General features: G+C 30.2%; 10 protein-coding genes and 1 long non-coding RNA gene across 25 annotated transcripts; 4 read left to right on the top strand and 7 right to left on the bottom strand.

The window, feature by feature from the left end:
• Positions 1-7081: 7081 nt before the first annotated feature.
• LOC122269626 (uncharacterized) lies at positions 7082-10833 on the bottom strand. Its single transcript, XM_071182794.2, has one exon. The coding sequence runs from the start codon at positions 8894-8896 to the stop codon at positions 7841-7843; it is 1056 nt and encodes a 351-aa protein (XP_071038895.1). The 5' UTR covers positions 8897-10833; the 3' UTR covers positions 7082-7840.
• LOC107449997 (serine/threonine-protein kinase pelle) lies at positions 10830-45643 on the top strand. 3 transcript variants are annotated; one of them, XM_087161794.1, is made up of 16 exons: positions 10830-10958; positions 11056-11173; positions 14804-14986; positions 22298-22401; positions 25913-26088; positions 26958-27088; positions 28323-28495; positions 29399-29475; positions 31581-31692; positions 31970-32088; positions 35393-35582; positions 37079-37144; positions 42456-42611; positions 42695-42752; positions 44196-44367; positions 45430-45643. In XM_087161794.1, the coding sequence occupies exons 2-16, from the start codon at positions 11062-11064 to the stop codon at positions 45614-45616; spliced, it is 2016 nt and encodes a 671-aa protein (XP_087017920.1). In that variant the 5' UTR covers positions 10830-10958; positions 11056-11061; the 3' UTR covers positions 45617-45643. The 3 variants fall into 3 exon arrangements, with proteins under 3 accessions (XP_087017920.1, XP_087017921.1, XP_087017922.1); XM_087161795.1 differs by having other exon boundaries at positions 10892-10958; positions 11031-11173; XM_087161796.1 differs by lacking the exons at positions 10830-10958; positions 11056-11173 and adding an exon at positions 14092-14189.
• Positions 45644-54269: 8626 nt separating this feature from the next.
• On the bottom strand, positions 54270-56009 carry LOC147812071 (E3 SUMO-protein ligase ZBED1-like). Its single transcript, XM_087162319.1, has one exon. The coding sequence runs from the start codon at positions 56007-56009 to the stop codon at positions 54270-54272; it is 1740 nt and encodes a 579-aa protein (XP_087018445.1).
• Positions 56010-61007: 4998 nt separating this feature from the next.
• On the bottom strand, positions 61008-65431 carry LOC147812070 (uncharacterized). The gene is made up of 3 exons (XR_015433217.1): positions 64975-65431; positions 63165-63224; positions 61008-61279 (listed from the first exon to the last, which is right to left on the bottom strand). It is a non-coding gene; the product is annotated as an uncharacterized LOC147812070 (long non-coding RNA).
• A 2143-nt stretch (positions 65432-67574) lies between these two features.
• qless (decaprenyl diphosphate synthase subunit 1 qless) lies at positions 67575-102344 on the bottom strand. The gene is made up of 10 exons (XM_087161793.1): positions 102122-102344; positions 82444-82659; positions 80966-81099; positions 79515-79653; positions 77640-77729; positions 76638-76769; positions 75096-75176; positions 73879-73992; positions 72343-72423; positions 67575-68515 (listed from the first exon to the last, which is right to left on the bottom strand). Exons 1-10 carry the CDS (start codon positions 102245-102247, stop codon positions 68375-68377), a joined length of 1254 nt encoding a protein of 417 aa, XP_087017919.1. The 5' UTR covers positions 102248-102344; the 3' UTR covers positions 67575-68374.
• A 4300-nt stretch (positions 102345-106644) lies between these two features.
• On the top strand, positions 106645-133468 carry LOC107450008 (polypeptide N-acetylgalactosaminyltransferase 13). The gene is made up of 13 exons (XM_087161792.1): positions 106645-106928; positions 110260-110649; positions 111946-112114; positions 114580-114746; positions 114833-114888; positions 115711-115862; positions 116603-116773; positions 117699-117816; positions 119028-119208; positions 121652-121791; positions 124429-124527; positions 130342-130476; positions 133011-133468. The coding sequence occupies exons 2-13, from the start codon at positions 110433-110435 to the stop codon at positions 133164-133166; spliced, it is 1761 nt and encodes a 586-aa protein (XP_087017918.1). The 5' UTR covers positions 106645-106928; positions 110260-110432; the 3' UTR covers positions 133167-133468.
• Positions 133469-136026: 2558 nt separating this feature from the next.
• LOC107449987 (coiled-coil domain-containing protein 148) lies at positions 136027-189889 on the bottom strand. Of its 8 annotated transcripts, none has more exons than XR_015433216.1 (13): positions 189714-189889; positions 180464-180598; positions 171931-172013; positions 168755-168826; positions 166165-166522; positions 165067-165242; positions 163605-163779; positions 159997-160141; positions 156548-156745; positions 151957-152216; positions 144697-144833; positions 142841-142963; positions 136027-136243 (listed from the first exon to the last, which is right to left on the bottom strand). XR_015433216.1 is itself a non-coding variant. In XM_087161786.1 (13 exons), the coding sequence occupies exons 2-13, from the start codon at positions 180487-180489 to the stop codon at positions 136076-136078; spliced, it is 1911 nt and encodes a 636-aa protein (XP_087017912.1). In that variant the 5' UTR covers positions 180490-180598; positions 189714-189854; the 3' UTR covers positions 136027-136075. The 8 variants fall into 8 exon arrangements, 6 of the variants coding, with proteins under 6 accessions (XP_087017912.1, XP_087017913.1, XP_087017915.1 ...); XM_087161786.1 differs by having other exon boundaries at positions 144716-144833; positions 159997-160150; positions 189714-189854; XM_087161787.1 differs by having other exon boundaries at positions 144716-144833; positions 189714-189854.
• A 2411-nt stretch (positions 189890-192300) lies between these two features.
• On the bottom strand, positions 192301-202812 carry LOC107449985 (uncharacterized). The gene is made up of 5 exons (XM_016065681.5): positions 202679-202812; positions 200271-200306; positions 196491-196631; positions 194912-195057; positions 192301-192463 (listed from the first exon to the last, which is right to left on the bottom strand). Exons 1-5 carry the CDS (start codon positions 202752-202754, stop codon positions 192323-192325), a joined length of 540 nt encoding a protein of 179 aa, XP_015921167.3. The 5' UTR covers positions 202755-202812; the 3' UTR covers positions 192301-192322.
• A 6267-nt stretch (positions 202813-209079) lies between these two features.
• Positions 209080-217675, top strand: LOC107450013 (multiple coagulation factor deficiency protein 2 homolog). Of its 2 annotated transcripts, none has more exons than XM_016065716.4 (4): positions 209080-209218; positions 209645-209867; positions 211826-211986; positions 217270-217675. In XM_016065716.4, the coding sequence occupies exons 2-4, from the start codon at positions 209656-209658 to the stop codon at positions 217449-217451; spliced, it is 555 nt and encodes a 184-aa protein (XP_015921202.2). In that variant the 5' UTR covers positions 209080-209218; positions 209645-209655; the 3' UTR covers positions 217452-217675. The 2 variants fall into 2 exon arrangements, with proteins under 2 accessions (XP_015921202.2, XP_015921205.2); XM_016065719.4 differs by having other exon boundaries at positions 209210-209387.
• A 5978-nt stretch (positions 217676-223653) lies between these two features.
• On the top strand, positions 223654-233921 carry LOC122273479 (chitin deacetylase 8). Its single transcript, XM_087161785.1, has 5 exons — positions 223654-223869; positions 226029-226344; positions 228554-228821; positions 231496-231693; positions 233563-233921. The coding sequence occupies exons 1-5, from the start codon at positions 223803-223805 to the stop codon at positions 233872-233874; spliced, it is 1161 nt and encodes a 386-aa protein (XP_087017911.1). The 5' UTR covers positions 223654-223802; the 3' UTR covers positions 233875-233921.
• Positions 233922-252382: 18461 nt separating this feature from the next.
• LOC107449989 (CUGBP Elav-like family member 3) lies at positions 252383-288096 on the bottom strand. 5 transcript variants are annotated; one of them, XM_043043574.3, is made up of 15 exons: positions 287762-288096; positions 281631-281713; positions 280074-280122; positions 278575-278649; positions 276136-276261; positions 275977-276056; positions 272362-272505; positions 270361-270496; positions 267936-268061; positions 267265-267315; positions 266327-266398; positions 263065-263145; positions 262675-262818; positions 257831-257979; positions 253178-254683 (listed from the first exon to the last, which is right to left on the bottom strand). In XM_043043574.3, exons 1-14 carry the CDS (start codon positions 287991-287993, stop codon positions 257852-257854), a joined length of 1527 nt encoding a protein of 508 aa, XP_042899508.1. In that variant the 5' UTR covers positions 287994-288096; the 3' UTR covers positions 253178-254683; positions 257831-257851. The 5 variants fall into 5 exon arrangements, with proteins under 5 accessions (XP_021000857.1, XP_042899508.1, XP_021000856.1 ...); XM_021145198.4 differs by lacking the exon at positions 278575-278649 and having other exon boundaries at positions 252383-254683; XM_021145197.4 differs by lacking the exon at positions 278575-278649 and having other exon boundaries at positions 276136-276264.
• Between the last annotated feature and the right edge of the window lie 262 nt (positions 288097-288358).

Raw genomic sequence — 288358 nt, 5'->3', positions numbered from 1 at the left:
TAAAAGAACAAACGAGACTAATAATTCTCAATCATTTTCTTAATTTTAAAATCAATATTACAAAAATTAAAAGGAAAACCATTATTTTCCAAATTATTCAAAAATTTACTTGTTGACTCTCGAAAACTCTCGACATTATAACAAATTTTATTAATGAAGACAATTGAGAAAAAACTAAATTCTTGAAAATTTTATTGCACAAATTAGCATTAAAATTACAGAAGAAAAAAAACTTTAAATTTAAAAACCTTTCTTTTATCATAAACACCAATTTTAATTTGTTTATCAACAATATCAATTTCAAAATCTAAATATTCAACATTTAAGCAATTTTCATTAGTTTTCTTCAAAACCAAATCTTTAGGATATATATTAAAAATAAAACCATAATTATCACAATGAAATAAAATTAAATCATCAATATATCTAAAAGCTTAAGATCACTAAACTTAAGAAATTTAGCTTAAAAAAAAATAAAATAAAAAATTTAAAATAATATTAGCCAAATCACTAGAAAAAGAATTACCTTGTGGAACCCCTATATTTTGTTTACAAAAATCAAGGCCATTAAAAGGTACATTATCAAAAAGATTAAACGTACAAATATCCATCCAATAAGATGTATCAATATTTTCATTAAATAAATATTTATCAAAAATGCCACTGCAAATTTCAATTATTTGTGCATGTGGTATACTGATTTCAAAGTCAAAAGTATTATTATTAGAAACTACATTATTATGAATAAAATTCAAAACATTAACGTTACTTATCAATAACAATATTTTTCTCATCTTTAATCTGAAGCAAAATTACCTTAAGAAAATTAAAAAACTTTTTACTAATACAAGAATTATAACAATTTGTACCACACGCAATAAATCTAAATTTTACTGGATTTTTATGAAATTTAACCATAGGAAATAGTTAAATTTCACCTATTAAAAGAATTAATAGGTGTATAGAGGTGCATGGATTGCCAAAGTGAATTTTTGGATACGGCGCTATCAATAACAACCCTCGTTAGATTAAAGCAAAAAAGTTAGCATTGCATTATGGTCAGAGCTGATGCAAGACTCCTTCTTGTGCACTACAGCCTATGACAGGCCGCCATCCCATAAGTTTTTGCCATCTTGATCTATTCTGCGCCATGGCTTTCCAGTTTGTTATTCCCATTACCTTTAGGCCCCTCTCAACAGCCTCCAGCCACCTAGTCGGTGGACGACCCCTTTTTCTTGTACCTTCTGGTTTAAAAAAAGTTGATGCAAAACTTCTAGCATTTATAAAACAACATGCGTTTAAAATTTACGTTGTTTTAGAATTGATCTAATTTAAGAAAATGATTTATTTAATATGTTTACCTGTTCTGCTGCGAAACTATTAAAAACACACAAAAATAAATATTTAAATTTTTACCAGCCTTTGAAATATAATTATGTCCATAGATGAGAACATATAAACTTTTAATTTACATAGATATAGAAAGTAAATTCACTCTAGAAATAAGATGTTTCAGAAGAAGAAAAAAAAACGTTTTTGTTTTCATTTCTAACGAAAGAACTAACAATAACAGAAATATTAAAACTTTGATTGAAAAAAAGAACAAAATCAAACTATGACATGTAATCTTTTGACTAAATAAAACGATTATTATACAATAGAATTTTGATTGAATACAAAGAATAATCATTAGGCTTAGCGGAAAGAAAACAACTCATAAATAATATTAAATGACAAATATAAAAAATAATAAGGAAAATAAACGTATCTTTTATGATTGGATTTCTTCTCGTGAAAAGAAGATTTTACCACACTTATTTAAAGAATATCAGTACCATATTTTATTTAAAGAATCTTATAAACGAAAATTTTACTTTCTTAATTGCCGAAAAGTTTAAATCGTTCACAAATAATAAACACATCTAGAACAGGTAGTGTTGCGCAAACGTTGATTTACATATTTCTTGATATCGTTTTGTGATATTGGAATGGACATTCTGCTGATTTATTGAAAATGTGTTCTGACATAAGTTTATGATATTATTTTGTAACATTAGAACGATCTTTCGCTAATATTTATGAAATCTGTCCTATTTTAGTTTTAACTAAGATTATTTTATTTTAAACTGTAATGATGAAAATATTTAAATGAAACTTAATTTCGTCACGAAAGAAATGACTGAATGATATTTTGGCAGCAATATGAAAAAATATATATGGGTGATTCTCACGAAACATGACAATTCGGACCAAAAACTTTCTTCAAATTTAAAGTCTTTAAAATAATTAAAAAAAAATTTTGTATACTTCTTTAGCTACACTTATTAATATCTTATAGACAGCAGTGTAGTTTATTGACATTTGCTCGAGAAAAAAAATAAAATAGAAATTCACCAAATCTTGAATGCCAGGAAAATGACATATTACCTTAAAAGTTTAAAAAACAGTCATTTTAAGTTAATAGTAAGTAACTCAACTTAAGCCTTTATGTTAGATGGACCATAAATAGCTTAAATTAATTCTTTTTATCCACTGTAGAAAGAAACAAAAAAAGTTTTGTTGCTGATATGTGCAGAATAAAATTGTGTATAATAACCAATCATTAAATAAATAAATAACTTTGATTACATCCAAGCATATTACAATCATACATAAACTTGGTATTAGGTTAATATTTGCTTTGCCCCTTTACAGTATTAGCAGTTAAAAAGAATTTCTGGTAACACTTCAATGTCCTGGCATTCATTAGCCAGGATAATGACAAATTCGCCATTTTATAGCATATAACTTTACTTTAATATTTTGGCCGAAGACGTTTATATTCTGCAGAAAACAACAGTATTTCTTAAAATAACTCAGATAAATATATGTAGTTTTTGTTATTAATGATTTCAAGAAGCCAGGAAAATGACAGCATAAAAACCTACTCACCTTGAAAAATTTTTTGAACTTGATTTTGAGCCAGAAAATTGGTTCTTTATTCATGCAACAAGACATGTTCAGATAGGAGGGTATCTAATCAATCTATTAACATAAGGCATTGATTCCTGGCGCTATCTATTTTGGTTATAAATCACTAAATAAAAGTAGCCAGGAAAATGACAGATTTTCATGGGACAAACAAATTATTGACTGAAAAAATTATTTTAAATAAAGTTTTAGCAAACAATACCCTCTGAGTATATTCCAGAAATGCTTACATAGGATAAGATAAAAAAAATTAGATTTTGAAAAATGTATGGGAAGTTTTGAAGCTAGTTATTATTGGAAATATCGTTTGGGACATGCCAGGAAAATGACATTTTGATATTCAATTAAATATTTCAAGTATACAAAAAAGCCATGCTAGTGCAAAGTCATTTTAAAATGCTAACAGCAATGCTATTTATTAATTTTTTTTAAAAAAATGTTCTTTTAGTATTATAGTATTAGATCTTGGAGCAAGGGACAGTGAATGTCATGTTTCGTGAGAATCACCCATTCAGGGATGTGATTGACAAAAGCACAAAAAAGAGGAAGTTTATAACTGTAGCATTAAACGTGCAAAAGAAAAAATGATATGAATTCAATAGCCAATCTGATAATGATTACATTATTATCTATTCAAATAAATATAAATAAATGGTAATTATGTTCTTAAATAAAATCTTGATTAAAATAATTTTTTTTAAATAATTTAGATAACTTTGAGTAACTATGCATAAGCACGATTTTATGTATCACATCATTTTAAAAAACATTTCTTTAATGGTCAAAGGACCTTTATGGACTTCCTCATCAGTTCTTTGTTTCTTCGATGGTCTTTTATTAACATGACTGATCTGTAGACTGCGTTTTGCAGACTTTTGATCATCAGTGTTGATAGGACAAGAAAGTTCATTTCTCACACAATTTTTAGAGGCCTAAGAATCGCGATGTTGGATTTCAAAATCGCGTGAATAAGAATTGCGATGCCGGATTTTAAAATCGCGTGAATAAGGCGATATCGGATTTTAAAATCGCGATGTTGGATTTTAAGATTGCGCGAATAAGAATGGCGATGTTCGATTTTAAAATAGGGTGAATAAGAATCGCGATGTTCGATTTTAAAATCGCTTGAATAAGAATCGTGATGTTGGATTTTAAAATCGAGTGAATAAGAACCATAATGTTTGATTTTAAAATCGCGTGAATAAGAATCGCGATGTTCAATTTTAAAATAGCGTGAATAAGAATCAAGATATTGAATTTTAAAATCACGTGAATAAGAATCACGATATTGGATTTTAAAAGCTCGAAAATACAAATCGCGGTATTGAATTTTTAAATCGCGTAAATAAGAATCACGATGCATAATTTTTAGAGTACGTGAATACTTATCGCAAAGAGTAATGTTTAAACCACGTATAAATACGAAAATCGATGTTTGATATTACAACCGCGTGATAACGAATCGCAATATTGAAATTTAAAAATAGTATATATGAATACGAATCGCGACATTGGATTTTAAACTAGCTGGAATATGAATCGCGATATTGGGTTTTAAAAACGTTTAAATACAAATCGTGATATTGGGTTTTAAAAACGCTTAAATACAAATCGCGATATTGAATTTTTAAATTGCGTGAATGGGAATTACGAGCAATGATTTTTAGATCGTGTAAAAACGAATCTCAACAAGTAACTTTTAAATCAATTAAATACAAAAATCGATGATTTACATAAAAATCATCTAAATAAGAATCGCAATTTTAGCAGATTCTGGCCCAGTTCCTAATATTTAAAATTCTGTAAATCAGCCAATCAAAAGAAATCAAATATCAGATGCCGAAACGAAACTGCTTGGGACTTTTTTTTTTTTTCAAATCTATAGCAGAAGTCGTGGTTGTCAAGGCAACGGCGTACATGACGAAATTCTACCCATTTTCTTCTGAAGATCATTTTCTCAGGAGGTTACTGCAGGGGGGGGGGGTGGAGTTCATCGCAAGTCCGACTATATCGTTCGTTCGACTCCCCAAAAGTTTTTGGAACATGGTCGGAAATTTTAAAAAGTCTTTCATCCCTAAAAAGATAAGAGAGTAGTGGAGTAGGAGACGGCATTGTTTTACCAAGGTCAACCACTTTTACCCCAGCCAGCAGATTGACATGTGAAGAAAGGTTTATTGGGGGCTTCAATACTTTCGCTCCGCGGAAGAAAAACATTTTCAACAAAATATCATTTGGTGCATAAAAAAATTTTCCGCGCGGAAATTTATGAAAAAGAGCGGAAGATATGAAAAAATCTGAAAAAAGCGGAAATCAGCGGATCCGCGGAAGAATGACATCCCTGCCATATATATGAATGAAAAACCTTGAAACAGTAACTTTTACTAAAAACTCTAACATGAAATTGCATCTTTGTCTTCTGAGTTGGGTTCAATTTAAGAAGGTAATAAAAGACAAAAAATTAATGGCAGAGAATTTTTTTTCCAAATCTAGTTCAATGAGACACAACGATTAAAAATACCTTTCTTCTTAGAAAATGGTATTTTTAATCGTTAAAAGATAAATGATTAAGTTTGAAAAAAAAAAACATTCCATTGTTTGTGTTTGGGAATTATAATTTATCATTAAAAAACAAAATAAAAAATATTACAGGGTGCGCAGCCAGATTAAGCACCTTTGAAGCACTCAAAAAATATTTTTTATTACTAGAGAGCTAAAATAAATACAATAACAGATGAAATTAAAAAACGAAGATGAAGCTGGCTCGGACATATCCTTAGAATGCCCAAAGAAAAAATTACATCTGCTGCGCTTACATGGGCCCCTGATGGTAAAAGAACAAGAGGAAGACCCAGACTTACCATCCAGCGCATGTTTTTGGGCGAATTAAAAGAATGTAGAATATCTGGCAGGGAGGAAGCAAGATCTATTGCTAGAGACATAAGGCGTTGGAGGGATATGCTAGAGGCCTTAAGTGCCCAAAGGCACATAGAGGATAAGTAAGTATTAACTAATATATTCGTAAAGCAAAAAACTTTCGATAATATAAATTTCAAAGTTTCGTAATATCATGATGAAATTTCTGAATGAATCATTTACGCTTATTTAAAAGCATTCAAAGAATGATTTTTGGAAAATTTAAGAATTAAAAATATATTTAATTTCCTGTTGTCATTTTTTATTTTAAGAATATTTCGCTTTTTTTCCCTCAAACTTTTAGTAAATATAGTTAGAAGAAGAATCGATTCATTTGTAATACATAAAATAATGCTAACAAATTTAATACAAATTCTTGAATAAAGAGCAAAGATTAAAATAAACAGATATTTAATTTGGACTATGTAATTGTCAAAATTAATGGGAAATTCATCTCCATCCCCTTTTAAAGAAAACGCACCCTTTTGTGTACTATGAGAAAGAGGTCACGACCCCCTCGCAAAGGGAAACTCTTAACTAGTCACTTTCTTAAGTTAATCTGTCCCTTTTTCAGCATACATAAACTTCAAGAGGAGTAATTTTTTGGAAGAAAAAAAAAAAAAAACTCTAATTAAATCTCTCCTTTAAAATGATTCAAAGCACTTTATTTTCAAATGAATACTATTATAAAGTGAACAAAAAGACTTGAACTTAACTTAGTAAAAATATACTCCCACATTATAGTTGATTCCTCAAAGCTGCTATTAGTGTTTCTGGCTTTCACAAATTATAAACAGACCTTACACCACTTTATTTTTTAGATAATAAACTGAAAATAACTATGAAAAAAATATGAAAATAAATAGAAAAATAAAATTGAAAAAAAATAATAATGATAAATTTGGGAGAAACAAAATGCAGTTTTGTAGTGTGTACCATAATGTGATGTATAACCATAATGTATGCTTATTTTTAAAAAATGGTATCATGACCTACTTCGAAGACGCCCGCTAGATAGGTTTGTATAAGAATTTCTATTTCTTTAATCCAGGCTAGATGAGTGAACGTTCATTCTTTATTAAGTCGCATACGCATAATTATTACTATCAGGCTCTGTTACAGAAACTATTTAATAACTTGAAAATATGATGTTAATGTTTAAAAACTCTCAATTCGTTCCAAATTAAACACTTTAAAATATAAATCAAAATTTTAATCCTGGATCCCTATAACTTAAAAAACTATTACATTACATACATCAAAAATATGGTGTTAATAGGATAAACAATACTATATTTAGTCAGATGACATTTTTGAGAAAAACTCTTATTCCATTACACAACAACAAAAAAATTTCTCACCAGTAAAAACACAAACAGTAAAGTCAGCTTTTGAAAAATTAGAATGAGGTTTTTCACCAGTATGAATAAAACTACAATAAATTAGATGGACCTAAAGTGAAAAAAAAAAGAAAACTTTTAACAAGAATATGGCTTTTAAATAACATGAACATGACTGTGACTAGTTAGATAATTCTTTCTTGAAAAAGCTTTATTACATATTGTACTACATGAGTAAGGTTTGTTAACATTATGAAGACAACTAAGTTGAGTCAAACTACCTCTTAATGAAAAACTCTTGTTACATGCTCTACAAGAATAAGGTTTCTCTCTAGTATGAGCACTGCCCGTGAACCGTAAGATTACTTTTTGTGAGAAACTCTTATTATATGCAATACATGAATAAGGTTTCTCACCAGTATGAACATGGCAGTGTTTATTCAGAAACACTCTTTTCAAAATTTTCTTATTATAACAAAAATAAGGCTTCTCCCCAGTATGATCAAGACAGTGTTCATTCAGAGTTCCTCTTTCTGAAATACAAAAATAAGGCTTCTCACCAGTATGAACACTACTGCGCGTAATGAGTTTTGTGAAAATTTTTGGTTACATATACTTCATGAATAAGGTTTCTCACCAGTATGAACAAGACTGTGTTTTGTTAAACTACATTTTAGAGAAAAACTTTTATTACATATACTACAAGAGTAAGGCTTCTCAACAGTATGAACACGACTGTGTTTTTTCAGACTACCTTTTAGTGCAAAACTTTTATTGCATATACTACAAGAATAAGGCTTCTCCCCAGTATGAACAAGACTGTGTCCATTCAGGGCCCCTCTCTTTGAAAAACTCTTATTACATACACTACAAGAATAAGGCTTCTCACCAGTATGAACACGACTGTGTTCTGTTAGACTACCTTTTTGTGAAAAACTCTTATTACATATACTACAAGAAAAAGGCTTCTCACCAGTATGAACAAGACTGTGTTTATTCAGAGTTCCTCTTTCTGAAAAACTCGCATTACATATACTACAAGAATAAGGCTTCTCACCAGTATGAACACGGCTGTGTTCCGTCAGACTAAATTTTTGTGAAAAACTCTTATTACATATACTACAAGAATAAGGCTTCTCACCAGTATGAACAAAATTGTGTTTATTCAGACTAGTTTTCCATGAAAAACTCTTATTACATATACTACAAGAATAAGGCTTCTCACCAGTATGAACAATGCTGTGTCTCATCAGTTGACTGTTTTCTGAAAAACTCTTATTACATATACTACAAGAATAAGGTTTCTCACCAGTATGAACACTACTGTGTGTAGTGAGATGCCTTTTTCGTGAAAAATTCTTATTACATACACTACAAGAATAAGGCTTCTCACCAGTATGAACAAGACTGTGTTTATTCATACTACCTTTATAAGAAAAACTCTTCTTACATATACTACAAGAATAAGGTTTCTCACCAGTATGAACACTACTATGTGTAGTGAGATGACTTTTTCGTGAGAAATTCTTATTACATAAACTACAAGAATAAGGTTTCTCACCAGTATGAACATGAATGTGTTTGGTCAGACTGCTTTTTAGTGAAAAAATTTCATTACATATACTACAAGAATAAGGCTTCTCACCAGTATGAACACGATTGTGTTTAGTCATATTACTTTTTTCTGAAAAACTCTTATTACATATACTACAAGAAAATGGCTTCTCACCACAACTGTGTTTATTCAGATGCTCACTTTGAGAAAAACTCTTATTACATACACTACAAGAATAAGGTTTCTCACCAGTATAAACACTTGTGCAAAACCCTTATTGTATGTACTACAAGAATAAGATATTTTCCCAGTATAAATTAAGTATAAAAAGCAGTATAAAAAGCAAAAAAAAAAATTTTTTTCTTCACTTTCACAAACTTAAAAGATTTACCATTATCTATTAAAATATAAAAAAACTATAATTGCCAATTTTTATATCAATGTTCTATCATGCACAAGAAAAGCAAGCTATTATTCATTACCATAAATATGAGAAGGTTAAAAAAGTTAAATTCTATTTTTGAGTATTAAATTGTCTTAACAGAAAATATTTTCTCAGTGTGAACAGGAAAATAACAATTTAAATTTGTTGTGTATAAAAATCAAATCATATGTATTTCGTGAAAGTGACAGACAGTTTAATTATCTGCATCTGCAATTTTAACCTATTTATAACTGTTTAGTAATGCACTGCATGAAAAGTTTGTTGAAAGTGTTACTTAAACCAAATTATTCTTTTTTCTTGATTAATTTATCACAATGACTGCTTAAATAAATTATTTCCATATTATGAACTCAAAACAATTTCTTTTTGTACACTTTTTAGAACAGAAGTAAATTGCTTTTCAATAAAAAAGTATATTTATGAACTACACTTGGAAACTTATAAACATACTAACTACAAACATTAAATTTCCATGTGCATAAATATTTTTCTGTCAGAACATCATTGCAACTGTGACACACATTGCACAGAGAGTATTTGCTGTTAGTATCTCAACATAGAATGAGATTGTCTTTAATAATAATGTTTCCTTTCGCCAGAAAGAAATTACACACACACTTAATGAATAGCCTATAGATTATATAAATCGTACCGAAAACATAATCTTTAAAAAATTAAAAATATATTTGCATGCACAGTATGAATTTTATTTACTGTCAGCAAGAAAGTATTTTATCACTCACATCGATTTTTCCCCGTACATAGCAGATATTTGAATTAGATCTGCATGGAAATAACCTTTGTATAGCGCTATCTATATTGTTCCTGTTACTATGATGGTAATTCTCTTTACATTTGTAAGATTATGGAAATGCAGGCTTATAAATTTAATCCAAGTAGGGGAAAAATAAAACAGAAATAGGGTTAATTAAAGTCTTTTTCGGTATCAGTAAGAAAGCATGTTTTAATATAGTTTCTCAGCAAAGAATTTTTCAGCAAATAAGTACACATTTGCGGTGAACGTTGGTTACGTTATCGGTTGCCTACTTCAACACACCTGATGTCCAGAATCTTGGGACAGTTCTTAAAAAGTAAAGTAAGCTACTACAGAATATCAACTTGTCCTTTTCTTAAGAGAGCATTCATACTGCATTGTAGAAAACCGCATATGCTATTCTAAAGATGCCATTGAGAAAATGATTGGGAGATTTTTTGCGAGTATAGTATTTCACTAACGAAGTCGCGTTTGCATCTCAGAATTCACACACAGGAGTTTTAAGCATGCACTATTTTCGTGTCTTGAAGGAACATTATCACATTTAACACACCTCCGATTGCTTGAGGAAGAATGAGAGCCTAAATTGATGATCCTCTTATGTCGACGATGATTGAAAGTGCGTTGATCACATTCTGCGTCAATTAATTAGAAAATATTTGTAAACAAAATAGAAATTTCTATATATTTATAAATAATATTTCAAGATATCCATCTTCCATTTGAAGAGCCTTTAAATTTACGTTACGCGCTTCTTGTTGAAGAGAATGTTTATTATTTGATTTGTACATAGCTTGTATAATTTAGCTTGTAACTTTCAAATACTGGTAACACATTTTCAAATTGCAATTGATGTCTGTTAATTTTTCATTCATTGGTGGCAACAACACATGACGTAAATAAAGATGTTGGGATTTCCCAGTATTAAAACGTCTGCTTAAGATTTTAAGCAAGTTAAAGGTCAGTTGCACTTTCACAATTGACTTTTAACATTTAAGTTATTGAATTTTGACTTATTAGTTATTCTTGCAGTTATTTTTTTATTTCATTTTATTAGATAGCTATGTCTCAGCATCTTCTAGACTCTAGAGTGGTATATATACACGATTTACCTTATCAACCTAGAAAAGCTCTATGTGACATACTTGATGCTGATAAGAGCTGGGAAAAATTAGGTATTGTTGTTGATTTGAAAATATTTTTGGCTAAAACTGGTTATTACTTCAGTCATAAATATCAGACATTGAATCTCAGTTGCTGTTGATAATAATATTAGATGAGGCAAAGTAGGGATTTTTACACAACTTCTACAATGAGATGTCTTAACTCTGATTTATCCTTTTTCTACTTAATATTAAAAAAAAAAATAATAATAATTCGCTGTATCTGCTTTAACCGTGCCCTAAACTATCTTAAATGAAGTTTTGATTATTTGAAGTATATTCCTCAAATAAGCCAGCAATAAGCGGAGTTCATTAAATTCAAAATTTTTACAGCGATTCGAATAGCCTAATATAATCACACGTTCTTTATACCAGTGAAAAAATAAATAATCAATAAATTGGCGGTGGTCAACATAACATTACCAAGGCAATTAATGTAGCTGAAAAATCTTCGCTGTTTTAAAAAAATTATTTGTTGTCTTGTCACTCCAGTTAGTGAATTAGCTAGGATACGTTTTTTGCTTCAGGAAATAAAGTAAATAATAAATATTGATCTATATTACAAAATCATACACAAATTTGAAAGACATATATGCAAGCACAATTAATCAGGCTTAAATAATTTCAATTTTATAATAATGTATTTGTGACCTTTTTCTTTGACTTTACATTATTGGATTTAAAAAAAAAAACAGTATTAGAAGTTCTAGTGCTATTTTTAGTAGATACCAGCTAAAACAGCGCCTATTACCATCAGCATGCCCAGACATTTTTATAAGGGTGGGTCTTTGAAGTTATAAATGCTTTGACATTTAAATGCAATTTCGATGTCTAAACACTTTTTGATGAAAATGTTAGTTCATAATAAAACTTTATCCATTATCATTCACTTTATGTATAAAATAAAATGTATGAGCTAAAGAAAAAAAAGACCCTAAAGGTTTTCAAAACAGTTTCAGGAAATATAGATATTTTTTATTATATCTAGACTGTTTTGAAAACGTTAAATTTTTTTTTTATTACAGTAGTGTTTAGAATTATAATTTTTAACATTATAATCATTTTTACCAATTCTTTGCAATATTTTTTTATAGGTATTATATTATTTTATTTAACTAGTTAGGTTATGATGTCATTTGTTTACGTTACTTTCAAACAATATGTATAATTTCTGGTTTTCCAAAAAAAATAATAATTATTTAAGAAATTTTTTTTTTTTTAAAGAATAAGTAGGGTTTACACTAGCAATGATAATTTAGTGACCTAATAGGGCCATCTAGGTGTTAATTTGTGATCCAAAAACTTGTTAGGTATACAAACTTAAAAAGAAAATCGAACTTTACAATTGCATAATTTAATTTATGGTACACATCAAAAATTATTAATTATCATTGATAACAGTCTAAAACTAAGTTCATTATCTCATAATGATTAAAGATTAGTATTTATTAAAATTAATTTTAAAAAAAACCTGAAATAATATTATTAAATTTAATATATAGAATAAAATTCTGAGACAAAGCAAATGAAGAAAACAACAAAAAGTAAGAGGTAACAAAATGTTATATTAACAGTTAATTATCTTAAAAATATTAAATTTTAAATAAATACAATATTAAAAGAGAAAATGTTTTATTGATGACCAATAACAGGGGTCTGTCCAGACAAAATTTATTACCGTTTGACGGTACCTTCACAAATTCAACTTTAGGAAAAACGCTAATTTCACAAAATACTTTCTTAAAATTTTATTTTTAAATCCCTTAAGAAACGATAAATCCATATTTTTGTGTTGAATTTTTAATATAATTTTTAATTTTCACAAAATAGGTACCTCTAAGGAAAACCTCGACAGGCCCCTGAATAATATTGTCAATAGATGAATGCAAAGCACATCAGAGCATGTAAAGTTGAAATTTTAACAGTTAAAAAATGTTTGTGCTAGACACTTAGTTCTTCCATTTGAATTCTCTAACAACGTAAATTTTTTTTGTATGCATGGCATTCAATGCAAAGAAAAATTCTTTTTCATTACTATTTTGTAAATTCCAAATATTTAAAAGTGACTAATTTTTTGCTCATGTGATTGACTGAATGTTTAGCCGAACATTCGGCAACATACTTTTGAAAAAGTATTTTTCAACAAAGTATTTTTTTAAAAATTTGAGTAGATTTAATTAAAAATAAATTAAAATAGTATTTTTATCTCATCCTTAAGGATGTGTTTTCAATATATTTACTAAGCTCTAAAATTCATGTATTCTCAAATTTATGTTCTGGAAGACAGTTATATAGTAATTTTTAACTTTATTTTATTTTTTATAAACTTTTAAGTGTAATTTTTCTTTATAAAATTTTACTATTTATGAACCAATAAATTTTAAGCTGCTTTTATTTTTTAAAAAAATGAGACGAAACTTTATTTTATTTTTAGAATTTGTTTATTAGTCAATTTTTTATTATTTTTATAAAAAATAGCTAAAATGTTGAATTTCTTAAAGTTTTTTTTTTTGTTTTATTAAAGATCTATTCAAGATTTCTGATAGTTTGGTTTTGATTCAAATATGACTTTCTGTGTTTTTACGTATTATATCATGCACATTATATATCATGATAAAAACTTCATACCTCTCCCTGTCCTTGGCACTTTTCGGAAAATTTCTGAAATTCCACTTAATTTACCTTTCCTACTCCTATTAAGATTTCCACCAAATACCACTCAATAATTACCTCTCCTCTTTTGGAAGCGAACTTCAATTGCATTATTATTCTATCATTTGCTGCATTATTACTCTATTCTTTTCTGCATTGTTACTCTATGCTTTTCTGCATTATTTCTCTGCTTTTCTGCATTATTACTCTATTCTTTTCTGCATTATTACTCTATGCTTTTCTGCATTATAACTCTATCTTATCGCACTTTCTTGCAGAAATTTGTCCCCCACATAGTGGAAGTTAACTGTTTTATCCAGTTATGATTAGGAAGTGTTTTGTTCCTTATCATGTTCCTAGGAGGAAGCCGTAGCAGGTTAGTAGCATGCATTGTTATCGGCAGATATTTTGGTAAAGTTATACATATTTCGGCATTCTTTATTCGTAACACATTCTAAGAAAAAGTTAAGATATAACTTTTTTTTTAAATTAATTTTTTTAAGATAGTAATATTTTTGTAGTTTTAAACAAGCATGCATTTCACAAGTTATTTAAAAAATTTACAAATTTTTTTATTTAAAATTTTTCTTTAAGAGATTAAATAAACTGTTACAAATAAATAGTACATAGTTGGAAATTATATTCTTGTTTTGAAATCATTAACTCGTTTATTCTGATAGATATAAAGAACTTTTTAGGACCGTTTGGAACGAGGTGCAATTGAAAAACTGTTTTTTTTTATTTTTTTATAGAAATAAAGAACTTTTTAGGACTGTTTGAAACGAGGTGCTATTGAAAAAAATGAACATCATAACTTTTTAGCATTTTTGAAGCTTGCTTATTAATACATACATATACTGGTGCATATGCTGTACCGGCCTTAAGCAAAAGGTTTATATTTTATTGATAGGTGGCCTTTATTCTTTATATATTTGATGTCTCTTTGATAGGTGTTCTTTATTCTTAATATATTTAATATTTCTTTGATAGGTGGCCATCTGCAGTACGATGTGACAACTTTGATACTAATTGGGCAGTCAGTGTATCGAGATAAAAGTCCCACTTCAGAACTTTTAAACAAGTTTAGTGAGAAAAATGGTACTATAAAGCATCTCTTTGTTCTCCTGGCCAAAATGGATCATCAAAGGGCTATGTCGATTTTGAGACCCTATGGTAAGTATTTTTGTGTGTACTATGTTTAAGGTTTCAAATTTATTTTTTGTGTAAAAATCTAGATATAATCAAGTCTCTAAATACTGTTTTCTCAAGAACATTTGAAAGGATCTGTAATACGGGAAATTAATTGTATGTGGCTATATTTTGAAAAGTTTAACTGGTTAAAGTGCTTGTCATAATTTTCAATTTTGTATATTAAATATTAGTACTAACTCTTTAGCTGAGACAGAAGCTCTTCATTAAAATGATTGCTAAGTTTTTGAAGTATTACAAATAATTATAATTACTGTATGCTTCTGACTATCTGGCTTAGTACAAAGAAAAAGAATAATCGATGCATGCAAATATGAGAAATATTAAAGCACTCATCTGTACAGTACGCAAAAAAATATACATATATATATATGTGTGTGTCACTCTGAATAACTTTAGTTTTAATGATCGGATTTTAACGTACTAAGTACCAATCTTAATGGTTTCCAAAGGTGACTTCAAATATGTTAATTAATTAGTGCTAACTATTAAATTATGAAATCAGACTCAAAAATGCTCTTCTTCTGAGTAAACATGATTTTTCTTTTATATTTCAATTCCTAACCCTCCAAATAGGGGTTTAGACAAAATTTCGAAAAAATTGAATTAAAAATCGGCATGCTAAAAAGTTATATATACAGTAGAGAACCAATTATCCGGGATGCTCGGGACCATCGCTATCCCGGATATCTGAATTTCCCGGTTTTCTGGATCGACCCAAAAGTGTCGATAATCGATGTTTTATCGAACCTGAAGTACAAGGAAAAAGTGTAATGCATAAAGTAAGAGAAAAAAGAAAGGTACTCCTAACTTTAAAAAGAAAAAAAAAAATGGTAGAAATATAACATTTAAAAGAATAAAAAAATTTGCAAGTTTAGACAAGAAATAAAGTTTAAAAAATACAAAATTCTCATATTTATTTTTTAAAAATAATTACGATTCCTAAATTAAATAATATAAACAAAACCAATGATTAAATAACGCAATATATTTTATACCTGATTATACGGGGGGAAACGATAAAATAAAAGGAAAACTTATTAATCTAAATAAAAACACTTGAAAATTATCGAACCGAAACGATAGTTAAAAAAAGCACTAGCATAAATATTAAAACCCGGAACAAAGCAAGATCAACGGAATTCAAGAAAAAAAAAACCTAATGTGAATAAAAGGAATTAATTTATTGAGTGCGAAATTTATCGCGAAAAGAAAAAAAATCAAACGTAGTGGAATCAGCAAAACAAAACTGCAATCTGCTTCATAAAATAATCCTATGTTTAAATTAATAAACAATTCTCCTTTTATTTTATTTTTTTTGTTGATAAAAACAAGATTTTTAATTACAGCAGATGTGATTCCACACCAAGAAAAACTTGCAATTGATACCGCTCTTCCAAAGAATGAGAATTTATTCAAAAGAAAAAGATTTTATTTTTATTAGTCGATGTCAAATAAATATATTTTTCTCTTTTCTTTTTCTGTTCACTGATATGCATGCAATGCATTTTCCCCACCCCCCTCGTAAATCAAGCAGAAAACAAAATCAGCATGCCACACCCTTGAGTTTGATTGACGGCCTAAAGGAAAAAATAAAACATTCCTGCCTTCAAGGTCACGGAGGAAATGACGTTTCTCTGGGTAAATGGGGAAAAAAAATTTCCCCTTCCTTACATTTTCCTCTACTTAACTTCAAGGATGAGTCCAATTTGCGCTTTTTTCGTTATAGTTTAAAATGGCGGGAAAATTGAGCAAAATTTTTCCCAGTTACCTGGATACCGGATAAATGGTTCTCTACTGTATTTGGTATCCACTGTTTTCATCGCAGAAGAAATAAACCTTACATTTGCACCCCTTACATTTTGAAAATTAAAATTCCAAATATGTAAAAAAAATGCATGTTTATCAGTGGCGTAGCGAGCTTAACTCGCGCCCGGGGCACAATACGCTTTTAGCGCCGCCCCCCCCCCCCATTCGAAAACCATATAATATTATATGTAAAATATACTCGCAAATTAATAAATAAATAAAGTAAAATAAATAAAGTCATAGACTCTAGCTAGGCTTTAAATTTGAGACAAAAGATGTAGTTGAGAGAACAAGACTAGATTTTGAAATGTATATGATCATCTAGAATTAGTTCAAAAGATACCTTTATTTTACATATTTATAAAGAAATATTTTAAAAACCACGCAGTTTTAAAACAATAAAAAAGTAAATATTTATTATCTCTAAGGAGATACATATATTTAATAATCATATGATTATAATACATTAATAAAATTAATTACTATTATGTCTAAATTTTCCGTGCTTTTGATGAAGCAAATGTATCAATAATATCATCAAAATTGATCATTTAAAATTTTTCTCTTTCCACACTTAAAAATGCTAGGTCACTTTGGCGATCTGTCAAAATTAATTTTAATTTGCTGAATGAACGTTCGCAGCTGGCAATTGATGCTGAGATAGTCAGGAGTATTTGAAGTGCCGCTCTCAGATTTGGAAAAACATCTTCTCCATTCGAGATTGATTATAAAAGTTAGAAATTCTAATGGAGTTTTAGGTTCAATTTCTTTTCTACTGCGGAGTAACATTTTGTTGTCACATATTTTGATAAAAAGTTCTATTACATTGAAATCTGTTTTATAAAATTCACCCAAATTTTTACAATTTTTTTTCAAGGTCGTTATCAAAATATCCTTGTTTAATAAATTTTCAACGTCTGGCAGAAATCCAAAGTTGAAATTAAGGTCACTTAATCGTGTACACATTTCTTGCCAATTCTCCGGGCATGTATTGTTGTATCCATATCCCATTTTTCACAAAGAGACTCCGCTTTTTCTATTGCTTCTTTACAGAGCTTGTCTCAAATTTCGGCTAGTTCAGTCGCTAATGATTCAAGATCATAGAACACTTCTCTAAAATTCATTCTAGCATCTTGTAATCTGAACTGCACACGATCAATCCTTCTTAAGATTTCATACCAGAAATGAACTAAAGTTATAAAACTAAAGGTTAGTATTTTTCACAACAGAATTGTAGCTTCACTTCTGTTGTCACTTGTAGTGGTAGTGTGCTCTACTAATCTTTCTAATAGTTCTTTTATTTTCTCTAGCCCAGAGATGATAAGGCTAACCGCTTGTATTCTGGCGCTCCATCGCGTTTCAGATGTGTGACCTGCCATCACAGCAGCATTATCGTAACATTGTGATCTGCAGTTTGTTAATGAAATTTCATCGTAATTTAATTTCTCTAAAATTGTATTTTCGATCGAGACTGCATCTTTAGCATGTATTTCAATAAAACTCTAAAAAGATTCTTTGATGGAAACTTTTTTATTGATAAAATCAGCATCTACATACCTACGACTTGGGACATTTGTTCTCGATGAGAGATATCAGAAGTTGAATCAAACAAAAGTCCATAATATTTATTTCTTTTGATATCGTTTATTAGTTGATTTCGAACTGTAGATGCCAGAAGATGAAGGAATTCATTATGAATCTGTGGTGACAAATATGAGAACAAAAAATTTTTCTGTTAACAAATTTTTTCATACTCTATTCACTTAATAATAGAATCGTCGAGTAGATGTAGTAAGTAATCTTATTTGATTTATTACTTACTAAGAATGCCTTGAACTTGAAAGGTAGTAACATAGTGAAATATACAATATAATTTATGCTGACATTAAACTTATATATAACATTTAATATTTAATAACATTTCATTTTTATTCTAAGCAGAGCGTGATGACAAGGAAGCAAAACTGAAAAATACACGCCCAAACTAACTTAAAAGTTACTATTTCGGGTATTTCACTAATTTTTCGCGGGCTTCCACAACCTGTCGCAAATGTCACGGATATGTACAGTCACGGAAAAAAGTATCCGGAAAGTAACAAATAATCTTCTTTTTTTTAAAAAAACAGATAATTCTCAGGCACACAACAAATACGGCGTTGTTTGCGCCCTTTCCTAGAAATGACAATACGCTGTATTTGTTGTGTGTCTGAGAAGTATCTATATTAAAAAATAGACGATCCTTTAGTTGTTATTTTCCGGACACTTTTTTTCCCGTGACTGTACATATAAGTACATTAGAGTGTTATGGTTATCGTTTTAAAATAACAAGCGTAAGCTACATTGCTTTTATACAAATAAAAATAAATAGATTTCTGAAGGAAAGAATGTTTGTACTTTGTACACTGCAAATATTTATTTTAACATATTATGAGATAATTTATGTAACCACACAGCGTAGAAGGAAGTGCTGACAGACACAGGTCGTGTTAGACAGACACAGGTCTGCCAGTAGAAAAGACGTGCCATTTTGTATTATGAATATATTATTACAGTTTGATTTAGACTATTAAAGTGACATTATGAATTAAATATTATGAATAATATTTATGAATTTGCATTTATTATATTACACTGGCACTAATTTAAAATATATTTTCCAAAAATCAATTATAATAAAAAAAAATTATCCAGCAATTTTTTGTTTTGCGAACCATTTGGCGCCCCTTTGTGAGTAGCGCCCGGGGCATGATGCCCCCCCTTGCCCACCCCTCGCTACGCCACTGATGTTTATTCAAAGTAACTATGTTTTTGTGTCTGATTTCATAATTTAATTAATAGTTAAAACTAAATATTTAGCATATTTGAGGTCACCCCCAGGAACCATTAGGATCGACACTTAGTATGTGAAAATCGGATCATTAGAATGAAAGTTATTCAGGGTGATATCTTTTTTTTTTTGCACACTGTACATTTTGTCTTTTCATTGCTATAACTTTTAACATTTTATGATTCTGGTTATTTGCAATAGTGCGTCATATACACCAAAAGTCATGGAGGTGAGGCGTAAAAAAAAATCTATTGGGGTCATTCCATGAAAAATGAGAACAAAATATTAAAAAATTAGCTTTGTTTACTTTTACTAAGACTAATATTCAACTGTTACAGATTCAATTTATTTAAACTTTCTATTCGCGCTAAAGAAATTTGTTCCTGTGGCAACAGTGTGTCAAACATTGCTGTTCTGCTAGACTCAGAATGTGTAGGCAAAACTGTTTTTTAAGGATCATCTTTAACCCCTTAACAATCGGTTAATTTTCAAGAAAACGGTCATAAAAGTGCCTATTTTTTTAGCCTTTGTATTTGTATTACGTATTTGATTAGTGCTAGTTTCTAGTTTAAAATAAACTAACATCTAGTTTAAAATAAACTAACTATCTACAATTACCTTAAAATATCCTGGTACTGCCACCTGGTGTGTAAAATGAGAAATAAAATGTTTTCCGGGCAAAAGAAATTAATTAATTTTATTCTTATTGGTGCGTTACTACTCAGCACTCCAGTCCGTCAATATCACGGGAGCGAGAAATAGAGGGCAAAACCTCACCCCGTCATTTTCACGGGAGCGAGAAGGAAAGGGTTAAGCCATGAAACTTCACTTTAGCCAATTAATCAACTAGAATCCCAGTTAATAAATTAGATCAAGTTACAAACTGTTCTTAGTTTCCTTATTCTTTAGTGAAATTGAAATAATTTTTTGTGTAAGAAATAAACAATTACGTAAGTTACGTTTCAAAATAACATCGTGATACTTCTTTTCTGTTTTACACATGACACAAAAGATGAAAATTTTTCAATAACAATTCAATGAATTGTTTAGTTTTCAAATTTTGTTTTTAAGCATCGATTTAAAATTTAAAAAAAATATATTTTGAATAATTGAAATCTTTAAAAAGAAAGTGATCATTATAAAAAATTATAATAATGACAGTAAATATTGAGTAAGTTAACTATTTGAGTTATCTTTTTTGTAATTATGCATTTTTTTTCCTTTTTACATACCTGCCAAGTCTCCTGTTTTTTTAACGAAAACTCCTGTATTTTATGACTATCTCCTGTTTACCAGTATATTCTCTAATTTCTCCGTATTTGTTGAAATTTAAAAAAATAAAATTTGATGATAAAATATCCATGGCAAAAATTCCTCAACAAATGGTGCTATTGAGTACTGCAGCATGTTGAGTGTTTATAGTTTGGGTTATTATAAATGATGGTTTAAAAAAAATCTTCTTTAGATTTATAAACATATTTTTTACTTTGCTATATGTAAGTGCTTATATTATTTCCAATTTTGAATTTCTCTTTTTGACTTACATGGTTATGCATGACGTATCAAATCTTAATTCTTAGCCTAAAAATATCACTAGTAAAATCTCTTATTTTATTTCTCCAATGTTGGCAGGTATGTTTTTCATTTTTGTTACTTGACTTCTTATAGTTACGTTATGCACTGGTCACGTAGGAAGAGGGAATGAATGGGTAGCACTGGTCACGTAGGAAGAGGGAACGAATGGGTATCAGAACAGGAAACAAATGAAGGAATGTCAGAAGAGAAGGAAGAGGAAACGAATGAAGGGATATCAGAAGATGAAATGCAGGAATCTATTGGTAGGGATAGAGATAGATAATGTGAATGTGTCAGAAAGCAAATTTAGGGGAAATAGGAGGGGGGGGGGGAATGCAGGCAGAATGATGCTTGCCAAAATAGTAAATTCCTATTAAATCATTTGATCCAATTGCATATGTATTTTGTGTTGGGGACAGTAAATTATAATTTAAAGTCCTATCGCAAGCTGACAAAATTTTAAAAGATTTAGCATTAGTGAAGAAACAGGCAAGCATCAAGAGTTCTACACATTGAATTTGAAAAAAAAAAGTCATAGAAATAAGAACAATGCAAATAAATTTTGCAATGTAGGAAATTTAGAATTACACCTGGAATAGAATTATAGTTCTGTTATTCATAGCAGTAGTGTTTCTTTATCAGAGTTTGTTCAAAAGATATGTAATTTAATGGATATTAAGGCCAAATATTAAGACTTATTTTCATACTATAAATTACTACACGATTGAATTTTTAAAAATGTTTACTTAAGATATATATAATTTAAATTGAATTATATTGTAGGAAGGCAAGCATTGAAAATTCTATATCATTGTACATGCATTGTAAAGAGATACCAACAATGCAAAAAAGAAGAAAAAAAATAGACCAAAAATTCTTTCTGCATGCAATTGTAATCATATCCTATTTTACATAAAGCACATTTTCTTTCCTGTCTCAGTCAGCAAAGTAGAAATTTATTTTTGAGTTATGGTTTTTGATTGAATGAAACTAGTTTAGATAGCAGATTTTAATTTAAGAAGTTAGCCTGTCTCCATTTTAACTATTTTCATTTAATTCTACAGTTGAAGAAAAATACCACATCTTTCTACGCAATGATAGTACTTATACAGTTGCCAATATGACCTGTTCAAAGAAAGGGGATATACCAAGGCCTTCCATTTCACAGGTACTTTAATAGATCGCATTTTGGTTATACTCTTGGAATATCCTTGGAATTAAATGATCATTTTTTCAGCAAATGTTCCTCTCTCATTTGTAATTTCAATTCTTATTTCATAACTGCCAAAAAAACTTAAGGAAATAAATGAACGATATTTTAATTAATAAAAGAAAATTTTCAACTACAAATCATCCAAAGCAATCTAAACCAGTTTAAAAAATATGAAAGGATAGAAGGAAAACTTGAAATGTGTGGATGTGTGCGTCTTATCGAAATATGTGGCTATATCAAGTGGCCAAGTCTAACTATTGACATAAAATTGTAGGGATAAAACTCAGTATTTGTTGTAATATTTTCCACTTGTAATCCATGCAAAAAACTGCATCCTGTTCTTGCAATGTTTTATTGAAGAACTAGAAAGCAAATTAAATACTTATTATTTACTCTTATTTATATAGTTAGGACTTTAATTACATTTTGCTATTCTAAGTGTAGTGTTTTAATTGCAAATTTTAACTTTTGTGAATTTTTTTTCAGGATTGAGGGTAATATATATTTTTCTTTTCAGTAGAAAAAAGTCATTCACCAATACTTTCCCTAATTTTTTCTCCGAATGTGCGATTCTATCGCATTTGACGACGTGGCGAGTTGCTAGCTCGGGCTGTACTTTCAGGGCCCATGTAGATTACCCACTTCTATAAAATTTGGGGAAACCCCTATGAGGCCCATGTAGATTACTCTCTTCTATACCGGGTTGGCATGTCATTTACCATGGTTTTCACCATCTTGTAAAAAACCTGTTTGTTCCATGTTTTTTACCTTCTATAAATTTTTTTTTCGCTTCTTCAGAAAAATTACTTCAAAAGAATGCACTTTTACTTTTGTTGATCAGATTCTTTCATGCTGCCTATTTTTCACCTTATATCTATCTATTAAGATCAACATTCAGTGTTATCAGTGAAGTCAAAAGCCACTGCACTTCATTTTATTTTTTTCTTGCATCTTGCAAAAACTTATTCTGTTTTTGCAATTTGTCGTTAGTTATTAACTTCTTTGAGTTTTAACCCTTTCAGGACGGGAAGCGAAAATGCCTGCTTATCGCTGAAGCCGGCAGTCTCTCTTGCGAGTGTCTGTCCAGGGCCGGAGGGTTTTTTGCTGTTAAGCCTAAGTCCATAAAATTACAGAAATATCAATGCGTTGTTTAATAATATTCTGAAGAGTATTTAAATGGCATATGCTTTACATATATTTCTATAGATACTTTATTTACTTAAGTTATTTCTTGTTTAAATATATGTTTTACGCATTTTATTTTCATCATGTACTTATCATTTAATAACTTTTAACATTATATATCTGAAAACTAAATGTATGACTTAAAACTCTTTTTTCGTATGAAAAATTTTAAAACACAAACATTGCACTAAAAACTGGACCGGAAATCGAAATACCCAACGCTGTAGTGAAAAAAAAACCCTCCCCTGCTTACTGTAAGCAAATACAACGTGCGAATTTAAAGAGTTAAAGTTAAAAGTATTTCTTTTTGTTAATCTTTATCTGCAAATTTATTCTTAAATATGCAGATATTGATATTATATTAAGTTAAATTATTTAAAGTGTTAATTCTTATCAAGTTAAATAAAAAAAAAAGTTTGGTGTGACCTCAGAATAATGGGAGTTTTTCAGTACTCTAAATGTTAAAATATGATTGGAACTAATACCATTTTTTTACTAATAGCATTTAACTAATAAACATTTTTTGAAAAAATGTTTATTAAATGTTTGTAATAAAATTTTATTTATCAGTTTTGATAAAGTTGAGAGGGAAAATGATTCCTTAAGCAGACTATAAAGTATAACTTTTCAGATAGTTGTTTAATTTTGTAAATTATAGCTAAGTTAATTTTTCTTCTGGCTCTTTTTTTAAAAAATAAAATTCTGTCCTAAAATTGTCCTGATTTTGTTGTCTTTTTTTTTTTTTTTTTTTTTAATTTTTAAATATTTTTTTTTTTTTATCATTTCTTCCTGATTTTCTATTTGAACCATTACAGGACCTGTTTTTGTCTTACATTTTTTTTTTAATGTTTATCATATATTGATTTATAAATTAACCTAACTTTCGGCCTAAATAAAACATTTGTGTATTCATATATTTTCAGTAGCCTTCTGACTTGATAATAACAGTTTTATCTTAATATCTAATGAATACACCATTGATATTCCTTTTTGTTGTTCTGAATTTTGAAATTTTTATGCATAAAAATTTTTTTTTTATACTTTTAATGCATTTAAACAAATAATTATTTAAAAAAATTTTAATCTTAAAAATGTGCAGGCAAAGTAAAATATTTTTTTTTCTCCCAGTCATATTTTATGAAAATAAATGACAAAAGCTTGGTAAGATATATCCTTATTTTACCATACTCTTATCACTACTCCATATTTATCAATGGCTCAATTATTCTTTGTAAAAAACTAAGACAAAATTTTTTTAAAAATTATTTTATTACAAAATTCCACAATTTTACTTATTTGAGCTTTCTGGTTAATCGGTTATTCAGTTATTTCCTGTACATAAATACAGCTGTATATAAAGTTAAGATATATAATGATTTAGTACAATAATGTGATTTTAATTTTTAATTAATGGTTATTTGCTCATAGTGAATATCTAATACATTAATCAGTTTTCTAAGTTTTTAGTATTAGGAAGTATCATTTCACTTAGTTATGTGAATAGTTTGTTTCACAATTACAATTTATGTGTATAGCTTGCATCATATCACTTGTCCAGTGGTTTGTTACTTGCTGATATACATATACTTTACCCTACAATAAGAAAATGACACTGAGTTTTTGTAATTTTTTTAAAATTTCTCAAGAAATACTTAAGGAATTATTTTATAACTAGATATGATTAGTTCATGCGACTATTAATACTTAGCTATAAGATTTAAGGCTTTCAGAGGTTTGGGGGACAGACAGTAAATTACGAAAGAAAACAAGTATTTTGAACACCCTATGTCAAAAAATCTATCTTAAAAACAAGCTTGTAACTTGTATTTAATTACTTTAGTTGCTATTTTTAATAGCTGCCTGGAGTAAAAATTTACAAAGATATGGGCATTTTTAAAGAAAAAAAATTAATTCCTTTGCCTTGCATTTTTTTTTTCTAAAACTTTATAAATATTCACAAAGAATTATTTAATTTTAAATTTACAGTATTATATGCCCGAGTTTATATTTGCATTATTTTTATGCACTCACAATACAACGACCTTGTGTTTTACTGCCCTTTATCTTCCAGGTAATGAATCTATTGTAATTAGTCTACTGAATCTACTGTCATGAGTCTACTGAAGAAGAGTTATTTTTGTAAAAGTGTAGCTTATAGATAATTTTTTTTTGTACATATTCAACTTATTCAGAAGGATCTTTAAAGCTAAAGCAACATTAAATTTTGTATTTGTACTTTTTAAAGAAAAAAACAAGAAACAAATTTGTTATTTTTATTTAGTTGTTATTGTCCTCAACTCAGAGTTATTCATCTGCATCTCATAAGTCTTCTGTAAGATCTTCTTGCCAAGGAAAAGGTTGCAGTAATTTAGACAATTTCAATCAACAATTTAGTGATCTATCATTAGATTCTAAAGTGCTAAATGTCCCGAAGGAAGAATCTCACTGTATGAAAATGTAAGTATTATTATCGTAAATTTTAATTTTTAATATTTTGCATTTAAGGATGAGGGAAGTTTCCTTTCTTTTTCTTGTTTTTCATTTAATTTGTTAAGAGTAAGTAGTGTGAAGAATCTCTAAATTGGTAAAAAGATGAGTTTGAAAAAGATGTTGTTTTCTATTGAAATACTTTTCACATTGGAATTCTTTTAAAAAGTTTTTTCTCATTAATTACTTTAAATTTACAATTATTATATCTGTTGTTTAAATAACTCAAAAGGAAAATTTTCCTCACTTGGATGATAAAAATTTAAAAGATCAGAAAAATTCAATTTTTCATAAAAAAGCTTATCGTGATTGACATTTCAGAAATGTAAATTTTTACCTTCATTGCACTAAAATTTTAATTGGGCGGAAATTTTATGAAATAATGAAACAATCAAGGCTGCAACTTTACTTCACTCAACTTTGATATTTTTCTGGAAAATGTGTGTCCTCAGGGTGGTCATGAAAACCAGAAATTATCAGGGAATTTTTTTCTTAATTTAAATTTTGTTTACCATCCATTATGCCAACATATTTTAGACGGAAATTTATTGCCAAAAGGTTGAAATATCAAGAAATTAGCAATGCTTTGCATACAGTAAAATAATAACCTTATATGCTCTGTTATAACCATACGTGGCAATACTTTTCCTTTCGTTACTTGTGACGGAAGTAAAAGTAAAAAGTACTTACTTTTACTTTGTTACTTTTTAAATTTAGTACTTTTTCTTGTTTTTTCGTTGTTTTTTGGAGAAAAAGTACAAGCGTTTTCGTTGCCCATGCAGTACAGAAATGCTTTTAAAAGAGGCAAATATTGATTTTTTAAAAATTTTTTTATTTAGGTCGCCAAATATTAATGTGGTGAAAAAGCAGTATTCTGATTGTAAAGAGGAATCAATATCAGATAATTGTCTTTATGATAATGCTTGGAAACAAGGAAAAAACTGCAAAATGCCTTCCCAGTATGCATTTGGTAAATTTGATTTTAGCTAATTTATGTGAATGTTTTCCTGTGAAACAGATCACTTTATTGTGTAACACATTTTTGGCCAAAGGTGATATCAATAAATACTTTTTATAATTAATACTGTGATGTGCATTTTTTTTTCTGGTTAGCAGAGATTTTAAAACTATAAATCTAAAGTAAGCTTCAAAAATTTATACAATATTTTTTCACAAAAAGGGACAATTTGAGCATAAGACCCCAAAATTTTTCCTGTCATGCTAACCACTTTATAACAAATTTTCATTCATAATTATGAAAATTAATTTTTTAAGATCAAAATATTTAGTAGTGTTTTGAACTAAACTCTTTTAAACTAAACTCTTTTAAAAATATTAAGTGCACAGTGAAATGGATCCAAATATATTGTTCAATATTGATTTTTTAAAGAAAGATTCTAAATGTTTTTAGTTAAAACATGATAAAAGTAATACAAACTTGGACCTTCACCTTTACTTCAAAAAATGGAGTATACTAATTCTTCATACAAAGTTTCAAAGAATTCTATGAAATTTTTTTTTAGTAATGCATATTAGTGTAAACAGATTTTTTTAAAAGCAACGTTTTGCAGAAAATCCTTTCGAAGTATAAGTAATTGCCAAAAAATGCTAAAACTATTAATTTTATATGAATAAAATATGTAAAAATCATTACATTGACTAGAACATTGATTCTAAGTAATCAGTTTAATTTTATAATGAAGTATAAAATTTCCCTATTGTATAAGCCTTTTTTTTATAATTTCAATATTGTATATACCTTCATACAAAATGTAATTTATATATATATATAGAATTAAGTTGTATAGGCATTTTAAAATTCCTTTTATTTAAATTTCGTAAACTCTTAACTGTATGCTTTTCTGGGTGATTATACTCCTAAAAGCTATTGTTTGTCTAAAGTAAGAACTCCCCAAGCCATTTGTCTGGACCCGTTACTAATTCAATTAGGGCTGTGGGGTCATTGTTTAGGACAGGTTTTGGCAAGAGAATGGGAATATTTTTCTTTGGTCTATTATATTACCCCTAGAGTGAAGAGAAGCTACCCTACCTGAAATGCCTTATTCTTTTTTCCATAGCAGCAGATGGCCTCATGCTTTGTGGTGGGGGGAGTTCTTACCGTAGACAAACTATAGTGTGGAAAGTTTTGCCTTTTTAGAGGTAGCAAAAGAAGAATTATAAAATTGTTGTTGCGTGTTCAATAGCTTCTCCACCTGAAGAGTGTTTGTTGCCAGACGTAATGCGCATACCCTTTAAAGATATCTGCAAGGCCACAAAGGATTTCAGCAAAGATAGAGTCCTTGGAAAGGGGGGATTTGGCACTGTCTATAAGGGAGAATGGAAAGGAACGTCTGTTGCTATCAAGCGCCTCATGCCAGTGAGTCCTTTTTTGCCATTCATTTAACATAATGTATAGGAAATGTGTAGATTTTATGTGTGATGTATTTACAGTAAAACCCTGTTTAAAACAATAATATTTTTGGGACTAAATAACTATATTGTTGTAGATGGATATATTGTGATATCAAAGGCGTACATATTTTTGGAACAAAAGTATTTTTTTTTCCAATTTTATATTATTTATGAACAACTTAAAAATGTATTTAATAGATATATTTATCTATGCTTTATTTATATATACACTTGTGCATAATCATGATTACAGGTAATCAAAGTATATGATTACAGTATGAGCTCAGATAATCATATCTATGTTGTACAGTGCACTAAAAAAGAACAGACCACCTCTGAATAACTTTTGACCTAATGATCCGATCCTCACGCTCTAGCACTCAATTTCAATGTTTTTTTTTTGGGGGGGGGGTGACCTCAAATATGCTAATTAATAAGTGCAGACGATATTTTAGTTTATGGAATCGGATGCAGAAATATACTTTCTCAGAATAAACATACCTTTCTTTCGACAGATTGGGATTCCTTTGGGTTTACTTTTTGCCTGTATTTGCTCATAAAATTTATTTTCCTATCATTATTTATTTTATTACTATATTTTTAGCAAAAATTTCTTGCAGAAATATTTATTTAGTTCTGAAATATTCAATCAAACACATTATTCAGATCATTTATTGTGAGTTATAGGTTGACTGTACTATTGAATTACTGTTTTTTTCTCTCACATAGACGAAACTAGCGACGAAAACTTCGTGCCGAGTCATGTTTATGATATGATATGTCTGGGGTTTATAAGATTTATTATGAGTTGTAACATATAATTTACTGTTGTAACATATTGTTTACTGTTGTCGTGATTTATTTTTAGCGACAAAGTTCTCAAGGGCCCTCTCAACAGCTAGTTAGCTTGAAGCAATCTTTAAATGAATTAAACGTTTTAAAATGGTAAGCTGCTACTTAATTTAATGATTAACTTCTTTATAATATTTTTCATAAGGTTAACACTTTTGATGTAAAATCTTGAATCTTTTATTTAAGTTACCGTTCATTTGACTTAGGAAACATGGAAAATATGTAGATTTTATGTGTGAAATATTTACAGTAAAACCTTATTTACAACAACAATATTTTTGGGACCTAATAACTATATTGTTGTAGGTGGATTTATTGATATCATTGATATATTTTTGGAACATAATTTTTTTTTAAAAATTTTATATTAATGAAAAATGTAAAAATGTATTTATTAGATGTGTTTATATATGTTGTTGATTATGTTAAGTTTGTGTTAAAAAGAAGGTTGCTTTCCCCCTGTTATCTTTGGGAAAAATATACTCCTGAGAAAAAAAAACTTAATACTGCAGTTTTCGAAGAGTCGTCCAACTTCACCTTCCTTAAGTGTAAAACTGTTTGATTTGTTAATGTGATCTGTGTGATCATTCCTGACTCATGATAAGGCTTAACATGAATGTTAATGAAATCAGGTAGAAATTACATTTGTGAATTCTGTTAAATACGGGACAAATTTTCTAAAAGGGAAGTGCTTTGGATACTCACCTATCTGAACGATATAGATGTATTGAAATCTGAACAATGTCATTTATATAATTGACATTATATTAGTAAGGTAAAAAAAGTATAAAACGAATAGTGAAAAAACATTGGATGAGCATTGGATTACTATTGTAGTAGAAGGAGTTTTTTTACTAGTGGTTGTCATTGTAGCCGAAGTTCACTGTATTATAGTTTTTTAAAAAAAATTTTAAACTGTGTAATAATTATGTGTGTTGGTTCTTTCTAGTCTTTCTTTTAACCTGTGCTTTGTAATATAATAGCTCCATTGAAGATACTTACTTCTCTATGAAATTTTTTTAATAAAAATTTCACCAAAATCTTTCAAAAATAACAACATATTTTTAGTTATTTTTATTTTTTAAAATTATTTTGTTTACATATTTTTGTATTTTACTTCATTTTATTTTTTTATGGGTTGATAATTTCTATGCTTCTTCTCTTGTAAGAGCGTAAAAATCTGTAAAAGGAATTTTTATTATATTTTAGACTACATGGATGCCTTTCTTTAATCCTGAAAAAGACAGAAATCGGTTTTGAACCAAAATAAACTGGACAGATTTTGTCCTTCAATTCTGAATAAAAATTTTCAAAATAAGTTAAAATTTGAAAAAAAAAATTTTTTTAACAGAATCTATAAAAAAATTATTTTAATTTGCTAATTATATTTGTATTTTGCTAAAAAAAAATTGAGATATAATTTAAAAAAATTTCCATAGGAACAAAAAAATCCACAATTGTTGCGAAAAAGAAGAAAAAAACTTCATTTTTGAGAACTATTTGACCAATTTTATGCACATTTTCTATTTTATCTTCAAAACAGCATTTTTTAAAATATCTTCACATTTAAAAAAAATATTAGTACACTGCCACTGCTGTTTTGGGTGCCCAACTTAGGTTACATTTTTTTAAATAGTAAATTAAAGGAAGAGACCATATAATAGATTAATTTTGACAAAAATTTTTAATTGCAATACTTTATTTTGTCAAAATTAATGAAACCCTTTTTTTGTTGAGTATTTGATGAAAAAAGCATTGAACTCAATTAAAAATTTAAAAAAATGTGGATTATTGTCTTAAAAAAAGGGAACTTTTTCCAATCAATTTTTTAAAATGAAATTTAATGTGATTTCTACATTTTAATCTTTATGATGAGATGAAATTAACAATGGTTCATTACAATTCACTAGTTTACGTGTTTGATATGATTTTATCTATGTATTCCTTTTCTGCCTAATTTACAACACATCTTTACCAGTTCAGTGTAATGAATAATAAGTGAGATATTTAAATTCTTTAAAAAATTCAGCAAAATTCTGAAAGTTGTAGTATTTTAATGCCTTCTATTTATTATTAAATATTTTGCAAAAAGTATAGTAGCCCTGTAAAGCATGTTAGAATAGTTCAGTCTTTTTAAGTAACTATGAGATTATTTTCTTATACTTTTTTTTTAAAGTTTATTTTAATTTGTTCCTTAGCTGTCGTTTTGACCATATATTACCTTTGTATGCTGTTTCACTGGATGGTGAAAATCCTTGCCTAGTTTACCAGCTCATGGTTAATGGATCCTTAGAAGACAGGTTGTTCAAGGTATTCTTCGTTTAGATTCTTTTAATCATCCCTAAATGTGATTCTGAATCAGAGGACTAATGAAAAAGTTTGCCCTTTAAAAATGCCTAAAGAAATTTTGAAAATTAGTCCACTGATACCACTGTTTACCGCAATGTACAATCCCTTTCTCACATTAATTGAATAACAACAGGCTCTGCACTGAATTACTATAATTTTTTTGTAATTACTCTGTGTATGCTGTGTGTAATTATTTGTTATCTGAGTATTAACTATTTTTGCTTTTTTATTTGTAAAGAATAAAACCCCTGCCCTGACCTGGTCTCAAAGAAGTCATATAGCAGAATGCGTAACAAAAGGTTTAAATTATTTGCACACCACACCTGGTAAACCACTTTGTCATGGCGATATCAAGAGGTAATTTTTAGTTTTTGTATGCATTCACTTATGGTAATGTTTTACTTTTTTTAGAGGATAATACATTTCTTTCAATGTCTTGTTACAATACAATACTTCATCAGGGAATTTTTAAATCTGAAATACATGTTTTCGAAAATGGACATAGTTCAAAATGCGTGACTATGAAAGTAGACGAAGGTTGAACAGGGTTCCCACGGTCCTTGAAAGTCCTTGAATTTTTTTTGTTGCTAAATTTAGGTCCTTGAAAGTGCTTGAAAAACGTCTTAGGTCCTTGAAAAACTTGATAGGTCCTTGAATTTGTCCAATACTGCCGGCGGCCCTTTTTATAAAACACCCACGGATCTTTCTGTTTTGTTCCCGAGCTCTCTCATGTGGTTTTTAACGCCACCGTTTCTAACCGGGCCTAGCGTCTTGGTGTCTGCCAAGCGCGCGGAGCACACCAGACAATCAATGCGTTCGGGGCGAGACTCCACTTTATCTTCTGTCGCATATGCTTAGATCTTCTTTTTTTCTTATCGAAACTGGAATACTCTCGAATTTCGTAACAATATGTACCTTGTAGTTTTCAATAAATTTGCCGTTTTACCATCCGCACTTGTCCTTACGTTTGCGTCATTTCAAAACTTTATTGTAAAGCGTATTCGCAAAGGCACGGCTTCGTATTTGTGTTATGTAGTTTAGACTAGTTATGCCTGGGAAGTGCTATTTTAATCCCCAATGGATTGATAATCAAGCTTATAAAGAATGGATTTTATCGATGCCCGAAAAGAAGTTCAGAGCCAAGTGCCAATTATGCATGAAGGAGATCGATATCGCGAAAATGGAAGAATCTGCTCTGAAATCACACATCAAAGAAAGGTAAAACAAAAAAGCAGTCTCATGCCCTGAGTTCTCTTTTTCCAAAGACATGAACATCTAATTCATCTGGTGTAAATACTCCTTCAACATCGTGTGCCCCATGTGAAACAGAAACTTCAGTGGCAGAGGTAACATTGTCTTCTTATCTGGTCAAAAGGAATGTGCTTGATGCTGAAATTCTCTGGAGTCTGAAGTGCATCACTAGTAATTATTCATGTAACTCCTGTGAAGGGATTAGTAAATTGTTCTCCAAAATGTTTGCTGATAGCTGTATAGCAAGACAATTTTTTTGTAGTGCCACAAAGTGAGCCTATTTGGGCTCCTTTGGATTGGCACTATACTTCAAAGGGATTCTTATAAATGAGCTGAAGAATGTTGATTGCTACACTGTACTCTTTGATGAGACGTTAAATCAGTCTCTACAATCTAAGCAGATGGACATTATGGTAGGGAATTGATAATAAAGTTTGCACTAAGTATCTTACCTCCCAATTTATGGGTCATGGAACTGCAGAAAATATTTTATCCTCTTTTTACAAATGCATGGATGATGGTTAAAAGCTCTCTAAAATACTTCAATTATCCATGGATGGACCCTATGTCAATTGAAAATTCTATTAGAAGCTTCAGTGTGAATTAAAGGAGAAATATTCCCACCAGGTCATATTCATTGGCAGTTGTGGATTACACATAACGAATAATGCTTTTAAACATGGTGAAAATGGGATATGTTCCTTCTAATTTTTATTTTCAGAAAGAATTGTTGCTGCATAACATTTAGAGAAGGTTGTGTAAATTATGGATGAATAATTTCAGAAACGATGTTTAATAGAGGAGAGGAGGGGGTTATGGAATAGTCATGGAATATGGAATACCTAAGATTTAGCTCTGTCTTTCATGCAGCCTTCACATGGAAATACACAGGATTAAAGGATTTCACCATTAACACCTCATTACCATTAGTTATAGATTGTGCTGAAAATGATTTTGTGAATTAATATGTAAAACCAGTAGGGTTGTTTTTAAAAAAATATAAGTTTTTGTCCATAATACATATACTCTCTTCTCTCTATATAGGCAAAGCATTTAGGTATTATATTTGAAATTAATTATTGCCACAACAAGCATTGTTGCTTCTAGTAAAATAGAGGAGAATAATTTTTAAAATTGGTCTTAGATTAAGGTCCTTGAAAATTTTGTTGAGGTCCTTGAAAAGTCCTTGAATTTCAATCTCATCATAGAGTGGGAACCCTGTTGAAATGTGTTTAACAAAATAGTCAAAGCGCACAATACGTGTTTGCGAACGTGGACATAGCTCAAAATTTTTGTTTATGAAAATGAGCATAGCTCAAAATGCCTGTGTATGAAAATGAGCAAAGCTCAAAATTGTATTTACTAAACTGAACATAGCTTTAAATGTGTGTATGCAGAAATAGACAGAGCTCAAAATGCATGATTACGAATATAGACGGAGTTCGAAATGCATGTTTAGAAAAATTGACAAATTTTGAAATGTGTGTTTATGAAAATAGACAAAGCCAAAACTCTGTGTTTTCAGTTTTTGACATAAATTTAGAGACTAAACTGGAAAAAGGCCACAATTTTGAGGTCGGGGCCGAGTTAGGTGTTGGTTACAGTAACTAAGTACAGGCAATTACCGCTATGTAATCTATGACTACATATGTGCCTGACTAATCGTAATCACATCGCTAAACGATTACAGGTTTTCACAAGTGCATGTAATAGTGATTACAAGTAATAAAAATATAGGTTTACAGTATGAGCTTAAATCATCATATCTATGTTGTACATTGCGCCAAAAAAACCAGACCACCCTGAATTACTTTTGACCTAATGATCAGATCTTCATGTTCTAGCACTCAATGGTTTAAGGGGTGCCCTCAAGTATGTTAATTAATAAGTGCAGACAATATTTTAAGTTACGGAGTCAGGCACAAAAACGAATCTCCTTTGAATAAACAGAACTTTTCCTCAATGGATTCAGATTTCTTACCCACAAAGCTGTAATCTAAGAAATATGGTCACAATAATTTGGTCAGGAGAACGGTCCACAGTTTTGACCCCTTAATGCGAATTTTACTTTTTGTGTATTTCACCATCAAGTTCAAGTGTATTAATTGGAATCTATTGAGAAGCACTTACATTGTTTTTTTCAATTGCATGTCAGAATTGTAGTTCTTTATCTTCTGGTCAAAGCTAAAAGGCTTGAAGCAACTAATTGGGAAAATATTTAAGTGTTATCAAACAATAGCAGTAGTGATTTCTGCCACTTGGGGGAAAAAATTTGCTGTATAAGTTCTGTTGCATTTGGAAAGCCCATAGGTTTTTTCCAGCATTTTGAATTGCTAAGCGAACATCATTTTAAAAATAAACTTTATGTTTTTAATTAGTTTGAGAAATAACATCATGTTGTCTTTTGCAGTGCCAATATTTTGCTGGATGGTAATATGGATGCGAAAATCGGAGATTTTGGTCTGACTAGAGAAGGGCCGGGATGTGAGGATACCCACGTGAAGGTTTCCAGTGTTCATGGCACTGAATGTTATTTGCCATCAGAGTACTTGCGCCACCGACACTTATCACCACAAGTTGATATTTTCAGCTATGGAATTGTATGTAATCTTATTTACATTTTAATATTATCAGTATGATAAAATTATTTGTGAAATACGATATTCTTGGGGTTTAGTGGTTCAATTCAAATAGTGTAACGTTAATGCCTATTTTTCTTATTATTTTCTGTTATGGAGCGTGCAAATATTAAATTGAATTATGCAACTCAAAAATGAAGATTTGTTGATCTAACATGGATTAGAGAAACACAAATTCTCAAACAAGGATTAATTAAACCCCAAGAGTATCATTTTGGCATGCCTCAAATATTATGTACTGAATGATTAAGAGTGTCAGTCGGATTCCACTTTTTCAGTTTTTTGAAATTTATTTCTTTTAGACTACCGCTTAAAAGCAGCACATTCTAAGTGTGTTCAGAATCAAGTCTTTCGCAACTATTCAAGCTTTGTTGAAAACCTGTTTCTAAAAATTTCAAAGGAATATTATTCTTTTTTTAATTTGTTACAGGGGTTGGACAAAATAATGGTAACACTTCTGTACTTCTAACTAATTTTTTCATATTTCTCAAGAAATAATAGTAGAATTACTTAGTTTTAGTGTTTAGGTCAGGTGATTCCTCGTACATATCAATGTTTAAAACTCTTAAGAGGTTTGAGGGACCACCAATAAATTAAGAACAAAAAATAACGTTTTTGAACACTCTATGCTAAAAAATAAAGCGATAGGCTTGTACGTCATGCCAATTAGGTTGATCATCTTATGAAATAACTGCACAAAATTTCGTAAACTTAACTGAAATAATGAAAATATTGGCATTTTTTTCTTTGAAAAAAACGTTTCTTACTATGACTGTAGAACTATTCAATAAAATTAAACAACTAAAGCTTAACTCAGATATGAGAGCAAAAATCAATAATCTATTATCGGTTTAATCAATAAGTTTTAAGCCCAGCTTTTCTTTTAAACTTTCAATATTCATCTACTTTGATAAAGTGCAGGGCTTTACTATATAATAGGTGAATAAGTTGCCTATAAATTTAATTTGTTTCCGTTGCTTCTTTTCCACCAAATATCATACTTGTTCACTTTTGATGAAGGCAGTGAATATAACTTCTGCAAAACTTTTATTTTTTTGCATTTAAAAGGTCACATTAATTGTTTTCATATCTTGCTTTTTTTCCTCTAACTCATTATAGGTATTGATTGAGTATGTTCACTTTTTGTTCACCATTGGCACAAGAAGTACATTTTGATTGAACTTTCGCTAAGAGTCAACCATAAGCAATTGCGTTTTATTAGTCAGTGTAGATCTAGTATAACAAAAAAAGTACAGTAACAGGCTATGGTTCACTCTTTGCACAAAAAGTTTTGTCGTACGGTAAAAGTCAATCATGAGCAATTCCATTTTATAAGTTAGTGTAGATCTAGAATAACACAAAAATAGTGTAAATGGCTATGGTTTACTCTTGAACTTCAGAAAATAGTTCTAGCTAAATCTAAAGTTTCATTTATTGAAGTTATTATTTTTTTTTAGGTTTTATTAGAAATAGCCACAGGATTACGTCCTTTTGACCCGAAACGATTGGAAGGAAAAAGATTGGTATGTGAACTTACATGTTAGATTACATTATCTGCAAATGGCCCATTCCATAGTGACGTGTGTGACATTCGGAGTCACTTTACAATGTTTTACAATAAAAATACCCTCTCCTAAAATTGATGGGAAAAGCTTGTTAATATGGTTTTGTTATGCATGAGTGACAGGACATTTTAGTGTAAAAAGCATTTAGTTTTAGTTTTTGCTTTAAATAGAAAACGACTTTAAAGTCATGTGACGTGTGTGACGATTTTGTAAGGAAAATTTTCAGGTTGATCTGCAAATTAAATTTTTTCTGTGATTTATATTGATATATAATATTTATTTTAATTTAAATGGGTAATAGATACTTCATATAATTTCTATCAATCACTGTTTTATTATTTCAAGTCATGCATATTTAATTAAAAAAAAAAAATGCTTGTGACGTGTGTGACTTCAATTGTGACGTGTGTGACACGTGCAAATAGTTATAAAATTATTTATTATGAAACTTAGGCAATAGGAAAAACTTACAAATTAATTGAGTAAAATAGGTAAAATAAGGTTTAGCAGCATATTTTTAAATAAGAATATTGTAATTTATAGTTTCTCAAAGTAAAATTGTCCACGTGAAGTAGCTGGAATCGGAGGATCAAGTTTTCCAATTACATTGCCAAATGTATAGTGGGCAATGTCAGGGTTTCTTGGCCATTTCCAGTACTTTCCAGATCTAATCATACAAGAGACTTCAATTTCTTCTGTTTTTACAGTTTTCACTTCACCAGGATACTTTTCTGCGTCATAAGTCACAAGCACCCAATCTCCTTCACTGTAGGTTTCACATTCATTACTTCGTGCTGACTTAAGAAGTTTAATATTTCCTTCAGAGGAACATTCAATTACATGGATCTGTTTGATGCCTGTTACTTGAAGTACTTCTTCATTCCATAGTGACATTGAAATTGACTTTTTAGTAATTTCTGCTTGCGATATATAAAATACCTGAGTCTTTGGCATTAGTTCCGCAGCAACGTTAGCAAAATCTTGTGCACTCTGAACTACAATTGCTTTATCACAGCAACTCATAACCCGCTGCCGAACTAGAGATTTAGCAGAGCCACCAATTCCATCCACTATTCCTTTACCATGTGAAGTGGCAAAATACTTCCATCGGAAAGGTCTAGAGTATTTAGCAGAGAGCACTTTTAGTAATTTTACCATAAAGCGATTCTTAAATTCGCTTGATGGCCCATCACTCCATATAACATCCACTTCCGGTTGAATTGAATCTTTTCTTTTCTCTAACTTTTCATACAAGTGGAGCAAGAAGCATGATATGGTATCTTTGTCCTTATTAAGTGCATCTGAACATATTAAGTATGTTTGACATTTACTATCATAGATGACTGCTGCTGTGAACAGTGTAACACTTGCTCTGCTCCACAATGCAGATTGTACTTCATGCTGATATTCTGCTGAATATGACATGGCAAAATCTATCTGCAAGACTCGTTTCCTTTTATCTTTTTGATCAGCTTGAAATTCACTTGCTTGAATTCTCTTAATATTTGTATGGTCTCGCATTTTGCCAAAATCTTCCAATACTAAATCAATTAGCTGTTCTACACAGCCCTCTTCCAGTACTTTCTTTAGAACTGTCCTCTCTTCACATTTCTGTGTTTTCCAATTATACCACTGTACAGGTTTTTGCCTGTCAGATAGAACTTGTTCTGGAAACTTTCTGCCATCTTTGCACTCATTGCACTGGCCTTGCCAACAAAGTGAATTTTGTTCTGTATCACACAAGATACTTTGCCACCATTCGTTGCTGTAATTGATTTTCAAAGCCTTTAACTTAAGAATAAAGTTTTCATGAATCTTGCACTTACATTGATCTGCAGGTGTTTCATGCAAAAGCAAAACGTTTGGCGGTCTTAGGAAGCAGAACTTCGAAAATCCGACTTCCAGGTTATCATTCTCCATTTTAAATAAGCTATAGGCTTCTCTCAGATACATTGTTAAGTAATACTTCCTCAGCTTAACTTTCCTACCACTATTATATACAGTAATCTCATCATTCATTCCAGGCATAGTATACACAACATCACTACGAAAGTAAAAATTTTTAATTTGATTTACAGTTTCTTCTGCTAAGCTGTTGCCATGAAGCTGTGTTTCGAATTTATTGATTATTTTTAGTCCAACATATTTAGCAAGTCCATGTACAACTGCTTCACGCTTTCTGGGAGAAAAAGGAAGTGCTCTCACAGTTTTTTTAATAGCTTTTCCAAGTGCTTGAGGTTTTCTATAAGGAGATTTAGAAATGCTAATTTCTTTAGAATCATCATTTTTTACAACATCATCTTCATTCTTTTTAGCTCTACTTTTCCTCTTACGCATTGCTGCTTTAAGCTTATGTGCTTTTTTTTGTTGTGCATTCATACCCTGTATCCTATTTTTTCTGATTGCTTCAATTCGTTTATTTTCTTTTGTCTGGTATTCAGGATCACTTGCTTTCTTTTTAGCTCTGGATTTTCTTTTTCTTTCTGCTGCTGACATTGGTTTCTTTTCATCCATGATTTTAAAACTCTCAAATTTAATCCAATTTCTTTAAATGAATAAACTTTTAAAATATTTAATCAAAATCTTTAATTTGTATGTAGCTAGAGAATAATTTAAACATGTGCTCAGGTAAAATTAGAATTTCTAGTGAGTGTTCTAGTTAGTGTTGCCAGTTTTAAATTCATAATTTTCTGTTGCCAATTTTAAATTCATAATTTATATCCATTATTTATAAACATAATTTTGTGCAGCCATTTTCACAAATACTTTTTTAAAAGGCAAAACTTTAAAAAATGTGAATGCAATAACTTTAAAGTAATTGCGAAATAGCTACTAGAAGTTGAGTGAGGGTGTTGCCATTTTTAAAAATAGTTGCCAAATGATGTAGGTTTATTAAATTTTAAAACTATTTTTCAGTATTCTCTGTTTTATATAAAATAATGTATTCTTGTAAGCTTTTTAAATTGAAAATCACACATATCACAATTGTCACACACGTCACAATGTGACGTGTGTGACATTTTAAAATTTAATTTTAAAGTGTAAAATATGTAACAAAATAAAAAGTCCTGATAGATTTAGCCATCTTGATGCACACTAATTTATAAACTAAGTTTTTTAGTTAATACTCACACACATTAATGTTTTATATTAACTTTTTAAAGTGAATGTGACGTGTGTGACTATCAAAAAGTGTTTTTCTTTTCCCACTGGTAAACATATTTAAAAAACTTTTTTTAATTAAATAGACCATGTGTTTTACCTTTGAAACATTCCATAACATTATTTTTTAACTCCAGTTTTAATCATTTTAATATATTTATCATCTTAAAGTAAAAAAATTGGTGACTGTTCAAATCATATTAGAAATCGTGAAACAAATAGTGTAATAAAATAGTAAATTTTAGTGTATTAATAAATTTTTTTGATCCAAATCATTAGCAAATTTGAAAAATTCAACTTTTTTTACATTAGAATGAGCCATTATTTTTATCAATTTGTTAGTTTGAAATTTTACCCCCTTGGTATAGCAAATCATGGAATGGGCCATATATATGTTTTTTCTCCTATAAATATATATGTTATGGTCCATGTAATTAATCTGGTATTGTTAATATTCACCGGTAATTATTAATAATAACTTATTAAGTTGGTTAAACTGAATGATCTATCAGAATTTCTCAGACTTACAGATTACCAAGAAAGTTAAATACAATAATTTTCTGTGCAATTGTTTTTGTCATTATTAATAATCACCAAATAATATTAAGAATATATTTAACTATAGTAAATGCATTGAAATAAATCCATGAGCTGTCTTTAATTTCATACAGTTTAATGAATATGTATTTCTGGAAAAATATTTAAATTTAAAAACTCATATCAAAAATTGTCATTTATCAATAGGTAAGAAGATTTTTAAAAAATGGATCTTTTTAAAGCTATTGTTTTAAAACAAATAAAAATCCGGTGCATGTGTTCACATATTCTTTTATTTATTTATTTTTTTAACTTTACCAATCTAAACAATGGCAGATTTTTCTCATAGCATACATAATTACATTAAAGTTAAAGCAACAATAAATTGGGTCTAATTCAGTAAGATTAAAATAAGACGATTTACACTGGAATCGTCTCAAATCTGTAACAGGCTCGAAAATTTTGGAGACTAATGGTTCGTATTTTGATAGCTGTTTCTTATGTAATGATCTCCCATTGGTGACTGCTAATCTGGATTTCTAATTATAGAGTGAGAAGAAATTTCTACGGATGCTTCTTGTTCTACTTTTGAGGGTAAAACTAAAGCTTGTAAAAAAAATAATTAAAAAATAGAATCCCTCCAGACATAATGTTTATTTTGTTATTAATAAAAGCATCATACCTTTTACCATGCCCATACCTGCCAAGTATCTTGTTTTTAACGAAGACTCCTGTATTTATTTATCTCCTGTTTACGCACATATTCTCAAATTCTCCGTATTTGTTGAAGAAATTTAAAAAAAGAATGATAAAATATCCATTGATGACAAAAATACTTCACATATTCCTCAACAGATGGTGCTATTGTTAATAATTACTGCAGTATGTTGAGTGTTAATAGTTTAACTCGAACCCAGATGGCTCAGAAGGAAGACCGATTACTTTCTAATGAGGTGAACTGGATTCAAATTCCAGGGATTAGTGGTCGATACAAATTCCACATCCAGCTTGCACCAACCTTAGTGCTGATGTAAAATATCCTCAGTTGTAGACGGAATCGCAGGTTAGAATCCCTTTGCCATCAGGCTAACCGTGGAAGGTTTTTCTCTCCATGTAACACAAATGCAGATTAATTCCATCAAAAAGTCCACGAAGACAAATTTCTCCCAATACTTGATCCAGGAGTTCCCTTGCCTTCTGTATAGGGTTCAAAATTACAAGGCTACAGAGTTGAACATTGGTAGTCATAAACCCAAGATTGGGTTGACTGTTCAACGATGGTTATAAAATAAAATACTTTAAATAATTATAAATAATGGTTTTTAAAAAATATTCTTTAGATTAAGATTTATATACATTACTTCGCTAAATGTAAGTGCTTATATTATTTCCAATTTTGACTTACTTGATTATGCATGATGTATCAAAACTTTACTCATTTACTATTATGTCGCTAATAAAATCTCCGTTATTTTATGTCTCCAATGTTGGCAGGTATTACATGTCACAAAGTTGTTTTGAGAACTTATTTGACTTCCCATATATATGTAATCTTATTATTTGTTAAAAGGCTGATCATGTGAGAATAAGTGATAAGTCTGGCCATTTGGACGCTCTGAGGGACACGAAGGCTGGCGAGGAAAACATGATATGGTTTCGAGAGCTCATCCAAATAGGTATGAAATGCAGCAGTGAAGAAAAGAGAAAACGCCCTCCTATGCAAGAAGTATGGTTAAAATTCAAATGTTTTTTTTTTTTTAAATTTTATCAATTATTTGTAACAGATAGTAATTTTGTTATGTTTACCAGGTATTGGAGCAATTTGAAAAAATCAGGGAAGAAATGTTTAAACAAGAAAAAATAAGACGTTAGTATTTTTGAATTTTTTCTGTTTTATTTATGATTTTTAAGTTTAAAAAAAATATTTTTTTCTCTGTTGCTTCCTTCTCAAATTTGCTTTATATAGATTTGCTAGTTTCCTTCTTACTTTAAGGGTCTTTAAGATATTCTGCACTTCTGATATCTGATCTTCTGAAATATTCTGATATTCTGAAGAAATTTATTTTCTGAAAATAAGTGCTAAGGGAAGTCAAATCTGTAAAAAATATTGAATTTTGTTTTGTTCATTCAAAAGTTAACAAATTTAAAAATTAACACTTTTTGCATAAGTCAGATTAATTTCAATTATCAAATTTCACTTTATTCAGGGTTGTCACTCCACTGGGAAAACTTGGAATTTAAAAATCACCTAAAATAGCAGGGAAAATGAAGAAAATTTTGATTTTCTCTTTACAAACAGAAAAAATACAGAGAATTTTGTTTCTTATTTTCATCTTTTAAAAAATGATTACCTCTAAATGCTAAATCTATGGAATATTTAAGAATGATAATCCAGCTATACTAAACTGGTACTATGTAGTTCTGGGTACTATGGACCTGTAGTTTCCAAATTCTAGTTCACTTAGGCTTAGTAAGTTTTTGTCTATCCTTGCTAGATGGATAGGCCTAAGTATCTTAAATCAGGAGTGGCCAAGCTCTTTAATAGTCGAGCTATTTTCCAAAATTAGAAATTTTTCGTTAAATATTAAACACATTTATTTTACTTCTCTTGACAATTCTTTAACATTTGGTGAATAATTGGTGACAGCACTTCTCAGTAATTCTTTAAGATGCTGGTTAGTTATTACTGATTGGTGTTTGGATATCATGAACTTTAAAGTGGAATAAAATGATTCTCATAAGTACGTTGTTCAGAATATTGAAATAATTAGACAAGCAGCCTTTTTCAATTCAGGATACTTCGATTCTGGTACAAATTTCCAAAATTCAGTAATCGATCTCGACTTATATTTTAATTACAAAGCTTGATCGTCTTGCATCTCTATTAATTCTAATTCTTCAGATGCTTTTTTGGTCATAATTACATTGGAAAAGGAACACTCACCTTGAATTATGTTAATTTCAAATGGGTTCAGAAAAATATTAAAATATAATAGCACGAAAAAGAAAAGGGAACTCGGGTGCATTTATTGAGAGCCACAAATAATCCTTCAAACAGCCGCGTGTGGCTCGTGAGCCGCAGGTTGACCACCCCTGTCTTAAAGTATTCTCCCATTCTGCTTTCAGACAAACATTATGGGGTAAAGACAACTCAGGCCAGAAATCAGGCGTGGTAAGCTTTCATCTATCCTTGCAAGATGAATAGTCCTAAATATATTCTGATGTTTTTGTAGAGCACATGCTAACAGAACTTCCTGCGAGGGGTGATTAGATAAACTTATTTTAAGTAACACTACTGCTCTTCTTATAGGCTTATCAAATGAGAAGGGTGCTTCAATCAAATCTTTCATGGAAGCAGATTTATCTCCTCTTGATATTCAGCGTTTCTATGACCTACAGAATGATGTCAACCACACAGTGCCTAAAGGAGACCAGAGCATCTCAGAAAGAGGTGGTGATCTTGCAAAGGAAAACACACAGTGGTAATAACTGTTTCATTATTATTCATTTTCTTCATTTTATTTTATTTTATAACCATCGTTGAACAGTCGACCCAATGTTTGGGTTTACGATTACTAATGTCCAACTACGCAGCCTTGTAATTTTGAACCTAATTCAGAAGACAAGGGAACTCCTGAATCCAGTATTTTCAGAAATTTGCCTTCGTGGAGGACTTTTCGATGGAACTAATCCGCATTTGCGTTACATGGAGAAAAAGACCACGAGAACCTCCCACAGTTAGTCTGACTGCAAGGGGAGTCTAACCCATGATCCTTCTACCACTGAGGATATTTTATGTCAGCACTGTAGTAGGTGCAAGCCGGGTGCGGAATTGAAATCGACCAGCTGTCACTGGGATCGAACCCAGTTCACCTCATTGGGAGGCGAGCACTCTATCCCCTGAGCCACATTTGTTTGTAAAATCCTTAATATTTCTTAATCACTTGAGTATAATAAATAAATAATTGTATTTTGTTTTTTTCCCGTAATAAATTTGGACTTGGCCAGAATTATTTGAAAATATTTTTTATTATATTATTTAAAAATAACTTTCTAGTTAAATTGTATAAATCTGAAAATTTCGGCACGGTGAAACGACAATAGTTGAAGAATTTAATAAAAGTAAATTTAATGAAAAAATAACTCTTAAGGTGTAATGTGTTAATCTTTTTAATTAATTGTGTTATCCTCAGTGTTAGAGTCCCCTTGTTGTCTGGCTAACCATGGGAGGTTTTCGTGGTTTTCCTCCCCATGTAATGCAAATGTGGGTTAGTTTCGTCAAAAAGTCTTCTACGAAGGCAAATTTTTCACAATACTTGATCTAGGAGTTCCCTTGTTTTCTGGATTGGGTTCAAAATTATAAGGCTACGGAGTTGAACATTAGTTGTCGTAAACCCATAAAACTGGGTCGGCTGTTCAACGACTGTTATAAAATAAAATAAAAAATAAATTAATTGTGTTAATTCATTTCTGATTACATATTAAAAGCTTTTGTGTCTATAATTAACTAACGATATGCATTCAACCTATTTTTTTCTTTTTAGTTCTACCAATAATAATGAGGCTTCATCATCAGCAATTAATAACCAGCAGAAGCCTCCTACTGAGAGTAATCCAGTGGCACCCCTGCCTTTGTTGACAGTTTTGCAATTGCAAGTATCTGAAATGAGTGATGACTCATCTCCTCAAGACTCTTATATTTCAAACTCCTCAAGTTACTCCTTTTCTTAATTGCTAAAACACTGCTTTTTGTTTTCTTTTTTTTTTTCTATAAAAACCATTGTCCAGCAAATCTGAAGCTTTTATTTTTTAAAAGTTTCAGATACTCTAGACAAGACCGTTACTATAATTACTACTTCTTGAATATGATGTACTTAGTTGCTTTTAATTAATGTATCAAATTATTTTACTTGCAGTAATTAATTTTTCCGTTCATATTGGACATACCTAGAATTATTTGATTATTAAATTCAAACCAAAATTTGTTAAGGTTAGCTTTTTATATTTTGATTGCAAAAGCAAAATGAAGTTACTTTAAACAAAACTTACCTATTGTTTAATTATGAAGTGTTTTTAAACTATTTATGACATATAATAAATTACGATATATTAGTAAATTTGAGCTTATATTTATATCAATCTTTGTCAACTCATAATTCTAATTGATAATTCTTAAGGAAAAACAGAATAAGAAATTATTTGTAACAGCCTGGGCCTCTCTAGCCTTATGATAAATCAGGCTATGCAATGGCGCCATTCTAAGATATACTCTTCAGGAGCTAATATCATTTTTTTCAGCTGGACAAAGTTTTTAGCGTGACTATTGCTAAAGAGAACAAATGTAATAATATGATTTTTTTTAAATATATCTAATGCTTGGACTGAGAGATAACATTAACAAATTACAAGTTAATGTGTAACCAAAATTTAGGGAAGAGTTTCAAAAATAAAGTCGTTGGAAATTAAATCTAATTACATTGTTTGTGCCGGTCACTGGTCTATTGGTTACTGTACTGGACTATTGGCTGTGGGGTCAAATCCCACTGTAGGCATGGATATAACTCTCTCTCTCTCTCTCTCTGTCCTATGCCCTTTCTTCTGAGTGAATGTAACCCGCCCTATAAACGGGTTTGTGGTTGAATGACCTGGATGATGCTACTCGACTGCCGTGGCTTACACACATGTGCCCACTGAGTAACGATAATTGAGTAGCATTTCTGAGGCTAACGGGAAATAGACACAAGTGGCCGCCATTAGTTATATTTGTTAAAGGAAGAATAGATTTTGATACTCACTTATGATATTAAATTATAATTAGTTATACTTAATATTATATAATTAATATTTGTCCTTTATAAAAATAAATTAACTGATTTATTTAAAAAGTGGTTAAGAAAAAATTTAAATTTATGAAATAAAGGACGTTTAAAAGCTGCGAAATATGCAATACCTACAATGGCATCACATCAAAATAACCCACCAATGATCCACTCTAAATTATTCATTTCCATCGCAGTTGATGACGCCATAAATTCAAAAGAACCTTTTAGGCGGCAAAAACCTTAAAGTGGTTATGCTTATAATCTAGAGTGTATGAAAAGAAATTTATTTTATAAATAAATGTTATTTTTTATGTGTGTTGTTAAATAAATGTTTGTATGTTAAAAAAATTATTTTCAAAATAAATAAAATATGACATATAAAATATTAGAGTTTCACTGTATTTATTTATATTTTTAATTTCATTGAATTATATTAAAAAACCTATAATGTGCTTATACCTATAATGTGTTTAATATTTTTCCTTTTCTTAATATTTTTCATATTTAATTGTCATAGTAAATAGATTAAAATCTTTTTAAGTTGGGAAACTATATGGAACTGAAAACTACATTGAAAAGTCACGGATTTAGGTGGCCGAAAAATCTAATTTTTAAAATGGAATTTACCCTCCCACCCCTCCAATTTCTTGGTGTTCCGAATATCTGAATTTGTTACAAAATCCCCACTCAGTCATATTTGATTAAAATACATTATGTTTTTATTGTGTTCTTTTAAAAAATGAAAGAAAAAACATAATTTCTAGAGCGAATTATCTTTTAAACTTCGGAGATTTCAGAATTTTTTAAAAATTTATTTTATCAATTTAAAATTCTAGCTGAAGCAAGCAAGCCAGTCATTGGCGAATTATTTTATTCTGAAATGAAAGCAGAAAAATCCGAAGTATGTCCTTCTTTTCCAATGAACAAGAAAAGTATCTTTAGAATGTAATTCTGGAGAAAAAAATTATTTGCTTTTGTATTTTTTCAAGCTATTTTATTGCTTTAAGACTTTCTTTACTCTGTTTTTTGAATTTAAAATCTATATGCTGAGTTTAACAGTTTTGGTTATACCTATCATTTCGTTTAATGTTATTATAATGCTTTTTTTAAATTTATTGTTGTGTTAATGTCAGGGAAAATAGTAACTTTGTTAAGTCTTGAAAAATTCTTGGAATTAGTCAGCAATTTGAAAATACCCTGTACAGTCCGCAAAAAAAAAAAAGATATCACCCTGAATAACTTTCGTTCTAATGATCCGATTTTCACGAACTAAGTGTCAATCTTAATGGTTCCTGGGGGTGACCTCAAATATGCTAATTAATTAGTGCTAACTATTATTTAAGTTACGAAATCAGACACAAAAACGTACTTTCTCTGAATAAAATTTTTTTTTTTTTACATATTTGGAATCTAGACACTTGAATTAGAGGGGGTAGACAAAATTTTAAAACAATTGGGTCGTAAATTGGGTTGCAATAAAGGTTTATATATTTGGCGATAGTCCAGAAAACCGCCAAAAAAAAGTCGCCTGCGCAAATAAATATTTTAAGATAACCCATTGACTGATTCAAAAGAGAAATGCTTAATTTTACTAGGTTGCTAGGCAACCAATTTCTGACTGTAAAAGAATTGAAATAATGTTTTGTGATTGCTCTGAGAGGTTTAATTAATAGTTAATAGAAAACATCTCAAAGTTTCTAGGCAATAGACAATTTTTAAGTTCATTTATGTCCAAAAAGCAAAAAAAAAAAAAAAAAAAAAATTATTTTATTCTCCTTTGAAAAGAAAATTTGACTCGATTTATAAGTTTTTAGAATTTAAATACATGAACTTTTTATCTGATATTATTTAGATTATGCTATTTTTATTCGAGGATTTCAAACTAAAATCAAATTAACATAACTTATACAAAATTTTAGCTATAAACAAAATTAGCTATATACAAAATTTTAAGGATAATGATTTTTACAGCTTTAATCGAGTCTTCTAGACATGAAAGTTTGAAGGGAAAAAAAAGTGCTTGAAAAATAAAATGTAGATTGTATAGTAATTCTAATGCACATTCACAAGGTTTTCTATAATTTACGATATTTCTTTTTTCTATAACTCAATGAATTGCTGAATGTTTAGTGACATTTTAAAAACATTGAAATATTTTATGTTCAAGAATAGGATATTGAAATAATATGTTGCATATTGTATGATTCATTGTTTAAAAAATTGCTTCATTTTGCTAGATATTTACGTTACATGGTTTTCTTTGGATAAAGATGATTAGCAAATAGCATCCACATGTTTCGATACATTCTGAAACTTACGTTCGCAAATTCACCATAAAATGTCGCACGGCATATTCTTCAATTACGATAAGCTACATTTACCACCAAATACTGCTACTATGATTATTTTTGTTTTCTTATATATATATATATATATATATATATATATATCTGATATTATACTCTCTTTTTAAACAGAGCTCGTAAGGCCCTTAATATACTGAAATGGGGGGACGAAAACTTAAAAGATTTTTTTTTTCTAATGCCCGCCTGTGTTAACATCCGTCAATTCAGGCATCTTCAGGGCGACAGATATCTGTGTTACCTAAGGATTCCTAACGAGCATCAAACATTCTCAAAATTAAGTGTTCATTCACTGGAAAATTTAGTGTTTATTCAATTTAAGAACTGTTCCTTCACTTGGTTATCTTACTACTTATTATTTAAACCACCAAAAGCTTAAAACAATATTATGTAAGTTATCTAAATTTTTTTTTACATAATTTGCATTTAATAACAAATATGTCGACATGCATTTAATAACAAATACGTCATTTAGCTAAAATTACAAATTTTGAAATTTTTTTTTTAAAGACAAGCTAAGCTTAAGTATTCCATCATTGGTTAGTTTACCCTATAAGATTTTGAGAAATTTGCGATGTTGTGAGAGATGCTTAAAAATGTTGACTACGTATTTTTATTAATATTTATAAAATATATATTCAAGAAATTGATGAATATTTTATTCCAAATTTATTCATTCGTATGTATATTGAAATTTTATCAGTTATTGAGAAAAGAAAACTAAAAAATAATCACATTAAAGAAGTACAATCTGTTGTACAATCATATTCTATCAGAAGCATGCTTTTATAAAACTCCACATTCTCTGAATAAAATGTATTTTATTCAATAAAATGTTTTATTCAAATTTCTTTACTAAATTGCAAATAGAATTTTAGACGACTAAAAAAGAAACATCGTATTTTATAGCTTAAAAAAATAAAAATGAAAGATAAGCAAACGATTATTAGCGAAAAAAATATGAATGAAATTTTATGCTAAGCGCGCGAAGTCAAGTTCCTCGCAAGTTTATCACATTTTAATATTAATCGCCCCATTTAATCATTTCTTCATTGTCGCCAAATTATTTTTTTAAAAACAATTTTAATTTTTCTCAGCTTCTAATAAATAAAAACAGTTGAAACTGTAGATTTTTCAATTGAAAAATATGTAGATTAATATGGTATAAAAAAATTCATACCTTATAATTCAAAAATTTTTCATCCTTAATTTAATTAAATAATAAAAAATAATTAACAATTATTAAAAATTATTTTTTTCGTGAAATTATCTTTGGATAAATGAGTTTCATAACTGGGTGAAATTTTCTTCGAATTGCTTTATTAGTTTTTAAAATATGACTAAAAACGTAAAAAGTGAAATTAACATTAAGGGGTACGAACTTTGAATCGCTCTCCTGACCAAACTGCGGCTACCCCCTATATTTTGAAGGTTAAGAATCCAAATATGTAAGAAAAAAATATATTTTTATTCAGAGAAAGTACGTTTTTGTGTCTGATTTCGTAACTTAATTAATAGTTAGCACTAATTAATTAGCATATTTGAGGTCACCCCCAAGAACCATTAAGATTAACACTTAGTTCGTGAAAATCCGATCATTAGAACGGAAGTTATTCAGGGTGATATCTTTTTTTTTTGCGGACTGTACATTCCTTTACAACTGAAAAGGGGAGGGAGAAGGGCCACAGTTAAGAAACAGGTCTTCTCTCCAGATGATGTATACGACCGTTGCGCTCGCCTATTGTACGTAATAAATTGTTTGTATCAGATAAGATTATATCTGGTTAACATAAAAAATTATGATAGTCCCGCTGATTTCGTGTTAACGAGGTTTGACTGTTATGCACATAGAAAGACCAACCTAATGTTTAGAAGGAAAGCTTTGTTGAACATACCCGACTGAGATGGCATGTTATAGGTTTATATTACAGGAAGATATGGGCCATATATGTGCAGTATATAAGCAAAAATTTCTTCATTTTAAGGCTATTTTACGTACTTTGAAATATATTCCTACTTATTTATTGTGCCACATTGTGGGGCTCCTAATTTGTCTACAGTAATTTCGTTTTGTAGGCTACTATAGTATATTATGGTATGATACCTGACAGACTTTGAATATTATAGGGTCATATATAGTGATGTGCCAATCGATTCATTAAAATGAATCGATTCTTTTTAATCGATTCACTTAATTGAGTCGATTTGTGAATCGACTCTTCGATTCTTTTTTTTTTTTCTTTTTTTTTAGTAAATCTATGAAATCGTTGCATGTAAGAAAGTTCGAAGATGCAACTGAGATCGTTCTTGGTACCCACAAAATGATTTCCCTATCATTTTCGCTTAAATCCACGAATTTTTTTAATATACAGAGATTAATCCTTTAAAGAGCATTTTCTCCGAATGCTGTTATCGCTCCTCTGTTAAAGGGCGAGGAAATATGAAAACTTGATTGAATATACATATTTTTGAAAAAAATTCACTACTCAGGTTCCCTTTAATTTTGAAAGGTGATCAGATATGCGATTGACGCATCCGAATGGACTGTTTTTTTTAGGGGCCGTTCCCGCTGAATGCAAAATATTTGCGTTTGCGAATAAGATCCTGATTGGTCAAACATATTAGCATGCGTGAAATTCACCAATCAGGAACTCAAAACCATTATTCAGGTAAAAATACGTGCATTTTTTACTGTTTCCAGTGGAAATAACCCTTTAAAGTCTAATAAAGGTGGTTGGCTCGCTGCCTACAAAGCGAGCTATAAGCAAATGTATCAATACTGTATCTCTCTGAGAATAATGCATTCTTATTTTGATTTTCGCGCTTGATCATAAAAATGTATGTTTTATTAGTTTCTTTAAAAAAATTTTTTTACTTCTGTGTAAATTAAATTTTAAATAAATTCTTAGTGTTTCAATTGCTATGATGTACATCCCCAAATAATTGTATTGGCAATGCAATGAAATCACTATACCTGAAAAACAAACAACCTGAAGAGAAGTGGTATTTTTTCCTTAAAGAAGAAAAACAAGTTTTGGAATTTTAAAAAAGTGTTATACTTTTCTGGAAGAAAAAGTGACTGAAATTTTTTTACTATATTTGGAGAAATTTTTATCATTAGAAAAAAATGCACAAATTTCTGCTGCTCACTTTGAAACCAAGGAGGCGGATTCCTTTCAATACCCAGTTCTTCATCATTCCTTTTTTTTCTCCAGAAGAAGTGCATGGATTTGAAAAAAGATTGCCTATAATAGTCTTTTAAAAGTTGATTGCGTACCTGTTTCAGTGAAATATTTTGAGTCATCCATAAAAAATGTCTTGCATTTGACTATACACAAAGTATATTCTAGATCTCCCTATTAGTGGAAATTATGAATGATAAAAGATTTTTCTTTGATTAATAAAAGCAAATTTTATTCATTAGACTTTCATTACTTGATGTATTTATTTCTATTGCTAACTATTTTTTATTCTTGTGGTTGTTTATGTTAAACTTGTTTTTGATTCAGAAATGCACATTTCTTTAAAATGATTCATTTTATTTGTAACAGAAAGATATAGCCATTCAAACAATATAGAATTCTTGAAATTTAACTGTATGTAAAAAAAAAATATATAGCTAAGAAATTATTATGGAAAGATTATAAAACTGATTAAAGATTTTCACATTGATACAAAAATACTATGACATACCTTCAAATTATCTTGTTGCACTTTTTCATTAAGTAAACTTAAATTCCTATACCATGATTATGAAAATAACTTTTAAAATTTTTCAGTATATATACAAGTAGTACATACAATATGTATGCATACAATTAATTTCTTCACATAACAAATATAAATTTATATTCATAAAATGTGATAAATAACTCTAAATTTTTTTTACATCTTAACTTCTTTATTAACTTAACATAAATTCTCAAAGAATCAATGTGATATATAATTTTAATACTTTTTGATATATACTAGTTATCTTCATTTAATTTACATAAATTTTTATACAATTATGATATATACCTGTAAATATATATACATATATAAATGCTTGAAATTTCATATTCAATTTATAACAGCAGTTAAATACTAAAATAAATATGAAGTAGTTTTTATTCTTCGAGGATAAATTTTTATAACATTCTCAAAACTTGATGTTTCTTGCAAATTTATTTTAAATCATTAAATTGGAATAAATTACTGATAATAATTATCAAGTAATATGATGAATATTCTCTCATTAAAAAGATATAAAATTCTTGAAAAATGAATTTTATAAATAACACTAAATTTTTACTATAAAGAGCAGTAATATTTTTCAATTATATAGCATAAATTTTCATACAATGAATATGGTAAATGCCTCTTAAATTTTTCAATATACATGAAATTTTTGCTCAACTTATAAGAACAGTTAAAAGCAAAAAGTATAAAAAAGTGCATAATCTTCAAAAATAAATACAATGAATATGATATATACCTCTAAAACTTAAATATGTACATATATATAAATGCTTGATATTTCGTGTTCAACTTATAACAGCAGTTAAATACGAAAATAAGATAAATATAAAATAATTCTTATTCTTCAAGAATAAATTTTTATAACATTCTCGAAACTTGATGTTTCTTGCAAATTTATTTTAAATCATTAAATTGGAATAAATTACTGATAATAAATATCAAGTAGTATGATGAATATTCTCTCATTAAAAATATATAAAATTCTTGAAAAATGAATTTTATAAATAACACTAAATTTTTACTATAAAGAGCAGTAATATTTTTCAATAATTTAACATAAATTTTTATACAATGAATATGGTAAATGCCTCTTAAATTTATCAATATACATAAAATTTTTGCTCAACTTATAAGAACAGTTAAATACGAAAACGAAAATATAAAATAGTGCATAATCTTCAAAAATAAATACAATGAATATGATTTTTATTCAATGAATATGATATATACCTCTAAAACTTAAATATGTACATATATATGAAATTGATATTTCATGTTCAACTTATAACAGCAGTTAAATACGAAAATGAAATAAATATAAAATAATTCTTCAAGAATGAATTTTTATAACATTCTCGAAACTTGATGTTTGATGTTTCTTGCAAATTTATTTTAATCATTTTTTATTTTAAACCAAATTTATTTAAACTTTTATCAAACGAAGAATCAGTACTTATGTTACAAATTTGAATTTAAAAACAAAATTTCTGTTACCTTTGAGGGCTTTAATCGATTTCTGCGATCTGTGATAATTTGCCCACTTTTGGAAAAAAGTCTTTCACAGGGTACAGATGTGGCTGGAATTGGGAGATATTTTTTCATCATTTGAAAGAGACGAGGATAAACAGATTTTCTGTCTTTCCACCAAGAAAGGGGATTCTCCTTTCTTCTAATTAAGGGCTCCTCCAAATATTTGTCGACCTCAACTCTGCTAGCTGCTAAAGGATTAGTTGGCAGCAATTTCTTAACTTTACTATCAAAGTCATTCCATATAGATGAAGATGGAGTTGGTTCGTTTGGCTCGGTCGCACTCTCAAAATTTTCAATAACTTCTGTCACAATCCGACTAGCTTTTTCTGCCAGGGAATCAATACCTCTTTTAAGTGCAATTTCATCACTGAAACCTTGTTTCTTGAATCTTGGGTCTAACAATGTAGATAAAGCTAGTGTTTCGGATCTCTCTGCATTAGAATATATTATTAATTTTAATTTCATTTTCTCTATAACGGTTTTTATCTCTTTATTGAGTGTGATATCGATTAATAATTTGTTGAGGAATTTAAAAATGCTATTGCTTATTACTATTACTTTCGAAATTGTTACTTGTTTTTCACTGCTGAACTCTGTTGTAATTTCTTCAAACACTTTAAGAATTTCAATTAATTTATTTAAAATGTTCCATTCTTCATCTGAAAATTGTATTAATTTTGGATGTGAAATAAGGGCTATTGTTGAAATTACTGCATCCCTAATTGTTTGCAGCCTTATTAACATAAAATAAGTTGAATTCCATCTTGTTGTTATATCAATCTTCAATTTTAGTGGAAGAAGTCCCATTTGAGTACATGTTGAGAGCAATTTTGCCGAAGCTGTTGGGCTCCTCCTGAAATGTTCAACAATTCCTCTAACTTTATCCAAAATTTTTTCCACTTCTTTCAGCCCTGCTTGAACAGCAATGTTCAAAGAGTGCGCAAAGCAGGAAACATGAGTCCATTGACATAAACGAACAGCTGCTTTCATATTGGCAGCATTGTCTGTTGTTACACAAATAATTTTCGATAAGTTCCATTTTTTTACTACACGTGAAAATTCTCTACACAGATTGTCTGCAGAGTGACTCTCTGGCATTTCAAAGCATTCCAATAAAAAAGTTTTTAAATTACATTCACTATCGATAAAATGGGAGGTTATTGCTATATAGCTTTGATTTGCCGATGAAGTCCACGCATCTGTTGTTAAAGCGACTCCTATTATGCCAGGGTCCGATATTTCACTTTTTATCATAGCCATTGTTTTCTCATAAACAGATGGGATTAAACTAGTTGTTAGAACTTTTCTGCTAGGCAAATTGTAGGAATTGTTAAGCATCCCAATAAATTTTTTAAATTCTTTATCCTCTACAATAGAAAGGGGGTGGTATTCTTTACATACCATTTTCACTAATTGATTGTCCAATAGTTTCCTTTGTGGGACATTTATTGGACGTGGAAAATAGCTTGCTATATTTCCTTGAACCTTTCTTTGTTGCATGATTTCTGTGTCATGTGAAGTACTTGCAGTATCCACATTCATGTGAATCTCTTCTGGGTTCTCATAATCTACGTTCGTCGGAGAATCTTCAGTGATAGCAGTCTCTGGATTGGTCTGTTTTGGTCTTTTAAACTTAGTAAATGGATGTTTTGAGCTCATATGCCGCATTAAATTACTCGTTGAAGATTTTGAAAATGTAATTATTTTTTTACATATTGAACATTTGGCTTTATTATCTCCCAGATCGCAGAAATGGGTCCAAATTTCGCTGCGCTTACGCGATTCCATTATTTCAATATTTACGAGAATACATATAAGCTTCTTTAACACGCAGCATCGAGATGAGCAAAGAACTGATACTGAACTGATTCCAACAGTTGCTTAAAAACAGAAAGAAAACGAATATTGAGGGGAAAGTAAGAAATTCCTACCCCTTAACTCCGGATTTGTCGCAAAAATACCCTCCCCCACTTCCCATTTCAAAAGCGCGACAAATCCGAAGTCAGTAAATGAAGAAACTGCCATTTCAACTGGGCCTCATTACTGAGGTCAGCCAAATATTAAATTATAACGCATAACACTTTCGCTTTTCTTTTCATCTTTTCAGCAGGATGCGGGGGAAGTTGATTTTGTCGGCTAGAAAGAGCCGAAAAAAACCCCTTTGCGGTTGCAATTGGAGTCCTCCTCACCCATCACCCTTTGTACAAGACCTCCGCCGTAACCCCCGAAAAGATCCGCCGTAATCCCTTTCTCCTCGCATCCGCCGGTTACGCCTCCGCCCTGTCCACTTGGGGAAATTAAGTACCCTCACAGCTGTCCACTTCAGTCAACGCCCTGTGAATTTCGGTTTGTCTTTCCCATTAACTACTAAATTCCGCCGGACACAGCTAATCCATAAGAATTTAGGAAAAAAAATTGAAGAGAAATCAATGGTTATTTTTCTATTACTTAAACTATATGTTAATCTTCAAATTAAGTTCTGAGACGATATTTTTTTAATCAAAAATTCAAAGTAACATGTTTAGCCTCCTTTCTATCGAGGCAAATTACTTTGAATAAGAATCCCTACATGTTCCATCAATCTGACATTTAAATGATTTTAATGATGATATAAATTTGTTTATACAAAAATAATCATTAAAAATACATAATTTATTTCTTGAAAATTTATCTAATTAAATACAGCCAATACTCTATATGGTAAATGTTAATAAAACAAATACTCACAAGTCATTACAAAAAAAGTTATTAGATTTGACCTCCTAGAATGAGAATCTCGGATACAACGATTGTGACACTCTTCCTTTATTCAAAAGGAATAACACATTTAATGCTCGGAAATATTAATTTAAATAATTTCTTTAGTGGAAGTATTTTGTTTCGAAAGCATTAGAAATGATGACGCCTATTTTCAAACTGACATTCACGGAAATAAAAAATGCAGCACAAAATTTCAGTCCTTAATTTGCAATGAATAATTAAGACCGAAAGTTCTAATGGGAGCTTAAATAACATTACGACGGTGGCATAGAAAACAGGACTTGCGTATCGGTCGTTATTATGGAAGAGTCGTTATAAGAGGAGGTCCTGCAAATGAGTATAGACACAACAATCAATACTATTTTTAAAATATTTGATTAGAGGAAGGAAAATTTTCATCGTTTTGTCTTAATCTAATTTTATCTTAAATTTGGTTTTATGCCCAAAAGTTATAATAAAATAAATAAATAAAAAAAAAATTCTTTTTAAAAAAAATTACCAGTTATACACCCGTATTTATAATTGAAAAGGTGAAGGGTGTGAAATGTGTCTAAAAATTATCCAAAAAAAAAAAAAAAAAATATCCATCCTCCCAGCATTAAAAAATATTTACGCTAAATATTAAAATTTTTTACAATCAACTATTTTTCAACCATTAAGAAAAGAAAAAATAAATTAAAAAAAAAGTTTAAAAAAAATAAATAAACAAAAGAAAAAAAAATTTTTGAACTTTTTTTAAAAAAAATTTGTTTTTCCTAAAAATGACTTTGGTTACTACCCCTCTTCATAACTCCTCCATCCCTCTGCAGGTATCCCTTAATGTTAAATCAGAGTTCCGCGAAACACCTTTTGGGAACTACTAATCTAGGCAATACTAATAATTTATATATATATATATATATATATATATATATATATATATATATATATATATATGTATATATATATATATATATATATATATATATATATATATATATATATATATATTAATATTTGTTTAAAAATTATTTAATATAAAGACAATAATTAATAATAAAGATATTCGCAAAAAATTAAAACGGTAAATTCACTTATAATAACCCAAGTAGCACATAACATTAGATAATATCAGAAAAGCGGCAAAATCTAACGTTATATTACACAACTTGTAATATTAGAAAGATATAAAAGGTCGCTGTTTGCTCAGCCTTTTATAATATTAGATTCAATGCAAACTAATATTATCTAGCGTTCGCCATAATATTCTTTTGCGTTAGTTTTGATGCTATATAATATTAGATTTTGTATTTTCTGATATTATTCTGCTTTTTATTTTTTTGGAGTAAGCAAGAGGAAAATATGGATGGTAGTAGAATAATTCGACGATACAATTTTACTTAATTTTCTGTATTGTTGTGAAGCAGTAAAACATAGAACAGTAGTTTTATGTCATTCCATGCATTATTTACTTAGCAATACAGAAATACTAAATAAAATTATATTAGAGAATTCTGCTACCTTCCATTTTCTCCTCCTTACTCCAAAGTATATCTTATGTTCAGCTGATTTTTTCGAATATTTAAATTAGGAAATATTTTATTGCAACTTTTATTGATATTTTTTTCTTTTATTCATACAATGGGTTTTCTGACAAATTTTATATCATTAATAATTTTCAAGTCTTTAATTTTAAAATGTACTCTTAATTTTTTTAAAAAAAAAACTGGGTTTATTTTATTAAAATCTTAGTTTAATTTGTTAGTTTGTAATATATATTTTTTTTAAATGGTTTCACAATTATCATTCATTATTTATATTCTGAAATTATATAATAAAAACCACACTATATAATTATAAAGTTATATATTTACATTTGAACTGAGTGGAAATTTAAACTTAAAATTTTTTCCCCTTACAATTGTTCAATTTTTAAGTGGACATTACTTGTAATAATTGGCACAATAAAGAAAAAAAATTTTAAAATATTCAAATTACTTACTTCAACAAATTTACACATATTTTTTTCCCCTTCTTTTTTCACTGGAATTGCTAAATGGAGAAATACTTACGTAAATTTATTCTTTTAGTATTTGAAATTTTATTTAGCAAAACACCTAAAAACAAAACTCAAACGCAAGGTAGAAATTTTCCCAGGGAATGAAACCAGGAAAGCAACTAATATCACGAAATTTGCTAATATTTTTTTTTTAATAATGTTAGAATAACTTAGGAATTTTCATCAATTCGATAATTATTTAAAGGTGTTATGTTCTATTAAACTAACAATCTTTGCAAAAAATTGACATAACATTTTAATTTCAAAACTGTCAGTAAATATCATATTATCTAAATTAAATTTGCACAAACATATAATTGCATACAAGAATGAGACGAAAAAATAATAAATTTTTTTACATTATCTTTTAAAAGTTGCCTTTAGTATTAGTGATCAAAATCGTTTTTCTCTGATTATATAGTATGCGTTATGAAGAATTAGCCTTAAAAAAACATATACAGTCAAACCCCGCTATAGTGAACACGGCTTATAGTGAACTCCCGGATATAGTGAACGAAATGCTCGGTCCCGTGCCTTGCTATCCACGTATAATGTTATTTTTAATGGATATAGTGAACCAAAAAAGTGAGGAAGTTGGATATAATGAACTTTTTTCTGTCTTCGACTGATTTCCCTCTCCATTTTCTTTGTAATAATTTTGAAATTTTTTCTTCAAAATAAATACATATACCAATTTTTAAAACCATCTATAGAAACTACTTTTATGTGCTCGAATGGCAGGTTAGACAGGTTTAAAAAGCGGAATCACAGAAATTCAGGAAAAATTATCTGAGAGTCGGGAAGTATTTCCATATCTGATGTTGAGAATTGCTCATCAGCTAAAGACTACTAATTTTTATTTGTACGCAAGACGAAGAGTGATGAAAAATAACGCATTTTTTGCTACTACATAATATTTTTCAGTCATTTATATGAATATAATGTAATAAAAGGGAGGAGTTTGGGAACCATTAGTGAAAATGCCTGCGTAACGGATATAGTGAACTCCCGGATATAGTGAACCAAAATTTCGGTCCCTTGAAGGTTCACTATAGCGGGGTTTGACTGTATTATGCATTTAAAAAAGTTGCTTTTGCAAAGAATTTTATGTATAAAAATTTAAACAAGATTCTTCTTTAAGTTGATTTAAATTTTCTGTTTTTACAATAATGTAAATAAATGTTCTGCTAAATTTTAAATATTAAGCCTAAGAAATTTTTACTATTATCATTATTTTACAATTACATTAATTTAAATCTTTGCAAAAATCTATAAAATCATAAAAATCTATATACACTTCTTATCTCAAATTTGAACTGCAAAATTGAAGTTAATAAATACAATGCTAGTAGTATAATTGCTCATAAGTTAGAGTTAATGTTTAACAATGATGTTAAAATAAAATTTCTTCTGATATCTTCAAAATTTCTCGAATTTTCATAATACTTAAACATAAGTATAATGACTAGAATAAATTACACAATGCAGTAGTTAAGAATAAAAAAATAAATCAAATCAAATCATGACAAACATTTCACTACTTAATTATTTTATTTTAAAACAAAACACAATATAAATATAACTTCACTAAACTATAAAAGCAATACATTCTTACCATCATTGTTTAATATAAGCTTATCAATATTCTTTTGTTAAAATATAAGTTAAGAACACGTATTTGTAATTAAATAAAATAAATTTTTTTTCTAAAAGCAACAGTAGGACCATGTGTTATCATTTTAATTATTATTATTTTGAAATTAAAAAAAATTTCAAAACTTTACAGTCATTTCATACAGTTTAAAGTTTTTCTTCAATTCAATTTTTTGTTTTTGTGCTACTGAACTATATTTCAGAGCAATAAACTGAAAATCTTTGCTTTACTGAAAGATTTTATAAATTGGTCAGCAGCATCTTTGCATATCACACAAACGAATCGCACAGGGATGCACCTTTCTTCAAACTTTCAGCTCCGGCAGATTTAAAGAGAGCCTCCAGTCGTTTTGTTTTCTGTCAGGATTGAACATATGGCTCCTAGTTTTCTACCAGAAATTAATTTCCATTTGCACTGTACAGCACCCAAGCTCAAAAATGAATGGCTCCTTCCTGGTAGATAAGCTTGTTTATCCAGCAGACGAAGCTAAAATTATAAGAGAAAAAAGTTAACTTTACATTGAAAACACTAAACTTAAACCTCTATATTACTTTATATTGAAAACATTAAATTAGTTAAAGTAAATTTAAAACTATTAAGCATTGAATATTTCTTTAAAACTTAAATCATTTTATTTGAAAATGTTTACAATTTAATGGGTAGATTTCCGTAACAATACCTGCACCAAAAAATCTCAGTATCACCAAGAAAGAATAGAAAATTATTTCACTTATAACGGCCTTCAAATAATAATTTTATTTTTTCTTAATTATTATTTTTTTAAAAAAGAAGAAATTATAGGTCAAAACGCTTAAGCTCTTTTCAATTGAAGTGAATATTCAAGTATATATACAGATACAAAAATATATCAAATTCAATACTTTTTAATTTTTTTTAAAGATTAAGTACAATGACACTTAACAGTTAAAATATTTTTGTACATTGTATAAGCTCATAGAGCCAATAGGAAATGTTCACATTTTTTTTAAGAACTTCATAAATAAAAATTTTAACACCTTTTAAGCACTGTTCTTCATTTAACGTTAACATACTTTGAATAGACCATATTGTTGCTTATTTTTTAACTATTTGCTATCATTTATAAATTAATATAATTAATCATATATCATATATCAAAAACATCTGTCTAATTCATGAAATGAAAATAAAGATATTTAACTCACCATTTTACAATATATTAAACAGGAAATTCAAAAAATGTAACAACAGTGTTCAACTTGTGAATAAAATTTCAAACATTCTAAAATGCAATGGTTTTAACTAAAAAGTAATTGATTAATTAATAATTATTTAAACATGGCAAACTTGTTTACAAAAAATTTATTTTTATCTTTATCGTTGCAATGAAAAAAAATTCAAACTGCAAAACTCTTTTGTGACAAGCCAACAAAAAAAGTGGCGAAAAGTGTTAAATAAACAATTGCTAATTTTTTCCATTGCTTATTTTAAAATTTGATTAATGTAAAAGAACATCAATGTAAAAAGATACTACGAGAATTTAAAATCATCAATTCATGGATGAAAAAATCATATAGAAGGAGAATTCTCTAACAATTCACATATTTCAAAGTTGTAAATATATATTAAATATAGTTCGCCCCTTCCCCCAAATATTTTGACATAGCATTCTTTAAAAGTCAGTATGCATACCCAACATTTGTCAAATATCTTTTTTCTTATAGTTTAACAAATTTTTACAGCATTAGATTATTTCTAATAGGAATTTATTTAAAAAATACAATTTAATCAAAGCTCTACATTCACCATAATCACCATTTTGAATAGACCATATTATTGTTTATTTTTTAATCATTTACAAATTAATATAAATAATGATGCATCAAAAACATTCAAATAAAAATCAGTCTATATTTAAATAAAAATGTTTAATTCATTGTTGTACAATATTTCAAACATGAAATTTTAATTAAAATTTCTTGAAGATGAAGAGCTATATCTGAAATTGTAAGGGAAAATTAAATTTACAATGGAAAAACCAAATTTAAAATTCTTAAACAATGAATATTTATTTTAAACTTAAATTATGCAATTTGAAAATTTTTTAAAAATTTTTTAATATCTTTTACAATGAAATTCAATGAGTAAATTGCAGTATCAATACTTGCATCAAAAAATCTTGGTAGAGCCACACGAAAAGCAAAAAGTAACATAGTGGGAAGGAGATTAACAAAAGAGTTTAGCTCATAAACACTCTCAAGCAAACTATCATATGTTTAAAAAAAAAATTCAAACTACAAAACTCTTTAACCCCTTTTATTAGACCTGAAAATAAATACTCACTATGTGGCAAGCTATCAACAAAAAAAGTGTGAAATAAACAATTGCTTACTTTCGTCCATTGCTTATTTTAAAAATAGTAGATTTTCTTGAAGATGAAAAGCTATATATACTGAAATTTAAAAAGAAAAGAAATTAGATTTTGAAATGAAAAAAAAAAAAAAACACATTTAAAACTATTTAGCATTGAATATTTATTTGAAACTTTAATTATTTAATTTGAAAATGATTTTAAGAAATTGAAATATCCTTTACAATGAAATTAAATGATAAATTTCGGTATTGATACCAGCGTAAAAAAAATTTCGTTAGTGTCACACAAAAAATAACACAGAGGGAAGGAGATCAACTAAAAGAATTTAGCTCATAAGCACTCCCAAGTAAACTCTCAGATATTTAAAAATAAAATAAAATTGCAAAACCTTTTAACTTCTTTTAATATACCAGAAAATAACTACTCGCTATGTGGCAAATCAACAAAAAGAGTGCCGAAAAATATTAAATAAACAAATGCTTATTTTAAAATTCGTATAAGTACATCAATATAAAAAGATACTATAAGAATTCAAATTCATCAATTTATGGTTGAAAAAACCATTTCGGAGAATTCTTTAACAATTCACATATTTCAAAGTTGTAATATATATATTGTCCCTCCCCCCAAATATATTTACATTACATTTAAAAGTCAGTATTGGCGATCGAAATGGGCTGCAGGTGGCGTAGAGCAGAACTCTTTTCCTATGGCAACACTTCGCATGCTTTCTCCATTAGCGTGTGGAAAGTCATAGAGGAAGGAAGTACGTTAGTTTCTCTCTTGATTTTCATATAGATTAAAATCTTTCAACTTGAAACACTATATGAAACTGAAAACTGCATTAAACATAGTTCTAAAGAAAAGTATCACGGAAATTTTAAAAAATATTTTGATTAAATAAAAAGGAAAAATATTAAGAAAAGGGAAAATATCGTAGTACATTCCTATACAACTCAAAAGAGGAGGAGAGGGAAGGGAGAAGGGCTAAAGGCATGAAACCGGTCTCTCCCCAGATGGCGTATTCGAGTGTTGCGATCGCGAATGCATAACACTTATTTTTTTATTGCTTAATTAAATTTTTAGTCTCAGATTATATGTAATAGAATTTTATTTAAAAACTTTATTAAACAATAATTATTTATTAGACTAATTGTTATCATAATAATTATTTAATAAATATTTATTAAACTAAAAGAAACATTACAGAATAGGACAAACTCGAAAGGTACAACCCCAGGCAAACATATACATATTTTTGTTTAAAAAAGTTACAAGTTTAAAATCTATTTGGTGATTGCACTTGGCGGGACAAATCAGGATACTGAAATATCCCCAAGAAATTTAAATAAATATGTTTAATTCTTTGTTTTACAATATTTTAGACATGAAATTTTAATACGGTAACAATATTGTTTGTATTGAACGTTAAACATTCTAGAATGTAATGGTCTAAACTGAGCTAAAAGTAGCAGATCATTAATTTTCTAATTGTTTTAACTTGGCTAATTTGTTTACAGACAATTATTTTTATCTTTTCCACTGTTGCAGAAAAACTTTGTTACAGTCGAATTACTTAGCAAACGTTCTTTTACAAGCATATTTTGAACTAATTACATTACTTATTATTTATAGCTAAACAATAACTTAACACAGAAGTCAACTACTATGTGCGAACAATAATGATCACAATTCATAATAAACTGACTTTATTTGATACATGATTTTTAACTAAAGCAAAAACATTACTTACAATACTTCTTTAACGTTTCATATAACTATCATTGAAATGTATAAAGTTTTCAAATAATTACTAAATTATAAATACCTTATGTAATTGAAAAGAAAGCAGCTAAGTTCTAAGGTTCTAACAATGGCGCCGTAAACAAACGAACAGAGGAAGCCAACGAGGAAGAAGGGGGACAAGATTCAACAGTTGAAAAAGTTTTTTGAGTTCAATCGTTCGCAAACTACTACTAATATTATTTTTCGCTTTCTTTGCATTGGCTAAAAATGACATTTTAAGTAATATTTAATTTATTGTTTTCTTTCATAAATAAATGTTTATTTATTAATAATATGGGATAACCTTTCGCAAAAATGTGACGCTGTACCAAAAGTAATGAAATAGATGATTATTTTGAAAGTTCGAATGTTAGATCGAATACTATTTTATTTTATATAATATTAGTTCTAAAATTAGAAGATAGGATTCAAGAGCGTTGCGTTTTCTAGCAGGGCAGTATTATATTGCATCTTTCTAATATTAGATCATATCTTTTTGCTACCTGGGAATGAAAAAAATTCTAAATGTATGACGTGAAACAAAATAATAAATAGTTAAATTACGTTTTAATACTTAAAAAATTAAAACTTGAAAAAATGAGAGGATGTGAATTGATATTCAATAAGTTTGTCTAAAAGTATTCCTAACAAAAAATAAATAAATAAATAAAATAAAATATATCCCTCCCCCACCAGCATTAAAAAAATATTTACTCTAACTACTCAAATTTTTCGCAATAAACAGTTTTCCAACCCCTTAAAAAATAAATTAATATTTTTTTTTATCCTTTTCTTAAAAAAAAAAAAAAAAAAAACTGTCCTTTTTTCAAAAATTTTAGTTTTATGCCCCTCAGCATAACCCCCATCCCTCTGAAGGTATCTTTTAATTTTAGAAAATAAGATAATAGCGAAAAGAATCGATTCGTTTCACAAAACAGTTCTTTTAATGTTAAAAGATATAAAACCGCTCAAATGAATCATTTAAACAGTTCAGTGAATCGAATGCAATGTTAAAGTATAGGAAAACGACTCAAAAGAACTGATTGGAAGTCCAAATCAACTCTGTGAGCCGATATCAATGTTAAGAGATACGAAATGACTCAAATGAATCGTTTAGAAGTTCAATTCAACTCTTTGAGCCGATTTCAATGTTAAGGGATAGGAAACAGTTCAAAAGAATCGATTCATTTGGCTTTATGATTCTTTTAATGCTAAGAGATAGGCAAACAGTTCATTGACTCGTTTATTCGACTCTTGATTCTTTTTCTCGCATTCGGCTCATTTTTAACCAATCAGAGGATCGTTCATTCGATTCTCGACTCTTTTGTCTCATTCAACTCATTTTCAACCAATCAGAGATTTGCATTCATACGTAAGTTCATTACCCAATCAGCGCAACGGTTTCATTTTCCGTAGCTCTCGCTCCTTGGCATAGAATAAACGATAACACAAAACTCTGCTTTACTTCATATTTATTGAAATTTATAAATTGAAAACTATTCATCTTTTGAAAAAATTTGCTCTTTAATATTGAAGGACTGAAAAGTAATATCTGAGCTTTGCAGCTTTAATATCTTTTTTATTTGTAAGGAAGAACCGAAACTGTAGAAGACAGCTTTTCAGTTATTGTTGCCATTTTCAAATTGTTGTTTATCAAAAGAATTTATTAATTTCGCAGATGAAAAAAAAAGAGAGAGAGTGATGCACACTTTTCACAGCATCAGAATGCAGTCCGTATTGCATTAATAGCATTTTTAATTCCCTTCATCCTTCAAGTGAGTCCACTTTATTAATCACCTCTGGAAACCAGCTGTGCGCTAACGTTGACATCAGGGCCATTCTCATTGGATGCGATTTTTTCGCTTGCGAAAACTCTCACACATACGAGTACCTTATTGGCAAGTTGTTCGCATGTAAATATTTTCAACCAATCAGATTGCCATTCACATGATGCTCGAATGAGAATGAACCTGTGTCTATTCGATTGAATTGGGATTTTGGCAAGTTCCAATGTATAAATGAAATGGTGCATCAAATGCTTATGCGGATGTTTAGTAAGTATAAGTACTAACTTTGAATAAGCTTATAAAGCGTAGAGTGCAAAATATTGTCAAAAAAAAAAAGAATCGATTCTTTTTCAAAAGTGAACTTGATGAATCGATTCACAAAAAAGAGTTGATTGAAATATCGATTCGTTCGTTTTTCGCACATCACTAGTCATATATGTTTGAACAACAATTTTTAATAAGCAACAATTTTTGTCTCATTTTAATGCTATTTTGCGCTTCAAAATATAAATACTTAAATATTGTAGGCCTTGTAATTTGTCTATTATAAATTCCTTTGGTACGGTAGTATAGTATGTTATAGAATTCCTGACAGAGTTGAAATATTATGGGTTAATATTAAGGGGCGATACGGGGTAATTTATATGTACAGCTTTTAAAGTGGCTTCCTAATTTGTGTCTAATTATTTACTTAGGCATAGTATGTTATAATATAATGCCTGACCGAGTTTGAATATTATAGGTTTATATTATATGGAGCCATATATATATAAGCAGGAGATATTTTCAGATCATCTTCGTAGTCAATAGCCCATTGTGCAGTTCTAGTGTGATGTAAATAAAGTACTACTACAAATAAGACAATAAATAATTTTATTTATAAAAAAACTATACCCCTTATTTACAAAAGAACAATTTCATATATTTTTATTTATTTTTTACAATAAAAACATTAATATATGTAAGAAAAAAAAATTTCAAGTCAAGAAATTTATGCTTATTCACATAATCAAAAGTGATAGATCATTTAGATTTTCAATGCGTTAATTTTATTACGATTCTAATGGAGTTTTTATAAAAATATGCTTGATGAATAAAAATTGGAAAACATTGCAAAATAAAAGTTTTGTTATAAGGAAAGATTGATTTTATGATGATTTATATATTTTCTCTGAAATCTAAATTCTTTCAGTCAACAATGGTCAAGTAACAAACAGATCATATATTCAATTTTCAAGAACTATAGTAAAAAAAAATTTTGGTAAATCTTAAGATTCACTTTTACAACTGTCGACTCAAATGTAATTGTTTTTGTTTAATATAATTACATTTGTTCCTTAACGTCATTTTTTACAAATTAGCACCCATTTATTTAATATTTTTGCTAAGAAATCTATAACAAATTTTTGTGCTGAGATATTTTAATTTTTAGAAAAAAAATAATATTTGATACATTTAATTACTGATTTTTTTAAAAAAAAAACACATTTTGATAAATTTTTCATAACATTAAATTAAAGAAGTTGTTAACGAATTATTTATAACACTTTTAGTGTTTAGAATAGAAAACTTTTAAACACAGTCTTTAAAAGTATTTCAGGAATTATCATCAATAAAAATATAGTTATTATTTGCATATATAGTGTGAAAGGATGGTCATTTGCTCCTCTCGAGCACTTTCTCGATGACAGAAATCAGTGCCCTCTTCTCAGTAGAGTCTGCCAATATGGAGATGTGACTGAGTGCTTCATTGCAGTGCTTCCTTGCCAGCAGTCTCGTGTGATTCAGTCCATCACTCTGAAAAGTAAATTTATTTACAATTTATGAGGGCAAAACATTAAATAAGGCTTTAATCCCTTAATGATCGGTTAATTTTCACGAAAACGGTCATAAAAGTGCATATTTTGCCAAATACACATATTTGATTAGTGCTGACATCTAGTTTAAAATAAACTAACTATCTACAATAACTTAAAAATATCCTGGTACTGCCATCTGGCGTGTAAAATGAGAAATAAAATTTTTTCCGGGCAAAAGAAATGAATTAGTTTTATTCTCATTGGCGCGTTACTACTGAACATTCCAGCCTGTAAATTTCACGGGAGCAAGAAATAGAGGGCAAAACCTCACCCCGTCATTTTCACGGGAGCGAGAAGGAAGGAATTACTGTACAAATAACATGCTGATACTGATGGATCACATGTCAAAAAAAATTTTTTTTTACGGCAGATACTGAACTTTTGTACTTTACCTCCGAAGATGCTGGAAGTGTTGCTCATTTAACAATACCCCAGTGGGCACCCATAATCCCTAAATCACACAGGCGAGCTACATTAGCTACGCCACACTTCCACAGATACCCGTTCATAGGGTGGGCCGGGCCACAGTCACACGACAGAGGACAACACGCAGAGAAGAACATCCATGCCCTGAGTTGGATTCAAACCCGCAGCCATTGGCTTCGTAGTTTGGAGCGCTAACTGCTCGGTCACCTGGGCGTCATGTCAAAAACAAGTTTTACCTTTTAAAAACACTGTTCTTTTTTAAATAATGCTCAAGGAGGCACAATTTCAATATTAATGAATTTTCCATATAACGAACTTATATTGGGATTTAGCGACTTAGTTAAATGTAGGTCTGACTATGTATTTATTTGAGTGCTCCTCCCACTATTGTTTTGATACATTCTGCTTTATAATCGTGTGAGCTGAAGAAAAGACTATATCCTTTTTTCTGGTTATTTATTATATATATATATATATACACTGACTGAGCAAAACTCATGGGATAGCAGGGCTCTGATTTGTGAATGGACAGCACGTGTGACCAACGCCACCTGGTGGCCTCCTTGACGGTCTCAGTTGTGTGTTAGACATTGCTTGAAGTGACTGTGTGAGTGATCAGGTAAAATGCAACGTCGTCGTGAGTTGACGGCATTCGAACGCGGCATGATTGTAGGTGCCCGACGCATGGGACATTCCATTTCGGAAGTGGTTAAGGAATTCGGCTTCCCAAGGTCAACCGTGTCGAGAGTTTACCGTGAATGGGTGAATGAGGGTGTCACAGTCCACAACAGACACCATACCGGGCGACCACAGGCCCTAAATGACCGAGACAGGCGAAACCTGAGACGAGTGGTAACTCAAGATAGGAGAGCAAATGTGCAACAAATCACGGCTGAATTCAACACTGGCCGTGATAGAGACGTGTCCCAGTGGGCAATCCGTTGGAACATGCGTGTTCTCGGGTATGAGAGCCGTCGCCCTACTCGTGTGCCACTGCTAACCCAGCGTCATCGGACAATTCGTCGTGCATTTGCCACCAATCACCACGTATGGGCACTGCAACAGTAGCGTAACGTGATGTGGTCTGACGAATCACGTTATCAACTGTTCCAGGCTGATGGGAGGCACCGTGTGTGGCTCACAGCGCATGAAGCGATGGATCCAGCATGACAAGTGGGCACAGTCCAGGCCGGTGGCCTATCAGTCATGGTGTGGGGTGCATTTTCGTGGCATGAAAAGGGCCCCCTGGTCGTTCTGGATGCCACATTGACTGATCAGCGGTATCTTCAGCTGCTTGGAGACCATCCCCACCCTCTTGTCATGTTTCAACACCCTGATGACATTGCTGTGTTTCAAGATGACAACGCAGCCCCACATCGTGCCAATATCGTCCGTGCCTGGTTCGACGAGCATGTAGGTGAGATCCAATGACTGAATTGGCCACCTCGAAGTCCTGATATGAACCCCATTGAACATATCTGGGATGCCCCCAACGTCACGCTCAGGGCATTGAATCCTTAACCCACGAACAGGCCACAATTGGCTGTCGCTCTGCAGGATGTGTGGTGCCAACTTCCTCCGGACGTGTTCCAGAGCCTTGCAGACTCACTTCCACGCCGTATCGCTGCACTCCGCAGGGCCAGAGGGGGCCCGACCACATATTAGGTGGGTATCCCGTGAGTTTTGCTCAGTCAGTGTATATATATTTTAAAATTTAAAATTTTTTTTTAAAACTATTTTATTTTAATAATATATTTTCTTCCCTAAGTCAATAATCTTAACGACATCCTGCCTGAGATCCGTAATAGAGTCACAGCAGCTAATCGATGTTTTTGCGGTCTTAAAAAGTATCTGAAATCTAACTTCATCAGCAGAAAAACAAAGATTCTGATATACAAAAGTTTGATAAGACCCATTCTTACTTACTCTACTGAGGCTTGGACAATAACAGAAAAAGTAAAGTACACTATTTCTGTGTTTGAAAGAAAAATTTTACGAAGCATATTTGGTGGCCTTAAATGAACAATATCTGGAGAAGAAGAACTAACTCCGAACTTTAATTACTATTTAAAGAACCTGACGTAGTCAAATATATTATAATTCAGAGAATCAAATGGGCGGAACTCCTATCAAGAATGGATAACAACTGCGTTACAAAAAAGATCTTCTCTGCCAGACCATTAGGCACTCGAAAAAGAGGAAGACCTAGACTTAGATGGCTCGACTGCCTCGAAAGTGATTTAAATATTCTAAAAGTCACAAATTGGATGTCTCTGGCCAACTGTAGAAGAGCCTGGAGTTCAACTCTGCGGAAGGCAGGGACCCATCCTAGGCTGTCAGGCCAATGAAGAAGATTTTCTTCTCTAATCATTAATCTTTATTGCTTTCCATGTTTTCTATTATGTATTGTAGTGTAGAAAATAATGCAATAAAAAACTGTAGTTCGTAGTGATTTCTAGCAGCTGTTTTAATGCTACAGTAAAGAAACAAAGTTCAAAAGCAACTAACTTTTCTAATCTAATTTGTAAAAATCTCACATCGGTCCTTCAATGTATAGGATGAGAATACCTCAATAACCAAACTTTAATGAAAATTATGTCTAATATTCCACAGCAGCAATTTCTTCTTAAAGCATGGTAGCAGTTTTTGTTAAATTGCTTAGAGGAACTCTTGTAATCGAGAACACTGTAATTAGATAGATTTCTCTCTGATAATTATTTCCGATTTTATAAATATGGAAGATGACAGCAACTTTCAATGTTTATGTTGACAATATTAAGCTACACAGCGTGTAACTATTTTAGTTTGATAAATAAGTATGAGAGCTGGAAATTTTTCAGTTGTGTGTAAATTTTACCTGTTTAATAAAAAGCTGACTGTTTCAAAATAGTCTGCCTCTAATTTGATTTGAACATTTTGAACTGCTATCTCTTCAAATGCAAGTATGCACTGGTAAAAGATTAAAAGAATAAATGCACATTATTCCAATGGAAAGAAACATATTTTCCCTCGTACTTTTTGATAAGAAATAAAAATTTATTTAACACTTCACAAAATCGCAAGTATTGAATAATTTCTTAGCATATCTCAAATTAAGTATTCTTTATTGAGAAAGGCATAAAAAGTTGAAAGAAAAAGTTTGTAAAAATATTGCTTAGAATAACAAACTGGCTCATGTAAATAACATGAATAAATATATCATAATTATTCCTCATATTTTAATATGAGGATTTATACTTGATTGTAAATTAAGCTTTCCTGCTGAATTAAGTCTCCTAAAAATAGTAACTAAAAAAAAATTTGACTACTGCTTGAAGGTAGTATGAAGGTTATACTTACGTTAATAACAGCTTCATAGGCTTTTTCGACATCACCCAACTTTGAAAACCTTCTTTGAATCAATGGCTTTAATTCAGGATACTTAAATAAAAGAAATTTTCATAGAACAAGCAGTAAAAGGTATGATAAAACATATCATTCACAAAATAATTGTTTTCAAACTGAACCCTGAAATAAGTAACAACTGAACATTTGAATGAAATTATATAGTTTATCTAAAGTAAGAACTCCCCTTGCCATTCGTCTGGACCCGTGCTGGTGACTATGGTAATGAGGTATAACTATTTCAAGTAGGGATGTGGGGCCATTGCTTAAGACAGGTTTTGATGAGAGAAAGGGAATATTTCTCCTGAGAGCTACTCTCCCTGAAATGCGCTATTCTTGTTTCCATAGCAGTAGATGTCCTCAGACTTTATTGGCTGGGAGAGTAGACAAATTATAATAATTGCGAGTATTAAAATTGAGTTAAAAGACTTGATCAAAAAATGTGAACCACCTCAAATTTTGATTTTAGCGAGTTTGAATTATTCATGTTCAACAGTATTTTTGAGGAAAAAAAGAATGATTTTCAATGACCTCAGAGTTCTATCAAACAGAATTTATTTTCTAAATTTGGTGGATAAATAATAATAAAAAAAACACTCTCAAAGAATAAAAATCTTGGTTTATTTATTCCATTATAAATAAAACAAAAAACTGCAGATATTATTTTATTTAGTTATGCTTTGTATTCCATCAAGAATGTGAAGTAGCAAAATTTGCGAAACCAGCGATTTCAGCAGGAATGCAATTTTTTCAGCGGGACTGAATTTTATTTAACCATGCAACCTGACTTTTTCCTGTTAGTGGTTTCATTTAAGTTTTTAAATTAAATTTAATTGTTTATTCTGATCAGGGTTACTTATGGCAATATTTGTCCATATTTCTGCAAAATATACAGCATGTTTTGCTGCATTTTGCATGCTCTTTTCATAGTTCAAATATATGTGGTAGAAAGCCTTTTGAGAGTGAAGCCAGAATTTTTTCCAGGAATATAGGTTATAACCTATATTCCCGAAGAAAAAAATTCTGACACTGTTAGAGGTACTGACTCTGATTTCAAATATATTGAAGACAGATGCGGCAGAACAGATACGAATTTCTCGGATTCCTCCGCTTATGAGGATGAATCTGATGATTCATTTTCTATTCCAAATGTTTGTAGTATAAAATGCTTTACCTTAGTATTTCACAAGTTAAATCATAATTTAACGATTAATTTTCAAAATTGAGCTTTTATATGAATATTCTTCAATTAAAAATTTTTGACAGCCTTTTTTTAATCAATTCTATTATAAAAAAAAATCTTTTACCAAAATGTTTGAAAAAAAAAAAAGTTTTCACTAAGAAAAGAGCATTAAAATATTTGTAAATGTGAAATAAGTAACAAACAAACACGTAACTTTTTTAAAACAAATTTTGATTTAAAAAAAACTTACGCAGCTAGATCGTTAAAATAATAATTTTAAAAAATATAAAAGCCTGAAACAAAATTACCTTTTGGCTTGCAAATAACACAGGAGCAGTAGCTAAACCTAGCCTCAAGTCGGCTGTTGTGGGCTTACCCATTTCTGATTGGCTGGAGATAAAGTCGAGTAAGTCATCAATTAGCTGAAGGAAATATTTAAGAAAATTCAGAGAGTACAAAGAATAAGTTTTATTACAAATAAAATAACATTTATAATACACATGAGCAACCTAAAAAGTGTCACTGAATTCAAGGAATAAAACAGTGACTACATATTTCAATGAAGAAAAATGTCTAATAGGGGTGTATGGTCGACTCTTAAGAGTATTAGCAGGGTCATCTTAATACAAGCAGGGCCTCCAGGCAAAAAAATGTTTTGGACCCCTATAACTTGGCATATCGACTAAAAATTTCACATACATAAAATAAAACATTTTTAAGGTATTCAATAACAAACTTAAACACATTTTTATCAACCCAAACACTCAATGCACATAAAATAAAGCATTTTTAAACTATGCATGATTTAAAAAAAAAAAAAAAGGAAAAAAACTAGATGCTAACCAATTGCAATCCTCAAGTAATAACATAATTTTTAAAATCAAGAAGCTAATTAAATTTAAAAAAAAACATAAGGGTACATAACATAATAATAAATTTTAAAAACAAAAAAATTCAAAAGATATGAATTATTTCGTCAGTTAGTAAAAAATCTATCAATGCACATCAGACATAACCAGTTTAAAGGTTGCTATCCCATAGTGCTCTGCAATTCGAAACTCTTTCAATTATTACTTTATTTAACTATAAATATTAAATGGAGTTGGTGGTGATCAAGAATATCTAGAGAAATTAGTTGAAAGCCTAAAAACTTCATTTTAATGTAGACAAAAAGATTTCGGTTGACTTTTTAAGTGGTCCCAGTGATAAACCATTAAAATTATTGTTATTTGCCTAATAACCAATCAAGATTTTTTGAAGAGAAAAAAAATTTCCCATTTTTTATACGAGAATATATTCATTTAAAAAAATATATAATGCAATCTTTTTGCTCTTACAGTATTGCATAAGTGCCGCGACGATAGCAAAAAAAAATTTTTTCCTACATGCAGCACCACCAATGAAATAATTTTTCAGAGCAAAAAAAAATTATCAAGGAAAATTATTTACGATTAAATTATTTTGTGAGCGAAAAACTGGGCGTAGGAAGAAAGACATTTAACATAAATTAACTGATATATCATACCTGAAATGCAATCCCAACATTTCTTCCATACTGGAAAGCCGTCTCTTGAAGTGTCTGATCAGCTCCACCAAGTACAGCAGCCTGCAAATATAAACACAACTTGATTCTCCTCTCTTTTCAGGATCTTGTTTTTATCAAAAATTGATCAATGCTTATAAAAATTTTAATAAAAAATTGTTTATTGAAATCAAGTGTCGCTGGTAAAGGTCACTGAGCAGATAAATAACCTTTGATCAGTTTTTAAAGGCACTGTTTATGTGTGGTCACTAAACTGTTCTACCATAAAGTGCTCTCAAGTTCACGAACAAGTCGCTGGGCTACCAAAGCGGGGGTGCCATATTCTCTGCAGAGGATCAGAATTGTGACGGCATGCCTTCTGAACTTTCCAATGGATGTTTCCCAGATCATCCGCCAATAGCGTATTGTGTAGACATAAATAAAGTACTAGTATTACTATATACAGGGTGATTCTAAAAAGATGGGCAAAAATTTTAGGAAGTGATTGTACACACCCAAGCAAACAATTTTTATCAAAGAATGCATAGTCGAAAACAAAACGCAAAACCGCTAAAGGGCGTCAAAGTTTATGTTCTTATATGAGGCAAAAACACACAAAGAACGATGAAGTCAAGTTATAAAAGCAAATTTAATGGCATGTGATTACAATAAGTGTTCAAAACAGTGGCCGGCAGCAGCTATGCACATAGTACAACCGCGAAGAAAAGATAGGCGAACATTCTGAAACACACCAGATATCACAACATATACTTAGTGAGCGTGAAATCTATTCTGCTCAAAGATTAGAGTATCTAGAAAAACATTTTGTTAAAGGCTGGGAACTACGTGAGATTCGTGTAAGGTGTTTGCTGAACTTTGTCTCAGCTATAAAGCTTTTCTGCTAGTCATGATCTAGGGTTTAGATACAATAGACCTCTGGTTGATGTGCCTTGTTCCTCAGAGCTGCCCAATCTCTAAGCTAAAATAAGAACTTTTCCTTAGAAATCTCAATTTTTTTTTAAAAATGACACTTAGCTGGTTCTTCCATTAAGATTTTCATCTATTAACATTTAAAAAAAATGTTTCAATGTCATAACTTTTTCTGCTATCCCTCCTGCCTTTTATGCTATCCTAAATCTTTTTAAAGTTAAGTATTGTAAAAATGAGTCAAGTATTTATCGGTTAGGAGTAAATTGTTACAACATTTTAGTGGACAAGTAATACATGGCAACCTTTAGGATGAGCACCATACAGAATGACAGGGGTGGTTCTATTGAGTATTGAAGGTAACTTGCAAAACAATCTCTCTCTCACTCTTTCGTCACTCCTCTAGGCATTAGAGAAAAATTTGAAGAAGTAAAAACCAATTTTCAATTTAAGTCTTGTAACATTTTATTTTATTCATTTGGTTGTGGGCATGCGTCTAAGAAAGTTTTTTCTAACTTTACAGAAAACTTGAACCAAAAATTATTCTGAAAACTTAGATCAAAAGTAAAAAGATGGGAACATTCAAAAATATTTGTTTAGTAAATGAATTATACCTACTGCTTTACATGTGTATGCAGTCAGACTGGCTGTCTTTTTGAAAGTCTTTTGGAGATAGTGAGTAAACCTTTCAGATTCTTCTTCTGAACAGTTCATTTGCATAAACTCTCCCTGAACGAGATCTAGAAGTACCTTTTTAAAGAGAAGAGCTTTTTAGTTAGAGCAGAGAATTATTATTGTATTTTTCAAAGCTTAGTTCAAATCCCATTTCGGTGAATTAGAATTACAATTTACGAATAAAATATTAATATTTATGAATATTGTATAAACATTGTATTGTATAAACTCTCCCTGAACAATATCTAGAAGTACCTTTTTAAAAAGAAGAACTTTTTAATCAGAGCAGAGAATTATCATTGTATTTTTCAAAGCGCTGTTCAAATACCATTTTGGTGAATTAGAATTACAATTTACAAATTTGAGTATTAATATTTATGAATATTATATAAATATTATATTGTATTGTATTGCATTGCATAGTGTATATTGTATAAACTCTCCCTGGATGAGATTAAGAAGTACCTTTTTCAAGAGAAGTACTTTTTAATTAAAGATTTAATTAGAGAGATAATTATTATTGTATTTTTCACAGCTCAGTTCAAATCCCATTTCGGTGAATTAGAATTACAATTTAAGCATAAAATATTAATATTTATGAGTATTGTAATGTATTTAATAAACTCACCCTGAACAAGATCTAGAGGTACCTTTTTAAAGAGATGAACTTTTTAATTAGAGCAGTGAACTATTGTATTTTTCAAAGCTCAGTTCAAATCCTATTTCGATGAATAAGAATTTACGAATAAAGTATTAATATTTATGCATATTATGTAAATATTTTTGACACAAATTTTATTTTACTTGGAAAAAAGCAACTTCAATTTTTGTCAAAGTCTATTTTTTAAAATTGCTAATGAATAAAGTCACCTTTTTTAAGTACTCTAAAAAATGAACACATTACTTTTGCTACAAGCAGTTGAAATAATAATTTAAAATCTTCACCTGAGCTAAAAGATGGACAACATCTTCATTTCCTAACTGAGCGAGTATTCTGGCAGCTTGAGCTAATATGAAGTCACCAGCTAATATTGCCTAAAAGGAAAAAAGGGAATATTTTCTTCATTAATTAAACAAAAAGATATCTCAATAACGTACACCATGCATGTTATGTTCTTTATACAAAACCAGAAAACTAAGATGATCAGCTCCAATTAGGCATGCACTCATTTTTGTACAACCGTAAAACTTTTATAAAAAAACATTTTTTTTATTGGATAAAAACAGAAATCTTTGTAGCAACTAAAACTCCTAACATTTCTGTTTTTTCTTTAAAGTATGTTTTGGGAAATTTAATAATGTAAAGTCAAAGGGAAGGGTACCAACTCATGGTTATTAAATATAATTATAAAAAAATTAGTATGACATCTAGAAAAATTAAAATTGCGATGACTGTCATAAATTAGTTATGACTAATTTATGACAGTTATGAACTTATAACTGACATAAAGTAACTATGAATTGTTTTTTTTATGATTATTCCTTTCTATAATTGTGTATTGAAATTTTCAGAAAAGAGCGTTTGAAACTTTAAATAGAATTTCACATACTAGTTAAGTTCTATTTTCCAGTTAATAGTGTAGCAGCCTATGTAGGTTAAAAAAATTATTAGAAAATCCACTGTTTACAAACGTAAATAAGTGTAAATCATTTAATTTTATTTATTAAAATATAATTTAATTCATATTTATTTTTTTAACTTTAATTTTTATAACAAATATACACTGCTTAATATTTCAATTACATCAAAAAATCAATTTTTCAAACATAAAATAATAATATAGTTATAAATTCATAAATAAAATATAGAGCTGCCAGTAAAATTTTATCAAAACAGTACTTGGGTACCTGAAAAAACACACTAATATTTATACATTTCAAAAGGTTGAAAAAATTAAATAATGAAAGAAAACATCAAATCTATTTTTTATTTTGTTTAATTTGAAAAATATTTACAGGTTTCTTTCAAATTAATCCATTTTAGTTTTATTTCAGTTCTTATTTATAAAATTTGTAAGTTTCTGAAAAACCTGAAACTTTCCGCAATTTTTTTTTTTTGCACGTCATTTGCTAGTTAAACATTGAAGTTTTTCAATGATAATCTAATTATTGTTCCAGGAAAACTTAAAATCTCTTTCTAAAAGGATATTTGAAAACTCACTGCTTCCCAATTAAATATTCTGACAACAGAAATACAGTATAGAACCCGTTATCCGGAAATCAGAAAACCAAAAAACCGGAACGAAATTCGGTAAATTTTCCCGCCATTTAAAAAAAAAATTTTTTTTTTTTTTTCCCAATACGATTTTAGAATTTTTCCTTCTTTTTTGAACGATGTTTACCTTACCATCATTTTGGAAATAATCATTAGTGTATTACTTCATCGTTTTAAGATTATTTTCAAATATTTTTTTTTTTAGTTGGGTTAGCAATAAAAAAAAAAACGGCTTTTTGAAGCGATTCAGAAAACCGGAAAAATCAGTTATCCGGAATAGCGATGGTCCTGATCGTTCCGGATAATCGGTTCCCTACTGTACTTTGTTTTTCAATAACTGGAAAGATAGAGGGGTGAGTTTTTGAGTGTTTTTTTTAAAAAAAAACTTTGCTACGAGTCTTTTGGTTCTCCTGGGACGATGGTCAACCTAATTTAATCCACAAACTACATCATTGGTTAACATAGTTTGATAAAGATAAAAAATACAGTTGTAACATTTAGTGATGAATATAACGTTTATCTAAAATAAAGCGTGCATAAAATAATAATATATAAAAATAATAAATATGTTTTTATTAAAAAAAGAAGAAAAAAAGAAAGGAAACCTTTTTTTGGCCCCATAATACATTAACGCTTGATTTGCCTCTTCGAGTATCGGATGTGTCAATGACATCGTCGTGTACAAGGCTGGCAGTGTGAATCATTTCTGCTATAATGGCCATCCTATGTTGAGTATTCAAAAGTCTGAAAACAACAATAAAAAATTCATATCACAAAATATAATTATTCATTGCAAAAGTAAAACCAATACACAAAATAACTTGAACAAATCGCTTCACCAACTAAGAATGGCTATGCATGCACCTTCTACAGAATAAAAAAAAAAAAAAACTCTTAAAAGGACGCTACGCTCAGATTGAAACCCTTCATGACAAATTCTCTTTCCTCTATATAAGTAATTTAAAAACTTCAAAGAATGAGGAAAGTGTTTTCAGGTAAACCTAGAATAAGAGCCGTGATGGTTCAGGGGATATAGCGTTCGCCTTACAACGAGGTGAACTAGGTTCGAACCCCACCAATGGCGGGTCGATACGAATTACGCATCCGGCTTGCACCAACCACAGTGCTGACGTAAAATATCCTCAGTGGTAGATGAATCATGGGTTAGAGTCTCCTTGCTGTCAGGATAACCGTGGGAGGTTTTCGTGGTTTTTCTCTCCATGTAACGCAAATGTGGGTTAGCTCCATCAAAAAGTACACCACGAAAGCAAAATTTAACCCAAAACTTGATTCACGAGTTCGCTTGTCTTCTGGATTGGGTTCAAAATTACAAGGCTACGGAGTTGAACATTAGTAGTCGTAAACCCATAAAATTGGGTAGACATTTCAACAACGGTTATAAAACATAAAGCCTAGAATAAAGCATGAAATTTTAAATGCTGAAAAAAAGTTTTCACAATTTCATTCACAATGCACACAAATTATGTAAGGACTACTTAATAAGGATTATGTAAGGTCTACTTATGTAAGGATTATGCAGTGAAGAAGTTGTCTTGCAATCATTTGTCTTCATTTTGATAATAACAGATAAGCTTCCCCGTGTAAGATCAAATATGGGAGATAATATTGCCCACACTTGACATTTATAAGTCACACAAGCATCCTGTTTTATTGCTATAGCTACTTTACATTAACTATATTGGCTACTACATTTTTTAACAGTAATGATCCTCAATGATTTAAAAACATCATTTTAATTGAACTACATTTAAGCTTCAAAAAAAGACAACATGCGTTGAGTGTTCAAAAATAAGCACCCATTTTGAAGACTTGCCAGGCCTGAATATGTAGATACAAAAGCGATTTGAAACAAAAAATTTTTTAAATTGCAGACGAAAAATGGAAAATAAAGGTGAAAATAACACTACAAAAACCGTAATAGTCGAGAATGAAAAAACAAAACAAGAACTGGATATATTTTTTCACTCTCAGCTACCACTAACATTTTTATTTCACAAAGTGTCAAATGTTTTATTTTTAAGCAAACAGAACTCACCTGTTTGATTCAAATATGTGAAAATTGAGTGCTCTGGCCATCAAGACAATCATCACAGGTCGGAATGCTTTGCCCTGTCCATCAAAATAATAGCTAGAGATCTGTTCTAAGTGAGGGCTTTTTGTCCACAGTTCCTGTTGAATAACACATTAACATTATTCCACAATATATAAATAAGCACACACAGTCGGACTTCTATTTAACGGACTTCCATTTTGCGTTTTTTTTTTCCCGAGGAACCAAGAACATTTTGGAAATTTTTTCAGAAAATAGCTTCCAAATAGCGAAATAATTTTTATAACGAACTTTTCTTTTACATCCACTTTCCCTATTTCTCAAAATATTTCTAACTTGTCAACACATTTCATGGGAGAAATCACTTTGAATTGACTTTCGCAGCCACTTAACTTTTAGAGAAAGCAGTAAAATCCCTTTTATTTTTTGTTTGCAATTCAAACGAAAAACTCAGACAAAACGGATTTTATCTGTAGCAATTAAACTTAACACTAGAAAGACGGAAAATTAGTATATACCTATATTGCCTAAAAGCAGTCAAAATGACTGGATCGTGAATGCATAAATAAATTTTAATAAAATTAATTTTTAACATTTTTTATATTATTTACAGTTATATAACAAGTTATTAGTAAATATTCACAATAAAAAAAAATTATATGTTGCACAAAAAGTCACAAAATTCTAAGAAATTGTGTCGTTATATACATCATTGTTTTTCTAATTGAAATTAAAAGCAGTCAAAATGACTTCCTTAGGCAATCTAGTGTTAAGGACGCACGTAGTGACGTATGTTTAAAATTACTTTTATAATAAATGCAGCTATAATTTTATACATAAATTTAGCGGTTTTTAGTAGAAAATATATATAGCATAGAGTAACACTGGATAATGTTTTCTCTATTCTTGTTTTCCATTCAGATTTCATTTATGGTTAAGATTTATAAAATAAATAGTAGATACTAGTTTGCAAGATAAAAAAGCATAACTTTTTTTAAAACTATGTGTAGTGTTTATGAATTTAAAAGCTGTTTTGTGTTGTTTAAGTATTTCAAATGGGGGGTTATCGCTCTATGAGCTTCCAACTGCGAGTATTACTAGCCAACTATACATTTATTATATTCTGCTGCCTCATGGCTTCATGGTGCTGATAAATTACTACTCAAAGATGACAAGGCAACATGTCTGCATTCAGGAGTGTGCAACTCCCTGCATAGCCAGCATGTTCCCCCATTCTCAATCCCAGTAAAAAAAAATTGAGATACTTAGGGAAAGAGTTCATTATGATCTCAAAGACACCCACTTCCGCACAGAAGAGTGTTATAAACTACTTATTAGCAAATCTTACTTCTTACATATAGTGTTTTCCTGATTGGTAAATTCTTATTTGCCAAGAGAATGCTGCTTACACATAACATTTACAATAATGAGACATTAAAAACAAGTGAAAAGATGGTAAAAACCTTTCTAATATCTGAGTAGAGGTTTAAGAGATCAGGTTCAGCTAGTTTGAAAGGATCTATGATGTCCGATAGTGGAGCTGTTGCTGTTACATAGACAGGAGGAGGTGTCTGGTGCTGATGTGTGGATAATGTTGAGAAGTGTCTCAGTTTGGAAATGGTCTGTCTGCTGGCTTTGCCTATGTGCTTCCCACACATAGAATGAAATAAACCCCTAAACTGGAAAAAACCAAAACACAATTTAAATAAATTATACGGAAATTTATCGAGGATATAATTTTTAAAGGTAGCATATGGCATATCCCTGATAGTAAATACCGTTTTGTTCGATAGTGGGGCTTTCAGGAGAACTCCTCCAGACATCAGTCTCACGTCGTGGCGGGTACCATGGTTACGAGGAAAAGTCACTTCGAATAGGGGTGTGGGGTGAGTAGTTTTGTCTTGATCTTGACATGGGTCAGCGTGAGTAAACCAATCAACACCTTCATTCTTCCGATGCACCTTCATTAGAAATGTGCTCTCGCTTGTTACCATAGCAGCAAACAGCCCTAAACTTTTAGTCTGCAGAAGTTCTCCTCAAAGCGGCACAATAACCAGGGTTTTTATAAAAACTAACTGACCCAGGTAAATTTTATTAAGCATTTTTTTGGGTTTTATTGTGTTCTTTAAAAATTTATTCAAAAATGACAGTTTTTGGATTTAAATTCCAATTTTTATTTCAAAAGTGATCAATTTTAATTAGAAAGAAAATTATAGTAACATAATAATTCAATAATTAAAATAAAAAGTCACTTTATTGTAGTAGTACCATTTTTTCTGGTGGATATTAATATAAGGTTCCTAATTTTTTCCTTTTATGACCAGCAATATAAACGCATTATTGGGGTCAAAGAATTATGCTGTCTTCGTTGCAATAATTTTATTGTTTCTAAAATTCAAAAAAAAAATTTTTCTTTTTTAAACCTTTTAAGTTAGAGTTTTGATTTTTAATTAACATGAAGTAAGTTGCAGCCGATTGTGTTACTTTTGGGTGATTTTTTTAAAACTTTAACTTTAGCGTAAGACAATTAAAAAAAAATCCATCTCATCATCAATTTAATGTTGATCATTTTTACATTTAGTACACAAATCAATAACTAGCAGTGAAAAAACATTAAAAATAAAAATTAGTGACAATTTTGAATTGTAATTGCATGGAAAAATGCAATTACTTTGCCACACTTAAAAGGACGCCATAGTGCGGGAGAAAATTTTCTTCCCAATTTCTCTTTATCCTTCATTACTAATTTAAAATTTAAAGGAAAGAAAAAGTAAGTCCAGGCAAACCTAGAGTAAGACGTGAAGAACTTTTTTAAAACGGAACTAAAACGACCAATAAATCTTCAATCACACATATAAGTTATCACCTATTGATTTTTAACCAATACCTTCGTTCTTTTAACCTTCTTTCGACTTTCCTATGGTTTTTCAGCAATTACTGTTACAGCTTTCGAAAAGCCTTTTTGAAATCCCGATGCTTTTAATCGGCAAGCGCACGACTTGTGGAGATTCCGTCGTTTTTTGATAGATTTTTCGGCAGTTATACCTATGGATTTCTAAATTATTTTAAAATTCCGATATTTTCATAACGGAACTATTAGGCAAGCTACTGTCAGTACTGTTACTGAATCTCGAATCGCACAAATGAGTAATTACCATACGATTTTCCACCACGTTTGATCGATTTTGCACCGATTTCATCGCAAATCTATGTGGTTTTCGATCGCACTAATGACCCAAAGTCAAAGAAATATATATTTTTTAAAAATGGTAAAAAACAACAACTTAAAATTTCTCTAAAATGCCTTACTTATGACAAATAAATTGCAGAATAGATTTATGACAAAAATAAAATTCCACAATTATTCAGAGAAAGGGAATCAAACGATATTTTGTCATCTGATGCTTCGAGATAAACCAATTTAGAACAAGAAGAAGAAAAAAAAAAGAAAGGTCATCAGCCAGCCGTGACCTTGAAGTAAAGAAACAGGAACTAGGAAATGGTCTTTTTTTTCAGGTAACGGAGGTGCACTTAGCCCGGAGCAAAACGCTTCTTCATGAGCATCGGTTAAACAAAACTCAGCGGAATGGATACGTGTCATCAGTAGTTGAACTCAGACGGTCGACTGACCTAAACCAATTTTCCTTAGGAAGTGGAACATTCGAGTTCTTTCCTTCTCTCGCCCCCCTTTCGCGAAGACTTTAGCAAAAGACAATTGCAAGTTTCATACGAAAAAATAACTTTTGAAAATGATTTATTTTTAATCATTTCTATTTGTTACTTAAGATTAAAATTTGGGTAGGTGCTTCTATTATTTGAAAAGCATAAAACAGTGCTGTAAACTAATTTCATCAGATAGAACAAACACTACTAATGTCAGGGTTCTCAATAAAAAAAATTCCCTGTCTTTTCCAGATAGAGTCCCTGCCCAAATTATCAGACGCAAAAAAAGATTCTACGTAAAATCTTAATTATCAGGTGATACTACACAGCTTTATTGCACCTGATAATTAAGATTTTACGTAGAATCTTACAGTGCGTCTAATAATTTATCCACCGACTGTATATACCGTTTTTGAGAAACATTTCGATGTCTAATTATCAAAATATGAAAGAAGGCAAAATTAACGGTCGCCAAGGAACGACTTATGTAAAAAATGGTGTTTAAAAATATGCTAGCAAATCACCACGTTTTTCCGCGAAAATGCGACCCAAGTGCTTCAAAACACACCTATTTTTTTGCATTACCTATTACTCTTGAAAGCTGCAATTATCCCCGGAAAGTACAGCTTTTTTATTTGAATTATAAAGTTTTAAAGAAATCGTATGTTAAAAATTTGATTTCTCGAGAACTATTCAACCGATTTAGTTCAAATTGTGCATGTCTCCATTTAAAATTAAGTTCTTTAAATAACGTAAAAAAATATATGTACCTTACAATTGGGTATAATATGAAAAAAGCACAACTACCTCCACTTACTAGGAATAACATTTACCTTTTAGTTAAATTAATAAACTGAGTTTTAAATATGTTTACTAAATTCATAAACTTCGGTAAAATAACAGTATAAATTATTTCCAAAGGAACTAGACTAATACATTTCCAACCTGGCGAGTAGCGACTTATAAGTTAATACTGCTTACTAGTTAAATTTAGTAGGAATAACACGATCTGTGACGTAGGCTATAGTATACCCAATTGAAAAAATTTTCAGTCATTGTTAAAAAAATAATAAAAATCAAAAAAATAATAGATATTTTTAAAAAAATTTCATAGATGAATGAACAATACATTTTTGAATAAATGAATTTAATTGTGTGCATAAATTTTTCGATTCGTTTAAAAAGCTCTTGAGATAATGGCAAAATACGTAAAAAAAAAAAAAAAAAAAATATGTGCGTGGAGTCCTTTCGCGCGGAAGAAGTTAAACTTCACAACCTGCGACGTTAATTGTAGAAGAATCAGCAGTCGTAGAAGGATCACTAGTTCTATTCAACGACTCTTTCTCCTGCTCCGCTCTCTTCCGTGCTCTGTAATCACAGTAATATTGTGCATTTTTCCCTCATGAACCAGTGGAAGTGCTTGTGGTTGCCTCATCGTCTCGCCCTGATGTATTTGTATTAATGTGAATGCGTCATAATGTAATTTCAGAAGAGAAAACCTAACAATCAATTGATATTCACAAGAGACGTACCTTGACATAACCTTAAATCCGTCGCATTGTCCGTGGGATTGTTTTCACTCATTTTTTACAATTGTTATCCACTAAATTTGAAAATAAAAAATACTACCCTATTAAATTATATGTGTATCAAAACAAACTAAAAAAATATTTATAGAAAAACAATACTTTTATGACTTTTATTATTTTTATGCTAGTGAGAACCAAAACAATATTGGAAATGAATGAGGGAAAACTGGATCCTACCACGTGATTTCCCGGCCAATAAAAATGTAGCGTTAAACGCTTAACGCAACCTTGTTTGAAGTCGCATAAGAAGTATAACTTCAAAAATAAAATCAGCATTGAAAAGAGCAATTTTTTTAAGGCACTCCAATTTCATGCGAGCATTTTTTTTAAAAGATCACTTGCATGAAAACGATAACATTAAATTATTTTTATTAAATTGTTATTCGGTAAAAAATAAAAATTGTCAACTGATATATAAAATGATTCGAACTTTTTAACTGAGAGTTTTAGAGTTAAGAAAAATATAAAAATCTCTTCCTATGCTATGCCTATGTGGATACATCAAAGGCCTTATATATAAAAAAAAAAAAAAAAAACACAATAAAGAATAACATTAAAATGTTTTGCTACTTTTTAAGAACAGAAGAATCGACGGCCTCGCCCCAATATCTGTGGAGGAGTGTATAGCACGATTTTTCGAACAATCGTTCAAAAAATTCTAGGAACACATTCTCAAGACTTCAAGCGTCAACTTTGTCAAATGCATGGATACTTCAATGCATTCAGTAATGCAAAGAACTAGAACGCAACAGATTTTTTTCAAAGCATTTCCTTATTCACTTTCAAAAATGCATGAACTTGAAGAAGAAAAAATTTTATTTTTATTCTATGAAAACGATAATGGCTTGCAAGCCACAGACTAGACTTTACAATTGTTATAACATTGTTAGATAGATTACATTACATTGGATAGATTACGTAATTTTGACATTTGAATATGATGGATTAGACAATAGTTTTTTTAGAGGAAGATTCATTAAAAATGCAAAGGTGTGCATCACAAAAAGAATGCAACCTATGTCAACATATGCGTATTTTGGCGCCTTGCGTTGGCCTTCCAAAGAAATAAAATTCTTGAATTTCAGATTTAAAGGAATTCTCCATGTATTTAAATCCTAATTTTTTTAATGAACAAGTAGGAGCCGTCATGACTCAGGGGATAGAGGGTTCGAATCCCAACGATGGCTTGTCGATACTAATTCCGCATCCGGCTTACACCAACCACAATGCTTATGTGAAATATCCTCAGTGAGCGACGGATTATGGGTTTGAGTCCCCTTGCCGTCAGGCTAACCGTGGGAGGTTCTCGTGGTCTTCCTCTCCATGTAACGCAAATGCAGGTTAGATCTATCAAAAAGTCCTCCACGAAGGCACATTTCTCTTAATACTCGATCCAAGAGTTCCCTTGTCTTCTGGATTGGGTTCAAAATTACAAGGCGACGGAGTTGTCTAAACCAAAAAACTTGGGTCGGCCGTTCAACGACGGTTTAAACATAAAATAAAAATCAAGATAGCTCACATGTTTTAACTTGGGTCGGCCGTTCAACAACGACGGTTTAAACATAAAATAAAAATCAAGATAGCTCACATGTTTTAACTTGGGTCGGCCGTTCAACAACGACGGTTTAAACATAAAATAAAAATCAAGATAGCTCACATGTTTCAACTTGGGTCGGCCGTTCAACAACGACGGTTTAAACATAAAATAAAAATCAAGATAGCTCACATGTTTTAACTTGGGTCGGCCGTTCAACAACGACGGCTTAAACATAAAATAAAAATCAAGATAGCTGACTTGTTTTAACTCAAAAATAGACCACACAAGGGGGCTAAAAGAATGGATACTAACAAGAAAATTGTGATTTTTAAATTTATCACATCATTTGAAAAAAAGTTAACACAGATTATAACTGGCAACAAATGACATTAAAATAGGATGAAAATTTAGGGGGTCGATCACCTCCCTCTTCCCTCATTCTTAGGTGTTTTACATTTATTGTGACGTAACATTAAAAGAAATAATGAATTAAATAACTTCTTCGAAAGTTTTATTAGTATCTAATGATTAAATTGCGTTGGCTACATTGGAATAACATTGCGACTTCGGAATGTTTATCGGTCGCTGTAATGGAAAGGACTGTTTGAGTGTAGTTCTCTCGTATCACAACGTATCATCAACTCGTATCACGTATCATAAATTGGGTCCACTCAACAAAATTTACACTTACTGTCCAATAACAATATAGTTATACTGGCTCTAAGCAGTAAGATTCTGTGTCTAATAGAATGTATCCTTTAACAATCCTTGACATTTAAAATCCTTTCCTTTCAATAATCATTATTTAGACGGAAAAATATTTACCTCCCATAAAAAATTATTTATTTTAGTACATAAAATACTAATTTATTATGTAATTAAATAAAAACGAATTGCTAAAAAAAGTCTTATTGTTTCTGAATTTGAAATTACGAAGGTATGTAGAAAAACGGACAAGAGGTTATCGAATGTCATATGTAAAAAACAATATAATATTCGAATTTGTAACATTCGATAATTTGTACGAGAATAATCAAGTTTTAAACTCGTAGTAAAAATTGCCATGCAGACCGCCTTGCAGCTCACAGATATGAAATTACAGAGTTGAAAGTTGGCTTGTTAAAAGGACCTATTTTAGTTATGTACCTAACAAATTTTTCCCCTTCAAATTTCTAACTTGTTCGAAAATTACAGCAAATTTAAGATCGTTTTTTAAGAATTTTTCTCATTTATTTTGTTATAAATTATGACAATTTATCTATGGTCATAGGAAAATTTATTAATCTCCAGATATCGCCCTTTCATAAGCTTCAGTAGAAGTTGAAAGTAATAGGAAGAAAAAAAAAGAAACAGAATAGATGTTGCCAGAAACGAATCTTTATATTTATAAAAACTAAAGAAAAAAGAAGTAAAAACAGTTTCCAATTTCCACTATTATTAGGATGTAAGCAAGAATACACAACAAATGATCCGTAAGCTAAAAGTGGCTCCTGAAACATTTTAATTTGGCCTGAAATATTAATAATAAAAGTTGCAGAGAAATGTTTTAATCTGTAACTGTAAGTTATTGATCTAATTCAGCCTTTCTCAGAGAATTGGATTAAGTTTCCATTTATCAAGTCTTGCTTATGATAAAGGGTTTAGAGATGATGTTAAAATGCAATTTCTAATAAATTTTTTAAAAAAAATTCAAAATAGAAAAAATAAATAGTAAATAATTTCGTGTTTTGTATGCCTATAAATTTGTTCTAATAACTTGATTTGTAATCTTGTACATTTATTTGCATTAAATATTTTCATTTTTTTTAATTTTTATTCTATGCACTCAAGTGAAAAAATTAAATAGGCAATTATTGGGCAATTAAATTAACTAGTGAGAAAATTAACTGTAAGTCATTCAGATTAGTTTCACAGGGACGCACACGAGAAGTACTAAAGGAAGGCAAGTCTTCATTGTTATTTTTGGGGAGGGGGATTATTTTTTTAAAATAATTAATGCAAATTTGTAGTTTTATAACTGCAAATTTAAGGAATATCTTTGATTTATAAGTGGTCATTTTTTTAATGTTTGAAGGGGTATTTTTTAGAAGAGCAAATTTTGCCAGCCAAATTTATTGTGTCATCAATGTTCTAATTTACAGTAACAAAAAATAGCAAATAAGAAAAGCACATTAAAATTTTTAGTTTAGTTTGAAGGGAACAGGAGTTTTTAGTGTGGAGAATTAGATATATAAAAAAAAAGTTTTTCTTTTATATCTAATCCTCCACCCAAATATTTTATGGGGGGGGGGGTATTTTTTGGATTTCTGTTTACAGTGGGGGTTATTTTTTCCAGCCATGCTCATTATATCTTCAAATTAAAATTTACATAACAAGAGGTGCACATTTATAACCAGTGCATTTGTTAAATTAAATCATTGGTTTCAATTCTTTTTCTTTTGGAAAAGGGGTAATATTTTTTAAAACCTTTTTGGTAGGATTATTATTTTGATAACTTTTATAGCATTTTTATTACACTTGAAAATTATATTGATATTTTAAGAAAAATCTAAGTATTTAAGCAACATATGCTAGTTTTTGGTGAGTATTGTTAACAAGTCTCCTTTCAAATATTAAATTAAGGGTAAAACTTCTCAATTTTGCTAGAATAAATTCCTTGATACCAGTTTTTATATGGTATCACTATGTAAAGTATGGAGCTGAATGGGTAACCAAGTAAATGAGTATTCACGTTAAAAAGTTGAAATCTGTGCTGTACTCATAAGACACTTTTTCATTGGTTTTAGAAATTAAACTGAACTTTAAGTGCTAATCGATTTCATTTAACTATTTTAAGCCTAAACTAAATAATTTTTGCAGTTAAAAAATTTTCTTTTATAATATTTAGACACAGGATTTGAGACCAGGCCTTTAATGTGAGTACACAATCCTATAATTTATGTACGTTTAATGCATCTAACCACTGTTGGTGCCTAACCTCTCTCCATTAAAAATATTGTTCATTCTTATAAATTTTATGATATTTTCCTTTAAAACATAATAATATAGAGTTAGAAAATTGAAAAAATATAATTATTATTAGTATTTGGTAATAAGAAATTTTAGTATTAGAGTAAGGGTGCACGGTTCGCGTTCATTTCAGCGACAATCACTTCATCGAGAGATCATTTCATAGACTAGGTCAGTGGTTTCCAACTGGCAGCCCGGGGGCCGCATCCGGCCCGCGAAGCTTTTTTTTTTTTTTTGTGGCCCGCGAACTAAAATATATTAGTTGTCATTTTTTGCGGACAATTTTCGTTAAAAATCTGTATGGGTTTAAAATACTTTTCTCGATAATAAAAACCCAGTTTCATCGTTTCTGTGAAATTAAACATATCAACGGTGCAAAAAAATTTATTTCTCAGGTTTTGCATCCAAGAAAATATTTATTCAAATACAAAAATAATCGTGTATGCTGCTCTTTTTTATTTCATTTTTTTTTTTTGTATTTTGTGAATATAATTTAGCATGTGTGTATCAGAAATTTTCTCGAAGAAATTCTCGATTTAACATTCTGAAACAACTCATTTTGGACGAAAATATTTACACACACATTTGTGAATTTAAAATGTAAACATGTATTCTCTGGTGGTTGCAGCAGACAAACCTCAATTTTCTCACTGAACATTTTGTGTGCTACTATATAAGTTTTAATACCAACCTTTATACCAAGTTTTAAATCTTAACAAATAGATATCTGTTGCACATTAATTGTTTAACACATAGGTGCACATTAAAGTTATTGTAGTCCGAATTTTTTAATATGCAATTAAATATTTTTAAAAATCTACTTCTTATTTTAATTTGTAATTCAATACTTTTATTTTGTACAACTTGATATAAAAATCTGACAGTAATATTTAATGCTCCTTCAAACATAAAAGAGTCCTACATAAAACTTTGATAAAGTTGCGGCCCGCCGTTTGATTTGTGATTTTAATTATGGCCCCCGTCCTCATGTAAGTTGGAAACCCCTGGACTAGGTCATTAGGTCGACAAGCCATTTCGTCGACAGGATCGTTTCATGGACAGGGTCTTTTGGTCGACAGGGTTATTTTCGTCGGCGATTTTTAGACAAGGTTATTTCGTAGACAAAGTCATGCGTAATTTTGCAACTATTTTTATGATTTGTTACATCACGCGCTGTGCCCCTTGCACGTTTTCGTAATTTAGTATATTTGTATTGAGATTTTTTTAAACCTAGCCTGATGCAAAATCTTTATAGTATGTTGAAGTTTCCAGAAAAGAAGCATTTTATTTGAAAATTGCCTACTCCTTGTATTCACATCACGTTGCAAAAACGAAACCTTTATTACATTCGGTGTTCTAATTGTATTTCTACTCATTTAAGTTGCATTTTACACATTTTTTTTTTCTAGTCATATTTAAAACGTGTATTTCTAAGATTAATTTTAAATTTACATTACTGTAGATTAGCATCGTAAAAGCAATTGCAATAACTAATGTGGAAGAATTTTTGTGAAGTAAGTGAAGGAAGGGAGACAATAGTAAGGAAAAAAAAGACAGTACATAATGCATCAGTCAAATAATGAAACCACTTTGTCGATAGGTCATTTCAGTGACAAGGTCGTTTCGTTAACAGGCCATTTCGGCGGCAAAAATTCTCGGTCGATAAAAAGAAAATTATATTTATATAACGTAACCCCACAATGAATAATTCGCATTAATACACTTTAAAATCATGTCGAGAAGAAGAAAAAAAAAAGGAATAAACTTTTACCATGATAAAAATGGTGGTGATAACAAAGAATTTAGTTAGCTAGTAAAATTACTTCTTCTTTCATCACAAATTATATATTCCTATATTTACATATTTATTTTTGTCAAGCTCAGTTGATTTTTTTTTTTCATATGCAAGTAATCATTTATTTTGTTACTATTGAGATATTAGCAAAATTTTCTAACCTAAAATTTTAATAATTACATATTTTCTCTTTTAAAAAAAATATCGATAGATAAAGTGGGAAAAAAATTAAGATGAATGAGTGGCTATTATGAAGATTGGTGAGCGAAGTGAGCAAGGGGCGGAACTTCCTCATATTATAAAAATCTTTAAAAAATGCATGTTGAGAAAAATTAAATGAAAATGTAACTTGGAAAACATATTGACAAATATTATTTATGAAAAAATTTGTCATAGCCCTCTTCATCCCTCTTTGACAGCTATGCTGCAGAGCAGGGTCGGATTAAGCTTACGCGGGGCCCTAGGTCATTTAAATTTTTGGGGCCCTTAGATTAAATTTTTTTTTCTCGTATATTTTTTATTTATTCAAATATAAAAGTATTTATGTATCTTTTCATTTAAGAAAGCATATTTAAAATAAAATAAAAAAATAATAAATTAAATTTTACTTTATTTTATTAAATTAGAACCAAAAAATAATCATAACATTTTGAAAAATCATTGTTTTTCTTAATTTTTTAAAATTTATTTTCAAAAAATTCACTTTAAGGGGGTCCCTAATCATTGGGGGCCTCAGGACATGGCCTAGTCTGGTCTAATGGGTAATCCAGCCCTGCTGCAGAGGAGTTTCTAACACTTCCATACGAACTTCTGAGAAATTTAAAGGAAATATTATTTGATACAAAAAACTTGTTCTCGCATTTCCAGTTTATTTTGTTTCGTATTTAATTAATTATTTATAATGATTTACTGTTTAATAGTTTTATTTTATATATTTCATCGCCAAACATTTAAAAGTTTTTTTTTACCTAATAAAATAAACATAGTAAAAAAAATTAAAAAAAACTCAAAATGACTTCACATCATTGGTATGCGATGCAATAGAAATGATCGTACAAAAAAATGGTTCCATGAGTTCCAAATATGAGGAGAGGAAGAAACCTGTCTCATTGGTTTTAATGATTTAAACGTTTGGAGAAAAAAAGCAAATAATTCTAATGTAACAAATAAATTGACTTTTAAGTTTAGTATTGAGGAGAGTTGACCATATCCATCTGATTTTATTCTCATTACAATGTTTAATTAAAAATAAGTTTAGCAATTTTTTTTTTTTTTTACCCAAATATATAAAATGTTTTTCTTTTTGATTTGCAAGCGAATACATATTTATTTAAATTAATAAAGCTTGCGATAAGAGTATATATTTTAAAGATGTATTCATTTCAAAAATGCAAACGGAAATTAAAATGTTTTTAAACATCATGTTTGATAAGTGTTAGAAAAAAAAATGTTAATTTTTGTCACCAAAACGGAAAAAGTGGTATTTTAAATGTCGATAGAAGTTTATTGTGGAATTTTTCCCTTGCGGTTTTTATTATGTGTGAAAATTTTTAAAAATTTATTTTAACGTTTTTAATCTACAGAACAAAGTTGATTTTATTATATCTATATACATTTTAAATTTTAATTTTTTTTCCTACATTTCAGTTTTGAGTCTCCTGGCTTTTTCAGGCCGAAAATAATTAAAATTTTGATTGGCGATAAATTCTGCTTCTAGGTGTCAGAAAACGTTAGAAAATTGTGTTTTCATCCAGTACAGAAAACCAAACAAAAATTTGCTCACTTAAACTAGTCAAAAAGTGGTCAAAATCTTAATTGCAAGTTTTTTCTTTTCTTCCTTGTAGAGTAATAGTTATTAATTCTTACTTTTAAATTCCAGGTTTGATTTTTTGCTAGTTTTCATTTAAATAAAATTTGTCTAGTTTAAGTCCTGAAAATAATAAGGAATTAATTCATAATTTATTTACTACTATTATTATTTTGAAAATTCACTATCCATAGAAAAAAAATATTTTGTGAAGAGCAAGCACAAACATGCTTGCAACGTTATAATGATTTTAAGCCTGTGTTTCTAAACATTTTTGGTGCGATGAGTAGGACTTCAAATATTTTAGGAGCCTACAACTTCCGCTTCGGTAAATAACTAAACATCATATTTGCGTTCTTATAGTTCTTAGAAAACTCTAATAGTAGTAACGAAATTAAGACTAAGTTCGATTATTCAGTTGGAATGTTCGAATAAGCATATTCATTCGTCCTGTCCTGTTTTTTAAGTCGTCCTGTCCAGTTCCACCATAAAAATCTAATTTCTTTTCTTTTTTCTGCAATTTAACAATTTTGTATTTTGTCTTGTAACTACTTATAAAAATGTAACACATTTGTATAATAACGCATGACACTGACAACGAAATGTTCACATCGACGAAATGACCTTGTCGACGATATGATCCTGGCAATGAAATGGCCTGTCGACGAAATAACCTAGTCGATGAAATGGCCTGTCGACGAAATGACCTAGTCGATGAAATGGCCTGTCGATGAAGTGGTTATCCATTAAATGAACTCCAGACCAAATTTTAAAAATCCCAATATACTTAATAAGAGCCGTGATGGCCCAGTAGGATAGAGCTTTTGTCTTTTAATAAGGTGAACCAGGTTCGAATCCCAACGATGGCTGGTCGATACGAATTCTGTATCTGGCTTGCACCGAGCACAGTGCTTACATAAAATATCCTCAGTGGTGGACAGATCATAGGTTAGAGTCCTTTGCCGTCAGGCTAACCGAGGGAGTTTTCTAGGTTTTTCTCTTCATGAAACGCAAATGCGAGTTAGTTCCATCAAAAAGTTCTCCACGGAGGCAAATTCCTCTCAATAATTGATCCAGGAGTCCTCTTGTCTTCTGGATTGAGTTCAAAATTACAAAGCTACGAAGTTGAACATTGGTAATCGTAAACCCAAAATTGGATTGGCTGTTTAACGACGGTTATGAAATAAAATATATTTAATATAACATTATTACGTTATGTGAAGTTCGAATTTTAGTTATCATTTTTGACGCTCTTTTTGTGTGACGATTTTAATGCAAATCCAATAACATTTTTTGGTAGTGGTAATCCGATCGTGTTTTCGGTAGTTATTGCTACGTATTTCCACGTAATTTCTAAAAATCGTATTTTTTTTTTTTTTAATGCGTTTTACGTTTTTAAAGCTTTGAACGGTGTATTTAAATAAACTCGTTTCGGCGTGCTTTGTTTGGGCAAACTTAATCACAAATCGAATTACTTTAGATCCTTTTTTGCCAACCATTGGCAGCAGCGTGATTTTTAAAATTTCGATATTTTTAGCACGATATTATTACGAATTGCGAATTTCTGAATCACTCAGTTAGATAACCACTTTTTGACGTGGTCTATTTGTGCCGATTTTATCACAAATTCAAATTATTTTTGAATCGTCATTTTGGCAATTATTGCTACACATTTTAACGTGGTTTTGAAAATCCCGATATTTTTAATACGCTATTACGCTTGAATTTTGCATCTCGCATTTAATTACCTCAATTTTTGACGAGCTTATTTTGTGCTGATTTCATCGTAAACACAAAGTGATTTTAATCGTTTGTCGGCATTTATTACTACGCTTTTTCACGTGATTTAAAAAAAAAAGGTCTTGATATTTCTAATAATTTATTGTTACGACACGCGAGTTTTGAATCGCGCATTAAAATAATTACTTTTTGCTGTGCTCTAATTGTGCCAATTTTAACGTAAATATAAGAAGTTTTTCAAACGTTTATTTATTTATCTTTATTGTTTTTTTTTTTTTTTTTTTTGTAGTTATAGTTACATTTGTTCTTGTAATCCAGATTATCCTGATATTTTAATAAAAATTCTGAATTTAGAAAAAAAATATTTAAATTTATGATGAAATCGGTCAAATAAAGAAAGTTAAAGCGTTACGAATTAGATGCGCGATTTATAACTCACAAATCGTAATATCGTAATAAATATATCGGAATCTTAAAAACCACATGGAATTTGATAATTATTAATTTTAAAAAAAACAATCGAAACGTCACTTGGATTTATGATGAAATCAGCAAAGATTACTCAAATTCGCATATTGTAATATCGTATTAAAAATATTGGGTCTTTTAAAACCATGTGGAATTTTATAGCAATAACCAATGAAAAAGCGATCGTGAAAAAAATACAGATTTACAATAGAATCAGCACAAATTTAACGCAATAAAAAATTAAGACTCAAATGCTAAAATATTCGAATTTTTTTTTTATTTTTCCAAAAAAAATAATAATTCATTGCGTTTAGAAGCTCCCGGGCTGTACATCAACAGTCAGCAAATCGCAGGTTGAGCACCCCTATGTAAGATAAGTATTTTCTCAAATGTTCAAGATTAATTTCTTTTCAATTATTAATTCCTTACTAATCAATATTAAAATAATTTTAATTAAAATAATTTTAATTAAAATAAAATGAATGATTATAAACGTTCGAATGTCTCTTCATTTAAATTCGTCTCATATTATAATTTTAAAAAAATTTGTGTAAATCTATGATAGGATGTATTTTTAAATCTTGCAGGAGGGCACACCTAAGTCTATGTTATACCATTGTAATCATATGGAGGGGAAAAAAATATTTTTAAATAATTTTTCTTTTTTTAAAAAAAAGCAGTATTTTGTGAATTGAGATGAAATATTTCGTCATTTTTCTAAACGTTATCAAGTCATCATAAGAATAACATTCAGAGAAAGTATTGCTAATTGATGCATAATATTTGAAAATATACTATTGTATATAGTTAAAAAAATATATAAAATTTAAAAAATTTAGTTTGAGCCTATTTTAAATTAATGCTTGCAAATAAATTTTTTAAGAACATTTGAACAAATGTTTAACTACGTTAAACTTGGGCTCAACAGCAAGAATCGACCTAATTGTTAAATTTATATAAATTTATATAAAAACACATCACCAATTTGTATATCAGTTTTGCATAGCAACCTATCTTTTTTTATACTAATTAATTTTTAATGTTAATTATTTTTTTAATTGTAAACAAAATAAAATATGTACTTATTCAGAAATTTTTGCTAGCTTCCACTTCTAGAAATTTAATTATTCTTAAGAGTATAGCAGTATGTGAGAGCATTAACTATATAACTCTATATAAGAACTAGAATAATGCTTATGATAAAGTTTGTCTGAATTATTTCGATGGTCCAACCAACTTTTTTAGCGGAACAACATACCATACGCAAACGTTTTCAATATTTTCTCTCCTTCTACTACAAACTTAAATAGTTGCAAGTATTTACTGAACCAGATAGAAGAATACTAGCTCAATAAATCAAATTTTAAAAGGTAAAGTATAGTTAGTCTATGGCAGGGATGGCGAACCAATGGCACGCGTGCCATTTATGGCACCCGACACAGTATTTTGGGCACGCCACTGATCACATTTGTTATTACACTATGAATTGTTATTTCTCAAATGCTATTACACTATGAAGCATATGTAACTATTAAATTAAAATTCACAAAAAACACGCAAAATAATTAACAATTATTAATGAAAAAAATTAACAATTAATGCTAAAAAAGCAATTAATAACCATAAAAAACAAGCTAACAATAAATAACTAGCAAAAAAAATAAACAGTCCTGCTGAAACTAACATCTTACAACCTAATATAAGTTATTTGTAATCTCATCTGCAACAACGGAAGTCATACTGATGTTACTTAAAGTTGAATTACGCGTATAACTGAGACATTGCAAAATAATTTTTTTTCAATGTAATTAAAGAGTTTTGAGTTGATAGTATTCAGTATTATTATTTTCCCAATAATCACGAAAGCGAAATTATTTGACGGCACGTCTATGACCTCATTAAACAATTTTTTTGGAAAAAATGGCACGTTGGTGTATAAAGGTTCGCCACCCCTGGTCTATGGTAACAGCCAGGGCTGGCAAGTTTTTGACACATGACGGTTTTTACCGGTTTATACCATGGTTTTTACCGTCATGTCAAAAACCCCTCTGTCAAAATCGTCAAAAACTGTCAAAAAACTCATAGTTTTGGTAAAACTGTATTTTTATTTGAGTTTAACTGCTTATAATTTAAAATTAATTCATTTTTGGGCAATAAAATTAGAAAAAAAGTTGTGACAAGGATATTTAAGAACAGATTCTTGCATTTTCCCAACATGATTACATCAAAACATACTATTTGAAGTAAAATATTAGGATACTAAACAAAATTTTCAACATTTCCAAGCATCATTTTGTTTGGCATATTACATTACTGAAGAATGTCAAGTCATTCTTGACTTAGAGTTTGTTAGTAGTTACAAGTTTAGAAAGTTTTGCTTAGCTTATTTCTAATATTTAAGAAATGCCAAAATTTAAACTCTTCTTTTTAGTTCTTGAATTTATTAATAGTTCCAAGCTTTTTTGTTTGTTTATTTCTAACAATGAAGAAGTGCAAAATTTTGAATCCTTTGCAAATCAAGATTTACTACATTCATTTATAAAGACAATTATGTGAAAATAATATATTGTCCGCTATATGCCATAAATGAAAGAAAACAGTAGGTTTTTGACGGTTTTTACCGGTAAAAACACGGTTTTTACCACTGTCATGTCAAAAACCAGTTTTTGACGGCAAAAACCCAACCCTGGTAACAGCTCTCCCCGCCTCAAAGCCTGAGGCCGTCTGCTGGTATGGAAACAATAATAGCACATTTCAGGGAGAGCGGCTTCTCTTCACTCTAGGTTTAACACAATAGACCGAAGAAAAAGATTCCATTTCTCTCTCCGATCCGAACCAAAACCTGTCCTAAACAGAGACCCCACACCCCTACTTGAAATAGTTATGCCTCGTTTCCATAGTCACCGCCACAGATTCTGACGAATGACTAGGGGAGTTCTTACTTTAGACAAACTATACTTCTATCTACTTTAGTAAATAAAATTTTAGAAGGTAAAGTAGCAGAATTTAAAAATTACTTGCTGTTATTACAACTTACTGAAATAAAAATGGCACACTTTGAAGGTGCCATGTGATTCTTTCTTAGTATATGTATTACTAGTGATTCAACTTGTTAATAGAGAAAATAAACAAAAATATTTAATAGCATTTAAATAATTGAGCTTGACCTTGAGGTTCCACCTACTGCATTTCCCCTTATTTTTTTCTAATTGCGTCAGGCTTTCCGTGTTCTTAAGTTTACTTTTTATTTTCCAACATACAATTTACTATTTCTAAATCCGATTAATCATTCCTTTTGCCACAATTAACATATTAGCATATTATTCTTACATATAAAATTATAATAACTATTCTTTTGCGGAAATTATCAATTTTTTGAAAGTGAAAAAATTATGAATGAGAAACCATCATGATAGATTAACAAGCAAGCAATGGAGACTCCTAGTATAATCATAAATAATAACAAAACAATTAGAAATAATAAAATGTCAGCTTACTTTTAAGTCATTTTGATAAAAATATTTCAACCTTTTAATCAGACTGAAATGCATGTAATTATCTATAGCGTCATACAAAATCAAGCTATGAATACAATTAAGTTTAATACATTAATACCAGGGCCGGATTAAGCACACGCAGGACCCTAGGCCATTCAGATTTTTGGGGCCCTTAGATTAAATTTTTTCCTCATATATTTTTTTATTTTTTCAAATATAAAAGTATTTATATATCTTTTCATTTAAGAAAGCACATTTAAAATTAAAATAAATAATAATAAATTAAATTTACTTTATTTTATTGAATTAGAACTAAAAAATAGTCATAACATTTTGAAAAAAATTTGAAAAATCATTGTTTTTCTTAATTTTTTAAAATTTATTTTCAAAAAATCCATTTTAAGGGGGCCCCTAATCATTGGGGGTCCCAGGCCATGGCCTAGTCTGGCCTAATGGGTAATCCAGACCTGATTAATACCTACCTAATATATTTTCGTTTTTACATCTTTTTTTTTTTTTTTAATATGTCATTGTTTACTCACAAAATTATTGTTAGAATTTATTTTATCTTACCTTTGTTCTTACAATTTTATCTTTGTTGGATTTAAGTATTTAATTAATATTTTAGTTAAAATTAGCCAATTAAGTTTCTGCAATAATTGATATTTTAACTATAATATATTAAAGTACTTAAAGAATAAATTATTAAAGTATTAAGAAATTTAAAAAAATATTTGTTGAATTATTGCTTAATATCAGTAACTTAAAAGTATGAATAAATTTTAATTCAAATTATAAAAGAATGATATTTTAAAACATTTCTTGTATTATCTAAACAAATGTCATTGTGCGCTTTGTTATAAAGTTTAATGCTTCCCCCACCCTATGCTACGCACATGCCTATGTCTACAAGTGTCTGCAGTAGAATAGTTTTTATAATTAGTTTCGAATACAAAATTTTTGGATTAACACAAAATAATAACACACATTAACAATCTAAATTTGTCAAATAAAATATTTTTCAGTTATTTAGTTGTGTAGAAACTACTACCGGCAAATATAAATTAAAAATATTCATAAGAAAAGTTTATCAAACAGGGGTCAGAACTAACAAGCTTCAAGAAATGAAACTACTGTAATCACTACTTCGTTTCGTAGTTCGTAATATAATGTGCAACTGAATGAAAAATGCAGTCTAATGAGTAGTGCAATATAAAAAAAAAAAACAAATAGATTGTAAAATATTCTTGCAACTACTTTTAACTTTAGCATTGTAAAGAAACTGGTTTAAAATTTAGTTTGTGCAAATCTTATGTCTTATGTGTCCATCGAGAAATGCAATGATGACGACAATGTAATATACAAAGTTGATTTTCTTTAGTTGAACCAACTTTAGTTTTAAAACTTATTGAAAATAACAAATATTTGAAAATTTTCTAGTATTTCATGAAATGAATATCAGCCATCAAGAAAGCTTTAAAAGTTGAAAGAGAATCATATGATAATAATTAGAATTATATCTGTAAAATATAAATTAGGATTTTATTACTTTTAATCATTTTTTCCTTCTTTATAAATTTTTTTTCTTTATTTTTTTTTCTTTTAACTGGAATGAAGAGTGGATCCTTAAACTGAAATCTACTTAACTACTATTAGGAAATAGTAGTTAAGTAGTGACAACATTTTGAAAATAATTTTGAAAAAAAATCATTGTAGTTCCAGTTAACTACATTTCTAAAAGTAGTTAGAGTTAACAACAACAAAAAATCTAAGTTCTACGACCAATGCTACTAAATAATAATTCATACTTATAATATTGTTGAAATCCTGAAGAAAAAAAAAGCGCATGCTGTATTGTTGTTTACCGAAAACGAAAAGTTAAATATCTAAATCGCTTAGGACATTTTTATCCACAATACAATTGTTTTGGCGTGCTGACAGCTGTGTTTTAAGCAGAGGGTATAAACAAAAATATTCGTTTTATACAACTGACCCTATAAAGGTCATTAAAAAGTATTAATCAAAAAGCATCTTACTTTAGGACACACAGAAGTAGATAAATGAACCATCCTAGTGGAAGGTGAAACGTATAAATGCAAACATTTATTACCTAATAGATTAATGCTTATTGAACTAAATCTAGTTAACGACTTAACCACCATGCTGTCTAACCATACACTAAATGCACCGCGATCCAAAACCGTGAAAAGTTCTCTTAGCTTGTCGTCTGCTCGAATAAACAGTGTTGTTGCCACTTATATTTTTTTGAGGAAAAAAAAACAATTCTGCTAATTGCATCATAAAAAAAAGAGACGTTGCATAACTGTCGCTGCTCATTCGCTCGAATACGCCATCTAGGAAGAAAACCGTTTCCATGGCATGACCCTTCTCTATCTTCTTCTTCTTAGTTGTATAGAAATGTGCTAAGATACTTTTCCTTTTCTTAATATTATTCATGTATAATTCCCCCAAATATTTTTTAACATTTCCATGACGCTTTCCTTTTGAACTATGTTCAATATAGTTTTCAGTTACAAATAGTCTCCTAACTTAAAAAGTTTTTATTTATTTGAAAATCAAGGCAGAAACTAACATACGTCTTGCTATGATTCTCCTAACGCTAATGGAGAAAGGATGTGAAGTTCTGCCAGAGGTAAAAAGTTCTGCTCTACGCCCTCTGCAGCCCATTTCGATTGCCTTATTAACTAATTTCTTCATCGTTGGCATTGTTACCGCCTATTCATTGTTCATGTTTCATGTTCATCATTCATTGTTCTAGATTTGGCTACTAGGACTTATTTTTGGCATTTTTTTCATTATTTCTCGAGTTATAAAATGTCTATCGTATTTTCCTACCATTCGACATTTACGCTAAAAAGAGCAAAGTAATTAGTAGTAGCAGGGTAGATAGGGCAGTTTTTTCAATATTAGCGGCAAGGGAGAGGGATACGCTTGAGTTCTCAAATTCCATTGTCTTGATTGTTTATTAAATATCATGACTTCACAGTTAAATAGCTCCAAAACTAACAAATGACAGTGTTATATTTAAACGGCACTTAAATAGTGTTAGACGTATTGTTCCTCATAATTCAACTGCCAATAATTCTGTCTACACAAAATTACTTGGTGCAATAAAAAAAATTATTAGCTTTGACATAAAATAACTCAAAAACAATTGTTCTCCAACTCAAATTATATTTAGGCTATGTCTCTTGCTCACTATCAATCTCTGATTATCGGACTGCTGGTTGCTTTCTTTTTTTATCGCTTCATGTGCTCATTTCATCTATCCGAAAATTGTAATAATATACATATTTGTTGCAAAAAATCAAAACGAAATTTAAATTAAATTACATATATTTCGAAATTAAAAATGGAAATTCACATAAAAAAAGAGGTATTTTGATTTCGCCGCCTATTATTTATTGCTTTAATTTTAAGAAATTATTAATTGTGGCATGAAAGAAAATAAAATTGAAAATAAATTAATTCAGAACAAAAAAAAATTAAATTTGAAAGCCAAATAGGAAAGTGTCATATAGTAAAAATTAAATTTACGATTTTTAACTTTTACTGTAAAGTTAATACATTTGCATTGACAAATTTAATCTAAAGAAGAATTTTAAATAACCTATGTATGTATAAAAAAGAAAAAGGAAGGAGGGAAATGCTCTTAGTCCCTATCGAGTCCCCTAATTAAAATAATTTCATTTTATTTTCATGGAGAGAAAAAAATACGACTTTGTTATCTTTCGGAATTGCATAGATAAACACCAACATTTTAAGATTCAAGGACTCCAAAACTAACTCGAAATTATAAGAAATATCTGTAGTTTCTTTTTCCTTTTTTAAATTTTAGTCATAAGATTACGTACAGGAAAATATTATAGCTTTAACTGCTATTAGTTTTTCCTTCACAACGAAAAATCATTAGTTTCGAAGCTAACTTCAAAATTTAAGCAAAGTGAGATGCTTTAAATCGTTACAAGGTCGGGAAAGCCTGGTTGGTTGAACATTCGACCCATGTCTAAGAAAGAGGTCATAAGTTTGATCCCAGCCAGTCGGAGACTCCCCGTGTAATAAATTGTGACTGATTTACGCTAATTCTGTAGGCACACAAAGTCCTTCATGACCCCATAACAAATCATACCTATGAGGGTACGGAATTGGAGATTGATCGTTCTCTAGTTCCGACCAAAATTACGATCTGTGGATGAATAAGTGGACGTATGAATTGGCCCAACCCATAAACGGGTTGTGACGCGTGTGTGTCTGAATAAGACGTTTTTTTGACCGTAAGTGGAGCCATTGATAAACAAGAAACGCAACAAATTCACTTGATTTTACCAAACATGCTTTCTGGTATTGGCAAGCGGCATTTGAAGTAACATCTTTTCAAACATTTGAGTAAAAAAAATCCTTATTTCCCTGCTAATAATGTTAGGCTATACTAAATTCCGCTGCAGCATCAACAACCATTTTGATACCCGAGTGCTCTTTAATGGTCTTCGTCTCATGAAATGTTGTAAATTTCATATCGTTAAAAATTATTCTTTTATGGTTTTAGTATTTTGAACTTTTTTTTTAATTTTAACAAATTGTATTTTTGGGACAAATGAAATTCATTCTCAAAAATTAATTTTCAAATTATAAATTTTTTCGTTGTCAGAATTTCCTGCATTTCTGCTATGCATTTTCAGAAAACCGTTGATTTTGAGAAAATTTCCTTATACTAACAAACTATACAAAAAATTTAGTATATAAAATTCTTTTGAATTTTCCATGTAGTTTTATGTAGGTTTTGAACTAAAAGCTAAGAACTAATTGTGAATTTGTTAATTTTATCAAGCTTTAAGTAGGAATATTTAGAGTTTTACTTTAAAATTTTATATTAAACAATATATTTCGTTTTATTCCAATGCCTCTTTTGTAATTTTCATAAGTTTTAAGTTCAAAACATAGATAATCACATTATTGGTCCCATCAACTAAAATGTGTCTTATTGTGCAGAATGTGCAGCAAATTCCAGATTATGATGTGACAGATTTACCCATAAACAAATTTTCTCTGATGCTACACAGTTAATCATTACAAAAAAAATTATTTCAGTTATAGATAAATTTTTAATGCAATAATTAAATTCATTGGGTGATAAATAACTCTTTAGCCTTATATTGCTTACATTATTTTGACCGATTTTTATGATAAAATATTTCTTTGTAAATAAAAACTAACTTCATGCTTATTCTGCACACAAAATTAACTTAAAATCTCAACAATTTGAAAGAAAAAGCATTGTTAACTGAAGAAAATCTACTTAATAAGAAAAACCTTTTGTTCAATATGAAGAGCTTTTATCATTGTACTTTTCATTTTACAATTCCAAATCTCTACAGAATTTTTTATTTATAAATTATGAATTATTTGTAAAAATTTAAATCTTTATATAAAAATTGCTGTCAAAAAATTCAAATTTCATAAATTTGCTCTGCAAAATTATACGATCTAATATTTTTAGACTATTTATACTTTATATTCTGTAATGATTGAATTAATTTTATTCATAAAATTATGGAATGGAAAGCATAAATTTACTGTTTATATTAGATCATTAATTTAGTAAAATAAAGTTTGTGAAGAATTAAGATATCTCTTGAATATCCAGGTAATGTATGCAAATCATATCTATTAGAAGTTCCTTAGATATCAATGTTACTTGCTTTATATCTCATAGATATCCGTGAAAAGTCATATATATCTGTCAGACGTTTCTTGGATCTACAGCAGACATCAATATTCAAATATCTACTAGACATCATACAGATGCGACCCCTGGATTTCAGTTGGATATTTAGGCATCTTAGAAAAGTCTGCTGGATCTGGAAATATCCAGTTCTTTTTTTTTTTTTTTTTTATCTCAGAGATTTCTCAAAGATGTGTTGACCGTGTGGGAGTATTTCAGCATTGAAAGTTGCTGTTACAAGAGAGTTGCAGTTACTATGATGGCGGCACATCACTATTTTATCTAAGTATTCAGAGCTTTATTCAAACTGACACATGTTTTCAAGCCTAAAGTGGTGCCTTTTTCCCTACCGTGTAAACCTGGCTTTTCGTAGAACACGTCATCTGTTAAATCTTGGCGAGAGCCGAGAGGATAGCTTTAGCGCACCCAAGTTCAGAAGTTGCGGCAGATCTGTAGGGTTAACGATATTGGTGACCGAAATGGGTTGCAGGTGGCGTGAAGCAGAACTCTCTACCTATGGCAACATTTCGCATGCTTTCCCCAATAGCGTGCGGAGAGTCATAGAGGAAGAAAATACGTCACTTTCTCTCATGATTTTCATATCTATTAAAATCTTTTAAGTTGGAACACTATGTGGAACTGAAAACTACATTAAACATAGTTCTAAAGAGAAGCATCACGGAAATTTTAAAAGATATCTTTATTCAATAAAAAGGAAAAATATTAAGAAAAGCGAAAATATCGTAGTACCTTCCTATACAACTAAAACGAGGAGGACAGGAAAGGGAGAAGGGCCAAAGGTAAGATCTCTCCCCAGATGGCGTATTCGAGCGCTGCGATCGCCAACAGAACACTGGCGTTTGCAAAGATTTTTTCTCTATTTCCTTACAAAGATTCGTTATTTAGTCATTCATTCTTATTTACTTATAGATCCAAAATACTGTTCGTTCGTGAACACAATGAACGAAAGTTTTCATTTACATTACAGTGTCAAGACTGCCTGTCAGGTTGAAATGCAATTGTTCTGTGGTGTTGTTGACTTCTTTTGATATGTAAATTTAATTGAAACTATAAAAATTCTACTGAAAGCAGTTGTGATGGTAAGTTCCGGGATGCTTAATTAATTATGTATTTAAAAGCTGATAATTTAAGATTATGCATTATTTAATGATATTTTAAGATTATATATTATTTAATGATATTTTAAGATTATGCATTTCTGGTACTGTATTAAATTGAAGTTGACAGAACTTGCATTAAGAACTGAGCCGAAAAAAGCTAGGTTTCTATTCATGTACATGAAAAAGTGTTTTAATGATTTTTTACGGGGATATTTCTGTATCGTATACTGTCTGAAATCCGTATCGGAAACGGAAATTCCCAACCCGAATTCTTAATAGTTGCCTATATTCTAAAACTCAAAACCGGCGAAAAGCATGGGCAATTGGAATCTAGGGAGCCATAGACTAAGGTTGTCAAAAATTTCCAGTTGCCGAACTTCCTTAAATTCCAAATATCAAAATGTGGTTGGCAATAAAAAAAAAGGATGAAGGCTTATCTGCCCCTACTGTTTATAACAAAGAATACCTTGCTTATTGTATAGCTTCCAACTGTACTGGATTTTCCAATAGACTACTGCATTTTGCCAGTTTCTACTGGTTTAATAGAAATTCTCTTGGTTTTTAGACACTTTTGAAAATTCCCTAAACTTGAGTAGGTTTCCTCAAAAAGTCCCTATTAAAATGGAATTTTTACACTGATTGTTGCTTGCTTGAATATTTAAATACGTGTTACTAATGCATAAAGAAGCCCTTATAAAATTCAGTTAACTATCTTTGATGAATTAAATACTTATTACTATTCAGAATTAAGAGAAAACATAATGCATAAAATTTCGCATAAAGAAGCCCTTATAAAATTCAGTTAACTATCTTTGATGAATTAAATACTTATTACTATTCAGAATTAAGAGAAAACATAATGCATAAAATTTCGAGTTCATTTAATGTTAATCATAACTGGAAAATATTGCAGTTTTTTTTTGATGACTATAAAAATCCTAAAAATTCCCTTTGTGTCAACCCCTGGAACTGCTTTCGAAGTTGATTTTGGATTGTTTCGCAATCCAATGCTCGTTTTGATCGCTCATTGGATACGTTCTTAACGTCTAGCTTTTGTATACTTTTTTGAATACTGAAGTTTCGAAGACTTTTCACTGTAGAAAATTCTAAACCTGTACATTTCAATATTAATTTGAAATTGCAAACAGTTCACATATTTTGCTTAATCACACTATTCTAAATTTCAGTTGTTGAGAAAAGTAACTGTTGTAAGTTTTGTTTTAAAGTCTTTCCCACCGGAGGGCTAAAGCCATGTGTCGTAAAACAATATGAAATAGTAGTCTGCCACTGAACGCCGGATTTAAAGCATCGGCTTCAATGAAGATAATTTTTTATTTTTAATTCTCTGAAGGGCACCACCCTAATAATATGGAATTTGTAAAATAAATGTATATATTTTTGATTGTTGATGAAGCCCATCATTTTGTGTTTTCATCAGTGCAGAACAACTATAATACAGGTTCAGAAGCAGAACAACTATAAGTTTTTATTTTATCGCAAAAATATAAAATGTATAAAAAACAAAGAAAAGTGTAAGAAAATTAGTATAATCATAGAGAAAGTTAAAATTATAATATAGTATTTGTCACTTAAAATAAAACTTCTTGTTTAAGTCATTGTTAACAATTCAAATTTCTTTGATTTTTTGAAAAGGAATTTAAAAAAATTAAGAAAAACAATGATTTTTTAAAAAATAAATCAATTTTAAATATATATTAAAATTTCTTTAAAATGTTATGATTATTTTTTAGTTCTAATTTAACAAAATAAAGTAAAATTTAATTTATTATTATTTATTTTAATTCTAAATATGCTTTCTTAAATGAAAAGATATATAAATACTTTTATATTTGAACAAATAAAAAATATACGAGAAAAACAACTTAATCGTAGGGCCCCAAAAATTTGAATGGACTATGGTCCCGCGTACGCTTAATCCGGCCCTGGAGGGAAAAGATATGTAAAATTTATGTATTGAAAATCAGGGTTGGCAAGATTTTGCCACAGGTGGAAAAAACCATGGTAAATAGCGGTAAAAACCGTCCTGGCAAAAACAGGTTTTTGCCAAGCAAATTGGCAAAAAGTGGCAAAAACCTATATTTTCCAAGATGAGAGGACAAAAACACATTTTTGACACAAAATTATTCCTAAAATTGAAATATATATACTATAAATATAAATAATTACAAAAAAATTAACAAAATTATTATTCCATAATTAAATGATAATGTAATAATATATCATTTTAGTAGTTTAAAACATTATTGATTGGAAAATTTGTGATTATTCTTTTCTTTTTCCAGTGAAATGAACTTATTTTAAATTAATATAACTATAATTTAAACCATAAAATATCTATCAATATGTGTAGTTAATTATTGTACAAATAATAAATTTTTATAATAAATAATAATATTATACAAATAATATTTATTTATTTGTAAAAAATCATTTATTTTAGGATTCTAAAATGAAAAGAGATCACAAACTTTCAATCTTTTAAAAATTATTACCATTATATTAATTATTAATATGTTAAAAATAATTTTTTCATGTAATGTATCAAAATTATTATTCCTTATGATTGATTTAAATTTGTTTCAAGTATTTTGTAATAATATTTAATCAGCAATTTAGATAATTTGGTTTTTGCCGGTTTTTACCAGTTTTTGCCGGTTTTTACCAGGTATTTGCCCCTGTCCTGGCAAAAACCCCTTTTTGCCGGCAAAAACTCCAACCCTGTTGAAAATCATATTGATGTGTTTTTATATTATATTATACTAGTTATATTATATTTAGTTTCAAAATTTTGTTTAATTTGCTCTAATTGAATAAGATGTGTGCATAATTCATTACTTTTTTATGTGTATGCAAAAATCATAACTTCAATAGTTACTACATTTAAAATTTTATTTTTGAAATAAGAAACCATTTTTTAACTTTTATAATAATATAAAGAACAATATTAAACAGTTAAAAGAAATTCCATTATTTGTCAATTTTTTTAAAAATAAATGTCACAGTAAAGGGGGCAAAGGCCTTAATTCTCCAAAACTTTTTTTAAATTTGTTTTTTCTACCAATAGAGAGAAGATTTATATCTGTGCTTATTGACTGATGAATGAATGAATTTTTTTGCAAATGTTATACGAATAAAAAGGCAATGTTTTTAAGGGACGGGTGGCTTATTTTACCAAAAAGGGTGCATTTATATTGTAGGGATTAAAGGGCAGGCAGGGTGAACTGCCCTTCTGAAAACAATTAAGGAGAACACTGTTATAACACAATATTAAATGCCTCTTTCTTTTTAGGTTGTGATGTGACGAGCATGATAGTGTCAAAAATTTCCTTAGTAAGATTGACTATGGAGGACTAAATAGGATAACTTGTGTATTCACATCCATGACAATGTTTATATTTAATTTGAATAGAAGTTTTCTTAGTATCATCATCATCATAAATTTTTCTTAGCTTCCCTACAAAGATGCTCCGTTTTCGATTATACACGTGTAAAATAATTATTCTCACATCATTAATATGGTTTACGCTAGGAGTTATAGTTTTGATGTATTATACAGACTGTGTAGGTAGCAATAGCTGGTGTAGTAAAAAGACTTCTTCTGTGGTGCAAGACACAGTGCAATTGTCTTCTAAATCACCAACTGCTCCTAATGGAAAATTTGTCAAGTGGAAGGCTGTTGGTGAGTGATCTATATTTTTATATTTTCAAAAGATGAGATTGTGTCAAGCTGTGAAATATGAGGAATTTATTTCCACACTTTGAAGAATTTTTTTTAAAATTAGAATTTCAAAACTATTTTTTGGTGCACAATACGAAATAAAAATTATCAGATTTTCAATGTATCTTACATAAGAGTGCAAAATTTCCGCTTACCATTTAACGATTATGGACCAGATATTTAGGGCTGGCAAATAAGTTTTTTTTTCCATAAAAATATTGTTATGAATCTAAATGTTTAACTCATTATCTTAAATACTTTTGTAAATATATTCTAACAAACCTTTATTTTTTTATGTGAAATTTTTTTCTGTATGACCCAGTTAAAAACATTCTCATAAAAGATAACTTCTAGTACTAGTACTGTTAAATGCATGTTTTTATTAAATTCAAATTGAAATTTAACAATTGACAATGATTTTTATGGATTTTGTAATTTAGATACAATTTTTAGCCCAAAATTTACAATGACAAATAAGTTTTTTTTCTTCATAAAAATATTGTTTTGAATCTAAATATTTAACTCATTATCTTGAATACTATTGTAAATTTATTCTAACAAACCTTTATTTTTTTTACGAACCATTTTTTTTCTATGAAACTTATTTCTGTATGACCCAGTTGAAAATGTTCTCATAAAAAATAGCTTCTAGTATTAGTACGTTAAATGCATGTTTTTATTAAATTCAAATTGAAATTTAACTATTGACAATGATTCTTATGGATTTTGTAATTTGGATACAATTTTTAGTCCAAAATTTACAATGGCAAAATTGTTTTTGTAAAATGGGGGCAGTATGGGGAAAAATATATCGACATTTATCAGTCATAAATGATTTTTATTTGTTGTGACAATTTGTGAAAATATTTTCTTACTTTACCATATTTTTGTGTTGAATTTTTAACATAATTTTTAATTTTCACAAATTATGTCTAAATTTCCACAAAATAGGTAGTACCTCTTAAAAAAAATCTAGACTGACCCCTGGCTTATAATATGTAAAGCATTAAGGTAATAGAATTAAATATTAAATTTTAAATAATTGATTTTGTTAATTGCCATTTTGATTCTTTGTAAAATTTATTAATTACAAACAATACAAAGAGTTAAGAAATTCTTTTCCTAAAAAATATCTGCTATTAAATTTTTCTTATTTATATTTGGTTATTTAAATTATAAATATTATTTAAATTTTAAATGCATTGCCATTTAATGTTTTGTAACTATCTTTATTTATACAAAATTGTTCAATTCTAGAGTACAAAAGCAATCCTTCCCATTGGCCAGGAGAGAAAGGAAAAGCAGTTGTTATTCCTAAAGAAGAAGAACCTTTAAAAAATGAGAAATTCAAATTGAATCAATTTAATTTATTAGCCAGTGATCGTATTGCATTGAACAGAAGTATTATTGATGTGCGAATGGAAGGGTATGCTATTATGTTTGTTTAAAATTTATATTAATCACTTTTGTTTTACCTTGCCTAATACCTTACAGGATTTGAAAAGATTTGATAATCATGTGAATTTTATTAATTGTAAGTGTCATAACATTTAACTATGTCTGAAATTGTGAAAATAAAATAGTAATCTCTTAATGCTTAAATCAGACAAAAATTGTCAAACATTAAGTTTTTTTTTCTTTTAAAAAAAGAAAAGAGAGATACGAGACCTGGAAAGTATTTGAAATACAGTGGAACCTGTAAAAGTGAGCACCTGAGTAAGGTGACCATTTTCTACAAGTTTTATTTAAAGAGTCTTCATAAAGTGACCACCCCTATATAGTGACCATTGGACTTGGTCCCGAGGGTGGTCAATTTAGACAGGTTCCACTGTATTTATTATTTTTATATAATACTAAATATATAGCGCCAGCTTTACATCACAATTTTCATTTTTGCAGCTTGCGAAGCCTTTTGTTTCGATTTGTAAAAAACAAAATGTATGACTTACCCACCATAATTCATATTACATTTCTGATATTTTAGAACTACATATTGCAATTTATACAAGCGCAGTCTACAAATCATACATTGAAATTTTTTAGTCAGTGCAGAGCTTAAAAGTAGAAAGTTAGTTTTGCAGAAAGTTTGCTTTGTTCAGCTGGTTGATGAAAGCAGTTATTACATATAAAACTTTAAAAAAAAAAAAATTTGGTGTGTTGTCTGGTAAATTGACTTGTTGCATATATAGAAAATTTCTTGATATGGGAGAAAAAATTATTTCCGGCGTATTGACCCCAGTTCACTATAAGTTTCCTTTTAAAATCCCTATTGAAATCAAATTTTTGCGCAAATGATAGTTTGCTTGAATATTTAAGTGAGTGTTACTAATGCATAATGAAGTGACTCTCATTTATAAAAATCAGTTAAAAACTTTTTTCGTTCTAAAATGTTAAATTTATTTTTATTCAGAACTCAACTTTTGAAGTTAATTAAATAACCTTTTAACTATCGTTGATGAATTAAATGCTTATTACCATTTAAAATTATGAGTAAACATAATACATAACATTTCAAGTTCATTTAATGTTAATCATAATTTGGAAAATATTGCAATTTTTCTATTTTGATGACTATAAAAATCCCTACAATTCTCACAGTGTAAAATATTTAGCACATTTTGTAGAAATTATCACGAAATTAATATTATTTTGTGAAATCTGCTAGATTTTTTTCTATCCAGGTTGGCAGCAATAGAATTATTTTACGATGGAATTTAACAGAATCATGCCAATTTTTCAAAAAAATTCTACTTGTTTTTGTATGTTTTAGAAAACTCCTTAAATTTGAGTAAATTTCCTTAAAAAATCCTTTTTAAAATAGAATTTTTGCGCAGATTATTGCATGCTTGGATATTTAAATAAGTGTTACTTATACATAATGAAACAAGCCTCATTTATAAAAATCAGTTTAAAACTTCTTTTGTTCTTTATTAAAAATTTAAATATAATTCTAAACAACAAAGTACTAAATTTATCTGATAAATTGATTATTTTACTATCTACCACAGTGTTCGTAAGCTCCATTTGAGGACTTGAAATGCATAACATTTTTGAAATTCAGGGTTAATTGATAGAGATTGTGAACTAAGACATTCAGACCAAAGTTAATTAAAAAAACTTTATTATAACTAAGCAAAATTGTATATTGCAAATTTTTATGTATTGTAAATACAAAGAATAAGAATTTCTAATTCATTGCTCAACACATTTTTTACATATACAAAGTGTTTTCATTGTACATTTTCTGTAAACATATTTCTTCTAATTATTATTATTTCTATAATTCTTATCAAATTCTTAAAAATAATTATAAGAATTATAATTCTTATAATTAATATTATTTCTTCTAAGAACTTGTGCTGTCTTGATTGTTTTGAAATTTTTCTGGGTAAAAACTAACAGAAATGAAGTGAAGCTATCAAAATAAAATATAAGCTACTTACCAAAACATTTTCTTTTTGTCACCCTTTCTTGCACAAAAATGCCACTCTAAAATTTTAGGTACTTGTTTGAAATTTGAATTCACAGTTATTCTGATTGAACTAATTACGCAACAGTTTCTGCAGATATGTGCAACTAATCGAATGCAACACATTGAACACACATTACATTGTAATTTCTGATTTGATAACCTTATATAGCAATAAATTGCTCTCCTGGTCATATGACCGGTTGTGATAGAAATAGGTATTTGACAAGTGTTATTCAAAACAAATAAAATACAAAAAAAGAATATTAACTGTATATAATTGTTAGAAAAAAATCATGCTGTCAAATGTGCAAAAATGATAAGATGATAAGTGCATTTTCGATGCAAAAGTTCTTAAACGGTCATTTGACCAGTTATGGTATGTTTAGTGTTGAGTAAGCCACATTTAATTTATGTTTTAGGTGCAGAAACAAAGAATATCCTCAACTTCTACCTACCACCAGTATTGTTATTGTTTTCCACAATGAAGCTTGGTCTACCTTATTACGTACAGTTCACAGTGTTATTCGCACTTCACCCGCTTCTTTAATTGCCGAAATTATTCTTGTGGATGATGCTAGTGAACGAAGTAAATAACAACTCTCATTCTGCATGCAGGAAATGTTTTTTTTTTTTAAATAAAAGGTTATTTTTACTGAGTAAATTTTGTTTTAGATTATCTTCAACAAAAACTAGAAAACTATGTTGCCAAACTCAGCATACCTACCAAAGTAAGTAATGAATAAGTATTACTTTACTCATATCATTTTCACCTCATCACCATTTTAATTTTGACTTTTACATGACATCATTCCTTTCTATCATTTATAGAGTGTTTAGATCTCTGTTATGCAAATCACTGGTCCAGTGGTTACTGTATGGGGCCAGTGGTTGTGGGTTCGAATCCGACCATAGGCATGGATGTAACTTTCTCTGTGTTCTATGTCCTTTCTGTCGTGTGGTTGTAACCCGCCCTATAACCGAGTTTTTGGTTGTATGACGTGGGCAGCACCGCCGTGGTCTAGCCTCAGGTGTCCACTGGGTAGCGATAAGAGAGTAGCAATTCTGTGGCCCATGGGAAATGGACCCAAGTGCCCACCATTAAGAAAAAGAAAAGAAAGGTCTTTGTTGTAGAATTATGAAAACTCCACTTTTCTAAAAACAGTTTTATTTCCACTTTTGGTGTACTTGTTGAGTTTTGTGAATAATTTTTTCTTTTCAAATATTATTTGGCAAATCGTGAGCTTATTTCTCTGTGTACAGACAAACTTATTTATAGGGAATTCAAAGGAATCTTTTATAAACCCTTAATATTATATGATTTTAAAAATCATAAAATAATATTGCCATTCAAAAATAAAAGATTCTACTCTATGACGTTCAGACTATCATTTAATTCAAAGAAAATCAATTTTGTTTTAAGTCTAAAAAGAATCGTATTTTGAAATATGTTTTTAAAAGTTTAAGTTTTTTTAAATTTTTTATATTTAACTATATATTTTTCTATTGTTATACAAGAAAATTGTTTTAAAGAGGCTTAATTGATGTTTTAGGTGATGCGTACTGGCAGGAGGTCAGGTTTGATAAGGGCCCGGCTTATTGGTGCAGCTGCCACTACAGGACAGATCATAACATTTCTGGATGCGCACTGTGAGTGCACCAAAGGGTGGCTGGAACCTCTTCTGTCTCGCATAGCTCAAGATAGGTAATAATGTATTTTGTTCATTTGGAAGAATTTCTTCAATTAGTATATATCTGGGCCGAGATAGTCTGGCTGGTAGGGCACTGGGCCCATGTCCAAGAGGTCGTGGGTTCCTTTCCCACTGGCTGAAGACTCCCTGTCTCTGAGGAAATTTTTATGGTTTATTTATCCCTTAAATCTCAGATAAAAGTTAAAAACAGAATAAATTTATTATTGTTATTTTTTTTAACACTTTCAGCCCTCTGGACCAAGTTTTCAAATCGCTCATTATAAGCCCAACTTCATTATACATCTATATAAATTCTCTATTTTGTGATAATGAGGATTGTGTTTGATTTTGCAATGTTTTCAATTAAAATATTTTAAACTTCTAGTTAATTTAAAGTTCTAAAGTAGTTAATAGTAAAAAAAAAATTTTTTTTGCTTGACATACGGAAATTGTTGAATGTGTTGGAAGCTTGAGTATGAGTTGTAGGCGTATCATGATTTCATGTAGTATAATATAAAAACGATTGTGATTTTCTTGTTGGTAAGTAAACTTTTTAAACGTAAAAAACTAAGTTTTTTATATTTTAAAAAGTTTATCAATGCTTTTTTTTTCTCTATCAATAGTAATCAAATAAATTCTTTTGCATTGTAGTGGGTATTATTGTTTTCCATGAATTTTGTCTTGAATTAATATCTTGGTTAGGATATTAAGTTGTTTTGTTTTATTAAAACATTGTTACAAAACATTTTATTAGGAAGAGAGTTGTGTGCCCCATTATTGATGTCATCAGTGATGAAACTTTTGAGTATGTGCCAGCTTCAGATATGACATGGGGTGGTTTCAATTGGAAACTCAACTTTCGGTGGTATCGTGTTCCCCAGCGTGAAGTTGACAGAAGAGGGGGAGATCGCACTCAACCTCTCAGGTAAGGAAGATATATATATATATGCATTTTACTATTTTATGTATTACTTTCCGGTCGTTTGATTATTTATGTTAAGTTTTAAAATAAAGTTATAAGCTGCATTAATTTTGATGAAATTTTTTTTCTTTATTTCCTTTTGTGACATTTTGAATTTGTACCTCTGCGTAATTTGAAGCTATAATATGTTAAGCTTTTTATCGAATTACTTTTTAGCTACATTCCGAAGTTAACACGTTCGCTGCCACCGATGCACTAGCACGTCAGAGCAGCACCTCCTGGCATGCCGACGATGTGCTAGCGCGTCGATCGACTGTGATAAGTTATATGCTCTGTGTTAAGTGTGGCTTTGGGAGTTGAACGGAGAGGTTGTTTCGGCACGTTAGTGAAACATTATTTTTTAATTTTTTGTGGTTGGTTTTCAAAACTTTTGTTTGAATTTTTTTATGTGCATGACTCCCAATATCTGTATATTGTGCTTATTATTTGTAAATATTTTCAGTATTGTTTCATAAATGGTACTACATATACTTGAATGGTATTCCGTTTTATTCCTTTTAAGCTGCTATTTTATGCAATATGCTAGTAATTTCTGAGAATATTGATCACACACGCTGGAGCGTCAGTGGTGTTCACGAAGATAGGTTGAGACTGTGTGCCACTGACGCTCCAGAGCGTCGGAAAAAAATGCTCTTTAAACAAGGAAATAATATGTTTCTTCGTTTTTCGGGTTTTCCTAGTAAAATATAAGGAACATTTAAACTATTAAAACCCTGTTTTGTAATCTGGCTTCTGAGGATGGAAATATCATTTTTAGTGGCAGCAAATGTGTTAAATAAACAATGTAAAGTAACAGCAATTAAGAAATTCAATGAAGTTTATGAAAAAAAGAATGTTATTCATCATTCTTTTTTTTTTTTTTTTCCAGAACCCCAACCATGGCTGGTGGACTTTTCTCAATCGATCGAGATTTCTTCATTGAGATTGGAAAATATGATGAAGGAATGCACATTTGGGGTGGAGAAAACTTGGAACTTTCATTTCGAGTATGTTACTTACAATTTTTAAACACAGCTATACCAAATGACTCATGGAAAGATACAAATACTCAGTACAAATACATAAGTTTCTGATACTGTTTAGATAATAAAATGGAAAATATGAATTCTTTTTTTTATCAATGTGCACATAATATATTGTGTATAATATGTACAGGGTAAAAACAGATATTTTTATTTCTTATTTTTGTTTTTTTAAAAATGCAGAACCTCTCAAAGCACAATCTTTGGGATATTTAAAGATGATAGTGCAGCTATATTATATTATTTAATTTATTATAGCATAATTTGTTTTATATTGAGCTGTTTCTTATTTCTCCAAGTTTTTTCAGCAACTAAAACTAGTATCTTTATTCTAATACAGTTCACAAGATCGCAGTGAATGTGTGTTTCCTTTTAATATATTGTGTATAATATGTGCTGGGAAAACACAGGGAATTTTTTTTACAGTTATCAGTGGCAGCCCTGACTCAGGGTGTGTAACGTTTTTAAAGAGTGCTTAAAGGTGCTTATTTAATTTTTTAAAAGCCCTTAAAGCCTGCTTTTTCCATTGAGTGTTTTTAAAAAGTGCTTAATTTTCCCTTTTTCAAAATAAGATTTTTCCTTTACTATGTTGATTTTCGCTTCGAATTATGCAAAAAGACACAGTTCACTTTGTTCTATTCAACATTTTCATATTTAATTCAACCCCAATCTATTTCGGCGTATAGTTTGCCCATAGCATATGAAAACGCTATTCGTTTTACATGATTCAAAATTTCATGATTTTTGCAATTGTCAAAAACAAGGCAAAAAGGGTTTTTTTTTGTTTATGACATTAGGGTTAAAACGAGATAAAACCGTCGATTATCAAAAGCTTTCCAACTCTGCCTAATTATGATATTTTTTAAAGTGCTTAAAAATATTTTTTGAGTGCTTGAAAAGTGCTTATTTTTTGTTGAATAATTTGGCTACGCTACCTGTGACTGAGCTTAAACCTTAAGATATTCTTTCAAATGATCAAAATTATGAAAATATAAATATATTCTTTAAGGAGGTTGAAATAAACTCACTGAAAGTTTTATACATCGAATAAAATTACATGTAAAATATGTACTTGTCTGATTCGAACATCATTTTTTTACTTAAACGTTTTTTCTTTTATGACCTATGCATCATTTATTGATGATGAGGATTGATGTAATTTTTTTAAAATCTAGATTTGGATGTGTGGAGGTACCCTGGAAATAGTCACATGCTCTCATGTAGGCCATGTGTTCAGGAAATCTACACCCTACACTTTTCCTGGAGGCACGAGCAAAGTGGTTAACCACAATAATGCCCGTCTTGCAGAAGTTTGGTTAGATGAATGGAAAGATTTCTACTATGCTATAAACCCCGGTGAGTTATTGCTCTCTTCCTATTCACTTAAATGTGCTGGCTACAATTTCTTTATCCAAACTTGTTACCCTCGCCTAGCTGACGTCCAAATGCTCGATTATCATTTCTAATTACACAATGTTGGGTACCCTTACCTGAACAATTGCACCAGGTATCCAGTGTTGGGATGCCTGGAGTAACATCCGTATAAAACTGTATAGTGAAATTATTCATAAAAAATAATAACAGTTTTTGAAACCTGTGAAGATCATACATTTTTAAGCTGATTGAGTAGATTTAATTATTGCAGTGAAAGCCCGTTTTTATATATCCAGTGTTGGGATACCTGGTTCAATATCGCGATTCTTGTAAGAAGAAATTTTTTTCTTGAATTAGTTACAGGGTATCCGCGCACCTGGAAAGTCATGAATTTCGGTATGTAACAAAATTTGTCATGAAATGTCATGATTTTAACTATTTTTTTAAAAAAAATCATGGGAAGTCATGGATTTAGGTCTCCGAAAAATTTCATTCTTAAAAAGGAATCCCCCCCCCCAATTTCACGGTGTTCCGAATATCTGAATTTGTAACAAAATCCCCACTCAGAGTCGTAATTTATTAAAATATAAAAGGTTTTTATCATGTTCTTTAAAAATTATGGTGCTCTTTCAAAAAATGAAAGAGAAACATTATTTCTAGAGCAAAGTATCTTTTAAACTTCTTCTGTGATTTCAGAATTAGTATTATTACTTGTTATTTTTTATTCTATCAATTTAAAATTCTAGCTGAAGCAAGCCAGTCTCTGGCAAATTTTTTTTTTATTCGGAAATGAGAACGGAAAAATCGGGAGTATTTCTTTCCTTTTTGATGAACAAGAAAAGTATCTTTAGAATATAATTCTGCAGGAAAAAAAAAATATTTGTTCAGCTATTTTATTGCTTCAACTCTTTCTTTACTCTGTTTTTTAAATTTAAAATCTATAAATATAGAGATGCAGAGTATAACAGTTTTGGTTACACCTATTATTAATGTTATTATAATGCTTTTTAAATGTATTATTCTGTTTTTATCAGAGAAAATAGTAACTTTGTTAAGTCATGAAAAGTTCTTAGAATTAGTCATAGAAAGTCATGAATTTGAAAATCTAAAATGTAGCAGCTACCCTGTAGTTACTATAAAGGTGTGATATTCTTTATTAGTAGGTAATTAAATTAAAAATGTTAGTTCAAAAAATTATATTAAATAAGAAACAAATATGGTATGTAAACTGTTATTTTGATATCGTTTTTTTTTTTTTTTTTTTTTTTGCACTTAAAATGTTTAGGGTTTTTCACTTTGTGTCACAATCACCCCTGAAAAGTGGTTATCCAAGTAGGATGAATTTTCATGTCATGTGCAGTGAGGATCACATGGTTTTTACATGTAACCAGGGCCGGATTAACCTATAGGCACACTAGGCACGTGCCTAGGGCCTACGAAATTCAGGGGCCTACGAAAAACTTGGGAGAAAAAAATTTGTTGACAAAAATAATTTAGCTTTAAAAACAACAAGTGTATTTTGCACAAAATTATGAAGATACATATAAAAGTATAATATTTTTCGGTAATAAATTATTTTGCAGAATCTTATGATCTATTTTTCGCGATTTTTGGATTCAACGAAATCTTGTATTAGCTGTCGAATTCCAAAACTACGCAAAATGTCGTATTCAATAGGCATAAGTGCGAGCAATGCCAAACGATCATTGTTGAACGCAAATAATTTTTCATCAATTTTAATCTGGAGAAAGATCTTTCTCCTTTTGCATTTGATCCAAGAATCGACAAATATATACTTAATGCAATGTGAACGTAAGGAAAAGTATTCACAAGTTTATCTTTAACATTGTTATCGATTGAACTAATCATAATGGTATTATCGATATCAACTGCAATATAGGTAGTATGTCGGTATTGCAGATAAAATTCGATAAACAAATTTGTAAATTAAAATCCATATTAATAAAAATGTTAAAAAAAATATGCAAGAAAATTTTTGCATATATTTTGAAAAGAGGGGAGGAGTGGGGGAAGGAGGGGAGGGCCCAAAAACGGCTATGCCTAGGGCCCATGAAAGGTATAATCCGGCTCTGTGCCTAGGGCTTACGAAAGGTATAATCCGGGTCTGCATGTAACCTGTCTATAGTAAACAATAGAATGTTGATGCTTACACAGTTTAACTAAAGAAAACCATGGATTCTTACAACATTTAAACTAAATGCAAATTTTAATCTTTTATGATACATTCAATACCTTTGCTTTCTACTTACAAGGTGTTAACAGAAAAAACCCAAATATAATGTAATATTTTGCTAAATTAACTGCAGTGGATCGACACATATGATTTTTTTAGAAACTTTAATAAAGGGAAAAATGTGCCTTGATTTCGAGAATATTTTTATATATTAAATGATGTATTTTTCAGGTGCTCGTCAAGCTGATATAGGTGATTTGACTGAAAGGAAGAGGTTGCGTTCTGATTTAAAATGTAAAAATTTCCGTTGGTATTTAGAAAATATATACCCGGAGTCTCAAATGCCACTTGACTATTTTTATCTTGGTGAAGTAAGTAGATAAATTTTTTGTTGGTTTATAATTGATTTCTTGAATTTCAGTAAGTGTTTACCGTTTTTTTTGTTGTTGTTGCAATAACTTACAGGTATTTTTTTTTTTTTATGAGAACTGCTTTTTCAATAATTGGCAACTTGAAAACTTTAAAAAAAAAAAAAAAAATACTATTAATGTAATATCTTGAGGCTTATTTTTAATTTGTCCTATTGGTTGTCAGAATGTCAGTATTTTTTAATTCTTATTATTTTATCAAGGCATTTATGTAAAACCTTATATAATTTATCAAACAAATAACACACAATACTATTTCATTGACAATCTGTAAATAGAATACTGAAATAACAAAGGAAAACAAAACATACTGAAATAAGTATATTTTGTTAACGAGTAAGATATTTTTTTTCGAGACCATATATTGACTTGAAAAATAAGTTAAGATTAAATAAAAAATATTTCTTGCATTCATTATCCTATAAGTTCTATTTTAAAAAAAGAGCGTGAAAAATTTCAATAAGATAGTGATATTTATGAAGAATCGTGTCCATTATATTTTAAAATTGAGTTTAAGAAAAATACTATTTTCACTTCAGGTGTTTAAGCCAAAAATTTCCAAAATTCTTTCAGTTTTATTCAATTAATTGGTTTAAAACTTTGAGGCAATATTTAAAGGGAAATAATGAAGATTTGGTTCAGAATTTTCTTTATTTATTTTACAATTGCAATGTAATTTAAAAAGAGCTGTTATTTATAATAGATTGGCTTTGGGTTATACTTAAATACTTTTTAAAGGTAAAGCGTAATTTCCACATTAATTACAATAAACTATCTTTCACAGAAATAGTTCCTATTGTCTTTAGTTTTGAAGAGTTGTAAAATGTTGCTTTTTTCATCACTATAAATTCTATATTATTTTGTTTCTGGACATACTAGGTAAAAAGCTTAGTAACATAACTGCAACTATTTTCACTAAAATGCTAATTCTATTTAGAAAAGCCGATTGTCTTCTCCAGAAACACATTTTTAATGTGAACAACACACTACTAAATCATGTTCTTATCCCCAGTAATTGTAAACCCGATTTGACAACTTTTTAGGGACATATTAATATGTTCCCTTCAGAGTTGTATTTCACTCCATGAAAGAGAACTTACATATGTAGGTTTGCTTCGTTTTAAAGATTCAATTTTCTTCCAATCCTGCAGCATTTCAAAAAGAAATGTTTTTGGTTCATTTAGTAAATGTACATAAAATACCTGAATCTTGTGCTAATTTAACTATTTGTTTTTATGTTTATTATAATAATTTTTAATTTCCAAGACAATAATGAACAAAAAAGTTTTGATATATATATATATATATATATATATATATATATATATATATATATATATATATATATATATATATATATATATATATATATATGTATGTATTTTTGTTATTTACTTGATTGCAGCTATAAGTGGCAAAAATAAATAATTAATTAAATAAGTAAAAAAATTTTTTGGTTCATCGTTTTAAACAAACTTGATTATAAAAATTATTAATCATTTTTGGAAATAAAAAATTTTTTTATTGCTATTCAAGTTTATAAATATGTCGTATATAATTAAACTTATAATGTAATCATATTAAATCTTACCACTTTTAAACAAACTTGATTATAAAAATTATTAATCATTTTTAGAAATAACAATTTTTTTTTACTGCTATTCAAGTTTATAAATATGTGCGTATATAATTAAACTTATAATGTAATCATATTAAATCTTACCACTTTTCAGTTGAATTGAACTTATTATGTAATCGTTTTAAAACTTACCACTTTTCAGCCGAATTATGCTTTAAAGAAGCATAATTTAGAATGCATAATTCAGAAAATTTAGAAATTTATTTAATAATTTATAAAAGTTAGTTTATTGAAGCCTGTTTACATCTTAAAACAAAATGAACAATTATAAAATTGCAAAAATGAGATACTTCGAATCAACCACAAATTGTACTGAAAGGTCTGAAGTGTCATATTCTACTCAATTTGAAATTTCAAATTTTTTAGGAAAAGAAACTTGATTAATTAAATTTTTCCTATTTTGATATTTTTAAAACAATGCTGAATTGTGGAACCTTTACTTATTTGCTATTTTTAGAAGATATCAGCTATGGTTATTTTGAAAATTAGAATTTACCTTTGTTCAGTTTATTAAAAAAAAAAAAAAAATTGGGCTTGGCAACTCAATAATTATACAATGTTTTTCGCAAATTTTGTTTTTTTAAATGTTTAGTTGCAGTTGAAATTAGTGAAGCATTTTAAGTAAATTAAGCTATGATTAAAAACAATATTTAGCCAAATGATTATTTTAAACACAAAATTGGCTCTTGGAAATAATTCAATAAGCAAAGACATTTTGAAGTGATATGACTTAAGGTGAAATTACTAAATATGTTTTTAAAAATAAAAATATTAGTAATTCAGTAATTTTTGAGTACCTTTAAAACCTATCAACCTAACTTCTTGTGGTTAAAAAGCCCCTTTTTTAAAAAAATATTTCATATTATCACAAGAAGTTGATCTTTCTTTTCCAAAATTGTCTTATTATTCAGTATCGTTTATTTATTTATTTATTTTTGCAGATTAAAAACATTGAAAGTGCTAATTGCTTAGATACATTTGGTCGTAAAAGTGGAGAAAATGTTGCGATGGGTTCTTGCCATGGCCTTGGAGGAAACCAAGTAATTACTTTTGCCTTATTGTTTGATATTTTTTGTGTTTCATTTAGAATTTTTTAATTAAACTTTTTTTTGCGGAAATAGTGATTTATTTTATTAAAGAAATACAGCCGAACCTCATTAACTCAAAACCGCTTAATGTGAAATATCACTTTACATGAAACACATGTTTGGTCCCGTGAGTCAGCAATCAATTATGAGTCAGCAAGTTTCTTTGGAGAAACTACCCACTCATTGAACTAAGTATTTAAGAGATCTATCTTACTGGGTTTATGATTTTATGAAATTTCAGTACTCTTTAGTTATTTTATATTAAAAAAAAATTGAATAATTCTATCCACATTTTCATAAACTATGTATTTTAATGAGACCTTCATTTATTTATAATAAAATTTAAAAAAAAAATGCAGTATCAAATTTTTTAAGATTTGAATTTGTCATTACAAAAATTCAATCCATTTCTTAATTACCTATATACAATTAACTATAGGAATTCAATGGTCATTAAATTATAGTAATGAGAACCATAAACTAATTTACTTTCAGCAAAAACGTGTAGTTACTTATAAGTTGCTTTTTTCTTACCAAAATTATTAAAAAAAAATTTTTTTTTAATCATTTGAAGCTATCATAAATTTTGGTAGAGGTATAACAATATCGATAAAAATATTAAACACTTATATAAAAATTCTTAGAGCGTAGTTGACTGGTGCACCGAAAAGACATAAATTGGAAAACCAAAAGAAAATTTCTGAAAAAGCTGAAGATAGAAAGCCATTAAGATTGACACTTTGTACCTCAAAATCCCATCACTACCATGGGTGAAAGTATTTCCGTCCTGGGACGGATTTCCGTCTTTGAATAAAATGAAGGACGGAAATTAGGACGGAAGTTTTTGTTCTTCTGCGAAAATATTGGGAGCCATTTCCGAGAACCTAGAACTCCGCAGGTTCTTGCGATTCCGTCCGTACGTAGGGAGAAGATGCCTCTACCTTCATTAAACCGGTTCTTGTGGGAGGAACGTGGATGGGGTTACGGCGCATGCGCTAATCTCGACCCCACCCTCTTAGGATTCTCGTACCCGTCGGCTATTGGGGTTCGTTTACTCGCGCTTGTAAACAGATCTAGTTCAGCCTTGATTGTTGGAAAGCTTTCTGAAATTGAAATCTGGCAATTTGATTGTGTTTACATTTTATTTCACCACGCGTTTCAGAGAAACAGTTGTTTATTCTAACGAATTTTTTAAGATGAATTCTGATTCCTATGTTAAGGTTGGAAATGATTTCGATGATAAATCAGTAAAAAATAAATGGAGATGGGAGTGGTTGCAGGATAAGGATTCTAAAGACCGCCCTTTTGCCGAATGGTGTCGGAAGATTCAAGAAGCCGGATGTTGCTATTGTGTTATTTGTTCGAAAAAACTCAAGTATGCAAACAACGGGAAAAAAGTGCTCACGAAACACAGCCAAGACAAAGATCACATAAATCGATTTGCTAGCCAGGAATTGACGCAAACATTGCCTGGGACGTCTGCAGTGATCGCTCCGTTATCGTTGGCTGACAGAATTGCCGATCAAAAAGCAATTGTTACGGCATTTATTAGTGAAAATTGCTTGCCTTTTGCAATTCCTCCGAAATTAATTGAGTTGGGCAAATGTTTATCTGCAGACAAGGTAGCTCTTAAAAACCTATCTATGTCTAGAACTGCTGCAACTTATATAACTACGCACGGAACTGCAAAATGCATGCGTGCAGAGTTAGCAGCTGAATTGAAGGGAAAATTTTTTTCCATCAATGTGGATGAAGCTACTAATAATGCTTCGGACAAAATTATTAATGTTTTGTTGCGATATTTTGACGACAGTCAAAAAATTGTTGTGACTGATTTTTTAGGTTCTAAAAAAGAAAACATAGCCACATCAAAAAATATTTTTGATAAGGTCCTTGGTTTGATCAAAGAAAATGGTCTCTCTCCCCAGCAGATCATAAGCTGCTTGGTTGATAATTGTTCAACCATGCGAGGATCAGTCAAAGGTTTTGAAACTTTGATGAGGAAAGAAAATATATTCCTATTGGATATTCATGGGGATATTGTGCACATAGTCAATAATGCTGCTAAGCAATTTTGCAGTCATTTTGACAATTATATTGAAAATGTATGCAGTAATATTTATTATGATATCCAAGATTCTCCCAAACTGAAATCATATTTTTTTGAATTGCAATGTCTTCTAAATTTCGATGTTGCGAGGAATGTCATTAGATTGATTCCTACAAGATTCCTCCACCTCTTTCAAGTTTGTGAGAGACTTGCTCTCTTAGATGATGCTCTTTTTCTTTTTTATAGTTCCTTTTTAGCACAGGAAGAGCGGGAAAAAAATTCATCATATGAGGAGTCTCTTTACACTTCTAGAGATGTTTCTGAGGTGCAAAAAGGAGAGATCAGTAAATTAATGGTTACCATTGGAAAACAAAAAAGTTCAGCTGCTGGTCAGAAACGAAAAGATGCTATTTTAATTGTGCTATTTAATCAGAGAGAGAAGTACTTGTTTTTGATCAGATTTTACCGGGGGATTCTCATTAAATTCAATTCTTTTACAAAGAAATTTCAAAGTGAAGTTCCGAATATGCATTTAGTCCACGAGGAAGTGTTTTTTCTTTGTAAAGAATTCCTTTCAATGTTCATGGAACCAGAGCATATTCCCAGAGAAAGTGTTCAAAAACTTCTTGAACTTGATGTGAAGGACATTTCCAAACAAAGAAAGGACAAATACTTAGATGTTGGGAATTTTGCTCATCTGATGAGGAATGACCTGAAACCAACTTATTTGAAGGAATTTTATACGAAGCTAAGAGAGGCGTTTGTAGCCTCTAGTATCTATTTGTTGCATAATCTTCCCCTCAAAAATAAAACACTTCTCTATTTATCTTGTTTAAACCCTGCAGTCAGAAGACGAGGATCAACCTTTATTGCTTTCAGCAAATTAGCTGAAGCCCTTTCTAATGTTATCCCAAAAGAAAAAAATCCATCGTTTCTTGAAGAAGTGCGGAGGTATGCAATTGACAATGATGTTGATAAACTTGAAAAATCAAAGATAACTAGAATCGATAGTGATTGGTGGGCACATATTTTTGAGTTGAAAAACAGTGAAGGTGAACCAAGATTTTCCCTACTTTCTCTATTGGTGAAAGCCTTATTGTCAATTTTTTCAGGGCCCCTTGTAGAAGGGACTTTTAATATCATGGATGATATTGTGACTGATGATAGGTCAGTTTTGACAACTGAAAATTATGAAGCAGTGTCAATAATTAAGTATAACTTAAGAAGAAGACAAATATCATCAGTTGATTTAAAGCCAAATCCTTTAATGAGAAAATATGTTCACAATGCTTACAAATCTTATAAAGATTTTTTAGTTGAAAAAAAAAGTAAGCGAGTTTCAAATTTTACTCGGAAACGAGTTTCAAAAATCTGTGCAGGGAACACTAAAGAGAGAGGTGGAGATAAAAAGGTCATGCATTCTTCTGGTAAAGAAGAACCTTCAAATGTTCCTTCTTCAAATGACAAGGACTTAGAGCCTTTAACAACCAACAAGGACTTAGAGCCTTTAACAACCAACAAGGACTTAGAGCCTTTAACAGCTAACATGGACTTAGAGCCTTTAACAGCTAACAAGGACTTAGATCCTGCACCAATTAATGAGAATGTTTCTGACAACTTAAAAAGAAGTGCACCAAGTAGTCCAAAAAATTTACCTCCTAAGAAAGTTTTAAAAACTAGCAAAATCACTAGTTTTTTTTCTAAAAAATGATTTAAAATTTTTTTTTTGTCAATTATGTTTTGGTAACTTTTTTAGTGTGAAATACTGTTTATTTGTCCATTTTTCATTTATATCTGTTATTTACTTAAGATGAGATTTTATAAGAGATATGTGAAAGTAGTGTAGATAATCATTTTTTAATGTGTTTTGTTATGATGAAAACAATTTAATTATATTAAGTATGAATGTTCTTGTTACTTATTTTTTTAGAATTCATAAATTTCATTTTCAAATTTAAAAAAAATCAGTATTTTTAATTCTTAATATTTAGAAGGAAGTTTGTTATTGTACTTCGAAATAATGGTTAGTAAATTTTGAATAATTTCCAAAAATATTGTTTCTTTAATAGAACTGCAACCTATTATGGAAAGTGTAATGAGATATACTTTATTATTTGTTGGTAAATATTTTTGAATTTAATAATATTCAGTATATTACTACTGCCTGAGTTTTATTTTTATTGCAATTAGATTATTTTTATGGTTGGTGCCTACAGTTTCATTAATTGTAAATATGTAAAAAAATATTTTCAGTATAGAAGTACATTAAGTTAGAAAATTTTTATATTGCTTAATGAAATTTTTTAAATGATTATTAATGATGCAAATTGACACTACTTAATGTTTTTAGAAGAATGTCTTTAGAAGTTTAGAATTACCAAAATTATTATTACTATGAAATAACTGTAACTCATTAGAAAGTGTATATGTTAATGTTCTATGAAGTATCTTTTATAAAATTATTTATTGAAAAATATTAATAATTGATTTTTATTGCAACTAGATCATTTTGTAATTTGTACTATTTTTGTTGAACCTTGGTGTTCCCAATTATATTAACTGTAAATATATAAAAAAATCATGTTAAGTGTTTTTATTTTAATTTAATACTCATATTACTTTGTAAATATTTTTTAATGTTCGTAATTTTTTTAAATAAAAAAAATGTCAATTTGTAGGGAATTTCAATATTTAAAATTCTTTTGTTGTCTTAATTACGCATTGAAATTAACATTTTGGTCTAATATATTGTTATTTTAAAAATAATTTTGAAGTTAAACTTACTGAAAGGTATAATTATTCATTGGTAATTATACTTTGTGAGATTATTTAATGTTTCTAAATTAAAATTCAATCAAAGTAATTATATGTTAAAGTTAAATTCAAACATTTTTTGTAGAGTAGTTATCTTAACTGTTTCATATTTAGATGTAAACAGTTATTTTATCAAGAATATAAAAGCTCATTAAATTTTATGCTATTAAACATATATAATTAAGATTCTTTAGATGTATGTAGAATATCTTGTTTAAAATAAATCGAACGTGATAATTCTTCGAAAATGTTTCCAATAACCTTTTTAACTGCAAATTAAGAAAAAAAATTCCTACAAAAATTTTCAGTCTTGGTACTAATTGACCACTTTCACCCATGATCACTACAACAAAAGTTATGCGGGATATTCTTTTTCTTTATTTTGTGCACTGTATAATTTTGCATAGGGACTCAATACTTGAAAGGTTAATATTTATTGTTTATTATAAACATAAATGGAGGCTTGCTTAAGAGGGCAACATACTGCGGAGAAAAATTTTCGTCTAAAAACTATTTTTCTCCTTCATTACCAATTTAAAATAAATATAATGTAGTAAGTCATGAAATTTCAATTTGCTGAAAAAAATACTTCAAAATATTAAAATGCAAACAAATTATTAAAAGAGAACTTCTCTGTTGCGTATTCCTAAGTTATCTCTTAATTTATTTTCATTTGTATATTTTAAAATTTTCTTTTCAGTATTTAAAACTTCGTGGCGTACTCTAGGTTTGTCTGAATTAACTTTTTCTACACTTTAAATTACTAATGAAGGAGAAAGAGACTTCGTGATGAAAAATTTCTGCATCCTCTTAAAGCAAAATTGATTTTCAATGCTTAAAAATGGTCTGCCTTTTTCCTGATTTTGTGTTTTAGCATAAATAACTTGTGACATATCGCATAGGTGTTTGCATATACCAAACGTCAGCAAATCATGTCCGATGACAACTGTCTGGATGCCGCTTCGAGTGAAGGTCCTGTCAAATTATTGCGTTGTCATGGTATGGGCGGCAATCAGATGTGGTCTTTCAGTAAAGAGGTATTTCTTCTTTGGCATTTTATTTATAATTTTTGTTATGTGACATGATTAGTCATATATTTTAATCCAGCTAAGTTTAGAACAAATAAAGAAATTTAAAAAAGAATTGAACTTTTCACAGATATGTAACAGGTCAAATTTTTTTCTTTTTTTTTTATGCATGAAATGTGGAAAATTATTGTAATTATATATTTATCCCCTTTACACAGACATCTTAGTTGTCCCATATTTTCTATTTTTCTCATATTTTTGAGAAGAAAAAAAATGCCATAAAGTGTCTTATAAATACACAAGTGGGCGACCTTTGTGCTAAAATACAAACTAAGGTAGACAACGTTAAAGAGCACAAAGATATTTTTGTGCTCTTTAACGTTGTTTACCTTAGTTTGTAAGTGTCTTATATTTAAAAAAAGTGTTTTGTCCTATACTTTTTCTTAAAAATAACTTTCAATTTTGGATTTTTTAGATAAGATTTCTTTGAATTGCCGCACAACAAAAGAAATTCCAAATGAGAAGTAAAAAGATTTAAAATAAAAAATTCTGTAACATTGCTGATAACTGGGAAAAAATCCATTATTGCAGATAAGGAACAGATTATATAGTAAAAGATATCTTTTAGATTACTTATAGTAAAAGGTGTAAAAAAATATGCATATTATTGTATTGCATATTATAGTATTATTTACAAAAATTATGGAATGCGTTTTAAGGTACAATATGCCTTATTATCCAAAGGTACATGGTTTAAAAGAAATGAAAATTGTGGGCAATCCAAATAAAATATCCTCATTTTCTAAAAACTGAAACATTTAAAATTCTTTTTTTTTTCTTTAACCAAAAAAATTATTTTAAATATTTTTAAAACTTAATGTTTAGAAAATGAGAATAGAGTGAAAAGTAAATCTAGTTTTAAGGGATGAAATTTCTTATCCTTTAAAGCTTCAGATACTGACTTTTGCAGTGCTGCCATCTATTAGTTAAGGGTAAAAATAAAATGCTGGTGTTGCCATTGCAGTATTAAAAATTTTAAATATCCCAGGGTTCAATGCTTTTCCCAATCTCCATATTTTATGGGCCGAAAATTGGAAATTATATTATTCCTATCATTACAAACATGTACCTGCACTTGTAATTAACAACACTTCTTGTTGTATCAGCTATTAACATTTTTTGTTATTCAACTAATATAATAATCGAACTAATAAAAAAATGCAGTTTGAAATATTTGTGATAAGGGAAAGGGATAAATATTTCTTATCTTCCTAAAATTTTGATTTTTAACAATTAGGCAGAAAGTAATCTGAATTACGCCTAGAAAAAGTTAATTGCTTTAAAAGGAAAAAAAACAAACATTTAAAACTTTCTTTTATTGAGTTTATTTAAATTTGTGATCTGCAACTATCTATATAACTTCTCAAATATTATTTTGTGATTTTTTTTATAAGCTGTTTATAACATTTGCCTGTACTTTTTTTTAATATAAAATATTTATGTCTGAAATGTTTGTGTAGAATTAGTTAAATAGTTTCTGAGATGTAAATATTTTTTTTTTTTTAAAGCCTTATTTTTAAGTTTTTATTTCTCAGAACTTATTTAAATAATTTAGTTTTAAGTTTAAACTACATATGTTGAGATTATTTAATTAAATAAGATTAAAAAAATTGTACCTCATATGGCTTAAAATCTTTAAGAATAAAAAAGTAATTTTAAAAAATTATTTGGCAGAAAATTATATTTCTATAAAAATGTTTAATAAATCAATGCTTAATAAATCAATGTTTAATAAATCAATAAATTTTAATAAAGTAAAAGGGTGCGTAGCATTTTTAAAAAGTGCTTAAAGGTGCTTATTTCGTTTCTTTAAAAGCCATTAAAGGTGCTTTTTTCATTGAGTGTTTTTAAAAATGATTAATTTTCCCTTTTTCAAAATGAAATTTTTCCTTTACTATGTTGATTTTTGCTTCGAAATATGCAAAACGACATAGTTCACATTGTTCTATTCATCGTTTTCACAATTAATTCAACCCTTATCTATTTCGGCGAATTGACAGTCCGTATCGTATAAAAACGCCTATCATTATACATGATTCAAAATTTCGTGATTTTTGGCAATTATCAAAAACAATGCCAAAAGTTTTTTTTTACATGGTGCTTAAAACAAGATAAAACCATCAATTGTCAAAAACTTTTCAATCCTGCCTAATTATGATATTTTTTTAAGTGCTTAAAATATTTTTTGAATGCTTAGAAATATTTTTTGAGTGCTTGAAAAGTGCTTAAAAGGTGCTTATTTTTTGTTGAATAATTTGGCTATGCACCCTGGGTAATGCCATTTACTAAATACTGTTATCAGAGAAACTAAAACTGTCTTACTCGTTAAGTTCATATCAATGTGTAGATATCAAAAATTGTTTTACAACTTTTGTATTTATTGAGTGAACGGATTGAAAACAATGTTGTTTACTTGAAATTCGCTACTCTATTTTCTCCGCGAAACACATCTAAAGTGATGAAAGCAATATTCTCAATTTCAGGAACAAACAATCACACATTCCCAGACGGGCCGTTGCTTAGATAAGCCAGACGATGATGATATCACACTTCCCACACTCAAGAAATGTGATGGTCAGCAATCACAAAAATGGGTTATGAACACCAACTTCAAGTGGCAAGCTGACACTTCCCTCTAATATTCCAATAACAATGGGCTCTGTTACTTAATAATCACTGCAAAAATTTTCCTCTTTTTCTTTTGTTCGTTTTTTGTTGTTATTTATTGACTTTTCATTTGATCAAGTCTAATAGTTTTACTTTTGATAAAAACTTATTATTTTAAAGACCAACTACAACATTCCATATATATCTATTGTTTCATATTCTTTTAGTAAATATGTTTTCATATTGTACCTGGTTTTTCTTTTGAGAAATGCACTCTGCAATCTTTTTAAGGGGTAAAAAACAATAATTGTAATAAAAAGTATATATTTTGGTATTCTGTTTTTGTTTATTTTAAACATAAATGTCTTTATTAACAGCGTATGAATTTATAAAGTAGCTCCCTGAATTTCATGTGTAATAAAAAAGCATGGGTGCAAGTTGGAAAAAAGGCCAAGACTGAAAATTTTTTGACTGAAATACCTAACATATACAATACCCCCTCGACATATTCAAACTATCTAAGAAAGCTTTACCATAATACATCAAGTTTAAATACTGTACAAAAAATATTTATTCATCTGTCTTTTGATAAAATAACAACAGGACATAAGAAAGTAGACCAATAACGTAGACCTAAAAAATATTTTTAGGGACAGAAAAAAAAAATTCCGATTTCAGTCATCGAGTCAGTCTTGTTTCCGTCTTACTTCCGTCCGCGGACATTTTCGAAAGACGGAAATCCGTCCTGGGGACGGAAGACTTGCACCCATGTAAAAAAGAAATTTAACATAATTTGTTATATTAAGTATTATAGGTATAATTAAATATCTTAATTAACTTCCATTTATTACTTATAAGCCATATATATATATATATATATATATTTTAAATAAAACTATTTACAATTATAGAATTTTGTAGATATTTTTTTTCATTTTTTTTTTTGTTCTTAATGTAAAATTAAAATGAATTTTGTTTCATCATGCTGCTGTAGTTTTTTTTAATCTTATAAATTGGAAAGAAAAAACAAAAAACATTGTAAATATGTTAAATTAATAAGTGTAATAGACTGAAGCAATTTTGGCTTTGCTGCAAAAACAAACATTTTTACTTGTAATATTTTCTTCTAACATTTTTACTAAATAGTCTGTACTTTCCTAAGTTTTTTAATTTTAATTACAAAGGGATAAACTTTAACACTGAAACAAAAAACAGAAACTTCAGTTACTTTGTTTTTTATGGAAGTTATGGAGTCATTATTCTTCACGTCTGTTTCAGAAAACATTTGTGACCAATTGAAAAACCACCAGCTGATGTAATACTACTACTATAAACGTTTCAGAAACCACTTTTAAACCACTCTCAATTCATTTTCTTAACTTCCTGTACTTAAATATTTGCTTACATATATGCTATATTATTGCCAAAATTTTAGATTTTGTAGTGCAAAAAGGACAGAATTAAACAAATTTTTTTTTTAAAGAATAAAATGATCTTTTGATTATAGCCTCCCATGGTTATAATGATTAGTTCCTGTTACTAATCCATAGGTTAAAGCGTTGCTCACAGTGAATTTGATCCTAACAGCCAACAAAACAACCTGTGTGTACACAGTGCGTTAAATCTATTATGGTTGAAAGTCCCTCTCATTGGTTGCGGTGTTGAAATTTGGAGAGAGGTACCAGCTAAGGTGCTGTCTGTGTCATTTGACAAGGGTCAAAATTAATGTTCTTACCAAAATTCCTACCATAGCCATTAAAAGATGGAGCCCACAGCTTTTTAATGCCTGCCTTCTAATACCCATTCTAATCTATGCCAATATAAAGTTATTAAATTTCATTTGATTTCGAAAAAAGATACTTTAAAAACAAATGTTACACATTCTTTCCAATTTAAACTAAATTCTTTTGTTAAAGAAGAATCTTTGATATTAACGCTCTAATAATTTCCTTTAATTCTGCCAGTTTAAAAATCTTACATATTTCAGATTGCCTACTGAGAATAAAATAAAAACTTAATGGAGCTTCTTTTATTATGTATCTCTGTGAAAACTATTTAATTGGTATTTTACAAGATGATCATAAAATTCTTACCAGTTCCTAGTTTTAAAGCACAATCTTCATACCCATACTTTATTTTATTATTGCAAACATATTTCTGAATTTTCAAGTACAATATTAAAAGAAAAGTACTCTAATATGAAATTTTAAAAAAAGCATTGAATTCTAAATCCTGGTTGTCTTTTCTTTTAGCCTGATTTAAATAAATAGGGAAGTTATTCTTTATAAAATTATTGGTCAACCTGCTGTTAAGTTTAGGTATAAAGCAATACAATTTATTTTGTTTCTTTGAAAGATTTTTAAAAATAGAATAACTTTCAAACTTCATAAATCCATAAAATGGTGAGATTTATTTATTTTATCTTTTTTTTATAGTTAATAATGGTATATTTCATTTTCAATAAATTTGAACCATGCATTTCCATGCGTTATGTACTACCGTAGAACAAATTTGAAAATATTGTTATAATTTACTTTTGTAAAATTTCATTATAGTTTGTAGAATATAACTCCCCATCTGGATCTGTGGCGGTGACTATGGGGATTAACTATAACTATTTCAAGTAGGTGTGTGGGGTTATTGTTTAAGACCGGTTTGGTCTTAGATAAGTGAGAAAATGTGAATATTTTTCTCCAGTTTATTGTGTTAGCCCTAGAATGAGGAAAAGCTGCCCTCCCTGAAATTTACTATTCTTGTTTCCATAGCAGCGGATGGCCTTAGACAAACTATAGCCTCTCTTTGTTATAATGTGATACAAAAAGGCGGTATGTAATTTACTCCTCTCTTAATATAACACCAGTAATTGAGGATGTTTGAAATAAATGAGACATGTGTGGAAAAATTTTTTAATTGATACAGTGTCATTAAATTTGAACATTCATCAAGAAGAAGAATCCTCTCCTGGAGGAAAGATATTGGAAGAGAGGGTGTCCCTTCGAGGTTCACGTAGAGGGTGCAATTGAGAGAGGACGTGCCTCGCATATTCCGAATGGAGAAGTCCTGCATCACGCAGCTGCTGCTCCAGTCGCACTCTAGGATCCCTGTGAACCTGCAAACACAATCATTCCTGTCTTAAGTGAATCCAAATTTAACAAAAAGACTACCAAATACACTGAGGTAACAAAAGTCCTGGGATAGCAATATGCAAAGTTGCAAATCACTTTTATCATCTGAGAATGTTTCTGATGTATTTATAACCACAAGACGAGAATTAATGGGCTTTGAACGTGTAATAGTAGTTGGGGATAGACGCATGGGATATTTCATTTCGGAAATTTGTGAAAGAATTCAACCTTTATAGATGTAACAGTGTGCCGAGAATACCTAATTTCAAGCATAACCTCCTTGGTCAGAGGCCATTACATAGTCCACCATGGACAATGTAGTGGCCAACCTGCTGCACTTAATAACCACGTGTACTTAGAATTGTCAGTCTTAACAGTTACAGACAAGTAACATTGCATAAAATAAGAGCAAGCATCAATGCGGGATGTGCCCATTGGGACAATGTGATGAAATTTGGCTATAGTGAAATCTGGCAGCAAAATAACAACTCGAGTACCTTTGCTTACAATTATAACATCACCTCCAGCTCCTTTCCTAGGTTCGTGACCCTATTGGTAAGACTGAAATAATGTAGCTTTGTCAGATGATTTCAGCTGGTCTTAACTAGTGAGAGAGTTAGGTGCGAAGCAGACCCCGAAGTCATGGACCCAAGTTGTCAATTATGCATTGTGTAATCTGGAGATGGCTCCATAATGGTGCGGGCTGCTTTTTTTACGGCATGGACTACTGGCTCCAATGGTTCGATTGCATCAATCATTGACAAGAAATAGTTATGTTCAGTTACTTGGAGAACACTTGCAGCCATTCATGTACCCAAACAACGATGGAATTTTTATGGATGACAATTCGCAATGATTGTTCGCGACTGGTTTGAAGAACATTCTTGACTATACCAGCAAATAATGTGGTCACCTAGATTGTCTGACATGAATCCCTTCAAACATTTATGGGATGTAACATAATCGGGAAGTCAGTTCATGTGCAAAATTCTTCACTTCACACTTTCGCAATTATGGACATCTGTAGAGGCTTCACGATTGAATATTCCTGCAAGAAACTACCAGCTACTTGTTGAGTTTATGCCACGTCGAATTGTTGCCTTAGTAGAGTTAGATGAGGTCCATGCCTTTTAGACCATTATTAGACATTAAGAGCCATAACTTTTGAACTGACTTTTTTTTTTAATCCCTTGACTTTTGTCACCTTTGTCAATGCTTGTTGAGGAGCTAATCCTTCATAAAATTAACCAGAATTTTTTTTAACATTTTGTATAGTATTTTTGCTATTAGAATTTCACTGAACTAATGATTAATAGTGAATGCTAATCTCTCTTATGTGAGTTGAGGTCTGTATGAAGGCGCCTTTTCTGACCAATAAGTATATCTACTTAAATTTTAAAATGTTGAAACAAATAGAATGCCCAATGTTCTTGTGAACCAATATTATAATATTGGTTCACAAGATTTATTTACAGAAAATAGCTGGCCTAAATCACTAACAAAATGTGTTTATTTGTTTCTTTTAAAAAAAATCAGTGTAATTAAATAAATAATCCTAAAAAACTGAAGTGAAAGATTAACTTGATTAAACTGACGTGGAGATAATTTTGCATAGTCGAAAATGAATCTAATGGGTTGAAAATTATCGGTAACGAAGCCGGCTAGTCAACTGTAAGCGCAATCGTATCCTCCACTTTCTCCAAAAATTGCTCGAAAATCCTCGTAGGATATAGAAATCACAGTTGCCCGAAATATCAGCAACTGTTTCTCTTCGAGGAAAGAAAAATTGCTTATAAATGAGAGCAGCTTACATTTGGACCAATCAGCAGGGCTTCAAGTGCTGCGCATTTTGCGCCAAATCGGTATATTTGCGCATTACTGCGCAGAAACGACATTTTATGTTAAATTTGCGCCGAATCTGCGCCAAAAATGTTTTGGGGACCAACTAAACATTGCCAAATTTTAATAGCAAAAGAAAATTTTTTCTCTTGTTGATTTCATCGTTATTGATGTACCATCGTCTTCGTCAATGGAAAGCTAATGGACTTCTTGCGCTATTCTATTTATAGATTAGTACCATGATCCTTGTATTAACTAGGGGACCATCCACTAAGTACATAATTTCATGTTGATCCTCAGAACAGTCAAGAATCACAAAGCTTCCTAACCTCAAACTTTCTATCTCCGTTTTATTCATGTAATTAGATAAAGCTAAGATTAAATAAGGATAAGAACTAATTGAGTTTCACAACTTAAATTTTTTATCTGAGGGACCATCCACTAATTGCATATTGTTTTTAAACAATTATTTTACTTTGTTGCTTTTTTTAAAAATTTTTTTTTTTTTACTTATCGCATTTTATTATTGTATTATTACCTTCAAAATTTTCAGTGCTCTTGTTTTGTTTTAGGAAATAACTTAATAATATTTAGAGGCAAGATTTTAAATAAGTATGAAGAGAGGGGTTTTCAATATTTTAAATGCAGCAAAAAATCTTATGTTTTTCAGATTTGTCATTCAAAAATACTTTAATTCATCTCTTAATGATTTGATTTAAAGCAACTGATGTAAAAAATTTTAATTATCACAGATTTGCTAAATATTATGAGTGTAGGGACAATATAATAATTTACTTCTGAAAAAATTTTTTTAGCTTCAATACTCATTGTATTTGCATTTAAAAATTTAATTTTTTTTAATCATTTCATTAATGCAATACTTTATAAGTGACCAATTTTAATAAAAATTTATTAGGGGCCATTCACTAATTTACATTTGTAATATAAATTTATTAAAGTTTTCTTAATTTGCTTAATTCTTTACATATTTTTATAAATTTGGTATGATCAATATTAATCTTGTTAATGTTGTGTTGAATATACTATTACAAATAACATTTATTTAAATTTTAATAAAATTATACTCGATAACCTTAAATAATAGTTAAATTAATTAGAGTTTTGAATTACCTTTTAAAGAATTAAATTAAGTAATTATTAATTTAAAAAATAGTATGAGCCACTCAATGTTGAATTTATTAATTTTTTTTTTTAATATTTCGGCAATATTAAATACCACCACATGGGTACCACATGGGAATGCCGATGTTGAAAGAGGTTTAAGTGTGAACAAAAAGCTACTTGACAATAAGGCAAGTTTAAATTTGCATAGTGTGAATGGTTTGAGAGAAGTTGTGTCACATATCAACAAAATAGGGGTTTAAATAACTTTAAAAGTTGACAAAGATATAATTAAAATGGCTCGTGCAGCATTTAAAAATTATTCTGCTCGACTAGAGGTTGAGAAAAAAGAAAGCAAAAAACACTGAAACTGAGGAAAGCAGATTGAAAGCTGCTGAAATTGATTTGCAAAAAAAATTGAAGGCTTCTCAAGATCTCTTAGAAAAAATATTAAAGATGGGTAAAATAATAAAGACATGCCGATTATAGAAAGCGGACGGATCCTCTTATTTGAGGCTAAGTCGAGGATAGCAGAATATTTAACAGCATTGGAAGGTACCAAAAAGAAACTTAATTTGTTAATGCAGGGACCTTCAAAAAAGTGTAAAAAATAAGATATGTTATTAATGGACAAAATTAAAAATTCTTGTTATTAAATTCTTCTTTTAATTTTATTTATTAAATATGCTCCAAATCTTTGTTTTGCTGCTCCAAAATTGCTTTTTTGTTCTCCAAAACCATGTTTTGCCACTTGAAGCCCTGAATCAGATTGTTTGCTTTTTATGACGTTTCAGTTCTATGTGATGATGTTTACAAATGTAAATAAAAATGGCTGCGACGTTGATGAAGAAGATGAGGAATGAAATTTTGAGCTAATATATTGAATTAATTTATAAAATGAAACGGATATCAATTCTAGAGCGTCTGTGATTTACTTTTCCTTCCTTTACAAATATCGTTAAGAAACTATGACATTATAGCATCACAAAAAAAATATTAGCCAAAAGTTGAAATATTGTAAAAAATATTAGTCAAAAGATTTATGTATATGGAACAAATATTGATTTGAAAAGATGGGTGAGCATCCTAAAATTCACAATCACTTCTTTTTTAACTATGCAATGGGCTTTTTTTAATTCCTGTTACCAGAGAAACTAAAGCTGTCTCATTTAAGTTCCTATGAATGTGTAATTTCAATTATTAAAATTTTACATAAGCTTCAAATCATAAAATGAGCACGTCAGACTTTTTCTTGAATAAAAATGCTAGTATTATTTCCTTTTTTTAAAAAAAAAAAAAAAACATTTCTAATCAAATATGATGTAGAAAAATTGTGTGCATTAAAATTAAACATGTCTAATAAACTAAACTGAATTACACTATTTCTAAACATAAAAAAAATATATATACTATGTCTGTATTAAACCATTAGTTTCAACATTTTCATCTTTACTGCTTCCAGTTGTTCACACTTTTTTAAATACCTATACAAATGTAGCTGAAATGACCTCACACATTTTCTACCGACAGCTCATGTTCATCTCGTCCCGCATCGGACTGATCAGAAAAGACACTGTTCCCAGTAGAACACCGAAGTCAAGCATCACTGGCTTTGGTCTGTAATCGGGTGGGTGACCACTGTGATCAGCCTGCGTAGAGACCGAGGGTGAGCGGTATCGGTCCTCGTTAAACTGTTCTACAGTAAAGTGCTCGAATTCGCGTCGTCGGACTACCAAAGTAGGGGTGCCATCCCCTCTGCAGAGGATCAAAATTGTGATGGCATTTCTTCGAATCATCCTCTGGGATGTTTTCCAGCCAATAGCCCATTGTGTAGCTCTAGTGCGACGTAAATAAGTACCTGCCTACCAGAAAGGAGTTTTAAATTATTTCTTATTTTAGTATTATCAGATTCACTCTTCGTTAAGAACCCCAAAATTTCTCGCAAATTATAGACATATTTAATGTGTTACTTTTTTCTTTGAATCGCTTATGTAGAACTGGGAATGTATATATAAAAATATTATATAGAAGAAAATGCATGCATCATAACATACACAGTATAATGTCTAACATAAAATATACAATTCTATTCTCTAAAAAGTAAAAAAATGTGCTCCCCCACCCTTTTTTAAATTTTTTTCCTTTCACATTACATCTATGCTTTTTTGATGGTCACAGTCTGATCACTACATTTGTTTCTCAACAAAAAATTTATGACTTAAAACAAAGGAATTTTGCATTGAAACGCATAAGTGATTTTACTGAGGGCAACTATGGAAATGTCACTACAGAATGAAGGTAACACATTTATTAAATAATAGTTAATATTAATTACTATTTTTTTAGTCTAGTTTGCCCTAGTTTTGAAAATATTTATATTTGTAAAAATACGAATTTTATCAAAGACACCTTAAATGCTCAATTCTCACAAAATTATTAATCATGCAGTCAGACCGTTGGTATTTTTCAATCGATCAAATGTGAAGTTACTAAAAATAATCCCATAATCAGTGCCCTTATAGATATAAATATATATATCTCAGGGTTGAGTGCAAGGCATAAGAAAACCTTAATGAATTGAAATAATCTTTTATTTAATGCATTTTTAAGAATTGTCGGAGCCCAAATCGTGCCGAAATTTGTATGCTTGACTTTTTATCCTAGGGAAAGTCGCCAATCCTAGGGAAAGTTTCCAATCTATTGCTTTAGGTCTCGAGGGAAGGGGAAGTATTAATAGTTATAATTGGCCTGCTAAATAGGGTCGAGGGAAATTTAGCTTTCTCACGCTTAGTTACAGGGCCTTAAATATGCCTTAAAATGTTTAATTATTGCATACTTGAACTAAAAATAGATTAAAAGACAGGATGTGAATATTTAAGTGTGAGAAAGAGCGTTTAGTTTAGAATAATAAATTAAGAAAAATATTTATAGAAAAGGAATAACATAAAAAGATTAGTTGGAGCTTTTCACTTATGTTTTTTTTATGCAATGCACTCTCTGCCCTGACATATATATTTATATATACACACCGAAGAGCCATTACATTATGACCACCCACCATCTATAACAATGGGCTCGCCCAGGTTTTCATGGTTTCTCGCCCAGGAACAATGTTTTCATGGGACACATTAGAACAATCCCTGACGGCTGTAAGCTACTTGAACATAGTTTCAAACCAGGTTCACCCATTCATGGCAACAGTTTTCCCTGCGGGGGATGGTGTTTACCAACAGGATAATGTACCGTATCATAAGGGTCGAATCGGCATGGATTAGTTCGAGGAACATTCCAGTGACTTTCAAGTCATGTCTTGGCCCCCAAATTCACCTGACCTTAATCCAATAGAGCATTTGTGGTCCTACTTGGAAAACCAAATTCTTGCTGCCCCTCGCAATGTGAGGGAATAGTAGGACCAGTTGGTGAGCGCTTGGTACCAGATACCTCAAACTACCTATCAGCACCTTGTGGAATCAATGCTACGGCGTGTGCTAGCAGTTTTGAGGGCTAAAGGTGGTCCTACATGTTATTAGCCGGGTGGTTATAATGTAATGGCTCTTCGGTGTATATATATATAAATGAAAATAAGAAAAAATAGTGAGTGTGTTGGGTGTAGAGCTAACCTCAGCATCGAGTACTGTGCGTAGTTCATGCAAAGCCTTGACTGCTTCTCCCTCGCAATTGGATTCCTTGCGTGCCAGTGAAGCAACTGTGTCTTGCTCAAGCCTCGTCTTGTTTTCAGGCACCTAAAGTGTGGGTGTGTGCAAAGACTAATATGAGAATAACATTAGCATGCATCATACAATACTCTACAATCACAATTGTTGCTTCTCCTTAATGAATTAGATTTTTACTTTCTTTCCTTGTTAGGCAACAAAAATAACTTTTTTTTTTGTGACATGCATAAAAGTGTGGATTTTGGGGGTGGAAACGTTATATACCCCCCTGTGGAGAAATCAAAAAACAAAGTTAATTTAATAAAATTAAAAAAAAAAACAAAAAACAAAAAAAAAAAAAAACAATGGAACCATATATACACATAAAAATCTAAATGCATATTTTAAATTAATTTTTTTAATGTTAAAGTAAGCAGCAATTATCCTGGGATAAAAAATATATTATTTCATACAAAGTATTTATTTTTTACTAATATTAAAAAATTCGAAACTTTTCTAAAAAATGAGATGAAGCAAGTTTTGCTTCTAAATTTTCTGATGTAAAAAATGCTAATCTAAAACTTCATTATCAAATTTGTATGAAAATCCTAAAATATTTTGCTTGATATTAAATTGTATTTCAAATTATAGGTCCTACAATTGATTTTTTTAAATGCTCTGGCATAAACAGCCTTTTATTGAAAGCTGAAAGTAAAGCACAGATATCGCATAACCAAAATTATTTTTTACTATTGTGTAACAATCTTTTTTTTTTGGACTTATTTTATTTTATTGAAAGCTGTATTTTAAATGCTCCTTACAATAGAAGGATTTCAATATATGAACCCCCTCTTTTTTTATTCTTGTATAATATTTTAGTTTTATCATTCAATAACGTATCTACCATCTGAAGCAATAGTTAAATAATCTATTTACATATTATTTTTAAAAAAAATTCTTGTCTCAAATAATGCAGCCGGGGAAGTTTGGGTAAAATTCATCACAACATAGTTTTAAAAAGAGAGAGAGAGACAATATATATATATATATATATATATATATATATATATATATATATATATATATATATATATATATATATATATATATATATATATATATATATATATATATATATATATATATATATATATATATATATAAAAACGCTTAATTATTTGAAATTGCTGTTGCCTTGTACACACGTATGGGTTAAGAATAAATCAGCGGCTCCCAGAAGGTGTTCTGATCACAAAGATTCCGATTTTTTACCATTAAAAATTATATATATATATGTTTAATCAATAATAATTTATTGAATATTTTGGTTGTTTGTATCAACTTTGTCAAATGACATTGGAAAAAAATTAATAAAAAATGGGGAAAAAATATTTTCAATAACAATATATTGGTTAAATTATGAAAAGGATATGCATTTTCTAAAAAATTTCATCAATATTTCTTATCGAGGTTTGCAATTTAAAATCAAATAATTAAATATAAGAATTATGTTTCGTTCATAACTGTTTTCACGTTGGATATTGTATTCCTTTTAGGCATACTAAAGAAGAAATCATAATATTTCATTCTTCGCATTAAATATTTTCAAAATAATTAGTAATATTTTTTATTAGTACATTTACTGTTGTTAATGAACATTTTTTTAATGCTAGGGTTCGGTCAAGGAAGCTCGATGTTTTAAGATTTCCAAACTCGCGTTGTAAAAGGGGTGCTAGTGTATTTATCCGAGCAACAACACTGTTATTGTAAAAAATAAATAAATAATAACAAATAAATAAAAAAAAAGAGCATGATGATCTTACGTGTCTTTTCTTATCCCACCTGTTTTCGCAACTGATCAAGACGCTGCTGTCTGTGTTTCTCCTCTTCTCTCAATTTGAGCATTCTTTCTCGACGTTCCTTCTGATTCGCATAAAAGAGTTCTGTTCGATATCGAACCCTATAAAGGATTGATCTTCCTTAATCTGGCTACAACAGAAACACAACACTTACAGATAGAACGACCCTCATGGTCCGGTCGAAAACGTATCTTATACCGTTAGGTTATTATGTAGCAAGCGTGTACAAGAATACCCATTTTAACAAAGCAATGCTTTACTTGATAGAAACAATACTTTACTAAAATGGGTGATGATGCAAAAGTACCCTTTAATACACTACTTTATGGGTGAAAAATGCATTAGAAACCCAGAGTCAAAATTTTTGATGGTTTTCTATTGATGGACCAACATAATCTTGATGGCAACCATCAATAATTCCATCACGAACCATTGTATTTTTGATGGTATCCAATAACCATTAACCAGAATGGTTTATTCCCAGACCACGTTTATACCATTACTAGATTCGGACTGATTTATGATGGTCCAACGCAAGAATAGCAACTTGTTTTGATGGTTTATTCATGTTGAGCCATGAGAAATTTTCATCAAAATTTTTTAGAAATCAAATGAATGTAGGAATTCGAACTTAATTTTGATGGGCCAACATTAAAAAACAAATTATTTTGATGTTATATTCCTGCTGAACCAACAATAATTATTATCAAACCATCATGAAAATGCATTGTTGTACCATTATGGACCATCACGAATTTCCGTCATTGTATCATAGATATCAAATGATGGAACGATGATGAACAACCAGTTTCCCATTGTAGGAATTCAGATTGATTTATGATGGTACAACATAAAAAGAACCCAAATTGTTTTGATGGTATATTCCTGAGAAGCAACAAGAATTCCCATCAAACCATCATGGAATTGTATAGTTGGCACCATCATGGACCATCACAGGTCATCATGGATTGTTGATCCATGAGAATTAAACTTCTCTTGATGGTTAACCATCAAAGTATTAAAGTAGCATTTTCCATCATGGAATGATGGAAGTTTGTTAGCATTTCAAAAACCATGAATGAAACCGTGAACCATAATAGAATGTTGGACCATCATGAATCTCACTGAAATCAACATATACCATCAAAATATTTTGAGGGGACCATCAAGAATTTTGACTTGGGAATAATATGCTAGCTTTGAAACTGCTATTTTTGATAAATAACACATGTCGGGGGGGATAACTTCGAAGTTCACGAAAGAAGACTAACACAATGAGTGAATACAATTTTCAAACAAGAAAAGTGTGATTGATAAATTTATTGCATCCTTTGAAGAAAAAGTTACAGGGATTTTGAATGGCCATATATCACGACAACCTAGGAATTGAGGTAAAAATTTAAGGGTCATCTCACTCATCCTATATTCAAAGTGGATTCAGGGTGTTTTACAATTAGTGTGTAGTGACTGATTTAGTGTGTAATGAAACAAAAGAAATACTGATTTACATAAATTCTTTGAAACTTATCTAAATCAGATTTTTACAATTTAGTATTTATAGTTTAGTAATTATTACAGTTTCGTTTAGTATATTGAAATGAATGGTTGAGTTCGGACTGGGCAACACCAATCACCACGTTTATTGAAAACTCCATTCATATAGTTTTAAAAAAATGAATGTGAAATTAAATTTGATGAGTTAAACTTATGAGTGCAGTAAGTTATTGATAATTTAAAACAATGCAGGATAAAATAAAGATTTGAAATATGCACAATATGATAAAAATAATGAATTGAGTTCATCATAATTTTTGCAAAATTCATAAAGAAAAAAATCGTTCGATTTTACAGTCTTGTACTGTATTGTTCTCCTTTACAGTATGAGGGTGAGTGGTTCATTATCCCCCCCCCCTTATCTTCATTTTTTAGTTGTCAAAAAATTGAAAAAAAATTTAATATTTTCCTTCCTTATGATGTTTAAATATGAGTGATTCTTGTTTTGTGTGAAAACTCATGGAGATAGCTTGTCCTTATTCTCTCTCTCTATTTTTTTCTCTCTATTTTTAAATAGGATTTTAAAAATGACCGAAAATCGTTTATTTTTTTCCCTTTCACATTATGTTTGAACACCCCGCATATTCAAGTGATCATCCGTAATTAAGTACATCATGATTTCTACACGAGATATAATATCACACAAAAGTCATAATTTTCAAAAATTTAGAAAATCATATTTCTGGATGATGAAAGAATTTTAAAATAAAACTGTTTCTAAAGTGTTTTATAATAAAAAAAAGGTGCTATAATTTATTAATAAAGGTGCCAGTGATTAAACAAAACCTTAAAGGAATATTTTTCTTGAAGTTTTAATCAGAATGTTTATTGAAATGTCAAGAACTACAAGAGCACATCAAAACTTTATACAAATAAATTCCAGAATCAGTTTTGTAATGATATCACACTAATATGCGAGAAATTTGATGAATTGAAAACATTATAAGATAAAAATCATAGGCATTTGGTTCCGAAAATACATAGCCTTTAAATTAATTTCCCATGCATGACAATTTTGATATGATAGGCAAAGTTAAATATTTTACTACGAATATTTTCCGTACACCCAAACCAAAAAACAATTATAGAGAGCAGTGATTGCACAAAACAGTTTGATCACGATAAATTACTTAATCGAAATATCGAAAGCCGGGGAATAATAGTTTATCTAAATATTGATACTTCTCGATTAAAAAAATTTAGCTAACGAGATTTATGGAGAGTAGCCCGCGGCGTTTTCCCCATACAATGATCGCTAAACAAGACTTGTGTGGTAAATGATTTTTGAACTTTCGTGGATTTAACCCTTTCGTGACTTTTATTTCGACCAGGGCCGTTTTAATAGCATGCAGGGCCCCCGGGCACAAAAATTTTTTAGACCTCTTAAAAACGAACTAAAAAAAACTTCACATACGTAAAATAAATCATTTTTAAGATATGATGCAAAAATTTTAACAAATTTAAACACATTTTGATTGCCCCAAAAACTCAAAAGAAGCATTTTTAAACTATGCATAATTTTAAAATAAAAACGTTTGAGATGCTAACCAGTTGTAATCCTCAAATAATGAAATAATTTTCAAAACAATGGAAGTTAATAAAAATAATAAATTAAATAAACATAAAGGTATAACAAAAAAATTCAAAAGTTATGAATAATTTTTTTTTAAGCTAAACAGTTATTAAAACATCTTTCAATGCCCAGATGAAACATAAAAATTTGTTATTGCAGGCCAAGAAAATGTATACGCCGCATAGTTGTGCAACGGAATCTATGAGAAATATACCTATAACGTTCGAATATGAAAGCCAATAAATGATATTGGAGAACCCAATTTTGGAAGCACTTCGGAGACGCACTGAAATCGCCAGAATCTTAAGTGAAAAAGAAGATACGAGTTACCAAGGAACAGATGGAATTGTCACCAAAATACAGACACGGAAAGGAACTTCGTAGTGGTTTATTCAGAAGCGAGGACTCATACCAAAACGGACGAACTTCGGAAATCGTCGCCAGTGGAAAGGAAGAGCATTTGAGGAAGCACTGTCTTGGAAGAATTTTAATGGAAAATCGAGGTGCAAAAAGTCAGTCAAATGCACAAAATTTCAATGAGGGGATGAACCAAAAGTCTAAAATCAAAATAACAGAGGTTCCTGCATTGAGCAAGAGTAGCAACTCAAGTTGAACAATTGTGTAAGCACAACTTGGCCTTAACGGAAAATTATTGAAACCGTTGGTTGTCTCAAGACTGAAGACAATGGTGGTCAAAAAATGATTGGTCAAAGAGATGCCAACACAAAATAGGCAGATAATATAAAAAAAAAATTGTCTTGGATCAAGAAACACTGAGATAGCGCATCTTTGTAAGCTGAAAATGTCTGCAACCGAAATAATAAGGGGCATTAAGATACAAATCGGCAACAGAAGTAAGTTTGAAATTAACGAAAACATTCTGAAAGAAGGTTTGAAAAATGCGTAGCTGTTGTGATGACCATTGACGATGGAAACCAGCGTAATGAAGATAAAGTGAGAAGTTGGCAAAGTGTAGTCAAATGAGCACTTCCTGAGAGCAGAAGAGATGAAATGGTGAACTTTGTTCCCGATAATGCTACAACACAGATGGAAGTCAAGAGAATATTCCAAACAAAGTTTCGTTGGTAGCACTTAAACCTATAGTGCATCAAAAGTTCATAGTAAGTCTCGTAGGAATAATAAATTAAAGATAAATGCACTAGGTACTATGAAGAAAAAGGTATCAAAGGAGGAAAAAAGCCAAACCTGTTAAAAACGAAAAAAAATCTTAAGTGAGAGTATCAGTAAAGAAGCAGGGTACTAAACAGTTGAAGAGAAAAAAGGAACCTAGAAAAAAGAAATGGTTGGTTTCGTGGTGTTCTATACACACATAAAGATATGAATCAAGCAAAATGATCGCACATCGAAGTGTGATAAAACTGGCAACAAGAAACAAGTTTGGAACAGTAAACGAAAAACACGATCAGAAACTGTAATCGAATGAAGCAAAATGATCGTTTAATGTAGAACAATGAAAATTGCAAGAAACTTGAATTAATTAGGATCCTGAAGCAAGGTATACTCAAAACTAAATACATTTGGAAACCAGATATGAATGGCCAATGCAAATGGCGATCACTGTTTTGGTGATGGATATATAGAAAGAGTATAATGCGAGTGGATCTAATTGAAGGTTTGGAACAAGTACTAGAGAAAGGAAAAATGAGAGAGAAAAATCAGACTATAATATATGAATTAAATGAGTCTCGAAGAAATTTTTTTTTTTTATTTTAGGAATATTTCAGGGCTTAATAGTTAGACTTGAATTTTGAGGAGAAAAAAATAACCTAATTGAAGTTTGTGACAAAGAAAAGTACCTGTTGGGGGGAAAAAGGATTGAGTTAGTGAAAATAAAATAATAAAAGTATACGGTAGATTTACACTCAACTAGTGTATTTTCACAAAACAAGGTTACGATATTTGTAACAAGATTTTTTTTTTCACTTTAGTTAATTTAATTTTGTTGGTTTATTTATAATAATTTTCTTAGAATAAAAGAACGAAGCTTTTTGTAAAGTATCTTTAAAACTTTTTAATTAACGCAGAACGAAGTTTCAACCCGATTTCTATTTTATTTTGAGTTAATCTTTGGAGCATTATGTATCAGTAAGGTAAAAAAAAAAAAAATTTGTTTTGTTTTTATTGCATGTTAGGTTGCCATTTTATTTGAACCTATTCGAGTATTAACAATTGATTTTATAAAGAAACGGTTAAAAATTGAGATCGCAAAAAGTGTTTGATTATTTTCGTCGCAAAGACGTTGAAGTGTATTATTTAATAAAAGTAATTTATAATAGAAGTATGATGAAAATACATGACCCAGATAACTTACGAAGTTCAAAAAAGAAAATAATAATAATAATAATTAACTTGATGTCACTGTATTTAGGTTTCAGTTTGTAGTTCATATAAAAATGAAATTTAATTGATCAGTGTGTATATTTTTTATATATGTGTGTATATATTTGTTACGATACGTTTGTTATAAAAAAAAAATCAGAAATTTAATCTTGATTAATTTATTTAAGAGACATACAGCGTCCAATAGAGAAGAAAAAATTCCTTTTTTTTATGTATTTTTCGCCTCATAAACTCACTCAAAAACGATTCGCATCAATAATCGTTTGGTGATTTTTACGACACCCCAGCTTTTAAAAGACGGAGCATATGAAAAACAAGATCGAAGGATAAACAGTAATAAAAAGTTCTACTCTAGACGAAGAAAAGCTCTACTCTTTTATATGAAAGAGTATTTTGGATAAGAAATATTTTTCTCTAGGTATTGCCAGGGTGCACAGCGAGGATGATTTTTTTTGTTTAAAAAAACGAAAGGATTGATTTTCTATGTAAGACACAAAAGGAATGAGGGCATATACTGTTAACATATATGCACAGGAGGTGTACATCTCTGTAACTTTGTGTCTTTCAGGAATGTCTTTTGGATTCGTCTATTATTAAATAAAATAATAAAAAATAAGGAATATTTACTAAAAAAATTACGTGGATGAATATTACATGGGAAAAATTATTAAATGCATCATAACATTTTCGAGGTATGGTAAAATACACAAAAAATAAATACCACATTAAGGAGTCCAACAAACTTTCGATCGCTCTCCTGACTAAACTGTTGGAACCATATTTCCCAGATTGCGACTGATTACTAACAATTATTCATTTTTTTAACAAATTGAAATTCCTTAAAGAAATATTTCTCCAAATTTAAGTTGTTTATTTTTTTTTTCAAATTTCATTTGCACAAAGAAAATTGAAAACAAGAGGATTTAAGTTTTGTTTATATCCATCTAGGTGTTTACATAATATTTATATGACCCGTGTTGCTATCCCTATAATTTAAAAAAAAATTTATATCAAATTTTATACTTGTAAAATAACACACCCGTAAATGAAACGAAGACATTTTATCTGATCAAAGCTATTTTGTCACTGGCCTCTCACCCGACAGGCTACTTTTTTAGTTATTGCATTAATATAAGGTGCATATCTTGTTAGTATCACAATATACATTTTATTTTACCATAGATAAAAATTGCCTAAATCGTAGGTACCACTTTTCACATTTAATTTTTATCAATCGCAAATCACTGCTGTTTAAAGGCTTGAGTGCTGCTTTTGTTAAGACTGAATCCTTTTGGGATTCATTACCAACTTTCTTGTTTGGACATAAGGACATTGGTTGATTTCAAAGCGGAAGGTACTTGGGGACAATATAATTTCTAAACAATAATTGACCAACCGCAAGGCTCATCATCAAGTGTTTTTTTTTTTTTTTTTTTAAAAAAACCTGAATCCTTAGAAATCATAGTACGATCTAGGCACCTTTCCTTTATATTAGAAAACTTCCAGGAGTTAGTTTTATTTAAACCCCATTTATGGAATATCGCTAAATTTTTGTTAAGTAATTGACTACATTGAATTGATATTTAGCAGAATGTCTATCCTATTTTTAATAGTTAAAAGACGAACCGTGGATAATCAACCATGGTTGTTGTTAAGTGAACGACCCCACAAATGGTACATTACATAACATATTTATAATTCTCATTCTTCTAGAAATCTATCATTTTTGTTTTTACCGCTCTTTGTCATGTTTCGAACGATCTTTAGTCATTTTTCGAGCATCTTCCAATCGACGTTGAAGTGCGTCTTCACTCTCTTTCTGGAAGCGTAGTCTTTCTTCGTAGTAGGCGGCCAGCCTCTGCCTTGCCAGTTCTCGTCGATATTCCTCTTTGGCGGCCTGGCGCTGTTGCACTACTTTTAACGCCAACTTCTTTTGGGCCTCCATCTCAGATTGACTCAGTCGTTCGTTTTCTCTCTCTTTCCTCCACTGTTCCACCTGTCACAAAAAATATCAGAGAACCTTTTAATAGAACAAGTCATTGTGAGACGAATTGAACAGGCATGAAAGTGTTAGAATAGAATTTTTTTTTTCAAAAGAGGAGACTTGTGAATGGTTGATCGTGTAAAGCTAGGTACAGATGGCGCTAGGGGTTAAAACTCATGGTAACACTCAGTGGCGTACGCAGAATTTTTCAAGGGGGGGGGGGGGTTCATAATTTTCAAAAATTACTAAAAGAAATTCGAGTATGTAATAAAGCATTATTATTTCCCTAATTTAGACAGCTAGACAATTTTGACTTTTTATTTCGACAACATTGTTTAGTTAAATTTTGTTTTTATTTTTTAAGTTTAAGAATATAATTTTTTTTATAATAAGAGGTAAAATATTTTATTTTTATTAAAAAGTAGGAATAAATCAAGCCAGAAAAAACTACTCATACTGTAACAGCTACCTAAATAATAACCATATAAATGTGAATATTCCATAGAAAACCAATGAATTTAACTAAAAAATGACTTACCAACAAATAGGGAATTAAACCAGTATACAAACACGCTAAAAATTTATTGATTTATACTGTAATATCCAAACGACGGGGTTTTTTTGCAAGTTCGTTTAAAATGTCTTCGACAGCTGGGGTAAATTTTCTATGAATGCTTAAGAGCGCCAATCCATTCATTCTATTATTTCCCGTTGAGTTGCGTAAATAAGTCTTCAAACGGCGCAAAGTCGAAAAGAATCTTTCGTTTGCACTCGTTGAAACAGGTAGAACGACCAATATTTCTAGGAGTTTGAAAATGTTTGGTGTTATATCTTTATTGCACATTCCAAGAGCATCCGCCGCAGTTTTTGGAACACTACCTCCGTCTTCACTAATCCTTTTTAATCTTTCATACCAGAGTTTTAGTTCAGACTTAAGGCTTTCTTTACAGGTATCCAAATCTCCAGCGTAAAATTCCACTAATGCTTCAAAAGCCTTTATATTTGAAGGTTGGCAAATGAAAGGATCAGCATGTAGAAGACACTGAAATCCTTTCAAAATATCACGATGCGATACAAATCTTAAGTCTAATTGTGTTATAAAATTTTCTATAAATGGAATAAAAACACTAACTCTGAAATATGTTTCCGGTGTCGATGAGGGAAAATTATCGCAATTTCTCTGTCTTCCCGTCATTCTAGGGATTTGCATGGAAGTGGAAGATCCAATGCTCGTTAGCATAAGAGAAGAAGAGCTGAATATTTCAGAGAATGTTTCAGTGGCATTTTCACGCATTAATTTTAGATCTTTAATGACATCTTCTGCAAGAGTCACTGCCTCTATCAATTCTATGCTAGTTTTTTGTAGGTATCTACAGAGATGGATTGTTATGGTGAAATCTTTGTAAATGCACAAAAGATATATTACGAACTGGCAATTAGATACTGTGCACAGTAAAGAATTAGCCTGGGTAGCTGATTCCTTATCCTTCCATTCTGATATTTTTTGTAGTGTTTCGGTGATACGCTCGAAAAGTTCCACCACAGCGGTTACTGAGTCGTATCTTTCCATCCAACGGGTTGCACATAGCTGTTTAATTTTCTCCCTCTTAGAGCTGGTTTCCATCTCCTCTATTGCTGAAGATAGGACATACTGTCTTTTTGGCGTATTTAAAAAGTCGTATAATGTTTTAATTGTCCCTAAGCAATTTCTAATGCCAGTTATTTCGCATGCATTTGATACAGCCAAATTGAGGCTATGAGCAGAGCAATGTACATAGAGTGCTGATGGGACAATACTTCTTACGTGGGCTTGTACACCATTAATTTTTCCACTCATTGATGCAGCACCATCGTACCCCTGTCCACGTAACTTTTTAAATCAACTTTCATAGACTGTAATTGGTCTATTATTGTTGTTGCTATTGCTTTTCCGGTTAAGTCATGCACCGGAATGAATTGCAAAAACTGTTCGTTGATGTTAAAATTTTCTTTATCGACATATCGAACGCATAACGATAATTGCTCTATACCTGCAATATCAGTTGCTTCATCTGCAAGAATGGAAAAGCAAGTTGCATCATTAATCTTGCTGACTAGTTTTTGCAGGATTAAAATATTGCAAACCTCAATAACTTCGTTCTGAAATCGAGGGCTGGTATACTGAGCATTTTTTCTGCTTGACTCTAAAATGTTTGTAAGAGTCGAATCGTTCTTACTCCGGAAACGAAGCAATGCCCGAAAATTTCCGTCGTTCTCTTCACCTGGTTGTTCAGCAATTATTCCCGAATCCTTATGTCCTCTTAGAGCGAGACCTTGATTTCCACAAAATAGGATGGTTTCAATGATTGGAGTAATGTTTTTTCTATTTTCTAATTTTCTTCTGCTTGCTGCACTGTCAACTTGTTTATCCACAGGTTTCATCTTTCCAAGTAAAATATCGTTTAATGTCCCAGCAGTTTCGATCGATTTTTTGTGATAAAGACATTTCTCGTGTTCAGAAAATCGCTCTACAGCATTTTTCCAGTTGTCAAATTTTACATTGCACAGCTGGCCTAAAGGTTGCTTTCCAGAACCGGCACCACTTGGGGCGAAAAGTACACAAAATATGCAAAAAGCACCACCCTTAACCTCTGAATATGCAAGCCATTTCCAGCGATAAAGCCATTTGTACTGAAATTTCAATTTTCTTTTTCCTTTTTCAGGAAAAACAAATGCTGGATTGGGTTCCCAAACATTTTTAAGTATATCCAGTTTTTTTTATCCTCGCATGTATTATCTTCTGAAAAAAGTCCAATGTCATATGGGTGGGAAGTAACACTTTGAGGGCCGCTTTCACATTCATCAGATTCTGTTACGCTAGAAACGTTTTCTTCAACGGAAGTATAACATTTCTGTTCAACAGAAAAACTAACATTGGTACTAGATGCTGTCACCTCACTAATTTCATGTCGTGATTTTTTCTCAGAGTAATTAAAAATTGTTAAATTCTTGCGTTTTGACATCCTAAAGATCCAAGAACAGCAAAAATATATACATATATATTGGCACAGAAATATCCGCTAAGCCACGATCTCAAAGTTTCGAGCTGGAATGAATAACTTCAACGAGCACAGTGTCTCCAAAACAAAACAGATTTAGATACAAGCCCCGAAAGACAGACAAGCGGCAGAGATAACTCTTAGTTTGACTAACTAACTCCACTGTACTCCGTTCCCCCTTTCATATAATTTTTTTTACCGCATCTACAAAATTCTCGAATTGTCTCAAAGACGACAGAACGTCTAGGATTCCAGACCTCGCGAATGCCAGCCAGTCACGAAAACTATCGCGAATGGCAGGACAGAAAGGAACCAGCGATTGGAGCTCGCCCGTAACAGTATCACGTGAATTTGGTTTCAAAAGTACAACCCTATAATAGTAAATGTTTTTTCAGTATTCTGAGAAATACCGTGAGAAAAAAAGTAGGCATAAGACAAATAAAAATATATAGTCTTAAAAAATAATAGCCAGCATAATTTCTACTGAAATTTTTATTTCTGTCTGTATTATTTTGTAAATTCACTTTGTCCGAGCTCAAGGGGGGGGGGGTTTAAACCCCTAAACCCCCCCCCCCTTGCGTACGCCCCTGGTAACACTTCCAGGTTACTACTTCCGATTGATTTTTACGGCTGAGCTTGAAAAAAAAAGCGATATCCAATATTATTATACTTGTAGTGTTTACAATAGAATGCGTCCTTTACATTTAAATTTCAACAGAACAAATAATAAAATAATTCGGAATACTTCGTAAGCATGCTATGATGCAACTGAAAAAATATCAAATGGTGATATTTTACAAAAGTATAGCCAAATAAGAAATAATACTCAACCCATGTCAAACCTTATACTTTATGTTGTGATATCAATTTTCTTAAATTTCTTTTAGGCTCACGACCTGCTAGAATTTATAAATTACAGAAAACTCCTATTAATGGTAAAATTTTACGCTTAAATTTAAACACAAATCATAATAATAAGACTTCTTAGAATACTAAGCCCGTTTACACATCACCTCGTAAGCAGAACATAAGCGGAGGAATACACCGGAAGTTTTCTAAATTTCTTCCGGTTTTAGGAAGCTTGCCATTGTTTACATTCAGTCAACAATCCATATGGTAAGATTCCCAGAAATCCAGGAAGACAAAGTCAAATGATGCGGAGAGATAGTGAAGCACGTGCGCTGCATTTTTGAAACAGTTAAAAACGTTTGTATTTTCTTAGTATTCAACAATGGTTATAAAATAAAATCATGGTTGTGGTGATATTTTGAACAACAGTTCTATGATAAAAGATGTTAGACTTACTCTCTGACGAAGTACTTCGCACTTGAATTTCTGCCGAAGGGCTTCGTCTCTGTTGAGTTGGTGAGATTGCTGTGCCTGAGAAATTTCTGTCACCGCCCGCAGCAGCCAACTCCATCTCTCTCTCGCCCAATCGTCCAAGCATTTCTTTCGACGGTCCTTGTGGAATCGGTTGTTCTGATACCAGGTCTCATACGACATCTGTAACATCAATCAATTAGGGTGAATTGAACAGAAGTATTTAGCAAACTTATGAAAGCAGGTCGGTTGTATCTTATTCTTGCCTAGTCTTAAGGCCTGTTTACACTGTCTAAATTCTTGAATCCGAGAACTTGGAGGAATTTCTCTCTATCCAGGAAATTGGATGATTCGTCGACAGTTCTTGAATGTCACTGATTGGTCGGATGAAAAACCTGCGCATGCGCATTGTTCATTTTTAACATTATAAAATCATATTTAAATGAATTAAAAATTGCTAAATAAATTCAAATAAAATCATAATAACATAAATAGACCCTAACACATTAATTTATTTGGATTAAAATACATGGAAACGGACAACAAAATGACAGAATCTGATGCCTACTTGTTGAAGTCTCAGAATTTTAAAAGCTGATTGCGGGAGGAAAAACTTGGATGGAAAGTATAATATAATCTGCTATCATCCACGGACTTGGAATTGGAATGATTGTTTGCGCGATTCCAAGCAAATCAAGTTTCCATCAATTTCGATCAATCTTCGTCCAAGAATTTGGGTCGTATAAACAGGCCTTTATTCGGTATTCGCATCAATTTATCGCGAGTACAATTCGTCGCCGGCACAATGTGTCGTAGATACAAGTTGTCGTGAGTACAATTTCTTGGAGTTTAGGTGAAAGAAAGCTACTTACAAAGGCCCTTGCATTCTCAGCAAAGGCTAACTTGTGGTCTTTCAATTATTACTAAAGCACCCAAGTCGGGAGAATAGATTTTTTTTTTTTTTTGCTTATTACTATTTACAAGGGGACGAAGGGAAATGAGTAATGTTTGAGCAAGACACTAATCTTTCAACTACGACACAAGCGAGACGCCTTACTTTCATTTTTTTCAAATGCAAAAAAAGAAAAAGAAAGAAAGAAAGAAAAAAAAATTGGATTAGTCTTTAGCGCCTGGCATAAAAATTATTTTGGAAAAAAATGTACCGTGCGCTAAAAAAAAATCCCTAACTTTTGATTTAATGATCGAATCATCATATTCTAGAACTCAATATTAATAGCTAATTATCGATATTAATCTGGTGACTCGGGTTCAAATCCCAGCTATGTCTGATCGATACGATTTTCGCAGCCGACTTGCACCGACCACTGAACGGTGCAAAATATTTTCAGTGGTAGACGGATCATGGGTTTGAGTCCCCTTGCCATTAGGCTTATCATAATTTTCGTGATTTTCCTCTCCATGTAACGCAAATACTGGTTAGTTCCATCAAAAAATCCTCTCCAGGAGTTCCTTTGTCTTCTGGATTGGGTTCAAAATTACAAGGCTATGAAGTTGAACATTGGTAATCGTAAACTCGAATTTGGCTCGGCTGTTCAACGATGGTTATAAAATAAAAATATTAATGGTTCGTAAGCGTTACCTCAAATATGCTAATTAATTTGCGCAGACGATATTTCAAGTTACGAAATTATACACAAAAACGCACTTTCTTTGAATATCAGACATACTTTTTCTTCGACCAATTTGGATTCTTTTAAATTTTGTCTTTTACCATATAAAATTACATTCTTTAAAATGACTTCTCGATACATGGTGAAATACGCAGAACGTAAAATTAACAGTAAGATGTCCAATGTTTGAATCACTCTCTTGTCTAAAGTACTGGCACTATATTTCCCACATTGCTATCCCCTATATTTCAAGGTTCAGGAATCTGAATCCGTCCAAAAAGAGGCATATTTATTCAGAGAAAATATGTTCTGGTGTTTAATTTTGTTATTTAAAATATGTTTTGGCCAAATTAGTTAGCATATTTGAGATCACCACTTTGAACCATTAAGATTGAGTTCTAGAATTCTAAGATTCGATGTTGTTGAAGATTCTATGTCGAAAATGTTTTTTTTTTTCTAACTGTTCCTAGGTTGAAAAATATCTTTTTAAGTAGCATTTATTTTGGGTAAGAAAAATATTTACATTTGTCATAACATATTGGTCGCAAGAAATGTAATATTTTACACTATTGTTGTTGAAAATATTATATATATATATATATATATATATATATATATATATATATATATATATATATGTATATATATATATATATATATATATATATATATATATATATATATATATATATATATATATATATATATATATATATATATATATATTCTCTAATATTATTTTTTAAGCTTAATAAAATTCTAAAGCATATTTTCAGTAATTATTATTTCGTCTTATTATTAATTCATTTAATTTTAGTTTTTGCAGCAGTATTTTTTTGAATTTACAAAAAGAAAGGTTGCTAAACATAGACTAATATCACGAAAACAAAAGACTTTTTTTTAAACTGACATTATAGACGTCTCATCGCGGAAACTGGGGCGTTTTATTGTATGTGACCAGTAATAGTTTCAAACAAAAACATTTTAAAACAAAATGAAAAAAAAACAGGTTATTCTAAATTTTTTAGCCCCAGCGGTGATATCTCAGAGGCAGACTTTTAACTCTAACCAACTGAAATTTTATCTATCCTATTTATATCGACGAATGATCGCTTTTCATATAAATATTATATTCTGACAACAGAGGCACTGGCAATGAAAGCAATTATCATGTCATAACATTCGTTTTCGTGTTCTCTTCCTTATTGTCGAACAGTTCAGTGTTCAAGAGATACCATCCCAAAACTTTCCTTCAGACCCTAGTTCACTTATATAATATATTTCTTTCAACCTTTGCACTGACATTTTAGAGCTAATTTTTTTCTTGAATAGTCCACCAATAAGTTTGTAGCCTATTTTGTAAACTAATAGAACTGATCACATCGTAAATATTTGCAATGCCGCGCACAGAGCCAGAGCTCGAATATTTAGCCAGTGCCGCGTAGGTTACCAGCAGTGGGCGCTCTCAGTACAATCTGATGACATTTCCGCAGAAAACTAAAGATGTATAGTAAGCTTGAGATTTCGGTGCACTTAAAAATTTCATATATTTCCCTACCCCAAACGTATTTGCATTGTTCTTTTCATATCGTTTCGCTTTAACCTCAACTTTTATACTTCATTTCAAATGAGTAAATGTAAGGCTGTAGTAGACATAAATAAGAGTTCTTATAAAAGTGATTTTCGAAACAACTTTAAAATGAAATACGTAGAAGCAGAGTTAAACAACTATCGTACGAAAAAAATTAATACTTGTTGACATAAGTTAGGCCTATCATAATTACAAAATGAAAGAAATCTTACCAATTGTCCAAGTGTCTTGTGAGGAAAGGTTCTCTTCAACCTGTCAAAGACGAGAGCCCTTCTGTCTGGTAAATCGGGGGGATATTGTTCAAGGATGTGTTCGAACACTGCGCAGTCATGATCATTCCATCCACCAGGACAAGCCCTAGGGAACATGTTAGAAATCGAACACCAAATTAGTGGACACATCTGTCTTATTTATTATAATATTCTAATAGTAAATAGGATGAGGATACAAAGATTGCAATCTTAATGATTCTAGAGGATAATTTACAATATGCTATTGAATTCATTAATTCGAACACTGCGTAGTAATGATCATTCCATCCACCAGGACAATCCCAAGGGAAAATGTTACAAATTGAACACCAAATTAGTGGACACATCTGTCTTATTTATTATGATATTAAACAAAATTAAAGAAAAAGAAACGAAAATTTAAAAATAAATTTTTTTGAAAGTTTACTTCGTCATTAACATTTGTAAAAATAAGGTAATGATTTGAAATTTTTGAAATAGAAAAAACTGTTGAGGTTGATTTTATCGTCCAGTATATTTTTTTGGAAAAAAATGTACAATGCGCTAAAAAAAAAAAAAACTTGAATAACCTTTGATTTAATGATCCTATCATCCAGCTCTAGAACTCAATATTGTTGGTTGAGCTGTGATGTACAGCACTCACCTCCCAACGAGGTGACCCATGTTCAAATCCCAACGATAACTGGTAGATACGAATTCCGCTCGACACCGACCACAGTGCTGACATAAAATATAATCAGTAGTAGACGGATCATGTGTTAGAGTCCTCTTGCCGTCAGACGAGCCGTAGGAGGTTTTCATTTTCCTCTCCATGTAAAGCATATGCAGGTAAGTTCCCTCACAAAGTCCTAAACGACGATAAATTTCTCCCAATATTTGAGTTAGGAGTTCCCTTGTCTTTTGGATTGGGTTCAAAATTATAAGGCTATGGAGTTAAACACTTTTAGTCCTAAACCCAAAAATTGGGTCGGCTGTTTATAAAATAATCTGTGTGAAATTAACTTTAACGAAATAAATGTTTTACAATTTTGTGCAATTTTTTTGAAATTCAATTAATAGTTCAAGAGATAATACCCCGAAAGTAAGAATAACATTAAGAGATCCAAACTTTCGATCTGACAGATTCGAAAACTAATTAAATTACTGAAACACTATTTTCGAGATTGCAGTTACTCCCCCCCCCCACGTCTGCTTTACTACATTGCGTGATTTCTCCCCAGCCCAATAGGTTAAGGTAGATGAGCAGACTAATTTGAAAATGGAACACTAAACAAAAGTTAATAGAATTTCTTTTGTTCTGAAAAGGATAACGAACTTTCGATCTGAATGATGGCGTCATACTGAGCTATGTGCATCGAAATTCTCAGTAAAGACAATTTCGAAACTTGGAAAAGCCAAACGAAAGCTTTACTGGTAAAGAGTAATTCCCGGAGAACTAATTTCTGCTGATATAATCTTAAGAAGAATTCGACAAGTGGATTGAGATGAGCGAGTAGGCGAAAATCGATCTCCCTCAGAACTCAAGTTAATCAACAACAAAAAAAATGAGAAACTTGAATTTGGAAAAAGCTAAAAGAAATTTCCCGATCTAAAGGACCCTCTAGAAAGGCATCGCTTTTGAAATCCTTGATTCTGGGAAATATGGTCCCCATAGTTTAGTCAGGAGAGCGCTTCAAAGTTTGGACCCTTTAATGTTAATTTTACTTTTTACGTATTTCGCCATATCTAAAGAACTTGTTAAGCGAATTGAAAAATTTTTGGAACACAATTATAAGAAATCGTTTACCCAAAGATAATTCCATGCAGATTTTGGATTTTAAATATAAACATCAATGACTTTATCCATCCACCATCAAATGTTGACAGATTTTTCAGTTTGTAGATGGAACAGCGATGAAAGCTTGACGATGCATGTCTGATGCGTGTAAAACTTGGTTGAATGTTATTATTTACTCTCGCTCTTGTTCTGTTATGTATTAACGTAAAATGTCCTTAAATAAAATGATTGTTTCGCTACATTTCGTGATTTGCTCTGTCCATATGTTAAGCTTGGCGAATATTTGAAGTTTAACCTCCAATGGCGGTTAGAATTGTTGGAGACCAGTTTGTCTGGTAACAATGTTGGTCATCATGCCGTTGGTCACGCAATTAAGAATCATTGACCCCCCCCCGTGTGACCGAAGCAACGTAAGTGTAGAAATGTTGCAATATATTCCGAATAGTTGGTCCTGTCACTCTTTCTTCATTCATAAAAAATTCAAGATGGGGCCGGGATAGCCTGGTCGGTAGGGCTCTGGGCCCATGTCCGAGAGTTCGTGGGTTTGAACTCCCCCGGCCGAAGACTCCCCGTGTAGTAAATGGTGACTGATGCACGTTAAACTGTCGAGTCGCAAAGTCCTCCATGTTCCCATAACAAATCAATACCTCTGGGGGAACTGGATTGGAGATCGATCGTTCTCTGATTCAGGTCAAAATTACGATCTGTGAATGAATGAATGGATGCATGAATGGGTTCACTCTATACGTATGGTGCGGCAGAAGTCGAATTCTTGGCCATAAATGGCGCCACTGGAAAACAAGAAACCCCTCTGCATAAACAGGCATACGAAGGCAAGCAAGCAATTCAAGATGTTTATTGAAAGTAACATGCAGGTGAAGGCAAGAAAAACAGTAGGTTGAATCAATTTTTTCAGATTTTGCTACCCATTGACAATGAGAAATCTTTGTTTTAGAAGCACAAAAATGTTTTGGGACAAATGTTTTTAAACCCGTGTTTACGAAGTGTGACTTTCTTTTTATTTTCCTATGTTTTTTAAAAAAGAGAAACAAAATTTCGGTAAAGATATTGACAGGATGTAGTTCAGACTTACTAATGGGTGCTAAAAAAAACATTGCGTTTATGGAAAAGAAACGGAACTTCGTGTATTGGTGGCAGTAACGAGGAGTCGTACTACAGTAACAAAACTATGCATGAAAACATATGTTTCATTAACTTGTTCGGTCCTTTTAGAAAGAAAAACAAGACTAAATTTTGAACTTCTGTGGAACCTTAAGAATTGAACATAATTTAAATGATTATAATGAACAACAAATCATAACCTTGAATAAAGAGTAAAATAAAATCTTAGAAACCTTAAATGTTGCTCAGGAAGACGCTGCGCCCCCTTCCGATTGAGTTTTCAAGATTTAAAAAATAAAAAAAATCTCATTTGTTTCAATTTTGCATAAGGTTTTTTTTAATTTCTAATTTTTTTGATTTTTTATAAAATAAACAAATACTTGCTATTTTTGTGTTGTCCTATTGTATTGTCCCAAATACCTGTTATTTTGTATTCTCATTTAATTGTTTATTACGGTCTTTTTTTTGTTGCTTTTTTGAAGAGGGTTAAAAAAAGTGAAAGTACGTATGCATACACGTATATAATGACGTATTTATATCAATTGCAATTAGATGTGAAAAAAATATAAAAAAAATTTTTGAATAAAGAAATATATGAATAAAAAATTGAGATTTTTAGCGACTGTTGTAAGAGTGCTACAAGCTTAGAAACAAGTGATTTGATAGTTACTGTCTGTCGCAGTTTCTATCCAGGTCTCGAAGTCTGAGGGCATAACTATCGTCCAGCCTGGTCAGTTCGGCGATCAAGTTCTCTTTGAGCTGGGGATCGGGACAGTAAAGCTCGTGAAATTCCGAAGGCACACCTTTCGCTACCATCTTGTCTTCGGCTATGTAGGGAGGAAGTGCTGCAAAAGAATTACCCTTTATATGGCATGTTTTCATTGATCATGTAAAAAATTATTATTAGACTGCAAATAATAGCGAGAGGTAGGTAAAAATAATAACTATCTTGTCTCTTTGGAATAGGGTAATTTCAGTAGCTTTATGCGTAGCACGTAAAATACCTCCGCACGGAAGTATATAATTTCAGTAGCTTTATACCAAGCACGTATAATACCTCCGCACGGAAGTATATAATTTCAGTAGCTTTATACCAAGCACGTAAAATACCTCCGCACGGAAGTATATAATTTCAGTAGCTTTATACCAAGCACGTGAAATACCTCCGCACGGAAGTATATAATTTCAGTAGCTTTATACCAAGCACGTGAAATACCTCCAAGGAATACATCTTATGCAGTCCCTGGCTAAATTATTAGACGCTTTATGTAGCATCTTTTTTTTCCATTTCGGACTCCATTCGTCCCCTGACTCAATTTTCTTCTTGGTGCGTCGTACGCTAGCTTCAAAAACCTTCAATCATCGAGATATTTCGCGGTTTGAAAGTATTTTCTCATTCACGAGGGCCTTTACTTCAGCTTTTTTTACATAGTGAAAGATCGCCTTTTTTTACCCATGATGAAAATGTTCCAATTGATTTTTTAAAAGCCGCACACAGAATAAACAAATAAGCTGCGAAACAAATAAACGCAGCTCATAAAGCCGCAGAAACACGCCCGCTGCTCACGCACGCGAGAACGAGGCTGAAACCGGTATGCACTTGTTTACATTCGTGTATCAATTGGTCTGTAATACGTTAAAAATAAATATAAATGGGAAGGACAAAAAAAAAATCTTCTGAATAAAAACGCATTACACGTATGTTTAAATATAAAAGTAGTGCATATAAACTCGTGCAAAACCTGTAATTATTAAAAAACTACAGTGCGTCTCTGCATCACTGGCTGCGGTCAGTGACCACTTAGATCAATATACGAAGGAACCGAGAGTGTGCGGTATCGGTCCTCGTTAAGCTGTTCTACCGTAAAGTGCTCGCTACCGAGTACCATCCCCTCTGCAGAGGATCAAAATTGTGATGGCATGTCTTCGGATCATCCTCAGGGATATTTCCCAGACCGTCGCCAATGGCCCATTGTGCAGCTCTAGTGTGACGTAAATAAACTACAACTACAAAACCATTTCCATATTTTCCTCACTATTTTCGTAAACATTAGTTTAGTTAAAAAGATTTTAGGGCCATTGTTTTCTGATGTATAAAAAGTAATAAAGTGAAGGGAATAAGTGTTACAGACCTTCTTTGACTTGCTGTTCAAGATCTCTTTGTTCTTTGAGAATGTCTTCAGTGATTTCTTTGTAGCCAGCCCAAAGTTCTTTCACTTCTCTCTGTATCTGGTAGTGCTGCATTTTAGCCGACTCAGAGAGAGGCCGAAGGCCTTCGTGTTGCCTAACCCATTCTTTCAAATCTTCCCTGCAAATACACATATAACTATCATTTCATCGATACTCTTGGAGATATCTTGAAAAAAATACACATTATATCACAGAAAAATGGTTTGTATATTTATCGTAATATTTTGCGAAATGGTATATATCGATACCAACCCTCTCTGCTAATCGTCTAGCCTGAGAGGCTGCGTAGGAGGCATCCCCTCGGCAGAGGATTATAATTGCATTGTCATGTCCTCATGTCTTCCTCAGGAATGTTTCCCAGACCGGGGACAACAGCCTATTATGCTCCCCTTGCTCCAAACTTTCGTGGTTGTGTTCTCCATATAACGCAGTAGCCGTGATGCCAAAGGTAATAAAACGTTCGCCTTTCAATGAGGTAAACCGGGTTCAAGTACCAGCAATGGCTAGTTGATACGAATTCCGCATCCGGCTTGCACCGATCACAATACTGACGTAAAATATCCTCAGTGGTAGATGAATCCATGGGTTAGAGTCCCTTTGCCGTGATGTTAACCGTAGGACAATTTCGAGGTCTCACCATGTAACGCAAATGTGGGTTAGTTCCATTAAAAAGCCCCCCCCCCCACAAAGGCAAATTTCTACTAATGCTTGATCCAGGAGTTCCCTTCTCTCTTGAATTGGGTTCAAAATTACAAAGCTACGAATTCGAAAATTAGTAGTCGTAAACCCAAAAAATTGGGTCGGCAGTCCAACGATGGTTATAAAATAAAATTAAAAATATAACGAAAATGTGGGTTAGTTCCATCAAAAAGTTCTCCACAAAGGAATCAGGAGCTCCCTTGTCTTTTGGATGGATCAAAATTACAAGGATACAGAGTTAAACATGGATAGTCTGAATAGGGTCGGCTTTTATAAAATAAAATAAAATAGCCTAACATAAAAAAAGTTCTTCTAAGAGAGATTAAAACTGCATTAATTACCTTATGTACCAAAGAGGATCCACAACATTTTCTCGGAAGAAAGCTTTTTCCTCTTCAATTTCCAGAATAAAGTTAATGTTATCGGCCAGAAGAAGTTGACCGTCTGACCCTAACTGTCCGTAAATGGTTAAATGATTGTAAATCTCCCTTTGTAGCCTATCTTCCATGTACTGCAGGTGCATGTACTCTTGCTCCCAAATCACTTTGTGCTGATAGAGAAGAGCTAGTTCCTTCTTCGAATGTGTCACCGTCTTATAATGATCAGCCCGTTCCAGAATACGATTCGTTTGCTTTCTTGCGGCTTGCAAGGGCTTCAACGCTCTCGTGGGCGATACGTCACCTTTCATCCGGTTAACACCTGGATTATACCACACTCATATTAACAATTCAAATAAACTAATTCTATACACTATTCAGAACATAAATAAGGCGATTGTTGCTATGATGCAATTAATATAAGCAGACTACGATCAGAATAATAATTTATTTAGTATTCCTTAAACTGATTATATTTGCACACTCATATTAACAATTCAAATAGATTAATTCTATACACTATCCAGCACATAATTAAGACGATTATTCTTATTGATATAAGCAGACTAGGATCAGAATAATAATTTTTTTAGTATTCCTTAAACTGAGTATATTAGTACACTTATATTAACAACTCAAATAAACTAATTCTATACACTATTCAGTACATAAATAAGACGATTGTTGTTATGATGCATTGATATGAGCAGACTAGGACCAGAATAATAATTTTTTTAGTATTCCTTAAACTGATTACATTAGCACACTCATATTTACAATTCAAATAGATTAATTCTATACACTATCCAGCACATAAATAAGACGATTATTCTTATTGATATAAGCAGACTAGGATCATAATAATATTTTTTTTTACTGATGAACAATATTATACAAAAACTGTTTACTATTCACTGCTAGTTGATGACTCATTTTTCGTACGAATAAAAAAAAAGTCAATAAATCAATACCATGCACCAAACTGAAAGGCATATACCGACACAATTAATAAAGCTGATATAATTTAAAATATTTTTTTTCATTTATTGTTCTTATTTCCCTTCCCAATGGCTTTCCATTGTTAAAATAAGTTTTTCGTAGTTAATCCTATCAGAATAGAAATTAACTGTATTCAGCATCACTTGACATGATGTTACTCCTCTCATGATATTCAAAGTTAACCACTATCAAGTAATTTTCACTCATACATATTCCTTTCGAAGGACCGAGAGACACTCATTTTCTAAGTATTGATATTAAAACTGTCCAACATTGGTGCAGTTTCATTAATTACCAAAGATATCAATATAATGCTTTATACATGTATTAGGTACCTATGTTACATTACATAACCCTATGAAATTTAAGTTTCGTGCGGAATACATTTATCAGTGGTAGCAAGCTAAAGTCGAAATTTTAAAAACAAATAAAATTCTTCGCTATTTTTAATGATTGTTTTTCCTATTTATTTCAACAAAACTGTTTCTCAGTCTCTTTGCATCTTCGAGCATTATTTTGATTTTCTCCTTAAGTGCCATTTGCCTCATTAACACCCATAAGTCTTTTTTTTAGTTATAATTAATTAGTTGTTTCAGCTGGAGTTTACTATCTCATGATATTCACACCCTCTGAAATGTTTGGTTAATATATAATAATTTGAATAATGAATAATTTGGTTATATTATTATTATTTTTTAACATTTCCAATGAGCTGCACTATCGGTCTTGCCGATGAGCAGACCTAGTGCGTTCTCCAGAGGTGGTATCCACTCTTTCAGGACCACCACAATGGGTGAGAAACCGTTGGTCATGTAAATTTGGACGTCTAGTTTCTGCCACACTAGATGGCAGCACCGAGACTCTATTTGGATACTAAAGTGCACTAGGAATTTAATTTTGCCGGAAATGCCAAGAGCCAATAAAGCACTCCAGGGGTCTTTTACATGCAGCATAATCATACGACATGGCAGCTGAGGATTTTCTGCATCCTAAAAATCCGTTGTCTGGGCCGGCTTGGCCCAGACATATTCTAATATATTATATAACGGTCAATGTGAATAGTCGGTTATTATTAATAATAACCAATGAATTTTCGTCAATGTCATTCTTTCGCGCTTTTATTTCTCACTCTGACCAAAAGAAGTGATTTTTATTAGTTTTGACCGGTTGGTATTAATAATAACCACTTTATAATATCACTAATAATTTCACTTTAACCGCAACATATATATTTATTCCTGTTTATAGATCGAATATAGTATCTCACGTGACATGGAATGATTCAAAAAAAAACTTTTTAATTTTTTTCCTTCCTTTACCTCACATTCGGGTAACTATTCTGGATATTTGTATTGTAATTAAAACTATGTTACTTTTAACAGAATGTAAAAACACGATGAAAAAAAAATAATTAGAAGAAAACATTATCCTGATGTATGAATAAGTTATAGTGAAAGTAGCTTATCAGTGAAATAAAAAATTATTTCGTAAATTGCAGTACTATACGTTTTCTCCCATTTAAGTGTTTTTTTGAATGGAGAAGAATTTAAGTTACCTGTAAATCTCAGCATCTTTCTCTTTTTTGGAGATCCCTTGATTGGATCTATTGTCTTCACCGGAGAGCCCACTGAACATACAAACATTATATATATAGCACAATAAAGACAAAAAGGATGAAAAGAGAAAAATTAAGAAAATTAAGAAGTCTTATTTGATGCGCATAAGCTGTAAGTGTATAGAACTCATAAAATAAGTTAGCAATGTAGAGAAAACATGGAAACATTAAAGAGGGTTACTTAACGTGTTCTATTTTGTTTCAATTTTTTTAGTGCTCCTCACACTATTGTATTGACATATTTTGCTTTGGCTAATTTTGTTAATTTTGCTTTGGTTAATTTTCATCTGAATTTGAATAAATTCTTCACCATTTGATACTTGAACGAAACTATAACTTAAAAAACCACCCCTTAATATTGTTTTCAGGAGACGAACGAGCTTATAATGCCATTTTATATTTTCAAAAGAATACGGAATAGATTTTTGTTTTTATTTGTCTTGTTCGAACACATTATAAACACACTTTATTATTTTATTTTAAAATTAAAGTTGGAGACATTTTTTCTATTCACCAATAATCTAACGACTAAGAATTTTGTAAAATACCGTGCAAACACGCGCAGTCATAACAAGTTGATCTATGGTGTTAAAGCACGGTGGAAATTCATTGCACAAGCCTATACGGAGAGGCTCTAAATATCTCTTTTAGTAATATTTGCTTCTAACCGATTTTTTTTCTTCTTTCTCAACCTAAACAAATCAATATTTGGTATATTTGTTTACGTATATATGGGTGATTCTCACGAAACATGACAATTCGGACCAAAAAATTTCTTCAAATTTAAAGTCCTAAAAATAATCAAAAAATTTTTTTTGTATACTTCTTTAGCTACACTTATTAATATCTTATAGACAGCAGTGTAGTTTATTGACATTTGCTCCAGAAAAAAATAAAATAGAAATTCACCAAATCTTGAATGCCAGGAAAATGACATATTACCTTAAAAGTTTAAAAAACAGTCATTTTAAGTTAATAGTAAGTAACTCAACTTAAGCCTTTATGTTAGATGGACCATAAATAGCTTAAATTAATTCTTTTTATCCACTGTAGAAAGAAACATAAAAATTTTTGTTGCTGATATGTGCAGAATAAAATTGTGTATAATAACCAATCATGAAATAAATAAATAACTTTGATTACATCCAAGCATATTACAATCATACATAAACTTGGTATTAGGTTAATATTTGCTTTCCCCCTTTACAGTATTAGCAGTTAAATAGAATTTCTGGTAGCACTTCAATGTCCTGGTATTCATTAGCCAGGATAATGACAAATTCGCCATTTTATAGCATATAACTTTAATTTAATATTTTGGCCGAAGACGTTTATATTCTGCAGAAAACAACAGTATTTCTAAAAATAACTCAGATAAATCTATGTAGTTTTTGTTATTAATGATTTCAAAAAGCCAGGAAAATGACAGCATAAAAACCTACTCACCTTGAAGAATTTTTTGAAATAGATTTTGAGCCAGAAAATTGGTTCTTTATTCATGCAACAAGACATGTTCAGATAGGAGGATATCTAATCTATCTATTAACATAAGATATTGATTCCTGGGGCTATCTATTTTGGTTATAAATCACTAAATAAAAGTAGCCATAAAAATGACAGATTTTCATGGGACAAACAAATTATCGACAGAAAAAATTATTTTAAACGAAGTTTTAGTAAACAATACCCTCTGCGTATATTCTAGAAATGCTTACATAAGATAAGATAAAAAAAATTAGATTTTGAAAAATGTATGGAAAGTTTTGAAGCTAGTTATTATTGGAAATATTGTTTGGAACATACCAGGAAAATGACATTTTGATATTCAATTAAGTTTTTTAAGTATACAAAACAGTCAATGCTAGTGCAAAGTCATTATAAAATGCTAACAGCAATGCTATTTATTAATTTATTTTAAAAAAAAGTTCTTTTAGTATTATAGTATTAGATCTTGGAGCAAGGCACAGTGAATATCATGTTTCGTGAGAATCACCCATATATACTTCTATGTTTAGTAAAACTTTATTAATTTGATTCATTATTAATTATTTAAAAGCATAAAAATTAATTGTCCAAGTCAAAATTATTGATGGTCCCATCAAAACATTTTGATGGTTTATGTTGGTTTCAGTGCGATTCATGATGGTCTCACATCATTTGATGGACACCATCCTCCAACATTTTCCATTATGCGTTCATAGTTTTTGATATGCCAACAAACTTCCATCATTCCATGATATAAAATGCTACTTTAGTACTATAATGGTTAACCATCAAGGGAAGTTTGATTCTCATGGACCAACAATCCATGATGATCTATGATGGTTCCAACTATACATTTCCATGATGGTTTAATGGGAGTTCTTGTTGGTTCTCTGGAATATACCATCAAAACAATTTGTTTTTTTTTTAATGTTGGTCCATCATAAATCAATCCTAAATCTTACATTGGTATGATGATTATTCATGATCATTCCAACATTTTGTTTCTAAGAAACTATGATGGAAATTTCTGATGGTTGAACATTGAACAAATCATCAAAACAAGTTTCTATTATTATGTTGGGTCATCATAAATCAGTTCGAATTCCTACATTGGGGTGGTGATTTTTAATGTTGGTTACCATCAAAAATATATTAGTTCACGATGGAATTATTGATGGGTACCACCACGATTATGTTGGTTCATCAATAGAAAAACATCAAAAATTTAGACGTGGGTAAAGAATAAATTAAAATATTATGATTTACATATTCTCATGAATAATAGAATAAATTAGAAATTTTATGATTTACATATTTTCATGAATAATATAACTAGAATTTCATTTTCTTACCAATTTTTAAACAAATACTATTAGTGTTCTATACTAAATTCATAATTTCGAATTTCTTTAACGCAGAAAGAAATATTATTTTCAAATTTATACAGGTTTTGCTAATATTTTAGAATGTTTTTTAACAAGTTTGGCTATTTTTTTAATAAAGACTTTTATTTTCATTTAAAAATTAAAAGACATATTTCAAAAGAGATCTTCTAAACCGAGTTAACCATAGTAGGGCCTTAACTAACCCTATAATAAGGAAAACAATGCAAATAGAAAAAGGAGTCTTACTCGGGCTCTTTTTGTGTCCCGGTGATGAAGTACTGTTAATCGATGGAAGAACCTCAACACTTCTGCTCAAAGCAACTTCTGTCCTATAAAAGAAAGCAATCATTGTTAATAATTTTCATTCCCTGGGGAATAAACTTTCGATGTATTTTGAATCGAATGCAATCATTTCCAAATTTTATGTAAAAGCAGTACAAGTTTTGATATTTAACTGTTTACAAATTCGTTATTGTAATCTAAACAAATGAAGTGACCTCCACGGCTTGTATTTTCCCCCTCTTACTTTAAATTCAATAAAATCGAAGTAAAGTCGATAGTTTAGAAAAAACGAGAGTTTTTTTCTTTCTTTTCTTCTTTTTTTTTCATGTAAAACTATTTGACTACCCATTTTCGTTCGGAGAGTAGGGGGGGGGGGAAAGAAAATAATCAATAAATCAGAGCTGAACGAAATCATGCACAAAACTTTAAGTTATGTACCAAAATAAATAATACAGCTGAAATAATTCCCATTTTTTTAGTTGTTATTGTTTGTTGCTCTTCGGGTTGTGATACGTTATTAGTATAAGAAAAACACTTTTTTAGTAGTTCATTCCATCAAAATGAAGATTAACTGTAATCAGTATACGTTTGGCATAATGCCGTTGCTCGAGGCCAACTCACGATAGCCACAATTTACAACAATCAATTTATTTTCTCCGGCACTTGTCATTTTAGAGGGACCGTAAAAAACTATTTCTCTCCAGTACTTATAATAAAACTGTACAGCACTGATGCAGATTATATCGGCATAAAAATATACTAATAGGATACTTAATTTCTGTATTAGTGTATTTGGTAGTTATTAAGACTGCAGCAATTACTATAATACCAGTTGTGCCTATTACCAAAATTAATTAGGCATCATTTGCGATAATAATAGCATGGCGATTTTTTACGTTTCTCCCAAATGAATTAGTACCGTGACAACTCGAGCCTCGTATATGATTTAATACCTACAAAAAGGAAAATTAAATGCTTCTTCCCTAACCTCATGCCCTAGATTACTTAGTAAAGTAAGGTCACTCTTTTCCTTGCGACTTTTCTGTCGCTTTCGATTTTGATTGGTTGCCGCCGATCACATGGTTAAATAGTCGCCATTTTATTGACTGGTTTAAACCTTAGAGCAGTGTTTCCCAACCTTTTTTCTACCATGCCCCACCTAAGCCTTTCTAAAATTCTTATGCCCCCCTATGTAACATATACATAATTTTTAATATTAAAAAATCGAATTGTTCACAGAAACTTATGAAATTGTTAGCGAAACAAAGTAAGTAAATTTTCAGAACATATAATGAAAAACTAAAAATCAAATTCGAAATAATTTTAATAAAGATTTTTCTATAATAATTTAATATTTTAATTTAGTGAGATTCTTGCTCTTGATGCTTGCTGCACGTAGATTTTATCTTAGGTTCCAATTTGGTTAGCCTCAGTCTCAAGTCTCCCCGTTGTGTTATATCCAGACGATTTCTTTTTTTTACCAATAAAATCATTTACAGCACTAATTCACATTCAGCTAAATATGAAGATGGAATCGGTAACAATAGTTTTCTAGCACATTTGATTGAATTTGGGTATTTGTTTTCTGTTTCCTCACGACGCCATGCCATCACTCCTTTCATATTAAATAAAGTTTTAACTGACTCATCATTTTGGATTTCTGCAAGTTCTTCTTGATATATCAGACAAATCCACTAACATGGACTGCAACATCCATGTTGGAAAATAAATTTGCTTTAAATCAGAATATCTTTATTTTAAATCAACCGATAGAATTTTCAGATGATAGACAATAACAAGTAAAGCGGTATCATTTACTTTACATTTTTGGAGCCAATGACACTGTTCAAAGTTTTTGTTGTTAATATATTTCCGACGTAACTCAATAAGGGTAATGATGCCAAATATCTTCGCTTTTGCATCAACAAGAGTTTTATTTGTTCTTATTTAGTATATTCAGTTTTTCAAAGATATTGGCTAAATAACTCACAAATGCTTTACCATCGACTGTAAACAGATACTTCATTTCAGGTTTGTCGCTTAAAAAAATCCCTAAGTCACATAATATTTATTGACCGCAATAATTTAAGAATTTGCTTTTTTCTTTCGATTTTGTCACCGAAATCTCGCATTGTATTTCAATGGCCCAGAGCAAAAGGTTTAAACTCATGTCGAGTCCATTTTTAAATTGCCCCCCTTTACAATCGAATTGCCCCCCGGTGGGGCGTGGGCCCCACGTTGGGAAACACTGTCTTAGAGGAAAGATTTACATTACCCTAATACTTCCTCAATGGTTTAAACGGTGAAGTATCATTACACTCGATCTGTTATTTCTATTTCCATTTTTCTTTTTACTTTATTTGTTTCATACTTTTAAATTAATAATAGCAGGTTGTTGCGCATTTATGTCAAAATTAGGCTTTAAATAATGTGACTTACCTGTTGAAAATCGCAATAAAGAACAACGAAAAGTAAGGCTGCATAAAATTGGTAGAGATTAATGGACTCCAAACGATACTAAGTACGATATATTTCATATTAAGATAAGCTAAAAAAATAATTGTCTTGTTATATTTGTAACTGCTCCTTATTTTGTTTGCTTATATGGAATTTCGCCTTTTTAGTATTTAAGAAATGTCTATAATGAAAATTTTTATTTGCTTTGTTTTATTTTATAAAAGAATGATGCGTCTATTTCAATAGACTAAGGATTACGGCAAGTATTTTCTCCTTTAAAGATTTATTATAACATTATTCTCTCTCTCTCTCAACTCAGTGGCACGACAGCCCATAGAGGGCCAAGGTCTACTGTGCCCATCTCAGTTTTCTTGACCTTGGGAGCTGGGGTGCAGAAGCAGATGTTTCGGTTAGGTGGTCAGGAGGTTGGCGAGCGTTAGCGAGCAGGGGGCGCAGCCCACTAGTTTATTATAATACGTTTTATAGGTACTTTTCCATTTCGCCGGCGTAGGTGATCAATTCGCCTATGAAAAGTCACCAAGTGCAAATAATCAACTGTTTATATATGTTAACTTAGTATTTTAAAAATTAACCATCAATTTTGAAATATTTTTCGATTTTGTTATCTGAATCTAAAATGTTAATTAAGATGTCATTTTAAATTCAACTAATTATACTTAAAAGCTATTTTTTTTTCATAAAAAACCAAACAACAATTGGTATTGATTAAGAAGAAAAATATTTGAACTGTCGGGGGAAAAAAAGCTTTTTCTTCACTGATAGTAATGTTCATAATGATTTATATCCCCAAATTAAACCACTCTTTCTTTGAATCTCATAAAGAAACCGGATGCAAATAATTTCAGAGTTAGGAAAAAAAAAGTTATAGCGAATTATGAAAGACGAAAAGGGAAAGTTTTAACTTATAAGGTATTATTTTCACTGAATATAATGAAAATAAAACATATAATTTCGAGAGAGAAAAAAATTAAGGAATAAATAGTAAATATTTATGTTATCTTCAAGAATATGAAAGAACTGATCAATGAAAATTGGCATTTAAGAATAGAAACTCCGTGTTTCTACATCGAGATTTGCTTCCACAAGAGAGTTGCGGTCACCAAAATGGCGGCGTGTCGATACTTAATTTACGCATCCAGGGCTTTACCCTAACTGACGGAGAATTGAAGCAGATTGGAATTGGATTAACGTAAAAATGGCGGGACAAACAGCCTCCGGGGGAATCGATAAAAATCCGATTTGGACATTTTTGGTTATCAATAATTTAGTTTGAAACTTAATGTACATATGATTTTCCTTTGTGTAGTTTTTTCACGTGTGAAAATTACTGTAATCATCGGAAATACATCCAACTTGAATTACTTCAAGTACCATTTCGTCATTAGTTTCGGTTTTTCGAACATAGCTTATTTTTTATTTCACTTTGTACCTATTTCCAAAATAATTTAAGCATCAATGGCGTGAAAAATAGTATGCTAATTTTTCAATTTCCGCTTAAATGAATTAGTACTATATCTCAATTTTGTTTTTCAGAACATAACTAATTTTTTGTTTCAATAAGGACTTATTACCAAAAGCGTTATTGTCGTCAATAATAGTAAGGCAATTTCATACGAACGAAATAGTGAAATTTCTCCCATGAATTTTGCTTTTTCGTATTGACTTAATTTTTCATTTCAATAGCCGGAAAAAAAATGATTAAATATTACGTGCTCTAAACTCTTTAATTACTTACTTATAAACTCTATTTTTTTTTAATGAAATAGAGCTATAAGCTAATAAACGTCACTGATTTTACCTTTTTTTTAAATCTATATATATAAAAATAAATCTCTGTTTGTCTGTGTATGATTTTTTATTAACTCATTAACCGTCCCATCGAAAACAATGAAATTTGGCATAGAGATAGTTCGAAGCACAAGGAAGGTCACAGTCAATATTAGAGCATTCTAAGACAAACCGTTTAAGCAAGATGAGCAAAAAACGAAATGGAATTTTCTGATTGATCATTGTTTTAAATTTAACGATTCAATTTTTCACATATTTTTAAGATAACATCAGTGATAATTGCTAGATTATAGCTCTATTTGATCAAAAAATATTTTACTGCGCGAATTTAAATATTTAATTATTTTACATTCACAATTTCAGATAAATTAAATGAACAATATTGCGTGGTAGCAAACGTCGCCTACGTGACCCAAATTCATACTTTTGAAGTTGTCCGGTAACACAGGCTTTTTTATATTTTTATTTATATTTGTCATTTTAAACGTGTTTAAAAATGCTTATTTAAAATCAACTGTAATGGAACAGAAAAAAAATATTTATGTATTCAAAAGCAAAATTAATGGGAAAGTGGTATTAATTTATTTAGGAGAAACGTAAAAAATCGACGACTATGATGCTCAGTTACGCCTATCATTTTTAACGCCAATGATGCTCAATTAAATTAGGTGATATATGAAATTAAAAAAAATAATCCTTATACTGGAAACCAAAAGTAAAGGAGTAGAGGTATTTATTTGTCTAGAAGAACCGTAAGAAATCATCGTGCTATAATTGACGACAATGATGCTAAATTAATGTTTTTAATATGTATTAAATGAAATTAAAAGTAAAAGCTTATGTACTAAAAAGGGTAAGTAATGGAGAAAAGATATTTATTCGTTTTGGCTACCCTTAAAAAATCTGCATATTATTATTGACACTAATGCTCAATTAATATTAATAATATGAATGAATTAAAATAGAATAAAATAACTTATGCGCTTAAAAGCAAAGTTAATGGAGAATAGGTTATTGGGGAATTCGTTTAGGAAAACCGTAGAAAGTTGTCATTCACAAATGACGCTTAATATAATGTGACCGTAATACTGGTATTATGATTAAATGGTGCAGTTTTATTAAGAATTCTACAACGGATTTTCCGTAGTTTCAGAAAATATTTTTTCAAGGAGTAGCTAAGTTAGTGAAGTAATATTTTAATGAATTAGAAATAAAGAACTTTTTCTACTACTATTTAGAAATGTTTTAACAGTATAAATTAAAGATCAGATAGAGAAATGGACATGTTCTAAAATCCTTATCAAGTTCCAATAAGAATTCTATTTTTTACTTTTTTTAAAAAAAGAAATCGGCTGCCAGATGTATTTCTCATAAAACTCAAATGTTGAAGAGTTATGTAATAAATACCAAATATACAAATTTAGGTATGAAATATTACATTGATATATTTGGAGATTATTAAAACTGCACTAATACTAAGCAGTTTTAAAACCGATACTTTGGAAATAAATGTTTTTCGGCCTCTCTTCTTAGTAATGTGATAGGGATATCGTGGTAAAATTTGACTATCATGAATTGGCCGCGAGCAATAACATCATGCCAAGATGTATTTTATCTTTATTCCAATGGTATGAACCACAAAAAAAACGAGCTTTGCTTACTTCAATGAAGTAAAACCACCGAATATTGCAGCATATAATATTAAATAAAAACATTATTTTAGCTATACGAATTGAAAAACTTAGCAGAAGAACCAGGTAAGTGACATTTTCAGATCGAAAATAAAAGGTATACGAATTATTTTATTACCAATTTTTTAGAGAGGGGGACTAATAATTCGTTGCTTTATTTTATTTACCACTGCGTAATTTGAAATAAAAATCATACACGTATACTAAAAACTGATGTGATTAGTTGTTTTAAGATTAAAGTAAAGGCAGAAACAGTTCATTAAGCACATCCATATTGATGCAACCAGTTTTTGGTATTTTCTTTGAACATGATTTCGTAGTGTTTGTAAGTGCTAATTTATTGACTCTTTACTTATTTTTAATACACCCCGTGCGAATTCAGTTGGTATTTAATGAAATAGAATCATCTATAGTTTAATTTAAAACAATGGCTAAGACTAAACGAATCAAAAAAAATTTCGTTCTTCGCTCATATTGCTAGCACGGTTCATAGTATAATGTTCAAAAGTCGACAGTGACCATCCCCGTGCTTCGAATTATCACCATGCCAAATTTCATCTCTCTCAGTCGAATGGTGTCGGAGTCTATAAAGAACAGTTGGACATTTTGCATAGATAAATTATAATATTTGATTTACACTCCATTCACGCATAAAATCTTTATAGCTTCGAAACTATTAGTTTTGTTTACTTAATTTCGATTTTATAGGATTTTATCTTTCCTTATGACAATGTCAGGTGACGGACGTAAAAGACAAAACTGTACTAGTTTTACATGAAAACTATTAAATCTTAAACGAAAAATACATTGGATACAATGCTTCATCAAGTTCATCTTTCTCTTCCCCGCACTTTCTGAGGAGAAATGAAAATGCTCCAATCTCTTAAAATCGTGTTCATACCGTTTAATAAAAAGGATAAAATTTTATCTTTTTTATCACAGTGAGCATTTTTCTCCCTAGACCACTTCACTATTTCAAAAAAATATTCTTTTTCGAAAACAAACAAACAACATGGTTATACTGTCATAAAACCATGGGGTTAGTTGAGGGAAGCCAGCTAGGAGGGGCGCCTCCTAGTCATGGCTTGCAGGCCTAATCATCACCTCCTAGAACTGAAACTAGGATGAACTTCCTAGGACTAGGAAGTGATTGCCTAAACCCTAGTCTTATAAAAAAGAAAAAACTAAATCTCCGTTTTTAAGCAAACAAGCATTATAACGGATGTTTATAAACGGGAATTTTTATTCATAAGTCTAAAAAAATTTTAATAAAATAATTGATTTTAAAAATCGTTACCGATAAGGAAAATACGCGCTTTTTACGTTTATATACTGTCATATATATATATATATTTAAATTTTTTTTTATCCCAGCGGCACTTGATGTGTACATTATTCGCTGGAGTGAAAAAAACACTCAGCACAGACCCATAAGGAATAACAACAAATTAAAAAAAATAAAAACATTAAAACATTCGAAATACAAAAGCAAGTAGAACAAAAAAACATTGAATAGAATATCAATAATAGAAATGTAAACAGAAAATCAGTTAGTTAGCAGTGCCTGCAACTGTTCCCTAGCATTCCCGTATCTGTCATTGATGTTGCCAGTAACTGTAAGGTAAATCCGCAGATGCTCAGCATTCATCCCCGCACAAGACACAGTTTGGATCGGGAAAGATCTTAGGTCTACATGGAGGTGAGCGGCAAGGCAGTCGTGTCAGGTTTCCAACCTAAAGGCAGCAACCGCCTTGCGTCTCGGGTGACCAGGGATCTTATTTAGAGTCTCCCTCCAGACCTTGTCACCAGTTTGTTCATTTAAATTATTTTCATAACTCTTATTTATCGTGTTTTTAATTATTCTACTTGCGGAACAGTAAAGAAATTCTCTTTGGGAGCTCTGTAAAATAACAGTTCCTTTTTTAGCTAGCAGATCTACCATCTCGTTTCCATAGATAGTACAATGAGAAGGAATGCACTGTGACACAATATTCTTTTTTAAGAACAAAAGTAGCCCAAAATTCTCTTTACAACTCTTAATTCCAAAAGAGTCTGAAAAATCAACAGATGTTACAGCTTGGATTGCCGAGATGGAGTCAACAAATATAACGACATTCTCTATGTCATCCATAAAATATAAATAATTAGAAAACTATTCAAGTAATATAATAGTTTATAGTACTAAAATAATATATCGAAATAGTTTAAATAAACGCAACAGATTTTTCACCGTTTTATTTTAATTTTAAAACAAAACTAAATAAACCAACTAACATCTTCCTTTTAAAAAAAATATATATTTAACTAATAGTTTTGCTATATTTTTACCACCATAAATATGCGATTAAACTGTTTAAAAGGAAAACAAGATTACGAACCCAGAGAGATATTTAATGGATATTACTGCTCACCGGCAATATAAATGCTGACTAAACAACATAATCAGACAAATAAATAAAATAAAAAAAATGCAACTATCACAATCGCAAACAAACAAGTGAAATAAAAGAAAAACAAGACAAAAGGCAAGCCAAACTCACATTGTTTCGGCTTTCTCCTCTTTCATTGCAGTAGTGGGCTACTGGTGTTCGAGGAGACATCCTGAATTCTTAAACACAAACAGGGTTATTCACTTAAGAAGCAGCAACACCTAGCAACGGTCCAAAACACAGCAACTGTTACCCAGGAGATGACGGGCAGAAGTGGGTCAGCGGGTAAAGAAAAAAGAACTTAAGAAATATTAAAAGGGACAGAGAGAGTATTACTAATAATTAAGAAAAGTTCGCCAAGGTTTTTCTCATATGTTTCTTACCAATGTTCAGTGCAATCTTTACGCATGGGAGCACACCGCAGTACCCGAAGGCCCTTGAGAATCTTATTTTTTATAAATTGTATTTTAAAAAAAAAAAAAAAAAAAAAAAAAAAAAAAAACAAGAATGAACAAATTTGCTTTATATATCTTAAAAAATAAATATAGGGTATCTGCACATCTGGAAAGTCATGAAAAATCATGGATTTTGGTATTGAACAAAATTTGTTATGAAATGTCATGATTTTAACAATCTTTTTTTTAAAAAAAAAAAAATCATGGATTTAGGTCACCGAGAAATCTAATTTTTAAAATGGAATTTTTTTTACCCCCTTCCCCCAATTTCACAGTGTTTTGATGTTCGAAATATCTAAATTTGTAACAAAAACCCCACTCACAGTCATATTTTATTAAAATATAAAATGTTTTTATCATGTTCTTTAAAATTTATGGTATTCTTTCAAAAAATGAATTGTTTCAAAATTTTTTACATCATTTTTAAAGCGAATTATCTTTTAAACTTCTGTGATTTCAGAATTTTATTTATTTATTTATTATTTATTTATTTTATCAATTTAAAATTCTAGCTGAAGCCATTCATTGATGAATTTTTCTTATTCTGAAATGAGAACAGAAAAATTACTAGTACTTCTTTCCTTGCAGATGAACAAGAAAAGTATCTTCAGAATATTATAATTCTACATAAGAAAAAAAAATTTTTTTTTCGCTTTTGTATTTTTTTAGCTATTTAATTGCTTCAACTCTTTCTTTACTCTGTTTTTTAAATTTAAAATCTATAAATATGAAGATATAGACTACAACAGTTTTGGTTATACCTATCTTATTATGTTATTATCTTATTATGTTATTATATTACATGCAATTTATGTTATTATAATACTTTTTTTAATTAATTGTTGTGTTTTTGTCGGAGAAATTAGTAACTTCGTTGAGTCATGAAAAATTCTTGGAATTAGTCATGGAAAGTTTGAAAAGATTTGAAAATCTTTTCAAACACACAGATTTGAAAATCTAAAATGTAGCAAACACCATGTAAATATATTTTATAATATAAAGTGTGCATTTTCTTTTTCTTTCTACAACTAGTGATTAATTATCTTGCAAATAACAATAATTTGAATAGTTTATCACTAGAAAAACTCAAAAAGGCAACCAAAGTTTATTTTTTTACGTTCCACTGAAGTGTTTATGTGAATTGAGTTTTTTTGGATAATCAAAACGTGTTTGAATTTCTTACAATTATTGCTTACCTTAAAAATGCTTTATTTTGTATATGTGAAGTTTTTTAGTTCTATTTTAAACAGTATGACATGTTATATGGCCCAAAACATTTCTATGCCCGGGGGACCTGCATACTATTAAGATCGCCCTGAAAATGTTGAAGCAATCATTTCTTGATTATAGTTTCCTCTCCCATTTTTCAATTCCTACTATTAGTTCGCGCTCTCCCTATATCTTGTTCAAATTTTCAATCGTTAATAAAATACTTTTTATTCATTCACTCCAGTTCAAATTCATTTTTTTTTTGAACTTGTAGTTGATGATGCTTGATGTTAATACAGTTTTTTCCAGATATTAATTCATTAATTGAAGAGCGAAAAATGAAATAGAATTTTCTGACGGTTAAGTGCTAGTCATTGTTTTAAATTTTACTTTAAGCGATTCAGTTTTTCACATATTTTAAAAATAACATCAGTGATAATTTCTAACTCATAGCTCCACTTGAACAAAAAAATAGTTTATTATAATTTTACATTATATAACTTGGATTCAATGACCCAAGTTCGTTTTCCGATTCTTTTAGGCTTTTACTTAAACCTTATCAGTCACCATTGCAATTCACATACATATACATTCATATACACAATATATATTCCCAAGTCAAAATTCTTGATGGTCCCATCAAAAAATTTTGATGGTTTATGTTGGTTTCAGTGCTATTCATGATGGTCTAACATCATTTGATGGTCACCATCATCCAACATTTCCGTTATGCGTTCATGGTATTTTATATGACAACAAAATTCCATCATTCCATGATGGAAAATGCTGCTAAAATATTATGGTGGTTAACCGTCAGGAGAAATTTGTTTCTCACGCACTAATAAAATCCATGAGGATCCGTGATGGTCCCAACTATAAATTTCCATGATGGTTTAATGGGAATTTTTGTTGGTTCTCAGGAATATACCTTCAAAACAATTTGGGTTTTTTATGTTGGCTCCTCATAAATCAATCCGAATACCTGCATTGGGAAGAGGGTGGTTTATGATCCTTCCAACATTTGATTTCTAAGAAACTATGATAGAATTTGAAGATGGTTTAAAATGGTACAACAATGCATTTCCATGATGGTTTAATAATAATTCTTGTTGGTTCAGCAAGAATATGCTATCAAAACAAGTTGCTGTTCTTATGTTGGACCATCAAAAATATAATGGTTCATGATAGAATTATTGATAATCACTATCAAGATTATATTGATCCATCAATGGAAAACCATCAAAAATTTTGATTTTTTTTAAGAATAGTAATAACATAATAGATAAACGCATGATAGATTAAATTATGTATGATCACATCAAATTCCGTGCATTTCAATCTTTATGTTTAAGAATCTGGATGCAAATTTCTCAGTAGAAAGAACCTGTGAGGGGGAACGAATATTTCAAAAAGTGTTAAGGATTTTATGAGAAAACATACTTTTATTTGAAGTTATCTCTGTCAGAAGTAAAAAAGAAGCTTTCTATTCGCATCAATCATGTTATTAACGTAGGTGGATTACTTCAGAATTGACAAAATTGTTCTAGTCATAAACACATACTGATTCAATTAATGTCTATCTTCTAAAGCTTATATACTGATCATTATAACAATATATATGGACACTGAAATCCATACTTATAATGGTAAATACTTAATAATGAGTTAGTTGAGCTTCCCGATAAAAATACTTATAAACCCTGATGAGGAATCGAAAATTTGTTTGCATTTAAAGGAATTCAAGCTGCTCCTTTATATATACATTTTATTACTGTAACTAAAAGAATAAAAAAATAGAAGCTTCTTTAAAAATAAAAAAAAGCATAAGCTGGTGCGATTCTTTTCGATAGTGTTAAAAAATTGAAAGAAATTAAATGAAACTACACTGACTGCAGGCATTAAACACGCATGGAAGAGTGAATTGATTATAGAGCGATTTCTGATTTACTTCTAGAATTTAATAATGAAGGATGTTAACCAAAGACAATAAATTTGGAACTTCTTGATGATTTCTCCAGAGGGACATTTGGAAAACATCTCAGTGATACTTTTGTGTATTGGCTGATAGATCTACTAAACTGATTGTGCAAGATATGTTGAAAGAGATGTTTTGCTATATGACAATCGACGTTGATGATACACGAAGACACCTAATTTATCCAGAAAGGTTGGATTATTGTCAAACTGCCTTGCCTTCGCAAGATTATCTTCTTCGGCATGCACAGCCCTGAAGGCATGTAACCTTACGGCAACCATGTGATGGAATTATTTTTTTTTTATTGTCATGAAAATGCTTGTACTAAAAACCTTTTTTTTAAATAAAGCAAAAATACTGCAGTTTGAAACCTTTAATCCTAAAAGGATTAAAAATTATTTTTAAAGCTTTTTTAAAATGTATTGTCACTTCGATAAAATGGTCACTGATGTCCATAATGACGTTTTAGCTGACGTCAGCGATAGGATCAAATTGCATTGATCCTATCGCACGATAGGATCAAATTGCAATTGGATCAAATTTCAAGACAAGGTGGATTTCAGTTGAGCAGACAAGACTTTGCGAAAAGAAACCTAATAATTACCCAGATTTAAGATTATTTTCAACCTGAGACTAGCTTTATTAAAGGATTTTTTCACGCTTGAAAATCCTAAGTCAACATCAATTTAAGGTTTTAATATAGAAGGTTTAGGATTTGGGTACTGTGCATAGATCTGACAGAGTCACAGCATAGAGTCACAGATCTCGTTTTAAGGTTAGAGGTAAAGGTAAAGTTTCGCGTAAACCGCATAACAAAGCTTTCTAGGTTTACAGTAAAAACTTTTTGCTGAGAGAAAATAAACATTATTTTTCTGTCTGGGAGAGAGGCTAATGGTTACTGCAGAGCTCAAACGATTGTCCCAACGCCAGGTGATTGGAAAAAGATGCATGGCCTTTTCAGGAGCTTTACAAATAATGCACTGAATTTTTAAGATGTCCTTGCAGGCTGGCATCAATGTAGCAAGGACCTTCTCAAAATACAGCTCTTGTGGTCTTTTTTGCACTCGGTGACATCAAATTTCAATAAAATCTATCATGTAAATCTAATTTATAATTTTTTTATAAAAGTCAACGTGATATAGGCTATCCAATAGTACAAAAAATATATTATAAAATGGGAGTAAATACTTTACTGTTAATTAATCTTTAAAATTTGATTTAAATAAGTCATCAATGTAAGATCAGGAATGTAATCAATGTAAGGTAAACCATCAATTTAAGGTATAAATGTAAGAAAGCTCTCCTCAAAATACCGCTCTAGTGGTCTCCTTTGCACTCGGTGACATCAAATCTTAAATGGAATCTATCATGTAAATCTAATCTATAATCTGTTAATAAATTCAATGTAATATGGACTTCCCAATAGTACAAAAAATATATTATAAAATGAGGGTAAATATTTTACTATTAGTTTATCTTTAAGACTTGATTTAAACAAATCTATATATATATATATTTCTCTTACACGGCGACAAAAAAAAGCCTCATTCAACTCCCCGAATGGCAACGCTAGAAAATCGACCAATGATTGCCGCTAAAAATGTCACATGCCAAATCTAGCTGAGAAGGCTCAACTTATAGCGCTTTTAAAAAAGGAAACTGAAATTACCAGAGAGAGCATAAGCTAGGCAGAAGTGTCTAGACAGTCTTTGGCTATAGATCTCTATTTTAGTATTTTGTCGAAAGAGCTTTTTTTCACGAATTTATATATTGACGATTTTTGATTTATATCGCGAATTTACTTGTTTTACTCGAATTTATTTGTTTATGCAGGTTTTTCCACTGCAGTTCACTTATTTCAATTTTTAATAGACTTAATTATAGCCAAAATTTTAACCTTTTTAAAGAGATATCAGTTTTAGAAATTTTATCTTAAGATTTTATACTATAGCACATTTCTAATAGGTTTAACGAATTACATGTCATCTATTTGAATTCAAATTTATTTTAATGACTTAGTATTTACTAAAAAGATGTAATTTTTTTTTCAAAAAAGTTGTTACATGGATTTGAATGATTGTTTTGAATTCTTAGAATTTTGTGCATTTGCAATGTACCTAAGTTAGTAGCGAGCGAAGCGAGCTTGGTTTGCGAAGCAAACCATATAAGATTGCGTAACAATTTTCGGGGGTTGGCGAGCGTTAGCGAGCCCACTAGTATTTTATAAATGCTATATTATTAAAAACAACATCTCACTGCACATAAAAATCTAATTATGGTGTCGCAGTTTTCCATTGTTGTCAATACTTTTTCATTGGCCGGATAATCACATGGTAGGATCCAGTTTTCCCACATTAATCTTCGAAATGGTTTGGTTGTCATGAACATAAAATTGATATGTCATAAAGTTATTGTTTTACTATAAACGTTTTTGTTTCCCTAATTTAAAGGCTAAAATTTATTGTACTGTTATTATTACGTTTTTGATTTTGTTTGTTTTCTAAATTAAAAAAATTGGGACGATTGTTTTTATTATTATTAGAATAATGTAATTACATTTTAAGATATAGCTATTTATATCGGTGTATGATCTTATAAACCGTTTTACAATTATTGTTCTTTGGAGCAAATTGCATTAACATACTATTATGAATTACGGTTAAAGAGATTCGATAAAGGATTTAGAATCTAACTTTCGGTTTCATGCACAAAGTGATGAATGCAAAAAATTGTATTTAAAATACATCCGCCCGTTTCGTAAGCAAAAACATTAAATTACACTTATGAACTAACCAACTTTCTTATAACAATATACTTTTAATTGCAAATGTTATTTCAAAAATTGATTACTTAAAAAAATGATTTATGTTCACAAATGAACCTTAATAGTATCATAATAGGAATATTTGGACGTGGCAAGTGGCGGCACAGGTGTTTGTTAAAGTACATATATTTTTAGTTGAATAATTTCAACTATTTTACGCCAAGAAACAGCAATTATTGCGAAGCAATCATCTGAACTGAAGCATAAAACTGAATAAAAATTAGGTCAAACTACAGGGCCCCCAGATTCTACACCTTAATCCAAATTGCAATAGTTTAATTATGTTATTTTGCAAAATGATTACGAACCGAGAATATTAATGTTCACTAAATAAATCTTAACAGAATCACAAGGGAAATATTTAGACAAGGGAATGTGCGTAACTACCACTACAGATATTAAATACCAAATCACAAGTATGTAAGATATGTTAACTTGATTCTATCTTGGATACCTTTCGATAGATGAAGGTTGATATAGTCAATAATTATATCCCCACATTAGTGATATGAACTCGCCAAAATCGATGGATGGCGCAAATTAAACTGTTGATTTGATCATTAAATAGCGCTGAAGTAACTACAATCTCCCGGACAATAAATAAGGATAAAAAAGTAGCGAAAATTAAACAAATAAATTGCATTAATCAACTAGTGGAATTCATCGAATTCTATCACAAATAAAATTCTGGAAGGGAAGTAATGTGGTGTATCTGCCACTAAAAATATTAAATACCATTTCGCTAAAATATAAGACATGTTAACTCGATTCTGCGGCTGGGTACCTTATTATAGATCAGGGCTGTCCAACTTCAAAGAACCCACGGGCCAGAATTCCGGTCACTGATCACCTGGCGGGCCGCAGTTTGAAAAAGTTGAACAATAACCTCTTACCTCTTATACAATAGCAATTAATAGTTGAATTATTAATTATAAAACAATGGAACAGAAGGATTATAAAACAATTTGCTTACATTTTAATGGGAAAACTGAGGCTGATCAGCCTGAATAAGAAGTTGGCGGGCCGCACAATATGTGCTGGCGAGGCACATGCTGCCCGCGGGCCACCAGTTGGACAGCCCTGTTATAGATGAAGGTTGGCTTTGTTCTTAACTTGATTTCATTAGGCAAATTGGTCAATCATTGTCAAAATATAATTGAAACTACCAGAAGGAGGAATAAGGGGAATACACTTATTTATAATATATTAGCATTAAATCACCTTCATTAATAAAATTATTAATAATCATACTAATATTAAAGAACACATGCATAAACAAATAGCATTCTTTTCAATATCTGCATTTCCAATATCTGCAATTTCAACTTTCGTGATGGAAAAAAAGATCTGTTTTGCGCAGAGAAACATTTTTGTGAAGTAATAATCGGGGTTGGTAAGCAGCAGTAAATGGGGACCTAGTCAATAAATATAACTATATACAGCTCCTGGTCAAATTATTAGACTCATTATAAGAGTCCATGCAATATCGTAATTATCAGGTGATACTACGAGACTGAAACCGGTTTGCACTTGCTTACGTTCGTGTATCAATTGGTTAAATTAGGCCAGGGGTCTGTCCAGACATTTTGTGAAAGGTCCGTTTTTGTAAAATTGTGAAGAAATTACTCGTAATGTGTGAATATAAAATAAACGTTAAGTTACATTCTTTCAACCAGGGTCCGCTTTTGTGAATTTGTGCAAATAAGGTCCGTTATTGCAAAAAAAAACTTTTTCAAGGAGCTTTTAAATTGTAAAGACATGCAAGATTACGTTTAACACTGTAAAATTATAATTTTTAAAAAAATTAAACTTTAAAAAATAAACAGCAATTGCAGCTACTAAATTAGCGATGCAACACGTAAATATTTGGTATTTAGCCTATACTGCTGAACGCAGAATATTCATTTCGGACGAATAAAGGAAGAAGCGTCTCTCGAAGACAAAATTTAGTTTGCTTACATCTGTCTTTCGCCCCCCCCCTCCTTCCTGGGAAGGGTTTATTCGATTATCAAAACAATTATGAAGATAAACAAATTTGTGAAGGGTTTGATTAAAAGATAAATTATTTTGTGAAGGGTCCGTTAACGAACCAAATTTCTTCTAAACAGACCCCTGTAGGCGATATATAATATAAATTCAAAGATTGGATAAAATAGACGACATATTATATAAATATAGAACATTTATTATATCAGGTATTATATTAGTACTTTATAATAATTAAAAGAAATATTAGAAGCACTATAGTGTTTTTATAATTGGGTATACTATAGGCTACGTCACAGGTTGTGTTATTCCTACTACATTTAACCCATGAACGGCATTTTCTGCGAGCTAACTTCAATCCACAAATGAACAAACGAAGTGTTTGATCGTTTAAATAGCTGCTCGCCAGATTTTATTGCATTATAAAGAAAAGTAATTGATATTCGATTTTTGATTAATAATTGATTTATGTGGATAGTGGCATTTATGTGGATAGTGGCACAGAATTTAGCATTGCGTCATGGTAAATGCTATTCCTACTAAGTGGAAGTAGTTGTGTTTTTTTTTATATTATACCCAATTACATGTTCTGCGCTAGTTTATTGGCAATATTTTTATATTTAAACATACATGTAATGGGTTTTTATTCAGGAGATTTTTTATATACTTTCTATTTGTATTTATTTTTAACATATTGCATTACAATGTTAACCAATTGATACACGAATGTAAATAAGTGCAAACAGGTTTCAGTAGCGTAAAAACAATAAAGCTGTAGAGTATCACTTGATAATTAAGATTTTGCATCGAATCTTATGGGGCGTCAAATAATTTGGCCAGGGACTGTACATAATAACTTTTAAAGCTATGTCAAAACTTATTTTGTGAAATCGATAAGAGCATAACACTTACTTGTGTGTCCCACTTTCTCCGGATGTGCGTGAGAGAAATAAGAAGGAAGCAGCATTTTTAAACTTTAATATATACGCGTCATACAGAATATTATCATCCTAATTACTCAACGACTGTGATATTTCTTGGCTCTGAAAAATATGTGTTTCTGTTTCAAATCGTGACGTTTCGAACACGTTTCGTCGCTTAGCAACGAAAAGTATGAATGAAACTGTTGAAAAAAACTCCGGGTATTTCGGAAACACTTTGGCCTCAATTTCACGCAATTTATTAGAATTATTTTCGCGTTTTTAGAAACACGAAGAGTTTAAAAGACGTTCTAACAATGTTGTACGACACATAAGGAGAGGAAAAAAAGGAAGTTCCTTTTAATGTTTTAAAAGGAGTGTTTATATAAATAGGGGATTCCCCTTTATCGCGAATAAATATGAATTCATTGGTTGTTGTTGTTGTTACTTTACGTCGCACTAGAGCTGCACAATGGGCTATTGGCGACGGTCTGGGAAACATCCCGGAGGATGATCCGAAGACATGCCATCGCAATTTTGATCCTCTGCGGAAGGGATGGCACCCCCGCTTCGGTAGCCCGACGACCTGCACGCGAAGTCGAGCACTTTACGGTAGCACAGTTTAACGAGGACCAATACCGCACACCCTCGGTCCCTACGCAGACTGATCCAAGTGGTCACCCACCCGCACACTGACAGTAGCCAGTGATGCTTGACTTCGGTGATCTGCTGGGAACCGTGTCTTAACGATCAGTCCACTGCGGGACATGAATTCATTGGAAGATATTAAAAATGTCCCTTACAAAAAGCACTTCTGTGAATGCCGATTCGCATTTTTAAAAGTGCTCTACAACAAATAGTGCTTTTTGAATACAATGATATTATAATTTTTCAGTAATTATAATATCAGTTAAAAATATTTTGAAACAATTCTTCTAAAAGTATTACCAGTTTTTATCCAGTTATATTACCAGTATATTATAATATCTGGTAAATAATATTGTCTGGATTTTTCAATTGGACTAGATAAATTTCATCGACAACAAAATCACAAAAGGGAATTGGGTATACTATCGCCTACGTCACAGATTGTGTTATTCCTACTAAATTTAACCAGTGAACGGCATTTTCTGCGAGCCTGACTTCAAGCCACAAATAAACAAACGAAGTGTTCGATCTTTTAAATAGCTGCTTGCCAGATTATATTGTATTTGTAATAATTGATTTTGTTGTTTCATCTAAATAAGTTAATGTTTTTAGTAAACATATTTAAAACTCAGTTTATTAATTGAATTAAGTTTTTTTTTTCTCTTCTGACAACGTGAGACATCAAACCAATTAATCTTAACGGACATCATTCTATAGAATCCATATTTTTTTAAAAATCAATGTTTTCAAATCAAATTAAATTAGCGCATGTAAAATATTAAACAACAACCACTATCTTCCATTCATTTAGTATTGCACGATAATAAATGTTATTCCTACTAAAATGTTCGAAGTGGAAGTAGTTGTGTTTTTTTCATATTATACCAAGACATGAAAGAGACATGAAAATCAGTGTAGCATAAGCATTATTAGTTAAAAAAAGTTGTGCGAGACATAAAATTTAGGCTAACAGAAGTATTATTAATAAAAATGATTTGTACCAGTCATAAAAAAAAGCTATCATAAGCATTAATAAAAGCTGAGCAATAAGATAAAATTATAAAAAAGAAGATAATTTTGGAACTTCATGTAGCTGATTGTTTTCCCGACTAACTTTTTTATTTTTGCCAGCGTGCTTTTCTTTATGTCGTTACTAGTATTCATTTAACGTATTCTGTTCTTTTTATGATTAACTTATTCATAATTACAGTCTTGGTTAGTGAGTTAAACATAAATATGAATACTGTGTAAAAGAAAAATAATTCTCTGACGTCTTAAGAAACTTATATTGACTGGAATTAAAAACCAATCTTGCCCATTGGACTACTAGAAGACGCACATTAATTTATGCAACTTTTGCAAACCATCAATTAGAATGTTATAGCGTTTATAACAATCTATCCAGAAAAAAAAATCGACTAATGGGGAACCATAGTGTTCGCAATAATGAGAATAATTTTCTCTCTTTTGTAATTAATCGTCATTATATTTTTTTGCCTTTTTTTTAAATCTTTTTTTTTTAATAAAAAAAATAGTAATCTTCAGTTTTCTTAAAATATTGTATTTTAAAAACATGAAAGTATCAAGCGTTCATCGAAATATTTTAAGCTCTTTTAATTATATTTTTAGTATTTTTTGAAACAAATTTTAAACACACCAAGTTGAGGTGTGAACTCAAAGATCATTAAATATCTAGGATATTAATTTCCATACATTTTACATTTTTCTAATTCAATTTTGCTAACGAAAAATTATATTGTTTTCGTTTTAATTTTTTAAAACTTTATTTTTTTCTTTAATTATGTAACCATCAAATGAAATTTTCAGGTTCGATAAAAGAAGGAAAAAATATCAGGTACGAAAAATACCAAGTATCACAATGTATTTTATAAAAAAAAGTAATAACCGTCAAAAATATAAGCACCACAGGGTTAAAAAAAATTATATTTATTGTTAAAGTTCTTCGTGTGGGGTGGCTCTGTAGGGGGGTTTGGGTATTTGAAAATCGTCATCAGCTGGTGGTGTGAAGCTTCTCCTTGCTGCATCATTCAGCTGCTGCTGCGCATCATCCACCGAGAATCCATGAGGCTTCATCTGTAACAACACGCATTAAGTGACACACATTCAACACTAAAACTATACTTTTTACGATTTCCTTCTTTTTATGTGTGTACTGTATGCTTAAACATCACAAAAAATGTTTAAATATATTAATATAAATGTAAATTAAGTTATAAGGGGAAGTTATATCACAAGAAAAACTTTTTATGACTAATTCTGTTTTACCTCCATTGGTATTTTAAAATTTAAAGTTTAGTGAAAATTGACTTAAGTAAATCTTAAAGAAAAACCCTTGTTGAAAAAATATTTTTAAAATATCAAAGGGAAAACAAATTAATGCAAAAGAACTTTCCCACTATTTAATTCAAAGTTATCCATTTTACACTTCGATATTTTGAAAAAAAAAATAATTCCGGCACTTGAAGCCTCATGGTTTATTCAAAGTTTACCTGAACTCTCTTTTTCAGTACGTAAAATGATAATTACTCATGTAAGATGAAGGAGAATTTGCTAAGAAGGATTTCTCCTGCGGTATAATGTCCTTTTAAGAGGACATTGTAACATTTTTTAAATTTTTTTTATTGCTAGCTGGTTTCTCATTCTTTGAACGGGGTGGAAGGAAATAAGCAATCAATACATCAGTACTGAAGAACACTACGAAATCGTGCCTAAAACTAAAAAACCAATGCAATTAATGAAGTTAAAATAAAAATCTCAATTTTAAATTAACTTTTTATATTTTGACCTTACATAGAACATTTTTTTAATTGTATTATTATCTAATAACAAATTTAATTAAGCATCATTGGTTTGGCGCCAGTAAGAGTATAGCTGTTGTCATTCGAATTTTATGCAAAGACATCTAAACTTCCCTGCTGGTTATTTATTCCTGGAGATTAGTAACAACAACAAGAAGAAGTGTATGGCGTACGTTTCTCCTACATCAATTTGTTCTATCTCTCCATCAGTTTTTCTTTTCAAAACGTAACTTATAATCTTTTCATTACAATTACAGTTAGTCTAATAGATTTTCGCTTTAAAAACTGTAAAAAATAAACACGTGGTTTCAAATAACATAAGAAATGAAAACTTGGTGACGTAATCTACCAATCCAATGCTATCATGTTCATGCTTATCATTGAGTTAATCTCACATAACGAATTAACGTTATTCGTTATTTAAGATAAGCGATAAGTTTTTTTTGTTTTGATCAAATAGTGCTATAAGTTAGTGAATATCACTGAGGTAATGTTTAAAATATTTGAGTTTAAGAAAATCGTTTGCAGCCTATCATTTTTATCAATAGCGAACTCTAAACCAATAAAAAAAAATTCCGTTTTTGACATGATTCTATACCGTTTGCTCTAATTGAAAATTTCGAATTTGAGGATTGAGGACTAAATTTGTCCGTTGCAGCCGTTGTTCAAATTTTAGGATGATGAAACGAACTGTTTTGGTGTTAGAATAGAGACATTTTCTTCATTTTATTATAGATACGTTTCGAAACTCAAGTCAGTTTTCGATTAACTCCGAAACGCTCTACAAAGTAAACAACTTAATTATTTCAATGCATGGAAATTCTTTGGATGTGAAAGAATGAAGAGTCTTCTTAAAAGTCATCTGAGAAAAATTATTTAATTTTTTTTACTTCTTCGTAACGAACTTTCTACGAAGACATTTTTAGAAAATACATTTGTTTAATTAAACGTGATTATTTTTAAGATTTTTTTACTTTTACTTTTAGAGCCTATTATTGTAGATTTGCGTTGCTATGGTAAACGTTTCTATAAATGATTTTTGATATTGCCACAACTGAGGGGGGAAGGTGATGGCGTATTTGTGAGTAGACTCATAAAGGTGTATTATATAAAGGTATGCATCTAAAGAAAGAGCGAGAGAGAGAAAACATGGAAAATGTTAAAGATTAATGAAAAGAGAAGAAGAAAAATTATTAAAATAAAATATTTTTAAAAGAAATATTAAAAAGACGGAAAATAAGAAAATTAAAAATATAATCTCTTCATCATCTTACACGATTATATCCGCAAAAAAAAGTGCTTTCTAATATTGTATCAATATAGCCAAAGCAAAATATATCAATACAATAGTGTAAAGAGCACTAAAAAAATTTAAAAAAAAACTTTTTTTAATATCTTATTTTATTAATTTTTCTTTTTCTTTTATTTTTCCTTTTTCTTTAATATATATATATATATATATATATATATATATATATATATATATATATATATATATATATATATATATATATATATATATATATATATATATATATATATATATATATATATATATATATATATATATATATATATATATATATATATATATATATATATATATATATATACAGAGAGATATATATATGTATATGATATTTATATATATATGTATACAGAGAGAGAGAGATAGTGAGCACAACTTTTCAATTATGTTCGACCAACAGGAATTGCAATATACCTCACTATCTTTTGTGGGTCGCCTGACTCCTTCGCATGCATTGATTGTATTTTCACAGAATTCTTCTTGTAAAGGTAAATTATCAGCTGTCTTGAACTTTCTATAAAACTCTGTCAGGCTTTCAATAAGTTCTTGCTTATGAGAATCTAAAAAGAAGAAATACATGCGAGCTTAAAATTAAAATACCACTCGTGGGATATTAATTATCAATCTAACAATTAAAACACCGAATTGTATTTCCAATTCCCTACAGAATTGAAAATGTTTTATTGATTAGTTGTTTATGAATAATTGCCACTTTCCTGCGAGGCACAGTTGGCATACACTATGCAACATATACATCATCAGAAACCTTTATTAATATACAATGCGCAAGGAAAAAAAACGGACCACCCTGAAAAACTTTTGATCCCTGATAAACTAATGATCGGTTCTTCATGCTCTATGTCTCAATCTTAATGGTTCAAGGAAGTGATCTCAAATATGCTTGGAAGGACTCAAAGTACATCAGCAAAACAGAACATGTTGTCTTCATGACATTTTATTGAGAAAGGGTAAATGTATATTAAAGCGCCATCTGTTGGCGTTAATTTAAATCGAGAGGAACATTAGTGACGGAACAATGCTATTAGTGCAGACGATATTTTAAGTCACAAAATCATAGATGAACTTACATTTTCTCAAAACGAATGTCCCTTTTATTCGAATGTCTTGAATTTTGACCCTCAAAGTTAGGGGAATATTGTTTCAATAGTTTGGTCTAAAGAGAGGTTCAAAGTTTGAACCCCTTAATGTTAATTTTATTTTTTGCGTATTTTGCCTTATCTCCATGTAAATTGAAACCTTATTGCACACAATTATGAATCTCGTTTATCCAAAGATAATTCAATTCAGAAAAAAAATTTTAAGTAAATATTTATTATTATATTTAATAACAGTGGAAGAGATTTTGAATTGTTGGAAACAATTTTTTACATAATTTTAAAAAATGTAAAATAAAAAATTTGAATGAAATCGGTCAAATAGTCTCTAGATAATCAAATTTTAAAATAGTTAAAAAGTTAAATTTGGTTGCATAGTTCCTAAGAAAGCCCATTTTTAAAAAGTCGTAATTTTCGAAGCATGCTAAGTTTGGTGATGAAGTCTTCATAGCCGCAAGCTATTATAATGATATTATAACTAACTAAACCCCTAAAAAAGCAAACAAGAGGAAACATCTCTTACACTGAATTCAGTAACTCTTCAAAGACTTGACCATTTGCCCTGATAGACTATCCTTTATTTCTCGTACAAGATAAAGGATCCCTCCAATGACAGCCTGCGAGACCTGCTCATTCCTTTAAAAGAGATGTTGTTACTGGTTCGAGAATCAAAGTGTTCCCTCTTTTATTAGTGATTCAGTGGGATTTCATTTTATTTTAACCTCTTTGGCGGAATGAGAGCACTCACGCGAGTTTATGCGTACTAAAGAGTACGCATACGTGCTAATACGAGACTACCATACTGAGATGATGGCCTCGTTGCGCTGAGATCACGAGCGTTGTTGGCGGAGAATTTAAAAGAAAAAAAACGAACTCACCTACAATATAATTGCAAGCTTTTATCATTTTGGGTGGACTAAATGTGTAGGAAACAAATTTATCGATTTTGCAGAGATTGTTGACGCTTTGAGTGACTGCATTTTTCCTTCCCGAGGAATTCTTCAGTTCCTTGTGCAACTCTGCAAAATCAAACACTTTGGATCAATATAAATCACAAATAATCAAAATAATGAGTTTGTTCTTAAGGCAATACATTTGGGAAGATTTTCTGTTGCAGTTTACAATTGAATTAAATACTGAGTAATATTTTAAAGAGTGTTCAGAAAGCTGTTGTCGCAAAACAACTTTTTTAAAAATATAGTTAGTTAATGTAATTTGTAAAATAAAACAAGTAATAAATTTCAAAATAATAATAATGTAAAATTACCGACAAATAGTATACTGTTTAACTCAACTGGAAATGCGTAAGTACTTAAGCAGTTACAAATGGATACTGAGCATTATTTACAAGAACCTGGTGTTTTCTAGAATCAGTATTAATTTATGAAGATGAGGAAAAATTATAAATTTAAATTTCGTTTTGTTTTAATGTATATCTGTTATTTCGTTTTAATTTTTTTGCTTACTTTGAAAACTTTAGAATTCTGTCCTACAAATAGAATAACAAATTATTTTAATTTAATAATTCTGTCCTACCAAAAGAATAACAAATAATTTTAATTGAACTCAAAATTCCAAATATTTTAAATAAATATCATAATTATCATGCGTTCCTTATTTTCAATGAAGTTTTAGAAATATAATTAATCCATGATTGCAAAATGTCACAAAACTAACAAAATTTCATATTATTTATATATATATATATATATATATATATATATATATATATATATATATATATATATATATATATATATATATATATATATATATATATATATATATATATATATATATATATATATATATATATATATATATATATATATGTGTGTGTGTGTGTGTGTGTATATATTTTTGAAATATATGCATACATATACATACAAATAGACAAAACATTTTTTGTCTATTTATTTCTTGACAACTTAACCAGCAAAATAATATAAATACTTCCCCTGCAAAGAAAAATACTTTGATAATCAAACTAAAATAGATTGTGGTTCCTCTAAATTGCTTATAAAAATCAAATGATACTATTTCTTTTTTTTTAAAATAATTTTTTTCTTCTTAATCTAGCAAATGAAAAATAACAAATAGCTCGTAATTAGTGTCAAAATGCAATTAGAAATAATAAAACTTCACCTAAAAACAATAAAACACGTTAAAAAAAATCACAATAACTCAATTTACAATAAATATTTGAGAAAATCTTTGACGATTTTTCAAGTTTAATAAAAAAAAAAGGGTATCAAAATATGAATTACGAAAATGTAACATTATAATACAAGACGATACTGTAACTATACTGTTCAACTACACTGCTCAAAAAAATTAGGGGAGCCATGTGCTCCCCTTATTTTTTTGAGCAGTGTACATATATATATATAGATATATATATACACTGCTCAAAAAAATTAGGGGAGCCATGTGCTCCCCTTATTTTTTTGAGCAGTGTACATATATATATATAGATATATATATACACTGCTCAAAAAAATTAGGGGAGCACATGACTCCCCTAATTTTTTTGAGCAGTGTATATAGTCCATTGAACTGGAGCGTTCTTCCTTTTCAGTTACAATCCGTTAATAAACTACGAAAAACATTTTGTTTTCGAAGTTACAAACTAAATAACGCTTCTAATCAAAATTTAAAAACACGAAATAAGATCTTACAATGTATTTGTAATTAGGTTTAACAATGGCGAATATTGCAGCACTGATTAAGTAAATAATAATTTTGGAGATAATAAAAAATTTACTTCTTATAAATTTTAAATGAACTTCTGTTTAAAAACGATGAACATATAAAAATGAATATGTTCTCATCTTTTTCTTTAATTCCTTCAGACACTCTCTTTTTCATTGAAAATGGTTTTAATTCAATATCGCAGTTAGAAACCTATTATCTTACTGGCAGATGAAAACTGTTTATTATTAGCTCAAACTTAACAACTTAACTTAACTTAAACTTAACTCAAACTTAACAACTTAACTCAAAATTAATCTATAAGATTTACTATGGTTTTCAAGTTTGGATTCAACAAAACTTTCTTGTTCTTAAACCATGGCAAAGAGCCTGTTGTTTGATAAGACCACCCAATCAAAGTCTAGAGATTTGCGGTTTGGAAGCATCGATTCGGCTCCATCATACAATCTTTTGGATTTATTTTATTTGGATTATTTGTTTGCACAACATTTCATTAATTTGGCTTTCGCTGATGAAGGTTTCTTGTTGAGAACTTCTTTAAACTTTGCTGTTTGGAAGCATTGCTTCGGTTCCATCATTCAATCTTTTGGATTTATTTTATTTGAAATTATTTGTTTGCACTTATGGCACAACATTTCACAACTGAAGGTTTTTGTATTGAGAACTTCCTTAAACCTAGAGTGTCAGAATCTTCACATAGGCCAAAAAGTGAAATAAATGAATGAAATGGAATCATAAAAGCGGTGCCTGATTTATCATTAGGCTCGAGAGGCCCACTCCTCCTAAATGTTTCTAATTGTTCCTTTGTTTCCTTTGTTCCTAAATGTAAAATTCCTTTTTGTGTTTTTCTTTGAGAAATGTCCATTAGAGTTATGAGATTACAAAATTTGAAACAAATATAAGCTCAAATTTACTAATATATTGTAATTTACTTCTATTATAAATAATTTAAAAACACTTCATAATTAAAATTTAGTAATCATGTAAATTTAGTTTAAAGTAACGACCAAGAGGCTCCTGACAGTTCTGTGCCTAGGACCCCATATTTCTAGATTAAACCCTGCTTAAAAGAAAAATTAAATAAAATGAATCAGTTAAGTTTGCCATAAGTATAATATGCTTTTTAAATGTCGAAGCGAACCTTCTTCTATCTAATCACTTTGTGTAAAGTAAACTATACTAACTAAATGAGCACGTAAAAAATTCTAAAGGATGAAACAAATTTACAAAAACAAAATAAGCGATTATAAAAATATAGGAAAATATTCACTCAAGTCAAAATTCTTGATAGTCCCATCAAAACATTTTGATGGTTTATGTTGGGTTTCAGTGCGATTCATGATGGTTACTATCATCCAACATTTTCCCATATGAGTTCATGGTTTTTGATATACCAGCAAGCTTTCATCATTAAGGGATGGAAAATGCTACTTTAGTACTACGATGGTTAACCATCAAGGGAAGTTTGATTCTCATGGACCAACAATCCATGCTGATCTATGATGGTTCCATCAACTATACATTACCATGATGGTTTAAGAGTTCTTGTTGGTTCTCAGGAATATATCATCAAAACAATTTGATTTCTTTTTATGTTGACCCATCATAAATCAGTCATAATTCCTACATTAGGATGATGGTTGTTCATGATAGTTCCAACATTTGATTTCTAAGATACTATAATGAAAATTCGTGATGGTTTAACATGTTCAAACATTTAAACGAGTTGCTATTCTTATGTTGCGGACCATCAGAAATCAGTCTGAATTCCTACTTTAGGAGGATGGTAGCCGTCGAAAATATAATGGTTCATTATGGAATTATGTTGCTCCATCAACGGAAAGCCGTCAAAAATTTTGACTTGGGCTCCGATGCTTGTAAAAGTCAAGATTCTCTCCTTCAAGACTAAGTTAAAATTTTAATAAAGTAATAATATGAACTTTTACCTTTTAGAACAGCAACACATCCATGACAAAACAGAGCTGTAATACAAAAGAAGAATGAATTATTTTTAGGAATGTCGTTTTTAAGCTGTTTTTAACTAAAACTTAAGAAATGTGTTTCGTAAATTGCTGCCATAACTCGATATGGAATAAATGAACTGATTTTTGCTGATTTATTCATGTGTTATGTAATGAAGAGTAGTTACATAAATGATAATATCTCATAACGCTCAATGCATGCATTTCAATATTTTTTGCTGATTCGAAAGATCATTGGTTTAATTTATTTATTATTTTTTTATAACCGCCGTTGAACGGCCGACCTAATTGTATGGGTTTACGACACTAATGATCAACTCCGTAGTCTTTTAATTTTCAATCCAACCCAGAAGACAAGGGAACTCTCGGATCAAGTATTGGGAGAAACTTGCTTCCGCGGAGGACTTTTTAGTGGAACTAACCCTCATTTGCGTTACATCGAGCGGAAAACTACGAAAACCTCCAATGGTTAATCTGACGGCAAGGGGACTGTAAGCCATGATCTTTCTACCACTGAGATTCGTATCAACCAGCCATCGCTGGGATTTGAACCCGATTCACCTCATTGGAAGGCGAACGTTATCCCCTGAGCCACCACTGCAATTGTGCATGTAATTTATTTATTTATAACCGTCGTTGAACAGTCGACCCAATTCTGGGTTTACGACTACCAATGCTTAACTCCGTATCCTTGTGATTTCAATCCCAATCCAGAAGACAAGGGAGCTCCTGGTTCAGTAGCCCCCGAGGTATTGATTTGCAATGGGAACATGGAGGACATTGTGACCCAACAGATTTAACGTGCATCAGTCACCATTTACTAAGCGGGGAGTCTTCGGCCGGCGCGGAAGAACCCACGATCTCTTCGACATGGGCCCAGCGCCCTACCAACCAGGCTATTCCATCCCATTGCACATATATTTTATTTTATAACCGTCGTTGAACAGCCGACCCAATTTCATGGGTTTACGACTACTTACGTTCAACTCCGTAGCCTTGTAATTTTGAACCAATCCAGAAGACAAGGAAACTCCTGGATCAGTACCCCCAGAGGTATTGATTTGTTGTGGGAACATGGAGGACTTTGAGACTCGACAGATTTAACGTGCATCAGTCACCATTTACTACACGGGGAGTCTTCGGCCGGCGAGGATCGAACTCACGACCTCTTGGATATGGACCCAGCGCCCTACCGACCAGGCTATCCCGGCCTCCATTGCACATATAGTCGTTATTAATAAAATAAATTTTCACTGTTTAACTGATTTAAGTCTTTTGCATGCATTTTTCAATCATAAAGAATGCATATGGCGCTGATAATTTATAGTTCAATAAAATTGAAATTTTTCTTATGAAAAATTAATAACAGAGTTTTTTTTACGTTGAAAGCTCCCGTACTCTTCCTCTGTACGTTACATGATTCGTGCCAAAAGTGGCACATTTTATACATTAAAAAGCTTCAAATTTCTAGTGTACTTTATGTACTATAGTTTAACGTAATTTATGTACTAATGTATTACAGTCTCGTTCAATTCAACATGGTAACAATGTCTCACGTGTTTTAGTAGCAATATCAGATGCGAAAAACAAATACAAATTTGCACTTTTTTAACATGAAACCCTTATAGCTTCTAAACTATATGTTAGTTTCGGGATCTTTCTTATTCTATTCAGTATGAAATATACATAGGAAAGAATACTTCACTAATCTGTCTCAAGGATTTCAATTTCCCCCCCCCCCCTCAATTCACCCCAATTTCCCTCAAAGAAATGGGGGAGAGAAAGGGTTTAGAGGAAAGTTTACTGGTACCGTTTATAATAACATAACAAAGCTGTCTGTCAAACAATATCTCGGTTTCCGAAGTTTTTTTGGTATAATTACTGGACTAATATTTTATTTTATATTTTATAACCGTCGGTAATTAGCCGATCCATTTTTTTGGAGGGGGGGGGGGGTTACGACTGCTAATATTCAATTCCGTAGCATTGTAATTTTGAACTCAATCCAGTAGACAAGGAAACTCCTGGAACAAGTAATGAGAAAAATTTGTATTCGTGGAGGACATTTTAATGGAAATAACCAGCACTTGCGTTACATGGGGATCAAAACAACGAGAACCTCCCACAGTTAACCTGACAGCAAGGGGACTCTAACCCATGATCCGTCTACCACTGAGAATATTTCACGTCAGCACTGTGGTCGGTGCAAGCCGGATGCGGAATTCGTATCGACCAGCCATCGCTGGGATTCGAACCCGGTTCACCTCATTGGAAGGCGAACGCTCTATCCCCTGAGCCATCGCGGTGCAATTACTATTATTATAGAAATAGACTATTATTATAGAAATTGGTGATAAATGTTCATAACTTACGTTGTCCAACTTGCTGAGCTTCAGTTGTGAGGTATAATAAAGATAATATAAACGCTGTTCCTATGTATATTCTCATGGTTGTTGGTTATATGGTTTCACATCCACAGAAACGCCCTTCGCTTCACGTTTGTACAACAGGTGGAAGTGGTTATCTCCCGTAAAGAATCATTGAAACAAAAGACATTAATAGGGTGACGTAAACACAGTTTTAAGTAGTTTTTCTGAAATAAAAATCTTATCGAAATGAGTTCGTTCGCGTTACCATGGCGACGATATTCACAATGTAACTTATAGAACAATCGCTGATAACTACTGCTGAAAACTCCATTGTTTGTATGAGTATTTTTCAATTCCTACTATTAGTTCACATTCTCCCTATATCTTTTTCAAATTTTCAATCGTTAATAAAATACTTTTTATTCATAAACTCAAGTTCAAAGATATTTTTTTAAACTTGTACTGGATGGCACTTGATGCTAATAATTTTTTTTTTTTTAAATATTAATTCATTAATTAAATGGGATGAGCGAAAAACGAAATGGAATTGGATGACACTTGACGTTAAGAAACTTTTTTAAAAATATTAAATCATTAATTAAATGGGATGAGCGAAAAACGAAATGGAATTGGATGATACTTGACGTTAAGAAATTTTTTTTTAAATATTAAATCATTAATTAAATGGGATGAGCGAAAAACGAAATGGAATTGGATGACACTTGATTTTAATACAGTTTTTTTTTAAAAAAATATTAAATCATTAATTAAATGGGATGAGCGAAAAACGAAATGGAATTGGATGATACTTGACGTTAAGAAATTTGTTTTTAAATATTAAATCATTAATTAAATGGGATGAGCGAAAAACGAAATGGAATTGGATGACACTTGATTTTAATACAGTTTTTTTTAAAAAAAATATTAAATCATTAATTAAATGGGATGAGCAAAAAATGAAATGGAATTGGATGACACTTGATTTTAAGACAGTTTTTTTTAAAAAAAAAATATTAAATCATTAATTAAATGGGATGAGCAAAAAACGAAATGGAATTGGATGACACTTGATGTTAATGCAGTTTTTTTTTAAAAAAAATATTAAATCATTAATTAAATGGGATGAGCGAAAAACTAAATGGAATTGGATGACACTTGATGTTAATACAGTTTTTTTTTTTTAAATATTAATTCATTAATTAAATGGGATGAGCGAAAAACGAAATGGAATTGGATGACACTTGATGTTAATACAGTTTTTTTTAAATATTAATTCCTTAATTAAGTGTGATGAGCGAAAAACGAAGTGGAATTGGATGACACTTGATTTTAATACAGCTTTTTTTAAAAAAAAATATTAATTCATTAATTAAATGTGATGAGCGAAAAACGAAATGGAATTGGATGACACTTGATGTTAATACAGTTTTTTTAAAAAAATATTAATTCATTAATTAAATGGGATGAGCAAAAAACGAAATGGAATTGGATGACACTTGATGTTAATGCAGTTTTTTTTTTTTAAATATTAAATCATTAATTAAATGGAATGAGCGAAAAACGAAATGGAATTTTCTGATTGGTTAAGAGTTAGTCATCGTTTTAAATTTTACTATAAGCCATTCAGTTTTTCACATATTTTGAAAATAACATTAGTGATAATTTCTAACTTATTTGAACAAAAAAAAAATAGTTTATTGCGCACATTGAAATATTTAATTATTTTATATTTTCTGTGTCAGATAAATTCAATAAGGAACAATACGTGGTAGCACGTGTGGTCTACGTCACCAAATTTATATTTTTGTTACCACTCTCCTTTTTTCTTCTTCTTTCAATTCCTACTATTAGTTCACCCTATATATATTTATATATCTTGTTCAAATTCTCAATCGTTAATAAAATACTTTTTATTCATCACTGAAGTTCAAATGCATTTTTTTAAACTTGTAGTGAATGACACTTGATGTTAATACAGTTTTTTCAAATACTAATTCATTCATTAAATTTAATGAATTAATTTTAGCTTTATATCGGAAAAACAATTATAATTATTTAATAAAAAGTAACTAAAATAAAAATTCTCTTTGTATACCTCAGTAGGAATTGAATTAAATTTTTTTTAAATATTATTTGTTTTTTTAAATTAAAACTAGTGACAATTATTTTTTAAGCTTTCGTATTGAAGTGCCATATTATGATAAATTAGTAATAATAGTAAGTTTAACCTCAGTCGAATTTTCAGTTAAATGAAATAAACTTTAAATTGTACTTTCTCTTTCAGAAAATATTAAATTGAGCTCTTTTGTTCTACATTTAAAAATGTTTGGTTAAATCTAAAGTAACTGTATTTTATGACATAAATTATAAAAGTGTATAGAGAGATAAAAATTCCTTTCTAAAAATTTTAAACTTATTTATTAGTTTTTTTAATAATAAAATTAATTAAACTGCGTTCTTTTTAATTTTATGGACTATTATTTTATTTGACTTATCAGAGGTCTGGAATTCTACCACAAAAAAAATTTATTCGATCATCATGAGGCTAAATGAAATTTTAAAAAACATTGTAAGCATTAGAACAGGTACTTGGCACGACAAGTAAGATAAAAATTTTACTAAGAGTTTTCATTAAGAGGACGCCATATAGCGAAAAGAAAATAATAAATATATAAATGAAAATAAATTATGAAAAGATATCTTAGGAAAACGCAAAGCAAAATTTCTTTACTAATAATTTGTTTGCATTTCAATATTTTGTAGTATTTTTATCAGCAATTGAATCTTCGTGACTTTCTCTATAGGTTCGCCTGAACTTACTGCTTTTAAATTTCAAATCTTTCAATTCTTTCTTTTAAATTTCAAATTAGTAATGAAGGAAAAAGAGAATTTGCGACGAAAATTTTCTTCCGCGGTATGACGTCATAAGAAAATATTATTAATCTAAAATAATTTAGAGTAACTAGTAACAAAGCAAATTTTAACTTCCATCTCACAAATCAGAATGCATTACTTATAATTGGAGCTGTTAGTGTGTTATTCTTAAATCTCGTTAAAACGAAGACTCTAGGAGAAATAAAGACCTTGGATTTGATAACTTGCATATCGTTCAAGTTTCAAAAATTGTCTATGAATATTCTTGAAACTTAATTTAAAATTAAGTTCATTGAAAAAATTAAGCTCCAAATTTGAAATTTCCGAAGTTTTAACTTTGGAATTTAATTTTATAACCGTCGTCCAACAGCTGACGGAATTTTCAGTTTACGGCTACGGATGTTAAACTCCTTATACTTGTAATTTTGAACCCAATCCAGAAAACAAGGGAACACCTGGATCATGTATCAAGAGAAATTTTACCTTCGTGAAGGACTTTTTGATGAAACTACCCCGCATTTGAGTTACACGGAGTTTCGTAAACCATGAACACCTCCCATGGTAAGCCTGACAGCGAGGGGACCCCGTTTACCACTGAGGATATTTTCTGTCAGCACTGTGGTCGGTACGAACTGAGTGCGGAAGTGAAATCAACCAGCCATTAACGGGATTCGAACTCGCGGTTCTCCTCATTGGAAGGCGAGCGCTCTATCCCCTGTTTCACCGCGGAATCGAATTAAAATTGTCTTTAGAATTGTCTAAATTTAGTTATTTTGAATACTACCATACATTTAATCGTTATGATTTTTAAATAGCTTCGATTTTCCTTGCCTCTCCCCCCTCCCCGATAGTTCAAACAACTAGATTAGTTAGACTTATATGCATGTATCTTTACTAGAATTTTTATAAGAATTTAAATTTTCGACATTCACATAGTATTCAGAATGCTTTTGTAAACATGAAGAAACTTAAACCATTCAATTTTGGAAATAAGTGGTAATTAAAATTTGTACTGACTACTAAAGAAACAAATTATACATTAAGTCTTAATGTTCTTTTCACAAGTTTTAAACGTTGGCAAGTTCTAATTGATAATTTAGGATTTTTTTTTTCTTTTTAAATGACTATGGCTGGTTAGATGTTTTTGATAAGTTTTTTTTTTTTGTCTTCATGAAATATTTTAATGAATATTGGAACGCTTTAATCTCGCTATTTTAAACTTCAATAATTTCAGTGGCTTTTTTCGTTTGAAGAAAATTTGTGGGAGAGTTTTTATTTTCAAAATATTTAAGATATTCATGTACATCTATTTTTTAAAATTTTACCTAAGCTGATTAAAGCTTTTGATTTAAGCCGCTAATGAAATGTGAATGTTTTAACATATTAAGCGACGTAGCTAAAGTATAATTCTAAAATTATTAAAACATTACAAACCAATATTTAGCTTATTCTCATTGAAGCTGCACTTTCATGGATTTATAAAGGCAAAAACTCTGTCATTAGGATATCAGATAAATTTAAAATAAAAAATAGAATAAATTTAGTTCAAACTTAAAATAAACTATTCTAAACAACTCTTAGCAGATCATACAGTCTTCTTTGCGTATATTTACAAGCCATATTTGTATTAATATTAATCATATTTAAATAAACATAAAATAAGAGTGTACAGTTAAATGTTTATTAAACGGATTTACATGCAGATGCATACTAAGGGGAAATGTAAGTTTTATGTCACTTTCATGTATATTTTTCTCAATCTATTTTGAACATCATCCAGTAGTGGACTGATAGTAAAGACACAGTTCTCAGTAGAACACCAAAGTAGAGTATCACTGGCTGAGATCAGTAAGAGGGTGGGTGCTTGATCAGCCTGCGTAGGGACCGAGGGTGTGGGGTATCGATCCTCGTTAAACTATTCTACCGTAAAGTGCTCGACTTCGGGCAGGTCATCGGGCTACAAAGGCAGGGGAGCCATCCCCTCTGCAGAGGATCAAAGTTGCGATGGTATGTTTTCGGATCATCCTCGGGGATGTCTCCCGGACCGTCGCCAATACATCCTTGGGAATGTTTCCCGGACCGTCGGCAATAGCTCGTTGTGCTGCTCTAGTGCGAAGTAAATAAAGGAAAAATGGAGAAATTAGGCGTAAATTTAAACACAAATTACAATAATAAAACTTCCTAAAATATTAAACTTGTTCAGGCATAGGAATTGGATGAAATAAAAATTTAAGATTCGACTAGTATTAGTTAGGAACTGTTGAAGTTACGACTGTGAAAGTTGTAGTTAAAAAAAAAATGCAACCACTGAGTAAAAATTTGACGTGCTGATCATTTTTAAATATAAACTTAACGATTTTTTTTTTCGAAATTTAAATTTGTTTGAAAGTTATTGCAATTGCGTTACATTTTATTTTGTCTGGAAAAAAACCATAAGACTTGAAATTAAGAAGATGTGTAGAAAAAGGCGCATAGAGTTGGATGAAATGAAAATTTACGATTCGATTATTAGTTAGAGACTGTTAAATTTGTAGCAAAAAATGTTGGCCCATCTACTGCCCGTTGAGATGCAACTACTGAGTAAAATTTGACGTACATGACATTTTGAATCATAAAATTAATCATCTTTTGGGCATCACGAATCACTAGGGATTTTTTTATCTTCGAAACTCGGATTTATTTGAAAGTTATTGCAATTTTAGAGTGCTTTTTGAAAAGCGTTTGCTTTTCTAGAGGATATTTGTTTATTCATTGTTGTAGAAAAATTTCTATCGTGATATAAAGCTCGTGATTGACTTTTTTTTCCCTTCTTACTTTTGATAAGTTAAAAAAAATAATAGAAGCTAGATGTTACGAGATGTGAATTTTATCATCTATATCGAAGCTTTTAAAAATACAAAGACTGAAGAGAGATAAAAAACTGTTTCCAATATCGACTATTAGTTGATCATTACATATCATCAACAAATAAAACTGCTTCTCATTGCATCGCATTTTTTGTGTTCCCAATTATAATTTTTTTTTAAAAGTACAATTGACTATTTATTAAATCCAGGTATCCTTTCATTTTGTTCGATTAATATGTGTTAACATAAAATTCTAACATTTACATATTTTATAAATAAAATGATCCTTTCAATCGATTTTTAAGAAGAAACGATGAATGTGAAGCCACTACGAAGTTTGGTGAGTCGAGCGAACAGGGGGCAAAGTCTTCTAATTCTTGTAAATTATTTATCTGTCATTTAATGGTATTTTTTATTCTGATCTAAAAGGAATATAGACTTAATAAGGCTTCAGAAAAAATAATCGAGTACTATTCATGATAAAAATATTTAGTTACCGTTTTACTTTTTTGAAAAGGTAAATAGTTATATTTCCTAGAAATATAATATATTTACTTTAATTAAATTTCATATCAAACAGTGTTCAGTCAACCTCCTTCATATACAAATTCTTTGCATGAAATGAAAATGGTTTGAACTGCTCCAGAGGATTGCTAGAGCGAATTAAATACATTGAAAACAACCCTTTAAAGAAGTTCTAGCTTCTCGGCCACTGTGGTCCTCTTTGAGGATCACTGGTGCTCAATAGCTTAGCGCTAGTTCTCCACATTTACATTTATTGCTGTCAATCGCCGCTTTGCTATTTGCCACGTTTGTTTACTTGGTGAGTATTTAAATAATATTTTATTACACGAATTGTCAATCATTTCGATCACAACTATAATCTCTTAATTATTTGTCAGGGCTCTGTGTCTATACTTATTACTTCCAATAAACTTTTAGTAATCTTTCGTTTTCATCAAATTACAGATGATTCTTAAAACTTCAATACTGTAATTAAATGTGTTTTTTTTTTCCTTTCATTTCTTTTAGAAAATAATTTTCTTCTACAGAATATGTGATCAGCTCTTATAATATTTATCTCTACATTTTTTAAATTGTTAGATTTTTAAAATGTCTCGGTTTTCTTTTTTTTAAGTAAAAAAAAAACCTTTAATTTGAATATTAGTTATTGAAACAAAACCTGGAATAAAATTTATAACTTGTCCTTTACTATTTAAAATTTTAATTTAAAGTTCATCTCTTACAGTTATTTTTAAGATGAATCTCATTTGCTCTCTTTTGTTCATTTGTTACTTTGGTTTTTCACTTGGTCACCAACATCAACAAGCTTATCAACCTCCACAACAACCAGCTTATCAACAACAAGTACCTCAGCATGCTCATCCACAAGAAGGTCAGGCCCATGGTGGTCAACACACAACTGGTCAACCAAATATGTTAAGAGACAAAACACATGTTCAAGATAGAGAGTAAGTTTCATAAATGAGGAGTTTATATAAGTACCTACAGTTTAATGGATTTAAAGAAAAATTGAGATTATGTTTACACATCAGAAAATTAAAAAAAAAAAAAAAAAATCTTTATTTTTATGTTTCTTTTAAAGAAAACAAAAAAAAATTTTCTTTGGTTAGGTTAGACCACAAATCTCTTAATGATATGTTTATAACTGTCAGTTTTGTAAAATAATTTGTTAATATTCCTTCATATCATTTCATGATATGAAGTGCCATATGTAACATAAATAAATTAACAATTTTGCAGTTTTTGAGGGTGATAAAAAGTCAGTTGGTAATCCTAAATTTTGTATATATAGCTATATATACATCAAAATAACATTAATCCTTGTGCATAAAATGTTTAAACTTTAAAAAAAAAATTGACTAAATTTGAAAGTAATATTAGAATACTAAAGCTAAATAAATGCAGAATTTAAAAGTTTAAATGTGCTAAAATCTGACTATGAAATGTGGCACATGTGGAATTCTATGGATTACTACTTTTCTTCATTAAATTTTAAAGATTGTCTTATTCAATCAGGGGTCTGTTTAGAAGAAATTTGGGTCCGTTAACGGACCCATCTCAAAATATCTTTTCATGAAAACGGACCCTTCACAAAATGATTTTTCTTTTAATCGTACCCTTCACAAATTTGTTTATCTTCAATATTGTTTTGTTAATCGAATAAATCCTTCCCAGGGGCAGAAAACGAGAAAGATGGATGTAAACAAATTAAGTTTTGTCTTCGGCAGACGATTCTTCCATTATTTGTCCGAAATGAATATTCTGAGTTCAGCAGTATAGACTAAATACGAAATATTTGCCTGTTGCATCTCTAATTTAGAAGAAGCAATTGCTGTTTTTTTTTTTGGAAAATTTTATTTTTTTATTATAATTTTACAGTGCCGAGCATATTCTTCTATCTATTAACTATTTAAAAACTCCTTGAAAAAGTTTTTTGCAATAACCGGACCCTATTTGCACAAGTGCATAAAAGGAGACCCTGATTGAAAGAATGTGAGCAATTTTTTCACAATTTCACGAAAAACGGACCTTTCACAAAATGTCTGGACAGACCCCTGTCAATGTAAAGGTCAATTCGAATAATTTAGTTCCTGTTTGTTTCTTTGAAATTTGTCAGCTATATATTTATTATAGTTCATAATTATCCTTAAATGCCAAAATTTTGAGTTTTTGACAATTTTATTTTATAACCTTCTGTGAACAGCTGACCTAATTTTGGGTTTATGACTACCAGTGTTCAACTCTGTAGCCTTGTAATTTTGGACCTAATCCAGGAGACAAGGGAAGATCAAATATCAGATGGGATTTTGCCTTCGTAGAAGACTTTTTGTTAGAACTAACCCGCATTTGCGTTACATCAAGAGGAAAACCTCCCATGGTCAGCTTGACTGCAATGGGTCTCTAACCCATGATCCGTCTACCATTGAGGATATTTTACGTCAACACTGTGGTCGGTGTAAGCCAGATGCGGAATTCGTATCGACCAGCCACCGCTGGGATTCAAACCTGGTTCACCTCCTTAGAAGGCAAACGCTCTATCCCCTGAGTCATCACAGTTGGGTTTTTGATAACTGCCAAAAACTATGTCCAAATGTTTTTTTTTGACGTGACGATTAAAACCATATAGACCCATCAATTGTCAAAAACTTGCCATCCCTGCCTAATTATGATAAGTGCCTAAAAATATTTTTCGAGTACTTAAAAGGTGCTTATTTTTGTTGAAAAATTTGGCTACACACCCGGAAATCAACACTAAGATCTTTTTTTTTATAAAAGACACCTTTCATGATTTGTAAAATGTTGACACATGTTTACGAAAATTCTTATTTTATCTTAAAAATGACTTTAAGACTAGAAATTAATAACAATTTTAAGTTCTGATTTTGATAAAAGTTATTTTTTGTAGGCACATAAAAGAACATTTGCAAGGAGTTGTAGGAAATCAACCAGACGTGAGCAAGATGTCAGAGGAAGAGCTGCAATTCCATTACTTCAAGATGCACGACAATGATGACAACAACAAACTGGATGGATGTGAGCTCATCAAGTCTGTTCTTCACTGGCATGGTAATTTTATCTTTCATTTTTGAGTATAAACAGGGTTGCAACTCCAGGGGGAAAAACCTGGAAAATACAAGGAATTTTGTTTCTTAATTTTGTCTTTAAAAAAATGGCAACCACTCAGAATATGATATTTCAGTTATACTAAACTAATTCATTTACTATAGCATTATTTGTTTTAAGTATATCCAGCTGTTCCTTTTTGTTTCCAAGTTTTTTCAGCAGTTATAACTAGTATAGTTAGCCCAATACTGCTCATATAAAAGCGCAGTGACTGTATTTTACCACGTTTATATCAACTTGCCTTCGTGTGTGTCTGTTCGGATGGAATTTTGTAATTGATTTTAAACTAACTTCCTGACTAGATACAGACTTCAAATATGGCACATAGTTCAGAATTGGATGACAATGCATGAAAATGAAGAGAAAAAAGATATACAAAGTAAAGAAAAATTAATATTTTCGCGATTGTCTTTTGTTGTCGATTGAATTATTTCAAATTAGTGTCACATGTCACTTGAAAAGTTTTGCGTACAGTGAGTAAAAAAATTGAGATTTTGGAAGTGAGTACAAAAACGAAAAAAATTTATAATAATTTTTTTAAGAACCACGTTTTTGTAGTGGAGAATATAATTTAAAAACAATAATTTGAAAAATGAAAAACGTGGGGCGCATGAAATACATAACAGTACATATACACATTTTCATACACATGCACATCCACATTCAGATACAATTACAGATATACATACGCATATTCTCATGAGCACCCATACTGTTATGTATTTTATGCGCCCCACGTTTTTCGTTTTTCAAATTTTTGTTTTTTAATTATTATTCTCCACTACAAAAACATGGTTTTGAAAAATATTATTTTTATTTTATTTTTTCATCTTAATATCTTTTGTACAATATGTACAGGAAATTTTTTTACCAGACTTGAGTTGAAACCTTGTTTGCTAAATAGAGTAAGGAAAAGTACAATAGAGAAACAGGTAGACCTACCTACTGAACCCGGTTTAGAATGGAGATGGAGTTACAAAACTGAAGAAAGGGAGCTGGTAAGAGGGTGCATTAGAACTCTTTGGTAAGAAATCAGAGTAGAGCTGAAACAAAGAAAAAAAATTAAGGATGAGCACATTAACAGATTTCATTTTAAAGATTCTGAAAATAGATCTGATTTTTAAAATTTCATTTAAAAAAAGATACAACTGGTAAAAAGTATGGGTTGTCAAAAATCATGATTTTTTTTTCCTTATAGATAGTATCTAAATTTTATATTTAAATCTTAATTTTGTTTTGTAAAGAATCACCCTAAAAAATTGCTTGCAATTTGTTAATTTTTTAAAAAATGTAATTAAAATTAAAAATATATCATGTTAATATATTAAGATTATACTGTATTGTGCATGTAAGTTTTTATGAAAATGGTATATCTTATCAAATGCCCAATTTTTGAAATGATCAAAGATAAATGTGCTCTGGATTCTTGGCGATCCGAAAGTTTCGAGAAATCATCCACATTATGTATGCAAATCATTAATGTAACAAAATTCTATTCTATTATGTAAAAAAGTGTTATGTTCTTGTATATTTTATTTGAGAATATTAGGACTAGAATTTATACTTGGCATCTCTTTCATTTGTAAATATTTTTTTTTTTTTAGGTGGAATAATAAATGTGATTAGAGATAAAAAAAAAAAAAAAAAATTATACATAATTGTCTATTAAAATTATGCTGCATATAATTTATTTAGAATTTCATTGTCTTGAAAATATCAATGATTTAAATTTATAAAGACATTAATTTTTTGAAATACGACATTAATGATTTTATTTTACTAAAGAGATTTTCATGATTTTGGAGTGGGCTCTCAATCACCCCTGAATGATAAAGGCTAACATTGCAGATCTATGAAATAACCCATTTATTAAAATTGAAAAAATTCATTAAAATAAAAGGCTTTTATCTAGATGCAACATTTTAATTATAAATTCTTGAATTACACTAAATTCTTGAACAATAATTTCCTTAAAGGAATTTAGAATAATAAAAAAAATTTTTAAAAATAAAATTTGTTTTAAAACTAAGAATGAGGATTATTTTCATTACCATCACAAATTCGAAAGGAGAAACCCATGTTCAATAAAAAAAAATTTATAGCTATGTACTTATTTAATAAGGAAAAAGTAGTGAATTTTAATTTAGCTCTTTGTTTTGCATTCTGAAAATTTAATTTTATTAGTGCAGAAATGGAGGAGAAGGCAGTTAAAAGTTCTGAAAAGCAAAAAAAAATTTTTTTATATCATGATTTAATAAATAAGAAAATAAAAAGGTGATCAGATCATCCATATATCTAGAACAGTTCTCAAACACTGCGTTGCGGCACTTTTGTGTGCCGCCAAATATTAGAAATGATACAATAAAAATTATAATGCTTTTTTTATTACGAGTGAAGTTTAAATTAAAGAAAAGTGTATATATATATAAAATATTATATATATATATATATACACATTTTATAATTTTTCCATGCTTTAACCGTGTGAACATCTTTGTCGGCGATTGTCTTGTCTCTGACAATCTTAAAATTAGTTAAAATAAGAAGGAAGTGTTTAAATTGTCTTTGACAATTTTAAATAATGTTGAAATAAGTAGAAAAATGTAACAATTATTAAAATCATTAATTAACAAAGGAAAGCAAGCTAAATATTAACTTTCAAACTTAAATAAAAGCTAATAATTAAAGTAAGCTATGCAATTAAAAGTTATAAAACAAATTAACAAAGGATAACTAACAAAAAAATAAGCTAACAATTAATAATCCGCAAAAAAAGTAATTGACAAGAAATCACAAAAAATAACAGTTAATAGCTATAGAAAACAAGCTAACAATTAATAACTAACTAATAAAAAATTTGTCGAAATAAATAATTAATCCCTTAATAAACGTGCTTTTGCAGTACATATTATTTTATTTCACATTCAAAATTATTATCACAAACTATTTAACACAGTGTATTATAGATATGTAAACAGCTTTCAAACTAATTTTTTTTCATTGTGTGCCGTCAAATTTCAAAATCGTTAAAAGTGTGCCGCCCCCAAAAAAGGTTGAGAATCACTGATCTAGAACTAGTATATAATTTTCCAAGTAGTGAAATATGAAATTTCAATGTTGTGAAATTTTTAACTTAGTACCTTTTTCTAAGTTTTACTTTTTTTGTGTATTCGCAATTCATGCTAATTTTATTAATATTACATAACTTTATAAAAATAAATTGTATATATACTACATGCCTTAAGAGGACACTATATCCCGGAAGAAAATTTTTGGAGCAATTTCTTTCTCATTACTTCAATTTCATTACTAATTTAAAAGAAGGAAAAAGTAAGTTGAGACAAACCTAGAGTAAGTCATAAAGTTTCAATTGCTGAAAAAAAACTTCAAAATATTAGAAGAGAATCGTAAGTTATCTTCTCTTATTTTCATTTGTATATATTAAAATTTTCTTTTCAGTATTTGAAACTTCATGGCTTAACTCTAGGTTTGTCTGAGCTAATTTTTTTTTTTTTTTTTTCATTTTAAATCTGAGTTTGTTGATTTAAATCAAATGATTTTTTTTAAGAAGATCATAGATTTAAATCAACTGATTTTTTTTATATATATTGATTTGAAAAGTTAAAAAAACAGTGTTTTAAATTATTGATACTTTAATTATTTTCATCTCTTAGTTTTAAAATTTATTTTAAGTGAAGTGCTGCATTATTTAATTTTAGTTAACGAAATTACTTTCTTCCTTGGTGTGTGTTAAATTCCAACCCATTTAAAATTACATTTTTAAAAATCTTTTGATTCTTGAAATTGAAAGTACAGATTAAAGTAAACATTCAATGCTGTCCTAATATAGACTTGCATAGCTATAGAAAGTAACTAATAAACATGAATTGTTTTCACAAAAAAACCCCGCAGATGATGTTAATTAAAATTCTACCTTTTGATTGAAAAAGCATGGAATTAAAATCTACATTATATTTTATTGGTGGAAAATGTCTATTTTTAAAGCTTGAGATTATATTAAAAAGAAATTACCCTAATATGCCAAAAATAGAAGAAAAAAAAATGCTGATGAACTCAGATATTTTTTTCCTGGTATTGTGTCATTCTTCCCCTTCAAACTCTTTCACAGTCTATTTAATTCCTTAACAATCGGTTAATTTTCAAGAAAACGGTCATAAAAGTGCCTATTTTTTTGTATTTGTATTACGTATTTGATTAGTGCTGCAACTCGTTTAAAATAAACTAACTATTTACAATTACCTTAAAAATATTCTGGTACTGCCATCAGGTGTGTAAAATGATAAATAAAATGTTTTCCAGGCAAAAGAAATGAATTAGTTTTATTCTTATTGGCGCGTTACTACTGAACACTCCAGCCCATCAATATCACGGGAGCGAGAAGGAAGGGGTTAAAGCAGTAAGGTTATTAACTGGTAACAGGGTGCATGTTTACAGTATCTTTGGCATTATCAGATTTTCGGTAAAGAAATTTTGTGAAAAGAATTCCAATGAGTACTTAGATTTTTTTAGGTTAACTTATCTATTTTGATATGGGATTAAGAATGAATATTTTACTATAAAAATATATAGATTAAATATTTTTTTATTTTTTTGATGAATGACTATATTTATGAACACATCTGTTACATTTATTTTGTCATTTTAAAAATCAAGAGGGAAAAAAAAGAAATCACAATTTTGAATTAAAATTATGGTTTGCTAATTGAAACTTTGTTTTAATAGTTAAAACATTATTTAAATTCTCTATTTCATCTAGTCTTTAAATTTCAATCATGCATTTGTTTCAAAATGGTTGCAATGCTTTCAAAGCTATGTATTATAATGAAAAATTGTTTTAGGTAGTTAAAGCTCCTAAAATATTGTTATAATATAGTTTTAATATTAATTTAATTTTGATTAAACATTTATAAAGTTTTTTTAATTATAAATCAAAATTCTTACAGTGTATTTGCATGAAAATCAAAAAAAATCCAATTTAAATAAAAAAGGATCAGAATTTTTTTTTCTTTTTAAGAAACAAAAATATCACAAACCCTGTTTTAAATTAGTAAGGATAGAGAATTTGCGGCGCAAATTTTACTCTGCGTTATGACGTCTTCTTAAAATTGCACTGGTTTAAATTTTTAATTCTGTATATATTCTTATGTTATTAATTCTTAAATTTGGTTTGGAAGACCTAACACAAATGCACATGTTTCTTTGTAGTTGAAGAGAGTAATGCTATGGGAACAAACGCCCCGCACCAAGGAACGACAAAGATTTTCCAGGACAATGAACTATCACTGATGATTGATCCTATTTTAGATATGGACGACAGGAACAAAGATGGTTTCATCGACTACCCAGAATTTGTTGCAGCACAAAAATCACGAGGGTTCACGCCTTAAAAAATCTTAATTTTTTATTTTGAAAGTATTGTTTTTAAAAATAATGATGTTGATATTTTTTTAAGAAAGAAATGTTTAAGCTTGTTGCCTTTTTACTACTTATTTGTCATTCCCTTTAATATAGAGGTTGTTTTACATATGTATTGAAATGTATTTCAAGGTATATTTGTCTGACTTATCAGAAATTGTCTTTTACTTATACAATAAATTCATTTAATAAGAAAGAGGTGCATTTATTTTTGCTTTCAATATTACTTATATAAACAACAAATTCAATACAAAATAGACATAATTCTATTGTCATAAGCAGTTTTTTTTATTTTTTTACACTCCATCTCATTATATTTTCTTTTCTTTCAGTTTTATTTTGCCTCGAGAAAAACCTATACTTTAACAATTTTCTAATTATTTTTACGAAACTAATCATTTTGATTATTTTAGAGCAACTTTTTTTGTCATAATTTAATATTCATTCCTTTTGAGTCGAATTTCATGAATGAAATTAAATTTTGAAACGGCAACTTAGAAATTAAAGGTGTAGTAAACTTAATAAAGTTGAGCACACAAAGAAAATACATTCTTTTTGAATTTCATTAATAGAATTAAATTTTAAAACGGTAACTTAGAAATTAAAGGTATAGTAAACTTAATAATGTTAAGCAGGGGAAAACGTGTATTATAGTATAGTATTGATTTTAGTTTATTTTCTTGCCTTGAGGGCGGATGACATAAACCTTATGTCGTCATTCAAATTTTTAAGATTTATTTTTTGTTTGCTTATGCCCTTAAAAGATTATTGTTGCACTCACATATTATTTAGGATGAAGTAAAGAATAAATAATAGTCTCAAAGAAGTACTTGGATATTTAAATAGGTAATAACATTCAAAAGATAACTGTCATTCTGTTTAATGATTGAATTTGATACAAATCATTGCATTTTACCCAATGCAAAAAAAAATTCAGCAAAAGAGCACTTACACTCCACAGGAAAATGCAGGAACTTTAAAAATCACTTAAAATAACATGGAATTTCATTTCTTATTTTTGTCTTTTAAAAGGTGACGGCTTAAATATCTATGAGATATTTAAGAATATTTCAGCTATTCTAAACTATTTCATTTGCTACAGCATTATTTGTTTTTAGTATGTTCAGTTGTTTCTTATTTCTTTAAGTTTTTCCAGCAATTAAAACTAGTATAGCTAGACTAAATATAGGTCTATCAAAAGCACATTGATAGTGTGTTTCCTCTTAATATATTGTGTCTAGTATGTACAGGGAATTTTTTTCTCGAGATTTGAGTGGCAATCCTGATATTTCAAGTTTCTAAGTCATGTGAGTTTAGTGCAACTAAACAAAACTTTAAGCTGAACCCAAAACAGCTGCGCCATTGAGTATAGAGGAATAGTCGGTGTCTCGTGTTATAACGTTTAAACAACTGGTAGACGCAGAAAGAGAATTTATCCATCCCTTCCCAGAAAGCATGCAACATTGTGTCGAAATTTTATTTTTATTGCCACGAAAATGTGTGTACTAAAAACCTTTTTTCAAATAATGCAAAATTATTGCAGTTTCAAACCTTTCATCCTAAATGTACTAAAAACTATTTTTTAAAGCTTTTATTAAAAAGTATTGTCACTGATGTCTATAATGACGTTTTAGCTGACGTCACACCAGCGATAAGATCAAATTGCATTGTCCATTAAAATTTCATGACAAGGTGGATTTTAGCTGAGCATGCAAGACTTTGTGGAATATAAACCTTATAATGACCTAGATTTAAGATTATTTTCGCTTTGAGACTAGTTTTTATAAAGGATTTTTTCACGCTTGAAAACCCTAAGTCAACCTCGATTTAAGATTTTTTTAAATAGAAGGCTGTTTTCCAAGGTTTCAGATTAGGGTAATGTGCGTAGAATTCAGCAAATTGTCACAGATCCCGTTTTAAGGTTTACACGTAAGCCGCATGACAAACCTTTCTTTTTAGGTTTACATTAAAAGGTTTTTGCTGAGTGAAAATAAACCTTATTTTGCTATCTGGGCTTGCGTCAATTCCCGCTTCTAAAATCAATTATACAAACATGTATTGTGTGTTATGCAAGCAAGTATTATGTGTTATACAAACATGTTCGAGTGATGTGGTGCTATAGTTTTAAGAAGTGCTCCCAGGATCCGACCTGAAACTGCCCCCTGTGGGTCCTTCTGAAGTGTGATATCTATTTAAGTTAAAATACGTTTTGAAGGAAAAAAATTAACCCAGATTTAGAACACTTCTAATTTATTTCATCAATATCATTATGAATAAAATAATGTTATGGAACTTAATTTGGTAAAATAATGTTATGGAACAAATTTGTCTTCAACCTCAATCCTGTCTGTATGGAGATTATTGTAAAAATTTAGCTTAACATACAGATAGCAAAATTTGCAGATATAAGGTCGTTGAAAATTATACATAAAAACTTTACTCTGTTTAAATTTAAGTTGCATTTTATAAAGCGGAACAAATCTCTATACAGATAAACTTGTAGTCAACTTTTCATTTTGTGACGTTGCTATGTTAACCAAGCTTCAAGTTAAAATGTACATATAGTTTGTCTATAGAAGGAACTCCCCTCGTCATTAAGACTAAGGTTGTCTGTTGCTATGGAAACAAGAAATAATTTATTTTAACGAGGGGAGCTTCGTTCTCCCTCTGCTGCGAATGCTTATTGGAACAGGGCCCGACTTAGCCTAATTGGAGCCTGGGGCAAAAACTTCTTTAGGGGCCCCCTCTGCTTCACTACTTTATGGAGATATTTAAATTTTTCACCTCAAAATAGATAACAAGAAAATTGACTAGAACATAAAACAGCTATTAAGTCCCTCCCCTCCAGTGATCTGCCAAAATATCGTTCTGTCCATTTTATTGATTTTCTGACAATTCTATGTCCTTAATGCCGAATGGAATTTTCTGATTGTTAACTTTGTCATCTAGCTGTGAAAAATTCATATCCTAGCTGACATTAAGGCGGAATTCAGCTAAAGTTTCGCAATTACGATGGCTCACTCAAGACAATCAGAAGCCTGTATTTTTGTAAATATATCGCATTTTGGAATTTGTTAAAATACAGCCTGACCTTAGATTGACCAAATTCGTCCATCGTAAGTGCAAAAATTAAGCTGAATTCCGCACTAGAAAGCCATGAATTTACGAAACATAGATTTTTTTGTGTTCATACGATAGATTAATGAAGCTAACATAAAACTGAAGGATTTTACACTGTACTGATATTTTGTTTAAAAAAAGTTCATTAAAGAAGGAAAAGTAAAATGAACTTTCGATTCGATTTGGGGGCCCGGGGCAACTGCCCCGTATGCCCATGCCTTAGTCAGGCTCTGTATTGGAAATGTATGGACCTTGACTCTGACATGGTTTACTTCAATGTTCGACATTCCCTTCTCCTACTCAGGACCCGTTAAAGAATAATCTGCTTCAATTTCTCCTAAATTTCCGGTGTTAATTTATGTTTCATCATAAAGAAAAAACTAATTTTTTTTAATATTAACTTTCATCTTTGATTATGTTGTTTTTTTAAATTGTTTTCATGGACTAGTTTGAACTTTCTTCAATTACACCCTTTGTGTTATTTTTACAATTCTTTATGTTTAACTTATGAAATATATGTATTTCTTAAATTTCTATTGAATTATTTAATAAATAAAATTTAAAAAAAACACTCGTATAAATTAACAAAAGAATTTATTTGGATCTGTGCTCTTTGAAAGTGAAAGTGAATATGATTATTTTTATCAGTGAAAGTGAATATCAGTGAAGAGGAAAGATTCTGTGAAGTCATTGCGGAAAAAGAAAAAGAAAAATTTAAAAAAAAAGTTTTCATGAGGGTGATTTGTGTGAGGAAAGAAGTACTCAAATAAAAGAAAATATCTACCTTTTTAAGATAATTTAAGAAAGAAAAGTGTGATAAATCATATTTTAAGTGTATTTATTATGTGATATAATTTATTTTCGCTTTCACAAGATGGATGATTGAAATATACCAATTATGGATTTTTTTCTTTCAATTTTAACTAGTTAATTTTTCTTTTAAATTAATACAATCTATTGCATTTTCTCATGAAAATTCTGTTTGATTATCATTTAAATAAAAATTTTGAACTTTTATTAAAACAAAAGTGTCTGATTTATAAATTTTGAAAGATTTCTTTATACGTATTGAGCTTTTTCACATTGTTAAATAGATTTATTTATTTTTACAATTAGAAAGTACTTTTTAAAGTTTATTATAATTATAAAAATTTATTTTTATTGTTTGGATGCCCTTGAAGAAGTGGCAGAGATTATAAATTAAATATGGAAGTAACAGAAAATGTTAAAACTAATACAAATAACTTGAAAAACGAATTAAATACCAGTTTTTAAAATTTTAATTTTAATGAAGATAAACCAGACATATTAATGTTTGAGCCCGACATTAGTCTTCAGTTCACAGCCTAGCTCAGACATTTCCATAAACAAACCAAGTTTTTTATTGCTGTGAGTCAATTCCAATATAAAGATAGGAAAATGACCAAACACAAATTGACAATTAATAGTATCCGGATACACTCAAGATATTTTCGAAACAGAAATCAAAATATTAAAAATAACAAATAACTGATTGTGACTGATAAAATTATCTAACATGACCAACGGTATCTCACCCATTGTGGTGGTCCTGAAAGAGTGGATACCACCTCTGGAGAACGCACTAGGTCTGCTCATCGGCAAGACCGATTGTGCAGCTCATTGGAAATAAAAAAAAAAGATTTAAAGTTTGGAAAAATAGCTAGGTCAGTTGAATTTTAAACATTAAAGACTGATTTACCTTACGTCATATAAAGTTTGAAAGCTTGCATTGGATTTCAATTAGTGATTGATTGTGTTAAGCAGGTTGTAAAGCAAAATCTGAGAAGACTGGTCACCTTTTCTGATTATAAAAGCAACTTGTCCTTACACATTTTTCCTGAAATCCTGGTTAAAGATTGCAATAAAAATAACAATAACGAAAATGAAAGTATATATAAAAATAAAGAAAGTAAGAATAAATAAAAGAGAGAAAAGAAAAAGTAAAGGAAGGAAAATAAAAAAAAATGTCAAATCGAGGAACAACAAAATAATGAAATTGTTAAATTAAATAAAATGTCGGACATAAAAATAAGTAAAAAAAATATAAACAAATCAAATTTAATGAAATTTTTAAAAAATGAACTTAAAAGTAACGATTTAAATAGTGAAAATAAAAACAGTCTTAAATTTTCTAATATTCTTGGTCCCGCAGTGGTCTGATCGTTAAGACACGGTTCCCAGCAGATCACCGAAGTCAAGCATCACTGGCTGCGGTCAGTGTGTGGGTGGGTGACCACTTGGATCAGTCTGCGTAGGGGCCGAGGGTGTAATCCAAAGACATGCCATCACAATTTTGATGCTCAGCAGAGGGATGGCACCCCCGCTTCGGTAGCCCGACGACCTGCACGCGAAGTCGAGCACTTTACGGTAGAACAGTTTAACGAGGACCAATACCGCACACCCTTGGTCCCTACGTAGACTGATCCAAGTGGTCACCCACCCGCACACTGACCGCAGCCAGTGATGCTTGACTTCAGTGATCTGTTGGGAACCGTGTCTTAAGGATCAGTCCACTGCGGGACCTGTCAGCCTTTAACGTCGGAGGTTACTAATTAATATTTAGCATCACTATCTAAATCTGGCAAATCACAGTACGGATATTTAAGGGAAAAAAAAAACAGATGATTTTGATATCTATTACATTCGTCTTTTTTTTTTTTCTTTTTTGTATTTTTTCAGAGTTCTGTAATGTTTTTTTTCCCCCTCGCTTAAATATTTATTTTCGACGCCCAATGAGTAGTATGCATATTCATTTTTGAAAAAGATTCTAAAAATAGAAGGTCGGACACTAAGTAACACACTGTATATTTACGAAATATTTATTAAAAACAATACTAGTGGTATTTTTCTAAAATATCTATCAATTAGCAGAAATTTTGAATTTTTATTAAATCACATATTCTGTCATGTTAGAACAGACATCTTCAAAAATTTTATGGGTCAGATTATTTTATTTCATAATCATTATGCAAATACAGTCTCTCAAGAGTCAGACCCTTTCACGAAAAAGATAACATTGAACTGGCACTCTTAGATTCAACGGAATTTCCTAAGATATTAAAACGGATGTTTTGTTGCAAACTATTGATTCTTATTTCAGCATTATCATCTTCTGTCAAATAATCGAACTCTCAGGTGATAAGACGAATTTTTAAAAGCTTAAATTGAATGCTGAAATTGAAATGAACAACAACAAGATGGAAGGTACATTTGTGCTACCGTTGCTGTTGTGTGTCATCTTTGTGACAGGTAAGGCACTTTAAAACACTAAGGCATTTCGTTAACCTTAAGGAAATATAGATTGCTTGCTATAAATAATTTCGAATCGAAAATTCGAGTACCAGATAACTCGAGTGCCAGATAAATTCACCCGATATTTTATAGTCATTATTCAGCCAATATAAGCTCTATTTTTGTATATACGCCGATATTTGCTCTATATAGGACCAATATTAAAAAATACAGACATCCCAATATTGGTCCCTTGGTGCATGTTCATATTATACCGATATTGAGCCAATTTTGAGCCTAATTGGGGCCAAGGTATAATTGTTTCTAGGGTAGATTTAAGCGGATTTTCAACACCACGTAAAGCGATGGCGTGCACAGGAAAGTGGATGCCACTGAAAAAAAGTTGTGCAGGAACGAAAAAATAAACAATTTCTCTTTAAAAAAAACATTGGTCGTAATAGTTTATTCAATAGTTACTATCTAGAGCTGCACAATGGGCTATTGGCGGCGGTCTGATAAACGTCTCTGAGGATAATTTGTAGATATGCCATCACACTTTTGATCCTCTGCAGAGGAAATGGTTCCCCGCTTTATTATCATGAGACCTCAGCACGAAGTCGAGCACTTAACGGTAAAACAGTTTAACGAACAGTTAACGGTAGAGCAGTATATCAACAGTATATCTGATCAAAGTGATCACCCACCCGCTCACTAACCACAGTCGCTTGACTTCGGTGATCTACTGGGAACCGTGTTTTACGATCAGTCTACTACGGGACAAAATCACATTGGAAAGATATATATCTATATTTTTTAAAATCTAAATCCATATCCTAAACTCATTTTTGTGGAAAATTAAGCGAAAATTCTAAGGTAAAAGATTTATTATTTTTAACAAATTATTCATACTTTTCAATAAGTTTAAAAATGTATTTAAAATTCAACGACCCAAAACTTCATTATTGAATTGTTTGTTGATCATTATTAATTTCTTTATCAATTCAATCAATATCAATCATAATCCTCATTATACAATCATTAATTATTCAATATCAATTGTTGCATTATCAATTGTGGAAAATTAAGCGAAAATTCTAAGGTAAAACATTTATTATTTTCAACAAATTATTCTTACTTTTTAATAAGTGTAAAAATGTATTTCAAATTTGACGACCCAAAACTTCATTATCAAATTGATTGAAAAACCATGCTTCAATCTTTATAAAATATTTTTCCAAACATTTGTGTTTTATATATAAAATAAATAAATAAGTAAATCTTTCTAAACATAATAGTAGGAAAAGTCTCCCCTCTTTCTGCAGGACACTAATAATTGGTTTCTTATCTGTTGAATGTAAGTTTTTTAAAACTTTTTTAAAATATATTTCGAACATTTATTAAAGGTCTAGTCATACTAGGTCTAGTTAAGTGCCATTGTCCGGTATACATTTGCCCGGTATACCCTACACTGATGTTTTATTAAGGTCATGTGCCATTGGCCGGTATACATTTGCCCGGTATACCCTACACTGATGTTTTATTAAGGTCATGTGCCATTGCCCGGTATATCCTACACTGATGTTTTTTAAGGTCAAGTGCCACTGCCCGGTATACCCTACACTGATGTTTTTTTAAGGTCAAGTGCCATTGCCCGGTATATATTTGCCCGATACTCCAAACACTGATGTTTCTTCTAATCTATGGTCAGTAAGTATTAAAATATCGAATAAATGTAATTATATCTACGAATAAATTAATATCAAATCGGATGTAATAAATATTTCGGACATTCACCAAAGCGACTATGCGATTGTCAACATTCACCGGTGAAAGTCAACAACCACCGATTTCGGTCATTCACAGTAACATGCACATCATTTACATAATAACCTCATCAAGACGTTTCTTTCATACTTTGCCTAAATAGCATTTGTCATTCTATAGAATGCCTAGGCATTATATATATACAAAGCCTAGGGAAAGTATGTAATAATTCTCACATTCCATACTTTGCCTAAAAACATCCCGCATTCTATGCAATGCCTAGGCATTCTATACAATGCCGGCGTTTCATACTTTGCCGGTAACATATATGTTGAATATAATATTTTTATCCGGCTTTTCAATATATATATATATATATTATTTTATTTTATTTATAAATATTCTTTTTTAAGGATTTCAAGCTGCTGCTGTATCAGATTATGATGATTACTCTGATGAAAAAATAACATTGCCAGCATGTGACGAAACAAATTGCCAACTCCCAAACTGCAGCTGTTTTGGAGATTTTCCGAAAAACGTGCATCGTCCCCAGTTCGTGATGCTGACATTTGATGATGCCATAACTGTTGCCAACATCGAAACTTACAATAAAATATTAAATGGTCGGAGAATCAATGCCACCTTCTTTGTGTGCCATGAATACAACGATTACACCCTCACCAATGAACTCTACAGGCAAGGACACGAAATAGCTATCCATACAGTGAGGTAAGGAAGGCAATATCATCATTACATTAATATATATATATATATATATATATATATATATATAAATTTAAATTTGGCATTTTTATTCGAGAGATTTTCGCACAAATTTCTTTCCCATTTTCTTAGACACATTCTTGCGACATAGGGAATGAATTATCGGCCAGTACAGCCTTTAAAAAATAAGATCTTATTTCACTTATGCCTTTAGTTAATTGATGTAATAAGCACGGATAAATATGATTGATACTTAAATTTTGGTCTGAATCCATGGATTTAGTATTTTAATTGCTAATCGGAGGGAACTCGTCGCTTTGTGGATCCTTTAAAAATATATAAAAACAAAGTACGAATAGCTGGAGAGAAGCTCGCCGATTTGCATTTCCATCTTGAGTTTTACCTTTATGTGATACATTATGTAAAAACATCGGTATTAACATAGTATAATTAAAAAAAATAATATAACAATTGGTTCAACGAGAAACATCTTCGTACGTTGTCCATTTCTTTTTAGGCCCGTAAGCGCACCGCAGATAGTCAAAGACAGAATTTGCGAAATGGTATGCTCGAACTCGTAAACTGAACATCAAAGTAAATAAAACTGTCAGACAATGTAAAAGATTTGCAAAGCGTTACGTTGGAAGTCCAACCTTCCGAGAGTCTGACTGAGGGAGAGGACAATACCCCATCTACATTTTATTTTATGTCTTATATCCGTCGTTGAACAGCCTACCCAATTTTGGGTTTACGACTACTTATGTTCAACTCCGAAGCCTTGTAGTTTTGGACCAATCCAGAAGACAAGGAAACTCCTGGATCAGTACCCTCAGAGATTTGATTTGTTATGCGAACATGGAGGACTTTGTGACTAGACAGATTTAACGTGCATCAGTCACCATTTACTACACGGGAAGTCTTCTGCAGGCGGGGATCGAACCCACGAACTATTGGACTTGGGCCATGTGCCCTACCAACCAGACTATCCCGGCCTTTACCCCATCTACATTGACTGCAACATTATTTTAAAATAATAACCATCTCTGCATAACTCCAAAATTCTCCATAACTCCAAAATTCATGCATAGTTCGTCTAAAGTAAGAACTCACCTAGCCCTCCGTCTGGATCCGTTAAGGTGATTATGGTAACGAGGTATAACTATTTCAAGTAGGAGTGTGGGATCACTGTTAGAGAAGCTACCCTCCCAGGAATGCGCTATTCTTGTTTCCATAGCAGCAGATAACCTCAGAATTTATGGCGGGGGAGTTCTTGCCGTAGACAAACTATATTCGACTAAATGAAAGTCAAGTCGCCTCAACTTTAAGTAAAGAAACCAAAAATACGTCTATCACATATCACGGGGGCACACATATCACAGACTCCATTTCTGCAATTCAAGCAATCGCAGAAAACCAATGCTTTAAAACTAAGCTGCTAAACGAAATTCAGCTCGATATAAACCTCCTCAAGGAAAGGAATAAAACTATAGTTATACAGTGGATCCCTTCTCATATTGGTATCGAGGGCAATGAGAACGCAGATTATGCAAAACACGCAAAAAGCGGAACAACTATGCCCCAAGAAATAACAACTGTCACACCTGATACTCTTAAAAAATACGTTATGAAAAACTCAACGAAATAAATAATTATGATTTAACTATAAAATCAAAAGGCAGCATATGGGAAAATATTCAAGACAATTCGAAATTTCTCTGTTACCAACCCCGTAAGGAAGCAGTAACCCATTTTAGGCTTAAAACAGGTCAGGATTGCTTATCAGAACATTTATATAACATAAAAATTCTTCCCAGCAAAGCATGCCCAATTTGTGACACAGGTGTATTAAACTCTGATCACCTCTTATTGTGCAAGGGACTAGATAGGAACTCCCAGAAAAGTGGGAATGTCACTAAATTGTATTGGGACGCAAGAACTCTCATGAATAGTCACTAACTTTACCTTTTTCATGTTAATGTTTAAAATTTTATATTGTTGAAATGCTTATTGATTCAAATGTTTATTGTTCTTTTTTGTTCACTTTACGTAAATTGTTGAATTGTTTCTTTGTTATTTTTCTGCTCCTTTGTGATGCAGTGAGCTGTCAAATTTTCTGGATTGAAATCCTAATAAAGCCATATGAAACACACATTTATTTCAAAGCGTATTTAATCTCAATTTTAAACACAGGACTCAATGGAACATTATTTTGCAGCCACGAAAGCAACACAGATCTGTGGAGGGATGGAAGCGAGCAGAAGTGGAAACGTGAAGCGGTGGACATGAGGACACTGCTCAACACATTCGGTGGAATTCCGATGCAAGAACTGGTCGGCTTCCGAGCTCCCTTTCTGCAAACAGGTGGCAACACCACTTTCAAAGTCCTCAAGAAGGAAGCTTTCCTCTATGATTCGTCCATGCCCTCCAGGGCATACATGGACCCTCCCATCTGGCCCTATACTCTGGATTTCGGATATTCCCAGGTCTCGCCTTTCTTATTTCCTTAAGTGTAACACAAAGCTTTGAGACAGTGAGAACGCATGGACATTTCCCAATTCGAAATTCTTGATGTTCCAATCAACACATTTTGATGGTTTATGTTGGTTTCAGTGCGATTCATGATGGTCCAACATCATTTGATGGTCACCATCATCCAACATTTTCCATTATAACGTTCATGGTGTTTGATATGCCAACAAACTTCCATCGTTCCATGATGGAAAATGGTACTTTAATGCTATGATAGTTAACCATTAAGAGAGGTTTGATTCTCATGCACCAGCAATTCATGATAATCGGTGACGGTCCATGATGGTTCCAACTATACATTTCCAGGATGGTTTAATGGGAATTTTCGTTGGTTCTCAGGAATATACCATCAAAACAATTTTTTTTTTAAAGTTGGACCATCATATCATAAATCAGTCCGAATGCCTACATTGGGATGATGGTTGTTCATGATCGTTCCAACATTTGATTTCTAAGATACTATGATGAAAATTCGTGATGATCCATAACAGTACAACAATGCATTTCTATGATGGTTTAATGATAATTATTGTTGGTTCAGCAAAAATATACCATCAAAAAAAATCTTTTTATGTTGGTCTATCAAAAATCAGTGCAAATTCCTTCATTGGCGTGATGGTGGTTTATTATCGTTAAAACATTTGATTTCTAAATCAGTTGTTTTAACGATAATAAACCACCATCATCATAATCATAAATCAGTCCAAATTCCTACTTTGGGGTGATGGTTAACATCAAATATATAATGGTTCATGATGGAATTATTGATGGCTACCATCAAGAGAATGTTGGTACATCAATGAAAAACCATAAAAAATTTTGACTTGGAATTGCCACATATCCTTTTCGTACAGTTTAGTTGGATGCATCATGGCCTCGCATGCATTGAAAGCGCAAGAGATTAGATAAAAAGTAACTATAAAATATAAATTAGAAATGGATAAAACAGTAAAATTAACTTCATAACAATAACATCAAAATATGACAACATTAAATATAAGAGAAATTCAGCACAAGCTAGGAACCCAATTCGGAACAGATGTTAAGAAAGACAATCCTGTAAGTTACCTGACTGAATCGATATCATATTGGAGGGGGAAACAGTGCATAACCATTGCTTTTGCAGCATATTTACATAACTAGGTTGCCAACAGACGCTTCACTTTTCTGTGTTCCACTACAATAAAAAAAACCAGAACATGCAGTTAATTGATGGATTGGTTAGAGTAAACCTGATCTAATTTAGACTAGCAACTCCTTTTTGTAGACAAAAAAAGGAAGGAAAGTCACGTTTTACTTCAGTAGCACTATGAGAGTGGTTGACTGAATGTAAACAATAACAAGTTTCCTAAAACCGGAAGAAATTTAGAATACTTCCGGTGTATCCCTCCGCTTATGTTATGCTTGCGAGGCGATGTGTGAACAGGCTTAATATTCTAGGAAGTTTTATTATTGTGATTTATGTTTAAATGTACGCGTAATTTGACAATTCATAAGAGTTTTCTGTAATTTATAAATTCTAATCTGTCGTGAGCCTAAAAAAAATTAACAAAAATATGCTTCTCGCTCGTATTAAAACATTCTATGAAACTGCATCGTTGTATAGATTTTTTTCTTTAATTTTATTTTAAAACCGTCGTTGAACAGCCGACCCTATTTCTTTTGAGTTTACGACTACTAAAGTTCAACTTCGTAGCCTTGTAATTTTGAACCAAATCCAGAAGACAAAGGAACTCGTGGATTAAGTACTGGGAAAAATGTTGTCTTCGTGGAGGACTTTTTGATGGAACTAACCTGCATTCGCGTTACATAGAGTGGAAAACCACGAAAACCTTCCACGATTAGCCTGACCGTAAGGGGGCTCTAACCCATGGTCCGTGTACTACTGGGGATATTTCACGCCAGCACTGTGATCGGTACAAGCTGGATGCGGAATTCGTATCGACCAACCATCGCTGGGATTCGAACCCGGTTCAAATCATTGGAAGACGAACTCTCTATCCCCTGAGCCATCACGGCTCTGTATGGATGGTTAACCGTGTAAATCTAAGCGTGGACGGCTCTAAGGGTAAAAATTCGTCTTACGACTTCCGGGTTTTATGATTGAAATGGCGTGACATATTATACTAATAGTGTTTACAATATAACGCAGTCTTTCGATTTAAATTTCAACGAAATAAACCGCAAATGAATTAATGAAGACTTTCCAAGCATGCTATAAAGTAAACCAAAAAATATGAAACAGTGATATTTTACACAAATATAGCCAAATAAGGGATAATTTGTAAATTGCAGGAAACTCTTATGAATGGTAAAAATACGCATACATTTAAACACAAATCACAATAATGAAACTTCCTAGAATATTAAGCCTGTGCACACATCGCCTCGTAAGCATAACATAAGCGGAGGAATACGCCGGAAGTATTCTAAATTTCTTCCGGATTTAGGAAACTTGTTATTGTTTACATTCAGTCAACCATCCGTTGAATCTATAGGTAATGCGAAATGGGAAAGATAGTCCGTTTTATCATATCATATCGTGTTCAATTTCTATCAGTTATTCCCATTAAATTATTCCTTAGATTTTTAAATGTGTTCTTCATTTAAAATGAATTTCTTTTGTAGGATTGCCAGATAGAACCATGTCCCAATGAAAACTTTCCTGGATTATGGGAAGTGCCGATGATTCAGTATCACCGCAACTCGAAGGATGGAGATTTCTATTGCTCCATGCTCGATGCTTGCACTCCGCAACCGAAGACAGCTTTGGACACGAAGGAATTTCTCATGAAGAATTTCAAGCGCCATTACGACTCAAACAGGGTAAATTGTTTTTTTCACCCAATTTACATTTAATGACGTTTAAAAAAAAGTAGCTCACTTAAGTTAGAAATCGCTGAGCTACAGAGAAAGCAGAGGCGGTACTTTTTCGTTTGCGATACGATTCGTTACAGATACGATTAGAAAGTTTAAAAAACATCAACATTTCAATCCCCTCCGCAGAGGATCAAAATTGCGATGGCATGTCTTCGGATCATCCTCCGGGATGTTTCCCAGACCGTCGCCAATAGCCCATTGTACAGCTCTAGTGTGACGTAAATTAACAACAACAATCAACATTTCAAAAACATCAAATGAGGAAGGTATGGTTTGTCTAAAGTAAGAACTCTCTTAGCCTTTGGTCTGGGCCAGTGGCTGTAACCATGGTAACGAAGTATAACTATTTCAAGTAGGGGTGTGGGGTCACTGTTATAGAAAGGTTTTAACTCAGGTCGGCCAAAGAAAAGGAACTCTTTTTCTTCCATCTATTGTGCTAGCCCAAGAGTGAAGAGAAACTACCCTGCCTGAAATACGCTATTCTTGTTTCCATAGTTGCACCCGGCCTCAGATTTTGGGGCGGGGGTTGTTCTTACTGTAGACAAACTATAGTTAGGTAATTTATTTATATCACACTAGAGCTGCACAGTGGGCTATTGGCGACGGTCTGGGAAACAACCCTGAGGATGATCCGAAGACATGCCAGATTGACTATTTGATTCTCTGCAGAAGAGATGGCTTCCCTGCTTTGATAGCCCGATGACATGCGTGCGAATTCGAGCACTTTACGATAGAACAGTTTAATGAGGGCCGATACAGAGCACCCTCGGCCTCTACGCAGGCTGATTAAAGTGGTCACCCATCCGCTTACTGATCGCAGCCAGTGATGCTTGACTTCGGTGTTCTTCTAGGAACAGTGTCTTTACGATCAGTCTGTTTAATGCGGGACTTGTGGCGTAACTACCACTACAAATATTAAATACCAACTCACTAGTATATAAGACATGTTAACTTGATTCGATCTAGTAGGTACCTTTTGATAGATGAAGGTTGACATAGTCGATAAATAAATCCCCTCAATATGGTGACCTGCGGTCGTGATATGAACCTGCCAACGTTAATGGAAGGTCAACATTAACACTAGAAAGACTGAAATTTAGTATATGTTGTACAAAATTCTAAGAAATTGTGCCATTATATACATCATTCTTTTTCTAATTGAAATTAGAAGCAGTAAAAATGACTTCCTTAGGCTATCTAGTGTTAAACAGTTGATTTGTTTAAAAATATACTGCTCAAAGGAAGAAAAAAAAATCCGCTGAAGTAAAATAAAGTTTCCCGGTCAATAAACAATATTGAAGGAAAAAAAATAATTAGCGAAATACTATAAACTAAAAATGAAGAGGAAAAAATAAGCAAAATACTATAAGCAAAAAAATAAAGAAAAAAAATTGAGCGAAATGCAATAACAAAAAATGAAGAAAAAGATATAATGAGCAGAATAATATAAATATATATAATAATAAAAAAATGCATAAATCAACTAGTTGTATCTGTTCATCGAATTCTATCGCAAATAAAATTCTGGAAAGGAAGTAATGTGGCGTGTATAACTACCACTACAAATATTAAATACCCAAATCACTAGTATATAATGTTAACATGATTCTATCTGGAGGTACCTTTTAATAGAGGAAGGTTGACATAGTAGATAGACAAATCCCCTCAGACATATAAATAAGGATTTTAGCCATTAAGAGTCATGTTATGGTGTATCAATATGCCATGAATACATTACAGTATCCTTATTATTTTGCGAAATTATTTAAAAGATTAATTTCATAATAACTACATTTTGTGTCTCGTGTGAAATAGGCTCCATTCCCAGTGTTCCTGCACGAAGCTTGGCTGAGAGATAAGCATCGTCTGGAGGGCTTCTTACAGTTTTTTGACACAATTCTCACGATGGAAGGAGTTCAAGCAGTCACCCTGAGACAGGTGGTTGAATACATGAGGCATAGAGTGTTCCCGGTTCGTACACCCATCCAACCCTGTCCAAAGAAAGAAGTCTGCTCTTACAAAGAGCCCCTAAGGATCATGAAGACATGCACCACCGGCTGCCCTAAGTACTACCCTTGGGTGGGTACTCCCTTAGGAAGAAGACCACCAAGAGATTTCCCTCAATGATAATTTGTATATACAAGATGTATCCATTAAAATTGTTTTTATTTTGATTGTGGGTTGTTAAGCTTTCCTAAGAGCGTGGAATTTCAGACAGACTTGCACTTTTGCTCGCCACTTCTCTCATGAACACGGGAACAATTTTTAAAATGTGTGCCCGCAAGTGACCGAAATCAAGAGAATGTCGACTTTCACCGGTGAATGTCAACAGTCACATAATCACTTTGGTGTATGTTCGAAATATTTGTTATTCCCGATTTGAAACTAATTTATTCGTTGATATTATTATATTTATTCGATATTATAATATCTGCTGAGGAAAGATTAGGAGAAACATCTGTGTTCGGAGTAACTGTTAAATGCATACTGGACAGTGGCACTGAACCTTAAAAAACATTGATGTAGGGCATACCGGTGGCACTTAACTAGACCTAGTATATATTTCGGACATTTACCAAAGTGTCTATGTGATTGCCGGTGGAAGTCAACAATCACCAATTTCCGTCATTCACAGACGGCCTCAGACTTTGTGACGGGGGGAGTTCTTACCGTAGACAAACTATAGCTGCTAACCGACCTTATAAACCAAAACATCTTGGCTACCAGATTTTCTTTCTCACTCAGATGATCTGGGAGAGAATCGTAATAATAAAAGGACAATAAAAGGACGAAATTAAATGCTTTTCTGTAAAAATATAGGATTTACTCTTGAAATAACAACAAATAAGCTATTTCTTTCAAAAAATTTTTACAACACATTTTAAGGTAGTTAACTTTACGTAAACATTTTCTCGAAAATTTACCGGGACTAAATCAACTCGATTCTAATAAATAAGACCTAATATTTTACTTTTTTGTGCAGAACAATAGGACAAAAAAAAATGTTATATATATATATATATATATATATATATATATATATATATATATATATATATATATATATATATATATATATATATATATATATATATATATATATATATATATATATATATATATATATATATATATATATATATATAACGTCGTTGCCGAGTGGAAGGATTAAAACAGGTCATAGGTCGGGAAGGAGGGTACAAAATTTATTTATTAATTATTAGACAAGAGCAGTCATGAGAGTGAGTAAGAATGAACACGAAAAGTTGTGCTCCTTGGTTATATGTTAGGGAAAATCTTGCAAAGTAAAATCCGTAAAATGTCTTAATTTAGGGAAAGGGGGAAATCTTAGTTGTTGCTATTGGTTTGTGAAATAGATCGAGCGCTTCCCACACATAGCAAAGGGAAAAATGTCCTGCCTATAATTAAATGCATACTTGAGCTAAAAATAGATTTAAGAACAGGATGTGGCTTTTAAAAGTGTGAGAAAGTATTTCGATTAGAATAATTAATTAGGATAACATAAAAAGATCAATTGAAGCTTTTTATGTTACACACACACACACACACACATATATATATATATATATATATATATATATATATATATATATATATATATATATATATATATATAAACTTTTTTTTATTCTGATATCTCATATTTTATCTCGAAATAAAATATTTCGTAAAATTTTATTTCATCTGCATCAAAAATCTAATGGGTGTACAAATAAGCTCTCGCTGTTCGTCACAAGATGGCACTAGGTAGGTTACGTAGAAATTGACTGATGTTAAATCTTATTGTAAAGTTTGTTCATCTAGTAACAACATAACCTTAAAGTATTTGTGATTCCATATTAGCATTACGTAATTGTTTTGGTTAAAAAAAAGTATAGTTTCGTGCCAAATAAGCGTCATTTGCGGGAATTTTTGATTAACTTCTTTAATTTAAAGAAATCTGCGGCTGAGGCGCATCGATTGCTTGAAGAAGCATATAGTGAGACTCTTTTAAATGAGAGAAGTCGACGTGAAAGACAAAGAACGCAATGGAAGGCCGAAATCGTACGAGGACAAAGAATTATTGGAAGAAGGTTCGCCCCAAATGCAAAAAGAACTTGCTCTTATTCATTAGTAGTGACTCAGCAAGCAATTTCACAGGTTTTAAAATCATTGGGAATGATCCAAAAACAAGGAAGTTGGGTTCCATACCATACGAACTGAAGCCAAGAGACATTGAACGCCGGTTTGCATGAAAATTGATTTTGCTATTTGGAAACACTTTAATGGGAAGTCCTACCCCACCCGCCGTATTCGCCAGAACTTGCTCCTTCAGATTATCACCTATTTCGGTCGATGGCACATGGTCTGTCTGAGCAGAAATTTAGATTATTTGAAGAAACCAAGGAATGGGTCGATTCGTGGATATTCTCGAAAGATGAAGAGTTCTTCCGACGTATAATCCGAATACTCACAGGAAGATGGGGAAAAAGTAGTGTCTAGTAATGAAGAATACTTTAAATAAAAGATAATGCACAGTTTCTTCACAATAAACTGCTAATTTTTGATAGAAAACGGCGGAAACTTATTTGCAAAAATGCCTGTGTAGTTTCCCGCTTTTTCGTAAGCAATAAATTCTGTCACATTTCTTTCTATGGTTATTTAAATGACAATTTAAATAATAGAAAGAAGTATGGATGATTGACCGTGTTGATCGCGCTAGAGGTTAAAATTCGTCGTATTACTTCTGGGTTACTGCTTCCGATTGATTTTTACACATAATCTTGGAAAAATATCAATATTTGTAGTGCTTTCAATATACATTCTATAACAAAAAAAAATCGACGCACCAAGAAGGAGTTGTCCGATTGAAACGAAAATTGGTGGATAGGAAGACAATGTACAGAATAGTAAATGATTAAAATTTCAGAGCAATTGAATAATTTATTGCAGAGTTACAGTAACAAGTTCAATAAGGTGTTGACCCGCCTCTAGTCTGGATACAATCTGCCACACAGCGTGGCATAGACCGATAAAGCTCCCGGATGGTCTCTTGCGGTATTTCCTGCCAAATTCGATCCAATTGTCGAACGAGGTCATCAACTATTCCGTGCCAGATGCAATCGCCTTCCCATCATATCCCAGACACGCTCTATGGGAGAGAGATCTGGTGATCTGGCAGGCCAAGGAAGAGTTTGACAAGCTTGCAGACAGCTCATAGCAACACGTGCCGTATGTGGTCTGGCATTATCCCGCTGAAAAACCAGCCCAGAGCGCTGCAAAAGGAACGGTAGCAAAACAGGTCTTAGGATGTCGTCGACGTACCACTGTGCAGTAAGTATACCTCTAATGTACGACCAAAGGGGTCCGGCCGTCAAAGGAAATGGCACCCCAGATCATAATGCCTTGTTGAGGGCCGGTGTGGCGTGCAATAGTGAAGGCAGGATCCCCCCTCTGCGTCTCCAAACACGTCTTCGATGATCGTCAGGACACAGTTGGAAGCGGGATCCGTCGCTAAAGACTATACGTCCCCAGTCTGCATCATTCCAGCCTGATGGAGCGTCAATTTTGCTCGTCTTAGTGCGTCGATTCTTTTGTTATAGAGTGTAGTACGTTTTTTCAGCCGAACTTCCCGCGAAACAAACAACAAATGAATTCGGAAGACTCCGTAAGCTTGCTATGATGCTACAGAACATGGCTAACATTAAACTTTTTTATGCTATGATATTAATTTTGTTACATTTGTTTTAGGTTCACGACCTGTTAGAATTTATAAATTACAGAAAACCCTTATGAATGGTAATATTATGCGCACATTTAAACACAAAACTCAATAATAAAACGTCATAGAATATTAAGCCTATTCACACATCGCCTCGTAAGCATAACATAAGCGGAGGGATACACTGTAAGTTTCCTAAATTTCTTCCGGTTTTAGGAAGTTTGTTACTGAATGCATTCAGTCAATCATCCATGGGTGAAATTTCACTTCCATAAACGAACGTGTCAAACGGAATTATAACATTAAAACTATAGTTTGTCTAAAATGAGAACTTCCCCAGACATACGTCTGGATCTGTGGCGGTGACTATTTCAAGTAGGGGTGTTGGGTCACTAATTTGGAGTCTCTTCGGCTAGAGAAAGGGAATATCTTTCTTCGGTCTATTGTGTTAGTTCTTGAGTGAAGCTACCCTCTCTGAAATGCGCCATTCTTGTTTCCATAGCACCAGACGGCTTCAGACTTTGTGGCGGGAGGAGTTCTTGGCTTAGACAAACTATAGAAACATATTAATAAAGTATGAGAAAATGTATGGTTTATATCTCAATTTACTAGTCCTTCTGGCTTGTATATATGAGATTTATTTTTTTTTCTCTCTCACATGCTTCATTATGTTAAAGAATAAAACAGCACATAAATTAAATACAATTCATTTTATGTTGTTTTCATAATTCAGTGTTCAATTTGAATACAAATTTTTGAGCATTTTGCATCTTACATACATAAAATGCTTGTTTTTTTTACAATAGAATCAGCATGATACAATAGCTACAATCTACAATTTTTTTTTCAATATTAAATACAATTTTTTGTAAGAAAAATCATCTTTTAAATACAGTTAACAAACGTCATCAATAAAAATTTCAAGAATATCCAATCAATGAAATTGTTTTGTTAAAATAGATTACTTACAGTCACCAGATATCAAATTTGAGCACTAATTTTCAAAATCTGATTTCACTCATACAAGATACAAATGTTATGATAAGAATACTTCAAAATAAAAAATTTTAAGAAACAGAAAATTGGTCCGGGATTTGTGCATAAATTTGAAGACCGAGTCATTAAATCCTGCATTGAATAGTTATAAGGAATTATAAAACTATCGAGTCCCCCCAAGAGAAATTTTTTCCCCTTGTTAGTGTGGTATAAGAAATGGAATTAAATTATTTTCAACATCCAAATTTACATGCATTTTGACATTTAAATTTTTATTAAAATTAGTCTGTAAAAGAAATATAATTAATAATTTTTTCTTCAAGCATTTTGTCTTCTTTTTAGTGTAGCACTTTTAATTTTTAAAGATCAATTATATTTTTAGTTATCAAGATCAGTTTTACATGAAGTAGAATTTTTAAGAACAAGGTGCAAACTCAGAAAATGGCTGATATGATATCAAGAGGCCTAGTCTGTAAAAGTTTTTTTCACTCGCAAAACTTTTTTTTTTCACTTTTGGCAATTAACGTGGCGTTAGATATTATTTTGCAAAAAATATCAGTCGCTTCAAAAGTATACAAAGTGAACATAACAGTCGACATGTTTCAAGCGCTCAAAATCAGGGGCCCATTTTCAAGATTTGGCAGACACGAATGAGAACCAAAAGTGATGTCAAATAAAAATATTTTTTTTATTTTTCATTGGCAACATTACGTTTTTTATTCCAAATCACTTTTGTTTCTTCTCATTCAGGGCTGCGAATTCTTGAAAATGTGGCCATGTTTTTGAGCGCTTGAAGCATGTCAACTGTTATTTTCACTTTGTATGCTTTTGAAGTTTTAAATTAAGTTATATCTTACCTCTTCAGTCAGTTTCTCGGGATTATTTATTTAATAGCTTTTCGGTAATAGATAGCTTCAAATCAAATCATTCAATCACCTAGAAATAATTGTCAGAAAGAAACGAAATTTTACACGCGTAAGTACAACGTTGATATAAGTAAGGGATTAAAAAAGGAAAGCTAAATGATATTTAGTAGATTTCGAATGGAATCCTATTGCGCTACCTTTAGCGCGAATGCAGGATGCCATACGAAGAGGCATACAAGTCCCCTGTGACGTACTGCTACACCTCTAAATCGACTTAAATAAAAGGCAGTCCAATTCTTCGCCACATTACCACTCTTCCCTGATTTATTGACGAACTAGCATATCCGAGACTACTTGGGACGACGGCAAGTTGGACAACCATCAAGTGAAGTCGATTTTGAGTATTTTTACAGAAACTGAGATGGAACGGAATGCCGCAAGACATCAAAAGGAATTTCTATGCCTGAATGCCCGACGGTATTGCATCCTGTATTGACGCTAGATGTGGACCAAGAGGGAACTAAAACCTCCATTACTTGGCATTTTTTTCTTGAAATAAATCATCATTTAGCTTCCATTTCTTAATCACTCACTTATATCAATGCTGTACTTACGTATGTAAACTTTTGCTTAAATCTGACAAATCTTTCCAGGCGTGTTAATTTTAATGGCAATAAGTGTACGTGAAACTACACCAAGAAAAGGAAAAGAAGCAAAAGAAGAAAGGAATGTGCGCCTCAACCAAAACGCTCATTTATCAGGAATGAAAACCAAGATAGAACCTTCTGTATAGCCAATTCCCCGCTGACGTAGCAACATCTAGTAGCGATGTTGTAATAGTTAAAAATTGGTAAGGAATGACCGAATAATTCATTCTACCAGTTTAATATTTTTACGATTCACTACATTTTTAAATATTATTGTAAAACGCATAGTTTCAGATCAAAATATAACTACTTTGGTAAACACAATGACTTTCGTATCACAGAAATAAATTTCAAAACTTATCTATCTATATAAATATATATATTTTATTGTCAGTTTCTCATTTGACATTCTGTTACCAAATTTCAAACTTTTCCGGTAATAATATACATTGTATTACCAAAGTCTAAAAATACCGATTCCGCACCTAGAAGAGTGCCCCACACTTTAAAATTTGCGAGATTGAACATTTAGGAATTTGGTTCATATTACACTGCAACAGTAGTAAAAGCATTTTATTTTTTAAGAATACTACTTTGTGGTACTGAACTGATAAAGATATATCATGCATGGACGGGGGGGAGGGACTAATAAAATACCATTATGAATTGATATGTGTGCTTGAACTTTCTTCCTTCAGTTTCGAAATTTCAACAGAACAGAATCAACAAATCAAATAGAATGGATAAGAAACCTTAAAATCCCTTTGGTACAGTTTGTGGAGGGTCTTTCCATTAATTTTGCTATGTATGTACGAGTATATATAAGTGTATATTCAATGCTTAATATTTTTTTAATAAATTTAGACATGTCTAGACAAAAGGTTTTTGTTTCAATTCTACAATTTTAGCAAAATTAAAATTTCTGAAATCATAATTATTTTTTTAATAGGATGAAAATCTATATTGTGGGTATAAGAGTGACTCTCCTGCCTTCCCATAATTCATAGTTGCTATACTACAAAAATGCTTTAAACTTCATAAGCGTGACTTATACATAAAAGTTTTTACATAAAAATGAACAGTCTCCATGGAAGGTTCAGTAGTTTAGACCAGATAAAAATTCTGAACTAAAAACAGCTATGAATTATCTCCATTTAGAATTTAAATAAGAAAAATTAAATATCAAGAACTAATTATACAATACAAATGAAAATAAAAATTGGTTCCTTTTTGACGCACATAAATATGATAACAATGGTCATTAGACATCAATTTCATATTTACTTGAACTATTATTGTGACAGACAGCAACAGAAATTTTTAAAAAAAATCAAGTTTTTACACGAAAGGATTCATATACATTAGCAAATGTAAATATTTTTCTTTGGCAATTATGTCATGAAATGCACAATCATTCAAAATAAAATAAAAATCATTGTGAGAACAAGATTTTTGTGCTCTGGAGAAAATAATTTTTCTGCTGCTTCTACACAAAATAAATAATCTGAATATATAATATGAAAACAGACTTTACATCTAATAAAAAAAAGAAAGAAAAATATAGTTTGAATCTATATAATATGCTTTGACATTTCATTTTGTTTTGTATTTACATACTTGTAAGAATCGTGAACATTTTTCTTTTCTATATACAGAATCAGCAACATAAAAAAATCATAAATTTTTACAGTATAAACAAAATTATAATTCAATCTAATACTCTATAAAAATGTGCTTCTTGACAAAATTGTCAATTGATTGGATTTGGCCATTTTAGGACATAAAAAAAAGGAAAAATTATAACTTAAAACTATTGTACTTATAGTTCTAGGTAAAATGCATAGTAAAGAAATTTTTTGGAATTTATAAACACACATGCACACACTACATTATAAAATATTTCTTAAAAAGAATTTTGATTACTTTTATAGGTATTCTAAAGCTTAATAAGCAAGACTGCACACTTGTGTAAAATACCAATTGAAGAAAATGAAAGTGGGCAAATGACACACTTAAAACTTTCAAAATTGTAGTTTTAACTAGTTAAGAGTGTTTGATGTGTATTCATGCCCAATCAAATCTCTATTACAATGTGTATGAAATGACGCCTATACTCATTCAGCAAAACAAAAAATTAACTATCAGAATTCGAATTTAAATAAAATACAATAGAATTACTACTCAGTGGTATGTTTTCTTTACAGGGCGAGGAGCCAGATTTTTCAACAAAAAATAACCTTTTAATCACTGTAAAAAAAAATTTAAAAATCATGATTAGGATAGGTGTAATAATAGTAATTATTTCTTTCTATTTCTTAAAGTTCTTAATGTAATAACATAAAAACAAAAACATTTTGAAAGAATTTATATAATCATGAAAAAATAATTAGTTTCTGATAAATATGGCAGAGAAAATCATGCTTTTTTTTAAAAAAAATCTCTTTTCAAAATTTAGAAAATTAAGCACTTTTTACAAACTCCTAATATAAAAAAAGCAGCTTTAAGGGCTTTGAAAAAACGTAAATCAAAAATAAGCACCTTTAAGCACTTTTTAAAAACGCTATGCAACCTGCATCAATTGGGAAGAAGCTTGCACCCTGAAACCAATTCCATAAGAGAGTCGCTAATCGGATGACTTCGAAACGCTCAGTCCAAAAGCACTTTCTTTCCCTCTTTCACAACGTATTATTCTTACATTGTATCTTATGTATTTTATTAATTCTTGATACTTTTTTAACAAGTTTCTACCAATAGCAACATTTTTTTTAAATAAATTAATTTATTAAATAAAAATGTAATCTATCTTCGTTTCTTGTAAAATTTATAATCTGACTATTTTGCACTATGTTCAAAGTGCATGCACATCATTACCAGATTTAATTTTGCCCTAAGGGGATTTAAAAAAAAAAAAGTAAGTTAAGCCCATGCTTAACTGTTGAAAGCCTCCTACAGTTTTAACGAGAATTTTTTTAAAACATGCAATTGTGGTCGCTATACATTTTCTAAAGCTAATGTTTTTAAATTCACTAAAATGTCACTTTGCACCATTTTCGATTAAGCATTTAAATTGACTCACCATATATGAGTTTTATAATTGATAACTATTTGTATTTCATTTATATCTTTCAATCAAATTGTACAAAAATACACAAATAAAATAATAATTGCATGGTTATATTATGATGGAGATAGAAAATAATAGTTAAACCTTAATTACAAGTGCAAAAGGAAAACTATATGACAAGAACACCCGAGTTTACTACACATTTTTCTTTTTTTAATTTTCACCGTAGAAGTTAAAAGTGCTTATTATTATTATTAAGAGTTTTGATATAAAAATAAATTCATAGAACACTTAGCAAAACATTTCTTTATATTTGAAACTTAGTTTTGTAAACAACTTATTAACTAAGCAAAACATAAGTATAAACATTTATGATAGAAAAATATGAAATTCTATATTAAATATCAAAATTAAAAGACAGCAAGAAAAAAAAAAATCAGAAAGTTTCCTATTTGAGAATGAACATACGTGTGAAACTTTTAAAAATATCTTTTTTTTTTAAAAAAAGTTTCTTCAAATAATATAGGATAACTATTGAAGCATATTACTTGAAACTAATATCAAGAAAGTGTTTTTTTACGACTAATTTCTAAAAAAGAAGACATTTTCTTTTTTTAAAAAAAAAAGCTATAACTTGTTTGAAAGATATAATAACACAATAGTTTTTAATATAACAAAACCAAATATATAGCTTTTATAACATGCAATAGTTAAAATAATAAATTAAATGTTAAAATCACTTCATCACCATAAAAGGTGGACACAGAAAATAATATCAAATAATGTGCTTGCGATTAGAAAATAATATTCAGAATAAGAATACAAGGAATGACATATATATATATAAATGAATTGCAAAAGAATTTTTGACAAGAAATAACTCTTGAATATGTAACTTTAGTATAAAATAAAAAATCAAGCCAAATACTGTATATATATACACGTAAATGTTCAGCACAGAGTTCCAACTCTCATTTAAGGTTTTATTAGTTAAGCTCAAAATACATTGAATTTCAGCACCATTACTAACCAGCTTCCTCAAACTGCTTAACATGTAATTTTATTAAAGCCAAAACCAAACATGTGATTTTATTAAACAAAATCATCATAACAATGATGAAATATTACGCATCAAATCATTGTCTTTATTGGCATTTTAAAAATGAATGTAATATATATCTTACATAAATTAATTCATACGGAACTCAATTGCAGCGGGAAAAGTTGTGGTAGCAGTTTCTTATAAAGTGAGGGGAGGGGGGAGAGGTAGAAGCCAGAAAGCTCTTTTTTTTTTTTTTTTTTAAAGTTTGTTTATGGCTCTTAATCGATTTATGATTTTTTTTTTCCTTTTTAAATCTTAAAAATATTGAAACTAGAACGTATTAATTAGTTTATCCATATTCGTTTGAGAGTTTTGCATCTGAGAAAAGTTAAAGAAAATTTTACAATGTATCAATTTAAATTGAATGAATGAAAACATTTATGCCGGTTCACAGCATTTGTAATTTCGGTTATTAATTAACCAACGTTATGAACTGAACCATATCTATATAGAAAAAATCTCATTCTATAAGAAGGGGGATGGAATTGAAGATCCAATCAGAAAACAAAGGTGAACAGGACGTCTTTAGATTTTGCAAATGCTCGGTCAAGTAGGTTAATGTAATGCAAACACACAATGTAAGGATACATGATCCATTTTGTTAACAGTCTTTGATATATACAAATAATATATATACATACACATTTCAGATATATATAAAATAATTTGATATCAAATGACCTACATATATATATATTTTCTGAATTGTACATGGGCAGCAAGTTCGCAGATACTTTTTGATGGGGTGTACAGATATTTCATTAAATACAGAGTTCACAATAAGTACCAATTTCAACTTTGTTCTTTTTTAATAATCACAATCCGTAAAAAGTTTTATTTTATTACATGTTTAATAAATATTTCCTATCTCAAAGGAAAAAAAATAATTCAATTTAAATAATTTAGTTTTTTTTTTCTTAATTAGAAAAAGTATAGCACACTTTTTCAGTTATTTGAATGGCAGTTTTATTTGACACAATGTTTATTTTGTTCTAAAAGTGGTCTACCCAAATTGCAGGGCAATTTGATGGATACAAATTTTTTTTCTTTCAAATTACTGTCTGCCCATCACAAGATGAACACACAAAATTACTGTCTGCCCATCACAAGATGAACTTAAATGATTAACGAGATGAAAATCAAAATTGCTATTTGTCATTTATTTTAATAATAGGTGGGAGATCATCCAAGCAAATGTTGGCACAGAAAAGAAAGCAAGTACGTTGCAATAAAGACTAGGGAGAATAAGCTATTCGGCAGAAGGTAATAAAACTGCCAAAACTATGTTATTTAACAGGGAACTTTTAAGTTTGATATCTACCAAACAAAAACATATCGAATAACTGTATAAAAGTACAGATTTGTTAGAAACAAAAACTAATACAATAAAATGGCATTTTATTTAGAAATAAAAATATAAGCTAAATATAAAAGTATGGAATTTCCTCATAGACTAGTAAGTATAAGCTCTCTTAAAATTCAGCTGAATTCAAAAAAGGTACAAGTTAATGACTTTAAAATGCCTATTACACAATAATATTAGCAAAAAGTTGGGGTAAAGCTTTAAAATATTCGGTAACTATTCATGAATTGGAAAAATACTCCAGGTCTCTCAGCGGTAATTTAAATTATAAAATTTCTAAAAAGAACTTTTTCATTTGTAATGAAAACTTAAGAATCATGTCATAAGCTTGTTAAAAAATATTAAAACTAAATTAATGTTCCATTTCTAACTAAATAAATGCAGAAAACTAAGCATTTATGTGCTTCATACATTTCTTATGACATGATAAAAGTTCAATTTAGTAAGGATAACGAATTTGGCAGTTATCGCTGATAAACAATTCAAATTTAAAATGCTTCAGAATATTAAAAAAGAAAAAATATATATGCAAATTAGCATCAAGTTTCTAGAACTTGTATTAGGTTTTAAATATTTCTATTCATAGATGAAAAATTTACAGTTTATTTTCAGATATTTACTAAAAATAGTTACTTACAAATGCTACCACTAGCCCTGATCGGGCTTCTCAACTAAATATTTACAATTTATAAAACTTCATTTTAATACACATGAATTAAAAGAATAACCGTACATACCTGTCAACGGTTTGTTTTCTCATAAAATACTTTTATATGCACACGAATTTATTTTGTTAGAAATTTTCTTAAGAATAATAGCAACAATAATTGTTTTTTTTTTTTTTTTTTAAATACTGACACAATTATTTATTTTTGTGCTTTGTTTGTGCGCATGAGATTAAGATTATTATTATAATAAAAAAAAGTTAAAAATTTAAATTTTTTATTCTGATACAGCTGCATTTACAGTTCCCCAGAAACCTATCATAAATGCCATAAGCTAATTGATAAATTTAGCTCTTCACAAACCTGAATCCAAAAAGCTAATATGAAAAGTTTCTAGCAATTCCTAATAAGTCGGGCACTTTTTAAGGTTATTGCAATGCACCCCATAATTTAGGTAATACCATAATGCACCCCATTCAATGCTAATAACATCACTCAATGTATAAATAGCTTGATTTTAAAATAAGTTCAGAATAGGCCTTATTAAGATTTACTGCAATAAGTCAAATTGTAGTACGTCCGAGTCATTCCTTTTGCATTTATTAATTTACTGAAAGGTGAATGGGACTGATTGTAATAAGCCTAAAATATCGGGCAAATTAAAAAATACTGAAATTTTTCCAAGCAGCTTGTTGCATTGTAAACAGAAGATGACTTCTTGAAAAGAGCCACTTTATTCAAATAGCCTATAGCATATATATCAGACAAATTTGAATAAAACCCACAAAATATGAATATAGCAGAGCACCATTTTTTCATACGACGATTAACCAAATTTTTTCATCAATCAATGAAAGGCAAATCGTTTTTTCCTTGCTTTCAAGAGAAAAAAAAAATCCTTTTCAAATACATTTTGAAAACATTTGCTTCTTTAGTCCTCTTGTGCCATTGAAAAGAAAATCCAAAAGAGGTCAATTAAAAGCAAGGAGATAAAACTGTCCTATTTGACTTGAAAAAAAACAAGGAGATAAACTGTCTGGTTTGACTGAAAAAAAGCAAAGGAATTCATCTCAGAATCAGAATTTAAAAACTTGAATAAATCCAAAAATTATATTTGTTTTGTAAGTGAGTACAACAGGACTTCCGTGCAAAGAAAAAAAATTTAACCTGGAAAGAATAAAACAATCGCTATAACCTTTAATAATGATACCTAAAACAAGCATGCAATAATTTCATAAGTTATATTGATCTTAACTGATTTAAGAAGACTAAAAATTCAGTGCAATAAAATCAAATTAAGGTCAAGTACCTATCTTAAAAGGTCAAGATAAAATCATTGCATATTTTGAATCAATTATCTTTCATAAATGAAATTTTGAAAAAATAAAGAAACATAATATAAAAAGCATTAAAAAAATTTTTTAACAGCAGTTATTAGCATATATTTTCCAAAAAAAAAAAAAAAATTATGAGAACTACAGGAAAATAAACACGCTTTAGTCAAATAAATAAATTTTTCGGAATGAAGTTTCATTATTAAAATAAAAAGCAGAGGTGTAATTTAAGTTTTGTTAAGTTAAATAACTTCTCAAAAGATTAAAAATCTGGTACTAAATAACAAAAACTAATAATTTTTTTCCCCTTCATAGTGCTTCTTCACAATTAAAACTATTAATTACATATGATGATGATGAGAAACAGGAATACATGAAAAAACCATTATAAATAATAGAGAAAAGATTATAAGCAAAAACCGTATTTTTTATGTCAACCAATCATATTTTTTTAGAAACAAAATGGATAAAAGATTATAAGCAAAAACCATATTTTTCATGTCAACCAATCATATTTTTTAGAAACAAAATGGATAAAAGATTATAAGCAAAAACCATATTTTTCGTGTCAACCAATCATATTATTTTAGAAACAAAATCAGTCATTTTGCATTCATATTACACAACTTATATAAATATTGAAATATAAAATATTTCATCAATACAACTGTTAGTTAATTGCTATAGAATTGAACAAATCAAGTACAATAGCTCAATAAAAGAACAACTACAGCTTTAAGTTTCAGGAAATGTTGCAAGTATTGAAAAATAGTATGTGCGATACTTTTATGCTATTTCCTTGAAAGTTAGGTAGCCAGCACAGGACTATTATTGAATTCTCATAAAACCACCCTTGCAATTAATCCCTATGACACAAGAAATTGTGACAGTGAATATATGAATAAATGGTTATTACAAATTCAATGTGAGTTATGAGTTCAAACAAATTCTGTTCAATTAAGATCAGAAGAAATTTGAGGTTTGTCATTAAATAAATAAAATCTACACAGCAGGCTGAGGAATTAGAAAAAGATGCACAACCATGTTCAGAGAAGCTACCAAGAGCATGCCATGCTGCGGAAGAAAATTTTCCTCTCAAATTCTCTTTCTCCTTCATTACTAATTTAAAGGAAAGGAAAAGTAAGTTCAGGCAAACCTAGAGTAAGCCGTGAAGTTTCAATTGCTGAAAGAAATACTTCAAAATATTAAAATGCTAACAAATTATTGGAAGAAAACTTCTCCGTTGCATAATCCTAAGCTATCATCTCATTATTTATTTTCATTTGCATATTTCAAAATTTTCTTTTCAGTATTTGAAACTTCATGGCTTACTCTACATTTGTCTGAACTCACTTTGCTACACTTTAAATTAAAAATTAGTAATGAAGGAGAAAGAGAATTTGAGAGGAAAATTTTCTTCCGCAGCATGGCATCCTCTTAACGTAAAAATGGGCTTAATGAAGAAATGTCTCATATAAAGGGTTCATACTCAGAGAAAAGTTTTTGCCTTACTATTCCAGGTAGTAAAATTTTTTTAAATACAAAACATTATGTAAACTGAATTAGTTTTAAAGATTATAGAAAAATTAAAAAAAAAAGAAATGGGAAATAAATGTAACAAGTTTTTCACATAATTCAAGTTTTAATGTAACAGTCTTATTCTGTGCTAGCATTGGTTACTTTTATTATTAACCTAGAATGCTGTGGTTAGATTGGCGATTTTAAGAATAATAATTCCCTTTAATAATAAATATTTCAACAGTATATAAGCAATTAATAAGCTTTCCTGCATCATTAACAATTTGCACAAAATTATTAATCAAAAGACAGCTAAAACAGGGAATTAAAAACTACGCCTATGCTTTTTACGTAAGTGGCAACACAATTCCAGATGACAGAATATATATGATAGAATGAACTGTTAAAAAATTTTGATTTCATACTTTCGATGCTTTAATAATTAATATGCTTCAAAATCGAAAGTCCGAATGAACAGGCTCATAAGATAAGCAATTAGTAACTTTTTAACTGGAACTCTTCTAGTGTATTTTTAGGTGTTTGTTTATGCTTGCTTTATTGAAATTACCATCCATAAAGTATCAGATCAATCAGATTGGAATTGTATATCTTATATTCCAAGGAAGATCAAACTAGATTAGTTACAGAGAAATAAGATTTTTTTTGCTACTCTTTCTTTTATTAATATTAAATTTACATATTTTCTTTAAAATAATTATTTATATATTATAAATTAAATTATTTATGTATTTTCTTTATATAACAGTTCAGAGATTCTGTTAGAAAGCTTCATATGCCAAATATTGGCCCCTGGGTTGTGCATCCCTTATTAGGGGAATAAATGCTTTAATTCAATTGATATCTTAATAGAAAAGCCAAAGTTATAAAGAAATGGTCAGGAATAAAAGCAAATATGAAAAACAGGGCTAAAAAATTTAAGTTTTAACATCTAAGAAGACTTCAATTAAAGGGCTCCGAGCATTCTAGATGACGGAGGAAAATCTTCACTGCATTTTCTTACACAGAATTTTCATTTCCTTGAAGATTTCAAAAGCATTTTTTTTAAATCCTTGTTTTAATTAATTTTATTTGCATCAAAAGCATCATAAAAATTATTTTTCCTTTACAATCTGAGACAAGCATTAGTTTACAAAAAATTTCCCCCTTGTCTATACATATTATGGCTTTCTTGTTATCATTTTAATATGGACTGAGCCTTATAGTCTCTCTTACAGGAAGAGAAAAAAAAAAGATATAATTTACAGAATTCCTCAAATAGCCTATCATGGACTATTACCACGATTGATTAGTCTCTTACATATGTAACATGTTTAAATAATTATTGACACCAACATTCTATACAACTTTCTTCTTTTCTGGACTGGACTAAATGGACAAGAGTATCCAACTCTTTTATATTTTTTCCTCTTTGGCATTTATTAGAATACTTGTTTGAGTAGGAGCACCAGTTACTGGTTAAGGATAAATGTACTCAAAGTTCAACAGCAGTACTTTTTCCCATGGTTCATTTCTTTGCTCAGTTTTATCAATTTCAGGAAGGAAAAATTAATTAAATAAAAATTAAGCAAGGAGAAAATAATTAAATTAATATTAATTAAAAATTAAGCAAGGAAAAATTAATTAAGGAAAATTTCTTTGAAAAATTCCCAATTTAAATATTTTTCCTAAAATTTTATTTATTCCTGACTTATTGCTGATATACATATTAGATACATTTGTATCAAAGAGCAATTTATAAAACTTGAAAGCTATAATGATATATATTTTTATCCAGTTAGATCTCAACTATTTATTATTGTTATTTATTCTGAACTAGACATTACACATTCAATTTTGCAAGTTAGCAAAATGAAAAACTCTTATACAAAGAAGAAGGTTGTTTTTAAAACCATAGGAGAAAGTAGACACCACAATTTTGTGTATGAATATTTCATTAAATATACTTCCAAATATGCACAGTTACTACAAATATGCATGCTACTATTTAATTAATTTTAGTACTCAAAATAATTTCACTACTGACTATATACATATATATCAGGAATGGTATTTCTTCCGGAAGTCTATTTTTTATAAGACAATAGAAAAAACTTTAAAAAAAGAAATTTAAGAAACTGGGCGAAAAAAAACAACTGAAGATTACCCATATAATTATTTAGCAATAAGTTGTATAAGAACAGTTTAAAGTTAAACAAAAACAGATTTTCAAATTTAATTTTTTCTTTCTTTAAAATAACTACTATTTTTACGTTATTTTAGTCTACTTTATTTCAGTTTAGTAATTTTAAAATTTATGTGTCATATTATTTAAGAATTGGCCTGAGTATTCTTATGCAAAAGTATTTGGTTACAAAAATTAATAGTTGTGAAAATCATAGCTTTCAATTGTGAAATCGATATGTGATTATATAAATTTACTGCATTTACAAAATTTGATTACCTTTTTAACAGTTCTTTATATAATTGTAAAATTAGACTCTACTAAACTTCTTCACTTAAAACATTGAATTGGTCTAAATGAATAACAGAGTTGCACACTCAAATCTAGAAAAAAATTCCCCGTGTTTCCCTTGTACATATTTATTATACAAAATATGTTTAGAGGAAACACAACAATTACTGTGCTTCTGTGTGAGCTGTATTTGGTTAACTATACTAATTTTAATTGCTGGAAAACTTAAGAGATAATATAGTTTAGTACAGCCGAAATATCATCCTTAAATATTCCATTGATTACCATTTGAGTGGTCACCTTTTTTTAAAAGATGAAAATGAGAAATAAAATTCCCTGTATTTTCCTAGTTTGTAGGGAGAAAAAAAAAATTTAAATACCCTGCCTTTCAGGTGATTTTTTAATTCCTTGTATTTTCCAACCCTAAATAAGCAACTTTTTTATAAGATTGGCTTAATTTATTGAATTTTATTGTCTTTTTAACTGTTACTTTCTAGTGAAAACTTTTTAAAAAAAAAACATATTAAATAGCTTGGAAATTAATATTATTTAAACTGAAATGCAATTGTAAACAGTTAAAAATTTTTTGTAATATATATATTTTTCCTGTTTCCATCATTTGAGTTAGAAAAAAAGCGATTTCTCCTAGAATGATTTTGTCCACCGAGAAATAAAGTTTACTATCCCTATTTACGATGAATCATAGCATCAATTCAAAACGAAAATGTCATCAAATTATAGGAAGAAAAGAAAAAAAATAATGCAATGCGATTATTTTTTTTTAAACAAAATAGAGATTTCAATTATATAATTCCTTTCAAATTATATAAAATTCTTTTGACAGCATTACTGACTTTCATGCGAAAACAAACAGCAAGAAATAAGTTTAATGGAGAAAAATTACTTCTGCAGTTTTTAATTCTTTGAGTACATTTGTCAAAGCTCATTTGATTTTCTATATACTACATAAGCATCGATAATCAGATTAGCAAACCTATTATTTTTATCCCACAAACAATGACACTGGTATCAAATAACCACATTTAAAACAACTGTATTAAAATAGAGATGTATTTTATCCACTGAGTGACTAACAAATGACTTATAAGGTTTGGAAAATAAATCACTTTTTCTCATTGTATTTACAGAATAGAATTTTAAGACAAGCAAAGATACAATAATGATAAATAAAAATTGTAAAATACATTACTATACACATATTTTCAAGTATTCAATATATATAAAAAGAAATGTTTTTTTTTTTCTTTCTATAACATAAATGAAATAACACGTTTTTTTAAATGCATAGTTTCAGGCATATTTTTTCCTTTTATAGATTTAATGTTTGCAAGAAAATTTTAAAACAGTATACCAGAAAAATTTGGCAATCCAACTTTAGTTTTAAGGTTGTGTTTCAGTAATGACTATATATCTGTATATAGATGCATAATTGAACCCCGCTATAATGAACCCTGGATATAGTGAACACTCAGTTTTAGCGAACTTTATTAGCGGTCCATTTGAATTCCCATACTAGGAATATTACTTATGCGCTGATAGAGACAGCTAATAAAATTGGTAGTTCATTTATAGTTGGCTGTAAATTTAGTTTATTTGTTCAACTTCAAATTTGAGGTGTTATTTATTACAAACTATGGCATTATGTGTCAAATCTTAAACTTGCCAGCTTTCAAACTAGAGCTAACAAGTTGGTAAATAGCACATCCCTCCCTTTTATGATGAGAACAAATAATCTAGGAAAGGAAAACAGCGTTAATTAAATTAAAAAAATTTCCTGTAAAAAATCACGACCAGAAAATTTAGGATTCTTTACTAATAGTTGAATTTTAATTTAAAATTTAACCAAGGTCAATCAAAAATCACTAATTTCTTTCACAGAACATTAAAAGGAATAACTTTTCTTTTTGATAAATGATATATTTTCCCTTTAATCAGTTAATAATTTATAACAAATTATGTAAAATCATAATCAGTATTTCTAACAATGCTGTTGTCATATTTAAAAAAAAAAAAAATAGTTCAAAAAATTTGGATATATTTAACCACAGCTTATAGTGGATTAATTGCCCATGTCCGCAGACACCATGCCCATGTCCGTTCACTATAACGGGATTTAACAGTATTCTTTGTAAAATTCGTGAAAAATTTTTTTAAAAAATGAGGAGTCATTTTTTGTAAAAAAAAAAAAAAAATAATAATAATAATTGTTGCAAATTGTTACAACAAAAAAAAAATCGTTACAAATGTGTATATCAATGCAATCATTTATTAAAATACAATGTTAGTCACTCAAATGTAATTCTTTTGATATATTTCTAAAATTCTGCTTAATATCAAATGCTTATAAAAGTACAGATCATGATTTGAAGGAATAATATTTTCACTTTAGAACATTTACTTTCAGATATATGGGACATAAATAAATTGATTCAGATAAATTGTTTCAAAAATTTGATTAAAAAAACACACTTTTCATTTTTCAAATTTTGTTTTTCTGATTAAAATTCGTTATGACCAAAAATAGAATTTCATTTAAAAAGATACTCATCAAAAAAAAAAAAGAATTAAATTTTACATTATAAATATTTAAATGGAATTATTTTAAAAATTTGTACAGTTTATTTCTCTCAAGAGGATAATTTAAATTTCATTTAAAATACACTTCTCCAAATAGGAGCGTAAAAATAATGATAGACATTCTTTTTTTTCAGGTGGAATATATATATATATATATATATCGCAGCGGAGAGGGAAAGAGAAATAAAAATATTTACACAATTGTATGAGAGAAAATTCTCATGTAAAATACATTATAAATAAAGTGTCTGTGATGACAATAAAATACTAGGATATACACATCTCTTTTCAAATCTTGGCAACATCAATGATATGATTTAAGATATTTCAATCAGGGAGTGCAACCGCAAAAGTTTTCAGCTACATATATCATTGACAAGGGTTGTGGTGGTAGGGAGGGCTAAAGCAAAAAGAAAAAAAAATAACCCTTTTCGTAGTCCAAAATCCCTCTCTGGGAGAGGGAATTGATGAATGTAGTCCTCGGATGAAGTGAAAAGATTAAATATGAAGCTTTCTTCTCTTCTATAAAAAAGCACTTTTCTCTCAATTTATTGGGCGGCCATTCAATATGAAGATTTATTTTGGCACCTGAAAATATCAGAATTATTAATTTAATGCAACTCTGATATTACGACAAACTAATAACCTGGGGTGATTGTAAGTCCAAGACAAAATTCCAGAAAATTTCTTGGGTTAAAGTTTAAATTGAAAAATTAGAAAAAAATTTAAACAGGGATTTTTTTCCCTTTTCTCAATATTTCTTAGTTTAATTAAAATATATTTAAAATTTTATACATACCTATACCATTTACACATACCTATGATGACCTGGAGAAATAATTAAAATTAACAAAAAATGTCTTTCTTTCGTGAGCTTATGACTATAACAACTATTTACTGATAAAAAATGAATATTAATCATGAATATAAGCTTATAAAGTATCTCTCTGGCTCTCACTTACAAACAAATAAAATAAACTGTGTTTTTAAGTTCCACCTTTGAAAATTTGATTTCCTGAAACTTCTGTGATCAATGATTTTTTTAAATGCCTGGACCTTCGATCTCTGGAAACTTCCGGATCACTGTTAGCGAAAATTCCAGAAATCACAATCAATCCTGAATAACACAACAGAGCGAGCCAGGGTGGCTCAGGGGATAGAGCGTCCATCTTACAATGAGGTGAACCAGGTTCAGATCCCAGCGATAGCTGGTCGATACGAATTCCGCACCCTGCTCGCAGCGACCACAGTGCTGACATATAATATCCTCAGTGATAGACAGATCACGGGATAGAGTCCCTATGCCGCCAGGCTAACTGTGGGAGGTTTTCGTGGTCTTCCTCTTCATGCAACGTAAATGCGGGTAAGTTCCATCAAAAATTCCTCCACAAAGGCAAATTTCTTACAACACTTAATCCAGAAGTTCCCTTGCCTTCTGCATTGAGTTTAAAAGTACAAGGCTATGGCTTTGAACAGTAGTAGTCGTAAATCAAAAAAATTGAGCCAGCTGTTCAACGACAGTAATAAAATAAAAAATGAAATTACGTTTTCGATTCTTTAAATGCTATTCACTTTGGAAAGAAATCTTAATAATCATAGATCTAGGCACAAAGATGTAGAATTTCATTATGTTCATGAATAATTAAAGAAAAAGTGTGTTTGATTTCAGTCAAGTATCAAATAAATTAAATTTAGCATACATGCTAATAAAAGTCTATAATAAACTTTAAGAGGACAACTGTGGGTATGCAAATGATGTGACATCTCGTTTCTAGGAACTGCACACATACTGACCTGATAACACATAATCAGAGTTGTGGTTGGTTCTTTCGTGATTTGTCAAACACTATCGTTATTCCTGGCGTTATATTGGTCGCAACCTAACAACGTTGTAGATATTTTGATAATTATAATTTACAATAAATACATTTTGCTTTAGCAAACTCTGTCTTAAAATAAACCTGTACTCACCGTCTTCTTAAAGCATAAAATAAAAGACTGAGGATACGTTTTGTCTCTAACTGGTCATTTATAGACACAAAAAAGCTTTTTTATGTGTTGTAAAAATTCGATTCTACCTTTAAGTGTAGATAATACAATTGTATTTAATTTTACTCTCAAAGAATTAAAATAATTCTTTCTTTTTTTAAATGTAGCCGAAGAAACCCAGAATCTGTAAGTAGATGAAAAACCTGAAAATATGATGCTTACTATGATATACGAGATACGGTTACATAAGAGGTAATGAATTAGTCACAAAGAATTTAGTTTGACTATGGCTTTTGTTTATATAATAGCTAATGTTTTGTTATATAGAAAAAAATTATGAGTGTGTAAGAATAGAGCAATGAATCCTTGATTAATTTTACAAAAAAATTGGAAAAAGTGCGCATGAAACTTATATTACAAAAATTGCATGGCAATCAATGTTAATCACATGCGCAAGTTTTTGAGTGATTAAACAAGAAGAGGCTGAAGATGATTCCCACTCAGCTTAACCTTCCTTTCAAAAACAAATAAAAAATAAATCAGCATTACTATACTAAATATTATTCTACCGTGAGTTTTTTCACTAAGCTCCATGGAAAGAAAGAAAGAAATATTAATACTATGCGAAAAGAAAAAAAATTCGAATTGCAGTTAGATGTTCTTTCTGAGTTGTCTGTCAAGAGGTTTCTAGCCTAGTACAATAACTTAGTGTTAGACCATCCACCTTGTGTTGGTTATAAACGTAAATGTTTTCTAATTATAATCAACACTAAAACAAGTATCTCATAGAACAAACTCTTTTTACTATCACAAGTGTACACAAAAAATATATATATATAAAATATGTTGCCAACAAAAGAATAATGTAGGAAATAATATAAGAAATAATCACTGCATCTGCGTTCACGCACTTGCGCCTGGGACACACCTTATGACCACTATTTAGAACAATGGAAAATTTACAATGTGTGCAGAAAAGTTAGAAGAGGGGTGAATATATATCGAAGGCGGAAAAAAACCCTTTAATTCAAAATATAACAGGGTGCATAGCCAAACCTTGCAACAAAAAATAAGCACCTTTTAAATACTTTTTAAGCTCTCAAAAACTATTTTTCAGCACTATATACATTAACGAAATGCAAATTAATTTTCTAAGACTTTACATGATCATGATAAAACAACTACTTTCTGACAAAGAACTCTTTCCTCGATTATATTAGCAATCATAAAAAGATCGAGATTTTTCGGCTAGAAGTCAGAGGGTGGAAAATGAAGCCTGAAATTGTGTATATCTTGCAAAATGCAGCAGAGTTGCACATGAGAGTGTTAGAATCTCGCCGTACTCAGCTCAGTTGACGCACATGCGGACTCGCAAGTATTTCATCAAACATGTCAAATGACTGGCTGAAATGGATTGAGGTTGAATGAATTGTGAAAATTTTAAAACAATAAGAAAAGCAAGCTCTTGCATCATACGTGGCGAAAATCAACATGGTAACGAAGAAAAAAAATATCATTTTCGGAAAGGGAAAATTAAGCACTTTTTATAAACACCTAACAAAAAAAAAGCACTTTTAAGGGCTTTTAAAAAACGAAAATCGAAAATACACACCTTTAAGCACTTTTTAAAAACGCTATGCACCATGTATAATGTTTTACTTCTTATTTAATAGCAACAATGTTTTAATAGTCACACCTCACACGTAGCTAATCATTAATTCTGATAGAGATAGAAAAAATCATTACCATAGACTTGATAAATGGACGTCAATAAGGCCGCCCTGACTCCCTTGGGCGCTTCAGCTGCACTTTAAGTCTTTTTGTACCCACCTGAAAACCATTCATCGTTTGGATTGCATTCTGGGCACTCTGGGGGTTGTCAAAGCTAACAAAACCTGTCAAAACACACTATCTTAATTATAAATGCTCCAAATCATTAACTGCCAACATGAAATGGGAAAAAATCCAGATGAAATAGCAGACTTGCCAACTACTACACTTTTAGCAAAATATTTTACAGGGTGGTAGACAAATTAAAAAACTAAAGCTTTCAGAATATTTGGAAATTTTGCAAGCATTTTAAAAGTTTTACCACGTTAGGGCTGGAACAAAATAGCAGAGCTCATTCTAAGCAGGGTAAACAGGGTGCAGCACTCTGCTGCCTTTTTACTCATAAGAATCCACCCTATTGCCCCTGAAGTAAATTAGTGCCCTGATATAATAGACTCCATATCCTTTTTTTCCTCAACCCTTCTATGTTTTTTCCCCAAACTCTACTATGGATTTCTTAAACTTTTGTTATTTTCAACTCTTTTTATTTAGTTTGTCATTGCTGTCAATACATAGATTTATATAGGAAAGGAAAAATAGCCATCACACCCACTTGTCTTTGAAAGTTTGCAGTTACAGGGTTCCCACTCTATGATGAGATTGAAATTCAAGGACTTTCCAGGACTTTTCAAGGACCTCAACAAAATTTTCAAGGACCTTAATCTAAGACCAATTTTAAAAATTATTCTCTTCTATTTTACTAGAAGCAACAATGCTTGTTGTGGCAATAATTAATTTCAAATATAATACCTAAATGCTTTGCCTATATAGAGAGAAGAGAATACATGTATTATGGACTAAAATTTATATTTTTTTAAAAACAACCCTACTGGTTTTGCATATTAATTCACAAAATCATTTTCAGTGCAATCTATAACTAATGGTAATGAGGTGTTAATGGTGAAATCCTTTAATCCTGTGTATTTCCATGTGAAGGCTGCATGAAAGACAGAGCTAAATCTTAGGTATTCCATGACTATTCCATAACCCCCTCCTCTCCTCTATTAAACATCGTTTCTGAAATTATTCATCCATAATTTACACAACCTTCTCTAAATGTTATGCAGCAACAATTCTTTCTGAAAATAAAAATTAGAAGGAACATATCCCATTTTCACCATGTTTAAAAGCATTATTCGTTATGTGCAATCCACAATTGCCAATGAATATGACCTGGTGGGAATATTTCTCTTTTAATTCACACTGAAACTTCTAATAGAATTTCCAATTGACATAGGGTCCATCCATGGATAATTGAAGTATTTTAGAGAGCTTTTAACCATCATCCATGCATTTGTAAAAAGAGGACAAAATATTTTCTGCAGTTCCATGACCCATAAATTGGGAGGTAAGATACTTAGTGCAAACTTTATTATCAATTCCTTACCATAATGTCCATCTGCTTAGATTGTAGAGACTGATTTAACGTCTCATCAAAGAGTACAGTGTAGCAATCAAGATTTTTCAGCTCATTTATAAGAATCCCTTTGAAGTATAGTGCCAATCAAAAGGAGCCCAAATAGGCTCACTTTGTGGCACTACAAAAAAATTGTCTCGCTATACAGCTATCAGCAAACATTTTGGAGAACAATTTACTAATCCCTTCACAGGAGTTACATGAATAATTACTAGTGATGCACTTCAGCCTCCAGAGAATTTCAGCATCAAGCTCATTCCTTTTGACCAGATAAGAAGACAATGTCACCTCGGCCACTAAAGTTTCTGTTTCACATGGGGCACACGATGTTGAAGGAGTATTTACACCAGATGAATTAGATGTTGATGTCTTTGGAAAAAGAGAACTCAGGGCATGAGACTGCTTTTTTGTTTTACCGTTCTTTCATGTGTGATTTCAGAGCAGATTCTTCCATTTTCGCGATATCGATCTCCTTCATGTACAATCGGCACTTGGCTCTGAACTTCTTTTCGGGCATCGATAAAATCCATTCTTTATAAGCTTGATTATCCATCCATTGGGGATTAAAATAGCACTTCCCAGGCATAACTAGTCTAAACTACATAACACAAATACGAAGTAGTGCCTTTGCGAATACGCTTTACAATTAAGTTTTGAAATGACGCAAACGTAAGGACAAGTGCGGATGGTAAAACGGCAAATTTATTGAAAACTACAAAGTACATATTGTTACAAAATTCGAGAGTATTCCAGTTTCGATAAGAAAAAAGAAGATCTAAGCATATGCGACAGAAGATGAAGTGGAGTATCGCCCCGAACGCATTGATTGTCTGCTGTGCTCCGCGCGCTTGGCAGACACCAAGACGCTAGGCCCGGTTAGAAACGGTGGCGTTAAAAACCACGTGAGAGAGCTCGGGAACAAAACAGAAAGAACGAGAAAGATCCGTAGGTGTTTTAAAAAAAGGGCCGTCGGCAGTATTGGACAAATTCAAGGACCTATCAAGTTTTTCAAGGACCTAAGACATTTTTCAAGCACTTTCAAGGACCTAAATTTAGCAACAAAAAAAATTCAAGGACTTTCAAGGACTCTCAAGGACCGTGGGAACCCTGAGTTACTTCCACTATCATTAAATCATAACTACAGACACTTAAAAACATACATTTATTATTTTATTAATATATGCATGCATTTTAAATAAGTTTCTAAGCTAATTAGCCAATTAACTCAATATATATATGTTAATTTATTAATAAAAATTAGTAATTAATATGATTGCTTTGCTACTTTTAGTAAAGTGAAGAAAAAAAATCTTTTACTAATTGACAATGTTTTTTAATAGAACGTGTAAAGCCCATAAAAAGAAATTATTGCCTTTTTAGAATAATAATGCCCTTTTTTAAAACTTTTGTACCCTGCCCTTTTTTCTGCCTAGAATGAGCTCTGAAAATAGAGCTGCATATGTGCTTTTAAAGCATTTACGTGTAGTGGTGTGGAAATTAAGTTTAAATGGAAAAAAAAATGAAAAAAAGAATAATACATTAAATCATAAACACAGCCGTGATATATATCAAAATATGAATGTTACCACCAGAATAAATTTTTGCAAAAAGCGTAGAAAGTCGGCAGCCTTGAAATAGTATAAATTTCACGTAAAACGTTTCACAGCACATATTATGCAGACTTATGAAATTGCAAATTATTAAAAGTAATGACTATATTACATTAAAACTAAATTGAATTAAACAGACTTAAAGAATAAAATTTTTTTTATGTTGATTATTTTCTCAAATTTATAAATATATCAGAAACAATAAAATTGTAACTGGATTGGACAAAACTGCATTAAACTAAAGAAAAAATATTATTTCAAAAAATAATATTTAAGGAAGGAAGAGGATTCAAGACTTGAGAAAAAATTTAGGAACTAAAATTTTCACAATATTCTTAAAAGTTATGTTTTATATTTACTTGGGATATTATCAATAATAAAATATAATACAAGGAAGAGTATGTGTGTGTTTCCCCTTTTATAACTTTTGAATTGTTTGTGTTAGGGTCTTCAGATTCAGGCAGCAGGTGGCCTACCTCCCAGATTCTAGAAATTGTATACAATAGCCACCTGGATTTGGTTTTTTTAAACCCCCAGTCTAAGGCAATATATATATATATTTGTTTATAAACATCGTTGAACAACCGACCCAATTTTTGGGTTTACGACTACTACTGTTTAATTACATAGCCTTGTAATTTTGAACCCAATCCAGAAGACAAGGGAACTCCTGGACCAAGTATGGGGGGGGGGGAATTTGCCTTTGTAGAGGACTTTTTTTTGATGGAACTAACTCGCGTCTGCGTTACATGGACAGGAAGACCACGAGAAACTTCCACAGTTAGCCTGACGGCAAAGGGATTCTAACCCATGATCTGTCTACCACTGAGGATATTTCAGCACAGAACTGTGGAGCGGAATATCAGCCTTGTGCCAGCCGGATGCGGGATTCGTATCTACTGGGACTTGAATCGGGTTCACCGCAATGGAAGGCGAACGCTCTATCTCCTGAGCCATCGTGGCTCGAGGCAATATATTATACATATATGAAACTCTATACTGTGATAGCCTGGTTGGTACAGCACTGTGCCTGTGTCGTAGAAGTCGTAGGTTCGATTCCCGCTAGCCGAAGACTCCCTGCGTAGTAAATGGTGACTGACGCACGTAAAATCTGTTGAGTCAAAAAGTTCTCCCTGTTCCCATAACAAATCAGACCTCTGGAGGTACTGATCCAGGAGTCTCCTTGTCTTCGGGATTTGCTCAAAATTAGAAGGTTATGGAGTCGAACATTAGCAGTCGTAAATTCAAAAATGGGTTAGCTGTTCAACAACGGATATAATATATATATGCAACTCTGGCCCAGGATAGCCTGGTTGGTGGGCACTGGGTCCATGTACAAGAGGTAGTGGGTTCAATCTCCGCCGACCAGACTCCCCGTGTAGTAAATGGTGACTGATGCATGACAAATTTGGTGATTCACAAAGTCCTCCTTGTACCTATTACAAATCATACCTCTGGGGGTATTGATCCAGGAGTTTCCTTGCTTCCGGATTGGTTCAAAATTACAAGGCTACGGATTTGAATATTAGTAGTTGTAAACCCAAAATTGGGTCGGCTGTTCAACGAGGGTTATAAAATATAAAAAAATATTCGGTAATCATCTTTGCTTACAAATAGTCATATACATACATTAGAATAACTTGCAAACAATGTGATTAATCATCAACATGAACAAAAACAAGTAAGGAAGAACCAAGTTTAAAATAAAAATAATAATTATGAAAAGGACAAACCAAAACATTTGCTTTGATTGGTGACACGGTCAATGAATACTTTGGAGCTAACAACACTGCCGAAGGGAAGAAAAAGCTGCATTAGTTCAACATCTCCAAATTCTTGGGGTAGGTGATAAATAAAAAGGTTGCAGCCCTCAGGACCTGCGTACAATAATACATTTCAAAATACAGAAAATTACCTGAGCTATGTACAGAAGAAAAAAAATTATTCATTATTTTTAAAATATCACATTTCCTTTTCAAGTTTTCAAATTGTTATATTAGAATAAAAAATGAACAGTTGGTTTTTACAGCAGGTGTACAACAGGAATGATTCTGACCTAAAAGATTTAAATGGCTTCTCTCAGAAGAAGCATGATGTCAACTTTAGTTTAATCAAACACTCACCTTCTCTTTGTATAGGGGATGCAGCAGCAGGAGGCGGTTGACATAGAGCATACTGACCATAGGATGACGCAGGATATGCAGCTACAAAACATTTTTTAAAGAATTTCATCAGGTGAAAAGTTTTATAAATAAATTATTTCACAAATTTTAAAAGCAAAAAGTATAATTGTTCCTTTCTATTTAGCAGAACTTATAGCATTAGATGCAAAGTTTAAAGGCATGAGAGACAAACTAAACACTCAAAATAACAAAATAAACTATCAGTGGTGCCACTGATACCCGTAAAAAAAAATCTCTGTTTTCCCTGCACATATTATACACAATATATTAAGAGGAAACCCACATTCACTGCGCTCTTGTGAACTATTTCAGGATAAAGATGCTAGTTTTAATTGCAGGAAAACTTGAAGAAAAAAGAAACATAAAACAAATAATGCTATAGTAAATGATATAATATAATATAGCTGAACTATCATCTTTAAATATGCATTTTTTAAAAGACAAAAACAGGAAATAAAATTCCCTGTTTTTTCCCAGTTTGTAAGGAAAAATTCAAAATTCCCAGCATTTTCTGTTATTTTATCTGATTTCTAAATTCCCTGTATTTTCCAGGTTTTCCCTGTGGGGTAGCAACCCTGATTGCACCTGAAAAAATAACACACACCTCCAGAATTTAAAAGGTTGATTGATTGATTGAATGTAGAAGTTTTATGGCACAAGATCCAAAGGAGGATATGCTGCGCCAAACAATTTGTTGAGTTAGATCTAATGGTAAATTGCACACAATAGTTTCATTGTCGTAAAATAAATGAAACGAATAAAATTGTTTATCTCAAGACACGTATTTTTAAAAGTTCATAAAATCAATAAAAGCGTAATTCTATAAAATACACAGAAAAGGTAAAACGGTTCATGGGTAGGAAATAAGAGTGAATAAAATCAGATAAAACAGTTATATACAATATAAAATACCAATAGCTCGCAGAAATGCGAAAATGTTAGGATGATGAATATCATCTAACAAATCCTTCATACATAAAATCGTGCTATTAAAAAAGGTAAGACGATGTCGGTTAAAACAAGGACAAATGGTTAAAATGTGATGAACCGTAAGTAAAGTATTGCAAGAGTCGCATTTGGGAGGAGATTCTCCAAACAACAGATGAAGATGCGTGAGTCGAGTGTGGCCGATTCTGAGACGATTAAGCTTTACATCTGCATTACGTAAACGTAATACAGGTAAGGGGTCTATATATGGTTTGATGTTATGAAGTTTATTTTGAGTTTGAAGGTCCCAATGCTGTTGCCAAAGGGACGAGATGAGCTGTCGAACATGTAGTTTAATGTCTGAGAATGGTACAGATATTGTTAATTCAGTAGTTGCAGATCGTGCTGCAGAATCAGCCAACTCATTCCCTGGGATACCGACGCGACTCGGTATCCAGCAAAATGAAATATTAAATCCCTTCTTGTGAAGAGCGATTAATAAATGATTAATGAAGCATAAAATTGGGTGAGTGTCACTGCGAAAATTTTCTAACTGGTTCAAAACGCTCTTACTATCGGAGTATATAAAATACTTTCGTTCGGAGCGTGAAGAAATCAGCCGCAATGCCAAAAGGATGGCAACAGCTTCCGCAGTGAAGACGGAACAAATATCTGGGATCTTGTAGCTATAAGTATCATCAGCGATGATGACACCACAGCCTACGTATTCCGTCGATTTTGATCCGTCAGTATATACAGGCATATACTCAAAATATTGGTGGCGATGAGAATTGAATATTTGTTGATAAATGATGGATGCAACATTAGATTTACTGTACAACTTAAAAAGGGAATAAAACTGATATGGTGAGATGATCCATGGTGGTATGAGAAGATGATCTATTGATTGTGTTGGCACCTCACAAATGTTAAATGTTTGTATGAGAGAACGCACGCGAGCATGAAATGGACGGACATATGAAGGTTTAGCGTCATACAATCGTTCCAAGCTTGATGGAAGGACATCGTGTTTTAGAGGGTGAGATTTGCAGGATTCCACACGATAGTAATACGCTAAAGACAATTGCATGCGACGAAAATCGAGAGATGATTGGTGACAAATGACATATAAACTCTCTACTGGTGAGGTGCGGAATGCACCACTACATATACGTAAAGCCGTATGATGTACTGTATCTAAACGCCTTAAGTTGGAAGCAGTAGCAGTACCATAGACTGCACAAGCGTAATCTATACGTGATAGTATTAACGCTTTGTACAGTCTGAGTAGGGCGATACGATCCGCACCCCAAGAAGTATTCGACAAAACGCGTAATATATTCAAAGTCTTCTCACACCGTTTTCTTAGATGTAAAATATGAGGCTTAAAAGTGAGTTTGTGATCAAATATAACACCTAAAAACTTTAATTCGGGTACAACGGGTATAGTAATGTTGTTAATAGATATAACAGGATCAAAATGTATTCTGCGTAATTTACAAAAGTGAATGCAAGAGCTTTTAGCGGGTGAAAGGGCATGACCATTTTGCTCACACCATTCCACAATTTTATTTACAGTCAACTGCAGTTGACGCTCAATGACGCGCATGTCAGATCCTGTGCCAGAATTTAAAAGGATATTTTAGTTTGGCACTTTTATTTTACTCGTGGATTGTGATCATTATTTTCTGTTGGGCATCGAAACCTTAATACAGAGATAACAAATCAAATTAAGAGTTGAACTTGATTTTTATATGACCAGAGTAAGTATATTTTAAATTTTAAACTAATTTTTGCTCTTGGAATTTATAAACAAACTTTTCATAGTGCGATCAAATTTTTAATAACTAAATTAAAATGATTTTGATTCATTAAAATGATTCTCCTGTAGGGTGACCACTCAAATCAGGTTTCAAATTTTCCTGATTTTTCTAGTTTTTATTTTTATTTTTATAAGACCAGAGTAAGTATATTTTAAATTGACTGATTTTTGCTCTGGGATTTTATAAACAAACTTTTCATAGTGCGATCAAATTCTTAATGACTAAATTAAAAAGATTTTTTTTTTCATTAAAATTATTCTTTTGCTAGAAATAATAAGATACACAACATGATTATAGTAGAATGTGTTAAGACTTAAATTGGAACAAATAAAGTTTTATTAAATATTATTTTTAAAGGGCTGTTAGCATTCAAAATGATCCAAAAAAAAAAAGTTTGGAAACCTATGCTATAAATCACAAAATTTCATATTGTAACAAGAGCCAAGACTTACAAATGCAGGGAAACGATGGTAGACTAGAATATGAAGCTGGTTGAATTGTTTCTGCATTAGTAAGAGTAGGACCTAAAGAGAGAGACAAAAAAAAAAAAAAAAAAATTAGCCACTAAACACAGACAAAGGTCTTTATGATTATAAATTTAAGTGGCTGTGTTAAATACAGCTGCATTAATAGTTTCACGTAAGTCAAATTTTAAGTTTAATCAGAGCAACTTCCTATTTAAAGTACATTTAACTGTGTAGCCAAATTTTATCTTCACTGGCAACACCACCATTGTTTTGTTTTTTGTGTATGTTTTTTATGAAGGGAAAAATCAGCCTTTTCTTACAAACAATAATGAATCTAACTTTCTAAGATCAAAAATCAGCAGGTAATATGTTAAATTCATTAATTAAATTTCCACAAACGGTCATAAAATTTGTAACAAACTTCATATAACAGGTGCAAGATCTTACAAAATTTATACTGAAAATTATATTCACAAATTAGCAACTCAACATTTAGTAAAATATGCTAAATGTGCTTTATACAAAAAAAAAATATTAAAAGATAAACTAACAAACATGATTGTAAAAAGATAACAAAAAATTTACGCATAAAATAAAAATAATTTAGGAAAAAAATAATATTAATACTTTTAAAGTTTTTGAACAATTAGGCATGAATACTATAAATTTCGATGCAAAAATTAAAGCAATACTGGCATCTCTTCATTCCCAGACAATAAAAAAATTGATATAAGAATAAAAAATCAGAAAGTATAAAAATAATTCTGTTGAGCTTACTTACTACACAAATTAGGACATGTCTCAACATAAATTAGCAATTAACACTGTTCACAAATTAAATAAATAAAATTTAAAAAAAAAAACAACTCTTAGAACAAGAAGTGATCATGAAAAATCAAGAGAACCTAAATAAAAATTTTCACCTTTTTCTAAAGTTTCTGTATAGTCTGCAGGATACACTAAAAAGAAGTTTCCTGCAATAATAAATTTTAAAACAATTAAAATTATCTTTTGCACAAAAATAACAACATTAAGAAACAAATGAATATTTTTTCTTAGAATTAGCAGAGAAAATAATGAAAAATTAATTGTAAAATGCTATTCACATTGTACGATATTAATATCAGAATTAAAATACTCTCAGAATACTTACACTCACATAAGATGAATAATAAAAAAAAAAATATTTTACAACTTTCTTATCCCAAAAACTCACAAAAAGCTTTTGAAAAAAAAAAAAAAAAAATTTCAATTACTGCATGGAGAAAGGTGCCTATCATCTATCTAACAAGATAATGTACAATACAGAAACTTCCTATTACTTTCTTATTGTGCTAAAAAGTTAATTTCATGAGAGTTAAGACATTTTAATCATATAACTGATTTTTTCAACAACAGGAAGAGATTTATTTTAAATTCTAAGTGTGCCTTTTGTATGAAATTAATATCTAATCAATATGAACATTGTTCAATTCCAACTTTGATTAGTGTGCATAAAAAGTGCTATCTCACTAATCATTATTGCAACTGAGAAACCACTGTATTTATATACAAAAAAAATCGAGATAATTTAAATATTAAAATTGAAACGTACTAGATAAATTTGTCATATCACTGGCATAAAGGTCTGCTTGAGGTGCAATCTCCCCTAGTGCAAAATTAGGTACAGTTGGTGTAGGGCATGCAGGTAAAGCTCCTGAAAGCGGATGGGTGGCAAGACCTGAAATAGACCAATTATAAACCATTAATAAATTAAGTACACAAAAATAAATTATATAAACAAAGAGTCTGCATCATTGAGAGATCTGGAAAAATTAAGTTTAAAAAAAATATTAGGTTAATTATTTTATAAGCTGTACAAATCAAGATAAATTGCAAGGGAGGAGAGATTCTTTAAAGTTTTAAAAGCAAACTTCAATAAAATTCTGGGTAATATTTTTGACGAACAAGACAATTCTTCATTTATGTATACAGTAGAGAACCAATTATAGGGAGTGCCCGGGATCAGTGCTATCCCAGATGACTGAATTTCCCGGTTTTCTGGATCGGCTAAAAAGTGTCATGTATCGATGTTTTATCAAACTCAAATAACAATGAAAAAGAGTACACATTTTAAAAGAAAAGCTCTTCTAAATTAAAAAAATAAAACATTTACAAGTTTAGACAAGAAAAACACATTTAAAAAATACAAAATTTACATATTTATTTTTTGACGATTAATGAAAATCGCCCAATTAATATTTTAAATAAAAAAACAATTATTAAAAAACTTCAATGTACTTCATACTTAATTATTAGGAAAAAAAACTGATAAAATAAAAGGAAAACTTGTTAATCACATGAAATAAAAACAACTCTTGAAAATTACCAGACAGAAATGACAGTTAAAAAGGCGCTAACATAATTATTAAAACCCCAGACATGGAAGGATATTATTAGAGCAGCTGAATTTAAAAAAAAAAAAAATTCTTAAAATTCGTGAATAAAAAGAATTTATTTATTCAGTACAAAATTTGTTGTGAATAGTGGAGGAATCAGAAATGCATCATTTTTAAAAGGAGAAAACTTCATAAAATAACCGCCTGCCACCAGTAATTAATAATTGAATGCTTAGAATAATAAACAATGTTCTCCTTTAATTTTTATACAAAAGCAGACGATTTTTAACAAAAGCAGATGTGATTCCACATAAAGCAAAATTGTCAAATGATACCACACTTCTAAAGAATCAGAATTTAATCAATTGAAAAATATTGTTCCTTTAATAGATTTTAAATAGATAAATATAACAGATGATAAAAAATATTTAAAAAAAACATTTTGTTCGTAATAATTATGCATTATCTGAAATTATATATCTAGTTATCCCTTGTACTTGTAAATTTTCCAGTTCCACATTCTCCAGGGATGAGAGTAGTCAGAAAGTAAAAAAGAGGAAATCCAAAAAACAAAAAAAAAAGAAAGAAAAAAAAAAGAAGAAAATATATATATATATATATATAAACAAAAATGTGACAAAAAAGTGCGATTTTTAAACTTGTAAACCATGTGAATATAAATCCCGATATGAGACTTTTAAATCACGTAAATATGAAACTCTACATCGAATTTAAAAAAATGCGAAAATACAAATCATGATTTTTTAATTTTTTGATCACGATGCATAATTTTTAAATCGCGCGATATTACAACCACAAAAACGAATCACGATATTGGATTTTAAGCTCACGTGAATACGAATTGCCACATAGGGCTTTAAAAGCTCGTAAATACAAATCGCGATATTGATTTTTTAAATCTCGTAAGTAAGAATCGCACTGTACAATATTTAAATCGCCTGAATAAGAATCGCAACGTTCAACTTTTAAATCAGGTAAATACGAAAATCGAGATTTGATAATAAAATCGAGATTTTAAAAATGCATAAATACAAAACACGATATTGGATTTTTAAATGTCGTAAATAAGAATCATAATATACGATATTTAAATAGCGTAAATAAGAATCGCAATGTGCAACTTTTAAATCAGGTAAATACGAAAATCGATCGGAGTTTTTGATAAAAAGGCTGAAATTCGAGAGACAAAAAAAATCTCATCCCTGTATAAAGGTCAACCAGTTTTATCCCAAGGAAATGATTTTTAGAGAAACTTCAGAGGGAGGAAAAGGGACTTCAACAATTTCCCTCCGCGGAAAATTAAATTCCTCATAAAACATTTTAACTTGGGCAAAAAAAAAATTTCAGCGGAAATTAGCGGGAAAAATGGGAAAATCTGAAAAAAAGCGGAAATCCGCGAATCCGCGGGAGAATCTCATCCCTGATTCTCCTATTAATATTCACATTATATTTGTAATTGATTTTTTAAAAAAAAAGTAATTTGGAGAATTTTCATACACTTTAAAGAAAGGGGAAAAAAAGTCACATTATATATAAAGGGAAAACTTGTAATATATTGAAAAATTTCAATTCCTCAAATTCATCTAGTAACTAAAATTTGATGCTGTGTAAAAAACATACTAGGATTAGCTGCAAGCGTTGGACTTGATAAGCCATTAGATACTGGGCTCATGGGTGGAAGCTGCAGGGGTCCGGAAACAGAATTCATATAATTTTGTTGAGCCACTGCAGATGCTAGGGCATGTTGGTGCAACACCTAAATTCACAGAAATAATCAAACTTTAACCCCTTAACAATGACATATATTTCAGAAAAATTGAATTTTTTTTTTGGCTATTTAATTTTGTTCTTTATATTATAATAAAAGTTAGAAAATGGTTTTTTATTACAAAAATAAAATTTTAAATGCAGTAACTACTGTATTTATAATTTTTATGTACACATAAAAACGTAATGGATTACACACACATCTTACTCAATTAGAGCAAATTAAACAAAATTTTGAAGCTAAAAAAATATTACTAGTATAATATAATGTAAAAACACAACAATATGATTTTCAATGCATAAATTTTACAAATCTTTTACAGTATGGTATGTCCCCCCCCCCACACACACATTTCCCTCCCTCAACTGAAGTCGTAATTGGATAAAAACTAGTGCCACTAATGCCATCTATTAGGAAAATAGTGAAATAAGTATTCTACAGAAGAAACACGAACTCAGCTCGGGCTTCACAAAATCGAAACTTTAATTTTTCTCCTACCCGAGGTAAGTTCGAGCATCACAAATACTGCACGTAGTAGTTGCCCGACCTAGATTCGGGCGACACTGGCAAGGGGTTAATAATCAAATTCAAACATTTTTATTTTTATCATTTTCAACAAGTTGCCTCTGATATCTGCAAAAAAAAAATTCCCTGTGTTTTCCCTGCACATATTATGCACAATATATTAAGAGGAAACACACATTCGCTGCACTCTTGTGAACTATTTCAGGACAAAGATGCTAATTTTAGTTGCTGGAAAATTTTGGAGAAATAAGAAACTGCTGAACATACTACTTAAACAATGCTATAGCAAATGAAATAGTTTAGTATAGCTGAAATATCATTCTTAAATATCCCATAAATTGCAATTTTAGATTTGAAAGGTCTGCATTTTTTAAAAGACAAAAATAAGAAATAAAATTCCCTGTTTTTCCCAGTTTGTAAGGAAAAATTCAAAATTAACTGCATTTTCCCTGTTATTTTAGCTGTATTTTCCAGTGGCAATTCTACTTAAGTATGCAAAAACTAAAATGGAAAGTAAAATATTCAGAAATTACCTAGCTTCTTTTATAAACAATCCGATTTTCGGATTCGGGAGAGAAATTACAATAAAAAAAGATTGAAATTTAAGAAAATTAAGAGATGCTGCAATTGTCCATTATGATATCTTTAATATGATGTTAGTATAATACAGGAATTTTGAATTTCAGTTAACACTTTTTGAACTGTTGGATTTGCGACAATATCATGTCAAATCCCTATCACTTTTCTACATATTTTTGTGGTTTTTGTAATGTAAATAAAAATGGCGACGACGTAGATGAAGAAGATGATCAAATGAAATTTTGATATAATACTTTAAATTAATACATAAAATTAAACGTATATCAATTCTAGAGCATCTGGGACTTACTTTTCCCTCTTTAACAAACATAGCAGTGAAAATATGAGATACTGGCATCATATTAAGGAAAAAAATTAGCCTAAAGTTAAGATAAGTAACAAAAAATGGCAACCCTATTATGAGTAACTGTTTGACAATTAAGCAACCCTATCGGCAATTCCGAACTGCGAAATTGCCTTTAGAGTTGAGGATAGTGTGGAGGTTATGATTGCTCTTATTTTTCCCTCGCCTGATATCCGTATAAGGAAGGGTCACTCAACTCTTCTAAAGGTCAGCTGATCAGCTTTTGGGAACCCTTGAACTAAGATATAATAACATTAAAATTGGAGCAAACAATGAAAAATATGGAAGCTAAAAATGTAAAAACAAAATTAAAGATAATTTAGAATTTCATTCATCAATTAATAATAATTTCATGTAATAACAATCAAAAGGAAACTATAATTACTTGAGAATAAGCTCCATACGCTCCAATGTGACTCAGCACAAAGGGGTTTAAAATGTTGACATTTCCCGACATCTGATGAAATTTGCGGACCTGCCGCTCTTTTTCAGTGTCTGCAAACTTTACAACAAGACTAGATGATGCCCCCTGAAGAAACAAGCAGGTTTTAATGCAATTTCATAAATAATGTTAGTTATTAACAAAATACTTTCAAACACAAATTTTAAAGAAAGTTATTTATTAAAAGCTCAGCAAAATTAACAAACTAAAATCAAAGGCCGTGAGAGTAATATCCAAAATATTGTTTTGACTTCCTTGTTTTGCATTCAGTCGAATCCCCATGTTACGAAGGACTCGGGAGACAGAAAAGGTTTCATTAAATCGGGTCATTCGCTAAATCCAAATGCAAGAAAAAAAAGAAAAGAAAACATACTGAAATAGCTTTATTTTACACATTTAAATTACGTATGGAAAAAAAAAAATTCTTCAATATTTACGAGTTTTATACATTCTTCTAATTTCTTTTATAAATAAAACAATTCTTTTCGACATTTTTAAACAGTTTGTACTGTGTCAAGCACTACGAAAATACAAATCCAATTTTCACACACCCGCTAGATAGCTCGTATTTTTGCAATTAAGATGCCGCTGCTTCAAACGAGCCTTTTAGAGATCCCAAGCCTGGAATCCGCTAACATTTCGATTCTTATTCAAGCAATATTAATATCAAACATAGCTTTTGGTACTTCGGTGATTTAAAAGTTGCACATTGCGATTCTTATTCATGCGATTTGAATATCGTACATTGTGATTCTTATTTACGAGATTTATAAATCCATTTCTATTCTAAAAATCAATTTCTATTTATGCGTTTTTAAAAACCTGTGTAGCGATTCGTATTCACGCGAGTCTAAAATCCAATGTCGTGATTTGTTCAGGCGGTTAAATATCGATTTTCATATTTATACGTGATTTTAAAATAATGCGTTGGGATTCGCATTCACGCGACCTAAAAATTATGCAACGTGATTCGTATTTACGCGATCTAAAAATTACTCATTGTGGTTCGTATTTACGCAATCTAAAAGCTATGAATTGTGATTTGTATTTACGCAATTTAAAAATTCTAGAACGCAGTTTGTATTTTCTCATTTATAAAATCAAATGTCGAGTTTCATATTCAAGGGATTTTAAAATCCAAGATCGCTATTTGTATTCACGTGATTTTGAAATCAATTATCGCGATTCTTGTAAAAAGTAAGTTTTTGTTTAATTAGTTACTATAAATGTGACTGTTTTAATATTGACAATTATTAGTATATATAGGCATATTAAAAACTTACATTCTGTGCTTGCAAAGAAGAATGTGACACAGGCAGGTAAAGAAAGAAAAAATAGGATTTGTCAAAATATGTTTGAAGATGGGCTAACGACTAAATTAATCACCAATTAGTTTGCCCTCATTCTCAGCTGCATTATGAGCAATTTGACCTTTTGAAATGATTCTTTTTGCTTGTTTTGTAAAACATGAAGCATTTGCAGCAAATTAAATAAAAATGAAAAAAAGATATAGCTAACATAAAAGATATAGCAAACAAAAACAATCACTTAAAAAGTGATTCAATTTTTTTTTAGGAAAAAGAGTTGATAAACTCAGCACCAAAATTTAAAAAATAATGCTGCTGTTATTTATGCTATAAAATGTGAAATTCTGATCAGATGAAAAATAATTATCTAAACAGCTGCTGATCATCATGTAATTTTAAAACTAAAATAACAGTTTTTGTATGTTAAGGAGTTACTATATGTTTCTACTTCACAGCTATTGATGTGTTTAACATGGCTCTAGCTAGATTAGATGATAATATGAACATAGTGACTCTAAAGTTTCTTTCTTTTCTAAATAATTTAAAAAGTCATATTACTGATATATTTGTCATAAATCACGTAACAGTATTTAGTAAAAGAAAGGGAGCGTTAATGTATGTTCTCAGTAGCTTTAATTTGCTAAACCAGGCAGTTTCTCAAGTAATAATTGTCTTGCTCAAGTGAACTGAAGAAAAATATTATTTCTAGCTATTTTTTCAATTGGTAATTTTACTTTTTACTAAACGTTAAGTATCGATATAATCATTTATATATTAATAAATTAGTACACAATTTTATGTCAACACATAGTTATTTATTATCTTAAATTGTCTGGAATTTATTATTAAACAAGTGCAAACACGTAAAACTTACTCGCGTGGAAATTCAGCTTTTTTGCCTTTTGGCCAATGTCACCCCTGATTATGCATTTGAGTAACCCCTTTTTGAGTAGTCCAATTCGTGTGATTTAGTTGTCTCTTTTTTTTTTCGATAACAGTTTACATGATTTTTTATTGTGATAATTATTTACAGAATGCAAAAGAAATAACGTATGCATTATCCCCCTCAACAAATCTGAGAATATCACCCATAATATTAGAATAAAAAATTATTACACATTAAATTTTAAAAAAATTATAGCTTTTTTTTTTTTTGTAAACACAGTTGTTCTTTTAAATTAGTAATATGCATGTTTGTTATTATTAAAAGTATCTTGCAGAGAAATATTAGTGCTAGACTGTTTTGTCGCACACAGCTCGAAAACATTCTGCTACAGGGTAGAAGCTCAACTTCAAAATTAAACTAGATTAACTTTTACAGGGTGTGTAGCCAAATTATTCAACAAAAAATAAACACCTTTTTAGCACTTTTCAAGCACTCAAAAAATATTTTCAAGCACTTTAAAATAATATCATAATTAGGCAGGATCGGAAAATTTTTGATAATTGACGGTTTTACTTTGTTTTAACTGCCATGTCAAAAAAAATTAAAAAAACCTTTTGGCATTGTTTTTGACAAATGTCAAAAATCATGTAAACCGAATGGCGTTTTCATTCGCTACGAACTACAATACGCTGAAATAGATCGGGGCTGAATTAATTGTGAAAATGCTGAATTGAACAATGTGAACTGTGTCTTTTTACATAATTGAAAGCAAAAATCAACATGGTAAAGGAAAAATGTAATCTTAAAAAAGGGAAAATAAAGCACTTTTTAAAAACACCTAAAGAGAGAAGCGCCTTTAAAGGCTTTTAAAAAACAAAAATCGAAAATAAGCACCTTTAAGTACTTTTTAAAAACACTATGCACCCTGTTTTAATACTATGGTTAAATAAGTTCAGTGAAATTCTAAAATATTTTATTATGAGCTCAGAAAAATTCCTAAATTATTATTTATTATTACTTGAGTGTGTGTGTGTCTATTACTGGAGATAAATATAACCTTACATTAAAAATCCATTGCAAACGCTTATTATATTATTTGCAACCGTTTATCATTAAAATGTTTACTTATTTATTTATTTTTTAATTTAAAAAATAAAATAAAGAAAAGGTGTGCTTGAGTTACTATAAAAGATCTGTGCCAAACTTATTTAAATGAATATATTAAAAAAAAAAAATTGAAAAATAGCTGAATATACTTCCATTAGTGTAATGAACAACCACAATACAAATTTTAATAGATAAGATTTAAATGCTTACGCTAAGATAAGATTTAAATGCTTACTAAGATAAGATTTAAATGCTTACGTTCATAGTCTGACTCCCATGCAGGGCTTTTATGGCTGACTTGGCATCCAAAGGATTTTCATATTTAACAAATGCACAACCTACAATAAAATTCTTTTTTTTTAGAAAAAACAAAAACAAGGTGAATTAACTCTTTATAAGAAAAGGTTTTCAAAATACCTTTACTCTGACCATCAGGACCTCTTAAAATTGTACATTCTTCAATAGTTCCAAATGGACTGAACAATTTCAAAACATCTTCATCATTTTGTTGTTTGCTGAGCATACCAACAAAAAGTTTCCTTTCTTCTGAAAGAAAGCGGGAACAGTTAAATTATCTGCAAAGTAGTCATAAAAATCACTGATTTATAAAAATCAGCCACTCTTTAAAATCAAGAACAGAAATATTACAACAGCTGAATATGTCAAAATCATCCGCTAATAAAAACCATTATCGCAGGTATTAAAAAAATCAAGCTTCAGGAGAAATGTTTTTAAAATGTAAAAGTCGTGCTTTTTACAGTTGGAATATTTACAAAGTGGCTAAAAATAATCAGAAAAAATAAAACTTCACTTTTCTTTGATTTTTCCAGAATATTTTTATTTGATTTCTCTGTTTTTTGTAACCAATCATGTAAATTTTGTTATTAATTTTTACTGTTACGCCTAATTCATATACATAAAATATATTACAAAGCACTGAAGCCTGTCGTAAAGGTTTGGAAAAAAAAACCTTTTTCTTAAATTATTAATCGCAGGTATTAAAAAAATCAAGCTTCAGGAGAAATGTTTTTAAAATGTAAAAGTCGTGCTTTTTACAGTTGGAATATTTACAAAGTGGCTAAAAATAATCAGAAAAAATAAAACTTCACTTTTCTTTGATTTTTCCAGAATATTTTTATTTGATTTCTGTTTTTTGTAACCAATCATGTAAATTTTGTTATTAATTTTTACTGTTACGCCTAATTCATATACATAAAATATATTACAAAGCACTGAAGCCTGTCGTAAAGGTTTGGAAAAAAAAAACCTTTTTCTTAAATTATTGAAGTCTAATTTTTTTTGTTTTTTTTTTTAGAAAACTTTTAAGATATTTTAGTTAAATTTGAAATTTTCAGATAAAGAAAAATAAAAAAAGTTAGTAAAATAAAATTTTTAATAGCATAAACTTGAATTAAATTTAGTATGGTACAAGAAAGTCTCTATTAAAAAAAAAAAACATTCACATTATTTATTATTGCTTGGCACTAAATTTTAAAATCTACAAATTATTATGATATAAATTATTAAATATTATATATTAAGAGTAGTTTTGAGTATTCATGTTTAACAGCAATGAATTATAAAAATTAGTATTAGTTGATATTAAAAAATTAGTATGCTATACGTAATGGTAAATTAATATGTGATCAACAGTAGTACGATACATGTTTAGTATGAAATTTTTTTTAATTTAGTAGCATCAATAAAATTTTATTTACATAATTATAAAATAAGGTTTTAGTATAGTCATTTACATAAAATCTTGATTAACTACAGCTAATTTAATTTCTCACGGGATTCACTGAATTTTTCTTTCCAATTTGATTTGTGTTGGAAGAAATTTATTTCCTGCACAGTGGTTTTTTCACCACTGTTAAAGAAACTTTTAATCCCTGATTTTGGTTTCTTTATGGCATAATATAAATTGCAGATGATTTAAAGCTAATTTTTGCTTAAGTTTCTTCACATGATCTCACACTAGACTTTTCAATTTTGTCCATTTATAACCCAAGATAATTGCTTTTTTAAATATTCATTCTTAACACTTTGCTTGAAAAAATAATCACATATATATAACTGCCAAGGTTTAAAATCTGCCTAGTTTGAAATTAAATTGAACACAAGAACTTCATTTTTCAAGAAACAAAAGGAGACATCTATCTGTCTTTGAAGAAAGAGTCCCTGAAAGATACCAGTGTGCATAGCCAAATCTTTCAACAAAAAATAAGCACCTTTTAAACAATCAAAAAATATTTTTAACCACTATATACATTAACAAAATGCAAAATAATTATCAAAGACCTCACATGATCATGATAAAATAACTAGTTTCAGACAATAAACTCTTTTTTTTTTATTATATTAGCCACCATAAAAATAGTAAGAGATTTTTCGGTTCGATTTTAGAGGGTGGAAAATGAAGCCTGAAATGGGAAATATCTTGCAAAATGCAGCAGAGTTGCACATAAGAGTGCAAGAACCTCACCGAACTCAGCTCAGTAGTCACTCCCAAGTATTTCATCAAACATGCAAAATGATAGGTGGTTTCATATGCTACGTACTGACGCCATGCCAAAATGGATTGTAGTCAAATGAATTGTGAAAACGTTGAATAGAACAGTGTGAAAGCCACACCTTTGCATAATACGCGGCAAAAATCGACATGGCAAAGAAAACAAAAATCAAATTTTTGAAAAGGGAAAATAGAACACTTTTTAAAACCACCCTATGAAAAAAGCACCTTTAAGGACTTTTAAAAGACGAAAATCGAAAAAAGCACTTTTTAAAAACGCTACACACCATGGATACTAATTTAAAACCACATTAATTATAAATAGTGTAAAATCGTTCGCTTGCCTCCGTAAAAAAAGGAGTCTCTAAAACTATTCCTTCGGTGGGAAGGGGATAGGTTGAAGGTAGAGGATCTGCAGCCTATAACAGAAAATTTCAATAAGCACTTTTACTGTTGCATGGCTCCAAAAGGCTATTAAAATATCAAATACATTTATTTATTAGTATATGTCTAATCTCCTTATTATTTGGTATATTTTGTCAATTTAATTATTTTTAATTAAGTTATGTTAAATATTGCTTGTCTGTTTTTTTTTGCCACACCCTGTAACAATAGTTAGCCCTGCAATATATACTGTAATATATATATACTGCATATAAAATAAACACATTATACAACATTGTACACATTATTATACATACTATATACATTATATTTCAGGGTGCGTAGCCAGATTTTTCAAAAAAAAATAAGCACCTTTTAAGCACTCAAAAAATATTTTTAATCACTTTCCAAAAAAAAAAAAAATCATAATTAGGATCTATGCAGTAATAAAAATAATCTTTTTCTGTCGTTTAAAAGTTCTTAATTTATAAATAAAAAATCAATAAAATTTAGAAACTTTACATAATCACGAATTTTTTGTAATTTAGAATGACAATCGATAGGGCAAAGAAAAAATCTCTTTTTAAAATAGGGAACATAGATAGAAAGCCTTTTGTACAAACTCCGAATAAAAAAAGCACCTTTAAGGGCTTTTATAAAAAACGTAAATCAAAAATAATCACCTTTAGGCACTTTTTAAAAATGCTATGCACCCTGTATATAGTGTAATACAATATACCGTGTAGCCTTGTAATATATAGTTAGAGTTCTCAAAAATCAACTTTTGCAATTTTAAGGTGTATATCCTACTTAACTTTCTACCTGTCTAATAATAAAGTTACGCGTGAATTTATTATAGAATTTTTTTCAAAAAAAGTTAAAGCAACACTTAGATAAATGTACTAAATTAAAAATTATACAATATTGAAATTTGATACTTCATTAAAATTATAAAATTAAATTAATTATTCTGATTCAAGTGTTCCAGTTTTTGTTTAAATTAGAACTATTCATTATTGCCTTTTTATCATACTGAATATAAACCAATAAAAAATTTTGCTTAAAGCATTTCAGAATTGAGTTTAAGTTTTTTAGCATTTCTATAAGGAAAGAAGATATTTTCAGAACAGCTTGTTTGAAGGGAGAGAGAGATCATTTTTTTTTTATTTCTTGTCTCTGTCAAATCATTTTTGTTTTTAATTAATGTTCTTAGTAATAGTTTAAGAAGTAGAATAAATTATTTTAGATTAATTGTAAACAACAAAATTTGATAATTCTTGGTACTTAAGAAAAAAAAAATTATTATTTTAAATAGATAGTTATGGAAGTTCAAAAAAACCTTATCTCGACTATGACATCGTAATACATACAGATGAATTGTAATAGTTAGCACAGCTATAAATTTAATGCATAAAGTATGTGAAAAGATAAAATATATTGTATGCAACCATAAATATACCTCCTTTGTTTTCACTATCGGCTGGTTTCACTTGAATAGGTCGTGTCATCTGCAACAAAATAAATGCCAGTAATAATGTGTACAAACTAATAAATAAATTCATATTAAATAGCTTTTTTATGTAACTGAATTTGAAAGGTGGAATTCAAATAAGAGCCAAAAATAATTGAAAAATAAAATATTTTTTCGATGTTACTTATATTTATTTGTAAATTAGAAACTTGTTCTGTAGTTTGTATAACATAGTTGAATTTAGATCAGTAATTTGGAGTAAGATGAAAAAAGTAATTTTTCTAGCATTTTTTTTTTCTCCCCATTTATCCATGTTTTTTTTTTTCCTGGCAGATTAGCCAAACTCAGGTTAACTCAAATTAGGTCAGTTGAAAGCCAATGAGAACACTGCCCACATTATTATTAAAGAAAATTATGCCAACTGATATTTTTTCTACTCAAAAATGCCACAAAAACTTTAAAAATATGTTTTCAAAACTACTAATTAAACTATAATAAAAATTACCATGTAAAAGAATTATTACTCATTAAAAAATATATTTTTTTAAAACAAATTTGTCAATTTTATTTCAAATAATAAGACTCTGCAATTAATCATTTCAAAATCATTCTATTCTCCCAATTAGAATATTATTTATTACTAAGAGTTAACTTTTTAAACTTTAATGTTCAGTTGGAATTATAATTTTGCTTAAAACTCTTTACTCAAATGCTAAATTTAAAACTCACATGTCCTAATAATATATTAAAGCATCGAGATTTTAAAAATCAAGTAAAAATTTGCCAAGTAACTGCAAAAAAAATTAGCATAGCTGCTAACACAGATATGAAAATATCCAGTAAATTTTACAAAATAACATAAATTTCATGATAATTGTAGCAAAGTATACTAAAAATTTTACACATAGGGAATTTTAGGGGTATTTGTAGTCTTCAAAATAGAAAAAACTGGAATACTTTCCAGTTATGATTTCACATTAAATGATCTTGAAATGTTATGCATTATGTTCATTCATAATTTTGAATAGTAATAGGCATTTAATTCATCTAAAATAGTTAGCTTAGTTTTTTAAATGGGGCTCGCTTCCTTATGTATTAGTGACATTTGTTTAAATTTTCAAGCAAGCAATAATGTGCACCAAAATTCTATTTCAATAGGGATTTTTTTAAGGAAACTTACAATATTTCAGGGAATTTTTAAAAATTTACAAAAACCAGGAAAATTTTTATTAAAACAATACACCAGGAGAAATTGGCAAAACACAGCAGAATTGGCAGCTGTGAATGAGTGAAAAACCAAGGTTTTTGATGGAATGAAATGTATTTTTTTTTTTTTTTTTTTACATAATTTTGGCCCAGTTACCTTGAAATTTTTATTAGCTTAAGTAACATTGAAATTCCAGAACTTTCCAAAATCTGGCCTTTCCAAACCCCTGAGTAGTGCAGATTTTTGAATTTGTATTGTTTACTATGAAAAGTTGAAATACAAACATAACATTTGCTTTCCATTAAAAAACATTCTAAAATCAGAAAATGCACACTTACACCAGGAAGAGTTTTTTGTTCGTGAAGAGCATTTTGTGCTTTAATGGCGCTCTCTCGTGCACAATATGTCAAAAATGCACATCCTGCAAAAATAAAAAAACATTACAAATTTGAAAAATATATATACATAGGTTATTTTGTTACGATATTGGTTACAAACGCATAATGGTTAAAAGGATATGGACAATTAAATTAATATACCGATAGATAAAAAAGATAATAGATAGATAAATGATAGATAAATGTCAAAATTAAGTTTGATATTTTATAAATGAAACTCCCCGATATCATTAAACTTCAACTTCTTTCATTAAACTTTGAAATATACTTCCCCCCTTTTTTGGAGTAGAATAATTAATAATAAAAGCTACTGGGTTAATTGGTGAATAATTGATAATACTAATCAACATATCCAGGAGATCTGGCAAAGCTCTGTATAAAATTTCCCCAACTTTTTCAGGATTTTCAGAAAGAAAAAAAAAAAAGGATTTTGAAGGAATTTACTTCTTTAATGATTAAAAAGCTATTATGATACTTCTTTACTTTTTGTGGCACAATACTTATTTAACATGACATTTACTATTTACAATTGATAGATATATTTATAATTAATTCAAATTTATATGAATAAACAATATTTATCTTGATTAAATTTTTTTACAGTTGAAAAAATTTGATAATCTATATTCATATTATGTTGCACCATCAATTTGGGTATTTTTCTATATATTAGCAACACTTTAGTTATTATTTATTTTCTTGAGCTCCTTTAAGTAATAATTTAAGTAATGATAAAAAATTAGTTATACGTTAAGTATTTACTTAAATTTCTCTTGTTAGGTAGTAATTATTTAGAATGATTTTGTATTTTTATAGAAATAAAAAATCAGTTACTAAGTAATTATTTCAATTTATTGTTAATCCTTTCTAAAATGGCTGAAGAAATTTTAAACATAAACGGTGCTATTGTACCGCAGACTGTCATAACAATAATTGCAGAACAGCGAGTGAAAACCACAGAACATAGTTTTAAGAACCTCTTCATAAGAGAAGTACTAAAAAAATATCCCTATTTCGAAATTAAATAAAATTTTTAGATTACTATTATAAACCAGAAGATAAGGAATCATATTTCATGATTACAATTGTAATTCAGGATGCATTGCCAAATTATTCGACAAAAAATAAGCACGTTTTAAGCACTTTTCAAGCACTGAAAAAATATTTTTAAGCACTTTAAAAAAATTGACAGTTTTATTTTGTTTTAACCGTCATGTCAAAAGAAAAAAAAATTTGGCATTGTTTTTGACAATAGTCAAAAATCATGAAATTTTGAATCATGTAAAACGATTGTTGTTTTCGCTACAGACTCACAATACGGCAAAATAGATTGGGGTTGAATTAATTGTGAAAACGTTGAATAGTACAATGTAAATTGTGTCTTTTTAATAATTCGTAAAGAAAATCAACATGGTAAAGGAAAAATCTCATTTTGAAAAAGGAAAAATTGAACACTTTTTAAAAACACCCAATAAAAAAAAGCATCTTTAAGGGCTTTTAAAAAAACGAAAATAAGCACCTTTAAGCACTTTTTAAAAAGGCTATGCACCCTGTAATTATAATTACAATATATATAATATTTAACAAAAAATAAGATTATTAATGAATATAAGTGAATACATCCAATCTTTAAAGGGAAAGATTAAAGATAGCTAGACTAAAATAATTAAAATGGCCATCAAAAAAATTACTATTATTCGACACAGACTTGTCACAACCTATTCAATTTGACACTCTTTCCACCACACCAACGCAATCCTTTTCTTGCTTTCTGGGGGAGCGGTATTTTCGACTTTCCCCCGGATCATCCTGTTACAATTATTCTTTTAAATTCTTTTTATTCATTACACAAAAAACCTTACTCAGGTATGGGGTTTTACTCTCTTAAACTGACTAAAACTGTCTTAAAGTGTTGAAAACGTTGAATATTGGTAAAAGGAAAAGATTTTATATGTGTAACCATTGTACGCATAACCTAATATATATAATTCTCTTACGTGGCTCCTAAATTTTGGCTGTATTTCTTTTACGCTGGTGGCAACATTTGCTTTGTTTTGTTTAAGTTTTGAAAACACCAAAGCATTCTGCCTTTTAATGATGTGTTTCTGGTCTAATATACATAATTCTCTTACGTGGCCCCCAAAGTACTTTGTACAACTAAATAAGATTCTTTTCACAACACTTAAATATTTACTTTATTTTCTTCATTTATAGACAAAACAGTCGGCAAAGAATTCTGTTAGGTTAAAAAACATTTCGCTAAAAAAAGAACGAATTCTAAAAGAAATAAAAATAAACTTAAAAAATAAAAATGCTGTTGCCAGCCATAGAATTTTTTGAAAGTTAACTTAGCAACATATTTAAAAATGACATAGAAGCGCAACTGGATCAAAATTAAGTCACCTGAGCGCTTGACGTAACAAATCCTTCAATTCTATAAGTGTTGTATCGCCAAATGCCCAAATTAACAATTGTGTTTTTAAAGAAATTCTCTCTCTCTCTCTACTATTCAGACTACTATTTCATTATGTTTTACAACACATGGCTTTAACACTCTGGTGGGAAAGACTTTAAAATAAAACTTACAACAGTTACTTTTCTGAACAACTGAAATTTGGAATAGTGTGATTAAGAAAAATATGTAAACTGTTTGCAATTTCAAATTAATATTTAAATGTACAGGTTTAGAATTTTCTACAGTGAAAAGTTTTCGGTACTTCAGTATTCAAAAACGTATACAAAAGCTAGACGTTAAGAACGTATCCAATGAACGAGCGAAGCGATCATTGGATTGCGAAGCAATCCGAAATGAACTGCGAAAGCAGTTCCGGGGGTTGGTGAGCGCCAGCGAGCAGGGGGCGAAGCCTCTTAGTAATTACATATATTAATAAATATTTGATAATTTTTATACAATTTACTTTGAACTGTTAAAGGAAAATAATATAATATAATAGAAAAAGATTAACAACTTTTGAAGCTGCACAATTCATTAAATAACATAAGTAAATACCTTATCCTTTAAATATGCTTTTAATACTGATAAAATATGTTTTTCTATAAGAATAAATAATGCAATATAAAAAATAATGATAAACGTTTATAATAAAACAAAAACTTGTCTTCAATTTGCGCTTTGTTCAAAAATTAATCTTTTATTTTTCACAATATTTTTTTTAAATTGCGGCATAATTTGAACAAAAGGGATTAGGACAGTTTTGGTCAAAGGTGTTTTGGACAGGACAGTTTAAACTCCGGTTTAATCCATTCTGTCCTAAACCTCGCCAACTCTATAAAATTTAAAGTTTCAAATATAACAGGGGATGTAACAGAGAGGACAAAACTAAATGTCCACTCAGTTACACTAAATGTAAACAAAGCTAATTGGTTTATGACCATTAAAAAGGAACTCTAGAAATGTAAACAAGAGCTAATGCATCCTGATTCAACTAGTTTAAACCAGTTCCTCCACTGTTAGAGCACACTTTTTTTACAAAGCCCTGCCATTTTTATTTGATAGTGTGTTTAGTTTATAGATAAAAGTTTTTTGAATGACTAATCAATATGACAAAAAACAGCAGTAGAAAAAATGTGAGAATAGAGAACTAGAACGTCCCAGGAAAAAAGATACTTGCAAGAAAGATAAAGAACATAAAATGAAAACTTATAACAGAATTATTTCGAAGAAAAACCATAACAGAGAAATAGATAAATTGAGAAAAAAAAACAAAGGAAAAATAAAAAAGCACTTATACAAGCTGCAGAAATTCAGGAAGGATATTCTCTTCATAATACTCCTTAGACATTGGAGAAGCCAAAAGTGCATTACCTGTATCTCCAAGAAAACGTTGTACTGTTCAACACATACTCTGTAACCTTACTAACATAACAAAAGAAACAGCCTAGTAATGAAATTTCTGATGTAACAAAAAAACAACTACTCATCTGATAAACTTTCTTACCAGACTTCTGATACAACTGAGTACAGGATAGTCAGAGTAAATGGACAGAAAGTCACAAAGCAAAAAAAAAGAAGTATTTGCAGTTCACCTTGATGGAAGCATATCAAGTTTTAAAGCAGATGCATCCAAACATAAAAAGTGGCAAATTTAATTTTGCCGTACTACGACCTATCCGTTTTTTATGCGTAGGTAAAACACCATAAATATGTCTATGTGTTACTCATGAAAATGTGAATTTACTATTTAAATCACACTGTTGTTTGCCTAACAATTACATAGAATTACTAAATATAGCGACTTGCAACAATTGATTTTTCATTTTATAACTATTGTTGAACAGCTGACCCAAATTTGAGTTTACAGCTACCAATGTTCAACTCTGTAGTCTTGTAATTTTGAACTCAATTCAAAAGAAAAGGGGACTCCTGATCAGTAATGCCAGAAGTTTTGATTTGTTATGGGAACTTGGAAAACCTTGTGACCCCAACAGATTTAAAGATAGTTTATAGATAATTTTGCAAGTGTAGAAAGTTCAAGGAAAAAATAGGGTAGTTAATTTTGTTGCCCAAAATAACTTAAATTGAGAAAGAAATAAGCAATGTGCATGTTTTTTTAACATGGTTTGGTAAAATAAAAACTAGCATGGGTATAATGTTAGATATTATAGCAATGCAGCCAACTCCGACTTTAAATAACCAAAGAGTCAATTTTAACAGTGATATTTTTGTTTAACAATTTGCCAAATTTGTAAGATGTCGTCTCTGTTAAGACACATTATTTGGACTTAATAAAAATGTGTTTGCAATTTTATAAGTCTTTATTTTATAGTACTTTATTTTACCATGAAATATGATAATTTAAAAATAAAATTACCTACAGATAATATTTAGGATGGTCCAATTCATAGAATTTAGCGTAAATAACAGTGAATGTAAAAAAATATGGGATTTTATTTGACCCCTCTGTTACAAGAACTTTTAATTAACTTGTAATTTAATTATGAGGCTTTTTAACTATTTTATGCCAATTAATTACATTGCACCCTAAAGTAGCATATTCTTGCAGAATTTTCTGCTTTCAGAAATATTTAATATATTTTTCAGAATAAAATACTAACGTAATTTACCCTCCGTTATACTTGGAATTCAACTAATTCAAAACATAGAAAACATGAGTTTAGAACCTAGAATATGCCATGAAGTTTCGAATACTGAAAAGAAATCTTTAAAATATCAAAAAGAAAAATAAATTATGAGAAGACAACTCAGGATTAGGCAATGGAGAAGTTCTCTTCGAATAATTTGTTTGCATTTTGATTTTTTTTTCAGCAATTGAAACTTATGACTTACTATTTTTATTTGAAATCAATATTTATTTATTTTTAATTTAGTAATGAAAGTGAATGACAATTTGTGATGAAAAGTTTCGTTTCTCCTGTGGTTTAGTGTAATCTTTTAATATCATGCATTTATAATAGTTTCTAAAATGAATTATAAAATACTATTAGTTACTTATACAAATATTTTTTAAACAAAATATAATACAAGTTCTTCTTTTATAACTTAGAAGCATAATTATTAAGGTACTTTAAACACGAAAAGTGGCCATAATTAATTTTCTAGTCTTGCCCATTATCAATCCTGATAAGTGATTATTTGTAATCAATTATATTTTGTCCCACTGTGCTAATTATTGTGCGATTTTAAAAGAAAAAGCTACTGCTTGATTACAGAAATAGAAATCATTAAACAATATAGCAAGGTAATATCGTTGAATCCTTAAGTAAATAAATATGAGAAAATGTAACATAGCCTAAATATAATCAAACGAAATTTCGCATTATTTTGGAAAAAGAATCTTTTCAGAAAGATGCCTTGAACACATTATTAAAAAATAAACATAACTAAAGCAAAAATTATAGTAACTCATACAAACACTAATATCATACTAAAAAGAACAATAAACAGACGCCGATAACAGTATGAAAGAGAATGCCGGTGTAAATGACTCATACATTTCATAAAGGTATTATTAAAATAGTCACAAATTTCCTTGGAATGAAAAGAAATGAAACTAAATTCGTTATCTGAAAACGAAGACATAAACAATCACCTTTGTGTAAACCAGTATATTTGTCTTTGAGTACTGTCAACTCATATATTTTACCATAATGTTCAAAAATTGGTTTCAGTTGTTTCTCTTCCAAATTTCTGGGAATTTGACCAATAAACAGTTTGATAGCATCATGATCCTTGTTGGGAGGTTGATTATCACAGTTATTATGTTGTCCAACACTTAATTGTTTCGAGATAGGATCCAGATAACCATTAACAAGCGCGGCCATGTTGATATTCGGACAACACGCTTAGTATTTTTTTCTTCTTTTTTCTTTTTGTGCAGATCTGTCAAACAGACATAGCAATTAGCGATCGAAAAAGGCAATAGATGGCGCTTATCCTGATATTGATTGATATTAGCTTCAGATTAGAAGAAGTGAAAACCAGTTTTTACTGTTGGCAACACAAACAGGGTTACCATTATTAATTGTTGTTTTTTTGTTTACCTTTTCCGGTTTTAAAGTTTACGGCTGCTTACTAGAGCTTATAGATGGTGCTTTCTTCACTAGGATGCGCTACATGCTCTTTACATTATATACTTCCAGGTTAATCTTACCGGTGTATTTTGAAACCATTTGACTCACAACGTAAT

This window comes from Parasteatoda tepidariorum, chromosome 4 (genome assembly GCF_982258835.1).
Source record: "Parasteatoda tepidariorum strain Cologne lab strain chromosome 4, Ptep-v5.0, whole genome shotgun sequence".
Classification (NCBI taxonomy): Eukaryota; Metazoa; Arthropoda; class Arachnida; order Araneae; family Theridiidae; genus Parasteatoda; species Parasteatoda tepidariorum.
The sequence above is the reverse complement of the archived record's forward strand: the minus strand, read 5'-3'. Positions and strand labels throughout refer to the sequence as shown.

What these genes read in the sequence shown, in the direction of transcription:
- qless (XM_087161793.1), bottom strand. Translation starts at nt 102,247, where the DNA reads ATGGTGGTTAAGTCGTTAACTAGATTTAGTTCAATAAGCATTAATCTA. An exon ending in CTACTTCTGTGTGTCCTAAA is followed by an intron (nt 82,660 to 102,121) that starts GTAAGATGCTTT and finishes GGTTTTTTCCAG; the next exon opens with TTTAGGGGTTTATTTCATTC. An exon ending in CCTATGAAGCTGTTATTAAC is followed by an intron (nt 68,516 to 72,342) that starts GTAAGTATAACC and finishes TTTACTTTTCAG; the next exon opens with AGTGATGGACTGAATCACAC.
- LOC107449997 (XM_087161794.1), top strand. Translation starts at nt 11,062, where the DNA reads ATGTCTCAGCATCTTCTAGACTCTAGAGTGGTATATATACACGATTTA. An exon ending in GCCTTCCCAGTATGCATTTG is followed by an intron (nt 27,089 to 28,322) that starts GTAAATTTGATT and finishes CGTGTTCAATAG; the next exon opens with CTTCTCCACCTGAAGAGTGT. An exon ending in TAAACAAGAAAAAATAAGAC is followed by an intron (nt 42,753 to 44,195) that starts GTTAGTATTTTT and finishes CTCTTCTTATAG; the next exon opens with GCTTATCAAATGAGAAGGGT.
- LOC107449989 (XM_043043574.3), bottom strand. Translation starts at nt 287,993, where the DNA reads ATGGCCGCGCTTGTTAATGGTTATCTGGATCCTATCTCGAAACAATTA. An exon ending in AGACTCCTTTTTTTACGGAG is followed by an intron (nt 276,262 to 278,574) that starts GCAAGCGAACGA and finishes TTCTTTCAGAAG; the next exon opens with AAAGGAAACTTTTTGTTGGT. An exon ending in ACCATCGTTTCCCTGCATTT is followed by an intron (nt 263,146 to 266,326) that starts GTAAGTCTTGGC and finishes AATGTTTTGTAG; the next exon opens with CTGCATATCCTGCGTCATCC.
- LOC107449985 (XM_016065681.5), bottom strand. Translation starts at nt 202,754, where the DNA reads ATGAGAATATACATAGGAACAGCGTTTATATTATCTTTATTATACCTC. An exon ending in AGCTCAGCAAGTTGGACAAC is followed by an intron (nt 200,307 to 202,678) that starts GTAAGTTATGAA and finishes TTTGTATTACAG; the next exon opens with CTCTGTTTTGTCATGGATGT. An exon ending in AGCTTGCAATTATATTGTAG is followed by an intron (nt 195,058 to 196,490) that starts GTGAGTTCGTTT and finishes TCTTCTTTTTAG; the next exon opens with ATTCTCATAAGCAAGAACTT.
- LOC122269626 (XM_071182794.2), bottom strand. Translation starts at nt 8,896, where the DNA reads ATGACTAAACACAATCGTGTTCATACTGGTGAGAAGCCTTATTCTTGT.
- LOC107449987 (XM_087161786.1), bottom strand. Translation starts at nt 180,489, where the DNA reads ATGAAAGAGGAGAAAGCCGAAACAAT. An exon ending in GAGGAGAAAGCCGAAACAAT is followed by an intron (nt 172,014 to 180,463) that starts GTGAGTTTGGCT and finishes TTTCTTTTATAG; the next exon opens with GACAGAAGTTGCTTTGAGCA. An exon ending in GCGAAGTACTTCGTCAGAGA is followed by an intron (nt 152,217 to 156,547) that starts GTAAGTCTAACA and finishes TTTTTGTGACAG; the next exon opens with GTGGAACAGTGGAGGAAAGA.
- LOC122273479 (XM_087161785.1), top strand. Translation starts at nt 223,803, where the DNA reads ATGAACAACAACAAGATGGAAGGTACATTTGTGCTACCGTTGCTGTTG. An exon ending in GTGTGTCATCTTTGTGACAG is followed by an intron (nt 223,870 to 226,028) that starts GTAAGGCACTTT and finishes TTCTTTTTTAAG; the next exon opens with GATTTCAAGCTGCTGCTGTA. An exon ending in TGGATTTCGGATATTCCCAG is followed by an intron (nt 228,822 to 231,495) that starts GTCTCGCCTTTC and finishes TTTCTTTTGTAG; the next exon opens with GATTGCCAGATAGAACCATG.
- LOC107450008 (XM_087161792.1), top strand. Translation starts at nt 110,433, where the DNA reads ATGCTCCGTTTTCGATTATACACGTGTAAAATAATTATTCTCACATCA. An exon ending in GGATGATGCTAGTGAACGAA is followed by an intron (nt 114,747 to 114,832) that starts GTAAATAACAAC and finishes ATTTTGTTTTAG; the next exon opens with ATTATCTTCAACAAAAACTA. An exon ending in GATCGCACTCAACCTCTCAG is followed by an intron (nt 116,774 to 117,698) that starts GTAAGGAAGATA and finishes TTTTTTTTCCAG; the next exon opens with AACCCCAACCATGGCTGGTG.
- LOC107450013 (XM_016065716.4), top strand. Translation starts at nt 209,656, where the DNA reads ATGAATCTCATTTGCTCTCTTTTGTTCATTTGTTACTTTGGTTTTTCA. An exon ending in ACACATGTTCAAGATAGAGA is followed by an intron (nt 209,868 to 211,825) that starts GTAAGTTTCATA and finishes TATTTTTTGTAG; the next exon opens with GCACATAAAAGAACATTTGC. An exon ending in GTCTGTTCTTCACTGGCATG is followed by an intron (nt 211,987 to 217,269) that starts GTAATTTTATCT and finishes GTTTCTTTGTAG; the next exon opens with TTGAAGAGAGTAATGCTATG.
- LOC147812071 (XM_087162319.1), bottom strand. Translation starts at nt 56,009, where the DNA reads ATGCGGCATATGAGCTCAAAACATCCATTTACTAAGTTTAAAAGACCA.